The sequence below is a fragment of the Heteronotia binoei genome, chromosome 4 (genome assembly GCF_032191835.1).
Source record: "Heteronotia binoei isolate CCM8104 ecotype False Entrance Well chromosome 4, APGP_CSIRO_Hbin_v1, whole genome shotgun sequence".
In the NCBI taxonomy this organism is placed as follows: Eukaryota; Metazoa; Chordata; class Lepidosauria; order Squamata; family Gekkonidae; genus Heteronotia; species Heteronotia binoei.
In genome coordinates, this window is record NC_083226.1 from 29,288,261 (window position 1) to 29,576,618 (window position 288,358).

The 288,358-nt window shown below is 43.7% G+C and overlaps 1 protein-coding gene across 1 annotated transcript; it reads left to right on the plus strand.

Moving 5' to 3' along the window:
• Positions 1-31,344: 31,344 nt before the first annotated feature.
• Positions 31,345-233,520, plus strand: CPLX1 (complexin 1). Its single transcript, XM_060237040.1, has 3 exons — positions 31,345-31,493; positions 170,161-170,336; positions 232,649-233,520. Exons 1-3 carry the CDS (start codon positions 31,463-31,465, stop codon positions 232,844-232,846), a joined length of 405 nt encoding a protein of 134 aa, XP_060093023.1. The 5' UTR covers positions 31,345-31,462; the 3' UTR covers positions 232,847-233,520.
• Positions 233,521-288,358: the final 54,838 nt, after the last annotated feature.

The window sequence follows — 288,358 nt, forward strand, 5'->3', positions numbered from 1 at the left end:
ACATGCAGTCTGGGGGCTGAATCAGGCCCCCGGAGGGCTCCTATCAGCCCCCCCCCCGAGCAACTGGCTGTCATCTGCTTCCTTCTCCCTCTCTCTTGCTTCCTTCTGCATACGTTTGCTTTGCAAGGCTTGCTCAATTGCACAACAGCTACAGAGCAAAACCTCTGTTTTCTCCATTGGCTAAGGCTCCTCCCTTGGGGAGGAAGAGGGGGAGGAAGAGCTAGTTTTTCCTGGCTCTCTCAACCACACAGTAGACCTACTGAATCAAACCTCTCTTCCTTATGTTGGCTGAAGTTCCTCCCCCAGTCCCCTGGGGAAGGAAGGAAAGAGCCAGAGTTTCCTTGGCCCAGTTCCCTGTATCCCATGGGAGAAATACGAGGTAAGCACCTTTAAGACCAAGTTTTTTAAAAATATATTTAATTGTTTTTGTCTGTGTCCTTTATAAAGTTTATATCTCTGCTACCTAATCTTAAATAGGCACATACAAGGTCCAACTCGACATGGCTCGGCCCAACCCAACATAGCCCAGCCCAACAAGGTCTTATTTATGTCAGATCTGGTCCTCATAACAAATGAGTTCGACACCCCTATGTGTGTGGGATAGCCTTTGCCTCTATTATCCTTCCCACATTCTGCAATGATGTCTGTAGACCAGAGTGAACAAGCAAAATATTTGCCCCTGTGGGCACAGCATCAGACATCAGAATAACAGAACTGAGCAAACAGAATCTGTTGCTAATACAAAGCCAAAGCCTTCCTGAAGCCAGTGAACCAAGAACATGCTTAGGGAAAGCATTCTGGAATGCCAAACAGATCTGGAAACATTTATATCACTCTGCTGACTGGTAAATATCCTTGTCAATGACATATCTGCCAAGTAAGTCTCTTCCCTCTAACCTGTGGGAACTCTAAACCAGACAGCCAGGCACCAGATTCATAGTTGTACCTGAAGATTTTGAATATTATTGACTTTTTAAAAAAAAATCAATTTGTTATATTCATTATATTACCAAACAGAAATGTTTCAGTGTGGGCTGATTTTTATCCTACATATCTCTACTTATGGGCCTCTGCCCTTCAGCCTCTATGGTAGAAAACTTATTTTCCTGTCTCAGATTACATAGTCAATAACATCATCTGGTAACACTTTGTCTACAAAGAACTCCTACCCACTGCCATGGACACACACCTTTTTTTTCTGCCTCTATAATATCCAGGACAAGCATATCTGAGTTTAGTGTTTCATACTGTCCTATCCTCTCCACCCAGTGTTAGCCAATAATGGGAAATTATATTTGGGAAAAGGAAATGTACAATTCCATGGTGTTGTCAGGATATGACCCCGAGACTCAGGTTTGGGGCTGATTTTCAGGGACTTTAGGATGTTGAAATCTCAGAACCATAAGTCAGCTCATACATCGGATGCTGTCTTTTGAAAATTTTATAGTTGCCTGCAGAGAACTACTGCATAGATCAGAGGTAAGAACTGAATAGTAATTGTGTCATTCTAACAACGCTTTTCATAAAGCAAACCCCTTTAAATACTTGAGTAGGATTCTGAGTCCACTTGTTTAGAATTAGTCTGTAAGTATATTTTATGTGTTGCATACAAGTTTCTGAAGAATTTGGCATTCCTTTGAATGGCATACAAAGACCAGAAATGCATTGACTAGCAGGTGCTGTTCTTTCATAATATAATTTATTTGTTAGCTGACATTGTTACACTATTTGATCAATAGCATGCCGGGGTTATTTGGAGTGAACAGGATAGTTGATATTTTGTGCCATTTCTAATTTGAAACCTTTCAAAAATCAGTAAAACCAAGGAAGGCCAGCAGTCAAAAAACACTGGAATTCTTGGGGACGGGGAAGCCAGGGGGGTGGGGGGTATTTCACAGTCAGGTTCAAGACTGAGAAGACAACATTTCTTCTTTCAACTGTTCATGGTGAAGTGATGAATTTGGAAAATTTGATCAGATTAGCTAAACTAAGAAATCTAAACATGCTTGAATGGGCATTATTCTAATAGCATGTAAGGGCTCTCTCTCTGTAGGTGTGTGTGTGTAAACTGCTGTCAAGTCACAACCCACTTACAGTCACCCCAGCAAGGGGCTTTCAAGGCAACTAAGAAGCAGAGGTAGTTTGGCATTGTCTTCCTTGATGAACATATGAATATGAACATATGAAGCTGCCTTATATTGAATCAGACCCTGGGTCCATCAAAGTCAGTATTGTCTTCGCAGACTGGCAGCGGCTCTCTAGGGTCTCAAGCTGAGGTTTTTCACACCTATTTGCCTGGACCCTTTTTTGGAGATGCCAGGGATTGAACCTGGGACCTTCTGCTTCCCAAGCAGATGCTCTACCACTGAGCCACCGTCCCTCCCTTGATGGACTTCATTCAGAGCTAGTCCTGCTACTAGGCAAACTAAGCAATTGTCTAGGGCACCAGCCTTCTGGGCATGCTGAATTGGGTGCCCCCTATGTGACACTGATGTTATCCATGTGTGTGTAGGGGTGCCAGATGTTAGCCTTGCCTAGGGTGCCGGACAGTCTAGGGCCAGCCCTGTCTCTGTTCCAAGTACTGTCGCAGCTTAGCTTCTGAGATCTGACAAGATAAGGCTATACTACGCTGCCTTCCCTCCTGCATAGATCCAGGTGGGCAGCCATGTTGGTCTGAAGCACTAGAACAAAGTAGGAGTCCAGTAACATCTTTAAAACCAACAAGGTTTTATTCAGAATGTAAGCTTCCATATGCATGCATACTTCTTCAGATGAGGAAATGGGGTACAGTGAGCAGAACTACATATACAGTAGTTGGTGGGTTAAGAGTGTAAAGTGATACAAAGTTAGGAGCAAATGGCAAAATAGTATAATAAACAACAGTATTACACTATTTTGCCATTTGATCCTAACTTTGTATCACTTTACACTCTTAACCCACCAACTATATGCAGTTCTGCTCACTGTACTCCATTCCCTCATCTGAAGAAGTATGCATGCATACAGAAGCTTAAATTCTGAATAAAACTTTGTTGGTCTTAAGGGTGCTACTAGAAGCCTACTTCCCTCCTGCATGTAACTGTTACCATCCAGCGGTGGAATTCTAGCAGGAGCTCTTTTGCATATTAGGCCACACGCCCCTAAGAACATAAGAACATAAGAGAAGCCATGTTGGATCAGGCCAACGGCCCATCAAGTCCAACACTCTGTGTCACACAGTGGCAAAAAATGTTATATACACACATACACTGTGGCTAATAGCCACTGATGGACCTGTGCTCCATATTTTTATCTAAACCCCTCTTGAAGGTGGCTATACTTGTGGCCGCCACCACCTCCTGTGGCAGTGAATTCCACATGTTAATCACCCTTTGGGTGAAGAAGTACTTCCTTTTATCCGTCTTAACCTGTCTGCTCAGCAATTTCATCGAATGCCCACGAGTTCTTGTATTGTGAGAAAGGGAGAAAAGTACTTCTTTCTCTACTTTCTCCATTCCATGCATTATCTTGTAAACCTCTATCATGTCACCCCGCAGTCGACGTTTCTCCAAGCTAAAGAGTCCCAAGCGTTTCAACCTTTCTTCATAGGGAAAGTGCTCCAGCCCTTTAATCATTCTAGTTGCCCTTCTCTGCACCTTCTCTAAAGCTATAATATCCTTTTTGAGGTGCGGCGACCAGAACTGCACACAGTACTCCAAATGAGACCGCACCATCGATTTATACAGGGGCATTATGATACTGGCTGATTTGTTTTCAATTCCCTTCCTAATAATTCCCAGCATGGCATTGGCCTTTTTTATTGCAAACGCACACTGTCTTGACACATTCAGTGAGTTATCTATCATGACCCCAAGATCTCTCTCTTGATCAGTCTCTGCCAGTTCACACCCCATCAACTTGTATTTGTAGCTGGGATTCTTAGCCCCAATGTGCATTACTTTGCACTTGGCCACATTGAACCGCATCTGCCACGTTGACGCCCACTCACCCAGCCTCAACAGATCCCTTTGGAGTTCCTCACAATCCTCTCTGGTTCTCACCACCCTGAACAATTTAGTGTCATCCGCAAACTTGGCCACTTCACTGCTCACTCCCAACTCTAAATCATTTATGAACAAGTTAAAGAGCATGGGACCCAGTACCGAGCCCTGCGGCACCCCACTGCTTACCGTCCTCCACTGCGAAGACTGCCCATTTATACTCACTCTCTGCTTCCTATTACTCAGCCAGTTTTTGATCCACAAGAGGACCTGTCCTTTTACTCCATGATTCTCAAGCTTTCTAAGGAGCCTTTGATGAGGAACTTTATCAAAAGCTTTCTGGAAGTCAAGGTAAACAACATCTATCGGGTCTCCTTTGTCCACATGTTTGTTCACCCCCTCAAAGAAATGCAACAGGTTAGTGAGGCAAGATCTTCCCTTGCAGAACCCATGCTGAGTCCTCCTCAATAACCCGTGTTCATCAATGTGCCTACTCATTCTGTCCTTGATAATGGTTTCTACCAACTTTCCCGGTATTGAAGTCAGACTGACTGGCCTGTAATTTCCCGGATCTCCTCTGGAACCTTTTTTAAAGATGGGGGTGACATTTGCTACCTTCCAGTCCTCAGGAATGGAGGCAGATTTCAATGAAAGATTACAGATTTTTGTTAGAAGATCCACAAGTTCAACTTTGAGTTCCTTCAGAACTCTCGGATGTATGCCATCCGGACCCGGGGACTTATTAGTTTTTAATTTGTCTATCAGTTGTAGGACCTCCTCATTTGTCACCTCAATCTGACTCAGGTCTTTCAACACCCCTTCCAAAATTAGTGGTTCTGGGGCGGGCAAAAAGTTCTCGTCTTCTACAGTGAAGACGGAGGCAAAAAATTCATTTAGCTTTTCAGCCATTTCCCTATCCTCCTTCAGTAATCCTTTTACCCCATGGTCATCCAAGGGCCCCACTGCCTCCCTGGCTGGTTTCCTACTTCTAATATATTTGAAGAAAGTTTTATTGTTGGTCTTTATGTTTTTTGCAATATGCTCCTCATAGTCCCTTTTTGCCTGCCTGATCACAGTCTTGCATTTGATTTGCCACAGCCTGTGTTCCCTTTTACTAATCTCACTTGGACTGGTTTTCCACCGCTTAAAGGAGTCCTTCTTACCTTTTACAGCTTCCATTACTTTGTTTGTTAACCACGCAGGCCTTTTCTTATGCCTGTTTGTGCCTTTCCTAACTTGTGGTATGTATTTTATCTGAGCTTCTAGGATTATAGTTTTAAATAGCGTCCAAGCTTCCCCAAGGGTTTTGACCGTATGTACCTTTCCTTTCAGTTTCTTCCTCACATGCCTCCTCATCTCAGTGTATTTACCCCTTTTAAAGTTAAACGTGGTTGTGGTGGTCTTTTTGGACAACTCCCTATTTATACAAACGGTGAAATCAATAACATTGTGATCACTGCTCCCAAGCGGCGCAATCACTTTTACATCTCTCACCAAGTCTTGGGCATTACTTAGGACCAAATCCAGGATCGCCCCACCCCTGGTAGGTTCTGAGACCATCTGCTCCATAGCACAGTCATTGAGAGCATCAAGAAACTCAATCTCTTTCTCTCGACCAGAACACATATTGACCCAATCAATCTGCGGGTAGTTAAAATCACCTATTACAACACAGTTTTTACGTTTAGCCGCTATCTTTAAGCCTTCCATCATATTATAATCGTCCTCTCTCTTTTGATTTGGTGGGCGATAACAAACTCCCATAGTTAAATTTCCTTTTGGGCCCTCTATTTCAACCCAAAGCATTTCTAAAAGTGAATCTAATTCTCTGATCTCAGCCTTACTGGACCGTATATCCTCTCTGACATACAGAGCCACCCCACCTCCAACCCTTCCCTCCCTATCCTTCCGATATAGCTTATATCCAGGAATCACCGTGTCCCACTGATTCTCCTCATTCCACCAAGTTTCTGAAATTCCCACAATGTCTATGTTTTCTCCCAACACTAAACATTCCAATTCACCAATTTTACTTTGAACACTTCTAGCATTTGCATACAAACATCTATAATTTCCCAGGCGAGCTAGGCCCGCCACCTTCCTCCTGCCGCCTCGAGACACTGGCAGACAGTCCATATTGTTTGTCACCTTCACAGTGGACAACTCCGGTCCGTTACCCGGTAGAAAAATAGCAGCTAACCCTTCATCTCTTTGAGACGAGTCCTCCCGAACCAGAGACATTTCATCTCCTGTCGGCTTTCCCCCAAGATTTAGTTTAAAAACTGCTCTGCCACCTTTTTGATTTTAAGCGCCAGCAGCCTGGTTCCATCCGGGGACAAGTGGAGACCGTCTCTTTTGTACAGCTCCCGCTTGTTCCAGAAAGCATCCCAGTGCCTAACAAACTTAAACCCTTCCTCCTTACACCATCGTCTCATCCACACATTGAGACTTCTAATTTGTGCCTGTCTCTCCTGCCCTGCACGTGGAACAGGTAGCACTTCTGAGAAGGCTACCTTGGAGGTCCTGGCCTTAAGTCTCCTGCCTAGCAGCCTAAATTTTTCCTCCAGGACCTCACGACTGCATTTCCCCACATCGTTGGTGCCAACGATGTAGCCAATCCTCCAAGAGCTTACAAAAAAGAGCCTTGTAAGCTCTTGGAGGATTGGCTACATCAGGGGTGTGTGGCCCAAAATGCAAAGGAGTTCCTGCTAGAATACCACCCCTGTTACCAACTAAGAACAGACAATCCCTCCCCCTCCTGTAATCCATTTAGTTCCCATCCCTTATCTGAAGACCCTGCACAGGAAGGCTTTTCCGGTGACCTGATTTCTGTAGGTCACTGAGGGCCTCTTAAAACATAGGTTGCTGAAACCACAGCTCCCTTTTAGCTTTTAGCTAGGTTTTAGTTACTTTCCCCCTTCTTCTGTGGTTTTATGGCAAGGTGATATTAGGCTGCAAATTGTATGGTGATGCAGAGTGCTTAAAATTTTAATCCTTGTCATCCAGGTGTTGTTTCTAACTGTTGGATGCTGCTTGGAGCACATATTAACTTGAGAAGCAGCCAAGATATAATTGGTGTCCCTGAGAAATTCAAGCTAGATGGTTATTACGGTTCTAATCTGCTTCCCCCACAGAAAAGACAAATTCACTTCCACTAAACGCCCAGTTGCTTCCTTACTTTGTTTTCCAAAGTCACTATTGCAAACTGAACACATTGCCATGGATACTGGATAGGCAGTGCAACCCAGTGCAGAGTTAAAGGTAAAGGTAGTTCCCTGTGCAAGCAACAGTCGTTTCCGACTCTAGGGTGACGTCGCATCACAACGTTTTCACAGCAGACTTTTTACGGGGTGGTTTGTCATTGCCTTCCCCAGTCATCTACACTACATTTTACTGACCTCAGAAGGATGGAAGGCTGAGTCAACCTTGAGCTGGCTACCTGAACCCAGCTTCTGCCAGGATTGAACTCTGATCATGAGCAGAGATGCAGTACTGCTTTACCACTCTGTCAAGTTATGCCCTCCTAAATCCACTGAAATCAGTGGGCCTAGAAAGGCATGACTCTGTTTAGGACTGTACAGTGAGCCAATATCTGCCTTCCCATTACAGTATGGTTACTGTCTCATGGATATCAATTCTCTGCATATCTTTCCAATGTGGTTATTTATGCTTTTTTCCTCCTGTCAGTGGCATCATTTTTGTTTTCTCCTCTTCTCCTGTCAATCATGGTCTCTTTCCACTTTCTCCTTGTCAGAATATCGTGATTCCTTAGAGGCTGTTTACCTCTGTAAATCCCCACTTTGCCAGCAGACAGGCAGAAGCCTAGGTGGTAGCCCAGCTGAACAGCTTCCCTTTCTGTTCAGCCAATTTGCCTTGCTCTGCAATCGATTGCCAGAGGATAGTATCAGTAAGACATTCAGTCTTTAGAACTTTTTTGCCTGGAGACTGAAACCCTAAGCTGCAGGTCTGATAAACAATCTACCTCGATTCTTCCATGGAAATGGTACCCTGAAGACCTGGCAGAGATCCATGGATATCTCAACCCGACAAACAAAAACCGCACATAGATGGGGACTTGTTTGTTCAAATTCCTCCTCTGCCAGGAAAATGACTGGGGAACCATGGCTCAATCATTCTCTCTGTTTGACCTACTTTACAGGGTTGTTGTGAAGATATAATGAAGAATGGGAGAGAATGATGCATGCCACTAAGCTCCCAATTGAAAGCCAGTTTGGTGCAGTGGTTAAGTGCAGTTACTCTTATCTAGGAGAATTGGGTTTGATTCCCCACTTTTCCACATGCACCTGCTGATATGACCTTGAGTCAGTCACAAGTTCTCAACAGAGCTGTTCATCTCAAGAACAGTTTCTGTCAGAGCTCTCTCAGCCCTGCCTACCTCTCAAGATGCCTGTTGTGGGGAGGGGAAGGGAAGAAGATTGCAAGCCACTCTGAGGCTCCTTTTGGTAGTGAAGAGTGGGATATAAATCCAATCTCCTCCTCCTTCACCTCCACCTCCTCCTTCTCTTCATCTTCTTCTTCCTCTTTGGAGGAAGGATGAATTTAAGCACTCTGTTAAAGATTCAATGGATGCAAACCATATTACTGTAAAAAGTAATTTGCAGTGAGCTCTTGATATTAAGTTTGTACAACGTAAGTGAAGAGTGTTTTATGGTGGAGAGTGAAGAGTGATTTAGGATAGGCAACCCAGCTGAATTTCCAGGGAGCAAAATCAGCCCTCTCTCCTTCCTCTTCTATATCAAGGTCTTTCTGTGGCTGCAATAAAGTGATACATGTTTGTCCAGTTCCATCCTTAGTTGCTTTACAAAATTATTCCTTATTCTAGCATTTCAAGAAAGAAAACATGTTATTAATAACCAGGTCTATTCTAAAGAATTAATTTATATTACGGGGACAATAATAAAATATCACTATCACCACATTTTTAAGAAGTCCTTTCCCTAGATGTGGGAATGAAAAGGTTTGGAGGCCTGAACATAGAGTTAATAGCAGAAATGGAGATAAGGAGGAGAGGTTGTGTATACAGTAAATGTCAAGAAACCTCCACATAGAAGAATGAATGAAAGGAGAGTTTCCCATGATGCATTGGGAGGAGAGTGGAAACAGAAAGTAACATTGCAGGTTTGTGCAGTTCCTCAATCTGGAGCCACCCCTGCTATGCTGTCATTGAACATTTCATTTGCATTCCAAGCACAGCTCAAAATGGTTCTGTAATTGAACAGGGTATCTTACAGATCATCTTGTCCCCTGTGATGCTGCTGCTCTGTGCACTTAAATTGTCCTATCCTGGGAGTAAAATCTTAGTGTAGTGGACAGTCCTTTGGCTGCCTTGGCTAAGGCCATTGCTGATTTATTTTAAAATGTGTATCCCTCTTTTCCAAGGCAGTTTGCAGCAGCTGACAAATACTCCAGTTAAAATTAGCAGAACAAAATATGATCTAGAGCAGGGGTGTTGAACATTTGTTACAAGGGCCAGACCTGACAAATGAGAGCTTGTCAGGCTGGGCTGCGTGAGCCATAAAATGTAAAGTCAGGTAGCAGAGATATAAACTTTATAAAGGACACAGACAAAAATAATTATATATATATATATTTAAAAAAAACTTAAAATATGCTTAAAACATTAGGGTTTGGTCTTAAAGGTGCTTTCTTTGTATCTCTCCCATGGAATCCAAAGAACTGGGCAAAAGAACCAGAAGGGAAGGAAGGTAGGAAGTTCAGGCACCCTGAGTCAGATGCCCTGAGTCACAGCAGTGGTGGCCAGGGGAGGGGAGATACTAAGTGCCCCTGACTTTTTAGCATACCCCCCCACTTTTAAAACCCTGGCTATGGGCCTGGGCTGGGGTCATCCATGTCAAGGCCAGGCTGAGAGTAATGCGACTGGTTCAAGATCACTCAGCAAGCCTCCATGACATGAGTTGGGATTTGAACCTGGGTTTCACAGATTCTCATCTACCAATTTAAGCATTGCACCATGCTGGCTCGCACGAAGGAATAACATGTTGGAATTTGATTTTTTTTTTTACTGGCATGATTATATATATGAAGTTAAAAGATTTTTTTCCACTGTCTGTGTTTCCAGGGCCAGGCCTAGCCTGCAGACTTGCCAGCCGCCGCCCCCTCCATGGCGCCACCCCCCAGACTGCCCCCTCCCCTTTTGTGCTCCCACCCCCTGCCTCTGATACAGAAACTGTGCCCTGGCCAGGAACCCTCCCGGCCCCTCTCTGATGATTCTGATCATCAGAGAGAGGCAGGGAGGGCTCCTGGCCAACGCACAGTTTCTGTATTGCTCCCTGAGTGCTCAGTAAGTAGTAGAGACTGCATACTGGCCAGGAGCCCTCCCTGCCCCTCTCTGATGATCGGAATCATCAGAGATGGGCAAGGAAGTCTTTTAGCCAGTGCACAGTCTCTGTATTGCTCTTTGAGTGTCCTCAGATGCTCAGGGAGTAATAAAGAGACTGTGCACCAGCCAGGTGGCAAAATTTGAGCATTTGCCTATGGTGCTGGGCTGGGAGGGCCCAATTTGGTGCCCTCCCCAGCCCAGCATCTTAGGCAAATGCCTAGTTTGCCTACTGGGAGGGCCAGCCCTGTGTGTTTCATTTCTGGCTATTGAAACAAAGTTTGGGTCCGGAGGCACCTTTAAGGTCAAGCTTTGTTCCGTTGTTTCAGGCCAACAAGGCCTTAATCTATTTTCTGGCCATTAGTACTATTTGTTGTCTTTCATGATTATTACTGAACAAAATTTTGTCCTCCAGAGGAGGGGCTCTGACTTGGATAGCCCCAGCATAGCTTGGTTTTGTAAAATCTCAGGAGCTAAGCAGGGCAGATGCAGAGGCAGGCAATGGCAAAGCACCTCTGAATGCCTTTTGCCTTGATAACCTTACAGGGTTGCATTAATCAACTCTGAATTGGGTTGGCCCACCTCAGAGACCAAATTATCCACCCCGGAGGCCAAATAGGCTAGGGATGTCACTGCTTCCGCCTTATGGTGACCTTATGAATTAATGACATCCAAAACATCCTATTGTTGATTAAAACAATTTTATTTGATAACATATGGTAACAAATTATATTTCTTGCATCATTAATAACTTCTTTTATCTATCCCATATATTACTTTCTACCCACTCCTCCTCCCGTTACTTGACCCCCACCGGTGTTATTTACTTAAAGTACTAATGTTTAAAGGTACCCTTAACTAATAAAAACAAAAATTAATATTCTTCTTTTTTCTAAGACTTAATCATTATCAAAAATTGTCCAATGTCCTTTTATTTTCCACTCTTTTTCTACATATCTTCTGAACTTTTTCCACTCCATCTTAAAAACTTCCAAATCATAGTCTCTTAAAATTCTTGTTAATTTGTCCATTTCACTCCATGTCATAACTTTTACAATCCAATCCCATTTCTCTGGTATTTTTTCTTGCTTTCACAACTGCGCATATAATGTCCTAGCAGCTGAAAGTAAGTACCAAATTATAGTTCTATCTTTTGGAAATTTTTCCATTTGTAATCCCAACAGAAAAGTCTCTGCAACATTTTTAAATTCATATCCCAAGATCCTAGAAATTTCTTGTTGAATCATCTGCAAATACATTTTTGCTCTTTCACAAATCCACCACATATGGTAGAAAGAACTTTCATGTTTTTTACATTTCCAACATCTGTCTGGCATCTTATTATTCATCTTTGCCAATTTCTTAGGAGTCATATACCATCTATACATCATTTTAAAACAGTTCTCTTCAATACTATGACACGTCGAAAGCTTCATAGAGTTCTTCCACAAATATTCCCAAGTTTCCATCTGTATTTCTTTATTTACATTAATTGCCCATTTAATCATTTGAGATTTCACTACTTCATCTTCCGTAGACCATTTAAAAGTAATTTATATAATTTTGAAATTAATTTTTCGTTGTCTCCAAGCAGAACTTTTTCCATTTCTGTTTGTTCTTTTCTTATTCCTTCAGTTTTAATATCATTGTCCACCAAGCTCTTTATTTGTTGCATTTGAAACCAATCATATTTATTATTCAGCTCTTCAGCAGTTTTCAATACTATTTTGCCACTTTGTATTTTTAATAGTTGATTATATGACAACCACTTTTCTTCACCCGTCTCAGCTGTTATTTTTTATCACTTCGGCTGGCACTATCCATAACGGTTTTCTCTCATCTCCATATTTCTTATATTTCATCCAAGCTGTTTCTTATATAATGGTGAGAGAAAAAGCCATCTATCGTTTTTTCCCAATAATACATATAAGCGTGCCAGCCAAATTTATTTCCATGACCTTGCAACGCTAAGAGTTTTTTGTTTAACAACATTATCCATTCTTTTATCCATACTAAGCAAACTGCTTCATGATATAATTTTAAGTCTGGTAATTGAAATCTGCCTCTCTCTTTTGCATCTGTTAAAATTTTTATTTTAATTCTTGGTTTCTTCCCCCCCCACACAAACTCTGAAATTTTTCTTTGCCATCTATTAAATTGTTTACTGTCTTTCACAATCGGAATAGTTTGAAACAAATACATTATTCTTGGTAGAATATTCATTTTAATTGTGGCTATTCTACCCAACAGTGACAAATTAAGTTTATTCCACTTTAACATATCTTCATCCATTTTACGACATAGCTTCTCATAATTATTTTTAAACAAATCAATATTCTTCATTGTTATCTCCACACACAAATATTTTACCTTGGAGGTAACTTCACAGCTCGTTAGTCTCTGAAATTCTTGTTGCTTATTTATTTGCATATTTTTACATAGAAGTTTTGATTTTTCTTTATTAATACAAAGTCCCGCCAACTCCCCATATTCTTGTATTTTGGCTAACAACAAAGGTGTGACTTGTATGGGGTTTTCATTTATAAACATTATATCATCTGCAAATGCTCTGTATTTGTAAGTAAATCCTTTTACTTTTAATCCTTCTATTTCTTTATCTTCTTGAATTTGCATCAGTAATATTTCAAGAGTCATTATAAACAACAATGGGGAAAGTGGACAACCTTGTCTTGTACCTTTACTAATTATCATGTCTTCTGTAAGATCAGCATTTATACATAGCCTTGCACGTTGTTCAGTATATATTGCTTTTATCATTCTTATAAAGCTTATTCCCAGCTTCATTTTCTCCATTACTGCAAACATAAAATCCCAATTTAAATTGTCAAATGTTTTTTCTGTGTCCACAAAGAATAATGCTACTTCCTTTTCTGGATGTTTTTCATAATATTCTACAATATTTACAACAGTTCTGATATTGTCTCTTATTTGCCTTTTGGGAAGAACTCCCGCTTGATCTTCCTTTATAAAATTTATCAATTGGATCGTTCAAAACTTTTCCATATTTTCTGCTAAGGGTGCTATTTTTATCTTTTGTAAGTACTCATTCATCTTTTCTTTCCTTATTTTAACAGCTTTAAATAACTTGGCATAATTCTTAAAGAATTCTCTTTTTATTCCTTCTTGATCTACCACCTCTCTTCCCTCCACCACAATTTTATTAATAATTTTACTTTCTCTCTTTTTCTTCAGTTGCCAGGCCAAATGTTTTCCGGGTTTATTTGCTCCCTCAAAAGATTTCTGCTGCAATCTTTTCAGATTCCATTCCAGTTCTTTATTTAACAAATATCTCATTTGCATTTGTAATATTTTTCCCTGGCCTTTTTCTCAGTTCCCCTTCTTTTAATAATAATAATAATAATAATAATAATAATAATAATAATAATAATAATAATAATAATAATAATAATAATAAATTTATTTTTATATCCCGCCCTCTCCCGCCAAAGGCGGGCTCAGGGCGGCTTACAGACATGGCATTCCATGATTCAAATAAAACAATATACACAACAATTTAAATATAATCAGTTACATAAATAATTAAATAAAATAGATAAAATAGGTGCTATAAATACTATAAGTTATGATGTCCACAAGATGGCTAGGTAACTACACGTCAGTTTAGCCGGGTTCTATTTCAAAGGCAAGCTGGAAAAGAAATGTTTTGCAAGCCCTGCGGAATTGGTTCAGGTCCCGCAGGGCTCGTATCATCTCTGGAAGATGGTTCCACCATCGAGGGGCCATTACGGAGAAGGCTTGCTCCCTGGTAGTCTTCAGTCTAGCCTCTCTTGGCCCAGGGATTGTTAGCAGATTTTGAGAACTGGATCTTAGTGCTCTCTGGGGGATATATGGGGAGAGGCGGTCCCTTAGGTAGGCAGGTCCTCGGCCATATAGGGCTTTAAAGGTAATGACCAGCACTTTATAGCGAACACAGTACACAACCGGCAGCCAGTGCAGATCTTTTATCTTTATTTCATTTTGAATGTCCAGCATCTGTTTTTCTTTTGCCCTCTTGTCTTTATTATTCAATGTAATCAATATTCCTCTCATTACTGCTTTATAAGCATCCCAGACCGTCTGAAATTTTATATCCTCTCTATTGTTTATTTGGAAGAAAGCTTTAGTTTCATTTTCTAGAGATGTCAGTATTTCTTTCTTCTGTAGTAAATCTTCATTCAATCTCCATCTTCTCAACTTCTTAGACAATTTTGTAATCCACATTATTGGGTTATGGTCAGCCCCAATTTTAGGTAAAATCTCTATTTTCTTTGTTATAAGGCCTAAGTCTTTAGTGCCCCACAACATGTCAATTCTGGAAAAAGTTTTATGACTAGCTGAAAAAAAGGTATAGTCCCACACTTCAGGATTAAATTTCCTCCATATATCCTCCAAATTTTCTTGTTTGACCAATTCAAAAAAAAGACTTTGGCAATTTTCCTTCCTTATTATTTTTTTTACCCCCAGACCTACCCAGTGTGTTCTTAATTGTTCCATTAAAGTCCCCCATTATCAAAACTTGGTCATAAGTCAGTTCATCAAATTGTTGTATAATGTCTTTTTAAAAAGCATCTTTTGCACCATTTGGTGCATACAGTCCCAATAACATTTTTTTTTTGCATTTAATATTATTTCTACTGCTACAAAACTTCCATCTTTATCTTTAAACACTAATTTCGGCTCCAATTCTTGTTTAATATAGAAAATCACTCCCCTTTTCTTCTGTTCAGCCAATGAATAAAATTCTAGTCCCAGTTGTTTATTCCATAAAAGTTTGTAATCCTTTTGTTTGATATGCACTTCTTGTAAACAAACTATATTACAATTTTGTTTTTTAATCCAATGAAACGTTGCCTTTCTTTTTTGTGGTGAATTTAGTCCATTTACATTCCAAGATAATAATTTGTAATCCATCATGGTGCAAATTCTTTATGTTCTTCATAAAACCTATGCAGTTCCTTTGTGCTTGTAATTGTAATCCTTTTTCCTTGCAGCTCAAGGCTCAGACCTTCAGGTATTATCCATCTATACCGCATTTCATTGTCACATAGTTTTTCTGTCAATTTTTTGTATGCTTTTCTGTCATTTATCACTTGTCTTGGCAATTCTTTCATGATTCTTACTCTGCTGCCTCCCATTATCAATGTCTTTTCAAAATTTTTATTCAAGATTTTTCCCACCATTTTTTTTGTCATATATCTTATAACCACATCTTTTGGTAGATTATTTTTCTTGGCATATAGTGAGTTCACTCTCTATATATAGTCATACATGCTTCTAGTTCCTTCAGGATCTTCAAGGCAGTCCTTGCACGGGTTAACTTATGCTCTGACATTTAAAAAAACACTGAAAATTTTGACCTCTCCAAATTAAATTTAAACTATCAGGTTTGATAGAGTAAGCCTTGCCCTTTTCTTTTTTTTCTTTTTTTTTTTTTTTAGTTTCAATAATTTTATTCATCCATTGCAATACATAAAAAACCAAAACAATGATACCACAAACAAATTTACATTACACATACAACAAAAAAATAAAGTACATACCTCCTTAGATATCCTCAAATCATAAACTACTTATTCAACCCCTGTAACAGAATTTATAGGATAAACATTATCCTATAACACCCTTCCTTTATCCGAGTTAAGGTATGACTGTGGCATAAAATTCCCAATATTCAACTTGTTATAACTTTAATTTAAACAATATATTATTATGTTATATTATAACTTTAATTTAAACAGTACTACCGTTATCCAATATACAGAATATAAAGTATTATAATCTTTTATCCTAACCTATTTTTAATTTTTCTCTAACCATATATATACCTTTTCCCATTTTTTTATTGCGTCCTCCTTCAATTTTCCATGTATTGTGTTAACCAATATGTCCGTTTCCATTAACTGCATAATTTTGTAAATTAATTCTTCCCTTTTTGGGGATGTTTTAGATTTCCAATTTTGAGCCAATAACATTCTAGCCGCCGTTACAATGTAAACTACAATGAATTCATCCTCTCTGGGAACCATCCCACGTACTAAGGACAATAACATAAACTCCGGTTTAAGCGGAAAATTAATCTTCAAAATTTCAGTCAAAATTCTATGAATACCTTTCCAGTATTTTTTGGACACCTTACATGTCCACCATAGATGATAGTAGGTTCCAATCTTCACTCCGCATTTCCAACAATTAGGTGGGAATTCGTGATTAATTTTGTTTATTAAAACCGGTGTAATATGCCACCTGTGAAAGAGTTTGAAAAAATTCTCCCGGTAATTAACCGGTTTTATGATCTTAAAATTATTCCGCCATAACATTGCCCATTGTTCCAACGTTATATTGTATTTTAAATTCGATGACCATTTCACCATTACGTTTTTAACCGATTCGTCCTCCAATTTAATTTGTAGTAAATAATTATAAACCTTCTTTATCGTTTTCCCAGTCTTATCTGTTATTAACTTGTCAAAATCAAAATTTGTTCTCGTGAACCCAACAATTTTATCACAATTATATTTAGCCATAATTTGGGTCATTACCCACCAATCCAGAGTAATTCCACTTTGTTCTAAGTCATCCTTCCTCCTCATTTTATTCTTCTCATCTAATAAATCCGAATATCTTAGAGATTTTTCGGGAGACCACAGTTGTGGACGAATAGATGCCTCCATTGGGGATATCCACCTAGGCGTTTTGTCATAGATTTTCCTTTTTATTTTTATCCAAGTTAGCAATAAAGACTGACGAATTAAATGATTTTTAAAGTAATTTTGTGGTTTCTTAATATACCACATATTAGCGTGCCAACCGGCTTGTAAATCGGCCCCTTCTATTGCTAACACACGGGTGTTTTCTAACATTACCCAGTCTTTCAACCAACAAATTGAACAAGCAGTATGATAAATCTCAAAATCAGGTAGCCCTAAACCTCCGTTCTCTTTTTTGTCAGCTAGTATTTTCCAGCCTATTCGAGGTTTCTTTCCTTGCCAAACATAATTTCTAGCCAATTGATTTAATTTCTTAAGAAAAGGAGCCCTCATAGCAAAATTCACCGATTGAAACAAAAATAAAACTTTGGGAAGAATATTCATTTTCAGTAATGACACTCTGCCCATAAATGAAAGTTTCAAATTAACCCAACATTTGAATAAAGACTCTATTTCTTTTAATAAAGGAACATAATTATTTTCATAAGTGGCACTGCATTTATCCGAAACAACTATACCTAAATATCTGATTTTTCTCTCTCTTTTAAATCCTGATTTTCTTTCCAAATCCGCAATTGCCTGTGCCGTCATATTTTTGGTTAGCCACTTCGACTTACTTTTATTTATTTTTAAGCCGGCAACCTTCCCATATTCTTCCAAATGATTCAAAACCGTCTCTATTGAGTCCAAAGGATTTTGCAACACAAGAACCATATCATCTGCGTAAGCTAATATTTTATAGTTTTCTCCTTTAACCTTTATCCCCTCAACTTTGTCATCCAACCTAATTGAGTCAATTAAAACTTCAAGAGAAAAAATAAACAGTAAGGGAGAAAGGGGACAACCTTGTCTCGTACCCTTGGTAAGATGGACTTCTTCTGTTAAGTCACCATTAACGATTATCCTAGCAAACTGTTTGTCATATATAGCCCGTATATTTTCAACAAATTTTGCCCCACAATTAGATTTTTCCAAGAGTTCTAACATAAAATTCCATTCTAAATTATCAAAGGCCTTCTCCGCGTCGAGAAATAAAAAGGCTAACTGTTTATCCCTATTAAACTCCGAGTATTCCAAAAAATTAAATAACAGCCTAACATTTGTGTGCATTTGTCTTTTTGGTAAAAATCCAGATTGATCAGTATGTATAGTTTCCCTCAGTACCTGTTTTAATCTACTTGCCAGAATTGACGTAAATATTTTATAATCTGTATTTAGTAAAGATATAGGGCGATAGTTTCCAATATTATCAGGGTCTTTCCCAGGCTTGGGGATAAGAGCTACATTACTGTACCTCCATGACTCTGGGATTTTGGCCGAACACCAAACCTCGTCTAATAGATTTTTAAAAGGATCTATTATATTCTCCTTAAAGGTTATGTAATATTCCGGAGGAATACCATCAGGTCCAGGCGCCTTATTACTTTTAATTTTTGTCCAAGCTTCTACTATTTCACACATCGTAATTGGAGCCGTTAAAATTTCTTTCTGTTCATTAGATAATAAAGTCCGGACCCTGTTCTTCAAATAATCTTGTTGTTCAGACTCATGGTTTCCCTGTTTTCTATATAAATTCTTATAGAACTCCTGCACTATTACTTTCATTTCTTCTAAAACCGAGGTATTTTGCCCGTTCTTATCCTTTAACGATTTTATCACTTTTTTCCCTCTTTCCTTCCTGACTTTGTACGCCAGCCACTTACCCGGTTTATTGGCGTTCTCAAAAAAAAGGGCTTTGGAGTAGGCTATCTTTCTTTCTACCTGATCTGAAAAAATTAAATGAACTTTATGTTGGAGATTCCTAATCTCTGTCCTTAACTCCTTTAATGTGGGATTGGTTTTCAGCTGCGATTCTTTAATTTTAATTAATTCCGACCATTTCACCAAATTACTGCTGTCTTCCTTCCACTTTCTAGCACTATAACTGATGACCAGTCCCTAAGCCTTGCTGGTTTCCCAAATAGTAGTATAAGAAACGCCACTCTGGATATTTGTGTGAAAAATTTTTTTCATTTCTTCCTCTATGTATCGGATAAATCTTTTATCCCTCATGAGACTTAGATTCATTCTCCATCCTGACTTCTTTTTAGAGGTACTTAAAGATAACATAATGGGTGAATGGTCGGCGATTGTGGAGGGGAGAATTTCAACTTCTTGCACCGCTTTCATTAATCCCAAAGAAATCCAGGTCGAGTCTATCCTGGACCATGAAGCATGTCTATTTGAGAAGTAGGTATAATCTCTAGTATTAGGATTAAGAGTACGCCAAGCGTCCACTAAGGCGAATTCCTCCACTGTTCTCAGAAAGATTTCTGGCCGGGCGTGTCGACGTTGCGGAGAGCAGGGGGAGAAGCAGATACTGGGCGGGCCGTCCTGAGAAGTTTTTCAACGCGGCGCACAAAAGCGGAGCGCTGCTGTTTAAAGAACAGGAAGTGAGACATCACAACTGGAAAGTAGGCAAGACAAGTTTTTGTTTCAAATCAACGTGGTTATATTTTATATGGTTTTCTGCTGTGCCATCAGACAAGAACGGACTGTGAAATCTAACTGGACTAAGATCGGATTCTTAAGCAAACCATTAATGTTTAATGCACATTAAGACTCACATCGCTGGCTTAATTTGCAGCCCTTGACTCAGGTTTCTAATATCAGTGGGCGGAGATATTCTTTGCATTGACAATTGATGAAGTGATAATTGACAGTGATTACCTTCAAGCTCTGAGATTTGGGCAGCTGGTGGGTCAGCTGTGTTTTTTTGACTTACGTCTTTGTCTTTTTTTTTCATGGTGTTATGATATTGTGAAATTGTTGCTTTGGGTTGCTTTGGGTGGTAGATGAATATAATGTCCCAACCAGTGAAAACAAAATTCTCGCCTGGGCAGCCAAAGGCTGTAGGTGCTGCCTTATCACAAGATGTGGTGAAAGATATGCAAGCCAGCTATTTAGATGCTTTAAATCAATTGAAGGCAGACTTAACCAAGCAGATGGAGGCGGTTGTCAATAGAATGGAAAGTCTGGATAATAAATTCAGCGACACAAAGAAGGATATATCTGAAGTAGTTAAAATAACTAAATTAATAGAAGGCAAACTTAGAATAATGGAAGGGAAAATGGAGGAAATAGAAGTTAAGCAAGAGAAATCTGAGGTGAAAGTGGTCCAGATGGAAATGGACCAAGCTGAGTATGTACTCAGGTTTTTAAACATTCCGGAGGAGAAGAACGAAAATCTGGTTAATGTAATGAGTGAAGCCTTAGCAGAACCGTTGATGATGGAAAAGTCAGATGTAGAAAAGGAATTTGATTCAGTATATAGAGTTAATACCATTTATGCTAGAAAAAACGGGCTCAGCCGAGAGGTTCACTTAAGATTTACACGCAAGCTGATTAAGGAGAGAGTTTGGAAGGAAGGAAGAGACCAGCAGCTGACTATTAAAGGGGTTAAAATAAAAATAATGAAGGAAATACCCTGGTCGGTCAGAAGGAGGAGGAAAGATTACTGGCAGTTGGCCCTTGCCTTGCAAGGAAAAGGGATTATGTATAGATGGCTGATCCCTGAGGGGTTGCTGTTCACATACGGGAATAACAGATACAAGATAGACTCAATGGCTAAACTGGAGGAGTTCTTTAAAACGTATATAGGTGACTGGCAAAAAGGGAAAAATAAGACGCCAAATTCCAACGGTTTAGAGAGGCAATCAGACCAAGTAGATCCATCTAAAGAACTTCAATTATCAGATTCAGAAGAGCGCGAAGAAGGAGAGGTTTATCAATCCGAGGAAAGAAAAAGGGAGACTAGATTACAAAAAAAAAAGAGACTTCAATAGATTAGGGGAGAAGTTAAAATGGCAAATAGATTAAAAATTATTTCGGTTAATGTTAATGGTCTTAACTCCCCTCAAAAAAGGAGGAGAATTTTTTTACAGTTAAAGAAATATGATGCAGATATCACATGCTTACAGGAAACTCACATGAGGCAGAAAGACGGAAAGCTTTTACACTATAAAAGACTGGGTAAAGAGTTCATCACTTCAGAGGCGGATAAAAGAAAGAGAGGAGTGGTGACATATGTCAAAGAGGGTATACAGGCTGAAATGATTTTTGAAGGTAAAGAGGCAAGAATGCAGGGAATCGAAATAATAAAGGATGGAAAAAAATTTCTTCTGATCAATGTTTATGCACCTAACCAAAATCAAAGATTATTTTATAAGGATTTGTATTCTAGGGTCTCCAAAGCTGACTACGATAATATATGTATAATCGGGGATTTAAATGCGGTTGAAAATCCTGAGTTAGATAGAAGTTCAATAAGAGATAAAAGGAAATCTAAAGTCAAAAGTAGCCTTGCCCTTTTCAATAAGCCTAATTTCGCCATCCTGAGAGCCTCCTGGGCTCAGATATTAATTTTTGAAGTTTTTATTTCTTCCAAAATGGCGGTTGCTACTTTCTGCTTCCCTTTAAAAAAAATTTCCTTCAAAAGGCTTCTAAAATAATTATCAGTGATAATGTCCAATAGTATTTATGTTATAATTGTCACCACTATCAGCTTCACCAATTTTTAATGTCCCGAACACGTTAAAAACTTTGTTTAAATTTTGACCTCCTAGCAGTGGCCGCTGATGTTTTTCTATGATATTATAGTCCTAGACAGGCTAGCTGCTTCAATGATTTCCCTTTTCCATCCGACACTTCCTGCTTTTCTTGCCACCAAATCCCGTTTTCACTGTTAAAAAGATCTCATGATGTTTGACGTATTTCCTGTGTTGACTGTGAGAGCAGCATATTTGTGACGATGGGGCTTTTTCACCAAAACCGCAAGTAGACAAAACAATAAATTCCTTTCCACTTTTTAGCACTGTCCTTTAAATTTACAAAATTCAAATTTCACCCCTTCTCCCCTTCTTCTTCCAAGCTTTCTGAATCTCTGTTTCCCACCTTCTGATTTTATTTTGTTTAACTTTAAATAGTCCCGGAATTAAGATAGTCATCAGTACCTTTTTCTGCAGTTATTCAGATTCAACACCGGTCTTGTATAGCTTTAGATGTTTAGCAGTCTCAAAGAAGGTTAGGATCCTGTCGAGCTTATGTCAAATAAATGACTCTGGAAACTTCTGCAGATGATGAATATGCAACTTGTCTCCAGACACCCCTCAAAGCCTCAAAGGAGCCCCCCCCCTCCGGGACTCCCTTTTAGCCAAGGTAAATCTCCTCAGAGTTTCCTGTGCATATCTTGGACTGATCTCTGACTGAGAAAAGTAGGCAGTAGGCATTAAATTGCCCTCCACTACCCCGAACAAAAGTCCCAGCCTGCTCCCCTTCTGAGAAGCAATTCAGCTCAGCATTTTCCAACCCCGGAAGTCCCACCAAAACATCCTATTGCTAACAGCCTTGCTCAGGTCTTGCAAACAGAGGGAAAAACTTACACTCCCCAGTTACACTTTTTTGGGGGGTGGGGGGGGTGATATGCACAGAGAAGCAATGCTACAGGTTTGTCTTTTTAGGGCCTTGCCACGGGTACATTAGAAAACAAAGGCAGTCAATGGCAGCCAGTCACCACTTACAGGTTTCTTTCTGCAAACAGAAATAGAGCTGGGGTGATAGCAAGCCTCTTCTCCTTAATGCTTTGAATTGTGCCTGGAAAATGGGCGAAGAGGTGGCATAGTTCTTTCAGAACAGAAAAAGTATCTACTCCCTGGTGTGGGAAGTGGCCACCTATAATTCCCTGTCCTAAATGAACAGGAATTTCTAACTGGTGCCCATCACAATAATCATATAAGGTCAATCCCAGGCTGTTTTGGGGTCTCATTGTTTTTGCTCTTTGGGTCAGTAAATGGCTTGAGGTCCACTTGCTTGTTGAATTACCGCTGCCATAGGAAACTTCCAAAGATGTGAAATCAGCAGGTCATGCAGGTCCTGTTTAAACCATCCCTATAAAACCAGGTGAGGATGGTTAGCCCTTGGATAGGCTACGCTTGGCAGCACCCCCTCAGAGGCCTCATTTTGGGCAGGAGCTCACAGGAGCAGAGCTCTGGAACCTCTAAATTTCATTGTGCTCTTTCTTACTCCCACCACCCTGGCCCGGCCAGATAATTGCTCCGGAGCTCCATTGTTCAAATCCCTGTAAGAATTTTGCTGAACTCTAAGCTATGACAAACATTCTAATATTTCCCCCCCACAAAAAATGAGAAAAAACCCAAAACATATAAAGCAGACAGATGGTAATCTTCATGCCACTGTGGCCACATAGGAGAAAGCAATTTTAAAAGTGTGATGGGAGTAAGATTTTAATTTATGGCAATTATAATTCAAGAGGCATTTTAAGGTAGATGCTGAGCTGATATAATTTAGTACACTCTCCGACGATGTCAGGGGTGTATGGCATATGCAAATGAGTTATGCTAATGAGTTCCAGTACCTTGTTTTCTATTAAATGACCCCTGCCCCCTCCCATTATGGTATGTTTTGCTATCTGAGGTGTGACTGGCCCTCCAAGGGTGTGTAAAGAACTTCTTTATTTCAAATTGGGGATGGCTTTAATGTCTTGCCCAGAGTCCTTTCTATGAGTAATGCTACAAAGCAGCAGCAACAGATAGCAGAAATGTAAACACGTTAGTGTTATCTATTGCTGCTACTTAGGGTTTTTTTTTTTACCTCAACTGTTTTTATCTGTTTTTATTGATCTGCCCATTTCTGTGTTTATTGTCCTAAATGATGTATTATTATTTGTGACTGGATGTTTGTTAAATGATGTTTGCTATTTGTACCCACCTGCCCTGGGTGCTTTTAAAAGGTCAAAATGCAATATATAAGTTGTTGAGATAAATAAAATGCATAAATAATAGTTGGAAAGGTACATTAAATCAACACTGCGGCTTAGAAAGAGGGAGAGACCTATCCTCAGCTGCCAGGAATCAAAACAGTCCTGTTTGCTTGTCAAAAAACTTTACCTGCGATCTTCAGACAGAAGCTTTAATAGGAAAGTCCTTGAAAACAACAGAAAGCAGTTTTTTTGTGTGGATGTAATGCTATGGCAAAGCTCTCAGGAGATGTCACTGTTCAATCCTATTGGTGACATTCCAATCATTACACTACTGTTTTGGTTATTACTTTTGGGCTTAAGACAGGGTTAGTAACTTCAGTTTTCCTTGGACTTTGGAGTAAATTTGGGGGAATCTGCCTGTGTCTGGCCCACTGCAGGCATCTAACTGAAATTTATTAGACCTCTGAACTAGGGTCCCAGCTAGGGTTGCCACCGTCAAGGGAGAGGCTGTAATTCTCCAGAATTACAGCAGATCTCCAGGCTATAGAGACCCCCTGGAGGAAAAAGCAGCTTTGGGAAGAAGAATCTATGGTCACATCCCTGCTGAGCTTCCTCCTTGGGGTCTATCCCCCAAATCGGCAAAATTCTGGGAGATTCCAAGCCAAGTGTCCTCCTATGACTGTTTTACAATGGGCATTCTCTGCAGATCCAAAGGTGATGCTGATGCCTCATATACTCTTCTGAAATACTTCCCAATCCAGCAAAGTGGAGAATCGGGATCAGCCCTTTACTTTGGGGAGCATGTCCTTTGGGGATGCAAGGGGAGGGCAGTGGCTCAGTGGTAGAGCATCTGCTTGGGAAGCAGAAGGTTCCAGGTTCAATCCCTGGCATCTCCAAAAAAGGGTCCAGGCAAATAGGTGTGAAAAACCTCAGCTGGAGGCCCTGGAGAGCCGCTGCCAGACTGAGAAGACAATACTGACTTTGATGGACCAAGGGTCTGATTCATTATAAGGCAGCTTCATATGTTCAAGAACTAGATTCCAGGAAATGCATTGGTGGGTGCCATGGTACCCACCAGGCACCCAGTGGGGAATCACTGTTTTGGGACACAGCAAGTGTCTCTGAGACACAGAAAAAAACCCCCTTTAATCTTGTGTGGTGTGTCTTGCACACATCACTTGGTAAGCATAATTATCAGATAATTATTATCCTTGATGATAATGATTCATGGCATTTAGATCACATTCAAAACGGTTTGAAGCATTTCTCATTCATTAGGTTGGCAATCCATACAGGAACCCTGCAATGCAGGCCTGTCATTATATTCTCCCATGTCATTAACAGGGGCTGGGGGTGGGGAACTGAGAGAATACTGACTTGCCGGAGGCCAACTAGTCAGATGTTAATCAAGGTTTAAATCAGTGTCATCGGCTACCCCTCACAACTGCAAGAGCAGAGAGCCATTTGGGATAGTGGAATTGCATTAAATTATAATTCCACTTCAGAGGTTAGGAAGATCTCCATTTATAAGTGTCCCCATTGATGGAAGGGCAGGGCTTCTCTAATGTTACACTGCTCCTTTGAGCAGACAACCCTCAAGAGCAGCAATGTGCAGGGGTTAACAGGCTGAATTTGAATCTGCATTGGCTCTTAGCCACTATGTTAGTAACACCAGTTGGCCACCATCCAAGACAGCATTAGGTATGTTTACACTCCTTGCTATTTCTATTGTGGCTGTTCTCCAGCAGGGAGGGCATCTGGGAGACTCACAGCCCAACACCTGTCATTTAGGAACTAACAGGGTAACCCTAGATGGAGCTATGCCCTTCAAAGCCCATTGACTTTATTGGATTTTAGAAGGGCATAACTCCATTTAGAATTGCTCGGTCACTGCTGGAAATCCACTTTAAGAATGGAATTTTTAATATTTTTTTGCTGAACCAAAATCCCAACAACAGCTTGTCTGATGCATAGCCTAATTAGCATATTTGAGACCAGGCAATGACTTTCTGGGGTGGTTTTTCTTTATAGAAAGGGAAACAGCCACAGCAGCCATTTATCATTTACACATTATAGAAAGTGAGCGGGGGGGACATGACACAATAAAAGCTGAACATGTAAATAAAGAGCCAGAGGTTTAATTTCACAATTTGTTCTTCATGTGTTTGAATGGAAGGTCCAGACTGTGGACTGGGGCACACTAGCATACCCCCAAAGATCGGTTCATCTGCAAAGAGCAATAGATAAAACAAACTAGTTATGGCACCTGTGGCCCTGAAGAACCCACCCTGAGAGGAGTCTGCCTGTTGTACTGCTGTATGAGTCATTGTTCTGGATATGCTTCTGTATTTGTGTCTCATGCAGCAGCACAAGTCAAGTCATTCTTATGAGCTTTGAAGATGAAGCTTGTTGGGTGCAAGAGAAAACTGTGCTTCCACTTTGAATTTGGAAAAAAACCAAACTGGTATGCCTCAGAAACTAGGAGAAATGCTGGTTTAGACAAAATGACATGGAATGTTGGAGTTCTGTAGTTCAAAAGTCAGATGTATTAATTTTTTCCAATGGAGACTCAGAGCACCTCTATTTTATCTACACAACAACTATCCTTTGAGGTAGGTTAAGATGAGAGAAAGTAATAGACCCCAGGTTGCCTAGGAAACTTCTATAGCAGAGTGGTGATTCAAACCTGCATCTCTGATATCCTACTCTAGTCTTCTAATCACTACCCTGTCTCTTGGGAGCTCATATTTATTCTGTAACCTGGACAGACTCTGTCTCTCTCAGTCTCTGTCTCTTTCCCTCCACCCTCTCATACAGGCTTTAACATTGATGAGTTCCAAGTCACCTTCAGTTATACGGTTACCATCCTCCAGGTGGGGCCTGGAGATCTCCTACTTTTGCAATTGATCTCCAACTAGCAGAGATCAGCTCCCATGGAGAAAACGGCTGCTTTGAAGGGTGGACCCTATGGCATTGTCCCATGCTGAGGCCCCCACTCGCCAACCCCCCTCCAGGTATTTTCCAACCCATACCTGGAACCCTATAGTTGCCATCTAGTGTACACAGTTTGGTTTGATACAAGCCTTATCTGTTGTTGCTTCCTCCAAAGATTCTGGAAGTTGTAATTCAGTAAAACCCTTTGGTTCCAGCTTCCGAGATGCCTTGACAAACCTACAGCAGCCCTGGTGTCCCTGTAGAAAGGTCATGACTGCTCAAACAGTGTTCGTCTGTAGCAGAGATATCTCCTAGTCTTCATGATGTCAAAAGCTTTGTCTCATTTTGCCACCACGTGCGCTAACAAGGACACATGACTGTGCAAAACAGAGGCAGGTATGGAGACCTGATTTATTATTGTTCAAGCCATGTCCCTCCTTTGGACATGTGAACTGTATTGGAGGCAATTGGGAAGATGTATCTGAGACATCATGCCCTCATGGATATGTGGATGCTACAATGGTGAAGCTAGACATGTGTGGAGCAGCCCAGCAAGGAGGAGAAGGGCACTGGAAAGTCCAGGATAATATGTTAAAATCTAGGCTGGGATAGCACCTTTTTAAAAATTGCTTGAGATTTAGGCATACTTACCTGGGCGAAAGCCCCGTGGCTCTCAGATGGTTTGATTTCCAAGGAAACTTGCATATGATCACCGCTGCTAGGCATTGAACTTCCCCCAACAGCCCACTTTACTCCATTGCTCAAGCCACCCCTACCTCTCCCATACATGCCCGACTTCTTTTCACTCCTTTAACCTTGGACCCGACTTTGAGGAGCCGCAGCGTGGTCTATTGACCCGCTTCCTCTCTTTGCCTTTTCAGCAAAATCTCTTTTCCTTCGCCCTCCCCCCCACCCCGCCCCGCAGCTTTGACGCCTCTGTCTTTTCCTTTTAATTGGACGGCTGCCCCGTCATTCCTCCCGGCCCTCCCGGCCCTCCCCTTCTCCGTTGCAGTCTGCTCGGGTCGTTTCCTTCCCGTCACGCCAGAGCAGAGGTACCTTCGGAGCCAGGGGAGGCTCCATCAGCTGACCGGGTCTGCAGCAGAGCCGGGAGGAGAGCGAGCGGCACACGATTGCAGCAGTTTCAACTGGGGGGGGGGTGGAGAGAGAGAGAGAAAGGGAGGAGGGGGGGACCATCTGCGTGCGGGGCGAGTTGAATTCAAGGGCGAAACTGAGTTCGCCTCCCTCGTTAGCAGCCAGGTCCGGAGCAGCCCCTTCCGATGACTCGGATGTCCAATCCGGTTATGATGAATCTTGTTATTTTCTCCACACCGGCCAAACCTCACGGGTTCCCGAGCAGGCGCTCCCCCCTCCCGCCAAAGGCTGGCCTCTTTGGCATTCCCCAGCCCTACTGTAGTGTAACCTTCAGACGCCCCCATGGTGGGGTGTGGGGTGGTGAGAGACGGCCAAGCCCTCTTTCTGATCAACCCCATTTGACAGCCGCTGTGTCATCAAGGCGCTAGGAAGCCGCCGCCTCTTCCCCCCCCCCCCACCCCAGTCTCAACCTTGCGATGCCCTTTCCCACTTCGCCTGCCTCTTTTCCCGCTTCTGGGCACCCAGATTTTTGAGACTGGAGTGGAGGGGGGGGGGAGTGAGGAGCACAGTCACGGGGCCTGAGGTGGGAGAACTCCGCTCCGGGGAGGCTTTTGCGGAGAAAACTGCTGACTTCGCATCTCTCCCCCCCTCCTCTCCCGCCCCAGTTCCATACCCCACCCCCGGGGAATTTCGATTAGAATGACCCCAGATCGAATTGCTCGCAGCCCATGGTTCAGTTCAGCAAACGGAAACGCAGCAGCTTCCCTCTTCCTCCCTCCCCCACCCCCCTCACATCCTATCTGCTAAAGCTATAAACTGGCAAGACCTTTCGGGGTATCCCCCCAGCCCCGCCAATGCATCCAGATGGTCGCAGGTTAGACGAGCTGCCCCTCCTCCCGACCACCACCCCCCCTCCCCGTCTTAACCCCTCCCCGACTGCAGGTGTGCGAAAAGCCATCTCCTGCGGCAGGAATAGCGGCTAACCTCCCGCAACCCTTACCGTGAGATGGGGAGGGGGGAGGAGGGAGAGAGAGAGAGCCGAGCGAGAAATGCCGATCCAGCAGCCTGGGTAGATGGGAGGAGGTGGAGGAGGAGGAGGAGGAAGGCGCCAGCGTAGTGTAAGGAGGGAATAGTGTCAGTGGGATGGTCCGGAAATCCCGTGATAAAAAAGAGGGAGTGATAAAAAAGTAGCGAGCGTTCGGCTTCGCCTTTTTCCTCTCTGGGTTGCTGGCTCATGGTCGTGCCCCGGACGTTGTCCCAAGGCTGAGAAGTTCTTGCGCCTGAGTCATTCATTGGCCGTCCCTTTCAGCAACGGCGTTTTCGCTCCTGGAGGCGCACATGGACCCGGAGAGTAACGGGAGCTTGATCTGCTAAGGAAAACTGGGGAGAGAGAGAGAGGAGAAGGAAGGGGGGGAAGAAAGAACAGTCTCTTCACAACTCAAGAGGAGACAGAACTGCGGGGAACTCGAACGCTGGAACAAAAAGAAAAAGGTATTTTTCCTGGTCTTTTGAAGCGTCTTCTTTTCTAGAGGCGGGGGAACTGTCCTAGGTGCTGAAACTGCCGTGCTTGGCAACGTGCCCTTGATTGTAGGCACCGCCCGGACGCAAGGAAATGTCCTTGGTGCTGAACGCTCGCCTTCCCCATCTTTCTACTAAAATGCCCTGCAGCTCTTGACTCACGGATCCAGGATTTCTCGCATTTCTCTCTCTCGGGGTGCCGTGGTGAGCTGTCCTGGTGCTGAAACCCTCTGCTTTGTGTTTGCAGAGATGGGTCCTTGGCTGTGCACGGAAGAAGGGAGGGGGTATTAATGATGGATATGCGGGACAGGCGTGGGGTCTTATTTTTGCTTGCGGTAACCCCCCGAGTCTGGGCATGGAGGGACTTGCAGCGAGCTGCCAGTGCAAGCTCTCTGGCTGACAGCTTTATTTGCTGGTGAAAAGGTTATCTCGTTCTGATTCTCTGAATGCCTAGTTGCTGCAAAGTACAGTGTATATTTTTAAAAGCCTCCCTAGTATGTTATGCATCGTCTCCGAGCAACTTAATTGGAATTAGAAGCATGCCTCATGGTCCTTTGGTGCATGCATTGATCCCCCTCCCCGCCCCCCCCCCCCAAGAGCAAGCTGAGGTCACAGTATTTTTTGAACACAGAAGTTTGGAGAGGGAAAACAGCCACTCGATGCAGTCTTGCAGCCCCGTTTCTTCTTAAAGCATTCCCTCTAGCTCTCATTCCATTTCTGAAGGCCCTGCATAGATAGTAATATTACCAAAAAATAAAATAAGCAGCTTATATGACTAGGGTTGCAATCCGGGGTGTACATGTCACTGAACCCAGGGGGACACTTCTGCATAAGCATACATAAGATTGATCCATAAGGCATTGTAAATGAAACTTGGGGGGGGGGGCATATATGTTTCTCTACAGATCTAATAGAGGGGGAAATCTTGGGTTTTAATGGCAATTTCCTCTTCCTGGGAATCTCCTTCACGTCTGGAGTTCCAGTTCGATTATACAGTTCCATATGATTTCAAATAATGGAGTTTTGCTTGTGGGCAAAAAAAAAACTTGGTGAAAAGAAAATGGACGTGACAGACATATCAATATTCTTAGTGTTGTTGCCTCAGTCTGAAAGCCTATGCCGCAGTTTGAGTCGATGTCAGGATTATCAATTATTGCACCAAATGCCCGAGAAACTTCTCTGTGACTTTTCAAGAAGTTGACCTTGTTTTTCAGAGGTGATACAATCAGTTTAGTTTTCGGTGCTTCTAGCATGCATGAGCTCAATGCTATCTCCATAGTCAGCTGGCATTTAGTTCTTGCAATGTACCTGATATTTGACTGGAGCAACTTTGCTGGTCAATGGTGCCAATATGGGGTCAGCCATTAGGCGGTATTGATAGCATAGCCTACTGCTGAGAATTCAAAGAGCTCAAGCACTTCAACCTTCAAATGCCCCCCAGAGCTGCCTCTGCTCTTCACTAGAGCTCCCTTGCCCCTTCACAAAGGCTCCTCTCGGAAAAAGATCATTACAACATCAGAAATGTTTAACCTTTTGCCAGTGAGAACTTGCCTAAACTCAACGGATTTAATGTTAAACCAAACAGTCCATTCTAAATGGCCCAGTATAAAAATGAAATGGGTGCATTAAATGGCAAACAAAAGTGCAGCTTTTTGTTTGTTACAATGCTTAATTTTCTGCTGAGAGATTCAGAGTGAACAGTGCCCGTGTCCAGGAATAGGTCCCCATTAATTCAGTGCTATCTCATGACAGCCTGCCAGTGATAGATGGCTACTTTTCTTATTATTCCCTAATGATCATACTACACAATGTTAAGGAATGCACCATGCCATCTAGCTGTCCAAAACATTAGCAAGTAACTTCAGGTTCTGGGTGAATGGAGGGGTGGGGGAAGCAACCCAATAGGCTGCTGAGAGGACAAGGAGATCTAATGCGATAAGGCACATATCTGGATCCAAATTTCAGAAGAAGACAACCCTAATGTGATTTTTTTTTAACTTTCTGAATTCAGCTGCAGGCAGCTGTTCAAGAACTTGTCTGTGTCTGACTTGCATGTGAGAACTGATCTGGTGGAAAGGAATCTAAAGCCATCAACATGGAATTTGTAATGAAACAAGCTCTAGGAGGTAAGGAAAAAAGTGCTATTGTTTGGTGACTGTTTATTGGGAAAGAAATTCTTGGGAAGCTGTGGATTTTGTCATGAAAAGGCATGAGGTATGGATGGTGGTATTTTGCAAGTGCTTGATGGGCTGTGTGCTTGCATTTTTTCCCCTCTGCATTGACGTTCTTGTAAAGAATTTTCATGTCAAATAAGGCAGATTTCACATTGGAAAACTTGCTGCCTGAGAGATTTGAAGAAGCTCAGCACATGCTATTGAGCGGAGTAACTGATGTAATTAATTGTTTCTTTCTGTGAATCTGCTTCTTATTCTCCTCCCTCCCATGTACCATATGAGTTGTCTGACATGTAAAACTTGTATCAAATCCCCGATCTTTTATAAAAAGTGCTGTGGTATTTATGAGTGTGCTGAATCTCACCGTCAGTAGAGGGCAGCATTGAAGGCTTGCCTCAAACATAGAATTGACTGCTGAACTTCTAAGGTTCTGTTCTAAGTAGACATGTTCCCAGCAACTGATCAGCCTTTTGTAAGTATCCCCACAAAAGTGCAAAAGAAGAGAAAAGGTTAGCCAAACTAGAAGCAATAGACCTACTATGCCATGTATTTTATTATGGGGTGAAACACAATCATTTCCAACAGCTCTTTGAGTAATGATATGCCTAAATTATAAACATAAACCAGTTTCAAACCAATTTAAAATCAGCTGTGCTGGATCAGGTCCATCTAATCTAACATCCTGTTTCATACTGTAACCCAACAGATGCTCCTGAAAGGCCTGCAAAGCAGGACATGGAAGCCAAAGCCTCCTTTCTTTGCTTTCACACACACACACACACACACACACACAAACAGAGGTATTCAAAGGGCTACTGCCTCTGAATATGCCAATAACGGTTGATGGAACCTCCCATGAATTTGTTGAATTCCCTTTAAAAATCAACTTAGATTCTACTGCATCCTGTGGCAGGGAGTTCCACAAGTGAATTATTCTCTGAGTGAGGTAGGGACCCTAGGAACTGTACTTCTCTTAAGAACTAAGCACCTCTATGACACCTCTTGTATCTGTGGCATATCTACATGGAATCTTTATGAATCAGTTGTCAGAGAATGCTGCAGTAAGAGCCTCAAGGACGACCATTAAAGAAAGAGCCTTCTTGTGGTCTGCCTTGGCTAGCGTTTGTCTTATAATGGATGTTCTCTGGTTATTCGGAGGCAGGGAATATGGTCCAATAATTGATAAGCAAATGCAAGTCACGAAGCTATTCTATGACTTCACAATCTGAATTTCCTTATGGAGGGCTACTGCTTCTTCTGTACCATTACAGTGCATTTTTTTTTTTTTTTACAATGCTCTTCCACTTAACGGTGTTTCAAGACCTGCTTTGAAGGTCACTGATACTCTTGCAGTGATTTTATTTTTTACAAGTCATCCAAGGCAATGTGGTGTTATCCTTGGCACATTTTATCCCGCCAGACATACCATTATTGTTTATTATGCTCCGCCACGCATGCCATTTGCACCAAAAATGCATGATGATGCTATTTATTTTATCAGAGACCGTTTAGGATCTATTTTATTCTCCTCAATGTGCTAGAAAATGGAGGGTGAGTTTTCCCCGTTGGAAAGTGAACTTAATGAGTGGCATGAGTGTTCAAAAAACAAGGAATGTATCCAGATTCCCCCCTCCCTCACATTATTACATTGTTCTGAGTCCTTAGCCGTGTGCAGGCTGCTTAAACCCTTTCCATCCTGACAGTCCTCTAGGGATATTACTATAGGAGTTGAGTGTGCTCTAACCCTATGCAGCTACAGCTGACTAAACTGGTGCGTGGTGGTGGTACCCTCCTCTTTCCCTTCATATGCATGCTTGGCACATGTACTTTATAGCACTCTGCAGAGACCGGGAAGGCCTGCATCCAGCAGCCCCCTCTGTCCTCCAAGATGTCCTTGCTGTCAAGTTTCTTGAATCTGGATTATGGCAGGGCAGAGAGAGGAGAGGCTGATCCTGCACTGCTCCCTCCACATGTGTGCAGCTGTGCTCATCCTGAAACAGAGCAGGATGGGTCCCCCCCCCCCCCCCGATCATCTTTACTCTCTGAAATGGAAATTTTCTGCATCTCTCAAATGGTCGTCCCCTGCCCCACCCAAGACTGCCAGCTTTTGGTCAGGAAATTCCTGGAGACTTTTTTTTTTAGGGGGGGAAGCCTGAGGAGGGCGGGGTTTGAGAAGAGGAGGGACTTCAGCAGGGTGTAATGCCCTAGAGTCCGCCTTTCAAAGCAGGCCATTTTCTCTAGGGAGATTGGTTTCTGTTGCCTGAAGATCAGTTGTAAGCCCAGGAGATCGCCAGCCACTACCTGGAGGCTGGCAACCCTACCCTCAAGTTCTATCCATTCCCAATTCTGTAGTGTTACCAGAATATCCCAACTTTAAGCAATCTTACTGGGAAACCCCTGGGAATGGCTTCTTGATAAATGCACTTAGAATACCAGTGGTGGCGTAGATCCAACCATCCTCCACATGGCCTTCCTTCAGCCCAAGGAGCCTCCCCCCAACTTAAAGGGCTCTTATTTAATCTGAAGGGAGGCTCTTTAGATTGGCGGAAAGCTTCCTGCTTGAGTCAAAAGGAAATGTGGGGTGTAAATGTATTGATAAATAAAACTTTACATACTGGAGTGGTAGGATCTATTCCAGTAATACCAATAATGTGCCAACCAGTGTTCCCTCTAAGCAGAGTTAGTGTGAGCTAGCTCACAGATTTTTAGCCTCCAGCTCACACATTTTTGTCTTAGCTCAGGAAGGATGACTCCAAAGCACCATAATTTATGGAGTAGCTCACAACTTTAATGCCGGTAGCTCACAAAGTAGAATTTTTGCTTACAAGACTCTGCAGCTTAGAGGGAACACTGGTGCCAACATACTATTAGTACCCTAAAACCAGAAGGATGTCAGAAAGGACCTTTTATTTCTTCTCTTAGGAGGTGGATGTTTTGTTGTGAGACTTGGGGGGAGGGGGTGACATCAGAGGGAGGAGAGGCAGGGGATCCAAAGGGTGGTGAATGTTATCAAAGACATGACTGGCCTTTGTTTCGGGAGAGAGGGACAACTGAGATGGGAGCAGAAAGAAAATCAGGTATAATTGTGTAGAATTGTCAGTTGGGAAATACCTGGAGATTTCTGGGGGGTGGAGCCTGGGGAGGGCAGGATTTGGGGAGGGGAGGGGCCTCAGTGGGGTATAATGACATAGAGTCCACCCTCCAAAGTATCATTTGAAATTATATTGGTTGCCTGGAGATGAACTGTAATAGCAAAAGATCTCCAGGTGCCACCTGGAGGTTGGTAACCCAGCACAAACAGGCAGATATGGAACTGACAGGGGTTCTTAGGTAAGAAAAACAATCTGCTTTTTTGAGAGAAGCTTGGAAAATATCATTTGCATTTATATACGAAATAGAGAAAGATTCTAAGAACTGGGAACAGAGCTCAGGGGAAAATGCAACTTGGACTCCTCCCCTTTCTATCTTCTGCACCAGAAATGCTGTTCCTGAAACTTCTGGGACTCTTAGGAATCTCACAGGATATGTTTTAGGAGGGGAGAAAGCTGCATCTGGTGGAAGGATCTTCAGAAATCAGAGGTTCCCTCCATTGTGCATAAGTGGAACTACCTTCCCCTTGTACAGAGGAGATGGAAGGAATCCAACCTAATATGTTAATCTGTCATACTTCCTTTTTATTCAAAGTATTTTTTTTTCTTGGCCTCTGGCACTCACCAACATATGAAAGCATCCAGTCAGTAGTTCTAAGGTAAATTATTGTAACTCTGTTTAGGATTGCCTGGAAATGTGCCTGCGTTTCTCACAGAGAGCAATGCTAGGCAAGTAGACAGAGAACCCTACTCAGGTATATTCAATGGGGCTTACTCCTAGGGAAACATTCTAAAGAGTGTACTCATCATTAGGGAAAGGAATGACACAAATCTGGTCTTTGCAGGTAGAAAGAGAGGCAGGGGAGCTGTTTCCTTACTAATACATGAAGCTGTATATTGCATCAGCCCCTGGGCTTTCAAGGTCAGTTTTGTCTATTCCGCCAGGCAGTGGCTTTCCAGGGTCTCAGCTAAAGGTCTATCACATCACTTACTACCTTATCCTTGTGTAACTGGAGATGCCAGGGAGCGAGCCTGCAACCTACTGCCTGCAAGGCATGTGCTCTGCCATTGAGTCAGGGTTCTTCTTATGCCCTGTGTTACTGAGTTGTGTCAGAATTGCTAGCATGAGCTTGGCTGTGCACAAGGGAAAGAGGAAAGGCTGCTTTTGGATAAGGTCCACATGAGGTTGCTTCCTATAAGATAGGAAAGGATGATCTTTACTGTTCAAGAAATCCATATGATGATAGGAAATGCAAGTTGGGCATTCTCTCTAGCTACTTAAGTAAGATATGGTGATAGATTTAGAGGGTATATGTTGCACTCTTGGAGGCTGGTGAAACAGCCGGCAAAGAGAAGGCAGCTGGAAGGAAGGAAGCCCCTAAGAATAACAATCCGGGTAACAAAGGGATAGCAGCAGAACAGAGAACAGGAATGCAGAAGGAACTGACCTGTCTAAGTTGGTGGTTCTTTGGCCCCATGGCACAGAACTGGTGTGCTGCTTAGTGCAAAGAGATGTTGTATCATCCTTTACTTCCAACAGGAATGAGCGCTCCAGCCACGTGCCTTGCTTTTCTCTCCCAATTGAAAACTATATTACTAGAACATTTTACCCTCGTCCTTCAAAGTCATGAAGAACCCAGCAAGAGTCCAAGTGGCACCTTAAAAGCTAACAAAATTTGTGGCAGGGTTATGAGCTTTCAAGAGACACAGCTCACTTCTTCAGTGGTAACTCATGAAGATTCACCCCCTGCCACAAATTTTGTTGGTCCTTAAGATGCTGCTGGACTCTTGTTTTTTTCTACTGCTGCAGACAGGCTAACGTGGCTACTCACATTGAGCTACGAAGAACCCATTTTTGGTTTACCTTTCCTCTTCAAAGAAATAATTAATAATTTTACCTTTCTTCTTCAAAGACATGAAACTACTCACCAAAAAAGAGTCTTGTATACCATATTTAATTTTAACAATATACCCCTGCTATAAAACTACCACCCAACAAACCCACAGCAATTCATTTGGCCACATCCTATCAGGAGCTACCTTCAAAAACAGACCACCACTCCAGAACAGAACAACCTTAATTCCTGCTCAACCATTGAGACTCACTGGAATCAACTAACTAGATGCGAGTCCAGTAGCACCTTAAAGTTTCAGGGCAAAAGCTTTCCAGAGCCAGACCTCCCTTCATCAGGCATCAGAGGAGTAGAACTGGATATTAAGCTTATACTCTGAAATGCTTGTTGGTGTCTAAGGTGTTACTGAACTCAAAATCTAACTGTTCTATTGCATTCTGACATGACTACCTTCTGCGACTTTCAAGGAATAAAATGGGTTACCTAAATCTTTCCAGGAAAGGTGCTCAACAACCTCTGTGGAAAAATTGGTCTATATTTAGGTATTTATACACCACTTTCCTGCTCAATGGAGACCTAAAGCAGCTTACAACTTCCTCCTCTCCATTTCTCCTCATAATAATGTGAGGTAGGTGAGGTGGAAAACGTTAACAGTTCATTTTATATACTTAGAATCATAAAGTTGGAAGGGGCCACACAGGCCATCAGGGCTTTTTTTGGTGCAGGAAAAGCCCAGCAGGTACTCATTTGCATATTAGGCCACACCCCCTGATGCCAAGCCAGCCAGAACTGCGTTCCTGTGCATTTCTGCTCAAAAAAATCCTCGCAGACTGTCTAGTCCATCCCCCTGCTCAGTGCAGGATCAGCCTGCAGCATCCCTGACAAGTGTTCATTTATGCCCCACATTTCTCCCTGGTAGGGTTCCAAAGTGGCTTATATCATTCTCCTCCTCTCCATTTTATCCTCACTGCAGCTCTGAGACCTAGTTTAGGTTGAGTGTGCATGACTGGCGCAAGGCTATTTGGTGAGTTTTCATCACAGAGCAGGGAATCTGAACCTGAGTCTCTATCCTGTGTCTGTAGACTATTTCTGAAGGTGGTGGTGGGGGAATTACAGAGGAGATGGTAGCTTTTGTCAGAACCAAGTGAACCTCCCCAAAGGAAGGAATCTTTAGTAGCAGGCACTGGATTGATTTCAGCTGGCATGTGGGTGTCTATCAGAACACATGGATCTCTCTCTCTCTTTTTTTTTAAGAACACGTGGATCTCTAAGACAGGGTCACATGAACCCATGAAGCTGCCTAATACTGAGTCAGACCTTTGGTCCATCAGAGTCAGTATTGTCTACTCAGACTGGCAGCAGCTCTCCAGGGTCTCCAGTGGAGGTCTTTCATATCACCTCCTACCTGATCCTTTTAACTGGAGATGCTCGGCATTGAACCTGGTACCTTCTGCATGCCACGCAGATGTTCTGCCAGTGATCCACAGCCCCTGATAGCAGATTTGCCCACTTATATGAGCATGTTAGGAGAACTCAGCAAGGCTGCCAGATCTGGGTTGGGAAATATCTGGAGTAATTTTTTTGGGGGGGGGGTGGATCCTGGAGAGGGGAGGGTTTGGGAAGAGGAAGGACCTCTGTCATAGAGTCCACCCTCCAAAGCAGCCATTTGGTCCAGAGGAACTGAACTTGGTCACTTGGAGATTAATTGGGTTAGTGAGAGATCTCCAAGTGCTACCTGGAGGCTTCCTAGAATTCAGGCCAGTGGCCATTTTTGGTGACCTAAGTCAGTCTGGATGGCGCCACCTAGAAAATGAATGGGTTAATTAGACCTTGAAGGTAAAATCCATATTCTGATGGTTGTGGTTCATTAAGACAAGAGAATGCATGACTCACATGAAAGATGTAAAGAAATCCCACTGGCTTTGGTGATACTATTTATGTGCTTTTAATTAGGTCTGTGCTTCTATACTTCTTGGAGAGGGTGTGTACAAAAACAACATCAATAACCCAACATCCTTCTAACAAATCAACAGTCTAATTGCTGCTTTATCAAATAAACTTACTTGCCGAGTCCTCTGGGGCATTACATCAGCAAGAAAGCAGCTGTAGTGGTGCTAAGGCTAGACACGTCACAACTTGCGGCATTGGAAGAAAATGTTGCACCTCAGAACGTGCCTGATACAAATGCAGGGCTGCCAAGATTGTAGAGAAACGGGTGAAATGAGTCAGCAAATCAATACGAAAGCACAGAAGTGAAGCTCGTAGGACAGGTTGGAAAGGCATCGCGAAACAAAGTGTGTTTTCCCACTTCGGAGGTTACAATAACAGGTTTCGGTTTCCATTGATTGGTTGAGCCATTTGAAAATTAACTCATTTCAAAATGAGTTGGGCTTGCTTGGGATACAAACGTGTCAATGCAAACCCAATTCTAACAGACCTCTCCCCACCCCCCTCCCCTCCTCTTCCTCCCATCCACTGCTATCTTAGACGTTTCCTTGTCCTCACTTAGAAAACCTGGCTTGAGAACATCTTCAGAATAATTTTGCAGCCCATTTAGAATTCTGGGGCTCATTTGCTTCAAGAGTGACCTTGGAGCAATGTCACCTTTTGCTGCCGGCAGCCAGACAGGTCTTTCAGAATGCAGAGCGAGGCTAGGTTTAGGGAAGCAAATGAATCAAAATGATCTTTTTCGCTAGAGAGGCCATAAAGTTGTCTTCTGAGGATCTTTGCAGTCCAAGAGAAAAGAGAGATAAAACATTGATTAAAAAAGATCATAGCTGGGCTCGCCGGAAACATTTTTTGTACTTCCAGTGTGCATGGGGAGGGTGGTGGGGGGGAGAGGATCTGATCAATGTTCCCCTATGATGGTACAAGAATATAACAATACTAAATAAAATAGCTCACCATTTAGGGTGTTGTTAATATGTCTTCTCTGGATAAATGTGCTTTTTTTTGGCCTGGGGTTCCATTTTCCTTTGCATGATCAGATGCCTGATATTTCTGCCATGTCTGACCTTTGACAGAAGTCATCTTCCTGTGAACAGGAATGAGAAGTCAAACCAGATGGTTTAAGATTAGGGATGCCAGCTTCCAGGTGAGACTTGGGGATCCTCCAGAATTACAGTTCAAGCTACAGAGATCAGTTTTCCTGGAGAGAATGGATGCTTTGGAGGATGGACTCTATGGCGCTGTGCCTCACTGAGGTCCCTGTCCTCCCCAGGCTCCATCCCCCAAATCTCCTGGTGTTTCCCAACCGGATCTGACAACCCTACTTCCTCATCCCCTGCCAGTGGCCAGTGGGGAGCTGGTAACCCCATTTAAACTAGAAGAAACTTTAGACATCAAGCAGGACAGCTGAATATGTGGCAATCCAGTTTGAAGTTCAAAGCTTTGGTAAACATTTCCTTTGTGATCCCATTTTTGTGTTCTCCTGGGGTTCTTTAATGTTATACATTGAGGCTGGGGAGGATAGATGCTTGAATACAGTTTAAGTTAATCCAAGAGACAGTAAAGAAAAAGAGAAAGCAGAATGCTGTGCTGGGCAGAAGCGGACTCCCATTGCCACGCGGGCACCTTATTTTGGTCATAACAGGGTTTTCAGATTTGGAAATGTTTTCCTCTTCAATGACTCATACCTACTGGTTCCCTCCTGGTGCCTCTCAATGTCCACAGACCATAAGGACAAATGCCAGACTTGGTCTTTTTCTTGAGCTCTTTCTGAGCAAATAACAATTCTTAAAATCCCTGCTAGGTGGCACGGTAAGCTCCCCTGGAAAATGTCTGGTGACTGAAACGGAGTCTTGAAGCTCTTGTAAAAATACTGTGTAAGAGCACGATATATATATTTTTTTGAATCCCATATTAGAAATTTTCACACATTATATAAGAAATACAAGAAGCAAAAAGGGAGGGAGGGCTCCCAAGTAGGAAGGAGAGCAACAGGGAAGCAAGGAAGACTCTTTGCAAAAGAATAAGCTGCTTGGTTACTGTACTGCATTCTATATGGTGCTGCTGATGCAGTAGATATCTATGACCCACGTCCTCTTGAAAGCGGTGTACAAGGGACAGAACACCACAGTCCAGGCTCGTTGGCACTGGTCTCCTACTTGCTCTTGAGCATGGGTGTGGCACAACTGCTCCAGACGGTGCTGTTACCAGAACGTTTTGGCTGTGCTGCAGCTAAAAAAAAATCATGTGACAAGTAGTTCCACAGGTGATGTGTTGGTGGCCACGCTTACTGACAGATACTGAGAAATGAGTTTGTGGTTCAGGACAAGAATTAGATGCCATACCTAGTGACTGAAGTAAGAAAGTAATACACTCTCCCAGGGCTTTTTTTTGTAGCAGGAACGCCTTTGCATACTAGGCCACGCACCCCTGATGTAGCCAATCCTCCTGGAGCTTACAGTAGGCCCTATACTAAGAGCCCTGTAAGCTCTTGGAGGATTGGCTAAATCTGGGGTATGTGGCTTAATATGCAAAGGAGTTGCTGCTGCTGCTGCAAAAAAAAAAGCCCTGCACTCTCTTGGGTTTTCATTTTGATTTGGGAATCCCCAATTTTTCTGACTGCTGCTGCTGGAAAGAAGGGTGAGCCCCTTGCAGGAAAGGGGGGGGGGAGTGAAAAAAATGATAAGATGAGGACAGTCATAATTGGTAATGCAGGTTCGGGAGTGATCTTAGGCACAGGCTATCCAGGGCTAGGCTAAGCAGGGCCCCAGCTGTCTATGGCCCCACTGTTAGAGGAGGAAAGAACAGGGAAAGCAGACTCCTGTTGCCACATGCCCCAACACCCTTGGCAGCCAGCTTAGTGGTGACTGGGCACATGTGTCCCTTGACAGTTGGCTCAAGGGCTGCCCTTTGCTTGGCCCTGAGGTAGAAGGGTGCAAGGATTCTGGGACTCCCTCTTGGATTTTTGCCCTGGGCCCAGAGTTCCTAAGATTGCCCCAGAGCATATTGTAAACTTGGTAGTGGAAGAGCATTGATATACACTATGGAAGATATGCCTTTAAAAAAGCCCTCCTCAAATAAAAATATTAACAATTAAACTCCTAACTGGCCTGTGCTTTGCATATCTTCTGGTTGGTTCTTCCCTGCTCCATAATACCTATTGATGCTGCCTTACACTACAGTAAGTGTTTGACTGAAATGCACTGCAAAGCTCTAATGCAGGGCTTTTTTAGTAGTGGCCTCTATGACATAGAGCTCCTCATTCTAGATCATTCTAGAGATAATGTTATAGTATATTCTCTTATCCAGCTTCAGCCATCAGTCAGTCAGCTACTTTGATATCCAAGTCATTTCTTTCTCTGCAATGACATTCTGACTGTGCATATTCTATCTATCTATCTATCTATCTATCTATCTATCTATCTATCTATCTATCTATCTATCTATCTATCTATCTATCTATCTATCTATCTGTCTGTCTGTCTGTCTGTCTGTCTGTCTGTCTGTCTGTCTGTCTGTCTGTCTGTCTGTCTGTCTGTCTACATGGCAGGCTCAGGGCAGGTTATAACACTATTAAAACATACAAGGAATAAAATATAGCACAATCTTTAAAATCTACCCATTTCTAAACAATATGAGTTAATAAAAACAGTAAATGGCATCAGCTACACAAATTAATGAGGCAGAGAAGACCCTGATCATGTGTAGCTGCAGATGAACAAGATAGGTAAGTGAATGGGTGAGGGAAAATAGCTACGATGGACTAAGAGCAGCTAAAGCAAAGCATCCTTTGGTTGATGGATCTTCAAGTGCTTTGACTCCTGTTTTTCACATGCGTTACTCTGGACACAGGTAATCATCCCCTTGGCAGGCTGAGCCACACATCAGGAATCAACCTAAAGTTCAATAAGAATCCCTGTTTTCCTTTTTTATTCCATAAGCCACCTCAGGCAGGTTCCCTGGAGAGGTGGCCCAGAAATTTGCTAAATACAGTAGAAAAAAATAAATGTCCTCTTCCCCTGGGGGTAAAATTAACTTTAAATTTCCTACCAGTGCTATCATTTTTGGAGGACTTCTTGCGGAAAATGAGATGATATTTAATATTGATTCATACTGGCTTGCCTTTCACTCCTGTCATCTTTGCTCCTGTCTCAGTGGGAGAGAGTGGATGGCATGGGACTACAGGATGTGTGCACCTGGCTGCTACCCATTGCTCATAGTAGCCTGGAATGCCATGGCACATGCATACCTTGGCCTAGATGCAGGGAGAGAAACTGGTCATCTGTACAGGGATGGTGTATGCTGCATTGTCATTCGATATTTTACAGTGCAAGTCACTTTATTATTTCAATTTGTATGCTGCTCCTCCCTCCACAAGGTGGGGCTCAGAGTGGTTCACAACAATATTAAAACAGAGATAATAAAGGCAGCTTAAAATAGTATAAATACAGAGTATAAAAAACAAACAACTGATGGGGTGGATCGAGCATTAACTCCCCCCCCCCCCACAAATACATTTAGCTAGGAAAGGCATGATGGAAAAGCTCAGCCTTATGGGCCCCACAGAACTTTGATTACATTATAGAAAGGGAGATTCAAATTCCTAAGGCAATTAAAGACCTAAAGGGTACATTGGTCTTCTCAGTTATGGTAGAAGAAACATATGTGTTGATCATTCGAGGCCAGGTTTATAATGTTGATTCTTAGCAAGTAACTTCACTCTCTCCTGATAGTCTTTTGACTGCCCCCCACTCCCATTTTATCTAATGTTTTTTTCTTTGCAGATAGAAAATTCAAGTTAGTTTTATACAATTGTAATAATATTTTAAAAAAAAAGATGAAGCAGTACCTCGAACTGGCTAGAGACAAAGGAAATGTCTGATGAGTCTGAAATGCTCACATTAGACAACCATGTAAGATTATTTAGCTGCCTGAATAGTCCAGATTAGAGAGAGAGAGAGCCAGTTTGGTGTAGTGGTTAAGTGTGCGGACTCTTATCTGGGAGAACCGGGTTTGATTCCCCACTCCTCCACTTGCACCTGCTAGCATGGCCTTGGGTCAGCCATAGCTCTGGCAGAGGTTGTCCTTGAAAGGGGAGCTGCTGTGAGAGCCCTCTCCAGCCCCACCCACCTCACAGGGTGTCTGTTGTGGGGGAGGAAGGTAAAGGAGATTGTGAGCCGCTCTGAGACTCTTCGGAGTGGAGGGTGGGATATAAATCCAATATCTTCTTCTTCTTCAGATTAACTCAATCTCATCAGAGTTGGAAGCTATGGAGTACTTAAATGGGAGATCACCAAGGAAGCCCAGGTTTGCTACGCAGAGGAAGGCAATGGTTCACCACCTCTGCTCTTCTCATGCCTTTGAGGGGTCACCATAAGTCAGCCATGACTTGATGGCACTTAATTAGCATTATAGGATGGTTTGTTGACAGGTGAAGAGCAATACTCTTTCTAAACTGTGGAGTCTTATAAGCAAAAATGCTACTCTGTGAGCTACTGGCATTAAAGTTATGAGCTACTGCATATATTAGCTTGCTCTGGGGCCATTTTTCCTGAGCTAATACAAAAATGTGTGAGCTGGAGGATAAAAAAAACTATGAGCTAACTCACACTAATTCAACTTAAAGGGAACATTAGTTAAGAGAATTCTGACCTTGCAGTTTCACCAATGGAACAATGCTTCTGTTTGCAGAAGTGGGGATGCTGATTTTCCCCAATTCTCTTCTTCCCTGCAAATTTCATTTTTACCCTCTAGGCTTTTTCTGGGAACCTGCTGACCCCACACCAAGCAATGAAATTTAAGGGGGTGCAGTGGTCCATAGCAGGAGGGTGAAGCAGGAAAGTCCTGCTCTACAAAGCACATGGGTGACTGATCCTACGTCAGTGTTATATACATAGCCAACAAGAACATACTGACTGCTGTAACACTCAAAGCAGATATTTATTGAGAAGCCTTTCCCTGGAGCTTCTGATGCAACTTCTCTCCCAAGGCCTCCAGGTCTGTCTGTCTCTGAGAGAGTCCTTGGTATTTGAAGCAGCCGCCCAGAGATGAATGTGAACTTCTTGGGAGATAGTTTCATAATACCATAACTCATAATAAATGAGCTAGCCCCTATGAAGATGGTTTTTTTTAAAAAAACAACAGATTGCACACAGACAAGGTCAGGATCTTTGCCTGTTTGTGGGACTCCAATTTGCAGAAACAATATGACTTGGGGCATGAAGCAGAACAAAAATGGCTAAAAGAAAACTATGTTCCAGAAGGGATAAAACATTGAGACAATTGAGTGACAGTTAAAGGGGAAAGTGAGGGAGAAAACAGCCTGCTCAAGGCTCTAAGAACTTACAGAATCTGTTGGGATTTGGGTGGAATTTTCAAATTGTCCTCCCTGCGATTCTTCATGGAGCTTGTCCAACACACGGAATGAGTCCATCTTGTTCCCTACATAATGTGGCACAGCTCCAGTGGAAGCAGCTGAGAGAGTATTTGTCTCCCAGTATATGTGGGTGGAAACTGTGAGCACAAAGAACTTCCGGGGTTGGAAAATGCCAAGCTGAACTGCTTCTCAGAAGGGGAGCAGGCTGGAACTTCTGTTCGGGGTAGTGGAAGGCAATCTAATGCCTACTGCCTACTTTTCTCAGTCAGAGATCAGTCCAAGATATGCACAGGAAACTTTGAGGAGATTTACCTTGGCTAAAAGGGAGTCCGGGGGGAGGGGCTCCTTCGAGGCTTTGAGGGATCTTCGGAGATGAGTTGCATTTTCATCATCTGCAGAAGTTTCCAGAGTCATTTATTTGACATAAGTTCGACAGGATCCTAATCTTTTTTGATACTGCTAAACATTTAAAGCTATACAAGACCGGTGTTGATCTGGATAACTACAGAAAAGGCACAGATTGCTATCTTTCATTCTGGGACTAATTAAAGTTAAACAAAATAAAAGCAGAAGGTGGGAAATTGAAATCTAGAAAGCTTGTAAGAAGAAGGGGAGAAGGGGCGAAATTTCGACTTTGTAAATTTAAAGGACAGTGCTAAAAAGTGGAAAGAATTTATTGTTTTGTCTACTTGCGGTTTTGGAGAAAAAGCCCCATCATCATAGACTTGCAGCCCCCACAGCCAACACAGGAAATACATCAAGTATCGTGAGATCTCTCTACCAGCGAAAATGGGATTTGGTGGCAAGCAAAGCAGGAAGTATCGGATGGAAAAGGGAAATCATTGAAGCAGCCAGCCTACTCTATGACTATAATATCATAGAAAAACATTGGCAGCCATTGCTAGGAGGCTAAAAGTTAACAAAAAAATTAAGGTGTTCGAGACATTAAAAATTGGTGGAGCTGACAGAGGTGACGATTATAAGGCAAATACTATTGGACATTACTGTTAATAACCATTTTAGAAGCCTCTAGAGGAAAAAGGATTTTTTTTTTTAAAGTGAGGCAGAAAGTCACGACCACCATTTTGGAAAAATAAAAACTTTAAAAATTAATATCTGAGCCCGGGAGGCTCTGAGGACAGCGAAATTATTCTTATTAAAAAGAGCAAGCCTCATCTTTTAAATCTGATAGCTGAAATTTAATTTGGTGAGGTCAAAATTTTCGGTGTTTTTACATGACATACCATAAGCAAACCTGTGCAAGAACTGCTTCATTGGAGAAAATGCAGGTCCAATTAGATACAATAATTGCAGAATTTTTGGAGTAAGATCCTGAAGGGACTAGAAACATGTATGACTATATGTATAGAGTGAACTCACTATATGCAAAAAAAAAAAAAAAAAATCTACCGAGAGATGTGGTTATAAGATATATGACAATGGTGGGAAAAATCATGAATAAAAACTTTGAAAAGACATTGATAGTGGGATGCAGCAGAGTAAGAATTATGAAGGAGTTGCCAAGACAAGTGATAAATGACAGAAGGGCATATAAGGAATTGACAGAAAAATTATGGAACAATGAAATGAGGTATAGATGGATAATACCTGAAGGTTTGAGCTTTGAGCTACAAGGAAAAAGGATTACAAGCACACAGGAACTGCATGGATTTTATGAAGAACATAAAGAATTTGTACCCATGATGGATTACAAACTATTATCTTGGAATGTAAATGGACTAAATTCATCACAAAAAAGAAAGGCAATGTTTCATTGGATTAAAAAGCAAAATTGTAATATAGTTTGTTTACAAGAAGTACATATCAAACAAAAGGATTACAAATTTTTATGGAATAAGCAATTGGGACTACAATTTCCTTTATTGGTTGAACAGAAGAAAAGGGGAGTGCTTTTTTATATCAAACAAGAATTGGACCCAAAACTAGTGTTTAAAGATAAAGATGAAAGATTTGTAGCGGTAGAAATAATATTAAATGCAAAAAACCCACGTTGTTACTGGGACTGTATGCACCAAATGGAGCAAAGGATGCTTTTTAAAAAGACATTATACAACAATTTGATGAAGTTTTGATCAATTTGATCAAGTTTTGATAATGGGGGACTTTAATGGAACAATTAAGAACACACTGGATAGGTCTAGGGGAAGAAATAATAAGGAAGGAAAATCGCCAAAGTCTTTTTTTTAATTGGTCAAACAAGAAAACTTGGAGGGTATATGGAGGAAATTTAATCCTGATGTGCGGGACTGTAGCTTTTTTTCAGCAAGACATAAAACTTTTTCCAGAATTGACATGTTGTGTTGTACTTATAACAAAGAAAATAGAAATTTTACCTAAAATAGGGGCTGATCATAACCCAATAATGTGGATTACAAAATTGTCTAAAAAGTCGAGAAGATGGAGATTGAATGAAAATTTACTACAGAATAAAGAAATAGTTACATCTATAGAAAATGAAACTAAAGCTTTCTTCCAAATAAATGATAAAGAAGATATAGAATTTCAGACGGTGTGGGATGCTTATAAAGCAGTAATGAGAGGAATATTGATTACATTGAATAATAAAGACAAGAGGGCAAAAGAAAAACAGATGCTGGACATTCAAAATGAAATAAAGAAAAAAGAAGGGAAACTGAGAAAAAGGCCAGGGGAAAAGAAAATTATGAGGGAGATTACAATATTACAAACACAAATGAGACATTTGTTAAATAAAGAACTGGAATGGAATCTGAAAAGACTGCAGCAGAAATCTTTCGAGGGAGCAAATAAACCTGGAAAATATTTGGCCTGGCAACTGAAGAAAAAGAGAGAAAGTAAAATTATTAATAAAATTGTGGTGGAGGGAAGAGAGGTGGTAGCTCAAGAAGGAATAAAAAGAATTCTTTAAGTATTATGCTAAATTATTTACGGGTGTTAAAATAAAGAAAGAAAAGATGGAAGAGTATTTACAAAAGATTAAAATAGCACCCTTAACAGAAAATATGGGAAAAGTCTTGAATGATCCTATTGAAAAAATAGAAATTGAAGCAGCAATTAATGCAATGAAAAATGGAAAAGCACCTGGGCCAGATGGATATACAGCTAAATTTTTAAAAACCTTCAAAGAGGAGTTAATACTGAAACTTCAGAGATTGATGAACGTAATAAGAATAAAAGGGAAAATACCAAATACATGGAAGGAAGCTGTTATTTCGTTGATTCCAAAGGAAGATAAAGATGTCACGAATGTAAAAAAATATAGACCAATCTCACTATTAAATAATGACTATAAAAGATATATAAGAATCTTAGCAGAACGGCTTAAACAACATTTGATAAATTTTATAAAGGAAGATCAAGCGGGGTTTCTCTCCAAAAGGCAAATAAGAGACAATATTAGAACTGTTGTAAATATTGTAGAATATTATGAAAGACATCCAGAAAAGGAAGTAGCATTATTCTTTGCGGATGCAGAGAAAGCATTTGATAATTTAAATTGGGACTTTATGTTTGCAGTAATGGAGAAAATAGAGTTGGGGGGAAACTTTATAAAGATGATAAAAGCAATATATACTGAACAACATGCAAGACTATGTATAAATGCAGATCTTACAGAAGACATGATAATTAGCAAAGGTACAAGACAAGGCTGTCCGCTTTCCCCACTGTTGTTTATAACGACTCTTGAAATCTTACTGATGCAAATCCAAGAAGATAAAGAAATAGAAGGATTGAAAAAGATTTACTTACAAATATAGAGCATTTGCAGATGATATAATGTTTATAAATGAAAATCCCATACAAGTCACACCTTTGTTGTTAGCTAAAATACAAGAATATGGGGAATTGGCGGGACTGTGTATTAATAAAGAAAAATCAAAACTGCTATGTAAAAATATGCAAGTAAGCAAACAAAAGGAACTGCAGAAGATAACGGGATGTGAAGTTACCTCTAAGGTAAAATATTTGGGTGTGGAGATAACAATGAAGAATATTGACTTGTTTAAAAACAATTATGAGAAGCTAAAATGGCGTAAAATGGATGAAGATATGGTAAAATGGAATAAATTTAATTTGTCATTGCTTGGCAGAATAGCTGCAATTAAGATGAATATTCTGCCAATAATATTTGTATTCAAACTATTCCAATTTGTTTCAAACTATTCCAATTGTGAAAGACAGTAAACAATTTAATAAATGGCAAAGGAAAATTTCAGAGTTTGTGTGGACTGGGAAGAAACCAAGAATCAAAATGAAAATTTTAACAGATGCGAAAGAGAGAGGAGGATTCCATTTACAAGATTTAAAATTATATCATGAAGCAGTTTGTTTAGTGTGGATAAAAGAATGGGTGACGCTGTTAAACAAAAAACTTTTAGCGTTGGAAGGTCATGGAAATAAATTTGGCTGGCACGCTTATATGTACTATGGGGGAAAAAAGATGGATGGGTTTTTCTGTCACCACTATATAAGAAACAATTTGCTAAATACATGGATGAAATATAAGAAATATGGGGATGAGAGAAAACCATTATGGATAGTGCCTGCAGAAGTAATAAAAATAACAGCTGAGACGGGTGAAGAAAAGTGGTTGTCATATAATCAACTATTAAAAATACAAAGTGGCAAAATAGAATTGAAAACTGCTGAAGAGCTGAATAATAAATATGATTGGTTCCAAATGCAACAAATAAAAACCTTGGTGGAAAATGATATTAAAACTGAAGGATTAAGAAAAGAGCAAACAGAAATGGAGAAAGTTCTGTTCAAAATTATATAAATTACTTTTAAAATGGTCTACGGAAGATGAAGTAGTGAAATCTCAAATGATTAAATGGGCAATTAATGTAAATAAAGAAATACAGATGGAAACTTGGGAATATTTGTGGAAGAACTCTATAAAACTTTCGATGTGTCATAGTATTAAAGAGAACTGTTTTAAAATGATGTACAGATGGTATATGACTCCTAAATAGTTGGCAAAGATGAACAATAAGATGCCAGATAGATGTTGGAAATGTAAAAAACATGAAGGTTCTTTCTACCATATGTGGTGGACTTGTGAAAAAGCAAAAAAGTATTGGCAGATGATTCAACAAGAAATTTCTAGGATCTTGGGATATGAATTTAAGAAAGTTGCAGAGACTTTTCTGTTGGGATTACAAATGAAAAAATTTCCAAAAGAAGATAGAACTATAATTTGGTACTTGCTTTTAGCTGCTAGGACATTATATGCGCAGTTGTGGAAGCAAGAAAACATACCAGAAAAATGGGATTGGATTGTAAAAGTTTTTTTTTTAATAAATATTTTTATGTTTTATTGACTTTAGTACAATTGGCCATTACAGCATATGGATGTTGAAATTACAAATAACCCTCGCGCCCCCCCCCAACCCTCCCCATCTTCTTTTAGTCTTTTCCCCTCAGCCAAGGGCACAGAGTCCTGATCTTCCACTGAATGTCCTTCCTTGCTTCTCCTGAGATCCACTCTAAATAAGGGTTCCATCTGGTCTCGATTTCCTTGACTTTATCTTCCCACGTGGAATCCTTGTTGATTGTTGCCTCGATGTCAGACTGTATGTAATCAAACAAATAGCTGTGCCAGCTTTCTATTGACCTTTTACTTTTATCTTTCCACCCCAAGGCGATGACCGCCTTCCCCGCTAGTATCATTGCCTTGACAAGGTTTTGCATGGGTCTACTTAGTGCCGGACTTCCTATTATGCTTAACAACATCATATTAAAGCCAATGGTTAATGGTACATTGCAGACTTTTCTAATAAATTGAATAATTTCCCCCCAAAAGGGTTTTACCTCTTCACACTCCCACCACATATGTGCAAACCAACCCTTAAATTGTTTGCAATGCCAGCACTTGGAGCTCACTCCTGGAAATATATTGGCTATTTGTGCGGGAGTTTTGTACCATTTTGTGAAAAATTTATATTCCAGTTCTTTAAATTTGGTTACTTTAATCCTTTCTAGACCATCCAAGATTTTCCCAGCCAACCCCTCTGTTAACTGACCTTCATGACTCCAAATCTTTTGTAAATGTACAATTATTTTATCTTTATTTGAAATCATTTTTTCTGTATAATAACCCCACTAGACCCTTCCTTTGTTTGGCCATTACCTTATATATCTCTTCCATTGGAGTGTCTAACCAAAGCTCTCCCTTTTCACTGATCATCTTAACTCTCTTATGCAAGCCTGCTATGTTTAACCAGTATTGATTACCTAAATCTTCTATAATTTCCTGTAAGGGTTTTAGCTTACCACCCCTAAACATATCGTCCACTCTAAAATAGCCTTTGTTTTTAAGCCTATCCCACCATTTTATAGCATGCACCTCCTTAACAATAGCTTCTAGGGGGCTCCACCTTGAAACCTTCCCTAGCCACTGTGGGTACCATTTCATCCAGGTTTCTAATGCTGCTCTTCTGGGCCCTATAGCTAATTTTAGATCTTTTGTCGACACTCTGGAAAAAAATCCAAATCTTCCAATGCCACTGTTGACCGCATTCTCGAAATTAATCCACTTCTGTACCTTATCCTCACTCAAATCAAGTAACGCTCTTAGTTGGAAGGCCTCATAATATTTACTTAAATTTGGGATTCCCCAACCTAATTCTGATTTAAGGTTGTATAGAATTCTCTTATGAAACCTACTGTTTTTATTATTAAAAATCCACACTTTGAATGCTTTATTCCATTGTTCAATTTGATTTTTCCTCAAACCTAAGGGTAACGTTTGGAATAAATACATTAACTTTGGTATCATGAACATTTTAAGAGATCTTATTCTAGATGATATCCCTAGTATTTTATGATTCCAATTATTCATATCCCTCTCTATTTTCTTCCATATTTTACCATAGTTCTCCTTTATCATTTTGTCCATATTTTTTTGGAGGACTATCCCTAAATATTTTAATCTCTTGGCTCCCATTCCTATATTCGTAATCCTATTTATTTCCTGTTTTTTCTCTCTATTAACATTAAGGTATAGAATTTCTGATTTTGCCATATTCACTCCGAGCCCTGAACACTTTTCAAAATCATCTAAAATTATCTTAATCTCTTTAACTCCATCTTTTGGGTTAGACATAATTACTATGATATCATCCGCAAATAAATTAATTTTCATTTCTTCAATACCTGACTTATACCCCTCTATTCTCCCGGCATTCCTAATTCGCTCTGCTAGTTGCTCTATAGCTATTATAAATATAAGCGGGGATAGTGGACAGCCTTGTCTTACCCCCCCTTGAATTGGGAACGCTTGTGAGTGGTCAGTGTTGACTCTAACTTTGGCCTTACCTCCGTTGTATATTTCCTGTATAGCGTGTAAGAACCGTTCCTCTAAACCTATCTTCTTTAATATTTGCCACAAGAATTCATGTGAGAGAGTATCAAAGGCTTTATAAACATCCAACTTTAACAGAGCTATTTTTTTCTTTTGGCCATGGTGCAATACATTTAAGATATTTCTAATAGGATGGGCAATAGATCTACCCTCAATAAAACCGTATTGGTCCCCTTTTATGATTGATGGGATAACTCTCTTAAGTCTATTTGCTAAAACCTTAGCAAAAATCTTATAATCTTGATTTAGTAAACTAATGGGCCTATATGAACCTACTTCTTCCGGATCTTTCTGGGGCTTTAATATCAAAATTATTTCTGTTTCCTTCCATGAGTCCGGGGCTTTCTTTCCTTCCAAGACTTCGTTAAAAACTACCTGCAATTCAGGTGCTATAATTTCTACCATTTCTTTATAAAAGTCAGAAGTAAAGCCATCCAGCCCTGGTGATTTACCCTTTTTGAGCGCTTTTATTACTTCCTTTATCTCTTGGAGTGTAATCTCAGCACCCAGTGAGGCTTTTGCTTCCTCCTCTATAATTAGCTTAGGTGCGTCCCACACCTCCGTTATATTCTTTTTCATATATAAATTTTTATAGAAGTCTTCAAATGCCTTAGTGATTTCCTTAGAGTTTTGAGTTGTACTATTATTAATTTTAATAGTTCTAATTGATTGTTTTGCCTTTTTAACTTTCAAATAATTAGCTAATCTTTTTGCTGTATTAATGCTATTCCTCTGGAAGTCGTTCTTACCATTATTTCCTTTTTCCACATTGTTGCCATATCTAGGGCCTCCAACTGTTTTTGAATCTCTTTAATTCTAATCTGTAAACTAGGATTACACTTTCCCACTATTTCTTTTTGTAACTCCTCCAATTCCTTAAGTTTTGTTTGCCTTTTTTTATACCATTCACTTTTTATGTCTTTTTCCTTCCTAACCAAATGGCCCCTTATTACCGCTTTAGCAGCGTCCCACAATATATTAGTTGACACAGTTCCTCTATTTTCCTTAAAATATAATTTTAACTGTGTCATTAAGTATTCCCTATCCTCTTCTTTTGTCATTACCAAGTTGTTATACCTCCAAGGTCTATTTTTCGAGGGAAGATTTAATTCTAATTCAATACTTAGAGGGGCATGGTCAGAAATCAAAATTGGATGGGTCTTGATCTCTTTAACCACCATATTATTATTTTTTTCCAAAATTATATAATCTAAGCGGGATGCTGTTTTATGTCTACAAGAAATATGTGTCGGGCTGGGTCTCGTGTTGGTGAACTCATGAGTGTCCTTCAAGCCCCAATCTCTTAGGTTAATACTATTGTTCTTAGTTATGTCCATATTTAGATCGCCCACTACAATTAGTTCGCCCTCTGAAAACTGTTGTATCTTCTTAAAAACCAAGTTTAAGAATTTCCTTTGTCTTTTATTTGGTGCATAAACATTTACTATAGTGATTTTTATGGCTTCCAGCTTAAACTTAACTAAGAGGTATCTACCTTCCTTATCTACTAATTTTTCCATGTTCTCCACCTTAATATCCTTACGAATCAATGTAGCCACGCCTCTAGCTTTGGAAGACCCTCTTGCTTCTGCTAAAACCTGCCACCTCAGATCTTTTATCAATGGTTTTCTATCATTTATTTTTTTGTGAGTTTCCTGTAGGCACAACAAATCTATTCTTTGTTCTTTAGCCATTTTAATTACTCTGAATCTCTTAAGATTTGATGATAGACCATTCACATTCAGTGAAAGGACTCTTAAAGATCTATCCATTCTCTTTATATGTAACAGACTTGGGCCCTAATGGCTGAGGGTATTTTTCTATACTTCTTACTGAACCCTCCCCCCCCCCCCATTCCCTTCCCCTGTGGCACAAACAACTTCCTGGATGAAACCATCATCCTGTCTTCCACCTTCCAGGGGGCACGCATCCCGCCCTCCCCTTCAAACTTATAGCTAAATTTAGCTCAAAATATTTTATACTTCCCTTTAGTAGTCCGTTCTTGGCCTTTTCTCTTGTCTACTTGAGCTTCCTTCTCCCGGGTCCACACCGAGCTCCACTGTTTCTTCTTCTTCTTCTTCTTCCTCTCTCGGGTCTCTCGGGTCTCTTAGGTCGTCTGTGGCGATGCCCAGGCGAGTGAGGAGATCTCTTGCTTCTTTAGGGTTGCGGGCCACCAGCCTTTTTTCATCTTTAAAAATAATTATTGAGGAGGGGTACCCCCAAGAGAATTTAATCTTGTTGTCATATAATTTTTGCCCAAAGGGTCTCATTAGCCTTCTCTTTCTGATGGTTTCCTGGCAGAAGTCTTCTCTCACCCAAACTTTCCTTCCTCTAAAAGAAAGGTCTTTCCTTTTTTTCAAAGTCTTGAAAACTGTCTGCTGAGTCTTTTCCCTTGAAAATTTAATTATGACTTCCCTTGGGGCACCCCCATCTTGTCTCCTTTGCAGTCTATGAGCTCTCTCAATATCCTGAGATTGCAGAGTGACTCCTTGCTCACCCATCCAGTCTATAAGGGTTCCTTCCAGGAGCTTATTATTTATTTCCTCTGAAATTCCACCCAGGATCAGATTCGCTCTTCTGTTACGATCAGAGAGCTCTGTAAGTTGCGAATTCAGCTGGAGTATTTTTTGTTTATTAGATAAGGCCAGCTCATTAGCAGAGATTGCAATGTTCCGTGCGTCCTTGAGCTCTGCACTCAACTCTGTAAAAGCGTCCCTCAGTGATTTAATTTCAGATCTCATCTGGTCCTGGGACGACATTATTAAAGTCTGGAAAGCTGATATCTGCTCAGATAATTCTTTAATTGTCTTAGCCATGATGATTATTTTCCGGAGTTACCCGCGACCGCTGAGTAATTAACCAGGGCGTTGCCTCGTTAATTTGATAGTAAAAGTTGTTGTCTTACCCTCTGGGACCCCAGAAAAGAAATTCTTATGATCTTCAGACCTTCGTAAGTAAGCTCGTTCTTCCAATAGACTTGCCAAAGAGCTATTTACATTCTTTTGAGCTATTTAAAATTCCAGTTCGAAGGGGAGGACGAGCACACAGCCGGCTTAGTTAACGCATGCGTACAAACCCCCTGGATTCTAAAAGTTATGACATGGAGTGAAATGGACAAATTAACAAGAATTTCAAGAGACTATGACTTAGAAATTTTTAAGATGGAGTGGAAAAAGGTTAGAAGATATGTAGAAAAAGAGTGGAAAATAACAGGACATTGGACAATTTTTGATAATGATTAAGTCTTAGAAGGAAGAAGAATATTAATCTTTGTATTAGTTAAGGGTACCTTTAAATATTAGTATTTTAAGTAAATAACACCGGTGGGGGTCAAGTAACGGGTGGAGGGATGGTTAGAAAGTAATATATGGGATAGACAAAAAGAAGTTATTATGGATGCAAGAAATAGATATTGTTACCATATGTTACTAAATAAAATTGTTTTAAAACAAAAAGAAACTGTGAGCACAAGGAAGAAGCAGAATCAGTTCTTCTTGCTCCTCCCTTCCCCTCCCACGCATCCATACCAGATTGTTCTGGCTGGCAGCTGCCACTATGGAGGTGGCTCTCAGAGGGGCTTGAGGGATACCATCTGGGATGTGGAACTACCTGGACCAAGACTTCCGCAACTCAAAAGTCAAGCAGTGAACTGGCTGCATGGCTGAAGTTCTTCATAATGGAGACACTCTCTCTGGGCCATATATACAAAAATACTACCTCAGGCTACCTGATACCCCAGGCTAGCCTGATTTCATTCATTCATTCATTTGGTTTATATTCCATCCTTTCCCATTATGGGCTCAGGGCCAATCACAACATATATTGGACAATAAAAACCTACAATTCAAATTTAAAACAATACAATAAAACCAAAATAGTAGAACAATAAAATAGAATAAAGTGCATCACCAGTGGAAAGGGTGCATTTCACAAAGTACAACAGTTTTTGACCGAAGAAGAAATGATGGTGTTAATAATCAGATTCAGCACCACAACAAGGCTATAAAGCATGATGTCACAATAAGGGAGACCTATTGATGGATTTTGTTAGATCTTAGAAAGCTAATCAGGGCCAGCCCTGATCAGTACTTGGATGGGAGACCACCAAGGAACTCTAAGGTCATAACACAGAGGTAAGCAATGGCAAAACACCTCTGAATTACTCTTGCCTTGAAAATCCTATGGGGTCACCATCAATACTTCCTTTAAGTTGTGTAGTCTTGGGAGCAAAAATTCTGCTTTTTGAGCTACTGACATTGAAGTTGTGAGCTACTGCATAAATTTGTTTGCTCTGGGGCCATTTTTCCTGAGCTAAGACAAAAATGTGTATGCTGGAAGCTAAAAAACTGTGAGCTAGCTCACACTAACTCAGCTTAGAAGGAACACTGGTCACCATAAGTTTGCTGCAATTTGATAGAAAAATAACAGATTGGTCAAAATGTCATACAAAATCTATTCAAATGCAATAAAAATACACATTTCCTAATTATATACTGTATGCCCATAACTACACCTTTTATCCAGTTCAGCACTTCTTTCCTTAGATAGAAATGTTTATTCACAGTCAATGACCAGCTCACATTTCTTTCCTTATGGATTCCAATGAAAAATGCATGGGGATAAGGTAACTTGCAAGCTAGGGTAAGCAGGTGTAACTAGGTGGTCAGGCACTGCTTCCCAGCAACAGCCTGTAAGAGCCGTGGCTGCATATTTTTCAGACCTTCTCACAAATTGCCATATGGAACCCTATCAAGCTGGAGGGGAGAGGGAATAGATTCAGCATGGGTGAAAGGAAATGCTTCAGTCAATGGGTAATTAAATGAAGAAGAAGAACTGCAGATTTATACCCTGCCCTTCTCCCTGAATCAGAGACTCAGAGTGACTTACAATCACCTATGTCTTCCCCCTCCCACAACAGACACCCTGTGAGGTGGGTGGGGCTGAGAGGGCTCTCACAGCAGCTGCCCTTCCAAGAACAACTCCTGTGATAGCTATGGCTGACCCAAGGCCATTCCAACAGCTGTAAGTGGAGGAGTGGGGAATCAAACTCAGATAAGAGTTATTCTCTCAGATAAGAGTTCGCACACTTAACCACTATACCAAGCTGGCTCTGTCAAACATGATAGAATTTACTGCCAGTGGATGTAACGATGGCTGCAAGGATAGATGGCTTTTAAAGGGGATGACCAATTCATGGAGGGATAGGTCCATGAATGGTAACTAGTCATGAGGTCTAAAGGGAGCCTCCATCTTCAGAAGCAGGAAATATCTGAACCCAGTACGTAAGGGTTTAGCACTTGTGCCGTTTGTTGACCTTCCAAGGCAGCTGGTTGGTTGCTGTGTGATACAGGATGCTGGACTAGGTGGACCTTCTTATAAAGAAACACTTGCAAATAGGATGCACAAGCTCATACTTCTTTTATAACAGGGTTGCCTGGTACCTCCTGGCAACCAGCAGTGGGTGGGAGAGCAGGGACTACAAAGAGTAAAGACAGCCCTAGGCCAGCAATGCCAGCAATGCAGTTATGTCAACTTCAGTGCACACCAGAAATGATGTCATCATGTCAACAGTGGCATGCAAATACTCTGGTATTTTAGGGGGGGGGGCGGATCTATGATAGAAGTCATTTTTACCATAGAGTTTTTGCCCAAATACCAGAGCATCCCTACATCATCAGCAATGGGATAATGTCACTTCTGGTGAATGCTGGAAGTAACATTGCTGTGTTGCCAGCCATGCAGGGCTAGGCATCCTTTTGCTGCCAATAAGTCCTCTGTCAGCCAGCTAATTGGCACCAATAGAGAGACCCTGGAGTGGGAGATCTTGCCAGCAACCCTGCTTGCCAACTGCACGCTAGAATGTCCCATATGAAGGGTTTTAGAATGCATAAGCCAGCATTGGGAACTTCCTGAATTCAGGACAGTCTTAATGAGACTATCTAGGCAGGGGCCAGTTTTCTTTCTAGCATAATTCTCCATAGCTTTAGCATATATGATCTTTCCTCAAAGGACAGAAAGCGGGGCCTTTTCTAAGTGAAGTGGGGTTTTTTTTCTGCATCATGAACCAAGAACTCATGTTTGCAAGGGTGGATGATGCCTCTCGTCAAACAATCTCAAGTCAAAGCATCTTTTCAGTGTATCATAAACTGCATCCAGCACACCTTTCAAAAATGACCGAGCTGTTGATTGCACAGTCGCCTGGATCAAAATGAAACAAGGCCTAAGTCAAGGGCCCTTGATTATGAATGGAACATCTTTCTTTATTTTTAGCTCTCTTCAAACACTGATTGACCACTTGAGCTTTTCAAAACAGCAGAGTCACGAGCAGATTCAGATCTGGCTCGCAGATTAGCAGGCCTTCATCCACAGTCCTTCTAGTACTGGGTCATGATGCTGTGTCTGGGGTATATGCGGGCACACCCTACATTTAGGAGGGTCAAGTCTCAGTGGTGAAACTTTTGCTTGGCATGCAGAAGATTTCAGGTTCAACCCCTGACTTCTCCAGTTGAAAGGAGCAGGTAGCAGGTCATGTGAAAGACCCCACCAGAAACTCTTAAGAGCCACTACCAGTCAAATAGGGTTGTCAGGTAGTGCTTGGTAACCAGCAGGAGGGTTGCATGGGGTGACATCCCAGGATAAACGTTCAAAAGAAAAATAAGGCTTTGTCTATTTACACTGTCTTGGCAATTGTTAGAAACTACCCAGAAGTGATATAGTGTTGCTCTAGGAATGTCCAGGAACTCTATGGTCCAACCCAAAGTTCTTACTGTAGAGTTTCCAGTAATTACTAGAGCTACCTCTTGTTACTTCCGGGTAGCTCTAGGAGTTGCCCGGAACTCTATGGTGAGAACTTCCTGTAAGCAGACAAAGCCTTACTTTTCTTTTTAATTTTTCTCCCACTGCTGCTTTCACCAGGCACTGGGGGCTCGGTAGCCCTCCATTCAGGACTAGACAATGTTGACTTTGATAGACCTAAACTCAGTTTATGGGAGCTTCCTACATTCATAACTATAATACAAGACCCCAGATAAGACATATTCCTCTGCCTCCAAACAGCATACTCGTGTGTGTTGATCTCATGTTTCCTTTTATGTGCACTGATGTACTTCAAAGTTACAGGGTATCGTCTGCTCTGCGTTTCATCAATGTTTGAACAAATCCAGGCATTATTACATGCACACAACAGAGTTTGTGGACCAGGTTGTGCAGCTTATGAGTCACCAAGCCAAACACAACCATCGAACAACCACAGAGTGGCCCAAGCTCAGCAGGAGCTGCCGCCTCCCCTTTCCCTCTCTACCTGGAGCTGCCAAAACAAGGAGATTGTCAAACACCTGGGAGATCACTCACAATATGTGGCTGCTGGGCTTTGTTTGAGCTGGCTGGCCAGTGGCTGTGCAGACCTGCTGCTCCTGCCTAGGAAAAAAAAAAAGATAACTGCCATTTTTTTAGTCCAGCCTGACTTCAGGAGATGCAGCCTGTTCTATGAGCCGCATCAAGTTATTGATTCAACCCAGATAGTTCCAGAGAGCTCGCTTTCAGAGACCGTCTGCAGACTGAGTGCTGAGCTATTGTTTGACACAGCAAAGTGCCATCAGCCCCCCCTCCCTTCCCATGACTTCCCCCTACCTGACAGTCTGTCTGCATTTCAGCACTTTGTCTCTTTGTTGCGCGACAAGAACATAAACCAGGGAAGGCTGTTCAAGAGGAGAACATCTAATCATCCAAGCTCCTGCGTGGTCTTGGTTTTTCCCCAGACAAAGGACAGTTGCTTCCCTGCTGTTTAGAGATGCCTGCGTATGTCGTTAGTAACAACTTAAGCCTTGCACATACCGTCTGGTGACATAACATGCAGCTTATCGGCAACGTGGGTTCTGATTTGTGTGCAGACCCTGAATTGTGGAAGGTGGAGGATAACCTGGGACTCATGCTGGCAGGAAATCAATGAAGCTCCATGAGCCAGTTTGGTGTAGTGGTTAAGGGTGTCTTTTGTGGGGGAGGAAGGTAAAGGAGATTGTAAGCTGCTCTGGGACTCTGAGATTCAGAGTGGAGAGCAGAGTATAAATTCAATATCTTCTTCTTATTCTTGGCATAACTCCTTTCTTGCTTCTTTTCACAAGACCAAATTGCTTTGGAGATCACCTTGGCTCTGGGGGCTATCTATTGGTCTTTCCTGGGGACAGAGCATTCCTCAACAAACTTTGGTGCTCTCAATAAACCCCAGCCGCTGCTTGTTATCTGTCCTCCTGGCACCATTGGTGAGTTAATATGCATCATTTGCCAATGCATCTGAAACATAAATAATAGACTAATGTCAACATCCTTGATGAGTTTGCCCCAGATGAAATATGAAGGAGGTCCTTACTGCATTTGCTTACCCTTGCTTTTTCTGTTGAGCTTAATGCCTCATCCTAAATCTTTTATAATTGGTCACATTATCTTTTTATCTCTCACCCGTGAAAGGCACACATTTCTTTGAAATGCTCTCGTCATCCCCCAATGTTAGCAAAAAAAAAACCCTAAACCAACGCTGTGAACAACACGTGACAGAGGAGTTATTAAAGCTAATGTCTTTGACCTCATTCTTGCCGTAATTTTCATTTAAACAACATGGCAGAAAAAAATTTACTTTAGCAACTTACATCTGTTTCCCATTGGTGGCAGGAGCCCTTCCATTTATAGCTGAGTCACAGTTTAACCAACTAAGTGGATTGTCCCTTGGGAAAGGAAATCTAGGACACCCTCTTCCTAAGGGCAGCGGAAGAGGGGAGGATTTCACTTTGAAGTGCCAATGCAGCTGCTGGGGAACTCTTTTGTAAAAATCTTATGCAACCACCTTCACCTCTTCCTATCCTATCCCTAAAAAGCATCTTCAACCCAAGCTTCATTCGAGCCCAGCCACTGGATTACAAACCAAGGCCAAATCAGATATAACTCTGTGACTTCTGAGATTGCAATTCCCAAGTATTTCTTTTTTTTTTTTCAAAATAGGATGCCCCTGATTTGGACTGGAAGTGTGGCACAGAACAACTCCATCTCCTATGTCACTTCTCTGATCTGGATTCCCGATCAGATTCTGGAATAGCCCACAGAGCTGGTATGTGCCCCACCTCTAGGCATGGTATCTAACCTCCTGATCAGGAATACTCTTTCCTGGATAGCCCAGGCTAGCCTGATCTAGTCAGATCTCAGAAGCTAAGCAGAGTCAGACTTGGCTAGTATTTAGACGGGAGACTTCTAAGGAATACCAGGGCTGTGACATGGAGGCAGGCAATGGCAAACCACCTCTGAAATGTCTCTTGCCTCGAAAACCCTACGGAGTTGCTGTTAAGTCAGCTGTGACTTGACGGCAAAGAAAAGGAAGAACTGCTTTCACACATGCTAAATAATGCACTGTCGATCCACTTTCAGTGCACTTTGTGACTGGATTTATTGTATGAAAAAGGAAAAACTGCTTGCAAATGATCATTAGGAGTGCACTGTTGAACATGTGTGAAAGCACCCTAGCTTCAGCTTCAGCCAATCACAGCTGCCCTACTTGTGATCATCCCAAAGGAAAATGACTGTCTGCTCTTGAGAACAGAATCCTGGATTAAATGAACCCTTGGCCTAATCCAGCAGAATGGTTCTTTCCTTACAAATCATCAACTGTGACTTCCATCCACCAGTATTTTACAGAGCTAGACACTCATCAAAGCAGAAATGCCTTCCTAGGCACATAGCAAAAGGATGCCAAGTCCAGATTTCAAAAGCTTTGAATCTCATTAGCTAGCCATGGAGCCAGCATGGAGCTGAGAATAGGCTAGGGGTGGTGGGGGAGATGGTCTGTTCTAGGAGACAAGAGGCAGAACCTGGTAGGCTGAAAACAGAGTCTGATTAGAACCTAGGGTATGGTTGCTGGCTCTGGGTTGGAAAACGTATGAAGTTTGGGATTGGAGGCTCTGGGAACGGTGGGGGTTGGGAAGGGGAGAGACCTCAGTAGTGTATGCTGCCATACACTCCACTTTCCAAAGCCAGAGGCGCCACTAGGGCAGGGCCAAGGGGGCCATTGCCCCCCCCCTAGAGCATTCTCATTGGCCCCCTAGGGCTCTTTGAAGGCAGCAGGCGGCAAGCAATCACAGTCTTTATTGGCGGGAGACGCGGGGAGGCTCTTTCAAGGCAGTGGCGAAGCGAGAGAAGGCCGGGAGGGAAGAGGAAAGCGCAGCTCTCCGCAGGCAGGCATCAGAGGGCGAGCAGGCAAACCAGGGAAGGGAGGACGTTGCGAGCCAACCAGCGAGGGAAAGGAGGCTTTAGACGCGCGGGGCGCAGGAGGGAAGGGAAGGGGGCAGGCAGGCAGAGAGCGAGGGAGTCCCTCACGCAGGAGGAAAACAGGCGGCATCGGCCGCGCTCGCAGCAGCAAGAGGAGGAGCGGGTGAGGGGTAGCGCAGGAGCATTGCCGGCAGTGCGCATGAGCGCCAGTGCTGAAGACTCCGCACCGCAGGCGCTGCTGCTGGCGGCGGGGGAGGAGGGGGCAGGCGACGAGGACCCGAAGCGGGCTTCTTTCTCGCTGGTTCTCGCCAGGTGCGCTGAGCTCCCCCAGCCGCCGCTCTCGGCTAGCAACTGGTCTTGCACAAGCCCGCGCCGCCGCCAGCGCCTTGGGAGGGACGGACTGATGGAAGAAGTAGTTTGCAGGACGAGCAGCGCCTCTCCTCAAGTTTCGGGACGGTTACCGTCCCCAAATCTTTCGGCTTCTCCAGGCGGAGGCTTCCTTTGTTCGAACGCGAGGGATTTAGCACCTCTGGGCAGCGCACGAGGACTGCTGCTCTTCCCTCCGAGTCCGGCACACTTGGCCCCAGGGTGCAACCGACTTGGCCCCAGGGTGCAACCCACGCACTTGGCCCCAGGGTGCAACCCACCCCAGTGACGCCACTGTCCAAAGCAGCCATTTTCTCCAAGAGAATTGATCTCTTGTCATCTGGAGACCAGTTGGAAGATCTCTAGTCACCATTCCTAGGCTTGGGGTAGATCCAGGACTGGACTGGGAAGGGTTTTGCAAGTAATGAGCAGAAGAAGAAGATATTGGATTTATATCCCGCCCTCCACTCCGAAGAGTCTCAGAGCGGCTCACAATCTCCTTTACCTTCCTCCCCCACAACAGACACCCTGTGAGGTGGGTGGGGCTGGAGAGGGCTCACACAGCAGCTGCCCTTTCAAGGACAACCTCTGCCAGAGCTATGAGCAGAAGAAGAAGATATTGGATTTATATCCCGCCCTCCACTCCGAAGAGTCTCAGAGCGGCTCACAATCTCCTTTACCTTCCTCCCCCACAACAGACACCCTGTGAGGTGGGTGGGGCTGGAGAGGGCTCACAAAGCAGCTGCCCTTTCAAGGACAACCTCTGCCAGAGCTATGGCTGACCCAAGGCCATTCCAGCAGGTGCAAGTGGAGGAGTGGGGAATCAAACCCGGTTCTCCCAGATAAGAGTCCACACACTTAACCACTACACCAAACTGGCTCTAATGGCCCACAGGAGAAGTCAATGTGGCTCAGAAGAGATGGTAATGTTCTAGCAGGTCAGGCATGGACCCTGGCTGGATCCAACAGGAGGACATGGTGGGGCTGACTATCCCCGGACCGAGAGAGGTGAAGTTGCAGAGCACCCGTAACCGGGCCTTCTCCTCTATAGCCCCGAACCTATGGAACCAACTTCCAGAGGAAATGCGGGCCCTGCGGGACCTAGAACAGTTCCGCAGGGCCTGCAAGACCTTCCTCTTCAGACTGGCTTTCCCTGATGAAAATGGAAATTGCGAAGGAAACCGCCATCAGAAAAAGTAAACATAGCAATAGCACTTTTACTAATTTAATTAATTTAATTTTAAAACTTAACTAGATTTTAATTAAACGTTTATAATGTTCAATGTAATTTTATCCATTTGTACAATCAACCCTGAACTATGTTGTTAGCCGCCCTGAGCCTGCTCCGGCGGGGAGGGCGGGATACAAATAAAAATTTGTTGTTGTTGTTGTTGTTGTTGGGGCCAGGAATGCTTGAGGGTGAAGTCTTTACCTAAATACCCTTTGACAGGGTTGTTCAAAGGAAACCCAATACAGGCTGTATGCTAGAGCCAGGGCTGGATTAACAATTAGGCCAAGTAGGCACTGGTTTATGGGCCCCCATGCTTTTAGGGGCCGTAGGGAAGGCTTTCTCCCCCAGTTTTCCCCCTGTTTGCAGCCCTCTCAGCCTTAGGGTTGCCAAGTCCAATTCAAGACATATCTGGGGATTTGGGGTGGAGCCAGGAGACTTTGAAGGTGGAGCCAGGAGCAAGGGTGTGACAAGCATAACTGAACTCTAAAGGGAGTTCTGGCCATCACATTTAAAGGGACTGTACACCTTTTCAATGCCTTCCTTCCATAGGAAAAAATGAAGGACAGGGGCACCTTCTTTTTGGGCTCATAGAATTGGACCCCCTGAGGTGAGGCAGTGGATTCTATACTAAAAATTTGGTGCCTCTATCTCAAAAAACAGCTCCTCCACAGAGCCCCAGATACCCGCGGATCAATTCTCCATTATTTTCTATGGCAGTAAGTCTCCATAGGGAATAATAGAGTTCCCAGCAGACATTTCCCTCCCCTCCCCCTGCTTTCTAATGACGCTGAAATGGTGGGAGGGCCTCCAAACCGGGGGATCCCCTGCCCCCACGGGGGGATTGGCAACCCTACTCAGCCTGCACGCACAGCCAGCAACTGAGCTGCTCTTTGCCCGACTTGCCTGGTACGGCTGCTGCTGGCGTTTTCGCCAAGTTTGCCTCTCTCTGCCTCTCCCCCCTCCTCTTAGTCAAAGGGGCTTTTAAGAAGGTTCCTGCACTCTGACTTTGCGAGGGGGCCATGAGATTTCAACTGCCGAGGGGCCTCAACAGGGTTTAATCCGGCACTGGCTAGAGCACCATTTTACCACTCAAAACACCTAGTGACACTCCTACTGGAAGCGCTCCAGTAGAGTGGCCTTTCCTACCAAGACCCTCTCTTGAAATTAATCACCTCCCAAGCCATACAATAAATAGTTTGAATTGACTCTTGGGTGCAGATCTGCTCCCTTTATTAACTTTCTTTCGTCTACATTGTTATTCATGAAATGCTACCACCTGGTAGACAGGGCATGTGTTTCTCCACACTTCTGGTATATCCGAAAAAAAACAACAATCCCTTGGAGAAAAGGGATATCATTGGTTAGATCTCTCCTTCAGAAGTGAAGATGGTAACCAAGGTCATTCCTACTCAGAAAGCTTTGATCAGAAAAGGAGATGATTTTGTCAGGTGAATGAAATGAAACAATAACAAGGAGAAGGAGAAGAAGAAGATGATGATATTGGATTTATATCCCGTCCTCCACTCCAAATTTCAGAGTCTCAGAGCAGCTCACAATCTCCTTTATCTTCCTCCCCCACAACAGACACCCTGTGATGTAGGTGGGGCGGAGAGAGCTCTCACAGAAGCTGCCCTTTCAAGGACAACTCTGCAAGAATTATGGCTGACCTAAGAACATTCCAGCAGGTGCAAGTGGAGGAGTGGGGAATCAAACCTGGTTCTCCTAGATAAGAGTCCACACAATTAACCACTACACCAAACAAGGCATGTCCTTTCTCCTTGAAAACATGAAGCCCCCTTATACCTTGGGCCCTTGTCCCTATGAGACTGCTTCTCCCTATGCACTGCTGCCACTACAGTTTCATTTATCTGAGGAAGGTCTTCTGCAGCCTGCAAATGGGCATAATCAACAACTGCCCTTATGTAAGCCTTCTCTGTTGCAGCCCCTGCCTTACAGAACAACTTGCCTGAGAAGGTGAGAAAGGCTTCCACTCTCCTGGCTTTCTGCAAACTATGCAAAACTGAATTTCTTAAAAGGGCTTTTTCTATGCAGGCAATAGGGTTGCACTGTGCTAAATGATTCACAAGGTTGTTTAGATAAATTATTAGGGACTGTGGTCTACACTACTGTGTTCAGCTTGCTGAAACTAGGAGCCTACTATGTAATTTTTGCATGATTTAATGTGTCGCATTAAGACTTCTACTTTGCTTCTGTTCTGTTTTTAGATTTCTGATGGGTTCTACCATCCTAATCTTATTGCATTGTTTACCCCATCCTGTCAACTGTGTTGACTCACTCTGTGCAATCCACCTTGAATCCATGGGGGAAAGATAGACCTTAGATGACATAAATAATGTAATTTTATAAAGAAAATACTGACTTTTGGACTCTCAAGGTTGGTATTGTATTCCATGACAGGCAGTGGCTTTGGAATCCCCTGCTATCTGATCCTTTTAGAAGAAGACACCAGGAACTGAACTGGGGACCTTCTGCAGTAAAGCAGATGCTTTGCCATTGAGCCACTTTCCCAGGGCTTTTTTTGTAGCAGGAACTCCTTTACATATTAGGTCACAACCCTCTGATGTAGCCAATCCTCCTGGAGCTTATAGTAGGCCCTGTACTAAGAGCCCTGTAAGCTCTTGGAGGATTGGCTACATCAGGGGTGTGTGGCCTAATATGCAAAGGAGTTTCTGCTACAAAAAAGCCCTGCACATTCCCATTCCCTTTCCACAAATGATATGAAACAGCTATATGCATGAGCATCAGGGCTGTTTTTTTGTAGCAGGAACTCCTTTGCATATTAGGCCATACCCCCTTGATATAGCCAATCCTCCAAGAGCTTACACGGCTCTTTGTACAGGGCCTACTGTAAGCTCCAGGAGGATTGGCTACATCAGGGTGTGTGGCCTAATATGCAAAAAAATCCCGAAGAGCATGCATTACTTTTCTATGTAAAGTTAAAAAAAATGGCAGTATTACTGTGAATCAGATATAATTGTTTTGGAGGACTTGATCTGCTGGGCCCTTAGGCTGCTCAGAGCAGGCCACGATGAACTATTAGAATCTTGCAGGGTTCTACTCTAACAGGGGAAAGAATAGTGGTTGTATGTTGTGACTGCTCTAGCCTTAAATCCCTTTGTTGCCACAAACTCTCTGGTAGAAGCAGGGGACCCCTGCTGACAGGTCCCACCTCCCCACTGCCAACATCTGGCTAGCAGGGGAGACTTACTCCCAAAGAGGGAGATCCATCTGATATACAGTGACACGACTGATATGCAGTGACACGACTGTATCACTGCCCATGTGACCCAGAAGTAACATCTTCACATCTGGGATGTCAGAGCGATGCTCTGGTATTAGGGCAAAAACTCCATGGTAGAAGCCAAATTTACCATAGAGGTTTTGCCCAAATTCTAGAGCATCACACCAACATCCCAGATGTGATAATGTCAAGTCTGCACCATGTGGTGTAGACACGTCACTGTATGTTGTATGGGCTGGGTGACCTTGGGTTCCTCTCAGAGTTGTTCTCTCAAGAGCAGTTCTCAAAAGAGCCTTCTAAGCTCCACCTACCTCACAGGGTGTCTGCTTTGGGGAGAGGAAGGGAAGGAGACTGTAAGACACTTTGATACTCTGCATGAAGGGTACAGCATAAATCCTCCTCCTCCTCACAGGATTATGTTTTTGCAGTGCTTTAAGTATCCATACATTTATCCCAAAGTGAAATCAGTCCCATCTTTCCTTAGGTAACTTCATTCTAGATTATTATTTCAGGGGTGCATGAATCTGCCTTACACTTGGTCCATCAGGGGCGTTATTGTCTACTCCAACTAGCTGTGGCTCTCCAGTGTCTCGGGCAGAGGACTTTCACATCACCTTCTACCTGGTCCTTTAAACTGGAGATGCTGGTGATTAAACTTGGGATCTTCTGTATGCCAAGCAGATGCTCTACCAATGAGTCATGGTCCCTCCCCAAATGTAAATATAATCCAACAATCTTGCAGGTTTGGTAAGTGGGGACCTCCTGGGAATTGTGTGCAAGCCATCTTGATTTCCATGAAAGAGAGAGAGAGAAAATGAAAGGAGATAGAAACCGATATCACAGAGGAACAAGAATATGCAGAAAGCTGTGGCTAATTGCACGTCTGGGCAAAATTAAGGAATGGAACGATGGAGAATTCCTAATGCATCTGTTCCACTTCTGAAACAAGACCAGGTGATTCAGAACTACAAAATACAGGGTGAAATTCAGATGAGAACACTATTGAAATATCCCTTAAGTTCTCTTTATGAAGCTAAACAGGAGACTTCAGCAGGGAAGATTGTTCTCTTTATAGCAGTAAATACTTCATATTTTTGGAAGCTCATTTTTGGAAGCTCAATGTCCATAATTTTTTTTTTGTTAGAACTGTTTTCACAAAAGTTTTAAACATCTCTGCTTTTTGTAATTCTTTTTAAAAAACAAAATGCATCTGTCGGATAAGAGAAGTTCTCAACACCCTGAGTGCTTTGCATGCTGAAGGTATTTGATGTGAATAATTCATTGTTTGCCTTTAAAAAAACAACAATAAACATCTTTTTAAAAGATGCACTCGATAGGTTAGATTCTTGCAGTGCAATGGAATTTCTCAAAATAGCAAGTGACTGATAGAAGAGAAACCCACCAGGATTGTATTAAGTCTTTACCCCACTTTTGTAAAATATGAACTATGAAGCTTGGCCATTGGATGTTTGAACTAGCCCCCAAGTATCTAGAGGTACTACAAATACTGTAAGGCTATTGGATGGCCTCAATGGAGTTAAATTTGAGAAGGGCCACAATGTATTTCCCCATACATACTGCAGTGGTCCCAGGAATAAAAGAGACGTTTTCTCTACTCCTCCCCTCATAATAACAATGGGTATGTAACTTGTGTGTGCCCTGACTTAGATAGCAAAGGCTAGCCCAATCTTGTCAGATCTCAGAAGCTAAGCAGGGTAGGCACCTGGTTAGTATATAGGTGGGAGACCTTCAAAGAATACCAGGATTGTGACCTGGAGGTAAACAATGACAGACCACCTTTGAACATCTTTTTCCTTGAAAACCCTATGGGGTGACCATAAGTCAGCTGTGATTTGATGGTGCTTTCCCCCAACAACTGGTGTGTGTATGTAACATATACAAACCAGTTACATCACACTTCCTGTATGGCCAAGAAAGAGAACCTTGGATGGGAGCAGGCTTAGATACCGAGGACTCCCATGAAATTCTGCCAAGTAGGGAGCACATCAGGGTACTCCCTTATCCCAGACATTTTCTGACCTTCAAAGGCAAGTTTCTCACCCATTCCAATAGTGTTACAGAGGATACTGCCTTACTTTCTCCCGTCCTTGTCAATGGTTGTCAGTCTGGTTTATGGGGGAAAGGAAAGCACTGCATTTGGAAGATGCTTGTAGTGGAGTCAAAACCTGTTCACCACCAACCCCTGTCAATGGGTGGTCCAGCAGCCGCTGATAGATATTCAGCGGTCGGGTTCAATGGGCAGAGAGCATAAAGAAGCCTCACTGCACCTTCATTCAATTAAAGGGTCCACCTCTCATTCAGAGCTGGCCCCGCAGAATGATGGGATTTTTTCAACTATGGTACTAATACTGAGAGAGGATCTGAGAATGCGGAGAGTGCCTTTTGAGACCCCCTGAATTAATAGCCCCCACATATCTTAGTCGGAGTGCAATTTGGCAAAAATGTTATTTTCAGATTATCCTGAGCTTCAAGAATTGACTCTAAAGCCTAGGTGAAGAAATCTTTGTATAATCTGAGAAGAATTCAGAGTCTCTCAAATGGAGTAAACTTATGTTTTGCAGATTTCAGTTTTAATTACAATTCTACCTGGGCATATCTTGTTCTTTTCTTGAATTCTTCTGCTGTTATAGGGCTCACTAATGTTTCACTTGGGTTACATAGTTTCCAGTCCCACCATAGCCCTCCATAGTACCTCTGGCAGCAAACAGAACACCATTGCCACCCTTGGTCCAAGTAGCATTAAACAGAGCTGGAGGTTAAGTAGAGATCCTTCCCAATTGCATTCTAAAAAGAGTCATGGCTGGAGTTGCCAACTCTGACTTGGGAAATACCTGGAGATTTTAGGGAGGGCCTGGGGAGGGCAAGGTTTGGAGAGGAGGTGATATCAGCAGGGTATGATGCCATAGAGTCTACCCACCAAAGGTCAATGCCATAGAGTCCACAGTCTGACAGCCAGCATGGCATAGTGGGTAAGAGCAGTGGACTCTAATCTGGAGAAGCAGGTTTGATTCCCCATTCCTCCATGTGCAGCCAACTGGGTGACCTTGGGTCAGTCATAACTCTCTCAGAGCTGTTCCTCTCGAGAGCAGCTCTATGAGAGCTCTCTTAGCCCCATCTACTTCACAGGGTGTCTGTTGTGGGGACAGGAAGGGAAGGAGATTGTAGACCACTCTGAGTGAAGGGTGGAGTATAAATCCTCCTCCTCCTCCTCCTTGTTCACCATTTTCTCCAGGGAGCTGATCTCTGTGGTCTGGAGATGAATTGTTTTAGTGGGAGATCCTCACATACCACTGGGAGGTTGGCTGCCATAGTAATGGCCAGTGTTGCCTGTGAGTACCAGAGATCCCAGCCATGAGTCATGGTTTTCCCTAGCCTTGATTCTGACTAAGATCGGTTCATCTTTCCTGTTTTACCTTTGAAGCTGGACATCTCCTGTTTTCTCCTCCCCACCACAAAAAAAGCAAGGTGGAGCCTTTGCTCTGAGATGAGACAGCTTGACATTTGTTTAATAGCCTGTTAATGGAATACAGCGCGACCTTGCTGCTTTTCTCTGTTTCACTCAAATGTCAAGCTTTAATGTTGATGGCTTGTCCTTCCAAGGAGCCTCCAAATGACAACAGGGTGAAAGTCAGGCCAGGTGAATAGATTAACATTTTATGGCACAGCCTGGACAGATTCCTCACCCTCACGGTTACTTCTCCAACACTTGCATTCTGCTCACTGAAGCCTTTTTTTTTTGGGGGGGGGGAATGGGGTCAAGTCAGCAATTTGAAAGAAAAGGGCACTTGCGAAGGTACTGCTAGCAAAGCCCAAGAGGAGCATTAAATCTGAATGTAAGGTTGGGAAGAGGATTTGCAATGCATAAGCTTTTAATGGGAGCCATGTGGTTCAAAGCGAATGCAACATAGGTGCTATTACTGGAAGATACACATTTCCCCATAATTAAGATCCAAATTTAGGACTCCGCTTGAAAGTTCACCTGATGCCTCCCCATAGAATTGTAGAACTGGAAGAGAGCATTGAATCCAACTTCTGCTGACTGCGACTTCAGATCTTACCATGCGTGTAGTCCACCAACAGGACATCCAATCTGGTAAGAGGTCCATGGCACACCCAGCAAAACTTGACTTGCATGCATGCCTTCTGTGGATCCCAGCAAGTACTGCATAGAAATCCTGAGAAATATTTTTCTAGGCTTCACCTAAACTCCTTTTTCCCTTAAACCCATTTTTGTCACATAGAAACGTTCCAGATTTGCTTTGGAATTTGGTGTTAGGCAGAATTAGGCAGCAATGGCCACTCTGAATGCATTGACTAGGGCAAGGGCCCAAGCTAGCTAGCCCAATCTCATCAGGTCTCAGAAGCTAAGCAAGGTCAGCCTTTATCAGTACTTGGATGGAAGAGCTCCATGGAAATTGAGGCAGCCAATGGAAAGCCTTCTCTGAACATCTCTTGCTTTGAAAACCCTATGGGGTCACCACAAGTTGGCTGCAACTTGACAGTATTTATTACTACAACCAAGGGAGAGGCAGTCCCACATCTTGGACACGTTCTTGTAATGGAATTCCGCATTCGTTGTTTCTTATGTTTTCGCATTAATGCCTTCTGCTTGCAAATTGACACGCTTTCCTCCCTTAGCTCTCCAGCTGTGAGACCTCAGCTTGGGACCTGTCAGTCAGCCTGGTTTCTTTCCGTCTCTCATATCATTACCGGTTATCAAAGCCCTGCAAGCAAAATTAGACTGACACCCATATGCCCTCTTGGCCCAGCTTTGCCCTCTGTGAAAAAATACACAGCTCTTTGGCTTCCAGCAGGCTGACAGTTTCATAAGTGATGAGTTTTCTTAAGCAAGTCCAAGAAGTTCATGTGAGTTTAGTTTGTTCCCGTACCACCAAAGCACAGATACCTAAAAGATTCAATTGATTTCAGTGGAACTTAGATCTGATACCACATGCTGTTGAAGCATGGGGGCCATTTTGAATGGGTTCGTCTTCTGGCAGTAATCTCTGCTTGGAAAGTCCTTCAACATGGGCTCCTAACCTTGTTGAGCTTCTGGGCACTTTGAGATCTCTTTCTTCAACCACTGGAAAGAGGTTCCAAGCTTCCTCTTCCAGTTCACCCTGCTCCTCTTCCCCCTTCTAGCCTGGGAAAGGGTCCTGGAAAGACATAGTTACATACTAGAAAGCCAATATGCTACAGTGGATAATGAAGCTCTAAATTATGGTTGCCAACTCTGGGCTGGGAAACACCTGGAGATTCTGAAGCCTGGGGAGGTTGGGGGTTTGGAGAGTGGAGGGACACCAGCAGGGTATAATGCCATAGAGGACACTCTCCAAAGCTGCCATTTTCTCCAGGGAAACAGGGAGGGAGGGAGGGAGGGAGGAAGGAAGGAAGGAAGGAAGGAAGGAAGGAAGGAAGGAAGGAAGGAAGGAAGGAAGGAAGGAAGGAAGGAAGGAAGGAAGGAAGGAAGGAAGGAAACAGGATCATGTGATCCACAGGAACCAGTTTCATTTCAGCCACTTTTCTGTCTTTTTGAGAACCACCAACTCTTGCTGCTGCCTGGCTGTGGAATTCCTTCTTTCACAAATTCCTTCAATTCCCCTTTTTTTGGATCCAAGTTTGTGAAGGAGTGCAAGGCGCAGAAACCACTAGGGAGAAACAACTGCCTCCAGATGCCATGATGCATAAACCGAAGATGGCTAAAGAGATAATTCTGGCTGACGGCAGGGAATGAAGAACTGAGCTTGCCACACCATCCTTCTCTTGTTAGTTCAAGCCCCTGTCACCCTCGCTTTAAAAAAAAAAAATTTGTTGCACAGAGATTCAGAGTCCAGTAATGGTTACTCCTTCAGCAATCTTAACAATCAAAGTTATTGCTGCCTGAAGTGGAATGCTGTTGAATAGTTCTAAACTAGGTCTGAACACTTCAGATTCTGGGTTGATTTTAATAGTTGATGTTTTACTGGCACACTGAAAGGATGGGGAAGTTGCATTTGTTTCATTATGTTTATTAACTGTATTCAACTTGATTTTCTTTCAGTGTTTTTGTTTTCATTGGCAACTGTAAACAGGTTTCTAGCTGTAAGGACTTCTTTTGGTTTCCTGGCCAAATGGGAAGAAATTAAAAGAGACAGTGATGTGTAGTGGTTAAAGTGTTGGACTAGGATCAGGGAAACCTGGGTCTGAATCCCCGCCCTTACTATGGAACTTGCTGGGTGACCCTCCTTGGTCAGTCAAACACTCTCGGCCCACCCTACCTCACAGGATTGTCGTGAGGATAAAAGGGAGGTGGGGAGAATGATATTAGTGTCTTTGAGTCCCCGTTGGGGTGAAAGGCGAGTTATAAATAAAGTAAATAAATAATGGTCCATCATGGAACAGCCTTTCTGACCTTATCATCTGAATTTTACAGTCAGCTTAAAATTCTGCCTCCTAGAGTTGGCCCAGGGAAGTGCAACACTACTTAATTTCATTTTATTATTTAAAACATTAAGTAGCTGCCTTGCTGCCTTCCAAAACTCAAAGGTGTGGGTTTTCCCCTCCTTCCTGGGATCTTCAAATGGGGGCTGTGGGGAAAGGGCTACTGTTCAACTGAAAGTAGAGTATATAGGGGAAGTAAACAAAATGCTGGTACCCTCATACAAATCTGTGCTTAGTTAGTTTCACTGTTTTCTATTGTTCTCCTCTTCTGGGTCTCCTTTGGTGGTCTTCCTTCCATGTACTGATCCTGCTTAGTTTCTGAGGTCTGGCAAGGTTGGGTTATACCATGCTGCCTTCCCTCCAAGATGGCAGTAGATCACAAAAATGTAATCTTTATTGCTGATTTTTGGGTAACTTTGGTCCTTGGTCACCACAGATCTCTTGCATCTCATGAGGTTTGTTCCCACTTTTTATGGATCAAAGGGGAAGCATTTGCTTCTATCACTCTCTGCCCCATCTGACCAAAAACAACCTGCCTCCATGTTTGCCTTTCCCTGGTATGAAACAACCTGTTTCTTCCAGGTGGAGTGCCATTGGGAGACTGCTATTGGCTAGCCTAGCTTCTATCTAAATTCCCTTGCCCTTAGCACCTGCCTTCTGGACAGTGCAAGCACAACATTGCCTTTTTCTGTCCAGCAGGCAGGCTGTTAACAGAGGAGATAGGGAATAGTCTCTTCTTTCCTTCCTCCTCCCCTCAGTCTGCAGCACCTGACTTCAGAGATCATAAGGGAAATGTTTGGACCAGGTTTGGACCAAACTTGCTTAATCTGAGAGCTGTGTAGAACAAATGTCAGATGTTTGAGAGCTGCAAAGAAGGAAGGAAGGAAAATAGATGAGAGGGGGAGGGGGAAAGAAAACAACTTTAAATATATTCTCCATGTTGCTGGCTGACTTGACTTGGAGAAGTGATTTAAAGAGAGAAATGCCTTCTCCAAGCCAGCCAGTGAGGCTGTGGGGGCTTTGAGAGCCACACAATATGTGTGAAAGAGCCACATTTTGGCCACCCCTGGTTTGGACCTTAGCAAGCAGGCAAGTGGAGCTCCAAAGCAAAGAGCAGATAGTGAAGACAGAAGACCCATTTCTATTCCTATAGAATCAAGAAAGTTCTCTCTGTGCAAGTGAGAACAGTATAAGGATTGGTGGGATGTGGAAATGCTCTGCACAGAAATGCCTTCAGGAACAATCCTCTTTGGTGGAAACATCTGCTAACTCTTCCAGCTGGATAAATTGTGTGTCACATTTCCATTATGAGTTGACTTGCTCTTTCCCTACCATTTCCACTCCCTCCCACTCTCATTACCATCCTATTACTATGAAAAGCAGCCAGTATATCTGTAGAACTTTCTGAAGATTTCCAGATACTGCGAATTATTGGAATGTTTAGGAATTTATTATATAATGCTAAGAATAATGTAGGAGGCATGCTGTTTAGTTGTTTCAGTTGTACATTAATTAACATTCAAATATACATCCCTAGTAAAAATTAACTTGCCAGGCTATGAAATAAGGGTACACATTTTTGAAGTCTTTTGGATTTGGTGTGTTCCTGAAACAGACACAGAAAACATAAAAGATGTTCTTTTCTTCCTAAAACTAAACAGTGGCATTTGTTTTCACACTCTTGGTTTTCTTTCAATAGCTTTAAAAGTCCCCTCTATCGATGTCTGTGCACTATCACACATGTAATTCAAGTGAACCTCTTAATCAATAAATTTGTTGAGCAATCATCAGAAGCCACCTTTCACGGTTCAGCAACCTTAATTTAAGGTCAGGTCTTCTAGGTCTTAGACTTTGAACCTAAGGAATGGCTAGTGTTCCATCCCGGTGCAGTTTAACGAATGCTCGGCACATGAATTCTCATGCACTGCAAAGTCACGTTTAGCTGCAATGCAGTGTGGAGCGAAATAGCTGATCGTAATGTGAAATGCTTTCTGCTGTCTGGATGCTGCTTGATCCAAAGCAACCTAATAGACCAAAGATTGTCCTCATTTTCACAGTGTTTATCTTCCATCTCGAGTGTTTAAACAACCTTCACTTCCCTGCATTTGCTACCGGCCAGAATCTATTCAGCTTTTCCCATTCAATCCTCTTCTTTGCCAGAAAGTGGTATAGATTCTGCTAAAAGACTTCATTATCACCTCCCCCTCCCACCAAGCTACAGAAGGAGCAGACACTTAGTCACCGAAACAAGTTGTAAATGTTCCCTAGAGCTATAGACATAACTTGAGAGAGGGGGGGGGGGGAAGCATTTTCAAAATGTGATACAAGGCAACGGCATTGCATTCCACACGATTCCTATTACTTTACGGGGTCAAGATCACCTATCAGTTTGAATGCATTAATGGAGGAAGTTTAGAGTGAGTTGGCTTGAAAGTTGAGCTGACAGGTCTCTCACAAGTTAATTAAGCTATCGGCTTGATAAGACTGATAAGTTTTCATGACTACTCTATTCCTTGGGTGATTGACTATGGATGGAGCTTGGATTTTCTGGAGCAAAACATAATTTCCTATGAATGGGAAGATGTGGGGGCACAGAGATGAATGGGAAGAGCAAATTGGGAGCTCAGAGATGGATAATTGAATATGCAGATATATACAGGAAGCGTTTGGATTCCCCTCAATATGAATATGTTGAATATTTTTCCAGGTATTTTCTGAATACTAGAGTATTTGCCAGATAGCTGATTTCTGTGTTTGATGCCCAAAGATGATTGATTGAAGTCATTGAGGTATGAGAGCATTTGATTAATGACATTAAATAATTGGCTGTATTTGTTTGCTGATTGCCAGTTCTGTTTTGCATTGGCATGGCTTTGTATTTCATACAGGACAATGGAAATGCAATGTCATTACGTCTTTAATGATAAATAACAATGCATAGCATTTTAGAATGGATGCTTAGGAGTTATGGAATAAGAGGACAGGTCCTCCTATGGATTAATAGTTAGTTAAGGGTCAAGAAGCAGAGAGTAGGAATAAGTAGACAGTTCTCACATTTGGAAGGAAGTGAGCAATGGGGTTCCAGAAGGCTCAGTATTGGGACCAATGCTATTTATTTCATTCATAAATGATTTGGAATCTGGGTTGAACAGTGAATTGACCAGGTTTGCAGATGACAGCAAATTCTTCAGGATAGTGAAAACCAAAGTGGATTGTAAAGGGCTTACTGGAAGATTTATATAAACTGGATAAGTGAGCAACAACATGGCAGATGAAGTTCAATCCTGATAAGTGTTTGATTGGGTCTGAAGCCATATGCTGGACTAGATAGATAACTGGTCTGGTCCAGCAGGTCTGTTCCTATGTTCTTAAGCTGCTGAATTTTTTTTAAAAAAAAAACTATCAAGAGATGCCATCAAATGTGAATTGGAAGACAAAGCTCACATTCCCATTGTTAATTTAATCATGTATATTTGAATCGAAAATATGAATAGTAAAATATTGTCAAGTTCCCAGCATATCTGAATATTTATTTATGCAACCTGAACACATGAACCTCTTCTATACTGTGTTAGACCCTTGGTCTGTTAAGGTCAACACTGTCTACTCTGACTGGCAAAAGCTCTCCAGGGTCTCAGGCAGAAGTCTTTCATAATACCTGATCATTTTTTCAACTGGTGATGCCATGAATTGAACTCAGGCCCTTCTGCATGCAAAGCAGATGCTCTAGCACTGAGCCCCAGCCCCACTCCTGCGGTGTCAGGTAAGGGAAGAGAGAAGTGGTACATAGTCCCTACCTCCCATGTTGCACAAATAGCAGTTAGTTTTTCAGACAGGAACCTCATGTTGAAGTCCAATGGATTGCTCAAGGCACCACAACAAGAATTTAAACCAAAATCTCCAGCTACTGGTTCCCTACAGGCTAGTTCACACACACACATGTCCATCACTATATCATTTCAGCCTCAAGCCAAGACTTGAATGTGTGAATGCAGCTTCAAGATCCAGCACTATATATTGCCTCCTTGCCACCACAACCTACTTAGTAATCCCCAGTGGAAAATAATTCTCAGTGGAGTCAGTTCACATATTCACCTGCTAGCTATTGAGAGAGAGTGAGAAATCTATATTTATATATGAACCAGTCTTGCAGGTCTAAGATTAAACTTGAAAAATACGTGACAATTTAGGATTGCGACTAAAGATATCTGAAAGTATGGTTGACTGCTCTGGGTTCGGAACTACCTGGAGATTTGGGGGAGGGGGTGGAGTCTGAGGAAGGCAGGGTTTGTGGAGGGGAGAAACTTCTGTGGGCTTTAATTCCATGGAGTTTACCTTCCATAGTGGCCATTTTGTCCAGGGGGCCTGGATATCAGTTTTAATCCCAGGAGATCTCCAGCCACTACCTGGAAGCAGACAATCCTTATTTGAGAGAGTAAAGATATTTGAAATAAATGATCGAGCTAAATATTTATCGCATGCCTAAAATCACTAGTTGCTGGGGAGGAACAATGGTCTTCCACCACTGATGAGCCTATGAACTGATACAAGCCAATTGGCCACAGAATTTATTCTTTTTTTATTATTGTTGTTTTAAAGACCTAGAATTAGCCCCAGAAATGAAGTCATGGTTTCAGCTCGTGCACTCCCATATCACCACTCTTCCAGTCTTCGAATGGGTGACAGCCACCATCCGGCAACTCCAATTATCACCGTCTTCCATCTCTCCAGATTTCCAAGCAGTTTCAGCACCAGCGTGATGGACATCTCATTGCAGAGATAAAAGTTATAGATGAGCAGCTCAGATAGTACCACTGTGAAGTAATATAATTCTGACCCTAGGTGTCCATATTCTGGAAGCTTCAGTATAATTTACTCTGTGTATACTAGTTATTCCTTTAGAATCCCTTGATATGGCCTATGAGGCTGAGTTATGCAGAGTGAGACTACTGACGTATCTAGCGCAATATTGTCTACTCTGTTTCTAAGCTCTATGATCTTAGAATCCATAAGTGGAAGTTATACCAAAGTCTTATGCAGAATGTCTCTGCTTTTAACCTGTGGCTCTGTTCTCATTAACTCCAAGTACAATAGGGCCACGATGAACTTCCTGGGGGCTGGACACTACCCCACAGGATTTTTAGCTTCATTAATACATTTTCTTACCTACCACACAACATCTGCATTCCTGGCAGGAAATTAAGAGGGAAAAATTTGTTTGAGGAAATAGAATCTGAGCCTCAGTCTAACCCTGGAATGATAACCTGAGGTAAAACTGACAGGCACAAGACTGATCCTTTAACAGTGAACAGGAGAAAAGTTTATTTATAACAACACCCAATGTGCAATAAATATGAACAATCCGTAGCTGAGAGAAGTTTGGCTTCAAACTGTACATGACTTTAAAAAAAAAAACCCTCCTTCAGGCATATTTATAAACCTACCAATTCTGCTGCTACTAAGTTATATACAATAGACCCAGCGAAACCTGCTGGCATACTGTAATGCCTCAGCCAGACAGGGAAACATAACCCAAGGATATGATAACCTCCTCAATCCTAGATTTCACACTCCAGTTATACTAATCCTGCTCTCTCAGCTCTCAGAACCTAACTTGTGACTCAGTCACCTCCCATCATATCTCAACTGCACCAGGACCCAGCTTCTATTGATTGATTTAGTGCACTATGTTGATTGGCTCCTTTATCTGTGGGGAACATGTCTATGCTCTCCCTGTCACAAGGACCTCCACATCTAACATACTTTGCAGCACAGAAGATTTTTTTTTTTGGGGGGGGGGTTATATTCCATGAACTATGAGCACAAAACACCTGATGAGGCAGATCTTCTCTGTCTTCCATCAGGAGTCCCTGTGACTTCTGAAAAGCTGATGCTGAGGACTGGGAGACCCTCATGGGGGGAAGTCACATGGCATGGGAGAGGGGCTGTATTAAGGAAAAGTGAAATCATCCCAATAGCAGAGATTTTGTTTACCAGATCTTTTTTCATTTGTGGTAGAGGGAGGTGGTGATTTTGTCTAGGACTGCCAGCTCTATTTTGGGAAATACCTAGAGATATCAGTAGTGGAACCTAAGGAGGACATGGTTTGCAGGAGGGAAGGGATAATGGAGCATGATACCATGACGTTCACCTTCCAAAGTGGTCATTTTCTCCAGGTGAACTGATGTGTCATCTGGAGATCAGTTGTAATCTCAGGAGAACTCCAGCCACCAGCTGAAGGCTGGCTGCCCTAGTTTTGTTTGATGTACCTATATCTTTGCAGCGACTCATTGGGGCATAACGACTGGTCCATGAAATCCCCCCAGACTTCAGAATTTATTAAAAAGATTTGTATCCCATCCATTCAGTCTGATGGCCCATCTGAATCTAGCTTCAAAGCCCTGGAACCATGGAACCATTAAAATAACATAGTACTACATCATGGCAGGGCTTTTTTTTTTCTGCCGGAGCCCACAGGAGTGGAGCTTCGCCTGGGCTGGCCCGGGCTCAAGCTGGCCTGGCCCACCATGCGGCAGCCATGTGCTCCCAGGACAGGCAGTGTGGTCTAATATGCAAATGAGCTCCCTCTGGGCTTTTTCTATTAAAAAAAGCACTGTGTCATGGTAATATATCATGATAATAATAATAACACAACAGCATTGATAAAAGACAAGAACTTAATTTGTCAGAAAATGGTGAACTTTGGGAAGAGCATTCATTTACCTTTCTCCAGAAGTCCATCAATAAAGGGACCATTTGGGTTTCCAACGTGGGAGGTCCAAACTCTAGAGGTTCAGGGGCAACCACAGCTTTTGGGTGGGGTCACAGGGATGCTGTAAGGAAAAGAAGGCAAGAAGGAGCCACTTCCACAAGCGCCTTGTGATCACATTTCGTAAGATCTAATGCTGGCACTGATTGCAAGTGGAAGAATTCACTCATATGGAATCTGAAAGCCACATGGTAACTAGATCCCACTAATTGTTTTGAAACAGAGCATTTTTAAAGAATGGGGAGGGAGAAATATGGCCTGCCTTTTTTCAGTAGCGCTAATGAAAATGGTTGGTGTTTCACTGGGGAAGATTTTGCTTTTGTAGATCTGACACCCTCCTTCCCACCTGCCTGCCTTTCGCCTTGGATTAATTTTTGCAAAAACAAAGAAAGACACTTCAAAGTGCTATTTTGGTGCTCCTGGCTGTCCGACTGAGTCACTGTCTGTCAGTTTTGTCTCAAGTGCACTTCAAAAGGCAAAGAAGAAAACTCCGCTGATCTGTCGGCTGCGCGCTTGGCTGCATAAATCGTTAAGTCATTAATGAGGCCTGTTATTTATTTTTTTTAAAAACAAAAACATTCACAAGTCTAATATGGCTTGGATGCTGTGAGAAGTAGCAGAGAACAGGACTCAGTAAGAACTGCAATATGCATTTATTGGTCATGCCAGAGTAATGGTCATTTTTGGAGATTGCCACATTATCCATTTTAGTTATCTGATCAAGTACATCGAAGGAAGAGAGCAAAGTGAGTCCAGCGGCGCCTATAAGACCAACAACATTTAATTCTGGGTATAAGCTTTTGTGTGTGAAAGCTTATACCCAGAATTAAACTTTGTTGGTCTTAAAGGTGCCACTGGACTCAAATTTCATTCTGTTGCTTCAGAATGACATGGCTACCCACCTGAATCTACACCGTACACTTTCACTCAGATTTGCTACTAGTTTAATTCTAAAAACTTGTCACTAGTTTGAATGTAAAGTTTGCTGTCATCTTGCAATCGACTCATGGCAACCCCATGGAGAGACATTCTGAGGTGATTTCCCATTGCCTTCCTTGACATAGCAACCATACCCTTTCTTGGTGGTCTCTCATCCAAGTACTGACTGCAACCAACTTTGCTTAGCTTCCAAGCTCAGACGAAACAGGTAGTCTAAGCTATGAACCTTTCAGAACACTAGATTGGTAGGATTTAAAAGGGTCTGAGAAGTTCACGGAGGAGCATAGGTGCATCAGTGGTTATTAGCCTCCATGACTAAATTAAACCTCCATGACCAGAGACAATAATCCTTTGAATACCAGTGCTGGGGAATGACCACAGAGTTGAGGTTTTAGCATCTGTTATGCACTTGTTCAGGTCTCATTTTGGGCAGGAGCTCACAGGAGCGGAGCTCCAAAACCTCTACATTTTATTGTGGTCTTTCTTTCTTACCCCCCCCCCCCAAAAAAAAAAATACTTCTGGGCTCCATTGTTCAAACCTTTTGTGAGAATTTTGCTGAACTCTAATAATAATAATAATAATAAACTTTTATTTATATCCCGCCCTCCCCGCCAAGGCAGGCTCAGGGCGGCTAACAAGACATGGTAAAACCATGATGCAATAAAACAATATATAATATAATTAATAATTTAAACAGTAAAACCAATAAAACAATATAACATTATAATATAAACAAATTGTGTATAAGATGGCACGGTGATTATTGATGTTATCAGGGGTTCCGTCTTAAAAAGCTAGCTGGAAGAGGACAGTTTTGCAGGCCCTACGGAATTGTTTAAGATCCCGCAGGGCCCGCACCTCTTCCGGCAGTTGATTCCACCATTGGGGGGCCTAATAATAAACTTTTATTTATCTGACAAACTCTCTAATATTTTCCCCCACAAAAAACCAAAACATATAAAGCAGACAGCTGGAAATCTTCATCATGCCACTGTGGCCACATAGCAGAAAGTAATTTTTAAAATATGATGGGAGTAAGGTTTTATTATGACAATTACAATTTAAGAAGTATTTTAAGGTAGCTGCTGAGCGGATATAATTTAGTACACCTTCTGGTGATGTCAGGGGTGTGTGGCATATGCAGATGAGTTATGCAAATGAGTTGTGCTAATGAGCTCCGGCACCTCTTTTTCTATGAAATAATTCCTGAATTTGTTACCTTGGTGGTGGTGGGGAGATCCAGTAAGCCACTGTGTGAAACAGGATGTTGGACTAAATGGACGGTTGTTTTTATGTTTTTATTAATGAGTATAATATAGTCCATCTGGATTTTGATTTGTTAATATGCATTCCTAATTTCAAGAGGCTGCACAAATGTATGAAATCCATCATGACAAAAGAATATCTTTGATCCCAAAACCATAACAATGCAACATGATATGTACATTGATTCCAATGCAGTTATTCTTTTGAAGCTCTAAAGCTCTTTCAAAGCAGAAGGGGGAAAATAAATTGTCTACGAAAACAATAAGTTCCTCCCCCTAGGCTATTTATCTAGTTCTCAAATTCCTTCCCCACGTCTTAGCCTGCAAGCAGGGTCCTATGGCAACCTACAAATTATTTTTTTTAAAAAACAGAAAGCAATATCAAATGAAACCAGTATTAATCAAACTTTTAAAAGCACAGCTAGAGGCCTGCAGGGGGAGAAAAAAAATCTGATATGCATATATTGTATTTATTTATTGAGATCATTTTTGTGCTGCCTTTCCTTGAAAACAAGCTTGTGGTGACTCACAGAATGTAGAACAGGCAAGTGCAATGCAAGCATAAAAGCCACTGTAAGACCAGAGGATATCCTGGCTGCTGTAGATCCCCCAAGCCTTATTTGGATAGCACTAAATTGGCTAAGAGCTGACCAGGGATGGGAAGAGTTACCCTGTAACCAGGAATTTCTTAGCGAAGGTGATCCTCCAGCCTCCTCTGGTGCTTCCTTGACTGAACAACACCTCACCATAGCAGCAAAAGAGAAATGGAGAACTTTGAGTGACAACAGCCCTGTTCTGTTTTCTACATGTTTCCACTACTGGGTTCTACCTGGAACTGAAGGGGTTTTTTTTTAGCATGAACACACAGGAATGCAGTTCCAGCTGGCTTGGCATCAGGGGGTGTGGCCTAACATACAAATGAGTTAATGCTGGGCTTTTCCTACAACAAAGTCCTGTGTGAAACAATGGTGATGTCAGGGGGTGTGGCCTGATATGCAGATGAGTTCCTGCTGGGCTTTTTTCTGCAACAAAAGTCCTGAAGAACTGCATATGCAAGTAATTAAAGTGGGCACAGATTCTCCAGTGATGTAGCTCTTGAATCTTTGAGCTCATGGCCCTGCCAGAAACCCAGTGATAGCACCAAGCAGACAAAAGAACTGAAATTAACTCCACCCCACCCTCCCTACTAAGAGGTGATCTATGCCAATTGACTGATCTGACTTATTCATAGGAGACCCCTGCTGATATGGGAGTATGTACCCAGATGGGGAAAACAGAATAAAGACAGTCCACAGCTTTTGAATACTGCAGTACTTCTTTAGTCTGGGCAACTTGTCACTGAAGAAGGGAACACAGGCTCTGCCAGCTTGCCAGCCCTTCTAATTTTGACATCCAATGCCAGCTAAGTTATTGTAGAAAATGCTGCTGTTAGGTCTCATAAAGAAGAGGCCACAGAGAAGGTGCATAACTGGTGACCAATGGTAACAAACTGGTAATGCTATGGTAACTGCAAAGATGCAAGGGAGGACACCTTGACCAAAACTTGCTGTTGGAGACAAGTTCTAGGTTTGCCAACCTCCAGGTGGGACCTGGAGATCTCTGGGAATTAAAACTGATCTCCATATGACAGATATCAGTTGTCCTGGAGAAAAAGGCTACTTTGGAGTGTGGACTGTATGGCAGTACACCAAATAAGGCGTCTATCTTCCCCAAATTCTTCTCTTCCCAGACTCTGCCCCCTCAATCTCCAGGAATTTCCCCACAACAAGAACTAAAAGGAACCTCTTCTTTCCCAAAAGCCTGAATTCTGGCATTTCCTGGTATTTTTATTTATTTATTCCATGTATGTCCCACCCAAGTCACCTGACCATTTCCCTCGCTTTTGTTGCCAGCAGTTTAGACATTAATGGCTGTGTGTTGTGTAATTCTGAGAGGAGAGCACATTTACACTGTTATACAAGCTGTAGACTCACTACTTTACATTGTGGCCAAGTGTCATTTCTTCAGTGCTGTCACATGAAAATATATACTTAAATATTTACAAAATGTGAGCGGGTGCACTCACTTCTGTGACATACAGTATCTATCTATCTATCTAGACACCACAGATAGCAAAAATGTATTCTTGCTTGCCACATCACATGCTCCCAACCCAACCCCCCCCCCCCCACCGCTAGAAAACACATTGTAAAATCACTTCCTTGTGGGTGTGGTGTTTGACAGAGGGGGAGGGAGCCAGAACATCATAAACCCATTGCATTTATTCTGCCCTCCAGACCAGAAAATCCAAACAGACAGAATAAATCACACCCCTTGCTAGAAGGGTGGCTGCCCTATAGCTGACAACAGAAGGAATTTTAAGGAACTCACCAGTGGAGGAGTAGGCGATAGCTTATTAAAAAATAAATCCACCCTCCTCAAACAAGCTAATGACCTTCAGAGAAGTGCTCTGGGGCACATAGATGCTGATCACTTCAGTGCAAACAAGAGCACGGCTCAATTTATTAGCAGACTATTGGGCAAGCTTGGAGAATGATTGGATGCAGGAGTCAAGTCAGGAGGGGAAAAAAGAGGGGGTTTTTTTAAGAAAAAGAAGAATCAGAAGCAAATAACTTTACTGGGATTTCTTTCAAGGAGAAATTTTCTTTCTGTGGGCTTTTAGGCCAAGGATCTATAGATATATGGTTCCTACACCATTGATATGCATTTTTAAAAATCCGCTGTTAAATATAAAGACAATATTTCTATCCAAGGCTGTGAATAAATTCAGGGGGAGAGGAGTAGGGGGGAGATAATGGCAGTTTTATCATGTGGGAAGAAACTACAAGAAAATGTATACTTTTGGAATCAAACCAGAGTTGTCATGCCATTTGGTAACATCTCTATTTTAGGCTTTTTCATAAAAATCCCCATTGTGGTTGAACCAACATTTGTTAGTTGATAGAATCTGTCCTGGTGTGATAGGAAATATGTTCAGAGAGCATGCCTCTGAACACATTAGCAAGCCAGTCTGCCGAAATTAATGGGACTGTCACAGTGTGGTTGCTTACTGCAGGCCAATCCATAGAGGCAGGCACATGCCTTGAATCTTTATGTATGGGTGGTTATAAGACACATTCTCTGACCTCAAACAACATCTACGGTGCTGCAGAACTAAAAACAACTCCCCCCCCCCCCAATCTAATACAATTCATAGTGATCAAACTTTAATTGATAGATAAAAAAAAAACAGTAAACTTTTTTTTAAAAGCAACACAGCAATTTAAAACATGTCCAGTCAGGAGGAAAAGCCTCCTGAGGAAACAGATGCAGATTCCTTGTTCTACAAAGGGTGTCCCTTTGTTTACTTTGCTAGCCTAAGTCTGAAGCTGGTAGACCTCACTGAGGAGTTCACCTCTACAGCTTAGTGTGTGTGTGTGTGTCTCCCAGCACAGCTCTGATTCCATTTTGTTGTCACTAGAAGGCCAGTAGTTAGAGATGAGGTCCTCAACAGCGGGACCATGGGTGCCATGGGTCTTTCCCACAGTTTACCTGCCATCCACCAAGTGAGCAAGATGGGGTTCTTGCCCAAATGGTTTCTGATTTGCCATAGGAGAACTGGTTGGTTATACAGATTAGAATGACACTGGTTCATTAGTGCTTGCCACCACAGTACTGGTTTTATTCCCAGGATTCCCAGGGTATTTTAAAATTATGTCTCTTTCCCCTTGCACTTGGATTTCCTCGGGGTATGTGGCTGTGGCACTGCCACTCACAAGAGCCATTTTATGCTTGAGTCCACCTTCCATGCAAACCATTTTGTGCTTGGCTCTACCTCCCATGGCAACCATTTTGTGTTTGTGCCCATCACCCTGTGACAGAATTCCAAAGATTTCCATAGGTTTAAAAAAAGTTAGGGACTCCAAGATAGAGGTATATTTATCTGTTTACCTGTAATCAAACTCTCTTCCGATATCTGAAGAGGCTCTTCTCTTAATATAGGATCTCCATCCTATGGTAAGCCACCGTAGATAGAGATGAAAAGTCTAGAAATCTATAGCTAGTGTTATTGAAAGGTAGATAAGTATCTCCCTATTTTTTCTTTGTATCATGATAAATAGTAAGCATGAGCCAAGTTAAGTTTAGTGTGGGTGCAGAGATCACCTTAAGACCTATTTCAGAAAAGGGGGGGAAATCTTGAATTGTACAAAAAACACTCAATCCAGTAACAGTTGATTAACAACACTGGAGCAAAGGAAAGCAAACTGAGTGTTTAAATGCAACCCTCTCTTCCTAGGTCTAAGGCTTCCCCTTAAGATGATAAATAAAGAGATAGGCAGAATATTCTTAATGTTTCCAGATTTCTCATTCATCCTCTGTTCATGACTTTTTTTTAACCTTTCTCTACTATCTGGTTAGTCTTTTTCTTTCTGACCATGTGCTCTCCTCTCATTCGATGGGACTGTGTCTCTCTCGCATGTATCACGAAAGATAGAGATTAGCTATAAAGTTACAAGACCACTCTAACTACCTATCAAAGAAAAAAAAAACTAGATTGGAGATATGCTACATCCTTGGGCAAGGAGCAGTTTTCTCTGCTACATCTTTTCACTTATGTATTGGTACAGCTGTCAGCTCTGGGTTGCAATATCCTTGGAGATTTAGGGGGAGAATTTGGGGAAGTTAGTGAGAGGGCCTCTACACAATATGCTATATCTTCTTGAGGGGAATTTAAAACCATGACCTTTACAGGGGCCACAATGGAAAAGGCCCAAGCCCTAATCAGTACCAGTCAGGCTACCTTGAATGGGAGAACAGTCAGCAAGTGGTAGCCAGTGGGACATAATCGGAGCATGAACACATCTGGAAGGAGACAGTCATTGAGAGATGTGAGCCCCAGGCTCTGAAAGACTTTAAAAATCAAAAACAGCACTTTGAATTGAACTCAGAAGCAAACTTGTAGCCAATGTGGTTGTTTCAAAGTAAGCAAAATACAACCCCACTGGCTAGCTCTTAATAATAATCCGGGTGCTGCATTCTAGCCTAGCTGCCTTCAAGGACAGCCTCACATAGAACATGGCACAGTAATCTAACCATAAGGTTACAAAAATATAGATCAGAGTGGCCAGATCAGCTGAGGCATAAGAAAGGAGAGAGTTGGTAAACCAGATGCAGAGCTCTTTGCTACTGTAACAGTGTGCTTGACGAAACAGCAGGCTGGGTCAATGAGCACTTCTAGGCTCTTAACTCACTGCAAATTTCAGCTTCAAGACAGGTGGAAAACATCAGTCTTGCCAACAAGCGTGACTTCTGTCTTGCCTGAACTCAGCTTCCGCTTGTCCTGCCTTAGCCACCCAACCACCATCTCAAAACGCTGGTTCAGAAGAAACCAGCCAGGAGCATCTGGAGACTTGGGCAATGAAACAGAGAGCTGGGTGTTGTCCATGTATTGGTGATATTCCATGAACCTGTCATTCCATAATTGTTCCTCTGTCATGGACAGACACAAGTTGAGGTCTGTTCCTTTGGCCAATGGACATTCTGTGACATGAAGGGAGCATTTCTTGCGCAAGTATTGCTTATGTGAGCCTCAGGACCCTTTTTGCTCTGTACCATGCCCACAGGGGTTTGCCTAGCTGCACTTGGATCACTTAATCATTCAGTACATGCTGTGCAAACCTTTCTCCTAGGAGCCACGTGGTGTCCGGGCTCTTTGAATGGAAGTTAATAAATATATTTCCAAGGTGAAATTGGTTTATTCCGTTGGTGACCAAGACAAATGAGTAAGGCACTTGTTTCCATTAATTCCTGTGGCGATCTGACTATTGGCTGGGAAATACTTGCATTCCATGGGATGAATGTAATGCATGGGGAAACTGTGGAGTTGTGATAAATGATGCAAGTATGTATTAGCATCAATGTCAAGAGAAGGAGTTTCCTAATCCACCCCTGTACAAGAGTGCAAGTGTCCAACTGCAAAGGTTGTACTGGTGCCATGTGCATGATGATGTGCATAGGATCCAGGACTAGTTCTGGATTTTTGTAGACTCTAGGTGAGAGGATATAATTGGGGCTCCTTTCACACTTTGAGACCATGTTGGAAAGAAAGATAGGATACAAAGAAAGTAAATAAACACATATCTCAAAAGAACACTGAAAGATACGTTAGATAAAGCTATAAAGACTTGGCCAAGATTATATAGTGAGTCTAGATTCAGGGTGAGTGATGGAGACCACCAGCAGCTGTCATTGGTCAGCAACTGCCCACCTAAGCCTACCCATGGTGCCAGTCCTGATAGATTTAAATGCCTCAAGAGAGTCAGCATGGTGTAATGGTTAAAGTGTTGGACTAGGATCTGGGAGACCAAGGTTCAAATCTCCACCTTGTAATTGAACCTTACTGGGTGACCTTGGGCCAGCCACAAGCTCTCAGTCTAACAGTGCCGTTGTGAGGATAAGATGGGGAAGAGGAGAATGATGTAAGCTACTTTGGTTTCTTTGGGAGAGAAGAGCGGGATATAAATATATGCTCATATCACTGAATACCACTTTATACCCATTCCTTTTCAACCAAGTTGCTCAGTTTACAGTTTGAGTGGCAAGCCATCAAGCAATAAACACATTTATGCCTAAATCACCCTTCACCTTAACATTTTCATTTGTGAAAAACCAGGACTTTAGAATGGTTTGGAAGAAATGTGGTACAGCATACACTTTCCTGGCATGATCATGACACAGCTACATCACATGTTCGAGATCAGAGGGCTCTTTTAATGTTCCTTCAAAATGTCGAAATCCGGAATTCAAGAGAAGTACTAGCAGAATTCCACTGCAATCTGACCTCACAGCATGGCTGACTTAACAGCAAAGGTAATGGTCAGGAGTGCTTAGCCAAATCAACCCCATTGTTCCCTTGAATGTCAATCTCACGGTATATTGTTCTTTCCTGCATTTTGGTGGTGATCATTTGAGCCTCCTATTTACCTTTGAGGCTCAAGATTAGATCTCTTGTCATTATAGGTTCAGTTCATGTTTTTAAAAATGGAGCTTAGCCCCTGCATAATATCTAATTTCCAGGCCATGAGTAGTAATTTACTTGATTGTAAATGCTCTGTAAGATTGTGATCAGACTTAGAGCCCAGCTTGATATGAATGTGTTTGGGAGAAAGAACTGCCTAAGTCCTCCTTGCATTTAGATAACTTTTATTGTCTGGACTTGCAAGCCTCTTACATCAGCAACTGTTTGAATGTATTACCAAGTACCAGCGGCACGTGCTGCGGCCATTCTGGGATACATCATCTGCCTCTCCTAAGCAAGCTCTCTTGCATTTATATGCACACCTCTAAGGGCATGGTGGATACAAGAAGAGATGACTTGAAAAGGGAATGAGGCAGATTCATGGAGGACAGGTCCATCAGGGACTGCTAGCCAAGGTGACTGAAGGCAAGGCTGACCCTGCTACTAGGCAAACTAGGCAATTGCCTAGGGTGCTGAATTGGGCACCCCCATGTAACTTGGTGATGTTACCAGAAGTTAGCCTTGCCTAGGGTGCCTGACAGTCTAGGGCCAGTCCTGACTAAAGGGAGTCTCCTTTTTAAGAGGGAATTGACTTCTGAATACGGGTACTAGGAAGCAATGTCATAAAAAGACCTTGGCCTTTATGCCCTGTTCTTTAGCCCTCCAGTGCCACTGGTTGGCCACTGCACTGGATTAGATCAGTGCAGAAGAGAAGAGGAGATTGGATTTATATCCCACCCATCACTACCCGAAGGAGTCTCAGAGCAGCTTACAATCTCCTTTCCCTTTCCCTCCCCACAACAGTCACCCTGTGAGGCAGGTGGGGCTGAGACAGCTCTGACAGAAATGGCTGTTGAGTGAACAGCTCCGAGAGAGTTATGATTGACCCAAGGTCACTCCAGTAGTTGCATGTGGAGGAGTGGAGAATCAAACCCAGTTCTCACAGATAAGAGTCTGTGCTCTTAACCATTGCACCATTGCATGGCTCTCTGTGATATCCTCTGAGGGCAGGGGGGCACAACTGGTCACAGGCCTTATCCACCCAGGGCTGCTTATACGTTTTTATCAGTCTCATTTTTATGCAGTCTCATTTTTCTCCCTTCTGCCATTTTTTTCTTCACAATAACCCTGTGAGGTAGGTTCGGTCAATATTTTAGTTAGTTACATTATTTATGTTAACCAGTAAATGGCTAGCCCCAAATAACCTGGCGAATAAGGATTTCAACACTAATTGAATTCTCACCACCCTATTAAAATTCTCTGACCATTAGCTCTCAGCAGTTTACAGAGGATGATTTCTGGAGAACTGTGAGGACAGAGCTGAACAAAATTCTGTTCTGCAAATTTTGGCAGCAAATATTCTCTAAATACTCAAATATTTGCCAAATATTCCCCAGTTTCTTGGTATCTCTGTTTGAATTTCAATATTTGATATTTGAGAGTGGTTAGTTGCAGCTCAGCAGCCCTGTAGCGCAGAGTGGTAAAGCTGCAGTACTGCAGTCCGAACTCTCTGCTCACAACCTGAGTTCAGTCCTGGCGGAAGCTGGGTTTCAGGTAGCCGGCTCAAGGTTGACTCAGCCTTCTATCCTTCCAAGGTGGGTAAAATGAGTACCCAGCTTGCTGGGGGGGGGGGAAAGTGTAGATGACTGAGGAAGGCAATGGCAACCTCCCCCCCCTTAAAAATCTGCCGTGAAAACATCATGATGCGACATCACCCCAGAGTCGGAAACAACTGATGCTTGCTGCATGCGCACCTTTACCTTTAGTTAAAACTCAGGACTTTGGCCACCCCTACTCTAAGGTAAAAACCATGTACAGGGTTATCGGTACCAGAAGGCCACAGCACCAGCAGAGTTCTACAGTCACTTGGGAAACAAAACCAAAGATTCAACTATAGTGGCTAATTTTCTGTAGAAATTAAACTAACAGGGTTTAGCTGGGGGCTGAGGCTCAATCCAGACCCTAATTCCATTGCAATGGCATTTAGTGGGGAAGCTAAAACACATGGCTTTTCGGCACATGTCCTGCTCATGGGTTGCAAACAGGGAGCTGATTTTTCAATAAAGTTTAACCAGGGCATTTTTTGTAGAAAAAGCCCAGCATGAACTCATTTGCATATTAGGCCACACACCCTAATGCCTAGCCAGCTGGAACTGCATTCCTATGCATTCCTGTGCCAAAAAAAGTCCTGGGTTTGACTATTTGTAAACCTGTGTATAGCTGTTTGCCATGATGTGTCATGGCATTCCTTCCTAACCTTGCAGTAGAGCCCAATGTGCTTTTTGCACATGCACACTCTTACACTGCCAAATGAGCTCTACTATCCCCCTCACCCCATTCTTGCTGCATAACTGCTCCACTCAGCAGGCAATTGTTTAAACAGACAGTAAAATTAGGTCCAAACCATATAACTCAGTCATGAATCAGGCAGTTCGATGTAGCAGTTAAGAATGGAGGACTTTAATCTGGAGAAATGGGTTTAATTCCCCACTCCTCCACATGCAGCCAGCTGGATGACCTTGGGTCAGTCACGAGTTCTCTTAGAGCTATTCTCTCAAGAGCAGTTAACTCAGAGCTCTCTCAGCCCCACCTATTGCACAGGATGTTCGTTGCAGGGACAGGAAGGGAAGGAGCTTGTAAGCTGCTCCAAGACTCCGAGTGAAGGGCGGGGCATACATCTAACTCTTCTTCTTCTAAATAAATGCTCTGTTTTAAACAATCTCATCCTTTCAAGTTCATCTGTGTAGTCCCTAGTTATGCTAATGGTTGCCAATCAGTTTGAATCAACGATGCCTCTGCATTTGCACAAGTTTGCAAAAAACTGATGCTAACCTGTCTGTCAGGCATTTGTGGCTGTCCAGTTTGAACCAAACATGTTGGGCGATCAACTCAGATCTAATTGACATCTTTAAACATAGTGAGTTAGATTGTCAAACGTGTCTTTTGAGAAATTTACGACATCCCTAGTATTTAGTCGCTGACAGGATCTGATCGTTTTCATGCACTACTAATTAGTAGTTGACACGGAGTGGCTGTTTAATATCAGATACTTTTAGCAGCAAGGTGGTTGATGAAATAATTACATGCGAAGTTAAGTCTTTTGCTTCATTAACATTTATCAGAATAGTAAACAGTATTTAATGGGCTAATATGCAGATCTAAACAGTCTCATATTTGATATTTGTGAACAGTTTAATCCAGTAAAGATTGCTCTCAAACAATGAAGAATGAAAGTTGAGCACTACAAGTTCATTTTCTAACTGACATTTGGATTTTGGCAATCAGTCAAGAGATGCCAAAGCCTAAAGCAGAAATCCCCAATCACATTGAACCTGTAGATACTTCTGGAATTTTTATTTTTTTTACACATTTTAAAAGAGATTTTTTTTTTGAAACTTTCATAAGCAAGTACAATATAAAATTGAATGATGATAAGTAATGGTAAACAAAACAGAAATAATGAGAAGATTTCAATCCTGAGATTAGGCTGTCACGTTACAAGGTTGAATATAGGCCTAGAAAGAACATTGCAAAAAACACAATACTACCAAAAATATTACTGATAATAATAATACTGCACTCCACTACCTAAGGTACTATGCAAATCTAAACTAAATAACTAAATAGATAAATTAATGAGGACCAGTTACAATAAACTCAAATACAATACACATACACACACATATAAATAAAAACATAAGATTCAAGGCTTCATTTATGAAAACAACCAATGCGAGGTTATTAATGAAAGATATTCATCTTGTGGTAACGTTGACGTGTGAAGGCAGGAACCAAAATTCCTTTTCAGAAAAGGTTCCCATTTACACAACAAAGAAGGAGAAGACTTAGACCAATAATGGGATTGAAAACCAACTAATTTATCTAAAATAAAATATTCTCAAAGTTTAGAAGCCCAAGTTTGGATAGAGGAAGACTCAGGTTTTTTCCAAGTTAAAGCTATAACATATTTGGTGGCAGGGAATAATAGGGAAATAAATTTCCTTTGTGACTTAGAAATTAGGAAATCCCCCCCAAATATTTAAAAGGATAACCTTAGGGTCAGATGGTATTACAATGCCTAATCAATGGACACAGCCACTAGCAGTGAAGGTATGTGCCACGATTGCCACACCCCTTCCAACAGAGGAGGGAACTAGATGGGAAAAAATGAGACAAAAGTACCGGTGTTAGGTACCACCTAGCTAACATTTTTTATTCCTGTAACTTAATATTCATTGATCTCGATATAAGAGAAGGGGATTGCCAATGCTGAGCCAACCTGTGTCATCAAAACTACAAGATAATTCTGATTGCCATGCATTCCTACAAGGTGAATTAGTATAATAGTCCCTATTAAGCAGCAAATTATAAACTTTTGAGATCAGACCTTTGATCCGATTGCCCTCAGTACACAAAAGATGTTCAAAGTCTGAAAACTTTGCTCTCAACACTGGCTTAAAGGAATAACGGGCTAAGAAGCTTTGCACTTGTAAGTATTCCATCCACAGCAAAGCAGCAGTGGAAATACGATCAAATGAGATCTTAGGCTTTAGACATCCATGTGACAGAATGTCAAAAACTCTGGTCAGATTAGATTTATGCCAGATACTAAATTAATTGACGATAGTACCTGGTATAAAAGGAGAGTAATTTGTAAACTCCACTAGTAATGAAGTAGGAGGGGCAATCCTAGCTGAGCATCTATTCCATACCCTAAACCAGGGGTGGTCAACGGTAGCTCTCCAGATGTTTTTTTGCTTACAACTCCCATCAGCCCCAGCCATTGGCCATGCTGGCTGGGGCTGATGGGAGTTGTAGGCAAAAAACATCTGAAGAGCTACCGTTGGCCACTCCTGCCCTCAACAAAGCTTTTTAAAAAGGGTTACAGGAAGAGGTAAAACATCTACGATGACTGTTCCAAAGAGCTTCCCTAAAACTATAGCGCAACAGACATAAGTTTTCTATCGTCTTCCATTCAGCAACATAGGAGGATCGGTAGAACTTAATTACATTGGTTAACACAATGGCTTCACAATACCTCTGAACATCAGGAACGGCCAGACCACCTGCCTGATTGGATAAACATAAAGTAGGAAAACATATACAGGTTTTTTATTTTGCCAAATAAAATCGTTAATATCTTTCTGCCATTTTCTCAAAAGAGAAAGGGGAGATAAATAGGAAGAGCACGCAAATAAATCATTTTGGACAAGAGAATCATTTTAACCATTAAAACTCTTTCCAAAAGTGACAAGTGTTTAGTCAACCAGTGCAGAACAAGGTCAGAAATAGTTTTTGAAAGCTCCTTGTGATTGAATTTTAATGTCAGACATTGAAAGTGGAATAAAAACACCTAAATACTTCCACTTAGTATTCACCCAGCTATAATGATATTCCCTTTTAATGAATGAAGAAACATCAGGATCCAGATTTATAGGATAGAGTAGATTTATTTTGATTGATTTGAGGGCTTGTTACACTACCAAATGACTCAAGGTTTGAATGAATTTTGGGGAGAGAAGCTATTGGATCTGAAATAAAAAGAACCATGTCATTTGCAAATAAACTAATTTTTATACAAGAACACCCTACGGGAATACCCTTAATAAGATTATCATTTCTAATTAGAACTGATAGCAGCTCTATTGCGAGTGCGAAGAGCAGAGGTGACAAGGGGCAACCTTGGCATGTACCCCTAGAATTTTGAGACAAGTATTGGGTGACACCAGGCCAGGAGCAGAGCTCCAGAACCACTAAATTTTATAGAGCTCTTTCATTCTTACCCCCCCCCACACCCCGAAAAAAAACTTGCTTCTGGGCTCCATTGTTTAAACCCCCTGTGAAAATGTTGTTGAACTCTAAGATTTGACAAGCTTTCAAATATTTTCTCCCACAAAAAATGGAAAAATAACCAAAACATATAAAGCAGACAGACTGAAATCTTCATCATGCCATTGTGACCACATAGGAGAAAGTAATTTAAAAAGTATGATGGGAGACAGGTTTTATTCTGACAATTCTAATTCAAGAAGCGTTTTAGGGTAGCTGCTAAGCTGATATAATTTAGTACACCTTCTGGTGATGTCAGGGGTGTATGGCGTATGCAAATGAATTATACTATTGAATTGTGCTAAGGAGCTCCAACACTTTTTTCCCTACAAAATGATCTCTGGGTGACACCACAAAAAGGCTGCAGTGGTGGGAGAAAGGGAAAGCATGGAGCTAATCTAAGGTTGCCAGTCTCCCCCTGGTCCAGGAGGGGGTTCTCCTGTTTTTGCGGGTCCCTCCCCATCACCATTCAGCTGGCTGGTGGGGGAAACCCCACCTGCAAATACTCCAAAATGTGGTGTGATGACATCATCCAGAAATAATGTCATTGAGCTACTGACATCTCGTGGTAACACTCTATTTTTTAAGCAAAACTCTAAAACTGGGCTCAAACTATGTATGTATGTATGTGCTGTTAAATCACAACCAATTTATGGCAATCCTACAAGGGGCTTTCAAGGCAAGTGAGAAGCAGAGGTAGTTTGTCTTCCTCCACAGTCTCCCATCCAAGTACCCACCCTGCTTAGCTTCTGATGAGATTGGTCTGTACCAACTACTTTTGGTGGTGGAAAGTGCTGCCAAGTTAAAGGCAAGACACATTTAGAAGTGATTAGCCATTGCCTACTTCCACGGCTTTTTTGGTAGCAGGAACTCATTTGTATATTAGGCCACACACCCCCTGATGTAGTCAATCCTCCTGGAGCTTACAGTAGACCCTGTACTAAGAGAGCCTCGTAAGCTCCAGGAGGATTTGCTACATCATGGGGTGTGTGGCCTAGTATGCAAAGGAGTTCCTACTACAAAAAAAGCCCTGCCTGCCTCCATGTCATGACCCTGGTATTCCTTGGAGGTCTCTCATACAAATACTAGCTAGGGCTGACCCTGCTTGGTGGAATGAGATCTGACAAGATCAGGCTAGGCTGGGCTGTTGAGCTCCCAGCTACTTTCCCCCTGTGCAAGCACCAGTCGTTTCCGACTCTGGGGTGATGTTGCTTTCACAACATTTTCACGGCAGTCCTTTTAACAGGGTGGTTTGCCATTGCCTTCCCCAGTCATTACACTTTCCCACCAGTAAACTGGGTACTCATTTTACAGACCTCAGAAGGATGGAAGGCTGAGTCAACCTTGAGCCGGCTACCTGAACCAGCTTCCGCTGGTGAGCAGAGGGTTCCGACTGCAGTACTGCAGCTTTACCACTCTGCACCACAGGGCTCTTCAAAGCTACTTTTAGACCTCAATTAACGCAACATCTTCAAGGAGTTCAGCCCAACAGAAATGCACTGCAAAGAATACTGAATTGGGCTACCAAATGGAAATCAGGAAGTTTAGATTTCTGAAGGAAAACTATGCAATATGAGATGTTATTGGGGTTGCTCCATTTAGTGATTTGTACAGGAGTAGAGCCCCATGGCGCAGAGTGGTGAAACTGCAGTACTGCAGTCGGAGCCCTCTGCTCACGACCTGAGTTCGATCCCAGCAGAAGCTAGTTCAGGTAGCTGGCTCCAGGTTGACTCAGCCTTCCATCCTTCTGAGGTCAGTAAAATGAGTACCCAGCTTGCTGGGGGGAAAGTGTAGATGACTGGGGAAGGCAATGGCAAACCACCCTGTAAAAAGTCTGCCGTGAAAACGTTCTGAAAGCAACGTCACCCCAGAGTTGGAAACGACTGGTGCTTGCACAGGGGACTACCTTTACCTTTACCTTTTAACGTTGAACCTGGAAGCTTCATGTCCAAGTTGTTTTCATTATGACAGGTGAGGTTTTAAAATGCTCCATATATATATATATATATATATATATATATATATATATATATATATATATATATATATATAATGCATGCAAATATGCTCTGGTCTGGCATGGGATTTGAATCTGGGACTGCCAGTCTTAGTGCTACCCCACACAGGCTTTCCTAACTGGGTCTCTCTGAGAGGATAGAAGGCAAAGATCCACAAATGCAAAGTGTTCCAGAGCAATAATGGGACAAAGTTCTGCATGTGGTACCCAAGAAATCTACATGTTAGATCTGGTCTGATATTTTCAATGGGAATTAAAGGTCAATCAGAAAATCAGTCTCGAATGACCCGCATTTTAGGTCATTTTAGAGAATTCAGCCATTGACCAGGGAAAATGAACACATTTGTAAGTCAGTACTCAGAATGGCTAGAGATTAAAGTATGTAGGGTCTCCAATAGGCATTTGTGAATGCCAGTGTTTGCAATTCAAACAAAGAACAACAACAGGCCTAGCTTAATTCTTTGAAAAAGAATTGCATTTAATGTCAGGCATTTGTATATCTCTGTGCTTGTGACCACAGAAAGAGATCTTTGGAAGAGGGATCAAAATCAATGAGAGGCACAAATAAGCCCTGCTCTGAGTCCCAAGGCAGTAACGGAAACAAAAAAAAAATGGGGCCACAGAAATATAATACCAATGAATGAAAGAAAATAATCTGAGGCACTTAAACAATAAAGCCAATCGCATCAAAAAGACTAAAGTGAATTCTATTATTATGTTGGGTGAACAAATACTTAAAGACATGTGCCATGATGAAACCAATCATAGAATCACAAGGAAATGGGGAAATACACTAGTCCACACACGATACATGCAGTCCAGTCCTAAACTAAGTCAATCCAAAATGTTTTGCTCAAACAGATAGCAAAAGTATTGCAGAGATTGCAGAGTCTTCAAAGAAATGCAGGCAAGAGCAGTCCAGAATGTTATGCTAAAAACACTCCCAAGGCTACAGACTGGTGTGGTTTTGGGCATGTGCAGAGTGTCTTTCTCTTGCTACACAGTAACCACACCCACACACCTTCTTACCTAGTGTAAGGCAATGAGTTTCTAGGTTGGAGGGAGTGACTGACAGGCAAGCACCTCTCATTTCAGAAATTAAGGCTACAGGCTGCTATCACACATGCTAAATAATGTAGGGCGTTTTCACATTGACCTTACTCAGGAGCGACGTCCCTCTTCATCGCACAGCATCTGCGCGGATTTCGCACTAATTGCTCCGCAGAACCCGGAAGAGCCGCAAAGTCCCGCGGCTTTTGCATCGCAAATGTAAACTGGTTTTTGGCCAGTTTACATTTGCAACCCAAAAGCCGCGGGACTTTGTGGCTCTTCCGGGTTCTGCGGAGCAATTAGTTCGAAATCCGCGCAGACGCTGCACGGTGAAGAGGGACGTCGCTCCCGAGTAAGGTCAGTGCGAAAACGCTCGTAGTTTTGATCCACTTTCAGTGCACTTTCCACCTGGATTTTACTGTGTGAACTGGCAAAATTTAGTTTGAAAATACACTGGAAATGGATCAAAACTGCATTTTTTAGCATGTGTGATTGCAGCCACAGTCCTAAAGACACTTCCATGAGACTAAGCTTGGATGAATAGCATGGGGCTGGCTTCTAAACAGACCTTCTTAGGACTGCTCCTTAAAGCACTAGTTAGTAGAAAAAGAAAGAAAGAAAGAAAGAAAGAAAGAAAGAAAGAAAGAAAGAAAGAAAGAAAGAAAGAAAGAAAGAAAGAAAGAAAGAAAGAAAGAAAGAAAGAAAGAAAGAAAGAAAGAAAGAAAGAAAGAAAGAAAGAAGGAAGGAAGGTAAGGGTCATTTCTAACTTTGGAGTGATGTTGCTTTCACGTTTTCATGGCAGACTTTTTTTACAGGGTGTTTTTCCATTTCCTTTCCCAGTCTTTTACACTCCCCCCCCCCACCCCCAGCAAGCTGGCTACTCATTTTACTGACTTCGGAAGGATCAAAGGCTGGGTCAGCCTCGAGCCAGCTACCTGCACCCAGCTTCTGCTGGGATTGAACTCAGGTTGTGAGCAGAGTTTAGGATTTAGGACTGCAGTACTGCAGCTTTACCACTCTGTGCCACAGGGCTCTTCTATCTGGGATGGTCGTCCTCTTTCACCAAGCGTGCAGCTTCGGGAGGGACATACATGGAGCAGTGAGGGAGGCAAGGGACACCTGCCTAGCCAGCCAGATCAGCCAAATCAACCCTGGCGATCAATGGGGTGACAGATGTCGCAGTCATCACATCCACTAGTTAGTAGCAGAGATGATTGGATTACTGACCTCTGTTCCATAATGGAACTTTGCCAACCTCCAGGTGGATCCTACAGATCTCCCAGAATTACAACTGATTTTTAGACTACAGAGATCAATTCTGCTGTAGAAAACAGATGCTCTGGAGTGTGGACTCTATTGTACCCCATTGAGGTCCCTGTCCTCTGCAGGGTCCACTCCCAAATCTCCAGGTGTTTCCCAATTTGGAGTTAGGATCCCTAGCCCCAATTGGGATGTCATGTCTCTCCTCCATTCACTCCATTTATCTTCCACTAATATCCAAGGCACTTTGCAAGAACTCAAGGAGCAAAGAGAATTTTCCCCATATACATACATACACTACCACTTAGTGAGGGGGGGAAACACTACCCTTCGTTTAGCATCTACAGAGATCACCGAATTAGGGGGATTTTGTTTAGAAGTGCCATGGATACATGTTTTCCAGATTAAACAATACAGAGAAGAGTGCTCATCCCTGTCTGCTGCACAGGGTTTAGATAGATAGATAGATAGATAGATAGATGAATTTATTGTCATTGTTCTCAACAAAAAGAGAGCAACGAAATGAGGTGCTCTTCCACAAACATACCAACACATCAAACACACATATTCATAAACCATTTAAATACATCTGAAACCATTAAACCATTTAAACCATTAAAACCATTTAAATACATCTAAAACGGATAAACATTCATAAAACCATTAAAACCATTTAAACCATTAAATAAACATTCATAAAACCATTAAACATTCATAAAACCATTAAAACCATTTAAACCATTAAATACATCTAAAACAGATAATCCTTCATAACCCTGCATTTAACCTAACCACAGCACTTGGATAGAAACTGTCCTTAAATCTGTTTGTCCTAGCCTTCAACACTCTATATCGTCTACCTGACGGTAAGATCTCAAAAAGCAAATGGCCCAGATGTGTATGGTCCCTTAGGATCATTTGTATCTTCCTTTTACATGCCATATTATACAGATCCACCAATGAGGGGAGAGAACATCCACAAATCTTTTGTGCTCTTCTCGTCTCATGCCTGGGTCTACTGTCTGAAGAGCAGGATCAAGGGAGCATGTGCACGGACAGACGCTTCTTCAGTGTTTTTGTACCATGCAGACTACATGGCAATTGAATAGAGGCAGGGGTTGAGGCCAGCATGTCTGTGCCTTCTCTCCCTCCTCTTGTGGTTAATCAGTGTGTGGACAGGTCATCTGTATAGCAGTAGTGAGATTTTCTAGCAATGCTTTTCTGGCCACTGTCCCAAAAAGTCAAGCACAAGGGTGTACATCTACTAGAGACAGAGAAAGAGCTCGAGGCCTGTTTTTTTCTGCTTCGTCGGCAACCCTAATTGGGAGCTACACATAAAGCGACCAGATTATTTGCTTGAAAGGATTTGTATTGGCCTTTGCAATATTTCAGGCTAACTTTTGGGGGGGTTGGTTTTTTTTTATCAGCTTTTAGACTTGCACGTGGGACTTTGTTTCATTTCATTTCTTTTTAAACAATTAATTCCAGAAGGTCCATTTTATTATTGGGCTGTTTCATATAGTTTTGATGGGTTATTGTTGCTTTGTTTCCATAATTTTCTTTCATTAATATTTCCCATTGACTTCAGTGGAAATCTTTCTTAAGTCTATACCTTCCATCCAAACTGGACAAAACCCAATGGAACTGTCATATCCCCCAAGGATACCCACATTGCCAAACAGAGTACAGCCCCCCCCCCCAATCTTTTGAGACAATGTTTAACATTAAAGTCCATAGGAGAATTTATGGGGAAGATCCCAAACAGTAGCATAGCACTGCAGCCACTGAGCTAGAAGAACAGGAGCATGAGGGGGAGACAGATTGACATGGCAAGAGCAATTGGTGGCACAAGGAGGAGAAGGCATCTGGGTGGGAGGGCATGCAGCCAGCCTTGAGGAAAACTTGTTTGAATGAGGGATAAGATTTGCAGAGCAGCAGGCAAGCTGGGGAATGCAGACTGCAAGGGAAAATGTGGCTCAGGTAGCCATGAAAGAGGAGGACGAAGTCCCACCTCATATTCCTCAGCTGGAATACCTCACACACATATGTGATCCTACTGGCTAGAGCTGCAGTCAGTCAAGAGTGGCTCTCCCCTTTCCCCCTGAGGAATATAAGAGAAGCCATGTTGGATCAGGGCAATGGCCCATACAGTCCAACGCTGTCACACAGTGGCCAAAAACACCATGTGCCATCAGGAGGTCCACCAGTGGGGGCAGGATACTAGGAGCCCTCCCACTGTTGCCTCCCCCAGCACCAAGAATACATCACTGCCCCACTCAGAGAGTTCCATTTACACCCTCTGGCTAATAAGCACTGATAGACCTCTGCTCCATATGTTTATCCAATCCCCTCTTCAAGCCATCTATTCTGGTAGCTGCCACCACCTCCTGTGGGAGTTAATTCCATGTGTTAATCACCCTCTGGGTTAAGAAGTACTTCCTTTTATTCATTCTAACCCAACTGCTCACCAATTTCATTGAGTGTCCATGAGTTCTTGTATTGTGAGAAGGGAGGGGGGAGGGAGAAAAGTACTTCTTTCTCTACCTTCTTTATCCCATGCATAATCTTATAAATAATGTGCTCTCTGTCTTATTCACTTATTGGGAAAATGCTGCCTGCCTGGTAAAAGTGACGGACAGATGCAAAGACTACCATAACAAAAGAAAACGAAACAAAAGCAAAGAATGCCATTGGGGTTAGAGCTGCCAGCCTCCAGGTGGTAGCTGGAGATCTCCTGGAGTTACAACTCATCTGCAGGTGACAGAGATCAGTCTACCTGGAGAAAATGACCACTTTGGAAGAGAGAGTCTATGTCATTGTACCCCATCAAAGTTCCTTCCCTTCCCAACCCCAGTTTCAGGCTCCAACCTCCAAATCTCCTGGTATTTCCCAACCTGATGCTGGCAATCCTAGGGGGTGCTGTTGTCAGCTGTTTAGATGCGGGATTCATTTTGTTTTCACATCAATTATGGTAATTACCAAACAGCCCATTTTTTGTAACGCACAAGTCTACTGGATTTACAATTCTGAAACCTTTGCTGGTGACATCCTCATTGGGGTGAGTGTGTCTGTATGATATAAACAATAGTGAAATGATCATCTCACAGATTTTGGCTTTTGACAAACTCCGTGGCATAAAATATTGCTTTTATACTGCAGAGGTCTCCTGGAAAACATGGCCTGGTAATGGAAAACCTGACAGACTCACTGCTATTTCTAGTGCTAACAAGAACCTCCGGAAATTCTTACACATTTAGCATTTCCCATCAGGGTTCTCCTGGAATGTAATACATTTGTAGCAAGTAATCACTTGAAAATGTCGGCAGAAGCTTTCAGATGAACAACCTGCTGGGTTTTTTTTAAATATCTTTATTAAAGAACACTGATTGAAATATTAGCTTCTCTGTCGGGGTCCTCTATATTTTGGCGAACAAGAGCTCTTATCAAAGTTCTTTAAACATTTAGACACACAGATATGTTTTTCCCCTTCATTAAAGAAGGCAAGAGTTCAGGGGTTTTTTTGTTAAAGATTCCCGATGCTTTTATTCAAACTCATTCATTGCAAAGAACAAAGAAAAACCATTAAAAAGGGGTTCCGGAATATGTTGGCTTTAGATCGCTGACATCCTGTTCCAAAGACAATTAAGAGCAAGAGTAAGATATGGCCTTCCCCAAGTTCCATTATGCTAGCATGGACAAAAACCTGAATCCAAGATGGAGTTGTGCAAGTGATAAGGCAGAGCTATGCAAAGTAGCCAAAAGATCTTCTCCACCAATTCAGCTGGTGGAATCTTATTATGGGAACTCACATTATATGAAATACATTTGGTCAGGGCTTTTTTTGTAGCAGGAGCTCATTTGCATATTAGGCCACACACCCCTGATGTAGCCACTCCTCCTTGAGCTTACAGTAGGCCCTGTACTAAGAGCCCTGTTAGCAGGGCTGGTGCTAGGTTTTCCGGCACCCTAGGCAAGTCACCCACTAGCGCCCCCCCCCCTTATTAAAAAAATAGGGGAAATGAAACCTTCACATTTTTAATTTACTGATTTTTAATTTTAATTTTTCAAAAAAATGTGATAAGTTATAAAAAAATGTGAGAATAAGTGCTAGCCGGTCACACCAGGAAGGACAGTGGCGGGACAGGACGAGGTGGGAGGCCAAGTCGCACATTGGAGAGAGGGGGGTGGCTTAACTTTGTTGAGGGCAGCTTGGTGATGGGAGAGGATGAAGTGACAGTGGTCAGGAACCAGAGTCATACGTTGGGGAGGGAGTGCCCAGCAGTGCCCCCTAGGCCAGTTGGCACCCCAGACGAGTGCCTACTTTGCCTACTTTCACGCATCGGCCCTGGCTGTAAGCTCTTGGAGGATTGGCTACATCAGGGGTGTGTGGCCTAATATGCAAAGGAGTTTCTGCTACAAAAAAAGCCCTGCATTTGGTGAAAGCTCATGGGAGTCACACTTCAGTCCCCCCCCCCCCCCGTAAATGTTCAAATTCCCTCTCACAGGCAGTACAATCAGGAAAATCTTCACATGGCATCATTTCAGCATGTATCTGTTTCAGATTTTTTTTAAATAATAATAATAATAAATAACTGGTAATTTGCTGCCCTGTTAGATTTTTAGTGTTTTTAGAAATGTTTCTGTATTTACTATAAGGATCAATTTGACTCAACTACCCATATCACTTTTAGCTGCCCCTATTAGAATTCACTTTGCAACCATTATATTACTCCCTGGGCTGATCACCTATAGAACATTTCTGCATAGCAAAAACTAAAGATTTTACTATCGGACAGAATAAAAAAGTGCATAAGTGACCCAGCCATATTTATCTATGAAGCTGTAAATTATCTATAAATACTTTGGCATATGGCTTGTGGCAGGGCTTTTTTTGTAGAAAAAGCCCAGCAGGAACTTGTTTGCATATTAGGCCACACAACCAGATGCCAAACCAGCCAGAACTGCATTCCTGTGCGTTTCTGCTCAAAAAAAGCCTTGGCTTCTAGGCGGTTAAGGAAAGTATTATTTGTTTATTTACTTATTTATTTACTTAGTTACTTGCTTACTAACTTCAGTTATATCCTGCTTGTCTCCCCAAAGGGGACCCCAAAAGTTTTCTCATTTCTTTTTAAAAATAGTTTTTTAATTAAGAATTTTTAAGCAAAACAAAACCCCAAAGTTCAATAAAGGAAGGAAAAGACAGAAAAACACTTCAACTTGTGAAGCATGTACAACCTCACCATCTGAATACAGGTCTGGCTGTAACTCAGAATGGCAAAAAGTTGGATTTTTGAAAAGCAAAAAAGAACCAAAATTACCACTCTAGCCTGACAAGAGAAAGACAAAAGGGCCACTGAACTGGAACCCCTGGGGTCCATGGAAATTGCTGAGGACATCTCTGGCAGGCAATCGGAAGTGGTGTCAAGAGACCACTAATCTCTGCGATGGCTGGCACTAATGAACAAATGGAAGACGAGAGAAATAATGTGCCACTTGTCAGAGACTTCAGCTTCAATTGTCTTTTTAAAATATGTCAATGAGCCTTCCCCCCATAAGCCTTTGAAAGCCACATTTACATCTTGTGTCGTTGAAGATCACAGGCAATAAATGTACAGGGGTTAAATAGACATTTAAACAAACAATCCATGTTTGCAGCAGGGGATCCTCTTCCCTTGCTCACCTGTGTGGGGTGCACAGTCCCCACATCTCCAGATAGAGGGGTGTAGGATTTAGGCTGGGCTTTGTATCCTGAAGTGGAGCACCTATAAAGTTTCTGAGCATAGGAACATGAGCCATACGCTGTTAACAGTGTTCTAATCCTTAGCTATTTGCACAAGGTGGCCACTTTATTTCACACAGTGCCCTTTCTGTACTGTTTCTATCCACCCATCTATCCATCCATAGTCCTATTATATGCCTCATACTTATCATCTGATATATTAGTGCCCTAACTGGGCTAACAAGAGCTGTGATTGGCTGTAGACATGCTTGGTATCTTAAGGTGTCCCATGGTTGCACAGGCATGTTAGGAGACTGTTGGAGGAGTCCTTGAATCTTTGTTATTCAGTCCCATTGAGTTCAGTTTGTGTATTTATACTTAAGGCAGCATTTTCAGCAGTGTAATATGCCCACACGAGGGTGGGATGCACACTAAGGATACCAGGTCCTGCTCCTCTCATGACATGCCCCCCCAGTCACTATGCATTTGGAGCCACACAAATGGGAGATTTATACCAGCATTATGGAAATGTCAATTTAACATTGGCAGGGCACTATGCTGGCATATCTCCAGATTACACTTGCATGGGATAAAGTTGATATCCTAAAAGGATTAAGAATGTAAGTAGAGCCCTGCTGGATCAGACCAGTGGCCCATCTAGTCCATCATCCTGTCTCCCACAGTGGCCAGCCAGTTGATCGGGAGAGCCAACAACAGGGCATAGAGGCTGAGCCTTCCTCTGATGTTGCCTCCTGGCACTGGGATTCAGAGGCTGACTGTGTCTAAATGTGGAGGTTGCCTTTAGGCATCATGGCTAGTAGCCAGTCGCTGATAGACCTCTCATCTATGAATTTATCTAATCCCCTTTTAAAGCTGTTCATTCCTGTGACCATCATTGCATCCTCCAGCAGCGAATTTGTAGACAAGCCTCAGGATAGCGCCATAAACTGACATTCTCCCCCCACGCTTTAAAATGTGTATGATTATCATAGAAAGCTCATGTTAGAGAAACATTAAAAAGAAACGAAGAAGAAAGAATCATTTCCCTCCATCTTTCCTCCACCTCCTTTTTGAAGTTCTCCTCCAGTTCCACACAAACAATGCAGAAGTGAATTTCTGCACATCAGAAGGTGAGGGGGAGGAGGAGGGGGAGTACATTGGAACCACAGCATCTCCTTCAACGTGACAGACAGCTGCAAGGGGATAAAAGAGAAGCACAGTGAGTGATGTTTTTCAAAATTACAACAGCCACCGCTAATCTGGGGAGGAATCCGCATTGCTAAGATTCCCATCTGTCTGCAGAAACCTGAAGGGTTTATTACTCAAAAAGTAAACTCGCAAAGGAGTAGACTGCTTGGTCTCAAGGGTGTTGTGTTATATACTAGGGTCAGGGAGGCACCAGAGGGACTTAATTTGTGGTGGCGATGGTTGCAGTGAGAGCTGATGCCCTGCATTGTACATCTGTTATATCGGCCTCTGGAGAAAGTCTGACTCAGAACTCTCATGCCTGGTGCTCAGCAACTGTCATCAGCACAGGGCAGAACTAAGAGACCTCTATCCATTCCATCTCCCTCTAGAACCTGAATGGTCTAAGGTATGGTCCAAAATGGCTTTGGTAAAAAAAGACTCCTTAAATCCAAGTAGGAAAATCCAAATTCAGTAGCGTGCACTGGTAGACTCGCCAACTTCTCATGCCTGGTGTTCATGTGAATACTGGTATTGATGGTCATACATAGCTACCTTTCTGCCTCAGCTACCCTTCCAGTTTGGTGGCCAGTTTGGTATAGTGGTTAAGTGTGTAGACTCTTATTTGGGAGAACGGGGTTTGATTTCCCACTTCTCCACTTGCAGCTGCTGGAATGGTCTTGGGTCAGCCATAGCTCTTGCAAGAGTTGTCCTTGAAAGGGCAGCTTCTGTGAGAGCTTTCTCAGCCCACCCACCTCATAGGGTGTTTGTTGTGGGGGAGGAAGGTAAAGGAGATTGTGAGCCGCTCTGAGACTCTGATTCAGAGAGAAGAGATGGGTATAAATCTATGGTCTTCTTCTTCTTGGAGTAAAAGGACAGGTCCTCTTGTGGATCAAAAACTGGCTGAGTAATAGGAAGCAGAGAGTGAGTATAAATGGGCAGTCTTCGCAGTGGAGGATGGTAAGCAGTGGGGTGCCGCAGGGCTCGGTACTGGGTCCCATGCTCTTTAACTTGATCATAAATTATTTAGAGTTGGGAGTGAGCAGTGAAGTGGCCAAGTTTGCGGATGGCACTAAATTGTTCAGGGTGGTGAGAACCAGAGAGGATTGTGAGGAACTCCAAAGGGGTCTGTTGAGGCTGGGTGAGTGGGCGTCAACGTGGCAGATGCGGTTCAACGTGGCCAAGTGCAAAGTAATGCACATTGGGGCCAAGAATCCCAGCTACAAATACAAGATGATGGGGTGTGAACTGCAGAGACTGACCAAGAGAGAGATCTTGGGGTCATGGTAGATAACTCACTGAAAATGTCAAGACAGTGTGCGTTTGCAATAAAAAAGGCCAATGCCATGCTGGGAATTATTAGGAAGGGAATTGAAAACAAATCAGCCAGTATCATAATGCCCCTGTATGAATCGATGGTGCGGTCTCATTTGGAGTACTGTGTGCAGTTCTGGTCGCTGCACCTCAAAAAGGATATTATAGCATTGGAGAAAGTCCAGAAAAGGGCAACTTGAATGATTAAAGGGCTGGAACACTTTCCTTACAAAGAAAGGTTGAAACGCTTGGGTCTCTTTAGCTTGGAGAAACATCGACTGTGGGGTGACATGATAGAGGTTTATAAGATAATGCATGGGATGGAGAAAGTAGAGAAAGAAGTACTTTTCTCCCTTTCTTACAATACAAGAACTCATGGGCATTCAATGAAATTGCTGAGCAGACAGGTTAAAACGGATAAAAGGAAGTACTTCTTCACCCAAAGGGTGATTAACATGTGGAATTCACTGTCACAGGAGGTGGTGGCAGCCACAAGCATAGCCACCTTCAAGAGGGGTTTAGATAAAAATATGGAGCAGAGGTCCATCAGTGGCTATTAGCCACAGTGTGTGTGCGTGTGTGTGTATATATATATACACACACACGCATATATATAAATTTTTGCCACTGTGTGACACAGAGTGTTGGACTGGATGAGCCATTGGCCTGATCTAACATGGCTTCTCTTATGTTTTTATGTTCTTCTTCCAGCAGCTGACAAAGACCTCCCATGGCCTCAGACAAGGGAAGGGAAGGGAGTTAAGTCACCCTTGTCCTCCTCTTTTTCCTGGGCTATCTCTGTGATGCAGTCTCTCTTGGCACAGTCTGAGCCCAGCCTTCCTATCTTCCCTGGCCACGAGTGAAAGTGATTATTTTATAGGCTTATTCAGCCCCGCCCTCTTCTGGCTGAGCCTCAGTTGCTCTCCCCTCTCTCCTTCGTAGAAGTCATAAAGGTTGGAGAAGCACCTCTTGCCCTCCAACATGTTGCCACCTTCCTCCTGCAAGTCATCTCCAATGCAATTGTGTCTTCTTTTCCACCCAGTAGTGGTTAAGTGTGCAGATTCTTATGTGGGAAAACCGGGTTTGATTCCCCACTCCTTCACTTGCAGCTGCTGGACTGGCCTTGGGTCAGCCTTAGCTCTTGCAAGAGTTGTCCTTAAAAAGGCAGCTTCTGTGAGAACTCTCTCAGCCCCACCCACCTCACAGGGTGTCTGTTGTGGGAGAAGAAGATAAAGGAGATTGTAAGTTGCTCTAAGACTCTGATTCCAAAAGAAGGGCAGGGTATTAATCTGTGATCTTTTTCTTTTTCTCCTCCTCCTCTGGCCCCAGCCTGGCTGCCAGACTCTGGCCCCCTCCAGCCCCATCACCTCCTCCTGGGCTCTGCAGATCTCCTGCACTGTTCCAGCTACTACTGTCCTTCCCTGTCTTGCCATTCCCCCATTCAGCCAGCCTGGAGTCCCTGCAAACCCCAGGAGAGTGTGCTGGTTGGTTGATGACATCATCAGTGATCACGGCTGTGCCTGAGGCACATTTGCCATACTCATCCTGAACCAACTTTTCTTTGCCTCCCTGGCCAGCTTACAATCTTCTGGCTGTATCTCACCCTTCTGCAGCCTCAGGACCTTCAGGATGGGGTGAGCAAGGCTTCCCTGCCTGTTAAACTCACTCATCTCAGGTTGAATTTGGGGGAGGCCTCCAACCCCCAACCCCAGTCCAAGAACTAAATCCTCTTATTTATGGGAAAGAGGCAGTTATCCCTTGGGGTCATGTTTGGATCATTAACTAATTTGCACTGTACCTGCAGAAATACTTGCAGGCTATTCCCTCTTGCCTCTGTGCAGTCAGATGCTTTCTTTAAATGCTTTCTTTGGATAGATTGTATTGCTTGCTTTTTGAGCCTGCTGAATCAGAGGTATGTATCTGAGAAGTGATCACCAAAACTGTCTGCAAGGTCACTTGAGTTAATGGGCAGATACTGATGACACACAGAGACACCTAAGTAGCAAGTCTCAAGTTCAAAATCTCAAACCATTCTTCCCCTTTTTATTAGGTGCTTTTAAAAATGTGTGTGGGGGGGGGGGAACTGTGGCAAATTGGTGTGAGTGTGGCTGCAGGAAACACTTGAATAATGTAAGAAAGCAATGCAACGCACAAATCAGACAAATCTGAATTCACTCAGACATATTTGAACAGCTGCTGGATGATCAGCTTCCTACTCATCACCTGCAAACATGACTTGAGCTGAACAAGAAGGAAATCGGGCATGACAACTGTCAACAGATTTTATGTGATCCCAACATATCCCCCTCCTGGAAAATACCTGGGACACAGTGATTTGTCATCTACACTTCCATGGCAACGAGGAGTCCCACAAGACCCTGCAACTTACTTACTTCTGATATCTGGCTGTCAGGACAACTGGTGCCATGTTGGCCATTGAGTGAATGGTTCCATGTCTTCCTTTGACCATAGCTGTTGTCCATGATCCTTTGAGCAGCCTGTCTGGAAGCAGAGCCCAAGAAATGAATTCTTTCAGTTGAAAGTCCACATTTCTTGCAAGCTAGTACAGTTGTACTGTACGCAGTCAAAGGAATGAACACATACAAGAGAAAGGGGACACAGCTATCTCTTATTGCATATCAGTGACTTCTTAACATTCTTTCCCCTTTCATTTCACCTTGCACTGACAGTACAAAAACATCTGGGTGCAGAAAGTTTTGAGTTTTAATTCCATGTTTGCCACTGGCTTTCCCCCCTTTAATTTGGGATCTTGGCAGCTTAAGTTGGATTTCCTGAAAACAGAACCAGCTCTTATGATCACCCAACTCTGATAAGCATGTAGATCCACCAGCCAGGAGCTCAGTATTTCATGCTTTGAAGTGATTACAAGCAAATACACCAGGATTACCCCACAAAGCACATAGCCTGGAGGAAATGTGTCTTTAAAAATGAGATTGTCAATACAGAGATCTTCTGGAACTGAAGCTGCTGCGGTGACCCACTTCTGTTGCAATGTCAAAGTTCATCTACCTTCAACTTTCAGAAAAACCTGAAATGGAGAAAGAACCACAGCATTCTGGATGTTGATAATTCACCATTGCAAAACAGAGAGCCAACTTCCCTCTTACCTACACCCAAACATTCCAGTGTTTGAAAATATTGGCTTCAGACTAGAGACGGCTGTGGGAATATGTTACATTTGCCACATGATGTGTGAAAAGCATTCATCCTGCTCAAAGATATGAATGAACAGCCAGGTTGGCTTGGCAATATCCACTTCAATGGCATTATGCTTGTTGCCTCATGTGCAACATCTTTGGTTGTGGACATGGCTCTGCAAATCTCTCTTGCCATTTCCAGAGCCATAAGAACAGCTTTACCCAATCAAATAAAGACCCATCTTCTGCTTCTAATACGAGTTAGACAGTAGTTTACTAATGCAGAGTACTGCAATTATCAACATGCCTTTTTTGTTGGTTTCAATCATCTGATGCTAAGAGACAGGGGTCACTTAGTAGAAAAAGAGGTGCTGGAGCTCATTAGCACAACTCATTTGCACATGCCACACACCCCTGACATCACCGGAAGGTGCACTAAATTGTATCAGTTCAGCATCTACCTTAATATGCTTCTTGAAGTGTGTCATAATCAAACCTTGCTCCCATCATACTTTTTAAAGTACTTTCTCCTATGTGACCACAATGGAATGATGAAGATTTTCATCTGTCTGCTTTATATGTTTTAGTTATTTTCCCATTTTTGATGGGGAAAAATATTAGAAAGTTTGTCAAATCGCAGAGTTCAGCAAAATGCTCACAGGGGCATTGAACAATAAAGTCCAGAAGCAAGTATTTGGGCTGGGTGCGGGGGGGGGGGGAGGGGTGTAAGAAAGAAAGAGCACAATAAAATTTAGAGGTTCCAGAACTCTACTCCTGTGAGCTCCTGCCCAAAATGAGACCTGCTAAGATGTTTTAAGATAAGCATCTGAGGGATCTCCCCTTTCCCCTTTTAACATCTATGAAGACCTCTGGAGAAGTCAAAAGGCTGCACTCTCATTTGTTTCAATTTGGTTGGTCTTAATGAAAGGATTACTTGGTTTCTGGTTTTGGGTTCTGTTATGGACTGACTTTGGAAATACCAGAATTTGGACAAACAACAAGGAAACAGCACTTCAAGTCAAGGACAAAAAAACTAGGCAGTTTCATTAGGTAACGCCACATTTGGCTTCCTTTGACTCTTCATTTAGCATATCAACTAATATGAATCTCTAGTGTTGTTGCTATAAGCGCTACTATATTTTTCCTTTGATCTTGGTTCTTTAAGGCAGGGGTTCCCAACCCCCGGTCCGTGAACCGGTCCCAGTCCGTGGCCTGTTAGCAACCCGGCCGTGAGTTGTATAATTATTTCATTATATATTACAATGTAGTAGTAATAATAATAATAATAATAATACACTGGATTTATATCCTGCCCTCCAATCGGAATCTCAGAACGGTTCACTATCTTCCTCCCCCACAAGAGACACCCTGTGAGATGGGTGGAGCTGAGAGAGCTCTCCAAGAAGCTGCCTTTTCAAGGACAACTCCTACTAGAGCTATGGCTGACCCAAGTCCATTTCAGCAGCTGCAAGTGGAAGAGTGGAGAATCAAACCCAGTTCTCCCAGATAAGAGTCTGCGCACTTAACCACCACATCAAAATAAAGTGCACAATTGTATCATCCCAAAACCATCGCCGCCGCCGCCCCCCCAGGTCTGTGGAAAAATTGTCTTCTTCAAAACTGATCCCTGGTGCCAAAAAGGTTGGGTATCGCTGCTTTAAGGGATCCATTTGGCATCAAAGACTTTTGATAAGCTTCTGATATATTTTTAGTTGGAAAGCTTCCTGTGCCTAATGAAGTCAGGAAAACACTCTTCACAGGATGATGACAAACAGACTTTAAGAGCCTGGCCTGAAGGGGAGATGAGACTGGGGGAGAGCCAACGAGGGCAAGAGGCTGGCAAACTAGTAGGTCTCATATACAGTCTTGTACAAAGAAATATTGTTTTCCCCATTTCATGCACATTATTCCTGATGTGGAATTCATACACTGCCTTTTGTTTTCAAGCAGCAACATCAATGTCCGCAGCAAGATTTGGAGGAGGCAGTATAATTTTTTTTTAATGGGAAACTCCAGTATGAGCATAGTTGCTGTCAACGTAGCCCTCAGAGATGTTCCTCTTTTTGAATACGTGCAGGGAAATATCAGTCTCATGTCAAAAGAAAATGAAAACCTCACTGAGGCAGAAACTTTCATGCAACGGTTGGGGGGTTTGGCAGAATAAACACAATTATATAGTTAAAATAATTTATGACTGAAGGAATAGCCTTGCTCAACCGTGCACAGAGTTGCATTATTATGAAGGGTGGATCAAAGAGAAAGCGACTAGTGTCACCATTTCAAGGGCAAGTATACATCCACAGCCAGTCCAGTGTCATGGTTAGAGTGTCAGGCTAGGATCTGGGAGAGCCAGGTTCAAATCCCTCTTTGGCCATGGAAACTCAGCTAGGTGAACTTCAGCTAGTAGTCACTTTCTGTTGGCCTAACTTACCTCACAGGCTTCTTGTGTGGTGTAGCAATTAAGAGTGGTGGCCAGGGCTTTATTTGTAGAGTAGAAAAAGCCCAGCAGAAATTCATTTGCATATTAGGCCACACCCCTGGTGCCAAGCCTGCCAGAACTGCATTCCATTCCTGCTCAAAGCCCTGGTGGTGGCCCCTACTCTGCAGAACCAAGTTGATCCCCCACTCCTCCACACGAAGCTTGCTGGGTGACCTTGGGCCCATCACAGTTTTCGCTGAACTCTCTTAGCCTCACCTACTTCATGAGGTGTCTGTTGTGAGGAGAGGAAGGGAAAATGATTGTAGGCCATTTTGAGGTTGCGATAAGATGATGTGTTTACTGCGCTCTGGCTGTGCCTCTTATTTGATCTGTTCTTGTAGCGTGCCATAGAGACATCCCTCTTTACCTTCCTCACTGCGTGCTTACCCCATTGTGGACTGTCCAGACTTTTGCTTTGTGCCAACTACAGAGTGTGCACAGTGCCGAATTAAACCCTGTGGAGGCCCTTAGGCAGTCGAAATCTTGGGGGGTCCCTCACAAATTATCTCAGAGTCTGAGTGCCCACCCAACTGCCCATGACCCTGCTGCAGGTACCTTCTTTAAAAGACCCTTTTACTAAGCTGCAGGGGAGAGGCAGAGAGACGCAAACTTGGTGACAACGCCAGCAGCAGCCAAACCAAGCAAGTCGGGCAAAGAGCAACTCAGTTGCTGGCTGCTCATGCAGGCTGGGAGGGCTGAAAGCAGGGGGGAAACCAGGGTGGGGGAGCCAGCCCAGGGTCCCTAAAGGCATTGGGGCCCACAGACCAGTGCCTACTTGGCCTAATTGTTAAGCTGTCTCTGAGTGTGCAACTACAGTCTTTTTTTTATAATTTAAATTTTTATTAAGAGCATTTTTTTTATAAAACATAGCAACAAACCAGAGTAGAAAAATAAAACCATATAATGCCTTGTCCCTTGCACATGCACATAAACATGTATGCAAATCACTGGGCTCTGCCTGAGGGACTCCTGGACCTTCTTCTCACCCCAAACCCCTCACAAATCCAGGGGTTCATCCCTATTCCATGATACTCAATTAACAGCTACTGTTTTAAGATTTTCTCACTGCAGGAAGTCTGTCATGTGACACTGGTTTTGGATGAGGAACATGACCCCAATAGGGAAGCCTGAACAGGGACCATTTTAGGGTTGGCAAGGCCAATTTAAGAAATATCTGGGGACTTTGGGGGTGGAGCCAGGAGACTTTGGGGTGGAGCCAAGATCAAGGGTGTGACAAGCATCATTGAACTCCAAAGGGAGTTCTGGCCATCACATTGAAAGGGCCATTACCTTTTCAATGCCTTCCTTCCATAGGAAATCATGAAGGATAGGGGCACCTTCTTTTGGGGCTCATAGAATTGGACCCCCTGATCCAATCGTTTTGAAACTTGGGAGATATTTTGGGGAGAGGCACTAGATGCTGTACTGAAAATTTGGTGCCTCTACCACAACAAACAGCCCCCCCCCCAGAGCCCCAGATACCCATGGATCAATTCTCCATTATTTTTATGGGAATAAATCTCCATAGGGAATAATGGGGTTCCCAGCAGACATTTCCCTCCCCTCCCCTTGCTTTCTGATGACCCTGAAGAGAGGGGAAGGCCTTCAAACCGGGGGATCCCCTGCCCCCACCTGGGGATTGACAACCCAAGACCATTTTCAAAGCTGTCCCACCAACATAAACAAGAGAAGGGGTGATTTTCTTGGAATTTACCCCTTGAAAATCTCCCCAAGGGCTCCTGTCCCCCCCCCCCAAAAAAAATGGTGCAGGAGCACAAAAGTGTACATTGAAATCAAAGAGGCATTTATGCAGTTGTACGCATAAGGGGTGGAAAATGACATCAAAAAATAAGGAACACAACCCTTCCATTGTGGCTTGATTGCATGGCGGAAAGATTAGATATTGGGAAAGGCGCTGTAAATCCTTCTATCCCGAACTTTTGCCAATGTCGAGGAATTTGTGTCGGTGTTGAGGAATTCATGCCAGGAATTCATGAGTACGGGAGGCCAACCAATGGTGAACAGGAGGCAGATGTTGCTGTCTGATCATGCATTTCAAATCTGGAAGGGAACAGCAACAACACTGGATCAAGCAGCTTGTCTGATCGCAACCTGAGACTCCTCAGGGCAGAGAAAGGAAAGGTCCCCTGTGCAAGCACCAGTCATTTCCGACTCTGGGGTGATGTTGCTTTCACAACGTTTTCATGGCAGACTTTTTATGGGGTGGTTTGCCATTGCCTTCCCCAGTCATCTACACTTTCCACCCAGCAAGCTGGGCACTCATTTTACCGACCTTGGAAGGATGGAAGGCTGAGTCAACCTCGAGCCGACTACCTGAATCCAGCTTCCATCAGGGATCGAACTCAGGTCATGAGCAGAGCTTAGGACTGCAGTACTGCAGCTTTAACACTCTACGCCATAGGGCTCTTAAGATAGAGAAAAGCAGGGCATAAAAACCAACTGCTTCTTGCTATAAGGCTAAATGGGGAAGGGAGTCATGCAGATCACAGGTTAATTTTGGTCTAGTCACTCTCTCTTTCCATCTAACCTGTCTCACAGGCTTGATGTGAAAACAAAATGGGGAAGTCTCCCAGTAGGTCCTTATTACTTCCCCCAATATCCTACTATTACTTTAGTTTTCTGCTTGCTTTTCCGCATCTCTTTTTTTTTTGAGCTGCCAAGTTTCAGTCACCTGTGTTTTGTTTTTGTTTTTTAAAAAAACCACGAGGTAAAGAAATTCCTTTATGTGACAACAATCCTGTACTAAATCAGAGTTGTGAGTAGGCTGGCATTAGCTAGTTTTGGCTTCCATCACTATGGCAAATTAAAAGAAAGAATGTTAATAGCTGCTTTGTAAGTCAACGGGTCTGAAAAGGATCCTTCCTCTAGATGCCCTTGGAGATTATTCTACACTGAGCATCACCACCCCTTCCAGTGTACAAGGAATGTTCTCAGTATAGTTCTGCTCATCTGTTCTGCTCCGTGATGCAGACAGAGGGACCCTTTTATGACCTTGCATGTAATTGGGTTTCACTCAAAACAGAACTTAACACTTTTACTTATTGCTAACTATTCCCTTTCAAAGGTCCATTGTAAGCAGGATGTACCACTTACCATATATTAATGCTTGACTAGATCAAGTCAGCTCTGCTCTGCCTTCCAAGAAGGGTTAGTCGTGAGAAAAACTTTAATCTTTGTCTAAGGAACAGATTAATAAACTTATTTGAGCCTTCAGTCTGGAAAGGCACTGTGCCCTAACGGTTTCAGGATGGAGGTTAATAAACATATGTTTTGGAAACGCCTAACACTTTGTTCTGGAAAGGTTAACCATCTAAGTCATCAAACACCGCCATTCAGAATTAATTCTTTTTTTTTTTTATCCTACTCCTTTAGGACTTTAAGATGACCATTATGAGCAGTTGGCTTCTTGAAGGGCTATTGAACTGGGAATCAGGAATGGAGTCAGATGTGAGTTTCATAAATGATTGGTCCCCTGGATCCTTAGGTGAAGCAACAACAGCTCTCTTTGAGCAATTAGCACCCACCAAGCATCTTGAGACATTAAATGGACAGTAACAGGGCTAGCTAACATATGCAGCAGTGCTATTGCAGAGACCTGTGGACAGTAGAGAAGGGGGATATGTGGATTCTGGAGGAGCCTCTCGCTGATAACAGTCTGCAGGATCAGCCATGCCCCAGTTTTGTTCACGCCATGGCAACACAACCCGCAGGAGTGCCTGAGGTGAACCAAGCTGTCCTCCTGCCAGCTGGGCAATGGGTAGGAGGTTGCATGGAGAGAGGGCTGCTCTGCCAGAGCAGCAGCATGTGGGATCCAATCCAGAGTGTATTTGTGTGTCTCTGACTGTCACTTAAGGCCACTAGCGCACCCCAGCACTCCCCCAGCAGCAAACATTGAACTCTCAGCCAGAGCCCATATGGAATGAATCAACTGGACAGTGGTGGTCTCACTGCGCCTGCACCAGCCCAGCTACCCTAGGTCATATGATGCAGGTCACATGATACCAGCAGCCAGATCACATGGCTGGGCTGGTGCAGGTGCAGTGAGGCCGCTGCTGCCCAGATGAATCAATCAGTCTACATGGGCTGCTGGGGCAGTGCATGGCAGGTCAGCTACCTCCATCCACCTGCTGGAGCATGGGCACATGAGTGAGAGTCATGGTCCCACTGTGACCCGCTGTGGCTATAGACCTGGTTACATCTCTGCTGAGTTCCCTTCCATTCCCAAACTCCACGGTCCCCAGGATTCACCCCCAAATTTCCAGGAATGTCCCAGGCTGAAGTTGGCAAACTTATCTGGCACAGAAAGAAGCACTGCCCAAACCTACTCTGGTTGTTGAGCTCTTTGGCACAAACTAGCTCCTTTCAATATTGTCCTTTGTCCTTTTATTTTGAGTTACACATTAAGTTATTTCTAAACTATTTTTCAGAAATCAGTTCTCCAAAGTAGCTCACAACAGTAACAGGGAAAAGATGAAACTGTACAATAATAACAACTACAGATAAATCACAAAGCAGCAATAGAAGAATAAAAGCAAATAACCTGAATAATCAATGTTCAGCACTAGATCAACGAATCAAAAGCTCTAAACACACACACAATTAAAGAACAGAACCTTCACCTGGCACATAATTGTCAGTAAAAAGGTGGTAAGCTGATGACAGGACAGGAAGTTCGAGAAACTTGATGCCACTACTAAAAAGGTCATGTCTCTGGCAAGCACAGAACCATTTATTTATTGCTGAGGTAAATGGATGCCACAAAGGCTTATCCTATCTCCCCCCTCCCATGCAATATTTTAATTAAACACATTACACAATACACAGCCGTATAACATGAATATAATCCACAGATGTCAGACCCATTTAGGGATGCCAGCCTCCAGGTGGGACCTGGAGCCCTTGGAATTGCACTTCATCTCCCAACTAAAGATCAGTTCCCCTGAAGGCAATGGATGCATTGGATGGTGGACTCTGTGGCATTGTACCCACTGAGGTCCCTGTCTTCCCCCAGGCTCTGTCCCCAAATTTCCAGGACTTCCCAACCTAGATCTACCAATCCTACCCCCCATACCCTGCCAGTGGCCAGGGGGGACCTGGCAACCATAGCTGCTCCTATACCTATATTCCGAACAAACATGGAGATAGTCCTATATATAATGTGTTTCAATGCTGTACCGCCTTCATCAAAGTTTAAGATTAAAGTGAATAAAGCATAGTCTTCTTCATTCATATAAGTGATTCCCTCACCCCAGTTCTGCTGCATAAAAGGAAATTATTCTTGGATTCTTTCAGCTCTGGAATAATATTAGGTCTCCACTATCTTGAAGGTACTACTTCCCAGCTATTAGCAGATGAATAACAAAAAGCCCATCCTTAACTCATGAACTTTGTAACATTCACAACATGAATTTCATCTTCATACCATTTCAAAGGGCACAGAGACTATCAATTGCCATATGCAAATAATCTGCTACATTCAGACATACCCACCTGATATGCTAAAACCCATATTTGGACAATTGCATTTCCTGCAACAGAACCTCAGCTTTAGATATGTGGGGTAAATCATTTTTAATTGTGCCACTTTTAGATTTCAGGCTTAAGGAAAATTGATGGCATCGCTGGAAGGCCTAGTTCCTCTTCTTCGTTTACTTCCCGAATGACAGCTCATTGCCACTGCAATTATATCGATCCAGATCTGCTTCTAACATTTCCAGTATTATATCATAAATTGGAGATAATGGGTTGTGTCCTACCAGATTTTCCAGTCAATCTCGCCTGATTCCCTTCCTTGCTACAATTCCGGTCCCACAGTCTCCACCAGAGCTTTTGGAGATTATCAAAAAGGGTCCCCTCCTCCCTCTTTCACTGGGAGAAAATCTGACAGGATACAACCCATAATTCTTTTAAAATCTTCCTTTCCTTATTTTTATTCCCACGTTAGATAATGACTTATTAATGTTATAAAAGGAAGTAAATCAGAACTAAACATGTCATATTTGAAAGTACTTTAAAAGTTATGTGTGTAACCTTTGTGATTTTTAGACACTTATTCCAAGAGAGAAAATATCATCAAATGAAATCTCTAAATTCACTTATGATGGATCCAGTTAAAAAGTCCCTAGGATACAATCTGGATTAAATGTGCTGCTGTGAATGCCACCAGGGTAGCCATCAATCAGGTATCCACTCTTAAACCTGAGCATCTGACAACGACATCTCGAGAGTTCTCTTCTAGTATGGAGAGTTCTCTTCTAGTATGGAGAGCCAGTTTGGAGTAGTGGTTAAGTGCGTGGACTCTTATCTGGGACTAGAACTGGGTTTGATTCCCCACTCCTCCACTTGCAGCTGCAGTGTGACCTTGGGCCAGTCACAGTTCTTGAAAGAGCTGCTCTCTCAAGAGCAGTTATCAAAAGAGCTCCCTCAGTCTCACTTACCTCACAGGGTGTCTGTTGTGGGGAAAGAGACTGTAAGCTGCTCTGAGACTCCAAGTGAAGGGTAAGGTATAAATCCAATCGCTTCCTCCTCCTCCTATGGAAGAGCTCCCATATCACTACAGGTAATATGTCAACCAGCTCCTGAGGTGGTGTCCATACTTCCTTTTTGTATTCTGCAGCCATTCTTTTCACAGTGCATTGCTGAGGAATCATTTTATGTTAAGATTTTCCCACAGAAATATCACATAGAGTCAGAAAAATAAACAAATAACCACCACCGTAATAGTAAATTATTGCTCTATTGAAAGGTTCAATATATAATAAAATTTGACTGAATAGTCATAATTTTGATTCTCATTAATATTATGACTATTCAGTTAAGCTTTATAATACATTGAACTTTTCAATAGTACATCGTCAGTCACAGCAAGTGGCATAGGAGTTATGTCGTCTTTTCTTTAGCAAAATACGTACTCCTATTTATTAAACTTATTTTCCCCACAAACTGCTGTAGCTTCAAAGTGGCTTACGTTTGTTTTAAATAAAGCTAATAAATGTAAACATTAAAGCTAATAAATGTAAACTATTGACCCAAAATAATCAGCATTACATCAAGAAGACCACAAAATTACCCATCCCAGTCTGATGTTTATATCCTGTTTCATCCCCGCAAACAAAAGTTACCCCAGGGCTTTTTTTTGTAGCAGGAACTCCTTTGCATATTAAGCCACACATCCCTGATATAGCTAATCCTCCAAGAGCTTACAGGGCTCTCCTTGCAGGACCTACTATAAGCTCCAGGAGGATCAGGGGAGTGTGGCCTAGTATGCAAAGGAGTTCCTGCTACACAAAAAGCCCTAGAATATAATCCGAGAGAGGTCACTATAATGGATAATACAACAAAAAATGCAAGCTAGTGACCAATTTACCAAGAAGTATATAGAAATCAGTCCAAATGTCCAAAACATGTATATTCAAGTCCCAAAGTAGTGTGGTGACAAGCCAATCGATTAAGTACTTGTTTCTTTCCAGTCTTCATCAGACCTGGAACCAATATTGATTCAATTACATAGATTCTTTACACAATTTTCAAAAAAGAGGGACACAGAGCATCTCCAGCAGCAATTTCACATCAGCTACAGCTCAGTATGTGGCTTCTGGTCCCAGGTCTGATGAAGACTGGAAAGAAACAAGTACTTAATCGATTGGCTTGTCACCACACTACTTTGGGACTTGAATATACATGTTTTGGACATTTGGACTGATTTCTATATACTTCTTAGTAAACTGGTCACTAGCTTGCATTTTTTGTTGTGTTACACAAAAAGCCCTGGCAGACCCTATCCTGCCAGTAGAACAAGCTTGTGGAGATGTCTTTCCTCCCTTCCCCTTCATCCTCCCCTTAAAATGCAAAACTGGATTTCAGGGAACCCATGCAGACAAAAAGTCATGCTGCAGAAACGTGGGAGGCTGCAAAGAGGAGAAAGCAGAAGTGATCAACTCTCCGGCCTCTTCCACCAATGGGATTTCTTCTGCTTCCTCCTTCTCACTGCAGCCACCTGTCATGCACGACTTTTTGTTCTTGTGCATCCCCTCCCCCATTTTCAGCACTTGCAGGGCTGCCGGGGAGAGAAGAAGATGGGAAAGGTGGTAGTGCACAGAGAGGCTCCATCCCAATTTATGCTGCTTGCAGCATTCTGTAACAAGAACCTTTGGCTGAAAGCTCCACAATCGCTGAGCAATGTAAAACTTCAGAAGAAACGGAACATTTGCATGCAGGTTTTGTTACTTGAATGCATATGTGATTTTTCAATTGTTTATATGTTTGTTACACTCAATGCAGAAGACCAAGGGGAAATGTGGCTGTTGATCTGTAAAGAACAAGGCACCATGTTGCAAGCACAATATGCTTGGCAGACTCCCAGCTTGCACCAAATACCTTCAGATGTTCTGTTTTCTGCCACATTGGAGAAATACTCCCTTGTTTAGCGACCCATTTAAATGCATTAATAATGTGCACAACACAAACATTGCCTTTTTTAAATAGTTGATGTAAGAGAGTCACAGCAAGGTGACCTTCTGTCTATAATATTGTTGTCTGAAAACACTACTTGAAGTATTGTTTCGCTCACCACTCAGAAGCGAAACATTTTATAACGTTTATTTATCATTTATTTATTTCATTCGATTTCTATCCCACCCTCCCATAAGACTGAGGGCAGGTTACAACAAGGTAAAACAGAAAACAGATTTTTTTTTTTCCCCCACACTCCCAGACCAATTTCACACTAGGCCTTTAATCCTGGTTTAGCCCTGTCCCCACGTTCACATTCTGCGCTAAAATCATAGAGTTGGTTTCTCTGATTCTAGTATAGAATGTCAGTTTGGGGACAGGGCTAAACCAAGATTAAAGGTCTAGTGCAAAACTGGTCCCTATGTTTATATTTCAGGCCAGGGAGGGAATGAATTTTTAAATGTTTCTGGCCTTCATATCTAGGGATGCCAACCGCCAGATGAGAATGGGATCCCTCAGAATTGTAGCTCATCTCCAGACTACAGAGATCAGTTTCGCTGGAGAAAATGGATGCTCTGGAGGGTGGGCTGTATGGCATTGTGCTCCACTGAGGTCTTTGTCCTCCCCAGGCTCCATCCCCAAATCTCCAGGAGTTTTGCAACCAGGATCTGGCAACCCTCCCCCTCTCATCCCACTGTTGGCCAGGGGGAGACCTGACAACCCCATCTCTAATTGAAACCAGTACATAAAAAGAAACAAAGGCTAAAAGCCAGAGAGAAGCAATTCTGTAGAAATCTTTAAGAATGTAGCACAGGGGTGGCCAGACTTGCTTAACATAAGAGCCGCATAGAATAAATGCCAGACATCTGAGAGCCACAAGACATGAATGTCAGATGTTTGAGAGCCACAAGACAAAAATGGGAAGGAAGGAAGGAAGGAAGGAAGGAAGGAAGGAAGGAAGGAAGGAAGGAAGGAAGGAAGGAAGGAAGGAAGGAAGGAAGATGGGGAGGGGGAGAGGTAAAAGGAAAGCAACTTTAAATCAAATGCATTCTCCAAGCTCCTGTCTGGCTTGGCTTGGCGAAGTGATTTAAAGAGAGAAATGCCTTCTCCAAGTCAATTTTGAGAGCCACATAATATGCACAGAAGAACCACATGTGGCTCCTGAGCCACAGTTTGGCCACTCCTGATGTAGCATTTGTGTGAGGTGGAAGGCCAGAAGGGCTAGAAAGGGGGATTTGAGAAGAGGAACAACATGGGCAGACGGATGACAGAAAGGAATGATTTGGGCAGCTGAGTTCCCAACAAAGATGAGAGGGTCAAGGTGGAACAGCTCAGCAACTCCCTGAAATTTGCATCTTGAAAGGGAAGGATGGTGACAGCTAGCCAAGCATGACTCGATGCGCTTCCCAAAACTGTCATTGAGCAGATGGAACGATGAAGAGTGATGGTCTTCTGTGTGTAGCAGTCAGAGTGCTATGCATTCTGCACCGTGTCGAAAACACACATGTGGCAGATGTTCTGATTCTCAGTGGTGGGGGGAATGAGAGAGAGAGACCAGTATTCTGTAAGAAACAGCAGGGGTGTGTTTACAGAGCCAAGCAGCTTCTCTTTCTAAAGTTCGGGGATTTTTGTGTTTATATTTCCAAAGCAAAGTACATCTGCAATGAGTCACGTCAAAGTAGCACAAGAAGAAAAGAAATCTGTGGAATCAACGACGGAAATGCATATTTAAATTTTTTTCCCCTCATGCCACGGGTTGAGCAAAAAAAAAAAAAGTGGAATTTGACACACACAGACACACACACACACCAGCTCTGCAGAGAAACCCTTGAAGTAGATAGAGGTTGGTGGAGTGATGTGTTAGCTTCTAAACAAAACCCCAAAATGAACCATGTAGGGAAGAACTTTTATTTGTTTGGGTAATGAAAATGAATGGGAAAAATAACAATTGAATAAATGCCATCCTGCCCCTCCCCCGAGAGAGAGAGACTTTCCTTCTTGAGCCCTTTTCAACCATGCTTCCTGTGCTAGAGGCAGGTTTACCAGATCTGGACTGGGAAATTCCTGGTGATTTAGAGGTGGAGCCTATAAAGGAAAAGTTCTGGGGAAGAGAGGGACCTCAGCATGTCATAATGGCATAGAGTCCACCCTCCAAAGCAGCCATTTTCTCCAAGGGAACTGATCTCTGTAGTCTGGAGATCTGTTGTAATTCTGGAAGATCTCAAGGTCCCACCTGGAGATTGGTCACCTTATACAGATACTGGCAGGGACTGCAGCTGTTGTGACACCAGCCTTGGGGCAGCATCAGACAGACAAACAAGGAAGGGAACCTCTCTTCCTTTCTATTTCCTCCCACCAGGAGGTACCATGGAAGATGTCAACTAACCTGCAAATTGTGTTTCCCAGGATGTCTTAAGGTGTGATGCTTCAGCATTTAACTATATGCTATGTTGGATCAAAATGAACTTTTCCATTCATGCAAGGCACTGTTGTCAATGGAACAGAACATTCCTGCCCCTTTTTCAATTGAAGCCTGTTGACTTCCCCAAAATGAGGCAGGGGACCTTAGGGCAAGCATGTGATGCAAATCAGGGCAAGGCCAGCCTTGCCACTAGGCAAACTAGGTGGTTGTCTAGGACACTGGGCTTCTGGGGGTGCTGAATTGAGCTTTTCATTTTTCTCCTAAATCTAGCAGGAGCTCCTTTGCATATTAGGCCACACACCCCTGATGTAGCCAATCCTCCAAGAGCTTTTTAAAAAGTGCCTTGTAAGCTCTTAGAGGATTGGCTACATCAGGGGTGTGTGGCCTAATATGCAAAGAAGCTCCTGCCAGAATTCCATCCCTGTCTACAGTTAATCTATTTTTGAAAATTGGTTATCAGTATGTGTGTGTGTGGGGGGGGGGGGCAGAAGTTAACCTTGCCCAGGGTGCCAGACAGTCTAGGCCCTGAATCAGGGTTCTACTGTCAGAAGTAGGAATGGCTGGAAATTACCACATCCTTCCCATCAGCAGCAGATTTACTCTGGAATCCAGACCATTGTTCTCATGCTCCCCCAGGACTAATTTTAGCAAACAATCATAACCTTCACCTCTAAAAGTCAGCACGGAATCTTGTTCTTCAACACCATTTCATGTAAAGCCACCTCTCAAATTTCACTTAAAAGTGAAATCCAAAGCAAATCTTCTCCTGGTGAAAAAAAAATTCAGGTGTTTCAAGAGAAGCCAAATGAATTTTTGTAAGCCTTGTCCAGTGTTCCCTCTAAGCTGAGTTAGTGTGAGCAAGCTCACAGATTTTTAGCCTCCAGCTTGCACATTTTTGTCTTAGCTCAGGAAGGATGACCCCAGACCACAATTATTTATGCAGTAGCTCACAACTTTAATACCAGTAGCTCACAAAGAAGAGAATTGCAGATTTATACCCCGCCCTTCTCTCTGAATCAGAGTCTCAAAGTGGTTTACAATCTCCCATATCTTCTCCCCCCACACCAGACACTCTGTGAGATGGGTGGGGCTGAGAGGGCTCTCACAGCAGCTGCCCTTTCAAGGACAACGTCTGCTAGAGCAATGGCTGGCCCAAGGCCATTCCAGCAGGTGCAAGTGGAGGAGTGGGGAATCAAACCTGGTTCTCTCAGATAAAAGTCCACACACTTAACCACTACTCCAAACTGGCTGAATTTTTGCTCACAAGACTCTGCAGCTTAGACGAAACATTGGCCTTGTCCAATTGGATGGTTGGTGGTTGATCCATCCCAAATGTTATGGGCCTGGGGGAGTAAAACTGACAAGGGAATTCATGGGCTTGATTGCATTTTCATGGAGGGAGCAGAAGATTTCTTTAAAGCGCATAGTATATAAAAAAATATCTCCTGAAATCTGTACTATTCTTGTCTATTCATCCTGCCCTCTTCACCCAGCCATGGTAGGCCTCTGAATGGCAAACTCTGGTGACTGATGATATGTAAGAAAATATTAACATTCCTCTTGGCCTCAGGCATTTGTCTAGAGAACGTGGGGTGGGAAACTTGTACCTTTAGAATTCATCTCTGCAATTTGGGCAAGGAGATTCAATTGCAAACCTTTGTGACAGATTGAAGACACTCTCAATTTGCTCTAGTCTAAAGTGCATCTATATGCACTTAATACCTAACAAGCTATACAAGTCGATGTGCTGCCATCAGAAAAGCTAGCTCATACAGTGCCAGATTAAACTCTATGGAGGCCCCCAGGCAGTCAAAATTTCAGGGGCCCCCTCGCAAATTATCTCAAGAATTGGAGTGCCTACCCCACCACCTGCAGCTCACAAGCCCCTTTGACAAAGCTGTGGGGGAGAGGCAGAGAGAGGCAAACTTGGCAACAATGCCAGCAGCAGCCACACCAGGCAAGTCGGGCAAAGAGCGGCTCAGTTGCTGGCTGTGCATACAGGTTGGGAGGGCTGCATACAGGGGGAAAACTAGGGGAATGGAGCTGGCCCGGGGCCCCTAAAGGCATGGGGGCCCATAGGCCAGCCCTGAGCTCATACATCACACATGACGCTGCCTTATTCTGAATCAAACCATCAGTCCCTCAAGGTCAGTATTGTCTACTTAGACTGATAGTGGCTCTCCAGCATCTCAGGCTGAGGATGCCAGGAACTGAACCTGGAACCTTTTGGGTGATAACAGATGGGCATTTAGGGGCAGATGGGAGGTGTTCCAAACTGGGCTGGCTCAAAAAGAATCTTTCCAAATCCTCCACACGCTCCCCTGCAAGCCGTCCCTATCCCATCCACGGGGCAACACGGGCACGATCAGATGGCTGTCATACATAATTCCCATTGCTCTGTTTGGCTTTTTCCCCCATACATTTTTACTGGTCATACACATGTAAAAAAAAAAACAACCAGATGCGGCTTGGGGAGGCTTGGCGGTTTCACACTGCCAAGGTGTTTTGCTTGCGCCCTTCTGCTTCCAGACGCCAAGGAGATGACTGGCGTGCAGCTCCAAAATTTTGAGCCTCTCTCAGGACCCTGGAGGATGGAGTGAGTATGGGATGGGGATGGGTGGCAGATGTTTGAGTTTGGAAGGGTTTTTCTAGTCGATTTCTGAGACATCTCTGAGTTGGCCCCAAGTGCCAGTCTGTAATCACCTTTTGTGTGCAAAACAGAGGCTCTTTCCACTAAGCCAGGAAAGCAGGCACCGGGTTCCCGCCTTTAAAAGATCCATATATGAATAGATGGAATTTTCTGAACGCGACTTATAGTGCTTTGCAATATACAATAAGTATGCCATGCAAAGATTTTCTTATCATCAAATCAGATACCTTTTGTGAACCTTAATAAGGAGCCGGTGGGACGCCTTCCCAAATAGCAGGAAAGCATTCAAACATGCGGCCACAGCCAGAGCTGTGTGAAATATGTATTTTTGGAGTTATTCAAACAAAAACAATACAAAACACTCCATTAAGCTCTATTAAACGTCGCAGGCAGAGCAATGGCGGGCTCTTCCCTGCTTGGCTCTCAGGGCACAAAAGACCTTGAGTTCTGAAAGGAATAGGCTTGAAAGCACACCAGACCAGCCAAATAGCAATCGGTAGGTTGACAGCATCAAAGGAACCACACTTCAGATAAAGGAGCAGTGGCAGCTGTGACCAGAAGTGCCTTTGACCAGTTTCAGTGGTTAGCCAGCTGTGGCCTTTTCTGTCCTGGATTAGGGTTGCCAGGTCTGTTTTGGGAAATACCTGGAGACTTTGGGGTTGGATCTGGGGGAGAGTGGGGTTTGGGGAGGGGAGGGGCCTCAGTAGGGTACAATGCCATGGAGTCAACCCTTCCCAATCAGCCATTTTCTCCAGGGGAGCTGATCTCTTCCAGCTGGAGTTCAGTTGTAAAAGTGGGAGATCCCCAGGCCCTGGTTAGAGGCTGGCAACCGTACCGCCTGGATACATCTAGCTTAGATTACCGTAATGCACTCTACATGGGGCAGCCTTTTGAAAAGTGTTTGAGAACTTCAGTTGGTACAGAACTCTGCAGCCAGTAAGTCAACTGGAGTGGGTTGTAGGAGTCATATGCATCACTCCAGTTTTAGCCTGTTTACATTAGCTTCCAATTTGTTCCCAAGCACAATTTCATGGTGCTGGTCTCGACCATCAAAGCCCTATTTGGTTTGGCGCTGACATATAGGGTTTCCAGGTTGGGGGGATGTGGTGGGGTAAGGTTGCCAGATTCAGGTTAAGAAGCTCCTAGAGCAGAGGTGTTGAATTCATTCGTTATGAGGGCCACATCTGACATAAATGAGAGCTTGTCAGATAGGGCCATGGATGTCATAAAATGCAATGTGAGGTAGCAGATATATAAACTTTATAAAGCACACAATGCTTTATAAAACACAATGATATATTAAAAAAACCTTTAAAACATGCTTTAAAAATTAGCACTTATTGGTTTTAAAGGTGCTTTCTTTGTCTCTCTCCCATGCAATCCAGGGAACTGGGCAAAGGAAGCTCTGGCTCTTTCCTTCCTTCGCCAGGGGTCCAGGAGAGGGGAGAGATCTCAGCCACTTGAAGGGCTTGGCTCAGTAGTTCTGCTGAGCAACTGAAAGAACCTGGCAAAGCAAGCTCTGCCTCTCCCCCTTCCTCCCCAAGGGTGGAGCCTCGGCCAATAGGGTAAATAGAGGCTTGGCTCTATAGTTCCTGTTCGATTAAGCAAGCTTGGCAAAACAAGTTGTGATGGAGAAGGAAGCAAGAGAAAGGGAGAAGGAAGCAGATGACAACCGGCTTCTTGGGGGCCTGATAGGAGCCCTCCAGGGACCTGATTAGTTCCCCAGGCTGCATGCTTGACACCTCTCTCCTAGAGGTTTGTGGGTAGAACCTGGGGAAACCAGTGGGGTACAAGGTCTCAGAGAACCTCCTCTCAAAAGCATGCATTTTCTCCAGAGAAACTGATCTCTGTAGACTGGAGATTAGCCATAATTCCAAGGGATTCCCAGGTCCCACCTGGAAGCTAGCATCCCTACCAATATACCTGAAGGGCCACTGAATCTGTTATTGAGCTGCCTAACCACTATGGTAATATCTGGAGGCCCCACTTCAAGTGCCCTGCCCCAAGGGTGTGGCACATTTGGGAGGGTGGAGTCATCTTACATTTCAGGATCATCTCCTTTCAAATCAAGACAGTAATTACCAACTTGCACTTAGTAATTGCTCCTCCTCACCTCTCCCACCATGCAGCTCCATCTAACACTGGTGCAGCTTCCCTGCTCTTGCGGGTTCCAGCCTCCCAGCAATCCCAGGCCAAGGAAACAGGAAAGACAGGCTGCTGGCAAGCGAGACCAACTCAGCTCCTGCTCAGGAATTGTGTTGCCTTCCAGTCTTCTGATCCCACTCCTGCCAGTTTCCTTTCTCTTTCCTTTGTCCTGCCCATTCCTGTTGGTCTTTTCCCAGAGCCCTGTGGCACAGAGTGGCAAAGCTGCAGTACTGCAGTCCTAAACTCTGTTCACAACCTGAGTTCAGTCCTGGCAGAAGCTGGGTTCAGGTAGCCAGCTCAAGGTTGACTCAGTTTTCTATCCTTCCAAGGTTGGAAAAATCAGTCCCCAGCTTGCTGGGGGGAAAGTGTAGATGGCTGGGGGGAGGCAATGGCAAACCACCCCATAAAAAGTCCGCTGTGAAAATGTTGTGAAAGCAACGTCACCCCAGAGTCGGAAATGACTGGTGCTTGCACAGGGGACTACCTTTACCCCCCTCCTCTTTTTTTTTAAACTTCTGATCCTGCTCTGCCAGTTTTCCCAAAAACTGCCTTTTCCCAGCTGATCGAGTTGTAATTCTCTCTTAAATTCACCTTCTTTCTCATGTCCCACCAATACTGTCCAGGTACTGGATTCCTCCACAATGTGTTACCATATGTACTAGACCTCAACTGTTGAACTGTGCCTCTGGATGCAATATACTTAACACAGGGATACCACTATAATGGCATGATCTGCTGATGTTAGATAGGAAATGCTCATTGTGATGACATCATGACGCAGTATCATTGAGGGGGGGGGGGGGACTGTGTTGATGTCCTGACCTGGATAGCCCAGGTTTGCCTAATCTGGTCAGATTTCAGAAGCCTAATCTGGTCAGATCTCAGAAGCTAAGCAAGTATTCGGAAGGGTGACCTCCAGGGAATACCAGGAATACCTTAAAAACAAGTCTAGCTCACCACCTAGTGGTGCAGAAGGCTAAAAGAGTTAGAACAGGGGCGGCCAAACTTGTTTAACGTAAGGGCCATATAGGAAAAAAAAGTTAGATGTCTGAGAGCTGGAGGAAGGGAGGGAGACAAATAGATGAGGGAGGGGAGGGGGAAAGCAAGCAACTTTAGCTTTAAATGCAGTCTCCAAGTCACCGGCTGGCGTGGCTTGGAGAACTGATTTAAAGAGAGAAATACATTCTTCAAGCTAGCCGACAGGGCAGTGGGGCCTTTGAGAGTTGCACAATCTGTGTGAAAGAGACACATGTGAAAGAGACACAAAGTTTGTCCACTCCTGAGCTAGAACCTCTGGCTGACAGACAATCTTAGGACCCCTGGCTATACTACACACAATTCCTTCCTTCCTTCCTTCCTTCCTTCCTTCCTTCCTTCCTTCCTTCCTTCCTTCCTTCCTTCCTTCCTTCCTTCCTTCCTTCCTTCCTTCCTTCCTTCCTTCCTCCCTTCCTCCCTTCCTCCCTTCCTCCCTTCCTTCCTCCCTCCCTTCCTTCCTTTCCTTCCTTCCTTCCTTCCTTCCTTCCTTCCTTCCTTCCTTCCTTCCTTCCTTCCTTCCTTCCTTCCTTCCTTCCATCTTAGGACTCCTGGCTATACTACACACAATGCCATAGAACGATAATAAGAAGAAACTGTGTTGATTTAAAGCCACAGTTCCGCTTTGACAACACTCCTTGGAATTGAAGGCAGCAACCCTAATCAGGTCTGTTCAGAATCCTACTCAGCTTCATTCAATGGGGCTTGCAGGTAGGAAAGTTTTTATTCTGCTTGCACGGCTTGAGTCTGATATCTTGCATTTGTTAATGGTAGTTGTGTTCTAGACAACTATTTTAGCTCTGCCTTTGATCCACAGCATGGCTTGGGCTGAATGCGCCCACTCCTTTCCTTTAAGTCCTCTGGTCTAAAAAGGATGCTAAACTGCATATCAGGTGGATCATAAACTAGAGGTGTTCAAAGGATCCCATCCTGTTTTCAAAAGTTTGGTGTCCTTCACTTATCCTTCAGCGTTTCTCCAAGAAAAGTGAAAAAGAACAGGAACGACGTCAATTACTTTCGTTCTCCAATTATCCCCTGATCCCTTGAGCTTTTCGGTGTAATTCCACAGACTGAGGAGACTTGATCTCCACAGCTGAAAGCAGCACAGATCAATAGCAGACATGGCCTATATATTTAGAGGCGGGGGTGGGGGGTGGAGCTTAGCTATTCAGTGAGAGATGGAAACAGACCAAATACAGATCTTATACAATCTGCCCTGTAGAAAGTAAGATAAAACTTTCTAATGTCTTTGGCCCTTAATATCACTGGACTGGTTTGTTCCCTACTCCAGTGAAGACTAGGGCCATTTCTTTTATTTATTTAAAACGTTTTAATCTGGCCCTTTGGAAAGGCTCAGGGTGATTAGCAATAAAGAACTGAAAACAGAGGCAAGATCCCCTACACAGAATACTGACGATAAAAAGCTAAATGTTCGATCAATTGTAAAACCGCTCCATAATGGCACTCACACGGACTTCAGTAATCTGCCTGTGCTATACTTTATAAGTCATCTGTCTAACAGTCATCATAATTCATCAATCCAACAGTCAAACAGCATTTCAGATTCAGAAATTCAGCAATCCAGTGAGTATTTTGATAGCAAGCAGTCTGAAAGAACCACACTTTTTTTTTTTTTTTTGCAAAGCAAAGAAAGAAGGGATCTAATATGCAACATGGAGGAGGCTACCCTATAATGATGGACCATCAACCAAAAGAGCCGGGTTTCTAATCAAAGCCATCAAGGCTATTCAGGATGAAGGGATGGATAAGAAAGATCAATGGATGGCTTTCATCATGAACCTGAGTTTACATTTACATGAGTTTACAAGTACATGATTAAAGTTAACTGGAGGAGAGGCAGTCACAGGAACACATGAAGCTGGCTTCTACTGAGTCAGACCCTTGGTCCATCAAAGTCAGTATTGCCTACTCAGAAGGGCAGTGGCTCTCCAGGGTCTCAGACAGAGATCTCTCTCACAGAGCTGGCCCTAGACTGTCTGGCAATTGCCTTTTTTGCCAAGTGGCAGGGCCAGCCCCGCTCTCTCAACACCTACTGCCTGGTCCTTTTAACTGAATATACCGGGAATTGAACCTGGGACCTTCTGTATCCAAAGCAGAGACTTTTCCACTAAGCCTCATCCCCTCCCCTTGGTCCTCCAGATACAGGGAGGAAAGGCCATGGCTCAATAGCAGAACATCTGTTTTGCATGCAGGAAGTCCCAGGTTCAGTCCCCGGCATCTTCTCTTTAAAAAACCACGTGGTATGTGAGGTGAAAGACCTCTGCTTGATAGACCAATGGTCTGATTCAGTATAAGGCAGCGTCAGGTGGTCATGAGATTTATGGAGGTCCCAGGTTGACAAGGGTTTTAGGGGTAATAACTAACACTTTCAGCTGCACTTGCAACAAATTGGCAAGCAATGCAATAGTTTGAATGCTGGTGTAATGTGAACCTAGTGACCTGACTAGTAAGCAAACAGGTGGCTACATTTTTTTATTAGCTGAAGTTTTTGTGTTATCAAAGGGCAGTTCCACACAGTAATCTAGCCTAGGTGTGACAGTAATGTGCATAAGCATGGCTGAATAGAGTCAGAACAAGTTCTTGAGAGCCAGTTTGGTCTAGTGGACTCTATTCTGGAGAACTGGGTTTGATTCCCCACTCTTCCTCCACACGCAGCTGCTGGTGTGCCATTGGGTCAGTCACAAGTTTTCTCAGAGCTGTTCTCTCAAGAGCACTTCTCGAAAGAGCTCTCTCAGCCCCACCTGCCCCACAAGGTCTCTGTTGTTGTGGGGAAAGGAAAGGGAAGGAGATTGTAAACCACTCTGATACTCCAAGTCTACATGAAAGTGTGAAGACCTGACCTCAGCTCTCGCTGGCCCTATACAACACACCCCTGCTTCTCCGGGGGTTGCACTGGCACCACCAACATAGTAGTCCAGGGGTGGCCAAACTTGCTTAGCGTAAGAGCCACATAGAATGTTTGAGAGCTGAAAGACAAGGAAGGAAGGAAGGAAGGAAGGAAGGAAGGAAGGAAGGAAGGAAGGAAGGAAGGAAGGAAGGAAGGAAGGAAGGAAGGAAGGAAGGAAGGAAGGAAGGAAGGAAGGAAGGAAGGAGAATATATGGAGGAGGAAGGGAGAGGTGGAATGAAAGCAACTTTAACTTTAAATGCATTCTCCAAGCTGCCAGCTGGCTTGCCTTGGAGAAGTGATTTAAAGTGACAAATGTGTTCTCCAAACTGGTCGATGGGCTGGTGGGAGCTTCGAGATCCACACAATATATGTAAAAGAGCCACATGTGGCCACAATTTGGCCACCTCTGCACTAATGTAACTTTACATCCATATCATCCTGATGTCTTCAAGAGATGCCAGCAGAGGAGACTTAACACAGACCCTCAGCATCTTCACCCGGTGTCACTTGCCCATAGAACAGGATTGTCAAACTGCCCCACCTAGAGGCTAAACTGATGTGCTGCAGCAAGCACTTGGATTTCATTGTGCCAGGCAGCCTGGCATAGCTGCAGAACAGGGCAGCAGTGCCGGATGTGCCTGCCTGCTTGGCTGTCTGACTGCACTGCAGTCCTCCTCCGGCGACAGACCTTTCCTTTCCTCCCATTCAGCCTGCTGCATGGATGGATGTGCAGAATAATAATTGCTGTGGACAGGAAATGGGGCTTCCTTTCATCTGCATTACAGAGACTGTAGCTTCTTCTTTGAGGACTGCAGATGGCTCTGGGTGGGACGGCTTCTGCGGCAGCCTGGCACAGACCGTGTCTCTGGATTCTGAATTGACAAGCGCTGCTGAAGAATGGATCAATGCAGAACCCATAAATACAGACTTTTCGCTGTGCCAGTGAATGATGGCCCAGTCCTGCCAGTGGGAAAATCCCCAAACTGGAGTCAGATTGAATTATAACATTTAGCGCACGTCTGATGCATTTCAGTCTAAACGACATCTTTTAGTGCAGTAATCTCTAAAACAACCCTGTACTTAGATCAGGATATTTTGGGGGTGGAGCCAGGAGAAATTGGGGCTTGGGGAGGGGAAGAACCTCAGCATGATATAATGCTATAAAGTCTGTGCACCAAAACAGCCTTTTTCTCCAGGGGACCTGATCTCTGTACTATGGCTATCAGTTGTAATTCCAAAAGGACCCCAGGCCCCACCTGGAGTCTGGCAACTGTATCTCTATGATACCACATCCCTGCTTAGTTCTTTCTCCTACCTAAACTTTGCTGTCTCCAGGATCTTCCCTTAAATCCCCAGCAATCTCCCAAGATAGAGTTGGCAACCCAAGGGCCTGATGAGAAAAACCATGAAAAGATTGCAAAAATATAAGCCCACAGTCAAACAAAGGCCCTCCTTACTGAGGGTTTTCTTCTGAAAGTCCACCAAGTAGGACTTGAGAGGTGACAGGCCAAGAGGTCACCCCTTAAGAGCCAGCTTGGTGTAATGGTTAAGAGTGCTGGACTCTAATCCGGGAGAAACAGGTTTGATTCCCCACTCGTCCATATGCAGCTGCTGGTGTGACATGAGGTCAGCCAGTTCTCACAGAGCTGTTCTCTCAAGAGCAGGTTTCTCTCGCAGCCCCACCTACCTCACAAGTTCTCTGTTGTAGGGAGAAGAAGGGAAGGAGATTGTAAGCCGCTCTGAGACTCCAAGTCTCCTCCTCCTCCTCCTTACTGTGCTTTGCTCCATCTTTGCTCCTCACTGGGCTGCCAGGCAGGCCTTCTGAACTCTGGAGACAGGAGCCTCTCAGAAAACTCCAGGACACCTGTATCAGCTAACAGCGGGGGGGGGGGGGGGGGGTTGTAGAAAAAACCCAGCAGGAACTCATTAGCATATTAGGTCATACCCTCTGACATCACCATTGTTTTGCACAGGGCTTTTTGTTGAAAAAGCCCATCAGGAACTCATTTCCATATCAAGCCACATCCCCTGACACCAAGACAGCCAGAACTGCATTCCTGTGCATTCCTGCTTTAAAAAAGCCCTGGCTAACAGTGCCAGCAGTTGCCACAGCCACCTCTGAAACCCTCCTTCCAGCCATCTCTTAGCTCTGCCTCTCCCCCACCCCCACTCTCTAGCAACTGCCTGGATTTCTCTTGGGCACATAGCAGCAAGAGGAATATTGTTCTGGCCATTATAGAGAAAGCTAGCTGCTACAAGGGTGTCTCAGTGGGTCACCGTCAGGGTGAAGGTCCCCAGGCTCAGACTCCAGCAAGAAAACAATCAAGCAGCAGAATAAGGAAAAGATTACGGACTAGGACCCTGGAGAACTGCTGGCAGTCACAGCAGACCTTAACCAAGGTTCTGACTTAGTATTAGGCAAATTCATGTGTGCAGCCATCTACAGCATAGCACTAGGCCTGTAGCCACTGTGGGACATATAGGGGCCATGCCCCTCTACCCCCCCCCCCAAAAAAAGGCCAGCTTATCTATGAGTCAGCATATGGAAACTCTTCCACAGGCTTCTGTGTGAACTGCACCTTATAGAGCCAGGTTTGGTCCAAAGACCTCAATGATCTCAGCATGGCATCGAACATTACGCTTCCTGTGTTGGAGCTATCGACCATGGCTGATTATCATCTACTCAATTAATGTGCATAGTATTCCTTCAACCTGCACCTATAGGATGTTATAGAGGCCATTTTGATCAGCCAAGAAAGACAGCCAGCATCTGCTTAGGTTTTACTCTGTGTTGAAGCTAGTTCACTTGTTCCAGCAGGGCAGTCAAGTCGGGAGAGCCTCATAACTGTAGATCCAGGGGGGGTTTTGGGTAGGAGCACACAGGAGTAGAGCTTTGCCTGGGTTGGCCAGGGCTCCGGCTGGCACACTGGGGAAGGTGCAGGGAGGCATCTTTAAGTGCCTCCCCAATGACTTCAGCCTTCCCCAGCATGCTGAAGAAGACACGGGGGAGCTCCTGCTGGGCTTTTGCTACCAAAAAAAGAGCCCTGTTTAGATCTATGTCTTCTGGAGCTTTCCGACATGTAGACCCATTACTGGACCGAGAGCCAGTTTGGTGTAGTAGTTAAGTGTGTGGACTGTTATCTGGGAGAACCGGGTTTGATTCCCCACTCCTCCACTTGCACCTGCTGGAATGGCCTTGGGTCAGCCATAGCTCTGGCAGAGGTTGTCCTTGAAAGGGCATCACGATGTCAACGGGACTATGGAGGAGAGACTGCGCCACAACAAAAAGAAAAAACTCTCCATGTAAAATGCAATTTTAACTTGTTGTGAATGATAAGTATCAAAATACAAAACAAATAATATCAGTACATATCACCAAGTTAAAACCTCATACGTTACTCAATGCTCCTACAGTCCTTATGTGGCCGAAAGCCACTAAATAACGTTCAGTCCAGTATTAAAAGTAGGTGGTCCAACAGAGAACCAGTACTCTTTGCAAGCCGTTTCAGATCTCAGATCCTTCTTCCAGGGACCATTCTTATAAGTGTTGTACAATCTCCCAGGTCCAGTAGTGCCAAAAGAATTCCTAGCTTTCTCTAATTAGCACGCATAATAGTGGGAACGCCATAGTAAGTACTATCCTTATCGGCAATGCAGGCGTCCTACCCAGTAAAGGTGTTTCAGGAGACACTCAGCTTTAAGTACATGATTAAAGTTAACTGAAGGATGTTCACTTTCAAGTAAGCACAGGTTTTCGCCGAATTGTTATCCTCCAAGGATCAATCCTTAATAGAAATAACCTGAAGAAATGTTGTGCATAACTAATTTTTTGTTCTTGTAAATCCACATTTTATATAACATAGCCCTAAAGAACTGTTCTTGGTTTCTTACTGCATTCTCCCATTGTATCCATGTCATAAGCAGGGCAAGCGTGGTGTAGAAATAGACTAGGGGTGGGGTAAGAGAGTCAGCTTCTTATTGTTAAAAAGGTAAAGGTAGTCCCCTGTGCAAGCACCAGTCATTTCCGACTCTGGGGTGACGTTGCATCACGACGTTTTCATGGCAGTCTCTTTTACAGGGTGGTTTGCCATTGCCTTCCCCAGTCATCTACACTTTCCCCCCAGCAAGCTGGGTACTCATTTTACCAGCCTCGGAAGGATGGAAGGCTGAGTCAACCTGGAGCCGGCTACCGGAATCCAGCTTCTGCCGGGATCAAACTCAGGTCGTGAGCAGAGGGCTCGGACTGCAGTACTGCAGCTTTACTACTCTGCAGTAGGGATGTGCAAAAAAAAAAAAATTCGGAATTACACGGATTTGGAAGTATACGGGGGGAAAAATTCGGAATCCCGTATATTTCTGAATTCCGAAGTCGGAATAGCGCGGCTATTTCCGAATATACAGCCCCATTATTCCCTATGGGCCATTGAAATCAATGGCAAATAGGGTGTATTTGAAGCCACCTGGAGGGGAGGGGGTTTGAGAGAGAGCCCCCAAATTTGCAGGGGACCTGCAGGGGAATCTCCCCTACAAACCCCCCAAGTCCCAAAAAGATTGGGCCAGGGGATCCCATTCCAGGGGCAACCAAAGAGGGTGCCCCTATTCCACCATTATACCCTATGGGCCATTGAAATCAAAGGCAACATAGGGCATAATTAGAGGCTACTGGAGGTCAGGGGGCTTGAGGGAGAGTCCCAAAAGCTGCAGGGAACCCACAGGGGACTCTCTCCTACAAAACCCCCAAGTCCCAAAATGATTGGGCCAGGGGGTCCCTGACTTTGGGCTCCCCAAAAGGTCCAATGCTAGGGAAAGCCCAATTAGCCACTTCCTCCACTATAATTGCTGTGGGGAAAGTGGCTCTGGCCAGAGGGGGGTTTGAGGGAGAGGCCCCAAAACTGCAGGGCAGCTTCAGGGGACTCCCCAGCATGAAACCCCCCTGGCCCAAAAAGACTGCACCCATCTGTGAGCACCCCAAAAGGAACACTGTTCCCAATGGTGAGAAAAAAACAATTAGAGCCACTTCCTCACTGTAATTGTCGTGGGAAAAGTGGCTCTGGGGAGCAGGAGGTTTTGAGGAGAGCCCCCCAAACTGCTGTGCAGCTTCAGGGCACTGTCCCACACAAAACCCACAAGGCCCCCCCCCAAAAAAAATTGGACCACGGGGTCCAATTCCTGGGGCACCCAAAGCCAAACCTAACTTCACACCAGATGATCTCTATAGGACCCAAATGCACTACACCCCTCTATCTACTCTATGAACCCTGCAGTGCAGGCCTGGAACCAATATAAACCCAGTTGCCAACATCACCGCCACACAAAACACAATCTGCTCAAGGTCTGCTCTGCAGACCTGGCTGCAGCAAACCCAGATGCCAGCTCTCCAGCCCTGCCCCAAACAACACGGGGAGAGCTGGCCAAACACAACAAGCCTGCTGGTTCTGGGTCTCTCACCCAGGTGCCAGCTTCCCTGCCACAGAACACACAATCTACAGATGCCAGCTCTCCAGCCCTGCCCCAAACAACATGGGATCTGCCCAAGAAGGCTGAATGGAGGCTGTGGGCAAGCCACGCCTGTGCAGTGCTCTCATGGAGGCACTCCAAGACTGCCTTGAGAAGGCCAGTCTTAGAGTGCCTCCGATAGCACACTGCACAGGCGCAGTTTGCCCCCCGCCCTCCCCTGGTGCTCCATCGCGTCTGTCCTCCATGAAGGCAGGTGTGGAGCAGGCACAGTTCGTGGGGGGGGGGGGTGGACCAGGTGCTGGCCTGGGGCACTGGAGGCCCTAGCACCAGGCCTGGTCCATTGACACCTTTAAGACCAGCAAAGATGTATTCAAGGTATAAGCTTTCCTGTGCAAGCACACTTCTTCAGATACAAGGAAAAAATTCCTCAACCATTGCACATAGGAAGAGGCAGGGAGGTTAGTTGCTAGGAAGGGCTAGTTAGAATCAAGAGGCATAGGTAACTGGGTGATTATCTGAGAATGGATAAAGGTAGTTGGTAAGATCTGTGAATGGCAGTAAATTAGCATACCAATACCAACAGATAGATGTGAGAACAAAATTTGAGTCCAGTGGCATCTTCAAGAAGGACAGAGGTGAGACTGTGACTTCTTTTCTCCAAACAATGTATTATTTATTTCCTTGGCCCTGAGTCAGAAGAAACTGTGCAGGTGATAACAGGTAGGCAGTTTGGGCCAACTCAGAGATGCTTTGGAAACAGACCCCAAAAATCCTTACAAACACTAACATCTGCCACCCATCCCGTTCTCACCCTGTCCTCCGGCATCCTGAGAGAGGTTCAAAAAGCTACCACTTTTCGAAGTGGTAGCGAATATTTGAGCCACATGCCAGTCACCTCCTTGGTGTCTTGACGCAGAAGCATTCAAGTGAGGTGCTTTGGCAGTGTGAACCCATCAAGCCGCTTCCATTTCCCCCCGTAAAAACCACCTGGAGCGCTTGAGCGCATGAGCTTTTCAGCGTTTAACTCATTGTGGGGGGAAAGAGCAGCCTGGCTTCTGAGGCACCCCCCCCATCTGATTGCGCCAAGCCATCTCACAGATGGGATAGGGTCGCCTAGCCGGGGAGTGTGTGGAGGCTTTGGGATGGCTCTTTTTGAGCTGGCCTGATTTGGGATGCCTCCAATCTACCCCTAAATGCCTGTCTGTTAGCAGCATGCTTGACCTAAGGCTGCCAGTTCTGGGTTGGCAAATGCTTGGAGATTTGGGAGATGGTGCTTTGGGAGGTGGGCTTTGGGGAGGGGAGTGACTGCAGCAGAATATAATGCCATAGAGACCATACAGCGTTCAAAGCAGCCATTTTCTCAAAGGGGACTGATGTCGGTCAACTGGAAATCAATTGTAATAGCAGGGGAGCTCCAAGTGCTACCTGGAGATTGGCAGCCCTATCAGATGTGTGGATAGCTAGAAGCAGAGTGTCACCTTAGTATGTGACTTGGCTGGGAGAAACAATCTGGATGAAAAGACAAAAGTAGGGGATCTTTGTGGTGATTTGTTGCCATCCGTTTTCTTCGCTTTTCTTTGCCGTGGTTGCCTCAGACTTTAGAAAGCATTAAGTGAACAAACAAAGAGTACTTTTTAAAAGCCTAAGAGCCAAAGTCATATAATCTTGAATCAGTGTATATGTATTTTCTGTGCAGTTGAAGCTATTTATGGATTGCTTTCTGAAGGGAGGTGCGCTTTCCTGAAAGAACATCTTGCTGTAATAGCCACTGTTGGGCTGTACAGGATGTTCTCCCGTTCTGAATTTGGGTCAAAAGAAATGTTTTCTGGGGGCAGAAATATGTCCTGGGAAAACTGTGTTAGAATACTCACTTTCCCCCTTGATCTTGCCATTGTTTCTCTTATCCACTGTGCTTCTGCAACACCATTTTCTTCTGTGGCATCTTCAGTTTCTGGATTTTGCACATCATCCCTGCCAGTCAGGGATCATATACCAAATGAGAGGATGTCACCATGCTACATAGCCAATCAGATGTGGCTACTTGCTGATGTCACTGAATGTGAGAATTCTGAGTGAAAGCAATAGTTTGTAAGTAGGTGATTGCCTAAAACTGCCAACAAGAGCAGGTAAATTTTTCATAACTGCCAAGCATGCTCTTGCGAAACTATTTTTAGCTCAATTTGAATTCTTAGATTAATACTTAGATGGATTTACCAGAGGATTCAACACATTCATGGAGGGTAGGTTTATCAGTGACTATTAGCCATGATGGCTGAAGAGAACCTTCAGGTTCAGAGGCAGGGTACCACTGAATACCAGTTGCTGGAGGGCATCAGTTACAAGAAGCATTATCCTCCATGCCCTGTTTGTGGGCCTTCTGGACATTGGTTGGCTTTTGCGGGTAACAGGATGCTGCATGAGACAGTGGAGTCCCCTTTTTTAAAAGAGAAGGCCTGATATTGGCCATATGCAGTGGTGGAATTCTAGCAAGAGCTCCTTTGCGTATTAGGCCACACACCCCTGATGTAGCCAATCCTCCAAGAGCTTACAAAAAGAACCTTGTAAGCTCTTGGAGGATTGCCTACATCAGGGGGTGTGGCCTAATATGCAAAGGAGTTCCTGCTACAAAAAAAGCCCTGTTCAGAATACACCGATGAAATATCCCCATGTGTCTCATCTGTTCCCACCTGCCCTCCAATCATCTTGTTGGATTTCCTGGACTGTAGATATGCTACAGAGAAGGATAGATGGGGAATCAGCTTTTGCCTTGTCTCCCAACTCAAAGGACAATTTTATGGTACAAAGGAAATCTCTAGGTTGCAGGCTGGTAACTCAGTATGACTCCTAGGATATCCAACACCTTTGGTAGTGGGAGCTGCCATCAAGTTGCTGCCAATTTATGGTGATCTTGTAGGGGCTTTCCAAGGCAAGAGACACTGAGAGGAGATTTGCCATTGCCTGCCAACAGGTTATGAGACAGCAACTCCATCTCCCTGCTTGCTTTATTCTTTTTATTAGGATTCATCCAGATAAAAGTGCCTCTTTCCAAAATGCACATATGTGCTTTCTTAAAAAAAAAAAAACACCCTTTCTATTAACTGTGCTGGTTCTCCTGTTCTCCTGGTGTGATACAAAGTTAGGGTACTATATCGATTAGCACATTTAACATGCACTGAGAAAACATTTAATATGACGTAAGAAAGTTTTCACTCATGCACCAAATACACAGTGCTACAAAAACACAGTGCTGTCAAGAGTCTCTCCATCTTTGTTCCTCTTGCCACATATGCATTCATATTGCTTATTGTTACTATTTTACAATGCTGATGCTTATGCTTGCTACACTAACCAACTGCTTTGAAGCATCCCCGCTGCTTATCTAGAGGGAGGGTGGCATGTCCGGGAACTGATGTGTTACTATGCAATCAGGGTCAAAGGAGCTGGTGGAGATGTAGCCAAAGGAGTAGATAACAAGCACCTGGGGGGATGATAGACTAGGAGGGAACCCGTGCAAAACCCCCACTTCAGCTTGGCACGCTTGGCTTGAATTGTAACGGCCAAACCAAAGTGATATAAGTGTAAGGAACTGGTGGGAGAGCCAGTTCCGACAACGCCTGTACCTGCCTATGATGCTGGAATAAAGATCTTGAATTGTACTTGTCTTTTCCTTGCCTCTGGGTCTGACAAGTGCTTGTTTTTCAGCAGGAAGTAATTGTTAATGTTGTAAAAATCACATTTTACAGTATGCAATTATAAAATTCTGTCTGGGGCAAGTGATGCTCTGTATTCTTGGTGCTTGGGAGGGACAACAGTGTGAGGACTTCTAGTGTCCTGGCCCCACTGATGGACCTCCTGATGGCACCTGGGTTTTTTGGCCACTGTGTGACAGAGTGTTGGACTGGATGGATCATTGGCCTGATCCAACATGGCTTCTCTTACATTCTTATGAGAGTCAACACCCCCTTTGTCAGAAATGAGTTGGAATGGCTAGATCCAAGTCCAGTAGCACCTTAGAGGCCAAGAAGATTTTTTTTTTGGGGGGGGGGGGATGAACTTTTGAGACTCAAAGCTCCCTTTGTCAGATATGAGTTGAAATGGAGATCTCCGAGTCCTTAGGCTGTAGGTCATTAAAGATACATTGAAGCAGTTTGAGTTGAGAGCTGTGTGCAACCATAAGGGGTATTCTGACATTGTTTTGTTTTGGCCTATCTTGTAGCAGGTTATCGCTTGGTATCCTTATGGCTTTATTTATTTATTTATTTATTTATTTATTTATTTATTTATTATTTATTTATTTATTCCGTAATTTATATCCCGCCCTTCCCACAGAGTGGCTCAGGGCGGCTCACAACAAACGATAAAACAATAAAACAGAAGCAAAGTTATTACATTTAAAAGTTAAGCATTTAAAAACCTAAAAACTATAACATTATAACATTAAAACTACACAGTATAAAACACAGCAGTCTAGCAGGCTACATTTATCCAGTCAGGCGTAGGCTAACCGGAAGAGGGTTGTCTTACAGGCCCTGCGGAACTGAGTAAGATCCCGCAGGGCCCTCACCTCTTCCGGTAGCTGGTTCCACCATGTTGGAGCCATTGTAGAGAAAGCCCTGTCTCTGGTCGCCTTGAGACGGACTTCCTTAGGCCCGGGGATGGTGAGGAGATTTTGAGTCCCAGACCTCAGTACTCTCTGGGGAATGTGTGGGGAGAGACGGTCCCTCAGGTAGGCAGGTCCCAGGCCATATAGGGCTTTAAAGGTGATAACCAGCACCTTGTACCGGACTCGGTATGTTATTGGGAGCCAGTGCAGAGCCCGAAGACCCGGCCGGATGTGCTCCCACCTTGGGAGGCCCAATAGCAACCGGGCCGCAGCATTCTGCACCAGCTGCAACTTCCGGGTCCGGCACAAGGGCAGCCCCATGTAGAGGGCATTGCAGTAATCCAACCTCGAGGTGACCGTAGCATGGATCACTGTTGCTAGGTCGTCGCGGTCCAGGAAGGGAGCCAACTGCCTTGCCCGTCTGAGATGAAAAAACGCGGACTTGGCAGTGGTTGCTATCTGAGCCTCCATCTTTAGGGACGGCTCTAATAGCACCCCCAGGCTCTTGACCCTGCCCGCCGGTATCACCGGAGCACCGTCAAAAGCTGGCAGGGGGATTTCCCCCCCCCCCCGGTCCCCGGCGACCAAAACAAAGGACCTCTGTCTTCGCCGGATTCAGTGTCAGTCCACTCAGTCTGAGCCACTCAGCCACAGCCTGTAGTGCCCAATCTAGATTTTCTGGGGCGCAGACCCATCGGCCGTGCATAAGCAGATAGAGCTGGGTGTCATCAGCGTACTGGTGACACCCCAGCCCATACCTTCAGGCAATCTGGGCAAGAGGTCGCATATAGATGTTAAATAACATCGGGGAGAGAACCACTCCCTGGGGCACCCCACAGTTAAGTGTGCGCCTCTGGGATAGTTCCCCCCCAATCACGACCCTTTGTCCCCGACCTTCAAGGAAAGAGGAAAGCCACTGTAAGGCCAGCCCCTGAATCCCCGCGTCGGGGATTCTGTTTCCTTATTATATCAGGTAGGTATCATAATTCCAAAGAAATATCTGTTTTTAGATCCTGCCAGTGAGAATCTCCATCTGAGGGATCAGAACAAATGTAGGTCAAAAAGGGGCAAGGGCATCTTTTGTTGGGATGGAATGGACAGAGCCCTGAGTTCAAATAGAAAAGACCAATGGTCAAACTCTTTCCATGTTGCAAAGCACATTTGATCACTTCTGTCTAACTTCCTCCCCTAGGATGTTGTAAGGAGAAACCCGATGAGTTGAGAGCCAATGTTGTGTGGCTGATAGAGTATGATTTCGCACTATGACTTCCGGGTGGAAAGCCCTTTTGCCCCCAGCACTTCTCTTTGTTTTCGCACAAGCTGCCATGGAGCTGCAAGCTGGCGCGCCACTTTCCCACAGCAAACAGAAACTGCTTGTAAGGGGATCTTGCTTGCTGCGGGAAAGCAGCATGCCAACTCACAGCTCCACAGCAGCTTATGCAAAAATGAAGAGAAGTGCTGGAGGCAAAAGGGCTCTCCACCCGGAACTAGTGTGAAACTGGTCAGAGTTTCAGAATGGAGAAACTTGGATTCAAATCCTTGTGCAGCTTTCTGCATGGCTGTGTTCTAGTTATTATCTCGCAGGGACAAGATGCTGTAGTTGGTGGGCCACAATGCTGGGATGGGGAGGTGAGGAGTTCAACTTTCCTCCATTTCATTCCTCTGCTCCAAAATATCCAATAGTGTTTTTCTGTACTTTTAAAGCAGCTCAGGTGAGGCAGGCATTTTTAATGAATGAGGAAATATTTGGAAGAGGAAATATTTGGAAGAGGAAATATTTGGAAGAGCCTTGATTTCATCGATTGTACTCTTATGAGTTGTCTTTTTGTCTTCCTTTATTGCTGTTCTGGTCTTTGACTGAAATAAATATTGAAATGAAAATGAAATTGGAAAAATGGTGCCTCACTTTCTCCAGTGCCAGAACCCTGATCCAGCTTCTCTATCGTGACTGCTTTTAAAGAAAAAAGGGACACGTTTATTTTATTTAGGAAATCACTTTGGATGACTTTCAACAGTCTTTTCATTCTTTGGTGGGGAGGGCATTCCCCCCCCCTCCTTTTTAACCAAATCACATTGTTGGGTAAACCTTGGTGTTTCCCTCAGGTTTGCAGAACTATCACTTGTACCCAGGCGTGGATCCATTTTGCAGATTTTTTTATTTGCCATGTCTCAGTTACTACACACAAGGATGAGAAAGCATTTCACTGAAGAAAAAGAATTAGGTATTCACCGTCAGTTAAGTCCTGTTGACGAGCAGTGACTTTTTTATGGATTCCCAGAATTAACGCTTCCGTAACAAAATGACTTTTGAGATTCCTGTTTCCCTCATTCTCCGTGTCTCAAAAGCACATTGCCATATACAATGTATATACTTTCCCGCAAGCATAATGATGGAGTTTCCATCTGCTGTTTTTCAGACCATTTGCTTTTAAATAGGACCCAATCCGAACATTTCTGTGCAGAAATTGAAAGCAAATGCGGAAAGTTAATAACAGACAATCGGCAAAGAACATCTGAGGCCTCTCTGAAAAATGGGATGTTCCTTTCTCCGTTGGCGCCTTGCGGAGTTCGCAAATGATTCAACATCCTGTATACTTTATCTGGCAGAACTGACATAAATACTATTGCATAGCTGAGATCAATGATGCAAAATGGTTGCTTCGGCTGAAGTATTATTTTTTCCTGGGTGAATAGAACCATATTAATCGGAGGCTCATAAACAGGAATGTTTTTTATTTTACAGCCTGTGATATATTAAGCCAGAAAGGTTTCCATACTGCACAGCACTTTCCATTAGTTCTTTTTTTCCCTCCTACTGTCTTCCTGCTGAATAGCAGTCTCATGAGGACAGAGGGAATGAAAAATAAATCAGCATATACCGTGATCCCTGATTGGATAGGCTTGGTAGCTTGGCTGTTATCATGGGGACCGTCTCTTGTCAGTAGCACACAGAAGGATCTGACACTGCCATCTGTCCCACCCCTCCCCTTCCAGCAACACATTGGCATCATTCATCCCCAGTCAGCAGGGGCTGGAAGGAGCAAGGACAGCCTTCTGTTTCTCCTCCCTGTTGTGGCTACACTTTGAAGAGCTAACCACACATGGTTGGGAGTGTGTATAGCAGGAGGGGGGGGGGATATTCCTCCATATTCAATCCAGTTCTTAAGATGTGTCGTCATCATTCTAAGACCCTTGGGTTGACTCAGCTAGCAGGGACAGAGCTATATGAATACATTAACTCAAGTTTCCCCAGCCTTGCCCTGACCTGGATAGCCCAGGTAAGGCTGATCTTTCAGATCTCGGAAGCTAGGCAGGGCCAATTCTGGCAAGTACTTGGATGGGAGACCTCCAAGGAATACCAGGGCTGGGACACAGAGGCAGGCAATATCAAGCCACCTCTCTGAAACATCCAAGCCCCACTTTTTGTTGTTCAGTCGCACAGTCAAGTCCAACTCTTCATGACCCCATGGACCAAGTCACGCAAGGCCCTCCTGTTTTCCACCATCCTCTGAAGTCTGCTCAAATTTGTGTTAGTTACATCAGTAACACTGTCCAGCCATTTCATCTTTTGCCGTCCCTTTCTTCTTTTGCCTTCTGAATTTCCCAGCATCAGGATCTTCTCCAGTGAGTGCTCCCTTTTCATTTGGTGGCCAGAGTATTTGAGCTTCAGTCAGGGTTGATTTTCCTTAGGAATGACTGATTTGATCTTCTTGCAGTCCAAGGGGCTGTCAAGATTCTACTCCAGCACCACAGCTCAAAAGTACCTCTTCTTCTGCGCTTGGCCTTCCTTATGGTCCAACTCTCACAGCCATACATTACTACTGGGAATACCATAGCTTTGACTATATGGACTTCCAAGCCCCAATAGAGGTCACCAAAAGTCACTATGACTTCCAGGCATGTAAGCACACACACATGCAAAAATATTTTTAAAAAAGATTCCCCAGCCTCGTTCAGTCTTGCCTAGCCCACTGCAGATGGACTTTGTGAAATGGGCTCTCCAAGGGAGCGACGGGGGAAACAGAAAAATTTAGGAGGTACCGCAAGGCTCTTTTATTTGCCAGGGCTTATAACAGGATATAAACGGCAGGCATTTTTGTAGGGAGTCATTTGGGGTTTGGGTTTGGTTTTAAATTGGGATTTTTTAAAATCATGATTTGTAAGCCACCTACAGTCATGGAGGGATATTTTAATAAATAAGAAATAAACCTGCAGGTACTTTTGGAATTTTGGCAATAGGTAAGGGGCACCACAAGTCAAATGGCTGCCTTTGGAACTGTGTCACAAGACTTAGGGAGGTTCTTTAAAGCGTTCATTGTTTCCAAGCTAAGTATACAGCCAGGGGCCAGCATACCTTTGGGACTGCCTCTCCCTGTATGAGCCCCGTAGGTCTTTATGATCAGTGACCCAACACCTTTTGGTGATACCCAGCCCCAGAGATGTCTGACTGGCCTCGATGAGGGCCAGAGCCTTTTTGGCCCTGGCCCCTGCCTGGTGGAATGAGCTCCCCTTAAAGATCCAGGCCCTGAGGGATCTACTTCAATTCCACAGGGCCTGTAAAACAGAGCTCTTTTGCCAGGCTTACAGCTGAGGCAGCGGACATCAACTGTTACCAGCCTCCTCACTTGCTATTGGCCTCCCCCTTTTCATTCCATCCCAGTGCTGTAGGACCTGCTGGGTCTGGACTTGTGAGACAGAATTTGTCATTTTAGTTTTCACTCTTTAGTCTGTAATTGTAGATCTTATATATTTTAATTAGTTTTAACTGTTGAATGTCTTCTTTTATGATGTAAACTGCCCTGAGCCTGTTCTACAGGAAGGGCAAGCTAAAAATTGAATAATAATAATGATAATAATAATAAAGTATATAGTGGAAGCAGCTTTCAAATGGATACTCCTTGCCTGCAGACACAAAGATGACACCTTTGGGGTTGTTCTGAAAATCCCCACTCTAGTGAAGTGGAGGAAAAGGAATGATTGTTTCTTTGTTCGGGGAAAACAGCAATGGGGCACCAGGAATGATTAAAGCTTTCCTTAAAATATACATCCTTGTTGCCCTCTGTCAGGATTTGGGTGTAGTTTGCCAACGATTCTGCAGGACTTATTAAGAACATAAGACCATAGGGACTGCTTGGCTGTATCAGACCAAAGATTCATGTAGCCCATTGTCCCAAATGTCTGGTGCTTCTGGAAGCTCACAAAAAGCAAAGCACAATGGCTATTTCTCCACAGTTTCTCCCAGGCGTTCAGGACTTAGAGATATATCGCCTTCAAAGAAAGAAAGCTGTCTTTTGTGTGCAGATTACAGCTAGGATTCTAACCTGAGCTGTTCATCTCCTCTCAAGGAGGGGATCCCTGAATGGCTTTGCCCCTGCTTGCCTCTAAACATAGGACCCATGCTGCACTGTTCTAAGCAGAGGTTTTCTTCACCATCAACTCAAAGCCAATATTGTAGGGCAGGGGTGGCCAACGGTAGCTCTCCAGATGTTTTTTGCCTGCAACTTCCACCAGCCCATCAGCATGGCCAATGGCTGTGGCTGATGGGAGTTGTAGGCAAAAAACATCTGGACAGCTACCGTTGGCCACCCCTGCTGTAGGTTTTTCAAGGCAAGAGATACTCAGAGGTAGTTTCCCATTGCCTCCCTTTGCATAGCAATCCTGGACATCGTTGGTGGTCTCCCATCCACATACCAACCACGGCTGACCTTGCTTAGCTTCTGATAAGATCTGTCTAGACCCTCTTCTAAATCCATTGAAATCAATAGGTTTAACAAAGGTGTACCTCTGCATAGGAAGAGCCCCATGCAGTGTGGTAAGTTGCAGTACTGCAGTCAAAGCTCTGCTCACGACCTGTGTTCGATCCAGGCTGAAGCTGGGTTCAGGTAGCTGGCTCAAGGTTGACTCAGCCTTCCATCCTTCCAAGGTTAGTAAAATGAATACCCAGCTTGCTGGGGGGGGGGAAGCGTAGATGACTGGGAAAGGCAATGGCAAACCACCCCGTAAAAATGTCTGCCATGAAAATGCTGTGATGCGACGCCACCCCAGAGTCGGAAACAACTGGTGCTTGCACAGGGGACTACCTTTACCTTTTTTTACCTCTGCATAGAATTGCACTGTCATGGGTTGGAAGCTAGAATAATAATGTATAAAGAGAAATGCAGCCAGGCTTTTCTAGTGCTTGTGTTTGCATTGAGAACTAGGAGCTGCCATTGCCTGAAACTACCCACTTGAAGATGCCGGCAATAAAAATCAATGGATGGATTCTACCCTTATCCTACTATTCCACTGAGAAAAGTCTGAAGCCTTTCTCCAACCTAAGGGAACTTATTCCAACTTCAGTCGCTCTTCCACTGGAAGAACCTCTGAAGTTGAAGGAAGTCTCTTTGGGTTGAGGAAGGCTCCTTGGAGTATAGTTGGATCCAATGTATTAGTAATAGACACTAAGAGCACTGAGGTGCTCCTGAGCTCTGTTATTTGGAGGGAGCATGGCTCAGTGGTAGAGTATCTGCTTGGCATGCAGAAGGTCACAGGTTCAATCCCTGGTGTCTCCAGACAAAAAGATCAAGTAGCAGGTCATGTGAAAGACCTTTAGCTGAGACCCTAGACAGGTGCTGTGAGTCTGAACAGAAAGTACTTGATGGACCAGTGGTCTGATTCAGTATAAGGCACATTCATCTATTTATAAAGGAACCTTTGGGGAGATCCATTACATTTCCTTTTAATTCAGTCTGCTAACATCAGGACTGGGGTATTACTGAACTGGCTTCAAAGCTTTGACTCCATCTTCTTGACCAGATGGTACACGTGCTATCGGAAAATGATACCCTCGCACAGAGTACTCACCTCAACCCCCACTCTCCTTTAATGCCTCAGAATACTCCCTTTGTGATAGTGGTCTGCAAACCACTGACTGATAGGGCAAGGAAATGTCCACTCTATGGACATTACATATAAAATGGAAATATTACATCCGTCTTCACTGGATTAAGCTTCAGCCCAAACTCCTGGGCTAACTGGGTGAGGGAGTGCATATAGATGTTAAACATCATTGGTGAGACAATTGCCCCCTGGGGGACACCACATTCAAGTGGGTGCCACAAGGAGACCTGCTCACCAAGTACCACCTTCTGTCCCCGACCACGGAGGAAGCAGGAAAACCACTGTAAGAAAACCCCCTGAGCTCCTATGTCAGTAAGGTGGTGGCTCATGAGATCATAATGAACTGTTTCAAATGCTGCTGTCAGATCTAAAAGCAACAGCAGCACTGACTCTTCTCAGTCCAGGTGCCTCCAAAGGTCATCTGTGAGAGCAATTAAGGTAGTCTCCTGGGCGGAAACCAGAGCCTTCCTAGACTTCTAATAAGGAAAACTTCACAATTTTACCCCAAGAAAATCTTGGCACAAGGAGCACAATGTAACAGAACCCAGCAACTTGTAGCACTGGTCAACTCCACATTAATAAATCTTCTGCTATCTGGACAAACTCGCACTGATGAATAAATCAATACAACAATTCTAACAAGCAAAAATACAATCAGGTTTGTAATGCCCATTTTTAATAGACATACCCTTGAGGATCAGGTACATCTTATGGATCCTTACTGTTTTGACACAACTCAACCATCTCTCAGAAAATTCATATACAAGCCTTTCAATCAGAGGGTGGAGAAGGCAATGAAATCTATGGTCTTTCTGAATATACTGTCCAGTACTCTTATAGTGCCATCCTATGCTGCTACTCCAGTCTAAGCCCATTAATTTCCCTTTGCTATGGATGTCCATTAGTTAATAACTGAGGCTCCTCTACTTTGTTCACATTATGAGAAAGACAAGACTGCTAGAAAAGACAATAATGCTAGGAGAAGTTGAAGGCAGCAAGAAAGTAAGGAGGAAGACCCATTGTGCAATGAAATGACTCAATCCAGGAAGCCATGGCCTGCAGTTTGCAAGACCTGAGCAAGGCTGTTAACAACAGGATGCTTTGGAGATCAATAATTCATAGGGCTGCCAGAAGCTGGAAGTGAATTGATGTCATTTAACACACACACACACTCGGGTGCCCACTGCCCAGACAGCTATCAATTTACCTCATGCCTAGCTCAATGGCCACGAGCAAGGAGGTGACCCCCCCCCAATAGGTTGTGCTGCTTCCTGTAAGGGACCCAATCCTGTCAGTCAGGTTGGTCATTCCTCATAGAGAACATGGTGCGGTGCAGTGCAGTGCAAGGTGGAAGTCTCATTCAGCTGAAGAGATGGCAACAGTAAGGAGGAACAGTGCTTCATTGGTGGTGGAAGCAACTGGTCCGTAAGTCCTTGCAAGTTTTAGGGTGGGATCATACAAGCAGTCTCCCAGTTCTAAAAAAGCCAGTTCTCTTTTATTCATGCTGCAGCATTCACACAGACCCCACCCTGCTTCCAGAAGAGGAACAGGTGCACACATACAAGAGGAGCAAGCAGACTGCTTATGTGAGTGAGGAGCGGGTGCATTGTGTGCCCAGCTGTTCAGACAGCTGGGAATTGTGCCCTACATACATTTTAGAGGTTTGCTACCAGGAAGTTGAGAACCCAGCTTGCTGGGGGTAAAGTGTAGATGACTGGGGAAGGCATGGCAAATCACCCCTTAACAAAAAAAAGGTCTGCCAAGAAAACATCATGCTGTTTATTTCACCCCATGGGTTGGTAAAAACTCAGTGCTTGCACAGAGGGGACTAGTTATAGTTTACCTTTAAAAAGGTAAAGGTAGCCCCCTATGCAAGCACCAGTCGTTTCTGACTCTGGGGTGACATTGCTTTCACGTTTTCACGGCAGACGTTATACTGGGTGGTTTGCCATTGCCTTCTCCAGTCATCTACACTTTTCCCCCAGCAAGCTGGGTACTCATTTTGTTGACCTCGGAAGGATGGAAGTCTGAATCAACCTCAAGCCAGTTACCTGAACCCAACTTCCACCAGGATCAATCTCAGGTCATGAGCAGAGCTTAGGACAGCAGTACTGCAGCTTTACCACTTTGCACCATGGGGCTCTTAGTTTACCTTTTTACTGGGAATTTCCTGGTTGCTATTTAATCCAGTCCCAGCCCCTCCTAAAATGAGGTAGGTACAGGCAGGACTCTGGGGACGGATGTGTATGTGTGATTGCGCACATTACATCTGGATGGGAAGCTTGGCTAGGTCAGGCCAAATCTCTGATGTGATGGTACCCATGCTGTTCCCTCCCCTTCCACAGAACTGTTTCCTGTTCAGCAGCTACCCAATGCCAACCGCAACAAGGTGGGAAGATCTGAGGCTTAGTCCACAGGTGGTTATGGAAATAATGTGCTTTCTTGCAAAAGCTCCCTACTGGAATGTTCTCAGCATCCATGCATAGGTTTTAGCTATAAGATCTCTGACTGCATGAGTTTTCCTGTGCTTTATATAAAGGTCACTTAAAAGTAGATCCCTATTTTGGAAGAGGGAGGGGGGGTTGAAGCTCTTGTAAAGGTAAAGCACCTGCGCTTAGTGACAGGAAGGAGATATGTTATTTGGTATTACATTTTGTGGGAAGAAACCTTGATCCTCATTGGAATGCCCAGAATAAGAAGGCAGATGATGATGATAGATAGATAGATGATAGATGATAGATAGATAGATAGATGATGATAGATAGATAGATAGATAGATAGATAGATAGATAGATAGATAGATAGATAGATAGATAGATAGATAGATAGATAGATAGATAGATAGATAGATAGATAGATAGATAGATAGATAGATAGATAGATAGATAGATAGATGATCTCTTTATGGACTCACATCCGAAGAGGTAACAAGCCAGTGTGGGAATCCAGCATGGTATAGTATTTAATTAAGACCAACAGATTCTAACCTGGAGAACCTTGATTCCCCACTCCTCCACATGAAGCCTGCTGAGTGACCTGGGGCCAGTCAGAATTCTCTCAGCCCCCCCTACCTCACAGGATGCCTGCTGTGGGGAGAGGAAGGGAAGGCGATTGTAAACTGCTTTGAGACTCCCTAAGGTGGAGAAGAGTATAAAAACCTCATCTTCTTCAACAAAGCCTGTTTCCATGATTAATAACTTAAGGACAGCCTACGCAATACGTCCAGAAAGTGCTAAAGAGCTGCAGTGTAACATTCAGGCATTCAGGTTGCTGTCTCATCCTCTGAAATGGCTCATAAAATCTCACTAAGTTTGGAAAGACGCTCAGAAAGATGTTCAGAATGATGAGTGGGGAGCAGAGGAGGAATCCCACACTGAGTTATTTTCAAAGGCTGTTAAGATATGGAAGTATTTGCAGGGACCTATGAACCGGTTGATTCAACTGCAGTGAAGTATTGCTCCTCTCCATGGTTGCCATCTTCTCAGCTGAATAAACCAGACTGAAGGACTGTCTTTTACATATGCAAATACACTTTTAAAGATGATTGTCAGGTGTACAAGTGTGGGTGGCAGGAAAAACTGTTCCATTAAAGCCTCCCTTTCAACAAGAAGAATCAAAAGAGAAGGTTCTTCAGATGGGCTATAATCCTTCTGTTAAGGTCCTCGGTGGAATTCCCTTTGAGCTGAATGGAGCTCAGTTGCACCTGAAGGTATTAAAAAACATCCTTTGGAGAAACAGGAGGTGTTTGGCTTCTCCAATCTTTTATCTAGAGATAAAAGCAGTGGGACTTGCTTGATTTGATTACATTCCTCTCATTTCTAATTCATTGTAAAAGTTTTTCTCTTTTCAGAACATTAAGGCTTTGTAGGAATCATACTGAGGGTTCCTTATAGATGGCCTGCAGATTGAGAATAAGGCTTACTTAGAGGACTGTACCCAACTAGTTCTACTTTTGTGCTCTCCTCTTTCACCCTCAACAAGAGGTTTTTTAGGTCCTCACTTTCTGCCATTAGAATGGTATCATCTGTGAACAACAACAACAAACCCAACTAGTTCTGATTTCACTAGCAACTCAAAATAGTACATTTGACCAAATCCTACCTGACCAAATTCCCAGAAAAAGAATGCTCAGCTCCTTAAGAAAGAGATGAAGTAGAGATCTGTACTGACATTTGTTGGCTTGGAGAAATATAGCAGAGAGCAGGATAGAATGGGATGTGGCACAAAATGTCATGGGCAAAAGGAGAAGACCAAATCAGGGAACCTGAGGAAGGAAGATAAACTAGCAGAGCAAAAGTGAGCAGATGCACATGGAGGCAGGAAACCTATGGAGACCAGTGCTAGGAGGCAACATCAGGTGAAGGCCTTTATGACCTATTCATTGCCCCCCCTTCAGGCAACTGTGTGAAACAGGATGCTGGACTAGATGGACTGCTGGTTTGATCCAGCTGGGCACACCTTATGTTCTTATAGCTGTAAGTATAAGGAAACTGGTGTGTACACATTGTCTTGAAATAACCAACCACATCTTTGCCTGCAGGGTTCTGTTTCCTCAAAATGTACATAAAATTGGAGCATCATGCATTTAACTATTCATTTTGAGGTCTTTCCCCTCAAAACCCTAGGCAACGGAATAAAGGACATGTATCACATTCAACGGAGCCCTAATTGCAGTCACAACCCATTATGGGAATTTGGTTGAGGTGATATGAGAACATCACACCCCATGACAGATGCTGAACAGCTGCACTGAGAAGAATAGCTTTGAGCCATATTTCCACCCGGGTCCTCTTGCATTGCTCTTTGGTAGAAGCAAAAAAGCTCTAAAGTGTGTAACTTTCAGCTGGCACCAGATGCATAACTTATTCTCATTTTAAATTACTTTTGTGTAAATAAAAATGAGACCCAAAATGGAATCAGGATTACCTTTATGCAATTATATTTCCTCCCTCCTGGTGTTTCTGTAAATTCATTTATTGTTAATGTGAATATTTAGGAGGGGGAAGGCAACATGAACCAAATAAATACACCTCAGGCTTCAATTTTGGGAGCAGCAGGGCTTTTTTGTAGCGGGAACTCCTTCGCATATTAGACCACAAACCTCTGATGTAGCCAATCCTCTAAGAGCTTACAGGGCTCTTAGTACAAGGTCTACTGTAAGCTCTTGGAGGATTGGCTACATCAGGGGTGTGCAGCCTAATATGCAAAGGAGTTCCTGCTACAAAATAAAAGCTCTGGGAGCAGGATATCTAGAGGTTTTCAGACCAAAGAGGCTGTCTATTAATCTTAAACCAACTCATTTGTTCCAAATGGCATCACTAGAACCAACAGCAGCAGTCAGTAATGGTTGTCGACATTCTTATATGAAAAGCAGTGGCCTCAAATGAAAAGCTGCTCCAGATGAGGCCACAAGAAGAGTCTTTGTGCAATAAACCAAATATCCATTTAAAGAGCCAACAGAGGTGAATTTCATAACTTCTTTACTAAAGCTGGGAGAAGGTACTCAGAGGGAAAACATCAGCAATGTATGAACCATTAAAAAATCTGTAACAGCATTTCCCACCCCCCCTTTGGAGACTTCCACTGTTATTAACAAAGATCAAAGTCTCTTCAGATTCAAGCTCAGGGAGGTTCACCCAGGTCTATGCAGAATCTTGCAGGTTTAACATTCAGCTTCGTTGCCTTAGTTCCTTCTCTGCCCCCTTGGCCAGCATAAGAACATAAGAAAAACCTAGTTGGGTCAAACCAGTGGTCCACCAATCCAGCATCCTGTTTCACATTGTGACACCCCCCCCCCCCACTCTTGCCCTGGAAAGCTAACAAACAGTTAATGAAGGCAAAGGCCTTTCCCTGATGTTGCCTCCTAACACTGGTATTTAGAGGCTTACATCTTCTGAAAATTGAATGTACCCCGGCTAGTAGGCATTGATGGCCCTAATCCTCCATAATAGGGAAGATGGCATGGTATAGCCCAGGGGTGACCAAACTGTGGCTCAGGAGCCACATGTGGCTCTTTCACACATAATATGTGGCTCTCAAAGCCCCCATTGCCTCATCAGCCAGCAGCTTGGAGAATGCATTTAAAGTTGCTTTCCTTTCCACATCTCCTCTCTCCTCCCTCCCCATCTTCCTTCTTTCCTTCCTTCCAGCTCTCAAACATCTGATGTTTTGTGACTGTCAAATGTCTGACATTTATTCTATGTGGCTCTTACATTAAGAAAGTTTGGCTGCTCTGGTATAGCCCGATCTCATCAGATCTTGAAAGCTCAACAGGATCAGTACTTGGAAGGGAAACCTCCAAGGAAGACTCTGCAGAAGAAGGCAATGGCAAATCCCCTCTTCTTCTCACTTGCCTTGAAAACCCCTTGCTGGGGTTGCCATAAGTTTTCCTTCAGCATCACCACAGGCTTAGTTTACCCTGGCTTGGACATAAAACAGTGCTGAGAGCTGTTCAGCCTCCTCTCCATCTACCACATGCCACTCAAGGGACTAAAAGCTGGGTTGATAACTGTTCAGCATCAAGGGTGTTCCCTCCCCAACTCCCCTAAATTAAGAACATAAGAGAAGCCATGTTGGATCAGGCCAGTGGTCCATCCAGTCCAACACTCTGGGTCACACAGTGGCCAAAGACACCAGGTGCCATCAGGAGGTCCATCAGTGGGGCCAGGACACTAGAAGCCCTCCCTAATGAAGCCAATGATGGGACAGGTCTTATCTCTCAGAAGAAACACGTGTTGGTGCTGCAAAGAAAGCAGAGCCGATATCAGGGGAAAGAACAGACTTGTTAATACTCCTGTAAATGTGAAGGCCAGATTGGCATATCTGTACCTGCTGAGAATGCCAACCTAACACTTCCCAGAGACCTTTCTTGCTCCTCCTCCACTCCATCATCCCTAATGTGGACTACTACAAAGACAGTGGTTTTTAAAAAAGAGCTTGTGGCAGTTTTGTTGACTTTCTTTCCAGAAGCCATTCTGCTATTTCCTTCAGGCGGCTGCTGTTGGATATTGAAATGCAGGATCTTATCTTTCCTCAGTCATGGTCTGAATGGCACATCTGTTATCTTCAGATTTAATCAACCCCACCAATCAAATTGAGTTATGGAAGCTTCAACAGAGCGGAGTTTCTTTTCTTCCTGCATGGAGCAAAAATCTTCAGGTTAAGGCAAAGCATACAAAACAAAAGTTGTTTACAAGTAAGCCATAAAAAAGTACAGGAGATGTATGCAGTGTCCATTTATTTGATCATTTATAATAGCGAAAAGGTCACCAAAGAGTGATTTCCCCAAGAGATGCCAGAGACTTTCCCACAAGCATTTCCTTTTTTTAAATAAACTTTTTGTTTGCAACTTTCAAACACAAGCTCAACTATCATGACCCTCTGCAAGCCAAACCTCCCATCTCTCCACTGTGATTTGGCTTCTTCAGGCGGCCATTGGAAATTCACACGTTTTAGCCCTGTGCATGAAATAGGTCTCTGCTAGTCAGAAACGACTGGTGCTTGCACAGGGGACTACCTTTACGTTTTAGTAGGAAGTTAGAACTGCAAGGAAGTAGCCACCCGAACTTCTCTCTGATGTGCTACTTCTTAAATTACAGGGAATTTTTAAGGGAGAGGCATTCACTAAGGTAGGATTCCCAGCCTCCAACCTGCCGGCCCTGGGCTGGCCTGCAGGGGGCTCCCTGCCCCCCAAAAGCTCTGTCAGCACCCGACATGCCCGGCATGGTGATGTCACCTGGAAGCGATATCATTGTGCCCGGTACACCACACGTGGGATGCTCTAGCAATTAGGTAAAAAACCCCTCTATGGTACCAATTGCTAGAATGTGGAGAACTGCAATCATGGATAAAAATATAAGTAAATGGGAAAACAAATGAAATAATAATAATAATAATAATAATAATAATAATAATAATAATAATAATAATAATAATAATAATAATAATAATAATAATAATAATAATAATAATAATAATAATATTTTATTTTTATATCCCGCCCTCCCCGCCAGGCGGGCTCAGGGCGGCTAACAGACATGGGAGTCCCATGATTCACATTAAATAGTATAACAGACATGGGAGTCCCATGATTCACATAAAACATAGCAATACAAATAAGTTATTTAAAATACATAAAACATATAAAAAGGTGCTAAAATGATATAGTCTTGATGTATATGAGATGGCTAAATATCTGTTCGTTCGTTAGTCAGGTTCTATCTCAAATACCACAAGATGTCTCAAATGCCAACTGAAAAAGAAATGTTTTGCAAGCCCTGCGGAATTGGTTCAGGTCCCGCAGGGCTTGCACCATCTCTGGTAGATCATTCCACCAACGAGGGGCTATCACCGAGAAGGCCTGCTCCCTAGTGGCCTTCAGCCTAACTTCTTTAGGCCTAGGGATTGTTAATAAATTCTGGGAACCAGACCTCAGTGCTCTCCGGGGTACATATGGGGAGAGGCGGTCCTTTAGGTAGGCAGGTCCTCGGCCATATAGGGCTTTAAAGGTGATAACCAGCACCTTATAAGGTACCACTGTAGGGGTCGTAGCTTAATGGTAGAGGCTAGTCCCCAGTCTCTGTAATTCAAAGGCCTCTCTACTGATCTGGATAGCCCAGGTTAGCGCCATCTCCTCAGATCTCAGAAGCTAGGCAGGGTTGGCCTTGGCTTGTATTTGGAAGGTGATCTCCAAGGAATACCAGCATTGTGATGCAGAGGCAGGCAATGAGAAACCACCTCTGAAACATCTCTTGCCTTAAAAACAAGTCTACCTTGCCACCTAGTGTTGTCTAAAAGAGCTAGAAAATCTGGCTGCCTGACAATCTAAGTAACTCCTAGCTATACGACGCACAATGCCATACAATATCTGCTTGAGATTTGCCAGTCACAGCAGACAACAGCACCCTTGATACATCAATGGTCTGACATGCTAGAAGGCAGTTTCAGGTGCTCACTGATGATCAGTCCTTTCTGAGCCAGATCATTCCTCTGGACTCTATTCAAGTCTGCCAATCAGATCTGCTTTTAATTGCTTTTATGCTATGTGTTTTAAAAGCATGTTTTAATGTTTTTGATTGATGGTCATCTTGGGGAATGTTAAGCTGGGTGGAAAGTCATCCAAAATGTTATAAATAATTAAATCAAATCAAACTCTAGACTGAGCCAGGAATGCTGGTCCCTTCTGACAGAGCTTTTGGGGGGGGCAGGGAGTCCCCTGCAGGCCAGCCCCGGGCTGGCGGGTTGGCTAGAAGGTTATTGGTACTTGGGTTAGCAAATGAGAAAGAGGCCAACTGAGTTTCTGCAGCAGGCTGGCAAGAAACAGAGACGTTGCAAGGGAGCGCTGGGATGGGGCATGCAGCTCACCACTGAATAAGATCTTATCTTCAAAACTGGAAATAATTATTGGTTTAATTTAATTTGATTATTTATAACATTTCAGCTTTCCACCCAGCTTAGCATTCCCCAAAGTGGCCATCAATCAAAAACATTAAAACGTGCTTTTGAAACACATAGCATAAAAGCAATTAAAAGCAGATCTGAATGGCAGACTTGAATGGCCCATTAAGTGGACCTGAAGGGCCCAGGCTAGCCCAGTCTCATCAGATCTTGGAAGATAAGCTAGGTCAGCCCTGGTTTGTACTTGGATGGGAGACCACCAGGGCTTTTTTTGTAGCAGGAACTCCTTTGCACTTTAGGCCACACACAGAGCTTCCAAGAGCTTACAGGGCTCTTTTTATAGGGCCTACTGTAAGCTCTTGGAGGATTGGCTACCTCAGGGGTGCGTGATCTAATATGCAAAGGAGTTCCTGCTACAAAAAAAGTCCTGGAGACCACCAAGGAAGTCCAGGGTCACTATGCAGGGGCAGGCAATGGCAAACGGCCTCTGTTAGTCTTTTGCCTTGAAAATCTAAAAGGATTGCCATAAATCAGCTATAACTGACAGCACTTTACACATATACACAGTTAAAACACAAACACCATTCCTTCCAGCCCTCTTAAAAAGAAGGTGAGCTCTTTGCCACCCCCACCTCTGGATTTCCTCCCTATTTTAATCAGCCCGAGTGACTCCCAATTAAAGTTCAGACATGGGGAAAGTTTTCCAACTTTAAGCGACTTTAAAAAATGAGAAGCTGCCATGTAATCACTTGATTATTCAAATGCCAAGGGTATTTGCTTTAATTTTAAAAAAGCACACCGTCTGCTTTGGAGAGATAATGCAATTGGAGGGGGGGATAGAGAGACAAAAGGACATACATCCTTATGTAATTGCTGTGCTAACGTGGGAGGACGTTCTCCCACTGTTCTGGATTCCTGTGGTCGCTTGTGACTCTGACTCACATCTCTGCCCATTTCAAAAATATTTCATGAGCTCTAGACACCCACTTACTCCTAACCTGAGAAGAACCCTGCAGGACCAAACTAAAGGTCCATATCAGTCTTTCCAACAGCTTCTGGGGAACCTCTAAGAGCTTTCTCTTGTTATTTCTTCTTAATACTCCAGTATTCAGAGGCCTCCTGAAGATGAAGGCTCTAGTTAGGTACCAAGGCTAAACATTGGGTTGGATCCAATGAGAAATAGTCTGTGTTGCTTCTTTCTTTCTGCCTTGTCTTTCTTTCCAGACACAAGGAAGTTGCTTCCTGGGTCACAAGACTTGGCCATTGGCAGGGGTATGGGGTGGGTAGGGCTGCCAGATCCAAGTTGGGAAACTCCTGGAGATTTGAGGATGGAACCTGGGGAGGGCAGGACCCTCTGTGGGGAACATTGTCACAGAGCCCACCTCCAAAGCATCCATTTTCTATAGGGGAACTGATCTCTGTAGACAAGCTGTAATTCTGGGAGATCCCCAGGTCCCACCTGAAGGTTAGCATCCCTAGCTTGCATAGAATACCTAACAGCCAATACAGTCCAGCATACAAACTAAGGAAACTATGGGGTAGGGGCTCTGATCATGAGGCACCTCTAAATATAAAAAACCCTAAGCTTTTCAATGGAGATAGATCCAGGTAGGTAGCAGTGTTGGTCTGAAGCAACAGAACAGGTGGAGTCCAGTGTCATCTTGGAGTTTAATTCTGGGTATAAGTTTGAGTGTGCTTGAACTCAAATTTTGTTCTAAGCTTTTCAATGCTAGAATAATCTATCTTTCTGGAGGGGGGTAATGCTAAGCAGGGCCTAGCCCCAGACACTTGGATGGAAGACCTCCAAGGACACTGGCCTACTGGGATGTACCAGCCCTGTTCTTAGGCCAGTCCCATCTAGCTGCTGCCATGGGAAGGAGTGGAAGCAGCATAACCCCATAATCACATTGCCAAGGCCACTTATGGTCTATAACAGCACTGCTAGAACCCCTGGTAGAGCTGGGAGCAGGGCTTTCTTTAAATAGAAAAGGACTCATTTGCATATTAGGTCACACCCCCTGATGTCACCATTGTTTTGCGTCAAGCTTTTTTGTAGAAAAAGCCCAGCAGGAACTCATTTGCATATTAGGCCACACACCCCTAAAACAAGCCAGCCAGAACTGTGTTCCTGTGCGTCCCTGCTCCAAAATAGCCCTGACTGGGAGTCTTCTGCCATCAGGCCCTGCTACCAATCAGCTGGATGCCAGTCGGGACTTATCCAGGAAAAAGCAAGGCCCAGTTGACATAGCAGTGACATGACTACATCACTTCCAACATGACCTGGAAGTGACACCATTACAATGGTTCTGTTGGAGTGATGCTCTGGTATTTGCGTGAAAACCGTATGATAGGAGTTTTTTCCCCAAATATCATAGCATCACCCCAATGGTGCCATGTGATGATATCACTTCCGGCTTACATCAGAAGTGGCATAAACACATTGCTGAAATGTCAGCTGAGTCTCCCTCCTGCTCCAGGTAAGTCACCCCCCCACCCCCCCATTGGTTGTCATGAGGGACCCAGCAACAGAAGAAAGAAGAAGAAGAATGATTCTGAGCTTTTAACCTCTATCAAACTGGTTCTCTAGATGCTGGTAAACATTAATAATATGACTTCCATTTAAATTTTGTTTTAGGAGGGATACTTTTTTGAAAAGATCTTTTAAAAACTTTCCCTCAAAGCTCCAGTGAAAAGACAGAATTCCCTGCTAGTTCTCCAGACAGCTGTTCTAGTTGCAAAGATTCCTGCAGAACACAAATTAATCATTTGGGCTTTTGTTGCTGAACTGCCAAAACACCCTATCTTTTTAATTACATATTTTAAAAAAATAATCAAAGAGAAGGTAGAAGAAATATAATTTTTTTTTTCATTGCACCCCAAGTCACATTCTAAATAGATCCGAATGCCACGTTGTACATGGCATCCCTGCCAATTAACTATCAAGGCACAACGCTCATTGTGATTAATGAGTGCCTTTGCAATCTTAGATGACATGGAATGCAAACCAACAAGAAGTCTGGGAAATGTCCTTGTATTCCAAGTGCCATCTAGGAAAATTGATTTTGAAAGGAGTAGGATTCATCACACTTAAAGACAGCAGACATGCCCTTGTAAGCACAAGCATGTTCTGGCGGCCATTCTGGGACCAGTTGAGCATAAAACCCCCTGGGGCAGTGGTACAGTCATGTCCTCGGTCCTAATTAGCCAGACCTCAGAGAGCTCAAATGTTCCAAGAAAACTGTGAAGGGCAGATGCCGAATTTCCATGGGGAAGACATCCTGCTGCCAAACTAGGTATTTCAGTTTCCAAGTGGGACCTGAGGATCCCCTGGAATTACAGCTCATCTCCAGACTATAGGGATCCATTCCCCAGGAGAAAATGGATCTTTGGAAAGTGGACTCTGTAAAATTGTACCCCACAGAGTTCCCTGTCCTCCCCAGGCTCCCTCCCAAATCTCCAGGAGTTTCCCAACCTGAATCTGGTATCCCTACCCTCCCCATCCCCTGCCAATGGTCAGAGGGACCTCAGAACCAGAACCTGGAACTCAGTATGGGTGACTCACCTGAGCAAGAAGTTCAAAACACCAGGGGCTCTACCCACCAGCTCAATTCTTTGTGCTTCTCCATGAATCCTTCTTTTTAAGAATCAACATAGCCTGTCTAGAAGCAGAGATGGCCCCAAATACCTTGTTTCTTCTGTGACAGAATGTGCAAAATAGCATCCTCTAACACCTTCCTGTGACAGAATGTGCAAAATAGCATCCTCTAACACCTTCCTGATCCCTTTCTACCACTGAATGGTCCTATAAGTCTAACGCTTGAGGGTTGCAGCTTAACTCGCATAATGGTAGAGGGTTGGTAATTCCCGGATCTACCAAGCACCATAGTAATGCAAAGCTAAGGCACAAAGAATAGCCTTGATAAGTAGGGTTTCCAGCTCTGGGTAGGGAAATACCTGGAGATTTTGGGGGTGGAGCCAGAGGATGGTGGGTTTGAGGAGAATAGAGACCTCATATAATGCCATACAGTCTACCAGGGCTTTTTTGTAGAAAAAGCCCAGCAGGAACTCATTTGCATGTTAGGCCACACACCCTGACATCACCATTGCTTCACATAGGGCTTTTTTGGTAGAAAAAGCCCAGCAGGAACTTATTTGCATATTAGTTGACACCAAGCCGGCCGGAACTGTGTGTAAAATGTGTGCAAATGTGTAGGGATCTATAAAGCTCTCATAATATTTCACCTTGCACCTACTTTTCTCTCTCTCTCTTGTGAGCCTATTGATAAGCCACATCCACTTTTCTTTGGAAAGTAAGGCTCAGAAGAATGGTTACCTGGGCATGCATCAAGTTCTTTAATTCCATAAAGGGATGAGCAGATTTTTCCTGATCCACTTGTTATCCCAGAATTTTCCTTTGGACTACATCACGCTGCTGCTTAACTCCAGTTTAACTAGGAACCTTTCTGAAGTTAATTCTGGAATCAGAGCAAGTGCCATTTACTGCAGTTTTCATGCCCTCCAGTTATTTTGAATCAATTCCTTCTCTGTTACCAATGCATTGATCCAATGCTGCAAAAAAAGAAGAAGCAAACTTGATACATCTGTATGTATGAGAGCACGGACCTTTTTTACAGCCTTTTATTGATTGTGCGTAGATTTAGTTCTGTGCATTGGTAAGAAAATTACATAAAAGGAATCTTGATCCAGATAAACCCCAAGAGCGCAATATTTTATCAGTGTGCACATGTATAGCAGCAGCGTAAAGGAGGGGAGAAGCAGAGGTGCAAAATGGTATCTCTCTGCCCATATAAAGTGTTCTGTGCAACATTTGGAAATAAAAGAAGGAACAAGAAAGGAGTTTAGGAATGCTGTTAAATTTCTCACCCAATCTGGTTTCATTTGAGAATCCCAGTTTCAGTTTGTTTCCTCCTAGTTCAAATTAAATCAACAAATCTTTCTTTTTTGGATAATTTTCTGTTATGTCAGATTTTTTCCCCATATATGCATGTTTTAACATTATATATGCATCGATAAATCAGCATTATATATTAGATATGGCAGGCATTGAGTATCTACATTGTGAAATAACTGCATATACATATACTGGAGTGGATTGGGAGAGAAAAAGGACATTGGAAAAGGTCCTCATTCCAAGCCTGCCGCAAGCACTCCCTCTCAAAGGAGAGAGGGAGAAAGAAAGACCCTGCTACCCAAAGGTTAGGGTTGCCAACCTTCAGGTGGGACCAAATAAATCAAAACCACTCTGTGAAAAATATATTTACAAAATGTGATTCATACAAGAAAAAAAGTGCCATTCAGCAACCTCATCATTTTACATACCGCATGTGCATATTTATGCACACACACACACACACACACACACACACACACACACACACACATATATATATATATATATATATATATATATATATATATATATATATATATATATATATATATATATATATATATATATATATATATATATATATATATATATATATATATATATATATATATATATATATATATATATATATAAGTCCAAATCATAAATAAATCCAAGACATGAATCCAAAAAGAGCTCCAACGGACAGCTAGCAGTGTAAAGTCTGTTTTGGACCGCCAGGTCCTTCCTCCAGGGAGTGTCTTGCAGAACTTGTGGTATATGTGTAGAGAATTTCACAATGTTCAGATCTTATACACTGCTCTTGGTCCAACCTGCTGGACATCGAATTGGCTGTGCAGATTTTTTAAAAATGTTGCTTTGGCGGCAGCTGCAGCCCCAGCATAGAGAATGTCACTTTGTAGTGGGCTTCACCTCCTGCAGCAACCTGGTACAACACTCTCCCAGTTTATAGCTGAGCCCTAAGCGATTTAATACAGTTCTGCAGGGCCTGTAAAATGGAGATGTTCTGCCAGGCCTATGGTTGACACAACAAAAAATACAAGCTAGTGACCAATTTACTAAGAAATATATAGAAACCAGTCCAAATGTCCAAAACATGTACATTCAAGTCCCAAAGTAGTGTGGTGACAAGCCAATCGATTAAGTACTTGTTTCTTTCCATTCTTCATCAGACCTGGGACTACTAACAAAAGAAAATATTATACAAAAATATCAGAAGGACACTCAGACACCACCAACCCCCTTCCAGTGAAAAAATATCATACTTACATATTGATTCAATTATATAGATTCTTTACATAATTTTTAAAAAAGGGGACACAGAGCGTCTCCAACAGCAATTTCACATCAGCTACAGCTCAGTATGAGGCTTCTTGCGCACCCTAACGGTGCAACTAACATGTTTAAAAAGGCAAACATCTCATTTACAGCTGCCATTACACAAACCTCTTAAAGGTAAAGTAACATATTTCTAATGCAACATGCTAAAAGACACAAACACCACAAACTATATCCACAGCAGATACAACATACAAAATATTCCATACAAAGAATGTGAAATCACATAATTTATACAAAAATGTGTTATCACACAGCCAAATTATGCACAGCACTCATAATATTATAAAGAAGACCATTCATAAAAAAACATGTCAAATCATTGGCCATATTCAGTCCATATGGAGAAATGCAATTCAGCTAGTGTATCCAGTATGCCTATTTTTGCAGCAGGATCTTGTGCACATCTTCATTTCTATCTGTTTGTTCATATTTGTATAAGGTGAAAAAACAAAAATCTTCACAGTCATGATTCTTTTGCATAAAATGGCTGACCATAGGCGCTTCAATCACACAGTTCCTAACTCTGCTCCTGTGTTCCAGGATACGTACTCTGAGGGCTCAAGTAGTGCTGCCAACATATCAGAATTCTTGGGATTTGTCAGCTGTGAGGTGGATGCCATCAAATGCTTTAACCATGTTTTTTAATTGTTTAATCAATAATTTTATAGATTTTAAGGTTGTGTTGTATTTTAATTACATTGTATTCTTTAACCATGTTGTAACCCACCCGGAGCCTGTTGTGCACTGGGGGAGGAAGGGCTACAATCCATCCAACAAACAAATAAAACCATTTTGTGGATGTGCCGGGATTTCAAAGCTGTCCACAAACAGGTTGAGCTCAAACATCAGTTTGGCAGTCACAAAACCCTAAGGGTGAAGTCCATCTCCCACAAATGTCTATGCACAACTTCTTCCCAGGGCCAGCGCATGGGAGTAGGCGGAGTAGGCAGCTGTCTAGGGTGAACCTGGCCACAGGATGGCCGGCTCAGCTCCTGAAGGTAGTAGCCTACCTCTGGCAGACTCCATCGTAGCGCCGTGGCCCAGGTCAGCATGGGGTGGTGGAGGGCAGCGCCTTCCCAGCCAGCTTAGTGCTGCTCTCTGAGTCACCTCCCAGCAAAGTGATTGGTGGTGGCACCAGAAGGGATGGAGCAGGCAAATGTGGGCAGGGGCTGTTTGAACCAGAGGAGCCACCAGTAGCACAGGCACAGCCGGTTTCCAGAAGAAGCCCTGTCCTGTCCTTCCTTTGATTTTAATAACACCACCATTGTCTTCAAGGAATGCCATGTTCCCACCTTGCCTAAACTTGCAGAGCCAGCCGGGGTAAGGCTGAATTCTAGCTTAATGACTGCCTATAAAGCAGCACTTAGAAGCAATAAGCCTATCTTTTTTCCGCTGTCACCAAATAGCTGAATTCAGTTTCCTGACTACCATACCTCATTACAGTCGGAGCAGCTCTAACAGAAGATAAACTAACTGGAGATAAAGCTGATGTACTCCTACTGACTCGGAAACATCTAGGGAAAATAAAAATGCTAAACTTAGGACAGGCTTCTGGCAGTGCTTTTTATTTGGGTTGGCCTGTTGTAAAGCTGGTATACTCCAGGGATGATGTGTGCAAGCAAGAGCATCCCTAGATCAAATCTTCCCAACAATGCAAGGATATAGGTTTGGTGTAGTGGTTAAGTGAGCGGACTCTTGTCTGGGAGAACTGGGTTTGATTCCCCATTTCTCCACTTGCAGCTGCTGGAATGGCCTTGGGTCAGTCATAGCTCTCGTAGGTGTTGTCCTTAAAAGGCCAGCTGCTGTAAGAGCTCTCTCATCCCCACCCACCTCACAGGGTGTCTGTTGTGGGGGGGAGAAGATAAAGGAGATTGTGACTGCTCTGAGACTCTGAGATTCAGAGTATAAGGCGGGATATAAATCCGATATCTGCTTCTAGGTGGGGGCTTCCAAGGGGTCAGCAGCAGCACCAATGTCAGCATACCCTGATGTGGAACAGCTTCCAGGGCCCAGAACTTCTGGTGAGATCCACTGCTGCTGACCCCACCCCTATCCACACACACCCCTGCCACCTGTCTGTACCTGAGCTCCCAGATGGCCAGAGTCAATGAGAAAAAGCACGTGGATGCAGCACAGTTGTGGCATTCCTTGTGGCAGTGGAAAGCAGTGCAGGCAACTCAGCATGGACAATGGGAGGGTTTGCAAGCAGGAGAAAGATGCATGGGTGGGGGGGCATGCAGGTGTGGGGATGGAAGGGAGGGAGGGCATGATAAGGCTGCTGGGCAATGCTCAGGGGCCCCCAAACTCTGAAACCAGCCCTGGTCAGCAAGCAGGTTTCACAAGTGAGGTAGCACTTGAACCCAAAGGTGTTGCGAAGAAGAAGAAGATATTGGATTTATATCCCGCCCTCCACTCCGAAGAGTCTCAGAGCGGCTCACAATCTCCTTTACCTTCCTCCCACACAACAGACACCCTGTGAGGTGGGTGGGGCTGGAGAGGGCTCTCACAGCAGGTGCCCTTTCAAGGACAACCTCTGCCAGAGCTATGGCTGACCCAAGGCCATGCTAGCAGGTGCAAGTGGAGGAGTGGGGAATCAAACCTGGTTCTCCCAGATAAGAGTCTGCACACTTAACCACTACACCAAACTGGCTCTCCAAAGATATATCCATTATACCACGCTAGCTTGCAAATGGGGAAGGGAACTGTGATATTAAAATGGCCATTCGTGCTGCCCCTGGTTGGGTTGTAGTTAAATGCCCTGTGTCCAGAGCTTTTTTGTAGAAAATAACCCCAGGAGGAACTTATTTGCATATTAGGTCACTGTTGCTTTGCATAGGGCTTTTTGTAGCAAAAGCCCAGCAGGAATTCATTTGCATATTAGGCCACACCCCCTGATGCTGCTTGGCTTGTTCTTGGCGTTTAGTGGCCCTCCAAGGCAATGGCCCACCAAGAACTCTCCTGCAAGGTTGAAGGGCCAATCCACTCTGCTTTCAAGAGTTATGCAATTGCTAATGTATGAAAACTTTGAGGATTCTCAGCGTCTATGCTAATTTCTAGGGGAAATGCTTTGAATGGAAAATGAATAGAATTGCTAATGATTTTCTACTCTGCGATCTCTCCCTTCTCCCAGAACGCATTGTGCCTCTGCCATATTAAATTCTAAAGAGTACAATAATCAGCTCATTAGGCTATCTATTCCTGTATATCAATCCATTTTTTATTAGCTGGGCACAGTCAATTAAAGACAGAGCTGAAATGAAGGGAGCCTCAAATGAATGTGTCCACCACAAATGGAGAGAAAAAACTGCAGCCTCACACAGGGTTGGCTACTGCTATTATACAATAGCGGCCATTTTCAACTGGACTGTCTTGCCCACACAGGAAAAACCAATCTCTGGTTTCTCTAGGTAGAAGGGTCAAGTAATAGGTGAAAGACTTCTGCCTGAGACTCTGAAAAGCTCCTGCCAGGCTAAACAGCTTTAGAAGGGCACTTACAATAGCTAGGTGTTTTGCTCTCCCTTCTGCAGTTATTGAGCCTAGGGACAATAAAATCCCCTACTGAGAAAGGTTATGCTCTTCTTGTCCCATAGGGGAAGTTGAGTCTGTAGAGTTATGTTCTTCAGCTGTCCACCCTACAAGGAGGTTTGTCATGGAATTATCACCCCCCTTACTTGATACGATTCCTAGCCACATAAACACAAATAAAGCAAGGCTTCATTAGTTTTAATCTGACAGTAATAATTCTAAGATTACATGTGAAGTTGCTACATTTTGTGCATTCATTCTTAAATTACAGGAACAGCATCTTAAAGGTTCCTAAAATTTTTACCATTGTATTACTGTTGCATTTTATGCTTGTTTGAACTGTATGCTGGTCCAAAGACCATAATAAACTACTACCACTACCACTAACTACTAGTAATAGTAGCAGCAGCAGCAGTAGTACCTCCTGCCAGTCTGAGGAGACAATACTGATCTTGGTGGACCAATGTGCACTAAGGCAGTTTTCGATGTGTTCCTATGATGATAAGGCATCTTCAGGTGTTCCTGTGTTTGTGTATGTTCCTCCATTGTGGATGTTTTCCAGGATGTCCTGGAGTGTGTACAATGTTCACGCACATCCTTCACCCAATTCCATAAAACTACAATATGCAAGAGCAGCATATTGTGTTCAATGCAGAAGGTCTCTCTTTACCATTGCTTTTGCTTACAAGGTATGTCTGTCACATTGTTTCCTTAGGGGCAACCAAAGACATGGGGAAGATGCTGGGTGGAGAAGAAGAGAAGGACCCGGACGCTGCCAAGAAGGAAGAAGAACGGCAGGAGGCCCTTAGGCAGCAAGAGGAAGAGAGGAAAGCAAAATACGCCAAGATGGAGGCTGAAAGGGAAAACGTGAGACAAGGGATTCGGGACAAGGTAGGGTTCAATTTTGGACTGATTTCCATTCGTCCTCATGGGATGTAAGCAGAGTGTATGTGGAATTTCAATTATTTCAAACCGAGTCTGATGTCATCTGCTAATGGCAATGCTACACAACAGCCTAAGTCCATTTTCATAATAGTTGTTGTTGCCATTAACGATGGTCACATTCCGTCACTGCACAGCGGTAATCAGACCAGCATTTAGGCTATTTTTAATCGTTGGATCATTGTAGTGGTTTGGTGTAGTAGTTATGAGCAGCAGATTTTAATCTGAGAGAACCAGGTTCGATTCCCCACTTCTCCACATGCAGCTGCTGGGTGATCTTGTGTCAGTCACAGTTCTCTCAGAGCTGTTCTCTCAAGAGCAGTTCTCAAAAGAGCTCTCTCAGCTCCACCTGGTGTGCAGGTAGTCTGTTGTGGGGAGAGGGTGGGAAAGAGATTATAAACCTCTGAGACTCCAATTGAAGGGCAGGGCACAAATCCAACTCTTATTATTACTATGTTACTGCTGTTCCAAAGTTCAATGCAGTGTACAAATCCAGAGTAATCAGTAAAACATTGCTTCTGATATATTTTCTTGAATGTATGTCAGTTTTGTGAGCTGCTATTTTCCTCCGAAGAGAGAAACTTTGTACGGCAAATCTATTGCAGGTGTTAAAGTATTTTCTAGTGTTTCCCAAATTGCTGAAGCATGCGCCATTCCCACATATTTACAATTTCATTTGTTTTTTCATCATCGGTAATGATTACTAGAGAGCAAAGTAAAAATTTGCAGTATATGAGACTGCAAAATGTGCAGAAACTTACCAGCCAAATACGAATTCATGTATGTTTCCTAGTTATCTTTAATGAGGTATCTCAGTGGTGTGTGTGTGGGAGGGCGGGGAGAGTTGTTGAATGGAGAATGGCATTCTATTGAGAAAATTTCAGCCCGACAGAAGATGAGGCTGTGACATGGGTAAAGATACGAAAGTTTCCGCCTGGAGAGCCAGAGTAATGATTCGAGGGGGCATGGTTCAACAGTCAGGCATCTGCTTTCCATGCAGAAGGTCTCAGGTTCCGCCCCCCGCATCTCCAATTAATGGGTTCAGGTAGTAGGTGATGGGAAAGACCTCTGCCTGAGACCCTGGACAGCTGCTGCCGTTCAAAGTAGAAAGTATTGACTCTGACAGATCCACAGTCTGAATCAGTATATGGCACTTTCTCATCCAATGCATGCTCTGTCCTGAAGCTGACTAGGCAAATCATTATATCTCCTTCTAGTGAACCTCACAGGGTCGCTGAGGGTTTATGGACAGAACAAGGGCCTGAGTTCCTGCAGAGAGTTAATCCAGACTAAGCCCCAGAGCTTCTTTTTTTTGTAGAAAAAGCCCAGCAGAAACTCATTTGCATATTAGGTCACTCCCCCAATGCCAAGCCTGACAGAAGTGCATTCCTACATATTCCTGCTCAAAAAAAACCCCTGCTAAGTCCACAGATTTCTGTGTCTTCAGGCACATATATCACCTAGCTGGATTGGGGCTAATTGGCTGGGTCGCTTCAGGAAAGCTGCTGAGTTTTGTTAATTTCTATCATGCGGGAAATGCACTCCAGAAATATAACACAAGAGCATTCCGCAGACTGAATTTTGCCAGTGAAGCCATTTGCTTTTTTTCCCTTCTTCTTCTTTTGGCAGAGGCCTGTAAGGAAATAAGCATAAATTCCCCCATTGCAGAGTAAAGAATATTGCAAACATATCACCTTGTCAATAACTGCCAAGAGGTCACTAATTCTGAAGAATGGTCTCTCTTCAGTTCAGGAAAGCTCTGTGGCGAGAACAAAGCTGTTCTGCTTCCTGCAGGAAAACTCTCAAATGAGAGAGATGGACTTATGGCATTATTATGGTTGTCAACATCCTGGCAGCACCTGGAGATCTTCTTCAATTACAACAGGTCTCCAGATGACCAAGATCAGTTTCCCCTAGAGAAAATGGCTGCTTTGAACACTGGTGTCTATGGCATTATCCCCTGTTAAGACCAGGGCTTTTTTAAAAGCAGGAACGCAGCTCCAGCTGGCTTGGCACCGGGGGTGTGGCCTAATATGCAAATGAGCTCCTGCTGGGCTTTTTCTACAAAAAAAGCCCTGGTTAAGATCCCTTCCCTTCCCATATCCTTCTCTCCCCACCCTCCGCCCCTAAAATCTCCAGGCATTCTTCAGCCTAGAGCTGGCAACCCCAGACATTATGGCTGTGAAAGTTTCTCAGGAAGATTATCTATGGGAAAAAGCAAACCACTCCGTATAAGAAGGCCAGTGCCTTTCAAGTAGTTATGAACAATTTCCCCTTATTTCTTTTCTTTTCTTTATGCTTTTGTCAGCAGTTTCAGGGATAGAAATTCCCACTAACAGAAAGTCCCACTTTACCAGTTGCCCACCCCCCTCCACCAGCAGACTTTTCACTCTTCCCCCTCATGCCCTTTTTTTGGGGTGGGGGCCCCTTGTACCTCAGAAGTGAGAATTTTGAGGATCAAACTGAGCTGTAGTTCGTGGGCATGGGAAGGAAGTCCCACTCTGTTGGTGCAAATCCGTTCTGTCAGTGATGATCCAACACTAGAGGCAAACTTCAGTTCACCTCTTTTCAGTTTGTTTTGTAGATCTGTGTGTATTGCAGTATATGCTTTATAAAAGGCATGACACGCAGTTCTGATGTGTGCAATGAAGACTGTTTACGTGTATGCTGATTGACTGATGAAGAAAGGATGCTGGGGAAAATGTATATTTTCTGGGAACAGTAAAGAAAACAATACAACCACAAAGATTTACAAGTTCAATTTGTGCCATTGAAAGCTGAAGTGGGAATTTAGGGGTTGGAAACAGTGCAGGATGAGAACTTTGAAATCAATCCCCTTTTTTGTGATATTGCTTTAAGAACAGTGTGTCATGCAGAAAATGACGTAACTGAGAAATACAGTATTTATTTAAGTGCAGGACTAGATTTTTCACAGGTATGCCATCAAAGAAAAGAGGGGTCATCTTGCATTCACATATACATTACAGTTATGACTGATAATTTTTTTTGTGTGTGTGTATATCATTTTTATGGTGATCTTTTTACATTCAGAGTTATCTTCCTGTGTCGAGTAAATACTTATAAGCTAAAAGAAGGCAACTATCATACAAGAAGAACATTATAGGTTATCTTAGGGAGTTGGGAGATGGAAAACAAAAAAACCTGACTTTCTGCTCTGGAGGAACTGCCAACATTTGCAAACAATATATACCACAATGTGTTGACAATATACATAGCAGTTTCCCTTCTCTCTGCATATAACTTTCACAGAAACCCAGTTCTTTCTATCAGTTCAATGATGAATCTGTGCCAAATTAAAATATGAGAACTTACAATCAGACAAAATGTATGTGTTAAAGCCGATGGCCTTTTCAGTAGACTATTCATTCTGCACTTCAAAAAGCAAGGGGGATTTTGTACTGTTCACTTCTAGCATACAGATAACTAGTTATCTATCTGTATGCTAGAAGTGAACAGTGGCAGAGTGGTGGTGGGGCCCTATTATACCAGTACTCTCTGAGAGACCTCAAAGCCAGAGGTTAAACAATTAAAAGACACTAGTCCAGGCTGTGGAATGGTATCATCAGATCTCAGGAGCTGCTAAGCAGGGTCAGTACCTAGATGGGAGACCCGCCCCCCCCCGAAAGACTCTGCAGAGGAAGGCAATGGCAAATCACCTTTGCTTCTCATTTGCATTTAAAACCCTATAGGTCAGCTGAACTTTGACAGCACTTTATACCCACAGGGTCCAGGGGCCAGAACAATCATGGTTGGCACCCACTTAGCCATAAGAGTTTTGCAGATATCAAGCAGATGCATTTAGGCAATATGTGATCATTGACTGGGGAATGGGGTTCAGGAATGTGCATGCTTCCCCGAAGAAACCCTCCCAAAGCAATTAGATACCCATGGAGTCTCCTGCCTCCTTCTTCTTAGAAGTGAAATACTGAGATTTTGTTTAAAATCACACTGTGATGCTAGCGTTGCACTATGCCCCACATAAATTTGCTTTGGGAACCAGATGAAGCTCATAGGCCAGCAGTTGGCCACTTCAGGTGTGAACAATTCTCCATTTCCCCCCTTAACAATTAGGGTTGCCAAGTCCCCCCTGGTCACTGGTGAGGAATGGGAGGTATGGTGGGCAGAGCCGGGGTGGGAAACACCAGGATATTTGGGGATAGAGCCAGGGGAGGACAGGGACCTCAGTTGGGTACGCCATAGAGTCCACCCTCCAAAGCATCTGTTTTCTCTAGTGGAAATGATTTCTGTAGTCTGGAGATTAATTGTAATTCTGGGGGATCCCAAAGTCCCACCTGGAGACTGGCAGCCCTAAAATACAGGAATAGATCTGGAATGCACAGGCTGGATCTTGTGGAGGATTTTTACAAGCAAAAGAGGGGGCAATTGTCGCCCTCTCACTGTATTCCTCCTCCCACTGCAGACCTCTGGCTCCCACCATCCTGTTCCTGGGGGTTCCCTGTTCCCCATTTGGGGCTCCAGAAAGGGAAGAGGCAGACATGTCCTGTAGGATTCATGCCTACATACACCAAATTTCGGAATAAATGCTGAATTTAAGATGCTGCCATTCAGCTTATATTCCATATGAAAACTGCTCACTTTTAGACATCAACATTTGATATTTCATACCTTTTCCATTTAAGCAGCAGCATTATCGCAAGACATTTTTACTTCAGAATGACTGCATTACTGAAGTTTTGACAGTTAGGTTCAGTTCACCATCTAAAAATGTAGTTTCTTGGCTGTGCTGCTGTCGTCTTAATGGAAAACAAGATCTTGCAGATGACTCCAAACTAATAACATTTGTATAGATGCTTCAATATTGACTGCAGGGCAGGAATGCAAAGCCACCTTTCCAATCCAGTTGCAGCACCAGTGAGGAAAAATATAGGATGAACCGTACTAAGTGATGAGAGCCATTAAACACCCTGAAACTGACAGGCCCTTGTATTGTGCAGACTGCAACTGAAGATGTAGTACAGTCAAGATTTCCATCCGCCTGTGCACATTTTTGTTCAGAATCAAAGATATAAATCACTTAGTCAAATTCCCGCATTTTTCCTTCCATGAATCAATGTAGCTACTAGGCTTGATGAATGGAAAGTGGAATATTGCTACAACATTCTCAGAAATAGATTGAAAGGTAAGCATCTACAACAGCACAGAGAATGGAGCGCATGCTTTGCTTAGCTGCATGCTATTGGATTGCAGAGTAGTTCTGGAGCATCTGTGTAAACTTTAAAAAAAATAAAAGAAAGTGGCTTTATAGGAGATTAAGGACAAAGATGTCTAAGCTGCATGAAGGACTGGCTCACACACCAAAATTTGTCACTTGATGACTTCAGTATCAGCAATCTATCCTATCAGATAAGATCTTAATTCGAAGCTTACTATGCCCTCACTGGATGCAGTAGCCTTGGCTTTTTCAGTGGTGGCACCTTGCCTTTGGAATGCCCCTTCCCTTGACTCACCTGGCATCTACCCTACTGTCTTCTAGGCCCCAGGCCAAGATGTTTTAAGAGCTTTTATAGCGGTTTATGGCCACTTCTAGCCTGAGGACTGTTTTAATGGATATTTGATGGCTACTCAAGGGTTACTTTATACTGTTCTTAATGGATTGTTTTTAATATTTATTATTTATATTGTTTTTATGCATTTATGATATTTTTTACTTACAAGCTGCCTCAAGCGGTGCATAAATTTACAGCATAAGAGGCAGTACGTACATTTACAACATAAATACGTTGTGATTACTTGCAAGTGTGTTCCCAGGTTTAACGGCACAGGGAGAATTTTAACATCACTGAAGCATTTGTGGGTGTTAAAGACACCACTTATTTTAGTGGTGTACCAGAAAGCTTTCTACAGTATGGTGGTAAGAGTTCTGATACCACATAGCAGCTAACTAGATTGTTCTAGGGCTTTTCTTGTAGCAGGAACTCCTTTGCATATTAGGTCACACCCCCATGATGTAGCCAATCCTCCAAGAACTTAAAGTAGGCCCTGTAAGAAGCGCCCTGTAAACTGTTGGGGGATTGGCTACATCAGGGGGGTGTAGCCTAATATGCAAAGGAGTTCCTGCTACAACAAAAAAAGCCCTGGATTGTTCCCATTACATGCCTTTGTGTCATGTGATGATTAGAGTGTTGGACTAGGATCTGGACGATCCAGATTTTAATCCCCATTCTGCCATGGAAGCTTTCTGGGGGACCTTGGGCCAATCACATAGTCTCAGCTTAACCTTTACTTACGGGGCTTTTGAGGAGAGGAGAATGATATAGGCTGTGTTGGGTCCCCACTGGGGAAAAAGGCAGGATATAAATGAAGAAAAATAAATGAAATGAATTGTTCATCCTTTCACAGAGCCATTTCCAGTTCTTTGATTCTATCTCAGATGTTTTCAGTAGCCACTGCAGATGCCGGAGGCAAGGCCTAATTATTATAGAATGCTGATCACCAGCCGGAGGAATGCTACTGCATTCCATTTTTTTTAAGAGTTAAAAATTCATTCCCCCTTTCGAGATACGAAAAATATACACCAGTACTAGGATCATGAGAGCCCATGGGAAACTGACATCCATTGATGAAGATTCTGAACAAATGCAACACCACCTTTGCGAGGTTTTTACAAAATCCCCTAGTTTTAGTGAAACTGATCAAAGCAGTACGGGCATATTCACAGGAAAAAAACCCAGTCTGAGTAACAACATGAGGATATCGCTTGAAGGCCCTAAGGAAACCATCTCACAAGAGAAGCTGCTTGTTGCCAAAACTCCAAGTTTCAAAGATATGATTTCCTGCTGTGCAATGTAGAACATTCATTCTGTCTCTGAGATTCTCCCCATAACTGTCTCCAGGCGGAGGAATATTCAAGGCATGTCTGAAGGTCAAGGGCCTCAAACAGAGATAATACTTTTCCTCCCTGTTAATCATGTTCTGTAATTCTGAAGATAAAGTTTACATCCCGGGTGACCGCAGTGTCCTGTCTAGCAGGCTTTAATGACATCTGCTTTTTAATTATTGATAACTCACCAATGACGTGAATTTCAACTAGCACAAATGATTAATGGGATCCTCAATGATGTGTCTTAACTCTTACCAAACAAGATAGATTTTCTGGGGACTGTTTGTGATCTGCTAAAAATTAGGAGCTTTGAAAAATGAAACAGCCTTCTTCTTTGGCACTCTTTTGACATTTATATTACCATTGCAGATAAATACGTAGCTGTAGATAATATAGCTACACATGTACATTACAATGATAGATAGATGATATAAGATAGATAGACAAACAGGCAGACAGACAGAAAGAAAGACAAGGACATAAGCGCCATCAAAGCACAACAAATTTATGCAACTCCAGCAAGGGGCTTTCAAGGCAAGTGATGCTTTGCATTACCTTCCTCTGCAGAGTCTTCCTTGGTGGCCTCCCATCCAAGAACCAACCTGTTTCACTTCTGATCAGAACAAGACTGGTGTACACCATGACACTTTCCCTTCAGTAGCTAGATAAATAAGTAGACAGAAAGATCAACAATTATAATCTGTATATGAATAAACAATTTTCAATACTGGATACTGCCAATTTGCCCCTTGTTTTGCTTCCAAGCCAAAGATAATTCAAAGCATACAGATTCCCTTGATTCCCCCCACCTTTTTGCCACCCCTTGAAGATCACTCCCCACCCACATGGAGGTCATTCCACCCAATCTATAACTTCTGCCATTCTCCCCCATTCATCAGAGCACAAGCTCCATTTTACCTTTGTTTTTTGGATTTTTTTTACAAGTGGCATGAGTATGAGATTATTGCTAGTCTTGGATTGCTGAATAAAAAAAAAAAAAAGCAACAGGGGGAGTTTAAAAGGAGCTGCATGAGGTTTAGTTCCCTGCTGGTATTGACTTGAAAGCGGGATCAAGAGGAGACAAATGGCAGCATCTCTAGCATAAAAAAAAGATTTCAGTGCTGCATGCAAACAAAATAAAGGGGGGAATTGTCAGTGCTGAATTAAATTGACAAGAGATTGAGAGAGAGAGGGAGAGAGAGGGGGGAAGGGAGGGATGGAGGGAGAGAGGGTGGAATGCGAAGTCTACAACTTTAAAAATATTTTTCCCTTTGATGCTTTAGTGAACAAAAAAAATTGGGGGAGGGGGTGTCATTCTGGCAGTCTCCAGAAGCCTAACATTAAAGTGGCAGCTGATCCACATGGACCTGTGAACCTCCAAATTTAAGAATTGCTTGGGATTGATCCATTTAAAGGAAGAGTGCGGTCTGCACAGGACAGGCTTTGAAAAAACTTCCAAGATCACAACCAGTTTAGAGAATCACAGAGAAAACTATACAAATTTGCAAGGAAGGGCAGGAAATTAGCATTACTATGAAGCTGAACTAGGGAATCAATGAAAATATCCCCCTTTTTTTTCAATTTTGTACCACAAGTCTGAAAAATGCTCTCCAGAGCTTCTGCAAGAGGACTCCTCCTCTATACAAATTGCAGCCCTGTGCAAAGTGTGGATGAGCTGCAGCTGATTTTGCACAGGTACAGGTGCATGCACACACATGTTGCCAACAATCACAGATTGCAGTGCCGGTGTCAGTGGGTTCTACTGTGCATTCTGTATACTCAATGTGTTCCATATTATGGGATTTTGTGATTCTTTCCCATTTTTCACAGTGGCCAATAATATAGTAGAGAATCCCGTAGTGCTCCACAGGGCTTTTCAGCTGCTTATCAGTTTAAGAAAATGTCTGGTCAGTTTCAACAGTGGGTTTTCCCCCTTTACTTGCATTCCTTTCTATTCCCTTTCACTCAATGAACTAATGCTAAAATGCATGCACAAAACTTGAACCACAAGGACTTAAATGGAAGGTGCTTGCTGGACCCTATGGCACAGCTGCAATAGGGCAATTGTATAAGTTTATAAAAAGCTTTGGATACCACCCCTCAGATATCACAAGTGACATTCCACCCCAGTTTAGAAAAGTGTGCTTTTTATTGTTGCTGCAGAATAAATACACCAGAGGAAAAATAATCGTGCATAAGGTGAGCATAGAACCTGAAGTCAAGATTAAAGGCTTCCTGCTTTGAAAAATCTGCAGTAAGATGTGTGTGTGTGTAATGGGTCAAAGAAAACTCATCAAAGAAGGATATAGTGTAGGTTGATAGGGATGCCCAATACAATCTCCATCTGCCACTCAGTTCTGCTTTGGGCTTGATACATCCACAGCTAGAAGCTGCTCAGTTCTTCACTTAAGAATGATTCACGAAAGCTCCTGCCCTGTCACAAATTTTGTTAGTCTTTAAGGTACTACTAGACGCTTACTCTCTTCTACTGCTACAGACAGACGAACACAGCTACCCATCTTGATCTAGCTAGAAACTATGTTAGATGGATGGCAAGCAGGCCTCATTTTGGGAAGGAGCTCACAGGAGTAGAGCTCCAGAACTCTAGATTTTCTTGTACTCTTTCTTTCTTACTCCCCTCCCCAAATACTTGCTTCTGGACTCCATTGTTCAACCCCCTGTGAACTCTAAGATTTGACAAACTTTCTAATGTTTCCTCCCCACAAAAAATGGGGAAATAACCAAAACATATAAAGCAGACAGATGGAAATCTTCATCACTGTGGCCACATAGGAGAAAATAACTTTACAAGTATGATGGGAGTAAGATTTTATTATGACCAGGGCTTTTTTTGTAGCAGAAACTCCTTTGCATATTAGGCCACACACCTCTGATGTAGCCAGTCTTCTTGGAGCTTACAGTAGGCCCTGTAAGAAGAGCCCTGTAAGCTCTTGGAGGATTGGCTACATCAGAGGTGTGTGGTCTAATATGCAAAGGAGTTCCTGGTACAAAAAAAGCCTTGATTATGACAATTATAATTCTAGAAGTATTTTAAGGTAGATGCTGAGCTGATATAATTTAGTATGCCTTCCAATGATGTCAGAGGTGTGTGGCGTATGCAAATGGGCTGTGCTAAGGTGCTCCAGCACTTCTTTCTCTTTGAAATAAGAACATAAGAGAAGCCATGTTGGATCAGGCCAGTGGCCCACCCAGTCCAACACTCTGTGTCACACAGTGGCTAATATATATATATATATATACACACACACACACACACACACTGTGGCTAATAGCCACTGATGGACCTCTGATGGCAAATAAATAAACGGAAGTTGCCCATGGCGCTAATTGTAACTGGGTCACCAACTACGGGCAGCATTTGTGAATGCTAGGAAAAGGTCTTTTAAAGAAATCTGTAAAATTGTTTTACGTATTTGTGTATCTGTATAGGTATGTATTTATGTATATACTGTACAATTCTTGCAGGGGCACTTGAAAACTGTAATGCAGGTGTGGGCAAAGACAACTTGTTACCTGGGCAACTGGGTCTTTCCTTGTGTTCAGTTCATGTTTCATCACAGCTCTTCCTACATGATTTGCTGCTTGGACGTGCTCCAGGTGAATCAGCGTGGATCCCCTCCTGGAGGAGGAAGTAGTCACATTGATGCAATGACTTTGGGACAAAAGGGCCTCTGGCAATTGTAATATTTTATAAACTGCATTCCCATTTACAAAAAAATAAATAAATCTCATACCAGTTCCAGCAAACAGGGATGTTTCATTGAGCTCAAGTTAGAGGTTTAAAGTAATCAACATCTGATTTTCCTCCCACAGCAGTGACTGGCCTTGGCCGCCTAATCTGATGAACGCCAGTTGTGCAAGCACAAAAGCGATGCATAAATTTGAAATTCATCTTATTATTAACTGCATACTGAGTAATAAATTTCAGAGCAAGGGATGATTAGGAGCAAGGGAAATTACAAGACTAAATTTTCAAGGCATCAACTTATTTGAAAATCCATGATTTAGGTGAAGGGGTGGGCTGCGATCCTTATCAGATTTGCCGCAGCTGATGCAAAACTGGATGTGGGAGGAGAGCAAACGTCTTACAGATGGAAGCAAAAGACAGAATGACCTTGATAGCTTGGAAAGCTGGGCTGCTGCGAATGAAATGAAATTCAACAGAGACAAGTGCAAAGTTCTGCATTTTGTGTGTGTGTGGGGGGGGGGGGAGGAAATCAAATGCACAGATGCCAGATAAGGGATACATGGATTTGGAATAGTACATGTGAAAAACATTCAGGGAAAGCTGTAAAACAGTTATGTAAGAAAAATGGAGGGCAATTTCTGATATTCCTAGACTGAGTTCAGCTCATATAAAGCCTTGATCCAACAACAGAAAGGAAAGAGTAAGAGTCCAGTAGTACCTTAAAGACTAACAAAATTTTTGGTAGGTATCTGAGCCATGACTCATGAAAGCTCATATCTTACCACAAGTTTTGTCTTTATAGTGCTACTGGATTCTTACTCTTTTATACTGCTATAGACATACTAACTCAGTTACCCATCTTGATCTACAGTAGAAAGGGACACAGATGTGAACTGGATTGAATTCAGAGAACAGGCAAAGGTCATTTGAAGGACACATCAAGACAAAATAAACTTCTAAGCTTTTTAAATTCAGAGAGAGGAGTGTCCCTTTAAAATTCCATGTGTTGTATATATGTAATTCTCTTAAACTGTAAAATTCAGCAAGATGTGGATTCAATATTTTATCAAAGTCGCCTCCTGACTTCTAATATAATCTGGGCAACTTGGTCCCTCGGGTGTCCTGTGCAAATCTCAGTGCCTGCAAAAACTCAGCTTCTGTTTGGTTCTCGTTTTCTCTAAACAAAGCTCCTATTCACAAAGGGGGGGGGGGAGAAATCCCCTCCAGAGACTAGAAGAAATTGTCAAACCATAATATGCATGTCATCCTATGTAAGCAAAACAGAACAGAGAAAATCCCAAAAAGTGATAACTTCTGTCCTTGTTGTTGTACTTGAATGATTGCTTTCTGTTGTCAAAGAAACCCTTGTTGAGCAGAGCAAAGACTGATAACTTTAGTATAACCATCATTCTACAGTTTCCATATTATAGGGGAAGTGGCTAGGGAGGTGCAATAAAACAGTGTTAATTATCATTTTCAGATAATTTCCGATCTAAATACCTGAATTGGTTCCATTAACTTTGTTATTAAAGCCATTTGGTTTAATCATTCAGTTCGGGGATTTGTTTCCATAGATTGCAATGGGAAACACATTTCTGGCAGTAACTCCCCACCCCCCCTAAATCTAACAGGAACCTCACCCAGGGGATCCTCTCTGCCAAATTTCAGATATGTAAGGAAAAGTATCCCTGTTTTATATGCAGTTAAAACCAGGGGTGGAATTCTATTAGGAGCTCCTTTGCATATTAGACCACACCCCCATCATGTAGCCAATCCTCCAAGAGCTTATAAAAAAGAGCCTTGAAAGCTCGGAGGATTGGCTACATCAGTGGTGTGTGGCCTAATATGCAAAGGAGCTCCTGATAGAATTCCACCGTTGGTTAAAACTGTTGCTTCTACATGAGGCACTGGAAAGAATTCAGGAAACAAAAAAATGGGAGGTGAGTGCAGATAATGTAGAAAAAATAGGAGGATCCTCATGAGTCCACTTGTTCTCATTTAAAATAGTGGGGTGGAGTCAATTGAAGAGAGAGTTGGAACCCTGCCACAAGGTGCTACATTGCTCTGGTATGGTATTTTGTCCACGAGACCTCCACCCACCTCACCCAACATTGTCAGATCTCCATTGTCAAAGGAGTCTGACAGGGGAAGAGAATGTCCAGACAGGTCTGTGTTAGCATTGCTGTATTCCCAGTTTGTAGAATCCACACCATTGTTAATCTGTATTAAATGTATGCTGCAATATTGAAGTATTTTTTCATAATGAAGTAAAAACACATCCAATCTCAAATACAAGAGTATATGATCTGTGGATCAGTCCTGAATGCTACATCAACTAATCAAGATCCCAACTGGATCAAAAAAATCTGGTGCTCAGTCAGTACCACTGTACTGAAATTGATTCTACAGAATTCTATCTGAGGTACTTCTTGAGACCGGTGGAACTTTTTAAATAATCCATAGAATAGAAATAAATCTTCATGACAGTTTGAAACATGGCAAAATTTCACTACACATATTCAAAGGTGAAACTGGAAATTCTAAATGTGTGCTGTTCTTAACCCAACTTGCTAGCTTCAGTGACAAACAGTAAACAATTAATGCTTTAACTGAATTAAGACAGTTGAGTGTAAAGGACAGTTAAGCAGAGTGAGAGGATCAAGAAGGATCCTGAGTTAGGGATGTGGGGTGATGATTGGCCCTTCCCTGAAGGAAATATCTCATAGTAAAGCAAGGTGGGGGGTGATCCCTTTCAAATCTGAGGAAAATAGTTCCTAGTAAAGCAGGGTGAGCCCTATCAAGTGGAAAAGAGGGGATATTGGGACTTCTGTAAATGTTCCTGCCTCCACAAACTTAAGTATTTTGAGACAGAGAAGCTTATGCTTGTTTATTTATGCAGAAACTGCCAAGAGATCTCTCTCAGTGGTAAAGGCCTGTCTGTATAACTAATGAAACAGCTAATTGTTGGTGACAAACTGTCTATTGTTTATGTTTACACAAAGTTACCTCATTCCTGCTGCCTGTTCACCTTCTAAGTCCTAAATCTGATACCCACTTTGACATTTCCCCTTAAAAGTGAAGTAAAGCTGTGTGTTAGTTTTGAATTACCACAAAGAAGGGTTTTAGTCAGTCCCTCAGTACTCTAGTCTGGGTCAGTATATATCCACATTTAAACAACTGAGTGGTACAGCCTGAAAAAGATGAAAGAAAAGTGGGTCCTGAGCCAAGAAAAAGATAAAAGGAACAAAAAGGGGAAATGTTATAGCTTCACTTGGTTATTTTGACTTGCCTATTAAGAAATTGAAGTACTATCAAATGTTAAATATCACTGAATGCCATCTCTCATGTTGCCTAACCATAAATATTGAGGTTTGCTGCCTACCAAATACTGATTCAAAAATACTGATTTAATTTAATTATGTATATAGTTATATTAAGAATGGCATCTCTGATCTCAGAGTAGCTCCTATATTGAATCATAAAGGGCTTAATGTTCAATGAAATATATATGATTATACCAAGCTTGTTTCCCTGAAAACAAGCTTGGTATAATCATTCATTCCTACTGCTTAATACCTCTGTACATACTGCAAAGTCAGGGTGATTACATCAATATTAAAAGCTGATGCTGTACAGCAAAGTGAATCAGAAATTATTGTTGTGGACCTCAGCAGTCTTATCTTGGCTTTCCTCCCTCCTCTGACTTAATAAATAACTTACTGGGTAGGCGAAACAAATTGCCTCCTCTTGTACACATAACTTAGTCAAAAGGTTCCATGTTGTTTAGGGGTCATTTCAGGCACCCCTGAGAGTTTCTCTCAGATGTGTGGGATCTAGTTATTTATAAGCAGCTTCCATGCAGCTGGGAAAACATTAGAAGTCCTACCAGTGTGAGTTGGGCCCAGCTGTTTGGCTCTTTTCCACAGAATCTCCATCACATTTCTCAGTGCAGTACCAATTTGAAGGGAATGTCCCATGTGCAGCCCAGCTATGTCCAGGGAAGTGGTTAGGAAGACTGTAAGACTTCTACCTAAGACCACAGAAAACTGTTGTCAGTTAAAATAGCCAACAGTAACCTTGATAGACCAATAGTTTGACTCAGTATAAGGCAGCCTCACATCTGTTGATTGCAATGGTTTTAGGGAAGGGAGTGTGGCTCACTGATAGAGAATCTGCTTTGCATGCAGAAGGCACCAGGCACCCTGGAATCTTCAGTTGAAGGACCAGACTGTGGATGACGTGAAAGACCCTAAGATGCCACGAAGCCTCTGTCAGAGTAGCCAATATTAACCTTGGCAAGCCACTAGTCTGACTCACTATAAAACAGTTTAATGTATATTAATAATTGTTTGGGGGAAGGGACATGGCTCATTGATAGAGCAGCTGCTTTACATGCAGTAGATCACAGGTCCAAAATGTTGTTCCCATGAGTACCACAGTGCCCATCAACACCTTTTCTGGTTCCCATCAAGTGTTTATAGACAGGGAGCAGGGTCAGGTGGGGGTTTTGCCTAACAAGGCTTCTGATTAGCCTTGTCTAAACAGATTTTTTTTTAAATGTTGCTTTGGAAGCAGCTGCCACCATAGCACAAGGATCTTCACTGTGTGACTGAAGGTAAGCTGCGGCATTCATTCTGTGGCTAGTACCACCTCCTGCAGCAGCTGTTTTGTGGCAGCGATTTTGTTGCTGCGCCCACCATACTGAATTCCAAAAGTGCCTGCAGGTCCAAAAAGGTTGAGTACTCCTGCAGTAGATCCTAGTTTTAATACCTGCCATTCCCAGTGAAAGAACCAGAGGACATGGGAGATGAGAGACCAGGGGTGGAATTCTAGCAGGAGCTCCTTTGCATATTAGGCCACCCCCCCTGATGTAGTCAATCCTCCAAGAGCTTACAAGGCCCTTTTTTGCAAAAAAGAGCCTTGTAAACTCTTCGAGGATTGGCTACATCAGGGGGTGTGTGGCCTAATATGCAAAGGAGCTCCTGCTAGAATTCCACCCCTGTGAGAGACCCTAGAGAGTTGCTTCCAGTTAAAGTAGATAATGCTGACCTCGATAAACCAGTGGTCTGACTAAGGGAACATTGTGTATGTGCCTCCCAAACACATACTTCAGTTATTTATTTGTTTTACCATCCTCATGGGAGCTGTTTATGGATAAGCACTTTGCACCCTACTTCGAGATCATTCAAAGCGCACATTAGTCACTCCCAAAAGTAAGTCTCAATTGCTGCTATTCAGACTCCTATGTGCAGCAGGGCTTCTTCCTTGCTAGTGCCCATAGGAACTCCATCAATTTGTAAAGGGAAGGATCAGGTAATCCATTATATTCAACTGAACTGAATTAGAGGATGTTTTTGATGTTCAAAGTCTCAGACCTGGATGTATATATGTGCTGTCAAGTCACTATTGACTTATTGTGACTTCAGCAAGGGGCTTCAAGGCAAGTGAAAAGCAGAGATGTTTTGCCATTGCTTACCTTTGCAGAATTTTTCTGGGTGGTCTCCCATCCAAGAACCAACCATGATTATCTTCTGGTATCTATCCATACCATTCCACATCCCCTGGAATTCTTAGCCTTTACAAAGAACACTTCCTGGAAAATATCTGTAGAATTTTTCATGTTCAGATACTGTCAGCAGCAGCAAGTGTCTTGTTTTTCTTTGATTCTCCTCATTTCCCAGGCAACTGCGTGAGCTCCCAGCCAATTACCATCGGATATAAGCTCCAGAGACATACTTTTAAAGGCTCACAGCTGCTATTCTGAGCCAGATGACATTTTCAGAGGAATGGGAGATTACACCCACAAGGAACTCCTTAAATAGTAGTACTAATCTGTAAATAATTAAGATACCCCTACCATGGAAATCCAAGTGTGAAGATATATGTCACATAGCAATTGGATGATTCATTTATCACATCCATTCATACAAACATGCTCTATATCTTTTTAAAATTATTTTTAAACCCTTCAAACGGTTTTCAAAGATTGCAGTGATAGAGCAGGGGCAGTTTTCTGAAAAGGAAACCTTCCTTACTTGTGAAAGAAAGCAATGGACCACTTCAAGGAAGAATGGCAAATGACAGGGTTGCCAATCCCCAGGTGGGGGCAGGGGATCCCCCAGTTTGGAGGTCCTCCCCCCGCTTCAGGGTCATCAGAAGTCATCATTGATGTTTTAATTGTATTTTATTGGTTTTATTGTATTGTATTTGCTTGGTTTTATTTGAGTGTAATCTGCCCTGAGCCCACCTGGGAAAGGGCAGAATATAAATTAACCAAATAAATAAATAAACAGAAAGTGGGTGGGGGGAGGGAAATGTCTGCTGGGCATTCTATTATTCCCTATGGAATAACATAGGAATAACATAACCACAGGGTGTAATGAAGAATTGATCCATGGGTATCTGGGGCTCGGGGGGGGGGGGTGCTATTTCCTGAGGTAGAGGCACCAAATTTGCAAGAGTGTATAAAGAAACCACATGAAGACAGGATTTATTTTTTTTAAAAAAAAAGTACCACCAGTGGCTGGTATTTTCCTGCCAGTCTGCCACCATTCCTTCCCTATGGGAAACTGGTGAAAAGCAAGCTAAGGTGTTCCGACTTCAGGATTCTGTAAAATCAAACCTCTTTGCCCATTCTGCTTGAAGCTTTGGGGGCCTTTAGATTAGTGGAATGACTATGTTCTGTGCAAATCTGTTGCCCTTATTTTTAAAAGCAGCTGCACTAGACCCTCCATTTTTCTGCTAAGGAAAACAATAGTCCTGAAGTTCTGGAATGCACCCTGACCAAAAAAACAGATTTGAATCCTAAACCCGTAACTGTCCTTCCTGAAAACCAGAAATCAATGGTAAATGTGTCAACTCCAAATCTTGGATCCAAAATTGCAATGATTTTTTTTTTCTTGGAGCACACTTCAGTCACAATAACTGCAACCTGAAGAGCTGCATGTGTTGATGAGCGATGAGAGATACAACACAACAGATAATAGCATGTAGAACTATGTCCATTTTGATTCTCAAGCAGAAATTAGCAATTTGGAGTCAACGACTGGTAAACCCCCCCCCCCCAAAAAAAAACCCCTTTTCGTCTTGTAAGTTGCATTATTTTTTAGTTTCTGCTTCTTTCGCATCAATTTTTTTCCTGATTAAGGCTCCTTTCTCCATCCTGAATTCATTTGCAAGGGTGATCCTAGCTGTTCAGAAATCACAGAACAATTGTCATGATGTAGCAGGTCTATGCAGCCAGTCAAGTTTGACTACATACTGACAGCCCTGAAGGTAAAGAGAATCAATTCAGATAGAAGGCAATGCTGCTTTGATTACTCACATTATTGATCTTATCCAAAGAAGATCACATGGTGAATGTGATGAACTCACCTTTGCTATCTAGCCTGTCAGACTTGCATTTCCTGAATTAGCAAACAAATTACTGAAAAAAATCAGTGAAAGGGGGATGTTGTCTGAGCGCTTGAGGGAGCAACCCAAAATACCTGCATTTCCAGTTGCTTCACAATATATGACATTTTTTCATGTTTATGACTTGTGCTTGTCTACATTATGCATGCACAGGATAGAGAAAGTAGAGAAAGAAGTAGTTTTCTCCCTTTCTCACAATACAAGAACTCATGGGCACTCAATGAAATTGCTGAGCAGTCAGGTTAGAATGGATAAAAAGAAGTGCTTCTTCACCCAAAGGGTGATTAACACATGGAATTCACTGCCACAGGAGGTGGCAGCGGCAACAAACATAGCCAGCTTCAAGAGGGGATTGGATAAACATATAAAGCAGAGGTCCATCAGTGGCTATTAGTGACAGCGTATTGTTGGAACTCTCTGTCTGGGGCAAGTGATGCTCTGTATTCTTGGTGCTTGGGAGAGGCAACAGTGTCCTGGCCCCACTGATGGACCTCCTGATGGCACCTGGTTTTTTGTGTGACACAAAGTGTTGGACTAGATGGGCCACTGGCCTGATCCAACATGGCTTCCCTTATGTTCTTATGTTCTCTTATTCTAGATTGGCCTCCCCACCACTCAGCTGTTTTGAGATGTCTTGTGTGGTCCCTTTAAACTCTCAAGGGACTGCACAAGATAGCAGAAAACAGCTGAGCTGCAGGGAGTGCCTCTCTGCCATCCAGGTATTTTTCAGTCTGCCTTCTGCACAAGACAGCCCAAGACAGGTTGTTCCCTGTTGCTCAGCTGATTTTCTGGCTTTACGAAAACCCTGTTTAAAGGGACTAGAGTCCCTTTCAACAGGGTTTACAGGACCACAAACCACAACCAGTTGTTTGATTTGTGGGTTGACCACTAACCAGCATGAACCACATTTTTCCACTTTGTGCCCATCCCTGTTTGTAACATCTAAAAAGCTAATCAATTCAAACGTTTGAGTATAAGAGGGAATTTGGGGGGGAGAGGAATTTTCCAAGAACAGAAGTTTCTAAGAACAGGTTTTAATACAGAGATCCCACCCCCAAACAGATTTTTCTAAGAATACATTTTCTCTTAAGAACCCTTTCCATTATCAGAACATTAATAGAAAATTCCCACCCTCAAAAATGTTGTTTAATAGTGCTTAAATATGGAAATCGGCAGAGACGGATCTAGGGGGGGGGCAAAGGTTGGTGCTTACCCCAGGCGCTGATGGAGCGGGGGCACCAAATTGGGTATGGAATCCATTGTATTCTATGGGACCATAAGATAGAATGGCCCATAAGGGGGTGTCATTTTTTAAAATTTGCCCCCCCCTCAAAAAAACATGTAGATCCGGTCCTGGAAATTGGTCATTCAGAGCTTGTTAATTGATCATTAAGGGTGGGTTTTAATCTGCAAAGTGAAGAGTTAAGAGCACTTAATTTTCTGAGGTTCTATTATAGTAACAGGGCATGACAATTTCATGATGCAATTCCTTTTCAAATTGATAGTTTGGAGTGCAGTCTTAAACAGAGTTCCTGAGCCTATGGGCTTCACAAGCATGTAACTTAATTTAGGATTGCGCTGTAAATTTATTGTATGATAAATTACCCTCTCCTTCCCTCAATGCCCATGCAAAAGGCATCTGCTGAGACAGTATTTTTGCAATTTTTGAAATATAACTAAACAACAAAAGAGGCTAATAGTATAATCTGAAGCACTCTCCTCTAAAGCCAAAGAAGTTGGTGGGTTTACTGGTGTAGCACTGTTTAAGGTGCACTCGGCCACCAGGAGAGGAACAGGCTGCACATGTCCAGAGGAGCATTCACACCACTCCTGCATATGCACAACACACGCATGGTGCACCCTGGCCATTCAAATGGCTGGAAATGCGCCATGGAGGTGCGTCAATGAGTTTGTCACAGGGAAGTACCTGATGGCTATTAAATGCAGCGTTGAGGCATCGGAAGATGAGGTAGGTGCAATGGCATGGTGGAGGCCAGATGCATGCATGGGAATGCACCTCTTTAATCTGGGAGTGGGGGGGGGGCTATGGTGGGACAAAAACCCCATCTGATCGCACCCACTGTAAGAGCAGATCTACTCAGAATCCTACTCAGGTCTACTGAGTAGAATTTAGTCCCAGAAAAGTAGGGTTGGCTGAAGTTCTCTCAGAATTATGCCTGATCTCTGGAGTGGGGTTTCTCCTGCCAGCCAGCTGGGGGGCGGGGGCAGATCGGAGCCCTGAAAACTGGAGGATCCCCTGGCCAGACCAGGGGTCTGGCAACCCTATAATCCCAAGCTCTGTCTCTTTCATAGTTTAGTTTAGCCAAGAAGCACGATGGAGGGTGTGACTGTTGTAAACAAAGGATTTGGCTACTGAGATAATGGCAGCCACCAAGTTTTATAACCAAGCAGATGAGATGTACCGTATTTTTCGCTCCATAAGACGCACCTGAGCATAAGACGCACCTAGTTTTTAGAGCTGTTTGTGTGAATTTAGAGGCATTTGTGTGAATTTTTTGCAGTATTCGCTCCTTAAGACGCACACACTTTTCCCTCCACTTTTTTTGGGGGGGAAAGTGAGTCTTATGGTGCAAAAAATACGGTAATTGGTAAGATAGTTAAGAAGACCAGGGCTTTTGTTTTGTTTTGTGGCATGAACTCCTTTGCATTTTAGGTCACACACCCCTGATGTAGCCAATCCTCCTTGAGCTTACAGGGCTCTTTTTACAGGGCCTACTGTAAGCTCTTGGAGGATTGGCTACATCAGTGGGGTGTGGCCTAATATGCAAAGGAGTTTCTGCTACCAAAAAAGCTCTGTTAGGACAGGATGCCAAACCCAGCCTCCCTCTCAAAGTACAGCTTCTGTCCAAATTGTATCCTTGAGCACTGACATTTTTTCTCTCTCTCATAGAAGTGAACAGCAGGCATTTGCTCCTATGGCAGAAAAGGCAGAGCTGCATGTAGGCACTGCCACTGTAATCCTAGACAGAGTTCTTCCAGTCTAAGACCACTGACATCAATGGCCTTAGACTGGAGTAGTTCTGCTGAGGATTGCTTTGTGTATTTGCCACTGCTTGACCCAGCCGCTGCTTCAGGAGTCCCTGAAGTGTATCAGCCCTCTTTAGACTCCCTAGCTGCCCATCAGAAATGACTAGAGTGCACACAGTGAATAATAAGATACTTCTTTTAAAAACAATTACAAAATCTTGATGTGAGAGGTCTACATGCGTTCTTGGAATAAAGATTCAAAACTGAGAATTGCTGCACATCAGAGCTTATTGTTGTGAGCACTTGCCATAAAGCATCTCATCCGGAACACTCAAGTGGAAATGAAGGGAAATATGAAGCCCATTCAAAATATTACTAATGAGACGCAGGCTCTTTTTGACTTGCTAAAAACGCGTCAAAAATGAAGCCATGGCAGTGTTTCACCTCCATCCACGCTTGGAGCTGCTGACTCAAGAATCACACCAGAGGGACGAGATGCGATAGATGGATAGATTTGAAATTCATGGATCTATGCGACGACCGTAGTTCTGAGCAGAATTCGTGCAGAATAAGTCCCCACTGAATGCAGTGAGAGTGACTTTTTGAGAGATCAGACAATAACTCTTCTTGACATCAGGCATTTATTTGCAGAATTACCCACCCCTTTCCATGCGCTTGCAGCTCTGTGTTTATGCAGAGTCGCACAATAAAGAGAAGAAGCCAATTAAACTCCCTCCCTCTGCTATCTCATTACCTGTAGTTAGGCCTTGCCTACATGATAACAACATTATATGACGTCTGGCTACCAGTACTTACCACAAATGTTGGGTGTTAAAATGTTCATCTGCCTTGGATTTTTAAGAATCTCTCTGGGGCCTGGAGGTTTCTTATCCCATGAGCAGACCCGGACCTGCCACTAGGCAAACTAGGCAATTGCCTAGGGTGCCGGTCTTCTGAGGTCACCAAATTGGTGCCTCCCATGTGACTTGGTGACATTATCAGTGGAGGGGAGGCACTAGAAATTAATCTTGCCTAGGGTGCCAAACAGTCTATGGCCGGCCTTGCCCATGAGTCATTACAAACTTCCTAAAGGAAATGGTAGAAGCCAGTACTTTGAAAGGAGACCCATTAGATAGATAGCTCGATAGTCCCCACTGCTTTTGGACAGTTTGGTTTACAGTTCTATGGTTAGTTATTATCAAAAACTTCCTTTACTAGGAGCGCTGCCAGATTAAACCCTGTGGAGGCCCCTAGGCAGTCAAAATCTCAGAGGGCCACCTCACAAATTATCTCAGAGTCAGAGTGCTCCCACCACCACCTGTGGCTCCCACTGCAGCCTGCAGGCACCTTCTCAAAAGCCCCTTTGACAAAGCTGCAGGGGAGAGGCAGAGAGAGGCAAACTTGGCGCCAATGCCAGCAGCAGCCACACCAGGCAAGTTGGGCAAAGAGCGGCTCAGTTGCTGGCTGCACGTGCAGGCTGGGGGGGGGGGGCTGCAAGTAGGGGGAAATAGGGGGGAGCTGGCCCGGAGCCCCTAAAAGTGTGGGGGCCCATAGGCCAGTGCCTGTTTGGCCTAATTGTTAATCCAGCCCTGACTAGGAGCATCATTTAACTATTCAGAATATCGCAGGCCAAAAAGGAAACCATTCTAAAATTGTTGAGATGGATTTCTGAGGTGGCAATGATACTGCCATCTTGACACACCAAATATACATAGTAATTTTAAAAAACAAAAACAAAAAACTATATCATATGAAATTATTGTCTAAGTGAAGCCTTAGGTTCTGCTACCCAAAAGCCAGGAAAAACACTGTTCTGTTTGAGCTGCATGCCAGTATATTATTTTGAAAGAAACACTCACAACAGGATTACTTGGATATCAAGTTAAACTTCATCACATTCAAAACACTGAACCATTCAATAGTATGTTACCACAATGGTAGTAATGGTGGACAGAATAAGTTACATCTAAACAATAAATATATGCCCGAAAATACCACTGATGTCTAAGTATACCCAGGCATTATCTATATACTATTTGCAACACATAATTCCCATCTGTGGATAAATAAATCCACAAATCAGGGTCACGTGGGTGCTAAACAGATTTTTCAGCAAACTTGGAGGGATTCTGTAGAAAAATCTTAAAAATAAAATATATTGGGGGTGGAGTTTAAATTCCCCTAACTGCAATCGGGTTGCCTGCATATGCACAGGCAACACTCTTAGCAGAATGGGGCAGGTGGTCGCTGGCAGATACTCTCCCCCACCAGTTGCTTCAGTCCAGCCCAGCCATGTTAATAGAGGACAGTCGCAGCTTCTTTGGCCCTGCCCCAGTGGCAGAGGATCTTGGGAGCTGCTGCAGCTTTGCCAGCAGCAGAGGACAACAAGCAGCTGGTCCAGAAGCAGAGGACACCTGTCCAGAAGCAGAGGACACCTACTGCCTCTTCAGGCCCGGCAGCAGCAGAGGCACATGCTGGCAGCTGCTCCAGCCCAGCTGTGGAGGATGCAGGCTCAATAGCAGCTAATGGGGTCTGGAACTGTTTGGCAATGGGAGGAAGGGATTCCCCCCACAAGTCTCCTGCCTCCCCCTGAGTCATACACAGCAAATTGGCAGAGATGAGGGAGGGATCCCCGCTGCTCCTATAATGGGTTCCCATTTGCCAACTCTAAAGCTGTGGGATTTGTTATATAAACAAATCTTTGGTACTACACATTTGAATGAGAAAAAGCCTTGTCTTCATTCATTCCAAAAGAGAAAAGCTTTTATAGCAGTTTTCTTCAAAATATCCCAAATTTCCAGTTTTTCTGTTGGATTTTTTTTTTAAGAAGACAACAAAGACGAAGAAGAACATAGATTTATACCCCACCCTTCTCTCTGAATCAGAGTCTCAGAGTGGCTTACAATCTCCTTTATGTTCTTCCCCCACAACAGACACCCTGTGAGGTAGGTGGGGCTGAAAGAGCTCTCACAGAAGCTACCCTTTTAAGAACAACTCCTATGAGAGCTATGGCTAACCCAAGGCCATTCCAGCAGCTGCAAGTGGAGAAGTGGGGAATCAAACCCGGTTCTCCCAGATAAGAGTCCACACAATTAACCACTACACCAAACTGGCTCTCTCTCTTAAAACCAATTTTCCTCCCAATTCCCCCCCCCACCCTATTTTTCCTTCACAGTTTAAATGGTAGTTCAGCTGACCACGTTGGAGGAGGAACATTTCAGAACTATGGCCATCCCAGGACCAGTGTTCCCTCTAAGCTGAGTTAGTGTGAGCTAGTTCACAGATTTTTAGCCTCCAGCTCATACATTTTTGTCTTAGCTTAGGAAGGATGACTCCAGAGCACACTAATTTATGCAGTAGTTCACAACATTAATGCCAGTAGCTCACCAAGTTGAATTTTTGCTCACAAGACTCTGCAGCTTAGAGGGAACATTGCACAAGACACTAGATGTTTGGCAGTGGAGATGCTTTTCAAATACTGCTCCACCCTCCTTTTAGTGTTTCTGGCTTACGTGGATATGTGCAGGGGTCAGAGCGGGTCTAGAATGATTCTTGAAGTATAATATAGTATCATGTCCTCTTGACTCCTTTTGCTGGAAACGGGGCTATGGGGATCCCAGCTAGGGTTGCCAATCCCCAGGTGGGGGCAGGGGATCCCCCGGTTTGGAGACCCTCCCCCCGCTTCAGGGTCGTCAGAAAGCGGGGGGAGGGGAGGGAAATGTCTGCTGGAAACTCTGTTATTCCCTATGGAGATTTATTCCCATAGAAAATAATGGGAGAATTGATCTGCAGGTATCTGGGGCTCTGGGGGGGGCTGTTTTTTGAGGTAGAGGCACCAAATTTTCAGTACAGTATCTAGTGCCTCTCCCCAAAATATCCCCCAAGTTTCAAAATGATTGGACCAGGGGGTCCAATTCTATGAGTCCCAAAAGAAGGTGCCTCTATCCTTCATTATTTCCTATGGAAGGAAAGCATTGAAAAGGTGTGCCGTCCCTTTAAATGTGATGGCCAGAACTCCCTTTGGAGTTCAATTATGCTTGTCACAGCCTTGATCTTGGCTCCACCCCTAATGTCTCCTGGCTCCACCCCCAAAGTCTCCTGGCTCCACCCCCAAAGTCCCCAGATATTTCTTAAATTGGAGTTGGCAACCCTAATCCCAGCAGAAAAAAATTAAAACAGAAAAATGAGGCCTCATCTCCTTGCAGGAAGTTCTTACAATAGAGTTTCTGGCAATTCCTAGACCTACCCCTTTTCACTTCTGGGTAGCTCTAGGCATCTCCAGGAATTCTATGGTAAGAACTTCTTGTAAGGAGATGAGGCCTTATTTTTCGTTTCAGCTTTTCTCCCCCACTACATTATCAGGGGCAGGTAATGGGACCTGGAGATCCCCTGCCCCCATCAAGGCTTGGTAGCCTTAGATGGACACCAACACAAATTTAAGTCTAGTTCAAGCATACATGTTCCATATCTTTTAAACAGTATTATAATCATAGTTTCTCTATTTTGAACATTTATTAATTAAAAGATTTAAACCCTGCTGTTCCACATGGCTCAAGGGGGCTTACAAATTCAAATTTAAAATATACTTTCATTGAGAATGGTTTTCTGATTGCAGCAACAATACTGCTTACACAGAACTGGTTAAAAAGTAGAAAGCTTGTACATCAAATCTTGTATAAATACATCTTGGGAGATTGCCAAATCATTCAGGATGTCTCAACTGGTTAAGAGAAGGTCAGGCTACTTGGGTCTACTTTTCAGAAAGCTGGAAGCTTTTTTATGACTTCTGGGAAAAAGAATCACATCTAAATTTTGATATTTTTAACAGTGCCAGTTCTTAGAATAGAGCATTTAATTGAATGCTTAGTGTACAGTGATAATTGGAGATTGTAATGATCATAATGACTTAGAGACCTAACGATCGGGAAATTGTGCTCTTTGTTCAAATCATTTTTCTTCATACCTTTAAATCATTTTTCTTTGTACCATTCTCTATTTATAATCTACTTGTTTTACTGTATAAAACAGGTATTCTGGTTTTCTGACCTAGATAGCCCAGGCAAGCCTGATCTTATCAGATCTTGGAAGCTAAGCACGGTCAGCCCTGGTTAGTACTTGGATGGGAGACTGTCCATGAAATCCAGGACTGCCACTCACTGTGACTGGTACACTTCATCTATTAGGGTTGCCAAGTCCCCTGCATCCTCTGGTGGGGGACTTTGGGAGGGAAAACTCTATGGTACAATAGATACCATAGAGTTTTGCCCTCCCAGATTGCTAGAGCATCAAGGAAAACCATAGAGTCACAATGTGGGTTAGCAGGTTGGGAACCTCCAGGGCAAGAGAACCCCCACCCGGCCCAGAGGCTTGGCAGTCCTGTCATCAATTAATCTAAAATCATTTATAAAAGTATGCAGGACTTTTTTGTAGAAAAGGCCTAGCAGGAACTCATTTGCATATTAGGTCACACCCCCTAATGCCAAGCCAGCAGGAACTGTGTTCCTGGGCATTCCTGCTCAAAAAAAGTCCTGAGATTATAATTTTGAGGTGAGAAACCAGCAGAATGTCAAAGCACAGGGCATCCAACTCAGCACAATGCACCTTGCATCATCTCCAAGCAAAACAAGATATTTACTAATTTGAAATAATGCTATTACTAATTATAGTCAAGTGTGCCATTGGGGCATGCCGGTTTCCCAGATCCCTAGCCCAACTCCCATTTGAAATAACTGCTTGACAAAACAAACAGCAATTATCTCTTTTTAAAAGCCTCCAATAACCAACACCAGCCCAGACTGTTATATAAATATATGCTGTGATATAAATATATGCTGCCTAGTAATGAACCAGCTGATTATCAACCATCAAGCACAGTATTATCTAGGAACTGTGTACTATTCTGGTCACCATACCTCAAAAAAGATATTATATCATTGGAAAAAGTCCCAGAAAGGGCAACTTGAATGATTAAAGAGTTGGAACACTTTCCCTATAAAGAAAGGTTAAAGCACTTGGGGCTCTTCAGCTTGGAGAAATGTTGACTGAGGAGTGACATGATACAGCAGGGGTGGCCAATGGTAGCTCTCCAGATGTTTTTTGCCTACAACTCCCATCAGCCCCAGCCAGCATGGCCAATGGCTGGGGCTGATGGGAGTTGTAGACAAAAAACATCTGGAGAGCTACCGTTGGCCACCCCTGTGATAGAGGTTTACAAGATTATGCATGTGATAGAGAAAGAAGTACTTTTCTCCCTTTCTCACAATACAAGAACTCATGGGCACTCAACGAAATTGCTGAGCTGTCAGGTTACTCACCAAAGGGTGATTAACACATGGAATTCATTGCCACAGGAGGTGGTGGCAGCTACAAGCATAGCAAGCTTCAAGAGGGGATTGGATAAACATATGGAGCAGAGGTCCATCAGTGGCTATTAGCCACAGCATATTGTTGGAACTCTTTGTCTGGGGCAAGTGATACTCTGTATTCTTGGTGCTTTGGTGGAGGGGGGGGGAACAGCAGGAAGACTTCTTGTGTCCTGGCCCCACTGGTGGACCTCCTGATAGCACCAGGTTTTCTTAGCCACTGTGTGACAGAGTGTTGGACTGGATGGGACATTGGCCTGATTCAACATGGCTTCTCTTATGTTCTTAGGAATGGTTTCTTACATCCTCTGAATCCACTTCAAATTGCATATAACATTCTGCAATTCCAAATGAACTACTCTTCTGTATTTTATGGACCCATGGGGGAAAGGCTATGGCTCAGTGGCAGAGTATCTGCTTGTCATGCAGAAGAGTTTCTGCATGCAAGGGATGTACTTGACCACTGAGCGATGCCTTCTCACACAGCCTTAAACACACTGTTTGAATTTCTGAGCAACTGGGTTGTCCGTATTTTACTCCACATTCTGTTTCCAAGTCTTGCTGATTCTTCGTCTGAGAGCAGCAAGGTACTTTCAGATTAAAATGAGTGACAATTTCATTTCATTCCATTTCCTTCTGTTCTGAATCTGTCCTATCCTGTTTTACTCATTGGGATGCAAATATTCATATTAATGTAGGAACAAAGATATTGTTATGCTAAATGCTATGCTAACCTCAATTTTTGACATTCCTCTTCCTTCTGCTAAATAGTAATAGTTTCCTTTGTCTCATTGGCATGATTGCTTTCCCACCTCCACTTCAGCACTGATAAGCCTTTCCAAGAAGTTTAAGTCTTTAATTCTCCCCCCCCCAAAAAAAAATAGAACTGCAAATTTATACCCCGCCCTTCTCTCTGAATCAGAGACTCAGAGCGGCTTACAATCTCCTATATATTCTCCCCCCACAACAGACACCCTGTGAGGTGGGTGGGGCTGAGAGGGCTCTCACAGCAGCTGCCCTTTCAAGGACAACCTCTGCCAGAGCTATGGCTAACCCAAGGCCATTCCAGCAGGTGCAAGTGGGGAATCAAACCTGGTTCTCCCAGATAAGAGTCCGCACACTTAACCACTACACCAAACTGGCTCTCAAACTGGCCATTTATCAGCATGACACCAAGACACAGAGGCAGCGTCAATGCATGCACTCCCTCCACATGAGCAGGATGGAACATTAGGAAAGAAGTGTCCCCAGTCATGGGAAGGGGGTGCATGTATGTACATTTTCTTCACACATAGGCACAGTACCACCAGTCAGTGAGGTAAGGAACTACAAAGGTAGGGAACAGGGCCAGTATGCTTGGGCCCCCTCTGCACACCCTCTGAACATTAGGGTTGCCAGCTCTAGGTTGGGAAATGCTTGGAGATTTGGGAGGTAGGGCCTGGAAGACTGGGGTTGGTGGGGGAGGGACATCTGCAGGGTCTAATGCCATAGCATCCAACTTCCAAAGCAGCTAGGGAACTAATCTTGGTCATCTGGGTCAATAAAAAGGCCAACTCCATGCTTGGAATTATTAGGAAGGGAACTGAAAAAAAACAGATAAAAGGAAGTACTTCTTCACCCAAAGGCTGATTAACATATGGAATTCACTGCCACAGGAGGCGATGGCAGCTACAAGCATAGCCAGCTTCAAGAGGGGATTGGATAAAAATGTGGAGCAGAGGTCCATCAGTGGCTATTAGCCACAGTATATTATTGGAACAGTCTGAGGCAGTGATGCTCTGTATTCTTGGTGCTTAGGGGGGCGGGCAAAGTGGAAGGGCTTCTAGACCCACTTGTGAACCTCCTGATGGCACTTGGGTTTGTTTGTTTTTTGCTACTGTGTGACACAAAGTGTTGGACTGGATGGGCCATTGGCCTGAACCAACATGGCTCCTCTTATGTTCTTATGGGGATCAGTTGTGATAACAGGAAATTTCCAGGGGCCACCTGTAGGGTAGCAACCTGATTGAACATGTGGAGTGGCAATATGCTCCTGCCTGGTTATAGTAGGCCCTGACCTGGGTAGCCCAGATTGGCTCAATCTTGTGAGATCTCAGAAGCTACGTGGGGTCAGTCCTGGCTAGTATTTGGATGGCAGACCTCCAAGGAAGACCAGGGTTATTACGTGGAGGCAGGCAATGGCAAACCACCTCTGAACATCTCTTGCCCTGAAAATGCTACAGGGTCAGCTGTGACTTGACATCGCTTTCCACCACTAGTTATAAGTAGCAAATCCCAAGTACCTATGATAGAAGAGAGTCCAGCTGCCCATCAGAAGATTGCTAAAGAAACTGCCATCTGTCAAACAGATATATACATTTATATGTGTTGTAAACACATCTACCTAAGGCTGAATGAGAGATGCTGCATGAGAGATGCTGCAAAACCAAAAGATTTCAAGCAAACCTGTTTGCTCTGTTATCCTTCATGACAGCGATATAGAGAAGGGAAATTTCACATGGAATAAGGGGTTCCATTGCTGTTTGACTGGGACCAGGTTCGGATGACTGCCATCTTGTCTCCTGGTTGCGTTTCATGTCTCTTTTCCTTGGCAATTAACCCAGCGAGACAGTTTGGGTTGGAAACCATTTTCAAGTTGCTTACCAAAATGTAGCAGAGGATGAGACTTTAGAAAAACCTGGCCTTAAAATGGAATGAACCCTTTCTTTCTTTTCCTGGGGGAATAGAGCCTAAAAGAAAACCTAGAAGGTAAAATCCACTGCAGAAGTGCTCCACCATGTCTTGATACAATCTTTCAAGGATAATCTGCTGGGGGGTTTTCCTAGGGCCTGATCACTTATCCAAAGGCTGCAGAGTGCAATCCAAAGCAGAGTTACCCCCAACCCTCGATCAACTTTGAAGGGTGCTTAGGATTTGCAGCAGCAATTTTATCAACAGCCTTCACATCACATCAGGCAGAGCTCCCACAGACCTCCAGATCAGTCCCTTTTATGGTCACAACTCATCATCCCAATGTGCCTTAGAGGCAATCCATACATGAACGCAGAAAGAAAAGGGAGAAATCTGGACTGGGCAGATAGGTGGGATGGCTGAACACAGTAACACAACAAGAGGCCTGCTGGATCAGACCAGTGATCCATCTTGTCCAGCATCCTGTCTCACACAGTGGCCAGCCAATTCCTCTGAAGGGCCAACAACAGGACATAGAGTCCAAGGCTTTCCCCTGATGTTGCCTCCTGGCTCTGGGATTCAGAGGTTTCTAAGAACATAAGAGCCCTGCTGGATCAGACCAATAGTCCATCTGGTCCATTTCTAATGCTTGTCCAACTAATTTTTTTTCTAATTCCCATCCCATCAGAGGAAATGATTAGCACAGTCCTTGTCCTAATGTGCTGGTTTACTAAATGTAAGGAGCTTTATATAGGGGGTACATTTAAAAACAAGACTTCTCTTTGCAACCTGAAATGGCCTGGGCCAGTGAGATGTGCCAGGACAGCATAATGGCTGAAGGGGCCTTAATACTGCCCTTGCCCATTTTTCCACCAGCAACACTCTCCTTGTAGAGTTTACAAATTACAGATGTATGCTTAACAGTCATGGAACAAGTTTTAAGGACTGCTGAGTGAGATCTTTACAGGCTGTCGCGACATGGCTCAGGCTGAGCGGGCTGAAACTGAACCCAGCGAAGACAGAGGTCCTGTGCGTGGGCCGCGGCGCCCTGGGAAGGGAAATAGCTCTCCCGGCCTTCGATGGTGCGCTATTGAAAGCAGCGCGCCAGGTAAAGAGCCTAGGTGTTTTACTGGAGCCTTCACTATCAATGGAGGCCCAGATAGCAGCCACTGCCAAGTCAGCATTCTTCCATCTGAAGCGGGCAAGGCAGTTGGCCCCTTTCCTCGAGCGCCGGGACCTCGCAACGGTGATCCACGCAACGGTCACCTCAAGACTAGACTATTGTAATGCCCTCTACTTGGGGCTACCTCTGTGCCGGACTCGGAAGCTGCAGCTAGTGCAGAACGCGGCGGCCAGGCTGTTGTTGGGACTTCCAAAACGGGAGCATATACAGCCGGGGCTACGTGAACTGCACTGGCTGCCGATTATATACCGAGTCCAGTACAAAGTGTTGGTCGTTACCTTTAAAGCCTTATATGGCCGAGGACCCACCTACCTGAGGGACCGTCTTTCCCCATACGAACCCCAGAGAGCACTGAGGTCAGTCGGGAAAAATCTGATGACCATCCCCGGGCCGAAGGAGATTAAACATCAGAGCACCAGAGTACGGGCATTCTCGAGTGCGGCTCCTACTCTGTGGAACCGACTCCCCGAGGAGGTGCGGGCCCTGCGGAACCTTGAGCAGTTCCGCAGGGCCTGCAAGACCGTCCTTTTTAAACTGGCACATCCGGACTGTTAGGAAGATCAAGAATTAAGGAGCCGCCAATGCGGTCGGAAGATTCACACCGCAGAATAATTATATCATTGAACTGGTTTTTAATGTTAGTAGTTTCATTGTTGATGTTTTATATTGTTGGATTTAAATGTTTTTATAATATCACTGTATGTTTTGTAATATGCTGTTAGCCGCCCTGAGCCCGCTAAGGTGGGGAGGGCGGGATAGAAATAAAATTTATTATTATTATTATTATTATTATCTTTTAGTTGCTGTTCAGATTGATGCTGTTTTAAGCCATCCCTCAATTCTGTTCATCTTTATCAGTGGACCATGAAATACAACTCCCACAAACTATTTTTCTTATGTAGGATTCCAAGAGGCACATTTTCCATATCCAGGTGTGGGGGGTGTAATGGAAAGGTAATAGGAAAGGAAGCTACATCTGGGATTTGGGTTTTTGACATGGTACCTCACCAAAGACTCCTGAGTAAATTTAACGGTCACTGGATAAAAGGATGGTCTTAATCTTACAGATTAAAAGGTTATATAGGAAGCAGAGAGTAGAAATCAATAGACAGTTTTCACAGTGGAAGGAAGTAAACAGTGGGGTCCCACAAGGATTGTATTGTAGCTGGTACTATTTAATTTATTCACAAATAATCTGGAAACAGGAGTGAGTAGTGTAGCAGCCAAGTTTGCAGATAACACCAAATTATTCAGGATGGTGAAAACCAAGGCCAACAGTGAAGACCTCCAAGAGGACCTCCACAAACTGGTTGAGTGGGCAACAATGTGGCAAATGATGTTCAGTGTTGGTAAGTGTAAGGTGATATACACTGAAACAAAAAATCTCAACTACAAGTATAAGCTAATATTATCAAAGATTTCAGGTTTTCATGTCTGGTAACATCATTAGGGTTTGTAGAATCTTTCGGGCTCAAGTGCCGTGTTCTACTGGAGAAAGTTTTCCTTCCAGACGTTTCGTTCTCAGCTGCGGAGAACATCCTCAGTGGCGTTGCAGCCGGAGCAGGCGCTCTGACCTTCTTGGCTGCTGTGCATTGAGTGATCCCTCAGCCCAGGGATCATTAATAGATTTTGCGTCCTAGATCTAAGTACCCTCTGGGGAATGTGTGGGGAGAGATGAAAGGCACAGCAGCCAAGAAGGTCAGAGCGCCTGCTCCGGCTGCAACGCCACTGAGGATGTTCTCCGCAGCTGAGAACGAAACGTCTGGAAGGAAAACTTTCTCCAGTAGAACATGGCACTTGAGCCCGAAAGATTCTACAAACCCTAATAAGCTAATATTGCTGAGACTGAGAGGGGAAAAGATCTTGGGGAGTTAATAGATAGCTCAGTGAAAGTGTCAACCCAGTGTACTGCAGTGGTGAAAAAGGCAAACTCTGTGCTAGAGATTATTAGGAAAGAGATTAAGAATAAAATTACCCCTGTCATGCCCCTGTATAGATCGATGGTGTGGTCTCATTTGGAATACTGTGTTCAGTACTGGTCACTGTATCTCCAAAAGGACACTGCAGAGCTGGAAAATGTGCAGAGAAGGCAACTAAGATGATTAGGGGATCTGGGCACTGTTAGAGGTGGTTTGTCATTGCTTGGTTCTGCATATTGACCTTGAACTTCCATGGTGGTCTCCCATCCAAGTACTAACCAGGGCTGACCCTACTTAGCTTCTGAGATTTGACAAGATTGGACTAGCCTGAGCTAGCCAGAGCAGGGAGAGAGATCTCTAATAGGTATAAATTATAGAACAAAGCACTAGACAAGTGCACCTTTAAGACCAACTAAGGTTTATTCAGAATGTAAGCTTTCGTATGCTCTTAAGCAGACTTCATCAGACAAGTGGGAATGGAAACAGAAATTCTTAATATAAGTGGGCAGTGTGGAATCATGAGGATGGTTTTAGCAGATTAAAAGAATCACAAATAGGGATCTGTGTTTGTTGAAAAAACACTGGAGTGGAGGGTGATAAAAAGCAAACTGCTGTCATAGGGGTGCCATAAATCTAGGTAACATTCTGGCCTTGTTAGTTTAAACAGAGGGCATGGTTTCTCAAGAGATTATAACATCCATATAGTTTGCCATAGGATGGATTGGCATATGCAATAAGACAAACAGCCAATATCTCCCATATTGGATATTGGGATCTAGGTGTACATTATCTTAGGTATAAATTAGGATCTAGGTATAAATTTTCTTAGCAACAGCAAACCAATATTCTCCAAAACTTGCATTATATTTTGTCCCTCATTAGCATTTGCTTTAGATCCTCTTTAGCATTAATTCCAGGAGTTTTTAAATTATTTTCAACGTTTATCTGGGACATTCTGATGTGCCAAATGGCATACCTCATGACCAGACTAGATGTTATGTTTTCTGGGGAGTTGTGTCTGGGTTCTCCTGCCTAACTTGTGTTCCCTGCAGTCACATAGCAGTTGCAGGGAATATCATGTTAGGGATTGGAGGAAGCCCTTTTGTCTTGGAACCGTAGGGGTGGTGGAGGCAGGGCTGGTGCTAGGGTTTTTGGTGCCCTAGGCAAGCTGCCCACTAGTGCCCCGCCTTTCCCGGGCCTGTAACAGATCTGGGAACGCAAAGCCAGCCGAGCAGCATCTGCACTCCATGAACCCTGCTTTCCATTGAGAAACGCAGGCTTCAAAGAGCACACACTCTGTGCATGGGGAAAGGGGCACCGCCTACTTGGCGTACTCCCACGCACCGGCCATGGGTAGAGGAGAGACACATGCCACTTCAAAGTTATGTAAATAACTCGCTGCAAGGGTGGGGGGAATTTCAGCTTCTCAAACCTCCTACTACTTTGTAGTTCCAAGCCAAAAAGGACTCCCTCTGACAATAACTCCCTAGTTTACAAAAACTAAGGCTGCCAATCCCCAGTTAGAGTCAGAGGCCCTCCACTCACTTCAATGTTAGCAGAAAGTGTGTTTGAGATGGGGCTGAATGTCCACTGGGCACTCCATTATACTCTATGGAGACTGGTTCCCATAAGGTATAATGGAGAATTGATCTGTGGGTATCTGGGGCTCGAGGGGGGGGGGCTGTTTTTTGAGGAAGAGGCACCAAATTTTCAGCATAGCAACTTGTATTTCTCCTCACCCCCCCCCCCGCATTTCAAAAAGATTGGCTTAAGGCATCCAAGTCTATGAACCCCCCAAATGGTGCCCCTGTGTTCCATTATTTCCAATGGAAGGAAGGCATTTAAAAGGAATGTAATGGCCAGAACTCCTTTTGAAGTTTCATTGTGCTTGTCACAACCTTGTTCCTGGCTCCACCCCCAAAGTCCCCAGATATTTCATGAGTCAGACCTGGCAACCCTAATGCTGTATGACTGTAGGGAATATAGATTGGGTCAGGGGAACCCAGGTGGGGTATGACTGCAGTTTCAGCCTTGCATGTTGACGCTGTATGCGCACATGTTGTTTTGTGTATACAGGGCTAGAGTCTTGTTTTTGTGATGCAAGATTTCATGTGAGTGGGGCAAATGGGGGGGGATGATGTGTGGCTAATGTATCTGTTTCAGGGACCAAAAGATTCTCACCCATAGAAGAAATCTATGGTTCAGAAGTGTCAACGACAGTGAGCCCTGCAGGAGGATGCAAAGAAAACGTGCTTCATTAAAGGGGGGGGGGGTTGGTAGCAGGAACTCCTTTGCATATTAGGCCACACACCCCTGATATAGCCAATCATCTTGGAGTTTACAGTAGGTCCTGTACTAAGAATCCTGTAAGCTCTTGGAGGATTGGTTACATCAGAGAGGTGGGGCCTAAGGAGTTCCTTAGGATGTATGCAAAAGATATATGCAAAGGAGTTCTTACTACAAAAAAGTCCTGGCTCCATTCAAACCCTTCCTTCCCATCAGAATGTAGAGCCCTGTTGACAGTCTCAGCACCGTTCTAGCCAGACTCTCTCTTATGGCAAGATCTACAAATGTTTAAAACATGAATTTAGTCAGAAACTATACTTGACGCACCTGGAAATGCTCAAAATATTATGATTATAAATAAATTCTTCCCCCTTATTTAGTTTCCATCTATTTTCCCCTCCTCATTAACAGCATTTGCATTCACAACGGTGGGTCTGATTCTACTCTCTCTCGCAATGGTGTAAAAGAGCCAGTCGCTTATCTGAAATCTCGGGTTGCAGGGCCTTGCAAACAAGTCAGAATGGACCCCGCGACTCTGATTGATAAGGACTCATGCAATCCTGTGCATCCTCCATTTGAATTGATAATGCTAAGACTCCATAATTGATTGCTGCAGAGTGGAGATTAAGGACTCCCTCCTGTGTTACAATTTGAACACATGGAGGTCTGATGGGAAATAATATCTATTCAGTGGAGAGAGGGAAGGAGTCATACATGAACCCAGAAGTCAATTTTTTGGTTCCCAGGCCTGCTTCGGTGCTAATTACATGTATTAACCACTGTAACCAGGACATTCAGATTTAAATAGCAAAGTAGGAAGAGGCTCTTGGGTACAGTCCTGCTGCTAAGGCTCCTGGAAGCAAGCATCTTTTACATGCAAGTTCAAGGGAACTTCTTGCATCAGGAAGTTTGTCAACCTACATAAAGTTCTGCCAACTTTCCCTTCAGGAGTTTCTGCTGCTTAAAAGGCACAGAGCAAGCTTCTGACGCATACACTGAGGCTGGTTGGAGGAGGGGCAGGGCAAAAGATGAGCCCTTCACATGCTTACTTTTCTGAGTGAAAAGCAGGAGCCTCCACCTATTTCAAGATTGTGGTTAGGGTTGCCAGGTCCCCCCTAGCCACCACTGGGAGATGCAAGGTAGGGTTGAGAGATACAGGGTGTGAAACTCCTGGAGATTTGGAGATGGAACCTGGAAGGATGGGGACCTCAGTGGTATGCAATGGCCTAAAATCCACCCTCCATCCATTTTCTCCACGGGAACTCCAGGAGAAAATGAATTCCAGGAGATCCCCAGGTCTCATATGGAGGCTGGCATCTTTACCTAGGGTCCATAATGACATTTTGGGGAAAGGGTAATGGGCACCACCATCAGATGGCTCCCACAGAGCCAGAATAATCACACATTGAACCCTCTCATGCTGCAATCAATCTGAATATGTTGCATATCTATGGAGAGAAGTTTCCAAGCTCAAGAACATCAGGACGGTTCTGACTATGGACAAGACAACTTCCATGGCTGTGATGCGCCTCCCCAGGATAACCTCTTTGCTCAGTAAGTCAGTTTATACCGAATGGCCCAAAGCCTGTCTCTCTCCCCAACCCCAATTTACTTTTAGATTTTATCCCCAAGACTCACAAAGCAAGACAGCAGCAATGACACATCAGTGGATGCAATGATGCCCCTACCTGCCATGTTGGGGGATCACTGATGTAAAGACAGGATTCAGTGTTCTAAAAGACATGTTGCTACAGCAGAAAGCAGCAGCTCTGCAAACCTTTCTCTTGGCTTCTAGGAAACAAAAAGATGAGCTGTGTCATGCTTTGAGTTTCTTTGCTCTGGCAAGCAGTTGCCAATTAAATGGAATAGCGATAGGAAAACTCAGCATTGTGGCTTGGGTATCCTGTTCTGGAGTACAGGAGAAAGTTGGCTATCCTTGAGGATACTAAGAAAAAACAACTTAATTCCACTGAAAACTGAGCTTTAAATGTTTTATTCAGAATGCCATTCATGCCCCAGCTGCCAGGTCCTCCTTTTCCTTCCTCTGCATGAAGCACTGTTGAGATGTGAACACACACACTAAATAATGCACTTTCAATCCACTTCCAATGCACTTTCCCACTGGATTTTACCAGTTCACACAGTAAGATCCAGTTGGAAAGTGGATTGAAAGTGCATTATTTAGTATGTGTGATCACAGTCTTGATGTGATTGTTAGAGTGCAGTCAGACATACCATTAAAAGCGGGTGTGTAGCACTCAAATTTGAACCGCTGAATATTGATTCGATGCAGGGCTGTTCAGACGAGCATCCAAGAATGCGACTCATTCTGTTGTTGAGTGATCAGACATCCAACACTATCACACTCTTTTCTTGGAGCATGCGTGATCAGATGGTGATTTCTGGGAGGGGGGAGGTCCATTGAACATGCGCCCAACTGTTTGAAGGTGGGAAATCAAACACTGCTTCAGAGGCGGGGGGGAAGGGGGGAAAGTTTCCAGAATTAATGTTGCCGATTCAAACCAAGGAACTGCCAGGAATTACTTTCCTAGAAATTGGCAGTGACAATAATATCTGGAAATCCTCCACATTGAAAAAAAAAGATTTTTTCCCCCCTGTTCTGAATAGTAAGATAACGTTTTCCCCACCATCACCCTCCTATCCTGTGTTGATTGGAGAAGCAGAAGCATCACCTCAGATTCCCAGATGATCTGGCAATGTGCATGTCTGCTGGGGCTTTTTTTTTTTTAAAGTGGGAGGGGCAGTAAACATTCCAAGGGGCAGTATTGCACGTGAGCTGTCCAAACAGGAAAAAGCCGATCTTGTGCCGCTTTTTTGAAAAAGGGCCGAACTTTCTGCGCTGTCAAATTAATGCGGCATTGAGGCGCAGCAAGATGGGATGACCCTGGATGATGCTCGATTGCCAGATGTGGATGTCTGACCGAACACATTTAATCCGTCATTTAATTCGTCATCCCACCACCACTCTCGGATTAAGCCAGTGAGGAAGTATTTATTGATAGCAAGCACTAAAGGAAAAGAATATCAGAATCAGCAAAAGGAGAAAACCATGGCTGACATTTCAAAATCAATTCCCCAAATTTTCCTAGTTTGTCTGAAATTAAGGAGTTGATTGTTGAGACAGTAAAAGATTGGAACAGGAAGAATTCTCTACTCCACACTTTTCCTTTTGTAGATCTTTTAAAAAAATTCTTTCTAATTTCTTTTCTTTGTTTGACTTTTCTTCTACTAATGTTCTTGTTTTCACTTCCACCCCCACACTTTTTTTTCGTGTTTTTTTCTTTTGCATTTGTTATACACACAAAAAGATCTAGCTCACCTTGCCATAGGAAACTCGTCTGATGAAGTGTGCTTAGAGAGCACACGAAAGCTTATGTTCTAAATAAAACTTGGTTGGTCTTAAAGGTGCAACTTGACTCCTGCTTTGTTCAACTGCTTCAGACCAACATGGCTGTCCACCTGGATCAGTCTTCCAAAGGGTTATTGTTTTGAAGAGCATCAATCACTAATAGAGCTTTCAAATCCCACTCTTTATTCATTCCAGCTCTAGTGAAAAATCAAACCCAGCCATTTATTGACTTCATCTGTCTGCTTCGTCTTTTGTCATTAACTTAGATTCAAGGCTGTTTCAGGAAGGGTCCTCAAGGTATTCATTTATATAAATAAAAAAATTAAGGAAAGCAATAATTAATGCAATCTTTTTTTTTTTTTTTAAGATAAAATTCCGGGATTTCCCCTCCTCATTTCCCCCCCTCAGAATGGCATTGCACCAGAGTCAAGGCATGATTTAATAATGCATGTTTTTATCACATTTCTTCTGAGGTTGTCTGAGCTACAAAATGTATCAGTCATAAATTTCTGAACAGAAGCTCTGTGTGTGTTTCAGTTACTTCTGACAAAGTGCAACTGGGAGATGACTGGTGTGCAGAATCCAAGTACCAGTTCATTTGTCGTCATACCTGGTGTTGGCATGTAGCAAGTAGAGATGCCAGTCTCCAGATCGAAACTGGAATTCCCACAGGATTATGGCTCATCCCCAAACTACAGATGAAATGTAGTGGGTCAGACACTATAGCGATTCCAGTACAGCTCTTTTATTAGCGAAAACCCAACTGAAAACACACGCAGCTAGCCACAACTATATACACAGAAACTCCATCCAAAACACACCACCAACAATAAACAACCCAATAAAAAACAGGCACTCGGAACCCTGATTTGCATGGGCTTCATTCAAATGGATATTACCTAATTGGTTGGCTCAGCAAGGGCAGCCACTCTCAGTGTAGCTGCAAGGAGCCTCTCAAACCATGGGCTTCATTCAAATTAATATTACCTGTTTGGCTAGCTCAGCAAGGGCAGCCAATCTGTATGCAGCTACAAGGAACCTCTCCAACAAAGGGTCTTCATTTGAAGCTCCCAGTACACTACAACAGACGTCAATTGCCCTGGAGAAAATGGATGCTTTAGACTGGGTGTGGCCAACGGTCGCTCTCCAGATGTTTTTTGCCTACAACTCCCATCAGCCCCAGCCAGCATGGCCAATGAGAGCGACCATTGGCCACCCCTGCTTTAGAGGGTGGACTCCATCATATTCTGCCCCTACTGTGGTCCCTGTCCTCCTTAAGGCTTTACTTTCAAATCTCCAGGAGTTCCCCAATCAGAAGCTGGCAACCCTAAAGATCCCTCCCATCCTCTGCCAGTGGCCAGGGGGACCTGGCAATCCTAGTGCCAAGGTTGGTCCCCAAGCTGGAATCCAACTCTATTAAGAAGTCCTCTGAAGCCCAGTTGTCATTCCTAGAAAGGCTAGGCTAATGGTTTTGAGCAATTTTGTGGCTCTGTCCATGAAACTTCAAAACAGTTTTATTTCTTTAGAGAACTTAGATGCTGCCTCTCCAGAGACTTGCTGGAGGTAACTCGCAAGTAATCGCAATACTGTAAACCCATAAAAACAACATAATGGATTGATATTTTTAAACGAGCCATTAAAAAGAAACCAGGGGGCTAAAAACAGCATAGAACAACTGAACACCCTAAAAAGTATCCATAAAACAGTCCTCAGGTTAGAAGCAGACCTTTAAGCAGCTAGAGAGAGAGAGAGAGAGAGAGAGAGAGAGAGAGATGCAACTGCTTGTTAAAAGCTTAGGCAAAAAGAAATGTTTTGGTTTTATGCCTAAAAGATAGTAAAAGTAGGTGCTAGTTGAGCCTAGGGTTGCCAGATCTTCCCTGGCCATCAGTGAGAGATTGGAAGGTAGGGTTCCTAGTCCCACCTTGGGAAGCTCCTGGAAATTTGAGCAGGGTTTTTTGGGGGGAGGGGAGGGGTTTCGGGGGTTTGTAGCCGGAACACTGTTGTATATTAAGTCACATCCCCCTGATGTAGCCAATCCTCCAAGAGCTTTCAGTAGGTCCTGTAAGCTCTTGGAGGATTGATTACATCAAGGGTGTGTGGCCTAATATGCAAAGGAGTTCCTGCTACAAAAAAAGCCCTGGATGTGAGGATTGAGCCTTGGGAGGGAAGGGACCTTAGGGGGGTATGCCAAAGACTCCACCCTCTAAAACATCCATTTGCTCTGGGGAAACTAATTTTTGCCATCTGGAGACGAGCTGTAATTTCAGGGGATCTGAGGCCCCACCTGGAGGCTGGCATCCCTGGGTGAGCCTTAGGCCCTGACCAGGATGGTCCAAGCCAGCCTGATCTCATCAATTTTCAGAAACTAAATAGCGTCAGCCCTGGTTAGTATTCGGATGCAAGGTCACCAAGGAAGACCTGGGCCACTACAAAGAGGCAGGCAATGGTTGGAAAACCTCCTCTGAACAATCAGTCGGCTGTGATTTAATGGCCCTTTCCACCACCAGGTGAACCTCAAAGGTTATTCTAAATGCAAGGAGCCACCACTGAAAAAGCCAATCTTTAGTTGCTGCCTGACTTACCCATGCAGGCAGGGTCCTAAAGAAGTGCTGTTGGGAGGCAGATCTTTATTGGCAGACTAGACAGCACAGAAGGACTTAAGGTTGGCAATCCCCAGGTGGGGGCAGGGGATCCCCCGGTTTGGAGGCCCTCCCCCCGCTTCAGGGTGGTCAGAAAGCGGGGGGGGGGAGGGAAATGTCTGCTGGGAACTCTGTTATTCCCTATGGAAATTTGTTCCCATAGAAAATTATGGAGAATTGATCTGGGGCTCTGGGGGGGCTGTTTTTTGGGGTAGGGACACCAAATTTTCAGTATAGCATCTAGTTCCTCTCCCCAAAATACTCCCCAAGTTTCAAAAAGATTGGACCAAGGGGTCCAATTCTATGAGCCCCAAAAGAAGGTGCCCCTATCCTTCATTATTTCCTATGGAAGGAAGGCATTGAAAAGGTGTGCCGTCCCTTTAAATGTGAGGGCCAGAACTCCCTTTGGAGTTCAATGATGCTTGTCACAGCCTTGATCTTGGCTCCACCCCCAAAGTCTCCTGGCTTCACCCCCAAAGTCCCCAGATATTTCTTGAATTCGATTTGGCAACCCTAGAAGGACAGGAGCAGTCTTAGCCAATGGTAACAGTTGCCGCTTCCCTTGGGCCCCATGCTGGGAAGAGAGAATGCCTGCTCACAGCTCCACTCCTTCAAAGGAGAAGAACAGGGAGAAGAACAGCAGGCTCACATTATCGCATGCACCTTCCACATCCAAGGATTCAAACAGCTGGCCATCAGCAGCAGTACTGGCTCACTCCTGCCTCACATGGGGTGAAGGCCTCTCCTTATATGCCCCCAGTGAGGTGGGACAGGCAGGGCAGGCAGTGATTCTGGACCCCCAATCTGGATTTTTGCCCAGGGCCCCAGAAATGCTAAGGCTGCATTCAAATGGCCAATTTGGGCCAACACAGGAACGGCCCACGTCTGGATTTAAATGGTGTATTCCAACATGCATATTTAGGTCCCGCCTTGCTCCTGCCCTTACCTCGTCCTCTGCTGTCACTCTGCTGCTTCAAAAAGCTTCCAGGTAGTAAGTGGTAGCAAATGGCTGAAGCACTTCTGGGGCACCTTTCCTAGCCATCTGAATGGCCAGGGAGTGCCAGGGAAGCATTGCTCGTACACTTGAGTGGTGTGACCGCTCCTCTGGGGCACGCACAACCCATCCCTGTTCTGGCAATGGGCCATGTGCTGTCTGACCGTCCCTGGGCACTTTCCAGTAGACCAGCTTTCTTCTGAGATGGGAGACTGATGCCCCAAGATGCCCATCTGTACCCAGCCTTCGACTGCCACTGTGGGAGTCAGCTATCCTTCACGTACTCTGGTTCCAAGCTATTGAGGGCCTTAAAGGAAAGATGCGGCATTTTGAACTGTGCCTGGAAACACAAACTAAACAAAGGAAGATTGAAAAGCCATCCATGCTTCATTCCTGCTTTGACGTGCCCACAGTGTAGCTCTTTTTTCTGCGGGTGCAAGATACCTGCTGCTGCCTCAAAGGCTGAATCAGAGAGGCAACTCAATTATCACTGTTTTCTGCATGCAGATTGTATTCCCCCCTTCAGCAATTTGGGAGTAATTTACACCTCACACCCCCAGAGAGAATACATTTCCCAGCACAACAGAAGCCTATCATCTCACACAGGACATGTCTTACTGCTTATTATTTGTGCTGCTTGAGAGCCTCCAAGTCAAATGACATTCCCCCCACCACCAAGCGGTGGATAGCCATGAGGCACGACTGAGAAAGTCTAAGGGTGAAAGTAAAAAATAACAACACCACAAATTAGTACAGGAGAGTCCTTATCCACCAATAAGGTTCAGTGTCCATCTAGGGCTGTACTTCGTAGGCGGCACCTCTATTGGGTTCAGGACACAACGAAAGTAACCTTTTTCTCCCAGTGTTCCTTTGGCTTTTGCTAATGAACACGAAGAGACAAAGTTTGGCCACTGTGAGAAACAGGAAACTGGACTAGATGCACTACTTGGTCTGATTCAGCAGAGCTCTTAAAGAAAAGACCTGGAAGCAAAAAGTAAAGCAGGCAAGGCACCCCACCACTGATGCTTCGCTGGTATATTGCATATAATAAAGTAGTGCAGGGGGTCAACAACATGGTTCCTGTAAGTGTCTGAGAACACCTTTCCTAGCACCCACCAAGAATTTTTAGAAAGTGGGAGGGGGCACATGGAACTTTTCCCAGCAAGGCTTTGTACCAGGTTGTTGGAGATTTAATTGGCTGTGCAGATGTTTTAAAAATGTGCTTTGGCAGCACAGCACAAGGATGTTCACTCTGTGATGAAAGGTAAGCTGTGGTAACCATTTTGTGGCTGATGTCACCTTCTGCAGCAGCCATTTTGTGCCAACCAGGGCTTTTTTTAAACAGGAACACAGTTCTGGCTGGCTTGATGTCAGGGGGTGTGGCCTAATATGCAAAAGAGTTCCTGCTGAGCCTTTTCTACACAAAAAGCCTTGTGTGAAACAATGGTGATGTCATGGGTGTGGCCTAATATGCAAATGAGTTTCTGCTGGCCTTTTTCTACAAAAAAAGTCCCCGTGGCAACCATTGTGTGGCTGCACTCACCACACTTTGTCCAGAAGTGCCCACAGGATCATAAAAGTTGAGGACCCTTGGTGGATTGCGTAGTCCTCTATACATGTACTCAATATAACATAACTTTACAGTTCAAAACCAAGGCCCCAGATTATGATAGTAGCTACTGAAATCAGAATTAGACAATATGAGTCAAGGTCGCTTGGGAGCTGAGGGGATTATTGTACTGCCTAATCACACCATTGCCCCAGTTCGGCAATAGAGAGCTCTGTGTGCCTTCTGCTATAGACAGATTCTTTGTGCTATAGGCAGATCCCTTCTGCTATAGGCAGATTGCTCTTTCTAATGCATTCTTATGCCACCCTCCCTCTAAACGATGATCTCCCTTCCTCCATTTTTATTCTTACAGCCTCTCTGTGAGGGGGGTTAAGCTGAGAGGGAGTAGCTGGTTCATGATCATCCAGTGGACTTCATGACAAAATGCAGATTTGAACACAGATTTCCCAGATCCTATTCTAAATGTTGGCACCAGCTCTCTCAGGAGCATCTAGGCATAAGAGGTGGTCCTTGAAATGCACTCATACACACTGACATGCATACACACAGACAGATAGATAGCTGACAGATAGCTACAGACAAGGCTTTTTTTGTAGCAGGAACTCCTTTGCATGTTAGGCCACACACCCCTGGTGTAGCCAATCCTCCAGTTGCTTACAGGGTTCTTACTATAGGACCTACTGTAAGCTCCAGGAGGACTGGCTACGTTGGGAGCAGGTCTAATATGCAAAGGAGTTCCTGCTACAGAAAAAGCCCTGGCTATAGATATATAGATATAATTATTATTTTCTGCAAGAATAGTTAGAATAGCTCTGTGATGCCATCATGAACACATGTAGGCAATCAGTGGAATATTCCAGAGGGCTAGTATGTTATTCTTTACATTTCTTCACACTAAGCAAGCTAAAGGATAGAAAACACTAGTTTCTATTAAAAATTGGACCCTGACACATTTTCAGTAGCCATAGTTGAGAAAGAGTCCAACAAGAGGGAGAGAGGAGGGTCTGAAACAGTTATTCAAATGGATTTTGGCTTTCTCTCTTCATTCTTGCCAACAAACTCTTACCAACCCAGATGTTCATGAATATTCAATTGTGGCAGGTGGGGAGGGGGTAGGGTACAGACATCAAGCAACAGAAATTTGTAAGCTTTTATTACCCAGGATAGTTGTAAATTATTTTTGTATTCTTTTCCCAGTACCATTCAAGTCCTAGGCTGCTTTCCTTCTGTACATACCAGAAAAGGCTGAATTGCTAATGAGACCAAAGGATGAATTAATGTTTTTTTAAATGGTTCATCCATAAACAAACACCTGGATCTTATCACTGGGTCAGTAGCAGCTGAACAGAGCACACATAGAAGCTCCAGAGTGTATTCCAATTGGCTGGAGTGCACTCCAGTTGGCTAGATTAGGGACTATTCATTTGATTCTTGGCCCATGATGTTGGAAGGCTCACAGAAGAGCCTGCCCCAGTGTCCCAGGACAGAGGCATCCCCTGTGTATGTAACACAATCCCCACAGAGCTTTGTTTCACAGTGAATGTTGGTCCTGCGAAAACACAAAATCATAGCTAAATTAACTCATTATCTGAAAGTGGGTAGCTCTATGGGGTCCCTCAAACCTGGATTCGAAGTTGGTTTATTGACCATGGTGGTCGTGGAAAGTATCATCAAGTCAGTTAACTTACTGTGACCCCATGCAATTTTCAAGGCAAGAGATGTTCAGAGGTGGTTTGCCATTGCCTGCTTCTTCATAGCAACCCCGGTGTTCTTTGGTGGTCTCCCATCCAAAAACTGACCAAGGCCAACCCTGCTAAGCTTATGAGATCTGAGAAGTTCAGACTCATTTGGCCCCTCCTGGTCAAGGCTGGTTATTGGCCATGGTTACCCTTAAATAATGAGATCTTTCCAGGCTGAAGTATTCCTCAGAGTTTGGGTGCTGAACTGCAGCGTTTTTCTACGAACTTCATGTCCTGATTTTCTATTGATTGTCTTTCAATATTTTATTTATCATTTCTCCATGTTTTGTAAAACCATCTTTGATCCAAGTGGACAACAAATAGAAAACAAGGAAACTAGAGGAGGAACAAACCTGCTATTTAGCACCCAAACTGCAAAGAACCTCAGTATGAAAACTGGCCTAGTTTGTATGAGCAGGGTATACTACTGGCTTAGTCTTGGCTAATACTCTGTTGGTTTTAATGCTTTGTGCCTGCATAAACTATGGAGATGCCTGGTAACATCTGCCTTTAGAAATCTCAGGAGAGAGAGCAGACCCATAGCCAGGATTTTAAAAGTAGTGACTCAGGCCTGACCGACCTTCCTTCCTTCCTTCCTTCCTTCCTTCCTTCCTTCCTTCCTTCCTTCCTTCCTTCCTTCCTTCCTCCACCACTGCCACTCACTGCTTGAGGGGTCACAGGGGTCAAAGCTGAGAGGCCAGAGGCTGTCCCCTTCCTCCTGTGTGATTTAAATTGTATGGGAGGGGTACCCAGGAACCTGAGCTGGGGCACCCAACAGGAAGTTAGTGGGCAGGGCCCCCACAGCCTCCCTTGTAGCTACAAGCCTTAAAGAGAGAGTGTATAATCTTAATAATAAATAAAATCAGTATCCTCTGTTGTTACACTGTAGGTGTCAGCTCTAACTCCTCTCTTGGTCTCCAAACCCAGCTCCAGCAACTGATGGGAGAAATCAAAAAGTTCCAGTTCCAGTGCTGGATTCAAATTCATGTCCTTGCTGGGCCCCGAAATCAGTAGTGTGAACTGACTCAAAGATGCCAAGTTTACTTTTCCCACAAAATCCTAGATTACTTTTAATTGGGTTTGCGAAGATATCTCAAGGCCTCCAAGCATAGTAAGAGTTTGCTTGAGAGAAAGCTATTGGACACTATGGGGATCATGATGCAGAGAGCAACCATTAAATTAACCCAAAAGCGAGCGTTCATATTTTTTTTTTCAAAGTTAGTAATGGAAAATGAAGTCTTCCTCAGCCATTCCTGCAATTGCTGACAGCTGTGTTAACGCAATAGCCGCACGGATTCTGCTGCGATTCTCTAGCTGCGACAGAAATGCTGATGCAGTTTGATTTCCATAAAAATCCATTTTCCAAACACAGCAAGGAAGGACAGACAAATAAAATGCCTGCACAGCTTTATTGCAGATTGCCACGCTGTCCTCGGAACTCCTTCGGCTGATAGGCTGGCTTGCGAGAAGCTGTTGATACGGCATTAAAAAATGTGTCTTCTAGAGGACAAAATAACTCCTTCTTGGTGATGAAGGGCCCTATCATAGACATCCTCTAAATAACTAAGCTGCAGCTCACGCCTAGAGCATTTGATTTGCATACAGAAGGTCCCAGGTTCAATCCCTGACCTCTCCAGTTAAACAATCAGTGTGGTCTGTTAGAGCCACTCAAAGAGAGTGTCTCTCACATCACCTCCTTACTAACTTTTAGTTGGTGATACCTGGGGGACTAAACCCAGGACCTTCTACATACAGAGCAGGTGCTCAGCTGACCCATGGACACAAAGTTGTGTGGCATATTACCTTGCAGGCAGCTATCCCATTTGGAGATGGGAGATCACTCAGGCCTAGGGGAGGAGCACCATTATGTGGCTTTCCCATTCCCATTTGATCATATCCAGGGGTGGAATTCTAGCAGGAGCTCCTTTGCATATTAGGCCACACATTCCTGATGTAGCCAATCCTCCAAGAGTTTACAAAAAAGAGCCTTGTAAGCTCTTGGAGGATTGGCTACATCAGGGGTGTGTGACCTAATATGTAAAGGAGCTCCTGCTAGATTTTCACCCCTGATCATATCTGTAATATTTCTGGGACCACCGATAAAAGTAGTGGAATACAATAGAATCTGGAGTGTCTTTCTCTATGGGCGTTTTCGCACTGACCTTCAAGTGGCGCGACCACCCTCTTCACACCGGAGGATCTGCCCGGATTTCGCACAAGAAGCGCCGGCGCACCCAAAAGAGCCGGCTACTTCCGTCGCGAAACCCGCTCAAACGTTTTCCTGCTTCTTGGCGGTTTCCGTTTGAGCGGGTTTCGCGACGGAAGTAGCCGGCTCTTTTGGGTGCGCCGGCGCTTCTTGTGCGAAATCCAGGCAGATCCTCCGGTGTGAAGAGGGTGGTCGCGCTACTTGAAGGTCAGTGCGAAAACGCCCTATGACTTATTCCTAGAACTAAGGCCACATCCACAGATTCCCTAACAGATATAAGGGAGTATCCCTAAATTATTCTGTGGCTACTATATTCATCAATGCTTATTTATTAGGATGAGAATTCATCATAGAAAAGTTCAGTCCCTGACATTTTTTAAAAAAGCAGCTCATAAAGAGAAACTTGGTAAATATCAGAAGCATTGTGATAGGCAAAGGAACTGGAAATCATGGTTGTATTAAATTATCACCAGGACAGGAAATAACCTTCAAATTAATAATCTTGTTCCTAATCTTCTCTACTGCCATGGCAAGCCAACCAAGCTTATAAAGAACATATTTAAAAGGGTCAGACAACAGGAAACACATTTTCTGAGCATCTGTAGACCAAGAAGATAAAAATCACCCAGTAAAACTTCCTTAGGCTTATCATTCCATAGGCTGCGGGGGACAGAATGGACAAAAACCTCAAGCACATCAGAAAAGCCAGACAGTTACAGAAAAACACAATCTGGAATAGAAATGGTTGCATCAAATTGTAGCCCATTTATGACAACCTCATTTGGTTTTCAAGGCAAGACAGGTGGTTTGCCATTGTCAGCCTGTCTGTAGTGACCCTGGACTTCCTTGGTGGTCTCCCATCCCTGCTTAGCATCTGAGATCTGCTGAGATCAGGTTTGCCTGGACTATCCAGTTCAGGGCTACATCCCCCTTACCATTGAGATATTCCCTAGGTACAGCCTACCATTCAGCCAAGCCTGAATCCTTCCCCTGGAAGCCTTTTTGCAATGGAAGAGGGTCTTCCTTAGACTGAAGGAGGGCTTCAGACCTGACTGAGCTGTCTGCTAGTGACAGTCTGGTGAACACTTTTCTTAGGAAAGGAAATGACAGTTCATAGTGTAGTTTACTATTTGGGTAATTTGAATTGTTCCCATATCTACAGATAGGTCTCTAATGGATACCCAGTCTTTGATGGCTGACTTGGCCATCTCAAGCTCAAGAAGAAGAAGAGCTTTTGCATATAGGCCATAATCGACACAGCCTTTGTCCTTTTTTTAAGGCATCCAAAGCTTCATGAAACTCAAACCTGACAGAGACTTTGCAGGTAAAAATCTGGGAAAACCACAAAACACTGTATGAACCTGACCTGAATAAATGGGATTCCTACATCTGCCCACCACACTGTGGACCTCTTATGAGAGATCTCAAGAACTGACTAAACGCTGTAGACCCCACAGCACTGCACCATACAATGTTTGGGGTAATAATCTTTCCCATAGCAATCCTAGTCCGGCGAGGCCAACATTTCCCCTAAAGAAATATAAACTTAGTTGGCTGAATCCATACCCAATTAAGATTATGGCAAACATAGACATATGACTCTGCCAAGACAGATGTTCATTAAACCAGAAACGAAAGTATTTATACAGCTGCAGTGTCAAAAGGCTGTTCCGTGATTTGGCTATCTAAACTCGATTTCTGGGAGGTTTTTTTTCAGTCCTTCGCCTTGAAAACCTTGGCTTTGTTAAAATTTCTAAGTCATTTTATATACTAATCTTGACTGACATCCATCCCATTAGACTTAAAAGTTTCAGGGTCACGTCATCTGCAAAGTAACACATATGCAGGAACCAGTGTTGTATAGTGGTTAGCAGGGCCGGTGCCAGAATTTCTGGTGCTCTAGGCCCCTCCATGCCTGCAATGGCCAGAGTGAGTGTGGCAGCGGCAGGTGGCATGACACTGAGCGCACCCACCACTGCACCACTCTGACTCAGCTTCTGACATGTGCTCAGGTTTGTGCTTCTGACATGTGCTCAGAGGCAGGCGGCATGGCACTGAGTGCCTCCAAGTGCACCTGCCACTGCAGCACTCCCACTCAACCTTCCCAGGTCTGTGCATCTGTCGGAATCACAGACCCAGGAAGGCTGAGCAGGGTTCTCAGGGTGGCACATATACTCGGATGTGCTTGCAGCCTGGCTCCGAGCACCTCTGAGTGCACCCACTGCCGCACTGCCCCACCGCCTCTGGTGCCCCTTCCCTGCCACCACCTGCCTGCAGGTAGGCTGTGAGGAGGAAAGGTGGGCAGCAAGGGCAAGTGCGGCAGCGGCGGGGAAAGGGCAGCCACCCCTGAGGCCAGGTAGTGCCCTAAACAGCTGCCTACCCGGCCAACTGGGATGCACTGGCCCTGGTGGTTAGAGTGCCAGATTTAGGTCTGGGACACTTGGATATGATCCCCCACTCTGCCATGAATCCAGTTGAGTCCTTATGGGCCAGTAATTTTATTTATTTATTTCTATTTATATCCCGCTCTCCCCGCCGAAGCAGCCTCACATTAATATAATTAACGAGAGGCTAGTCAAGGGTATCGTTTGAAGAGTGGAGGATTCCCCATGACAGTGTTTCCATTAGCACATATACAACAACGCAGAGCTGATTTATTTGGGGGCCTTCAAAATCCTTCCCTCCTTCCCACTCTCAGGGGGCAAGCAGAGTCTATTATTTCATTTGCTGCTTCAGTGCCCCAGCCTCATGCCTCAGGTCAGATGGCGCATCTAACCATTCATTCCCTCCCCAGCAGCCATCAAGGCAATCCATATGGGTCCTTCTGCCACCGTTCTGTTTGAAGCAGAGCTCCCACAATAGTGAGGGGGATAATGAATGAGTTTATGAGAAGGGGGAAACGGAGCTCTTCACACCTGGCGAGCAGCATCTCCCCAAGCAGAAGCCTTTGCCTAATGTAAATTAATGGAGCATCCTTGGTGCTTAATCGCACTGAAACAAATATCGCTCCAAACGACCTTAACACAGCTCAACTTCCCTAGGAAGGAAAGCAAAAACCCAGACACAGTTTGCTTGCTCGTGCCATTCCCTCATTATGCCTCTGTTTTCTAAAGTCTTTTTTTGCATTTTTTATATGTGTGTGAGTGTGTGTGTGCACCTGGAAGTCTTGGGGACCTCTGGTGACTGACCCCTACTGTGGGCCTGCAGGAGATTCAGAGAGGTGCCTAAATAAAGCTTGCCCCTGTCTCCAGCTCTGCTACTTCAAGGAGATCTCCCATTCAAGTACTAACCAGAGTCAATAAGTTGGGGTTTTTTACTAGCTGATACTGACCTGTTCGTTACATATAGAGTGTCTCTTTTCACCCTGGCTGCAAAGAAGATTACGGCCAAGACTGCCATCTCAGTAAATAAATACATGACTAACTGGTTTCATCTTAGGTATTTATAATTTTATCATATATCAATGTTTGTAACTAATTAGGTCTACTATGGCTGAGTCTAATGGTAATTGTATTTCTGCAATTTAATACTACTTGATTCTATATCTTATCTTGTAACAGATTTTTTTTTTTTAAAAATGATGCTTTTAGTCTTGTTTGTGTTTGTTTATTATAATGTTCTTAATCAGACAAGACCAGGCTTTCCTGGACTATCCAGGTCAGGGCTATTTTCCTAAGTCTTGATCATTTTCTACCAAAGTATTGTGATCACACCCATAAAAAAAAATCAAGAAATAGCCCACATAATTATGTATTTCTTGAAACTATTTGTAAGCTTTCCTTTCTCTGACCAAGTTAGGACTGAAAGAGGGTAACTGTTGGATAAGGTTGCCAACTCCAGGTTTAGAAATACCTGGAGATTTTGGGAGTAGAGCTGGGGAAGGCAAGTTTTTGGGGAGGGGAGAGACTTCAGCAGGGTATAATGCCATAGAGTCCATCCTCCAAAGCAGCCATTTTGTCCAGGGGAACCAATCTCTGTCACCTTGTGATCAATTGTAATTCCAGGAGATCTCCAGGCCCCACCTGCAGGCTAGCAACCCTACAGATGGAACAATCTAAATGAGCAACAACTAAAAGCAACTTCAAAAAGTCAAATGTCCACCTGTACAGTACACAGCAACCAACCCCTCTTAATCAGGCATTTCCCCCCTGAAAAATTAGCATCTTCTGTACCATCCGATCATATATCCCTTTTAAGAAACCCCCAACACCTTCTTACCATACCATACCAAACCTTTAATGGCATAATAGAAACAGATAAAAATACACAGAATATAAAAATTTAAACATTGGAGATAAAATCAAAATAAAACCGAGCTTACAGATGCATTCAAACATGGTCAGAATTAAATTTAAGGATGTCAGCCAGAAATTTTGCCACAGCCTCACTAACCACCCCCTCAGTATCACTCAATAAATAATAACAGGGTGGCAGAATAGACAAATCTGGAGAAAAAGAAAGCTTGCCAAATAAATCTTTACGGAGGTTATGGTATAAAGAACAATCAAGCAATATATGCTGGATTGAGTCAGGGGTATTTGCTCCACAGGAGCAAAGTCTGTCGGCTAAAGGGACTCGCTGATATCTCCCTTGTAAAACTTTGGAGGGAAACGCGTTTAGTCTAGCCAACATAAATGCCCTGCGATGACTTGGAGTGGTTAGGTCTGATAGATAATTGGGCATTTTGCCACAAAAAGCATAAAGACCTAAGGAAGCTGGAGAGCAAATATAAGGGTCAGTTGGCCGTAATTTCGTTTCCTCCGATTCCCATAGTCTCAGTTTAATACATCTGAAGATATATGACTCATCAGCGGTAGAAAAATCATCTACCTCTAACCCCAATTGATTGAGTTTAGACAGAAGCACTGCTGTCCAGGATGAAATATATGGGTCTCTTTTCATACAATCAAGAAGGCTGTTGGGATCTGTTCTAAAATGAATTTTGAGCCAGAATTTAAACACTGCAATCCAGGCTCTTGTCTCCACCAAAGACTGACCCACTTCAGAGCAGAGAGCAAAGTAGGACCCACATTTTGGCAAACCAAGAATTTGTCTAAAGAATGAGGCTTGAATGCCCTCCACTTTTCTGGTAAAAGCTGAGATCCAAATAGGGATACCATAGAGGATTTGGGCAAGCGTTTTGGCTTTGAACACTTTAATAGCTGCTGGAACTAATTGGTTGCCCCTTGAAAAGAAAAACTGTTTAATTTGAGCAGCTGAACATTTAGCCAAGTTGACGGTGTTGTTACGATGTGAAACCCAGCTTAACTTGTGGTTAAAAGTGATCCCCAAGTATTTAAAATTTTTTGTTTGCTCGATTGTTGAATTGCCAATAAACCATCTCTGTGGGCGCCAGCAGTTTGAAAAGACAACTACTTTAGATTTGGTGTAATTGATAGTAAGTGAATTACAATTACAGTAGTCATAAAAGGCATTCAAATACCTTTGCAGGCCCACTCTTGTACAAGAGAGGATGGTAGTGTCATCGGCATAAAGTAATAAGGGGACCGCTCGGCCTGCAAGTTTAGGCGGATGACCGTTGACAGGGTTCAAAAATTGTGCCAGGTCAGTTAAAAATAGATTAAAAAGATGCGGGGCCAGCACGCAACCTTGTTTAACCCCCTTTAACACTGGGATTTTACTAGTCAAGTCACCGCTAGAAGAAAATTTCACTTGGCAAAAGGTATTAGAATGAAGTTTCCTCAAGAGAAACAGCAGACGAGGGTCCATTCCCAGGTGATCTAGCTTGATCCATAGTTGGGCTCTATCTATTGAATCAAAAGCACCCTTCAAATCGATGAAGGCAGCATATAATTTTTTTGACCCGGTATGCATATATTTTTCAGCAAGGAAGGCCAGAGTGCAGCAATGATCCATAGCAGATTTGCCTTTGGAGTAACCAATCTGTTCAGGGCCTATGATGTTGCCTAGGCGCATCCAGTCAGTTAATCGAAGTTCTAAATATTTTGCATACAGTTTGCCCACTATAGATAATAAACTAATGGGGCGGAAATTTTCTGGTAACTCCAACCCCCCCCCCCCCTTTTTGTATATTGGAATAATTATAGAGTCAAGCCAAGAGTCAGGGATGGAGCCATGCAGATCGATAAAAGAGAACAATTTTGCAAGGGGCAAGAGCCACCAATCGGCAAACTTTGTGAATACCTCAGCGGGAAGGCCATCAGGGCCAGGTGCTTTACCCGCTTTTAAATCCTTCAATAGCTCACTGATTTCCTCTAGAGTTACTGGAGGCCAGACCGGCATATCAGTAACTGAGAGGTTTGCTAAGATAGGAGGGGATACACATGGAGCAGCAAAAATGTTAGAGAAGTAATCAACCCATGTTTGCTCAGAGATATTTGGGTCAGTAACAGAATTGTTTTTTAGATTACCTGAAATGATTCTCCAGAAAGCCTTATTATTGTTAGATTTTATCGAGTGGTAAAGTTGGTCCCATTTATTCTGAAAGAAAACTTTCTTTTTGGATGTAGTAAGCTCCAGGTAGGCTGTCTTGTAAGCAATGTAGGCCTTAATTTTTGATTGGTCTTTGGAGTGACAAGCCTCTTTAAAATGAGCTCTCAGTTCTTGTTTCCAAGCTAAACAATCTGTATCGAACCAGCTGGAGAAACTAGACCTAGACAAGATCACAGGTTTAGCTTTGGCACTACAATAATCAATTAATAATGAGAATCCAGAAAGGATTGAATCGTCTGAATTGGAATTTATGATTGAATCCCTTAATCTGCGTAGCGCTTCAGAGCCAAAGAGGGAAGAAAACTCCCTTTCTAGGGCCGGGGACCACTTGATTTTTTTTAGAACATTCTCAGGGGCCTTCACGGGTTGGGAAGGTGATACCATATTAACCTCCAGATCCAATCTTAGGGATAGAGTTAGGGGCAGGTGGTCACTTTCTGTGCGCGGATCGATGTAAAAGTTATCGATAGATGACAGAAGGTTGGGTGAACCCACACAAAAATCTATCACACTGCAACCCCTTGTGGAAAAAAAAGTAAAGTCAGTTGCAGCCGGAAATTTGGAGAGACCATTAAATATTATAACATTGTGCGCTATGCAGAATTCAATTAAACTAAGACCCGCCTTGTTGGTTAAAGTATCTTTAGAACAACGGGGTAAACATAATTGTAGTGGAAGGGATTCAACCGCTTCAAAGCCAAAATGAGAGATCCATTTCTGATTGTTACCGCCTATCCGAGCATTAAAATCACCAAAAATCATGAGCTGAGCAGTATGGAATTTCCTAGACAAAGACATCACATAGTCAGAAAATTTCTCCCAGACAGCATCAAACTCCAGCTCACCATTAGAAGGAGCTAAATAAACATTAATCATGATTAGGGTCAGTGCTGGGGAGGACAGCAATAAAGCCTGGGCAATTGGCGGGCAAGGATCCAAGAGGATCACCTTAAATGGTAAGCTGGATTTCACCAAAGCAGCCAGGCCTGCTTTACTGCGACCTTTAGAGTGAGATCTATAAGCGGGGAGATTAAAAACTTTAAAATCCGTCAGTCTAAAACTGTCTTCTGCCCATGTTTCCTGAAGGAAGACACAATCAAAGGATTTCAAAAAGTACAAAAAATCTGAGTCATTCACTTTACTCTTCCACCCAGCAATGTTCCAGGAGATGATGTGGATCTTCCTTGTGGCTTCCCTAGCTGGTAGTCAATCAATAATGGATATCCTTCTTAAATCATTCAGTCTGATTCTGCAGAGTGTCAGCAGGGTGGGAGACTTCCTCACTTGTTCCGGGAGGCTGTTCCACAGACCAGGGGTGATGACAGAACATGCCCCCCGTATGGGTAGGAGCTGACCAAAACCTTAGCATGGGAATAGGGAGAGGCCCCCTCAGATTAATCCATACCCTCAAGTGAACTCCCCTATCACACTCTAAATATTTATTGCTTCACTGTATAGTATCCCTTTGTTGCAGAGACTCAAAGTAGATTACAAAATTTTAATTTATACTGCCATAAAAACCATGTAAAATGCAATAAACAGTGTCAGAGCAAACAAAATGCTGAGAAATCTGGGACTAATTGCTCCTCAACTATTTTTAAACAGTAAATTCAGCTAGACTGAACTTGGGTTGGGGAATTTGGATTGGGGAACTCTGACTTGAATTGGGGAACTGTAAGAAAATCCTCAATGAAAAAGTCCTCTCCATTAAAAGGTGACCATTCCCTCCCGCCATTAAAAGGTGAATGGCAGCAGGGAAGTATGCTTTCAGTTAGCAAAGTCATGGGTGTGAAAAAGTTCACCCATTCTCCCCTCACTACATGATCCCTAATCTCAACTGAAATTTAAGTAGAGGTCAGATCCAAGAGCTTGACTCCATCTCATCCCAGGGCCTACCCACTCAAGGGTGGGACCAGTGGAGTCAAGGGGTCAAGTTCAGTGGGTTCAAGGGGCAGAGTAGGTGGGTTGAGGGAATGAAAGATAAACAACAGATTGAAGAGGCCAAGGGTTGAACAGAAATACTATTGCCAATTCACATGTCACAGAGTTCACAGACTGTGCCCAATCTGAGGGTCCACCTAGAGTTGCCAGATCTCTGGGTAAAGGCCCCACTCACAGGCCCCACCTCCAGGCTGCCAGTCAGCTGTCCAATGGGGTGAACTCATCCAGAAAAAGAGCATCACTACCCATGTGTCCTGGATGTGACATCATCACTTCCGGGACATTGGGAGTGACACTATTTTTTTTGGGGGGGGGAGTATGGTAGAAGCCACCCAAATACCAGAGTGTCACTTCCAGGTCACATGGGCAGTGAAGTAGACATGTCACTGTACAGTAGGGTTGCCAAGTCCTCTTCACCCCACAACGGGGGACATTCTTGCACGCATTGCACGTGCATGACAAAATTACTTCACCCAGAAGTGACGTCATCAAAATGGCAGAGCCCATGTGGGGCCACTCTAGGTGTTTCCAGGAAAACTCTATGGGTTTCCCGGATGCTCTAGCCATTTGGGAGGTTGAAATTATATGTACCTAATGTACCATAAAGTTTTACCTCCTAAATGGCTAGAGCATCCCAGAAAACCATAGAGTTTTCCCAGAAATGCCTAGAGCAGCTCCGCACGGGGGGCACCGCCATTTTGATGATGTCACTTCCGAGTGACATCATCGCACCAGCAATGCAGGGGGAGGTTCCCCACCCAGATTGGGGGCTTGGCAACCCTACTGTACAGAGGCTGCTCCTGGTAAATCCCCTCCAGCCCCTACTGGTTGCCAGGACAGACCCTAGGTCCACCTCACTCCCCTAGGCTTGCCAAGACCTGCTCGCAATGTCAGGGGATGGGGAAGGCAAGGTTGCTAGTTCCAGGTTGAGAAACTCACCAAGATTTGTGAGTAGATCCTGGGGTACAATGCCACAGAGTGCACCTGCCAAAGCCTCCATTTCCTCCATGGGAATTTATCTCTGTAGTCTGGAGATAAGCTGTAATTCCAGGGGATACCCAAGTCTCACCTGGAGGCTGGCATCCCTACTTCACTCTCCGTATCTACAAGGTCTGTTTCAGAGCAGAATGATGGTACAGGGGAGAAGTGGCTTCCCCCTTTCCTTGCCCTCCTGTTTCCCAAGCCTGAAACAGTTCCTCCTCCAAACTACAAGCAAAGTGACAGAAATCCACAGGGTGCAGGGATGAGCAAGACAGAAAACAAAATCTGCTTGATTGGTTTTGAAAAGCCTCCGGTATTATATACCAAGCCTGCTGCAAGTTATTTTTCCTGCAATGAAGGGCTTGATTTTCAAGAACCTCTGACTGAAATTGGTTCAAAGAAGGGAGAGAGAAACAGGGGAGTCACACTCCATGTCTAAGGGGATAATCTGAGGGACTCAAGGCTGCCTAGCAGATTCATGCAGTGGCAAATTGTCAACATTTCAGTTTCTCAGTGCTACTCATATCTTCTCATTGAGTCCAGTATAGGGATTCCAAGCTGCTTCTGGGGCATAAATGTTATATCAGAGGGAGTCTTCAGAAATAGGTTAAAAATTGAAAATGCTTCCAGTGTGCATAAGAATCAAATTACACTATCTAAGGCATCATCCATTTGGGGAAAATTTATCAGTTCCTTGTCAACAAAACATGTCTGTGCTTGTAGCTGGACATGTTCCTGTCTTCTAAAGTGTGTGTGTTGGACATTCCCATATGCCAGCGTGTTTCAATATTCCTGGGCGTGCAGCGCAAAAGGTCAAAGCTGATATCCAACTGACAGCATTCATTTCTGTCAATCGCAACCCATACCCATGTGGTTGCCAAAATTTGTAAGCCCAGAAGGAAAATCTTAGCAGGGGTTAGGGTCATGTTGATGGTGAAAGCAGAAAAATAAAAAGGAACTGGGGCAGGGAAGGAGGTCATCCAAAACGAAAAAAAAGGAAATAATTTCAGATATCTATTTTATGGTTGGTTGGTTGGTTGGTTTTTCTTAGAATGACTTTTTATCACATTCCATTTATACTGGGAAGGTGCCAGTGTGGCATTCGGAAAGGTTATAGACAATGGAGCTCCCACTGACTGAAGGACTGGATATCCAGGGTAAGGCAACACAAGGATAAGTCAGCCCCACTCACATAGAATCACATTGATCTGGAATCAATAGAGTCACACAGATTTGGAAGGGGCATTCTAGGCCACCTAGTCCAACCCCACCCTACCCCTGCTCACTGCAGGATGGTCAAGGCTAGAGTATACTCTGAGCATGGAGCAGGGGTCACTGGGGATGTAGGTTTGTGGGGGAGGTATTTCTGAGTTTCCTGCATTCTCCAGGAGGTTGGATTAGATGGCCCTGGAGGTCCCTTTCAACTCTCTGATTTTATACTCAGAGGCTACTCACCATCTGCTGAAACACTATTTATTTAGCTATTTATAGCCTACTTTTCTCCTTTATGGGACCCAAAGCAGCTTACAATTTTGTTCCCCCCTCCTCCATTTTATCCTTATGACGATGAGAATCTTGGCAGGTAGGTTAGGTTGAAAGGCAGCAACTTATCTAAGACTGCACTGTGAGCTTTCATGGCAGAGTGGGGATTCGAACCTGAGTGGCATCTACTCTAGCATGTAAAAAAATAAATAAAAGAAAAACTGTATTAAATATCTTAAGACTACTTGGGTACTACTAATTATCTTGGGAAACAGCCTTTGTAAGCAAATCAAGGTGCGCTATCGCCTGGGCTGTCTAACCATTTGGCCATAATCGATAATAAACTTTTTAAAAAGAAAAAAGAACCACCAGGCAGGAAAAAAGCACCTGCCGCTTATCTCTATTCAGTCCTGAGGAATACTGAGCACTTTGTCCCCCTTGATCACCTTTAAATCCCATGTAATTTTCTTTCTGAAACCTCTAATTCACACCAAGTGTTTTCCAGCCTTTGCGGAGGGTTCGGCCCTGCTCGTTATCCCATGAATTTTGCGCATTGCGTTTCATCTTAATTCCACACAGTGGTTTAATTAGCACGAACACCCAAGAAAAAGGCACAGAGGATATTCAGACAAAGCAATTACTTTAGGATCAGATGGACAAGTCATTTTGTAGGAGACTGTCAAATACAAACCCATGTGCCTTTTTGCTTATGAAGTGCCTCTCTAATTCGGCATAATTGAAATGACTGTGAAAATAGAAAAGTGGCTGAAGAGCATTTTTAATGTGTCAGATTGGTGCATGCCCATCAGAGCTCAAGGGCTGTGGATTTATAGCTGACGTCATGTTTAAGGCTCTAGTTCTTCAGGAGTTTTTTTTTTTTACAAAAAAAGAGTAATGTTTGGTGCTTTTTTTGTAGCAGGAACTCCTTTGCATATCAGGCCACACGCCCCTGATGTAGCCAATCCTCCAAGAGCTTACAGGGCTCTTATGCAGGGCCTACTGTAAACTCCAGGAGGACTGGCTACATCAGGGGTGTGTGGCCTAATATGCAAAAGAGTTCCTGCTACAAAAAAAGCCCTGCTAATGTTTCAAGATACAACAGCTAAATGGACCCTACTTCTAATGTTACAGTGGCAAGTTAGGAGCTTCTACAGGGGTTTAAGACCATTAAGAAGAACCCTGATGGATCAGGCCAGTGGTTCATTTAGTCCAGCACGCTCTCCCACAGGTAGCCAACCAGTTACTAACTAGGCCACTGTCACATTCCTAGGTCATGTGGGATGGGTCCACCCTGAAGTTCCTCCCTGGAGTTATCCCCTTCCTCAAACTGGGACAGCGCTACTGAGGACAGCAAAAGCTCATGTGGTGGGTTGCAGAAAAGAGTGTACCTCCTAACACTTAGCACCATTCAAAGGAGAGGGGTGTGTGATATTCTTACCAGAGAGCATCTAGAGACAGAAACAGAATTGCTGGGGACTGACTATATCCAACAGCCACAAATTATGTCCCTATCTGCTTCTAAAACCAGCTTCAACTATCCTTTTAGTGTCTGCATGCCACCAGTGTTGCAGCAACAAGCCTGATGCCTTTCAATATGGACCCACAAATGCATATTCCTTCAGTGATAGAGATGGAATCCTTCCTGGGACCTGGGATTGCTGGGCCCTGTCATCTCCCCAGCAGTAAAAAAAAATGGTAAAAGGAGGAGGAGGAAAAGAAGAAGAAGGTGGTGGTGATGATGAGGAGGAGGAGGAAGAGGAGAAGGATGGTGATGATGATTATGATGATGATATTGGATTTATATCCCACCCTATACTCTGAATCTCAGAGTCTCACAGCAGTCACAATCTCCTTTACCTTCTCCCCCAACAACAGACACCCTGTGAGGTGGGTGGGGCTGAAAGAGCTATTACAGCAGCTGCCCTTTCAAAAATAACTCCTGCAACAGCTATGACTGACCCAGGACCATTTCAGCAGCTGCAAGCAGAGGAGTGGGGAATCAAACCTAGTTCTCCCAGATAAGAGTCCGTGCATTTAACCACTACACCAAACTGGCTCTCCAGGTAGAGGGGAGCAATGTTGTGATGTCACATCATGATGGTCTAGGAATTTCCTGATCTCAGTGGAAAGTACCACAGAGATCTGGGAGATTTTACTGATCAGAGAAACATTGTAATGAAGATGAGTGTGTGTGTCTTGGCTGGGGACAAGAATTATGGTGGGACAGAAGTGATTTCAGGAAGGAGTAACTATTTGACTCCAGGAAAGCATGGCTTTCATGTCCATGAATATCAGTGTAGGTGCTCAGCTAGGGATGCCAGCCTCCAGGTGGGACCTAGGGAATCTCCTGGAATTACAGCTTATCTCCAGACTACAGAGGTCAGTTCCCCTGGAGAAAATGAAGGCTTTGGAGGGTGAACTCTGTGGCATTGTACCTCACTGAGGTCCCCATCCTCCCCAGGCTCCATTTCCAAATCTCCAGGAGTTCCCCAACCTGGATCTGGCAACCCTAACTCCCACCCCTTACTGGTGGCCAGAAAGGACTTGGCAAAAGTGGCAATCCTACTTCAGTCTTGAGAAGAAAACTCATGGTGGGCCAGAAGATGCAGTGAGGCATGGTGAAGATCTTTTTGTGGTCCCCCCCCACCCAGCATTCCATCAGTGGTTCTTGACCCGTTTTTAATTGTTGTTTTGATGTATTGTGTTCTAAGTGTATTTTACTTGGTTTTAATTGTTTGAAAGATGACCATTTTTTAAAGTAATTTTATGTATGTTTTAAATCTGTTAGCTGTCTTGATGCCCCTGATGAAGGCAGAATGGCAGAATATAGATTTTGTGAATAATTAGAGCCCTTTAGAAAACTCTAGTTTTTGGGGAATCATTTTGTCTCTGTTTTGGACTTCAGAGGCCCCATATAAATCTGAAAAATGTGTCTCTTGAAACCCAGAGTTTTAAAAAATGCAATGTAGCTGGAGTTCACTGGTAGCTTTAAATTCCACTACCCAAAAGTACCAAAATATCCAGGGAAGCAGAGGAATTTTGCTTATCCCACAGACAGATGCCCCAGATAAACAGCTCCCAAAGGGTTGATTTTATCCCCCTTTGATAAGTTACTGCTTGGTAAAAGTGGTCTTCTTCTATATTCATGTCTTGTGCAACCGAGGAGAGGATTAAGAGAGATTTGTTTTTCTGTATAATGTTTCCTTGATTTTGGAGGTCATACTTTCTTCCTCAGTTTCATAATTCAAAGCTGGCCTGACATTTAAAAAAATAAACTTTAATATACTGATTTTAAAGGTTTGGCGTTATTGACCAGCACACACGAGGGGGAGATGAGTTCTTCGTAAAAAAAAAAGAAAAGAAGAAGAAGCAAATATTAACATTTGACAGGCATCCTCTGTGGCTTGCATGCTAAGTTGAGAGAGTGACAATATCTTGGGTTTTTCCCCCCTCCTTTCCATTCCCCTCTGCAGTATGGGATCAAGAAGAAGGAAGAAAGGGAAGCAGAGGCCCAAGCCGCTCTTGAAGCCAACGCTGAAGGAAGCCTGACACGTCCAAAGAAGGCCATCCCTCCTGGCTGTGGCGATGAGGACGAGGAAGAGGAAGAAAGCATTCTAGACACCGTTATCAAATACCTGCCTGGACCCCTCCAGGACATGTTTAAGAAGTAACATGGCTACAAGACTGCCATCCTGTCCATGGACAGTTAAGCAATGGATTTCTCCTTAATAAAATGGGGGATTCTACTTGGCACACATCACGCAACCTCTTCCCCCTCCCCTCCCCGCCACTACAGCCCTGGTCATTCATTCAAATTCACCCCTTCCCCCACCGATTTCCCATCCATTCCTTATTTTGTACATACTCACCTTGAGTAGATGCCTCCAAATGGATGTAAAGATTAACAAGCTGCAGTCTACACAACTTTTTATTATTATAAAGCCATAGTACTATGTCTGTTTAATAAAGGAAGGTATACGCTAATCAGACAGAAGGAACGATAGCATGCTTGCTTTCATCTCTCAGTAAGAGGGAGGGGTTTCACCTACAGGGAACAACTGTTAGCTCATTTTGTTTTTTTCTTATTCATTTGGTAAACATCGATTAGGCCACCCCCAAAATCTACAGCATTAGGATTTCTCTCCTATGAGGGCTGAGCTGAAAATACTCACTGTTTTCAGGAACATTATTGGCAATGTCAAAAAACAAACAAACCACCCTCCTCTTTCCATGATGTTTTTGCAAGACCTATGAAAACGTTTGCCTGTTTGTTTTACATTGGCCTCTCACATTGCCCCTCTCAGCTGGGTTTATTTGATCCTCAGTGATGTTATCACAGAGCCCAACCCACAACTGTAATGATGCACTGTGTTCATTCTGTGATTCCTGGTTGGCTGGGATCATTCCCATAGCATTTACTCATTCACAATTGATTGTGCTCCAAGCAATGCCATCATATAGCCAAATCTGATTGGATGCTTCATGGCATGACATCATTCCATCCACTATGTGGTCTCTGATAAACTGAAATCAACCTTGTGACTGAGGGAAACAATAGCATCGCACATTCTCATAAGCAAAACAATTCTGGACTATAATTTTGGGAACTGCGCTAGATGTTTAATCTTGGTTCAGCCCTGTCACTAAACTGACATTCTACACTTGAATCATGGAATCATAGAAACCAACACTATGAGTTTATAATTTGATGTTTCTAGTGTAGAAAATCAGTTTAGGGACAGGGCTGAACCAGGATTAAAGGACAAGTGCAGTTCTCAAAATTATTGTATGTGTAGTCCAAAAAACTGAAACATGAGAATATTTGGCGCAGCCCTACTATTCTAAACCAGAGATACTTCTGACATATATGGAAAGAGATCTTTGAGGGTTTTTAATTATTCGGCATCACTGAAAAGAGATAATTTGGAATCTTGAACCATGCGCTCCTCATATCCTAGCGTGGAAGAGTTGAGCCTGTCTGTACTTTCTACATAAGAGCGTAATGTCTCCAAGTCTCCTAAAGCCGATCTTCTAGCTTTGAGAATAGCCATAACAATGAGCTAGTGAGAAAAACATTGGCATAATCTAAAGTGCTGTCTTCCATTCTGCTAGCATGTTCTTTGAATGCTGTAAGCTCCCCCCCCCACACACCCCCCCACACACACACACACAAGCTGGCTCTACTTGTACAGAGATCCTCAGTCTGCGCTATCTCGCCAACTTTGTTGAAATCCTCAAGATTTCTTTATATACACATATGGCCAAGCCGCTAGCTGCAATAGCCAGGCTCCCGTGAAGCTATCCCCAGCCTCTTTCCAGAATGTTCAGTGTTTGCTTAAAAAGAAAGCAAGCTTCTAGTGGCACTTTAAGCAAGATTAATAAAGTATTTTATTATTTATTAATGTAGTAATTCATTATTAATGAATAAATGAAATTAAATGATAAAATGCAATTATATTTTTGAAAATTAGCACATGAGTGGTGTAATAAGAAACACATTAGACTATTTTTATCTAGGGGTTTCTGCTTTGTGCTGGCTTATGAGAGGAGGACGTCCCACATGAGGCCCCCATAGTCCAGAAAGCCTGATCTATTTTTTTACTAACCATTGGGTCAAATTCGTTTGTTGGGAAAGCATGCGGTGATAGGCCTCAAGTTTAATCTCTGGTATTTCCAGATAAAAATACTTGCAAGAGCAGAACTGGAAAAGACACTCTGCACAACACTTTTTAAAGCAGCTTTAGATAAGATCCAAGACCCCAGTTAAGGCTCAACCAGAGCCCTCAAAGTCTGATTCCCATTACTTTTCAACATTGCAACCTCCCCAGACTCTTTAATTGGAAATAAAATTAAAACACAAATAATTAAACCATAAGAGACCAATAGATATCTTAGGGCATCTCTGTAACATTTACCTTTTTTTTGCCTTAAATTTTAAAATGCAATAAGGAAGTAAGATTGGCATGAATCCTAATATGGGAGTTCCATGATTAGGGTGCCACCACTGAGAAGGCCATGTTCTCTGTACTTATGAAGCTAATTTCGGATTAAAGGAGAGGGCCCAGCCAGGTGAAGTGAGCAGAGGGAAGAAGAGGCATCCTGGTTCTTGAAACACTCCTATTCTTTGCACTAAATTGGTGGTGTAAAGAAACTTGGGAGCATCACAGATGAACAAAAATCAAATAGTTTTGCCCTGCATCTACTTCAACAACCCCACAGCAAGCAGCCAGCTTCTATTTCTCCATACCATCATAGAACTGCTAAGATGCTTGACTTCCTTTTGTTTCTTTCTTACTATCAGCTAGGTTTTGAGTTCAGTCACTCTGATGCCCTGCAAAGAATATGAATCAACATTCAACCTGCCATGGTTTTCCCCAAAAGACCCTGGGATATGTAGTTTGGTAAAGATGAGAAGAATTCAATTGTTAGTGCTCCCTTCCTCCCAGAACTAAAATTCCCAGGTTGTTCTTGGGGAGGGTAATTAATGGTTAAAACCCTTTTAAGTCTATAAATGTGACTACTGTAATTCATATTGGGTGCCAGTGGTTTACAAAAAAAATGGTCCAAAATTTTTATCTGTTTACAACTGTTTGTGGTATGTTTTTTATTTAATATTTATTTTATTTTGTATTTTTATTTAGTATCATTCATCCTCTTAAGGAACAATCACACGAGATCAGTCTTTGAGTTTGGCACACCTTTGCACCAAATTTTAAAAACTACTATTATTTCAAAACTGGCCCTGCAGCAGAGAAATTTGACTTAAACTCAGTTGTCTAATCAGCTCTTAAATAAAGAGAACTCACTGCATTCTGGACACCATGAATCAGTTTGGACACAAAAGGGGAAAGGCAGGTTTACCTAGCAGTGAGTCCTGTTTTTCCCCAGCAGTGATTACTTCTAGCATAGTAATTTTAGGATTATAGCCTAAAAATGGAAGAAAACCACTTTGCAGATCTCTCTCATTTTGTGCTGCAAACAGATCCTTGTGTGTGTGTTTTTTTAATACAGTCCTGCACTGCATGCAGAAAACCAGACAATCAGGTAAACACTTTGAGTCTAATCACCTCCATGATATGCTAGCTTTTACACGTAGAGACTTTCCTTAAAAAGTGAGGGAACATTCAGATGAATAATATCTCACATACACCCTTCAGTTTGAACTGGTACAGTCCACAAAAATCTTTACCTGAAACAGCTCTGAATTACATGGCTAAAACAGTACACAGATCTGGGGGTACTTCTCCCATCCAAGTGCCTAAACTGATGTGACTGCAGTCACCATGGCACTTCCTCACCCTTAAATGAAATATGTGCACAGTTCCCAAATTCTCAGTTTGTTTTTGATCCGGTTGACAATGAGGGCCACTATCAAAACACAAATCCCACCGCCACCACTCAGCCAGTCAACACACTTCAAAAAACAACAACAACCAAAGAGAAGCATGGTTCTTTGCTTGGATTCTGAATATCTCTTTGTCCTTCCATGCTCTTTTTATTTTAATATGTCAACATCACAAAATGTGTTCAATCTCAGGTATATGAGGTCTTCTGTTAGCTTTTTTTTTTTTAAATGGGTTTTTATTGTTACAGAAATGCTTGGGACGTTCCTTTCTTGCTGATTTCTGCATTGCAGCCCTCTTGCTTTCCTCCCCAAGTTTTTGTGTTTAATTACAAAGAACTAAAGCAGTATTAATCCACAGGCCTTCATTTTTAGGGGGCAGTTGAGTGACTGATTGAGTTTGGCATTGACTTTCATGAACTTGCATTTATCTTTAGAGAAAGCCATATGAAATCAGACTGCAATATCAATTCTGAATGCTATTCTATGTTTCAATCAAAACACAAGACACACACAGACACACATCAGGATTTAGATTGTGTGCTCAGTCACTTTGGTATTTCTCTGTCTGTTTCTCCAGTTCCCAAATGTCAACTTTGTTTCCATCCGCCCAGTCCTCCAGCCAAGAACCTACATGCTCATGATGTTCAACACATCTTGCGAGCAGGCTCTTAGATCCACTAGACCCAATTGTTGTTAGGAACCCGTTGTTGTGACCTGAATGTAATGTCCTATGTATATCCGAAACTCGTTCTCTGTATCCGTTTTATTCTGTGTTAAACCGAGATTCTGGTTCTATGTGATCAATCGGCAACATCTTTCAAGTAAATGTCTTTTTAAACGATGCTTGTTTTCACAATTCACATGACTATTTAAAAGAAACAACAAAAAAAAAAAGAAGAAGAACTCGCCAGGCATTTTCTAATAGGGCAACAAATCAAAATGCTCCTTCTTTTCTTTTCTCTCTGAGTTGCATGCAGCACCTTCCAAAGCAGCCAAGAAGGTGACTTCAAGTAGAGACTTTGTGAATGTAAATTTTGTTCGTAATCTGCCTGCTTCCTTTCTCCTGCATGATGTGGGTTCAATGGTACAATGTTCTTTTCAAATGGAATCACAGCCAATAAACAACAACAAAACAAATGGTAATAATAAAAAGTGATTTCCTCCCCTTTTTTCCTTCATTCCACTGTGAGATATCTGCTAGGAGATGTGATGTTTACATGGGGGCAGTTTGGAGTTCACTTAATGCCAAACTGGGGCCAATTTGGATGCTTATTTTTTTTTTAATTTTACAAAATATATATCCTGCCTTTCTGCCTGCACAAAAGTCACCAAAGTGGCTAATGAATGAGAACATACATAACAAAAGAATATTTTAAACCATTAAAGCCAACTGGAAAGAATGACAACATATCATTAAAACAATTAAAACCAACATTAAAATACACGCAAAGACATAAAAACAACAATCTAAACATTGCTAGGAAGGAGAGATCGCTGGGAGGGAACAAGGGATTGAGTAGGAGGAAGGGATCACTTAGGGAACACCACATGAAACAAAAAAAAAAAGTTTTAACTCACTGATGGAAGATGACAAGGGAAGGGGCAGATGACTCTCACTGGGGAGACTGAGACATGACTGAGAAGGTCTTCTCCTAGATTGCCATCATCTGATCTCAGAAGGCAGGGGCACTCCAGATATCTTTGGAACATAGCTGTAGTATAAATGCATGTCAAAATATACATTTGTAATTTCTTCTAGTCAACTCAACTGTGCAATCTTAAAAAGGGTTACATTAACAATGTGTGTATCTCTGCTTAGCATTGCACGCTGGCCTTGCTTTTTGAAAGGCATTGTCATAAGATTAAAAAAAGGTAAAGGTAGTCCCCTGTGCAAGCACCAGTCATTTCTGATTCTGGGGTGACGTCGCATCATGACATTTTCATGGCAGACTTTTTACAGGATAGTTGCCATTGCCTTCCCCAGTCATCTACACTTTCACCCCAGCAAGCTGGGTACTCATTTTACCAATCTCAGAAGGATAGAAGGCTGAGTCAACCTTGAGCCGGCTACCTGAACCAGCTTCCGCCAGGATTGAACTCAGGTTGTGAGCAGAGAGCTTAATCTGCAGTACTGCAGCTTTACCACTCTGCACCATGGGGCTCTTCTGTTATAAGACTAGATGTGCCAAAAATGGGCATGGGAATGCACCATTATTTACACACTCAACTGAAAGTCGAATACTGATGGGTGAGATCCACACTTGAGGAAACATCCCAGTGAATTTTCCATGGCATTCCATTGGTTTTCCTTCTACCACTCTACTTGGCAATGCTTTAAACCCCCTTCCAGCCTCAGCAGCTGTACTCGAATGGAAATGTTTCAACAGCCATCAGAGAAAGGCTTCTTGCACTGCAGAAAGGCTTTAGATTTTGCTGCCCAAGGAAGAGCCAGTTTGGCGTAGTGGTTGTGTGTGGACTCCTATCTGGGAGAACCGGGTTTGATTCCCCACTCCTCCACTTGCACCTGCTAGCATGGCCTTGGGTCAGCCATAGCTCTGGCAGAAGTTGTCCTTGAAAGAGCAGCTGCTGTGAGAGCCCTCTCCAGCCCCACCCACCTCACAGGGTGTTTGTTGTGGGGGAGGAAGGTAAAGGAGATTGTGAGCCGCTCTGAGACTCTTCGGAGTGGAGGGCGGGATATGAATCCAATATCTTCTTCTTCTTGACTGGAGAGAGATCAGTTTGTGCTCAAGGTTACTGTTCCAGGAAATGACACGTATGCAGAGGTCTGCCTAGACACAGTGAACTTTTTTAACTAGATTGAGATAAATATTGAAGCAGATCCAATGCACAAAATGGACTCCATTATAACCACAAGATACACTGGAGAACAACTTCACTTTGCCCCTCTTTGTCCAATTTTGCTAAGGCACTGAATGGTTTTAAGGCTGACTTCAAGTACCCACCAGGAGTTCAAGACATGACTCTTGCAAGGTTTGCTGACCTAAAAAATTCACCAATTCAGTGTTCGTTATCTTCACCTTACCATGCTTGGCTTGGATCTTATACTTTTGCTCCATGCACACCTCTGTCTGCGTCCTGGGGAGTCTGTTCTCCACCACAGATCCTGCTTCCTCTGGTGCCAGGCACTTCCACTCATGCCAGACAAAATAAATGTCTTTCAATCAGCTACAAAGTGCCCAGTACAAGAAGAATATGCTCCACAGTGTTGGACTGCCTCTGTAGCACCTAGAGCCAAGCACTCACAGAACAAAGGTAATAATAATAATAATAATAATAATAATAATAATAATAATAATAATAATAATAATAATAATAATAATAATAATAATTTTTATTTATACCCCGCCCTCCCCGCCTAGGCAGGCTCAGGGCGGCTTACAGGACATGGTATAAACCATGTTATAACAGTAAAAACAAGATAATACAGTTACAATACAATTCGTAAATTAAATATTATTAAATAAATAATCTAAAACCAGTATAACTTAATGGTGCCACAATCTCAATATGTACAAAGATGGCTTGATGTCACTACCAGGTTCTATTTTAGAAAGCTAGTTGGAAGAGGGCAGTTTTGCCAGTGGCAGCTCTACCACTGTCAGGGAGCAGGGGAAGGAGGAGGAGGTTTGGTTTTATATCCCTCCCTTCGCTACCCAAAGGAAGCAGCTTACAATCACCTTTCCTTCCTCTCCCCACAACAGACACCTGTGAGGTAGGTGGGGCTGAGTGAGCTGTGAGAGAATTGTGACTGACCCAAGTTCACCCAGCCAGGGCTAGCTCTCCAACTAGGCAAACTAGGCAGTTGCCTAGGGCGCTGGGAGGTTGGGGGCAGAAAATTTGGCTCCCCACCCCCCTCCCCATGCCCCAGGCAAGCACCTAGTTTGCCTGCCTCCTCACCTGCCATTGTCTCCTACCATCGCCACCCACCGCCGCCCCTCCCTTTCCTTTGCCTCCATGCCGCACCTCCCCCCTCCACATCGTGCCTCCTCCTCCTTTCCCCACGTGTCAGTTGTGATGCCAGAACCAGCTCTAACGGCACGTTCCAGAGATCTAAAGCCCCCCCCACTGGCGATGACTCACTTGGCAGGTAAAACCACACCACTGGGCCTCACTTGCACTCTGTCCGGACTGGCGTCCTGAAAGGGCGCCCTCACTGTCACTGACTCCTCTACCATCCAGGAAGTGGGGAGGAAAGGAGTCAGCGACAAGGAGGCCACCCTTTCAGAATGCCGGTCCGCCAGACAGAGTGCAAGTGAGACCCTGCGGTGCAGTTTTACCTGCCAAGCAAGTCATCGCCGGCGAGGGGGGGTGGGGTAGATCGCCAGAACACGGCATTAGAGCTGGTTCCGGCATCACAATTGACACGTGGGGAAGGTAGGGAGGGACCGCAGCTGGGAGGGGAGGGGGCGTGGAGCCGCAGAGGGGGAGCACGGGGGGGGTGCTTTGGGAGAGGCACCAGGCAGCAAGTCTGCCTAGGGCACCCAGGGTGTTGGGCCGGCCCTGCACCCAGCAGGCTTCATGTAGAGGAGTAGGGAATCAAACCTGTTTCTCCAGATTAGAGTCCACTGTTCTTAACCACTACAGCAAAACAAACAGGGAAATGGCACTATGCTGATGAAAGGGAGAATGTTCCCTCAGAAGGAACCCATTCTGAAGTTGGTGAACAGGTATCCTTTTGCACCAAGGAACCATCCTGGGGCAAGGAAGGAGAGGGTTTTTTTTGTGTTTCAGTCCTTAGACGTGTAGATAGATGGGTTACGAACCCACATACTAGCTGCATGGTGACTTGCCTGCCTGGTGCTAAAGTAGCAGACATTATGTACAATGTTCCCTCTAAGTTGAGTTAGTGTGAGCTAGCTTGGAGTTTTTTAGCCTCTGGCTCACACATCTTTGTCTTAGCTCAGGAAAAATGGCCTCAGAGCAAACTAATTTATGCAGTAGTTCACAACTTTAGTTCAAAAAGCAGATTTTTTGCTCGCAAGACTCCACAGGGAGTATTGATTATGTGTGGTCTAGATAGGCTGGTAGACAGTACTAGGGAGATGTCAGTGGTCATGGTTCATGTTGGCACCAATAATCTGGGAAAATGTAGTCATGTGGTCCTGGAGGAAAAATTTAGGTTGCCAGGCAGGAAAGTCAAGTCCAAGACCTCCAAGATAGCCTTCTAAGAAGTGTTCTCTGTTCCATGCACAGGGCCAGCTAGACAGCAACAAATTAGGAGTCTTGATGCGTAGATGAGATGATGGTGTAGGGAGGAAGGGGTTAAGTTTGCTAGGCACTGAGAAGGTTTATGGAGAACACCAGAAAGCATCACCCTTGGCAGGGCTTTTTTTTGTAGCAGGAACTCCTTTACATTTTAGGCCACATGCCCCTGATGTAGCCAATCCTCCAAGAGTTTACAGTAGGTCCTGTAATAAGAGCCCTGTAAGCTCTTGGAGGATTGGCTACATCAGAGGGATGTGGCATAATATGCAAAGGAGTTACTGCTACAAAAAAGCCCTGACCCTTGGGCTTTCAGAAAGTGCCCATTTGGAAATAGCTGCTCCCATTATAGGGGGATGCTTGGCTTGGACCCTACCAATATTTTATGAATATATTACCTTAGCATTTGTTTTTTTAGTTGTGCCAACTAGCCTTTTTCTAATTCAATAAATCAATCAATTTTATTTCAGTTTATATGACCAGAGGTCTCAAGCATTTTAAAAAACAAATTACCGCATTTTTCGCTCCATAAGATGCACTTTTTCCCACCAAAAAAGTGGGGGGGGGAAGTGTGTGCGTCTTATGGAGCAAATACTGCAAAAAAGGGGCATGGCCAAGGGCGAGCACATGATGGCGAGTGGAAGGGTCCAATCTGCGCACGCCCCTCCCCTCCGCAAGGTTGGGCCAAGAGCGCTGAGGGGGTCCAGCTCAGGTCGTGCGATGCCGACGTCGCCAGTCTGTGGGAAAAATAATAAGCTTTTTAAATTATTATTACTATTATTATTGCCTTCAGAGCTATGTTTTCCCTCAGGCCTCCCAAGGCCACCTTCCGGTCCTACCTTTTGCCTCAGGTGAGTCAGTGAGTGCGTGAGGAGAACCCCCTCAGGATCGGGGCCACCCCGCCTGGGAACTGCTTTGTCTTAAACAGCCCCCTCTTTTGAATGAGTTGGGAGGAAGGAAACTGCACTCTAAACCTGGGTCCTCTGCACGTCTGAACGCGCGTCCCCAGCCCTGGCGGAGGCTGACACGGGGCTGTGGGAACCCTGTGCTTCCTTAGAAGTAGGAGCCCCGGGGCTGGAGCTGGGGGGTGGGGAGATTTGGGGGCTGGGAAGAAGCCAACGCGTGTCAGAGGAAGGAGCTGCAGGGGAGTGCAGGCCGAGACCCCTCAGGGAAGCAGCCTTTGGTTAGCCAGGAGGGCTTTGCAGTCCTGCATGGAGTTCCTCCTGCCCCGGGCCTATTACACTATTTGGTTCAGAATATTTTTTTTCCTGTTTTCCTCCTCTAAAAACTAGGTGAGTCTTATGGAGCGAAAAATACAGTGCAAATATACATCCATCAAATAGTAATACATTAAAATGTCTATGATTTTGCAAACTATAGAATGAGTAATAAAAAGTTAAGCTTAAAATGTTAAAAGGTAAAAATAAGTGAGTAGAAAGACACTATAAGCTAAGATTCAGCATTAAAATCTAAGAGATTTGGGTAAAAAAAATTAACAATTCTAATTCCAGGTAAATAAATGAAACTTAACGTAACACAATTATTTATATTTCAGTTAAATTATAATTGCCAGATATCTTGCAACGGAAGTAATAACTTCTGGGTCAATGTCCGTCAATAAGTAAGAGATCACCCATGGCTACAATGGAAGATGGTATTTTGATAAAATCTTTCTCAGTCTTTTTCAAAATCCCAAAAGCAGTCATAGGCTTTACAGGTTTGCTGATCCTTGCTATAAAAAAATGAAATACAAAAGGACTACAGGAGGTGGTGGGGAGGAGAGGAGAGATAAACAAGGAATTTGGGAATGCCAGGGTGAAGAAGTAAGTTTTTCACAGGCATTTAAGCAAACCCAACAGAGAGAAAGGAGGAAATCAATGTTACAGCTGTATATACCACTGAGAGGAAAGGATATTGTTGGGAATCTAATAACCGTACATGTGCTCTTTCCTGCAAATTTGGGTTTCCTCCAGATTTTTAGAAATGTCACCTGTTCCTGTGCATTCCCTTACTCTGTAGATTTTTTGATCTGCGGTTTAAAGCCAAGTTCAGAATTAGAGATATATGATGATTCCATGGTCTCCTGCATGATACAGACAGTTCAGTTAGTGCTAATAATAGTTTATTGCCTTAACCCTGGTTAAGCTCTGCATATATCGATCGAATGAAGCCATGATGTTAGCCTAATTTCTAATAGCATACACTTTATTTTATTTTCTTGTTTCTTTATACCGTCCCTTCTAGCCTAGCTGGAATCCAAAGCAGCATATCACACCTTTTCCCGCCTGCTATAGAGGGAAATCAGTAAAATTTGCAAGCTGAGAGGCTGGATATAGTTTACTTGGAACAGATTTGATCGGGGGCGGGGGGGTGGGGTTGAGCAGGAATGCACTTCCGGCTGGCTTGGTGTCAGGGAGTGTGGCCTAATATGAAAACGAATTCCTGCTGGACTTTTTCTACCAAAAAAGCCCTGGATTTGATGCTCAACCATGGCTAATGCAAACCATAGTTTGGAAACGCTGTGGTTTCACATCCTTGCTTATGTTTGGTTTTTAAACCAGGGTTCAGGCGTACAGAATGCTTAAGGATGGTGAAACAGATCATGGTAAAGCAGTATGTTTGCATAGGATCTCAGAAGGGAAAAGAGGATGGGCGAGCCCAACTGAAACAACTGCAGGGGGTCTCACGCAGTTGTTGTTAGCTTCCTCCTCTTTCTCAACCATTATATGCTAAGATATGTTGGTACTATAGAGAGCAATCCTAAGCAAGTATATTTGGAACTAAGTCCCATGTGTTATTAGCTGAGGCTTGCTCCCAAGGAAGTGTCCTTAGGATCGTGGCCTTAGAATACAGCAGTGTGGTCCTCCAGCTCTAAGACTTAGGCTGTTTCTACATTTGACAGAAGATCCTCTTTTGGTGCGCGTTTAAAATGTTCCTCTGCATTGCGTGCCGCCATCAGTTCTGTCTTGCTTTGCATTATCTTAAGTCGTCTATACTTATTTTCTTGAATTGGCACGGAAAGTGGTTTCACCCCAGAGTTGCTCCTCACTTTACAAGAGTACTTTTGAACAGGAGTTTTCTGCAGGTGGAGTCAATACTCATAAAATCAAAATCAACCCTGAGTGTAGAGACAACCTTAGGCTGCAATCACACACACACTAAATAATTCACTTTCAATGTACTTTCCAACTGGATTCTACTGTGTGAACTGGCAAAATCTAGTTGGAAAGTGGATTGAAAGTGCACTATTTAGCATGTGATCACAGCCTTGGAATCATTGTAAATGTTGGCATAAACTAAGACATTTATGCTCAAAATTTCTAAATAGTGCACATTGATACTGATAATGCATTGAATGGTCATTGAAGTAGTAAAGTAAGGTTACTTATGGTAATAAAAGAACAACAACATGCATTTCAGCTTTTCTGCCCCTATCAATCTTTTCCCAACCCTGCCCCACTGGATTAAAAAATGTTTTCTATTAATTTAAACTTTCTAGAAGTATTGCTTCTGTACCCAAGCTGAGATAGCATTGTCATTCAAGATTCTTAGACTATCTAATTTTTAGTTTAGTTTAGTTTAGTTGTAATTTGTATCTTGCCCTTCCCACCAGGTGGCTAATAATCTATGCCAGGGGTGGCCAAACTTAATGTAAGATCCACATGGAATAAACATCAGATGCTTGAGAGCTGCAAGACATGAATGTCAGATGTTTGAGAGTCATGAGGGAGGGAGGGAGAAAGGGAAGGAGGAGAGAAGGAAAGAGAGGTGGAAAGAAAACAACTTTAAATGCATTCTCCAAGCTGTTGACTGGCTTGGCTTGGCGAAGTGATTTAAAGAGAGATATTCCTTCTCCAAGCTGGCTGACAGGGTGGTGGGGGCTTTGAGAGCCACACAATGTGTGTGGAAGAGCCACATGTGGCTCTCGAACCACCAGGGGTTTTTTTTTGCAAGAGAAACTCCTTTGCACATTAGGTCACACATCCCTGATGCAGCCCATCCTCCAAGAGCTTACAAGGTTCTTCTTACAGGGCCTACTGTAAGCTCCAGGAGGATTGGCTACACCTAGGGCGTGCACACGAAAGTCCCCCACTCTGGGACGAAGAGGATTTGGCAACCCTAGCTACACGAGGGGTGTATGGCCTAATATGCAAAGGGGTTCCTGCTACAAAAAAAGCCCTACAAGCCACAGTTTGGCCACCCCTGGTCTATGCCATCTCAATTAGGCCACTTGTACCAAATTAAGAAGGGAGGTAATAATGGGTTTAAATTAAGGGTGGGAAGGTACTGGCTGGATATTAGGGGAAACTCCTTTACAGTATGAGTTGTTCAATGGTGGAATCAGCCACCTAAGGATGTGGTGATCTCTGCCACACTGGCAGTCTTTAAGCAGTGGCTGGACAAACTGATGCTCTAGGCTGATTCTGCTCACCTAGTTCCAGACCCTGGCTTTCTGTTACCTGTAATAATTCTCAGGATCAAAACAGGCACGATATGAGATATTCATGATCACCAATTTTTGCTTTAAAACAATGTGGATGAGGGATTCTAATTAGATTGAGAACAGGAGAGAAGATACTGAACCCCTTTGACGATTCTGTTTTCCTGATCTAGATTACCCTTGTAACTGAAAACACCAGGGCTTTTTTTTTTCTGACGGAGTCCACAGGAGCAGAGCTCCACCTGGACTGACCAGGGCTCCGGCTGGCCTGACCCACCATGCAGCAGCCACAAGCTCCCAGGCCAGGGGGTGTGGTCTAATATGCAAATGAGCTCCTACTGGGCTTTTTCTACAAAAAAAACCCCACTGGAAAGCACCAAGGCAATTGGAGGACCTGGGTGCACTGGTCCAGGTGTGGAACTTGGATCAGGAAATAGCCATCCAATTAGCCCCTCCCCCAGCACTTATGTTGTATGGAAGAACATTTCACTGGAAGAGCCCCCAACTGATATATGAAGTAATACAACCCAACACAGCCATAGCCTTTTGCACATTACATTTTTTACACTCCTATCACGTATACCAGAATAGAATACTACTTGCATTCCTCCCTATGTGCACGTTTGATGTAAATGAGGCAGCCCGTGCCCTTGGTACATGCGAACAAATATTCACAACAAATATGGGTTTCCAGCTGTGCATTCCACAGCTAGAGAATATTTGTATTGCCCTATTTACACAAAATGGTGATCATATGTAGCACATTCATGAAGAGAGAAACACTAAAAACCTAACAACTGAAAAGGGCTACAAGGGCACCAGTTCAAAGAAACAGGTCTCACTTTTCCCAGCAGGGAGGCCAGGTCTCTCACTTCTAGCAGGAAACCTCCCACCCCCTATCAATGCTGCCTGCCAGTACCCAGCGGGGGAGCAGGAGAAGATGGCTGGAGAAATTGGAGGGCAATCAGCATCACACAAACCCTGATGTCACTTCTGGCATGACCTGGCAGCAAAAGAATCACATTTGGCAGCACTGTAGCATTCACCTAAAATGGTATGGTTAAACCTCAGACTTAGAGGTGAATTCTAGAGCATCACTGTATCCAGGGCTTTATTTTTTTTGAGCAGGAATGCACAGGAACACAATTCTGGCTAGCTTGGCATCAGGGGTGTGTGGCCTAATATGCAAATGAGTTCCTGCTGGGCTTTTTCTACAAAGAAAGCCCCGACTGTATCAGAAGTGATGTCACTATGCTGCAAATGATATAGCTGGCAAATGCTCCACATTCTCTCTCTCAATCTCTCTCTCTCTCTCACACACACACACACATGGAGTACCTCTCCAAGATCCAGCATAATGGCTTATAAAACTTTTTTTTCCTTTCATTCCATTCCAACTCAGTGCCCCTCCTTTGTTTCCCTGTGGGTTGAGACTTCTTTGTGTATGAGAAATTCTAAAGCCTTTTTTCTTTCAAATGGCCTCAGCTGCAGGTGTCTCAGAAAAACCACCTCAGGGCCTGTCAGTCTGCTCAGGAACAATACGTGTCATTATGTCACAAGGAGATGGGACTGAATTGGGTCCCTCTATTATTTTGCTACCTTATCTGCTGAAGCAGTTCAGAAGACAACTGTAGCCATCTCTTCTACCTTCATCATTATCCTCTCTCTCTCTCTCTTTTTTTTTTCCTGAAGCATATTTCTGGCCTCAAACTGCCACACGGGAGGGAAAAGACACGTTTTTCTGGCCAAGTTTCAAAATCAAGTCATTTTGAATTATCTGATCGCTAGGAAGAGAGGTATGCTTGTAAGAGAGAGAGGCAGAGCGAGAATTGGCTTTCTAGCAGGAGTCAGAGAAGAATTATCCGGGCCCGCACAATTCAGCAACCTGCCACCCAAGTCTCCTCAGAGATGCCATTTCCATAATTATGAGTAGGAAATAAGACTGCCAACCTCCAGCTGAGATCTGGGGGTCTCCTGGAATTATAGACTACATAGCTGTTTTTGAAGTGTGGACTTTATGATATCATACCCTGCTGAGGTACCTCTCCTCCCCAAACGATGCCCTACTCAGCGTCCACCCCCAAATCTCCAGAATGTCCCAACTCTAGTTTCCCTGGAGAAAAAGGTGAACTTTAACATATGGCATCACAGCTCCACTGCTTACCATGCTCAACCACTTACAGGCAAAGGACAGTGCCTCCCAATCTTTTAGGTTTGGTTACCCACACAAGTCCAAATTTACTGTGTATGGTGACTCATTCAGGGCTAGTCCAAGATTTCTTCCTGTCCCAGGCAATGATGACGTTGGCACCCTTGTATTCCAGCATTCCCAGAGCTTCTTTTTGTAGAAAAAGTCCAGCAAGAACTCATTTGGATATTGGGCCACACCCTTTGACATCACCATTGTTTCACACAGGGCTTTTTTGGCAGAAAAAGCCCAGCAGGGACTCATTTGCATATTAGGTCACACCCCCATCTCACCATTGTTTCACACAGAGCTTTTTTGTAGAAAAAGCTCAGCAAGAACTCATTTGGATATTAGGCCACACCCTTTGACATCACCATTGTTTCACACAGGGCTTTTTTGTAGAAAAAAGCCTAGCAGGAACTCATTTGCATATTAGGCCACACCCTTTGACATCACCATGGTTTCACACAGGGCTTTTTTACCCCACACCCCACACCAAGCCATCCAGAACTGTGTTCCTGTGCATTCCTGCTCAAAACCCCCCTTGAACATTCCATTTACTATAGCACCCAAGCAAATATTTTGGAGGAACCAGCAAACATTACACAAAGGCTGCTGCTGCCCCACCCCCCACTATGAACCCCAAGCAAGAGAGGGCGGGGCCATCTCCACCTCCTCTGCCAGCTTGACCAGACCTGGAGTTTGAGGAGGTTGCTGGGGGAGGGGGTACCAGGTTGAGGAGATGCATGAAGAGGGGAGATGATGGTGAAGAGCTGGTGACAAGGGGCTTGCGCAGTACATCTCCCACAGCATGTAGAGGGCAGTGAGGCACCACAGGGGATGGAGCAAGAGGTTGGACTGCTGAAAGAGCAGCATCAAGATTGAATCCACATTTATGCCATTAAAGGTTTTGAACCTGAATCTAAAAAGACTGAATCCACATATACACACACACCTCTCTTAGCTGATTAAGACACCCAGTGTGGTGTAGTGGTTAAGAGTGGTGGACTTTAATCTGGAGAACCAGATTTGACTCCCCACTCTTCATGCAGCCTGCTGGGTGACCTTGGGACAGTCATAGTTCTCTCCAAGCTGTCTCAGTCCCACCTGGTGCCTGTTTTGGGGAGAGGAAGGGAAGGCAATTGTAAGTGGCTACCAGACTCCTTCAGGTAGTGAGGTAAAGGAGAGGTCCCCTGTGCAAGCACCAGTCGTTTCCGACTCTGGGGTGACGTTGCTTCCACAATGTTTTCACGGCAGACTTTTTACGGGGTGGTTTGCCATTGCCTTCCCCAGTCATCTACACTTTCCCCCCAGCAAGCTGGGTACTCATTTTACCAACCTCGGAAGGATGAGTCAACTTCGAGCCGGCTACCTGAAAACCCAGCTTCCACCAAGGATTGAACTCAGGTCGTGAGCAGAGCTTAGGACTGCAGTACTGCAGCTTTAACACTCTGCGCCACGGGGCTCTTATCAGGTAGTGAATGGTGGGGTACAAAACCAACTCTTCTTTTCCTCTCTTCTGGTTTTCCACGGCATGCTGAACAGATCTCACCTATTCTCCAACTCTCCCCACTTCTACTAGTTACAATGAAGTTACTACTTCCCAGATAGCCTTTCCCCTCTCATCAGTGTCACAAAGAGGGAAGGGGAGAGGAGAATGTGAGGAAGGGGGCAAGGGGGGGAAAAGAGAAGGATGCAAAGAAGCAGCAGGAGGAACAGTTAGGGAGGGCTGGTCTGTGACTCATTTTCAGAGGCTTCACAACCCATTCTTGGGTCCCAGTCCACCAGTTGGAAAACCTTGTCATAGGGAACTTGTTTTAAAGGGTCCCTACAATCCAGAGCCCCATGGCGCAGAGTGGTAAAGCTGCAGTACTGTAGTCTGAACTCTCTGCTCACGACCTGAGTTCGATCCCGACAGAAGCTGGTTTCAGATAGCCGGCTCAGGCTGACTCATCCTTCCATCCTTCCGACGTCGGCAAAATGAGTACCCAGCTTGCTGGGGGGAAAGTGTAGATGACTGGGGAAGGAAATGGCAAACCACCCTGTAAAAAAGTCCGCCGTGAAAACATTGTGAAAGCAACGTCACCCCAGAGTCAGAAACAACTGGTGCTTGCACAGGGGACTACCTCTTTCTTTCTTTCTTTCTTTCTTTCTTTCTTTCTTTCTTTCTTTCTTTCTTTCTTTCTTTCTTTCTTTCTTTCTTTTTACAATCCAGGAGGTTGCCTTTGGCATTGAAGTTGGGTTTTTTGTATCCAGATTACACATCTGTCTTCACTGATAATACAACAAAACTCTGTCCCTAAGTTTTCTTGTTAGAAATATCTCTCCTGAACAGTTCGTCAAAATTATGACAGAATGGCAAGTTAGGGTTGCCAACCTCCTGGTGAGACCTGATGGTCTCCCAGAAGACTTACAACTGATCTTCAGACTACAGAGATCAGTTCCCTTGGAAAAACAAGGGCTGTTTGGAAGGGTGAACTGTATGGTGTTATACCATGCTCAGGTCTCTTCCTTCCCCAAACCCTGCCCTCCCCAGAATCCACCCTCAAATCTTCAGGGATTTCCCAATCCAAAGAACAAGTAGAAGCAACTATTCCCCTCCTTCATGCTGGTAACTTCTCTGCTCAAAGTATGTCACATTTAGATTATAATGAGAGTTTAACAGGGGGCGGAGATGGAGCTGAAGCTTAATTTACATCAGGGATAGAGCTTAATTATGTGGCAATTTGCCTAAATGGAAAAATAGCCCATGAGGACAGAATGCAACAAAGTGAGAAAACATCTAAAGCACAAATAAAATAATTGGCCTGCAGTGAACTTGAGGATGGAAGGAGAAAACCCTGGTAGTGTTTAAGTGGTCTACTCCTGTGAGCCAGCCTCACCATACACGAAGGGCAGGGCTGGATTAACAATTTGGCCAAGTAGGCACTGGCCTATATGCCTCCATGCCTTTAGGGGACCCGGGCTGGCTCCCCTCCACCCCAGTTTTCCCCCTGCTTGCAGCCCTCCCAGCCTGCATGCACAGCCAGTAAAACTGAGCTGCTCTTTGCCCGACTTGCCTGATGAGGCTGCTGCTGGCGTCATCATCACCACGTTTGCCTCTCTCTGCATAGGGTTGGATCTAGGGAGGTGCAGAGGAGGTGCTTGCCCTGGGTGCCACTGGAGGGGGTAGGGTTGCCAAGTCCAATTCAAGAAATATCTGGGGACTTTGGGGTGGAGCCAGGAGACTTTGGGGGTGGAGCTAAGATCAAGGCTGTGACAAGCATAATTGAACACCAAAAGGAGTTCTGGTCATCACATTTAAAGGAACGGCACACCTTTTCAATTCCTTCCTTCCATAGGAAATAATGAAGGATAGGGGCACCTTCTTTTGGGGCTCATAGAATTGGACCCCCTGGTCCAATCTTTTTGAAACTTGGGGGGTATTTTGGGGAGAGGCACTAGATGCTATACTGAAAATTTGGTGCCTCTACTCAAAAAAACAGCCCCCCCAGAGCCCCAGATATCCCTGGATCAATTCTCCATGATTTTCTATGGGAATAAATCTCCATAGGGAATAACAGAGTTCCCAGCAGACATTTCTCTCCCCTTCCCCCGCTTTCTGATGACCATGAAGCGGGGGGAGGGCCTCCAAACCGGGGGATTCCCTGCCCCCACCTGGGGATTGGCAACTCTAGGAGGGGGAGGGCAAATTGGGTATGGAGTGCGTTCTATTCTATGGGCCCATAAATAGAATGGGCCCACAAGGGAGCGTCATTTTTCAATTTTGCCCCCCCCCCCCAAAAATCATGTAGATCCAGTCCTGTCTCTGCCTCTCCCCCACAATTTGTCAAAGGGGCTTTTGAGAAGGTGCCTGCAGGCTGCAGTGGGGGTCATGGGTGGTGGTGCGGGTGGTCTGACTCAGATAATTTGCGAGGGGCCCCCTGAGATTTTGACTGCCACAGGATTTAATCTGGCACTACCTGAGGGGGGGGGGCAGCTGCCACTGCTGTTGACTCCCTACTTGCCACCCAATGCCTGGGATCACCTGCATTCACAACTTTCCACTGCCTCCTTGTGAATGCTTTGTCAGCTCAGTTCCCAACTGCATATGCTGGGTGGCAGTGCTGAGAAGAGCATGGGTGGTGCCATGGTAGTACTACTCCTAGGTACACCCACCACCCAGCAACACTGGGGAAAGGGTGTGCAGGCTGAATGGGTAGCTGTGACTGCAGATGGTGGGAGAGCTTGCCAAGTGGGCAGAGGAAGAAGAAACAGGTAGATGAGGGCATGCAGCCAGGCTGGTGAGAAAGGGCATAGGGGTCCCTGAGCATTCTCTGACCCCTCATAAAGTGAAACCAGCACTGAAGTGAGCAATGTCACAACCCAGTTTCATGTAAGTAGGGTCACCATGTCCCCTCCCCAGCATCTGTCATGGAATGGGGGTAGGGTTGTCAGATCCAGATAGGGTTGCCAAGTCCAATTCAAGAAATATCTGGGGACTTTGGGGATGGAGCCAGGAGACTTTGGGGGTGGAGCCAGGAGACATTAGGGGCAGAGCCAGGAGCAAGGGTGTGACAAGCATAATTGAACTCCAAAGGGAGTTCTGGCCATCACATTTAAAGGGACGGCACACCTTTTCAATTCCTTCCTTTCATAGGAAATAACGAAGGATAGGGGCACCTTCTTTTGAGGCTCATAGAATTGGACCCCCTGGTCCAATCTTTTTGAAACTTGGGGGGTATTTTGGGGAGAAGCACTAGATGCTATACTGAAAATTTGGTGCCTCTACCCCCTCTACCCCCCCCCCAGAGCCCCAGATACCTGCGGATCAATTCTCCATGATTTTCTATGGGAATAAATCTCCATAGGGAATAATAGAGTTCCCAGCAGACATTTCCCTCCCCTCCCCCGCTTTCTGATGACCCTGAGGGGGAGGGTCTCCAAACCGGGGGATCCCCTGCCCCCACCTGGGGATTGGCAACCCTAGATCCAGATGAAGAAACTCCTGGACATGGAGCCTGGGGAGGACAGAGACCTCAGCGGGGTACAGTTCCACAGAGTCCATCCTCCCGAGCATCCATTTTCTGCACAGGACCTGATCTCTGTAGTCATAAGAACATAAGAGAAGCCATGTTGGATCAAGCCAATGGCCCATCCAGTCCAACACTCTGTGTCACACAGTGGCCAAAAAAAACCCCAAGTGCCATCAGGAGGTTCATAAGTGGGGCTAGAAGCCCTTCCACTTTGCCACCCCCCCCCCCCCCAAGCATGAGCTATAATTCCAGGAGATCCTCGGGTCCCATCTGGAGACTGGCATCTCTACAGGCAAGGCAGGAGCTCCTCTTCTGTGGAATCCACAATTTGGGGATAGGCAAGTTTGAATGAACTACAGCCCATTTCATCAGATACTCAGTAGGATGAAATATGAGATATGAACAGGAGGAGGAGGGAACAACAAGAGAGAGAGAGTGAACCAAGAGAGGTCCAGATCTGCAATGGCATACATTATACTGTTCATATAAGTCAGAACACTTGTGTGAATTTTTCGTTGCTCCAGTCAAACCACTCGTGTGAATTTTTCATAGCTCCAGTCACACATCAGCATATTGGAAAATCATCTTCAATATTAACCTCTCACCTGTCTAAGTGGCTTTGGACAAGATCGTTAGCCCTTATGCAACAAGGACCCATTAGCTACTCATTTGTACAATGTGGATTGCGCTGACCTACTTCCTAGTGTTATTGTGCTGATTAATGCAAAGAGCTATAAGGCATTTTTGTACACCAAGATGCTCAGTGCATGATTAATAATACAAAAGCAAGCCTGTCATTTGCATGGGATGCTAACGATGCACTCTTAAGACAGAGAGCCTGGATGCATAGTATACTCACCCCATGATGAAGAGCCATGCATAGCCCCAGTTATGCCTGGCAAGAATTCTGATGGCTTCTGCAGAGAAGCAGAGAAAGCAGGAGATTAAAAAGGAGCCCAGCAGCTCCTGAAAGAGTAACAAAATCTATTCCTATACAAACTTCCGTGATAGGGTTGCCAGGCCCTACTTTGCAGCCAGCAGGGATTCTGAGTCCTTTCCAGGATCTTCTGGTGCACTCCAAAAAAAACTTCAAACGGGTGGGACCAGGTAGCGCTTTTGCCCAGGCAAGTCTTACAGTTGGCCATTGGAAATTTGATTGGTTTTAGCAGCAGCTGCCCCATAGCACAAGGAACTTCACAATGTAACTGAAGGTAAGCTGCAGCAGTCAGTTTGTGGTTGGCTCCATCTCCTGCGGCAGCCATTTTGTGGCTGTGTCCATCATGCTGTGTCAGAAGTCCAAAGGTGCCCACAGGCTGAAAATGGTTGGGGACCCCTCTAATAACCAATCAAAGGGAATTAAAATGCCAAAAAGCAACCATCCCAATAGTGCTGCTATTCTCACAATACACACTGCACCTAGGGAGAAGATTGTAGGCCACCTCAAGGGGAAGCAAGAACCTCTAGCCAGCTTTCGCTCTCTGTTGTTTCTCTCTGCTTATACCTCTGTTTAGCAGCTGCACTCCTGTATTTGTTGGAAGGAGTAAAAGCAGGAGAGATTAATTAATACAGAATTCTGTACAGCGCATGTTTACCGGCAGATACTTTTCACATGGTATGTGTAACAGCTGGCCAACCTCTAATGCTAAACAGGCAAACAATACCATTATCACTCTCAGCTAATCATTTCGAGATTAAACCTGAGAAAACAGATGACTTGAAGGTTTAGGATGAATACCAGGAGAGTTCAAATGGCAGCAACCAAGAATGAGTGTGCAGAAGTCCATAGGGAAGTTTTGCTTGGCTTTGTTGTTTCCCATAGCTTTTTCGGTAGTCAGTTTAAGGCAGCTTTTCAGTGACATATTAATAGAAATACTCACCTTTCTGTTTCAACCAGTTTGCTACAACCAGGCCTCCGGAGCATGCTAGGCCAGTAGTGTCTCCAATGTTTCCTGACCTGGGACTCACAGGATTGCCAGCATCCAGGTGGGGCCTGGAGATCTCCTGCATTTACAACTGATCTCCAACTGGCAGAGATCAGGTCCCCTGGAGAAAATGGCTGCTTTGAAGAGTGGACTCTACAGCATTGTACCCTGCTGAGGCCCCTCCCCTCCCCAACCCCATCCTCTCCTGGACCCACCCCCAAAGTCTCCAGGCATTTTTCAACACAGACCTGTGGCAACCCTAGACCCACCTCACAAGGGACCTACTGAGCTGCAAGCATGTGACAGAAAGTGAAGTTCTATCACAATCACATGACATCAGAGCTAAGGCACAAGAAGGCAATCGGCCAGAACTATGAAGAAGAAGAATTGCAGATTTATACCCCACCCTTCTCACTGAATCAGAGAGGTTTACAATCTTCTTTATCTTCATCCCCCACAACAGACACCCTGTGAGGTGGGTGGAGCTGAGAGAGCTTTCACAGAAGCTGTACTTTCAAGGACAACTCCTACGAGAGCTATGGCTAACCCATTCCAGCAGCTGTAAGTGGAGGAGTGGGGAATCAAACCTGGTTCTCCCAGATTCCACACATTTAACCACTACACCAAACTGGCTCTGATCAGGAAACAAGCCAAGACAGGAAATTGTACTATTGAAAGGAGTAAGACAAGATCAGTAGTTTGAAAAATGTGCACCTTTCCACAGCCTGAACAGCTGAGTCCTGAAAGGTGGAAGGGGAACCGCATTACCTGTACCTTTGCAATCTCACAGTGTACTGGGCTGGCCTGGGAATTCTACTGTCATTTAATGTTGTATTCCTAGTCCCACTCCATCTTTAAATGGCAGTGTTTACTGTGTATCTTATATGGTGAGGCCACATTATTGATTGCCTTCTTCAGCTTTGTATTCCTAGTGCTATTGCATTATCCATTCAAGGCCATACGGTATGATTATCCCCCCTTTTCACTGTCTCCCTCAGGACTCTGTAATCTGCATTGAGTATCAGTGAGAAAAGAAGAGATAAAAGCAAATAAATATAATCCCTCCTAAAAAAAAAAACCACCCCTCCCTTCCCATGATCGCAACATAATAAATGCTGCAGAAGCAATGAAAAAGGAAGCATGTTTACGGAAAACAAACACACACCCTGGGAATGCTTCACTGTTCTTGAATATGGTGGCTTAGATGCTATTGCTGATTGTTGCTGTTGTTATTAATGTCATTTATAGTTAGGGTTGCCAATCCCCAGGTGGGGGCAGGGGATCCCCCGGTTTGGAGACCCTCCCCCCACTTCAGGGTCGTCAGAAAGCGGGGGGAGGGGAGGGAAATGTCTTCTGGGAACTCTATTATTCCCTATGGAGATTTATTCCCATAGAAAATCATGGAGAATTGATCTGCGGGTATCTGGGGGGGCTGTTTTTTGGGGGTAGAGTCATCAAATTTTCAGTCCAATTCTATGAGCCCCAAAAGAAGGTGCCCCTATCCATTATTTCTTATGGAAGGAAGGAATTGAAAAGGTGTGCCGTCCCTTTAAATGTGATGGCCAGAACTCCCTTTGGAGTTCAATTATGCTTGTCTCAGCCTTGATCTTGGCTCCACCCCTAATGTCTCCTGGCTCCACCCCCAAAGTCTCCTGGCTCCACTCCCAGAGTCCCCAGATATTTCTTGAATTGGACTTTGCAACCCTATTTATAGTCTGCCTTTCTCACAGAGACTCAAGGCCATTTACAAAGTATGAAAGTCAATTCATTCAGACAGCAAAAAGCTCTGGTAAATGCAGCTATGGGAATCAGCAGAAAGGGCTGTTTAAAATGCACAGTAACATGCTTTCCAGGAGGAACTAGCATATCTATAGGGCTGCATGTCAAATGTGGTATGGGTAGAGAATTCAGCTTGCTTTGGGATTTTTTAAAAATCAAGTTTCTAGCGCTTATGACTGCAAAGATATACTTGAACGCCTGTAGAAAATCTTTGTAGAAATGTCATAACCTAGACGGGTGGTTACATATATTGTTAGTGGATGGGAGTGAAGCTTCAGCATCCATGCCCATTCTGTGACTAACCAACCAATCACTGGAAGAGGGTGGAGCTTGGGGAGTGACATCACTTGACCTTTGATCTGGAAGTGACATCACAGGACATGACATCACAAAAGCAATGTCACATCCTTGCTAGGCATCATGCCAAAGTCACCTGGCTTCACCCCCAAAGTCTCCAAGTATTTCTTGAGTTGGATCTGGCAATCCTACTGTGGGGAGTCCCTGTTGGAACTCTGGGGGATGTCTGCCTTTCAGAATCTGCCTTTGGAGACTTGGGGGGGATTGCAAGCATGGGGGGGGGATACTTGCCTTGTTTCCAGTGTCCAGCTGGGGGCAGGTTGGCCCAGGTAAAATTTCTGTTTGAGTTTGGTGTCAGCGACTTGTTCCTGAGCCCATTCCATAGACTCCTGCAACCTCAGCTGTCTTTTCCATTGCAACAAAATGGCTACCATGGGGGGATGGAACCAGTCATAAAACCACTCATGGAACCACAGGGAAGGAGAGGGGGATCAAGTCATTAAATACTAGAATGTTCCACAACATGTTAAGAGTATCTGAGTATCACACAGGCTTCTTAGAGGAGTCTAGGCAGGGCAGCCAATTCTTTAAAGAAGTTCAGGGGGAAGCACCAGGGAGCTCACTAATCCAAGGCAAGTGTCCATTGGCCCAGAGGGCTGTCACTCCCCAGGACTGGGATGAGAAGAGAAGATTGGATGAGCCTGCCCGGCCTTGGCCTTCACTGGAGGAAGCATTTAAAAGGTGTGCCAAGCAGCAGCCAGGGAGGAAGAGCCAGACTTGTTCCCTGGCAGGTGGGAATAGGCACTTAGCAAAGCAGTGTAAGAAAAATGGATGTAAAGAAAACCCCTTTTCTTGCTCTGTTCTGAGGCCCTATCCTGGGACACTTGCCCAACTAAAAGAAGAAGATGATGATATTGGGTTTATATCCCACCCTCCACTCTGAATCTCTGAGTCTCAGAGCAGCTCACAATCTCCTTTACCTTCCTCCCCCACAACAGACACCCTGTGAGGTGGGTGCGGCTGAGAGGGCTCTCACAGCAGCTGCCCTTTCAAGGACAACCTCCGCCAGAGCTATGGCTGAACCAAGGCCATTCCAGCAGGTGCAAGTGGAGGAGGGGGGAATCAAACCCAGTTCTCCCAGATAAGAGTCCACGCACTTAACCACTACACCAAACTGGCTCTGGAGAGCAGAGGTCATTTTGTAGAAAAAGAGGTGCCGGAGTTCATTAGTACAACTCATTTGCATAACTTATTTGCACATGCCACACACCCCTGACGTCACCAGAAGGCGTAATAAATTATATCAGCTCAGCATCTACCTTAAAATACTTCTTGATTTATCATTGTCATAATAAAACTTTACTCCCATCATACTTTTTATATTACTTTCTCCGATGTGGCTACAGTGGCATGAGGAAGATTTCCATCTGTCTGCTTTATATGTTTTGGTTATATCCCCATTTTTTTGTGAGGAAGAAGATTAGAAAGTTTGTCAAATCAAAGATTTAAAAGTTTGTCAAATTCTCATAGAGAGTTTGACCAATGGAGCCCAGAAGCAAGTTTTTTTTGGGGGGGGGGGGGAGGTAAGAAAGAAAGAGCACACAATAAAATTTAGAGGTTCTGGAGCACTGCTCCTGTGAACTCCTGTCCAAAATGAGGCCTGCTAGAGAATGAAACAGTTCTGGACTCAGACCCAGCTCCAGCAGAGCCTGACAAAGTCCTGTGTACACCATCCTGCACTACTTGGCAGAGAGGTGAAGATTAAAAAGGCAATAAAGGAATGACAAACTCACACATGCTGTAACGCATCACCTGCAGGCCACTGCACAAGAACATAATCAAAAGAGACAAGACCCTACCCTAAGGTCTTTACAATTTACACTGGACTAAATAAATGGGGAGGGACAGTGGCTCAGTGGTTGAGCATCTGCTTGGCAAGCAGAAGGTCCCAGGTTCAATCCCCAGTATCTCCAACTAAAAAGGACGCAGGCAAATAGGCATGAAAAACCTTAGCTTGAGACCCTGGAGAGCCACTGCCAGTCTGAGTAGACAGTACTGACTTTGATGGACCGAGGGTCTGATTCAGTATAAGGCAGCTTCATATGTTCATATGCTCAAATTACACGGCATCATGAGAAGAAAATGACAGCCGAGCCTGGAAGGGGGGGGGGGAGGGGAAGGGCAACAAAATAGTTATCACAGTAATGATCACAGCTCTGCAGGCTACAAACATTGATATTCTGACACAGAGTTAATATTCCTAAAGGACTATATATTGCTAATTCAAATATAAATGACAAACATTCAAATATAAATGAATGTTGCGCAGAAGATATTAGCCCCTGCACAATAAGCAAACTAATCAAATTGTGTTTCAGACATCATCCCCCAAGAGCTGCTCCGCCTGTTTCCTTGCCACCCAGCACACACACCCATCCATAATTCTTAGATCTTGTGCTATAGTCAGCCTGACTTCCAAGTATCGCCTCTCTGAATCTATAAAATGCATGAAGCAGCAGGCGGGAAGGGGGGGGGGGGGACCTGCAGTCGGACGTGAAAAATCACAGAGCCTTTAAGGAGGCGATAAAAAGCTTCCTCTCCAAATTGTTCCATAATGGCTCTCCAAAAAATAGAAATGAGGCTCTTTATAAGCAAGGAGCATTAAGATGATTTGATCAGAAGCAATGGAATATGGAGATCTTTTGTGCCACTTTTTGGGACTGCAAAGGGAATAAGAATGCCAAGCATGCCGGAGATGCAGCAGGGTTGAAATCGGCACCTCAGGAGGAAGACAGAAAGCCAGGGAAGGGATGCTTCCCAAAATCTCCATGCCCCACTTTCTCCCCAGCTTTTAAAGTTCCAAATTATCTGGCCTTCTTTCTGATGTCAAATCAATATGTCTGGGACCTTCCAGAGAGCCAGTTTAGCACAGTGGTTAAGAGTGGCAGTCTCTGATCTGGAGGTTTGATTCCCCACTCCCTCACATGCAGCTGCTGGGCGACTTTAGGTCAGCCACAGTTCTCTCAAAGCTGTTCTCTCAAGAGCAGTTCTCGCATGAGCTCTCTCAGCCCCACCTCCCTCACAGGGTGTCTGTTATGGGGAGAGGAAGGGAAGGAGACTGTAAGCCACTGAGGCTGTGATCACACATGCTAAATAATGCAGTTTCAATCCACTTTCAGTACACTTTCAAACAGGATTTTGCCAGTCCACAAAGTAAAATCCAATTGAAAAGTGCAATTGAAGTGGATTAAAACTGCATTATTTAGCACAGGGGTGCGGAACCTCTGTCCCAAGGGATGTATGTGGACCTCGAAGTCACTTGGTGTGGCCCTCGGGGATTGCGGGACCGAACCGAGCCATGTGGCAGCCTCCCTGGGGCCTGGCTGGCCAGCGAGGATCATGGGGCCTAGCTGCACCGTGCAGCAGCCTCCCCAGGGCAAGGCAAGGATCACAGGGCCCAGATGTACTGTGTGGCAGCCTTCCTGGGTTCAGTTTGCACTTGATTATCCCAGATGGTATGACCTAATATGCTAATATTAGGGGATGTGGTCTAATATGCTACTGAGTTCCTGCTGGGCTTTTTCTACAAAAAAGCCCTAGACCTGTACATTTGCCTAGGGCGAAGGGTCGTGTGTATGGGTGTGTGTGCCAGATTAGGGTCTCCCCACATGACCTCAAATAAAAAAACCCAATTATTTGCATTAATTTAGCTGGCCTGAATCATTCCCCCTTGGCGGAGCACTGTTTTTTAAGTTGATAATTTTTTATGGCCTGTGAATGATGTTATAAATATCCATATGGCCCTTGGCATAAAAAAGTTTCCCCACCCCTGATTTAGCATGTGTGATCACAGCCTCAGACTCTGAGTGATCACACATGCTAAATCAGGGGTGGGGAAACTTTTTTATGCCAAGGGCCATATGGATATTTATAACATCATTCACAGGCCATAAAAAATTATCAACTTATCTAATCTCCTCCTCCTCTTCTTCCATTGTTCTGTTTTTAATTTCTGAATGTGAGACAAAGCATTGTGCAAGCACTAGTTGCCACACCTTTCTGTTCCTTCAATTCATTGGCATCTCCTCTCATGACACATTCTCCCAGACCAGGTGGTGTGGTCTAATATGCAAATGAACTTCTATTGGGCCTTTTCTACAAAAAAACCCCACATTGGAATAAACCATCCTCCAGATCTAAAGCCTGCACAAAACATGGGAAGGTAGGGAAAGAAATCTTCACAGAAGTCAAAGCCAGATGCATGGGGCCACATAGGAGCACAGGCTGTGAGAAACAGAACATTGTCTGCCTTGCAGTAAGGAAATAATGCACTGGCTTCTGTTGGGAGGAACATGTATATATCGCCGATCAACTTCTGGCATCTTTACTAGCATTAAGGATTGAAGCTGCTTTCAGACCAAAAGCTAAATTTTTAGCCTGTGATAACAGGCCCAGGGATCTGCTTCTATGATTCTGAGACATCAGTCTTAAAGAAGCCATGTGATTCTCTCAATTTAATTATGCCACACAGTGTGAACAGCAGCCTTTCTAGTGCTGAGACTGGCAGGTCTTTCAGAAGTTGAAAATGAAAACTAAAAACTCACAGACTAGATGTTCTCTTCTCCTCTTCAGGATGCTGAGCCCTTGCAAATCAATGGAAGCTGCAGGAAACAGGCTCCTGAAAAGAAATACCAATTGGCTCAGTTCAGACATCCAGTGAAATGATGGTTCCTATTAACTGAGGTTAGTTTTGAAACCAGGATTTGCTTTGTAGAAGATTGCACAGATCTTGGTTTGCACTGACAAATGCTGGTTTCATTAGCCCTTTACATCTGACTACTACACAGATGGGGACTGAACGTGATACTTTCAAATCCTCCCGGTATGCATAGCCACTCTTTTGCCTGAAAGGGGCAACACACATAATTCCAGGTTCAGAGCATGAGCACCATGACCTTGATTTTTCAGTGTTCTGGTGTGCATGCACCAAGCCTGAAAATATCTGTGCCGCCTATTCCAACCGAACTGTTTTTTGCACTCTCAATACATGTGATTGCCAGGCTTCTGGTCTGCATAGTGACTGAAAACAGCTGTTGAGTGTTGACTTCTCACTGTAGTCTGGGAAGACATCACATTACACCATCGCTAACTGTCATTACTAAACCAACTTCTGATCCTGGCCTCATGGATGCAAACTAACTACAGTTAGTAGAGTGTGTTGGTAGAGTAATTAACACAGCAAAGGCGCACGACCTGATTGAAGTTCAGATAAAGCTTTATTTAGGAACTAGCATACTGGATAGTGAAGAGGAGAGACAAAAATAGGTCCTAGTTATATTACTCTCTCACACACACACACGTTTTTGTAGAAAAAGCCCAGAAGGAAGAAAAAGCCCAGATTTGCATATTAGGCCACACCCCCTGACATCAAGCCAGCCAGAACTGCATTCCTATGCGTTCCTGCTCAAAAAAATCCCTGGTGACCATTTTTCTCAGTTTTCTTTTCTACAGGTTCCTCGCGAGGGGTGCACACTTGATAAATACCCAGCTGAATAAATACCTCAGTACATACTGAGCCAAATAAATACTGCAGTCTCTTTAAATGCCTTTTGAGTTCACTCATCAAGTCACAATGCCACCATGGCATGACTTGGCAAATCTGCAGAAGGCATTTAAATTTTAAATGCCTTCAGTTCACTCATTGAGTTATGCAGCTGCCATGACACAACTCAGCAAGTGAACTCAGAAAGCATTTAAAGTTTAAATGCCTTCTGAACTCACTGAATCATACCACCATGGCATGACTCAGTGAATGAAATTCTCCATTATATCCTATGGGGACAGTCCCCATAGAGTATAATGGAGCCAAATAAATTCTAATTTCCTGAATAATTACCTGAATACCAATATCAACAGTGATATTAGTATTCAGGAATATTCAGGAATACCAATATTTTGGGGGTCCAACAGATCCAAATAAGGGGGGGGGGAGTTTCACACCCCTATTCCTCACTACAAGGTTTATTCTCCCCCCCCCCCTTAGAAAATCTTGTCTTTATGCAAGCCAAACAAGAATGTGTCTGGCCAGGTGATCCTAAACAAAGTTATATCCTTCTAAGCACCTTGACTTCAATGAACTTAGGAGGGCACAACTCTGTCCATGATCACGCTATCAGTGACGGTCACATTCTGTCCCACCATCATTTGCCACTCATTCACTAGGTGTATGAAATTGGGCAGCTGGTCCACTAGGCAAGGACCAGAGTAGGAGAGAGTCTGTTCCAATGAAACAGGTCACCAACTATTACCAAACATAGGGGGAAGCTGAAACGAATTCCTGTGATATCCGGATTCCGGAACAAGCCACCTGTGCACATGTACTTCCCAAGCAACAATATCTCTGACAGCAACAGAAACTGCACACTGTATCATAAGAGTCTTACCAAGAAACACTAGGAGTGAGTCCAGACTCACAGTTAATTCTTACTCCTCCATATTCTAAATGTTTGGAATATAAAAGTGAGGTGCACCACTGGTTTTAATTTAAGGGGAGGGGGAATGCCAGAGCTAGTAGAATTTGAGGAAACATGGCTTAGGTATACTTAATGACATTATCTCTGTTCCAGTGTTAGGGATGTCACATAGTACTAGAGCTCAAAGGAATCTTTTAGGCCATCTCATCCAATTCCCTGGTCCATGAAGGAAATCCAAACCTATAGCATTCACAACAGATGGGGCCAACCTCTACTTGATCACTTTTCCAAGGGAGAGTCCACGTATCCCCAAGGTAACCAGTTACATAGGTGAACTGCTTTCACCATTAGGAAGTTGTTCCTAATGTTCAAGTGAAATCTACCCTTCTCTAACTTAAGCTCCTTGGGTAGAGTCTTGCCCTCTAGGTCAGCAGGAAACAAGTCTTTGGCCTCTTCTATGGCCTTTCAGTTATCTGATGAGCATAGTTATATCTCCTGTATTCTTCAACTGTCTTCTTCAGTCTTCTTTCATCTTTCTTTGAGACATGGTTTGCAGACTCCCATACATTTTGGTTGTCCCTCTCTGGACCTGTTCTAATTATGTAAAAATTATAAATTTGAACTTAAGATCATGGCACCAAAATATTTTTATGTATTTTATGTTTTATATTACTCTACGTTTTATGGTTTCAATGACATACCACTATGTCTACTCACCCATATGCATGTCTATGTAAGCCGCTCTGAGCCTCGGTGTGTGTGTGTGTGGGGGGGGATATAAATGGAATAAAATAAATAAATAAATCCTTCTTAAAGTGTGGCAGCCAAACCTGGACTCAGTACTTCAGATTTGGAAATACCTGGAGATTTTGGGGGGTGGAGCCTGAGGAGGGCAGAGTTTGAGGCATAATGCTATAAAATACAAGTCCCAGAGTGACCATTTTCTCCAGGTGAACTGATCTCTGTCATCTAGAGATAAGTGCAATAGTGCGGAATCTCCAGCCACCACTTGGAGGTTGGCAATCCTAGGCCTTATTAGCACAGAGTAGAGTGCAACTATTAGTATGTGAAGTTCAATTCTATTTAATTGCTATTTTGAGGCCATTTTCTGCTACCTCTTTACCGAGATGGGGCTTTAATTTTGTGATAAATCGAGCTGCCATTTTGGAACCGGTTGCCCTGTTTGTCTCTGGAAATGTTCACTGATCCATTGACCATTTCCTAAATAAGCCTTCCAAGACCTTTCAGGTTGTATGTCACTTCTTCCAGCCTCCAGACTTTAAGGAAAGGTTAGCTTTGCTTTCTGCCTGTAAATAAGCTCTCCCATAACGCTGACTTTCCCAACAGAATTGTCAACCCCCTGCCCTGCTTTCAGGATCATCAAATTGCTGAAGCCTCAGAGGCAGCAATCGATTTGATCGCCTGTCAGAACTGAGATCCTTCTCCTTTTGCTAAAGCTCTTCACAGACTATTATTGATTCACTAACACTGGATTAAAAGGGAGTTTAGACTCTGTCGCAGACATTTGGAGCCCCTTGTCTTCTGAGAACCAGAATATAATGCAGTGTCCTTCAGGTGACATTCAGTCCGATAACTCTTAAGCTCTCCTCAGAGATTCTGAAGCCTTTATGGGAAATCGGAGTTCAGCCTAACATCACTAATACCTCAATTCCTTGCAAAGGAAAATAGGAAGAATTGTTTTCCTCCTCAGCCTGCTACATCATAATCATCACAATCACTTCCACCACTGTCATCCAAGCAAGGACAATTTCCTTCAGAAAATGACTATTGTACAGAAAACGTAAGGGGGATTTTTTTTAAAAAAAAAAAAATCAAAATTCCCATGATAAAGAGTTGAGATCCACTGAGAGGTACTAAATATCTATGAATGCAACCTGCTTGAATCCCTTTCAATTTATTTAATATTTTTAACTCAGATTTGTTTTTATTCAGAACACTTTAACACATCTTTTCTCCAAAAAGGACTCAAGGTGGCTTACAAAATACAGTAAAAATCACAGTAATAATGAAATTATGTTTATCAACACTATATTCACTTTGGTGGTGGCACAAAGTGCCATCAAGTCACAGATGACTTACTGTGACCCCACAGGGTTCTCAAGGTAAGAGACAAACCATGGTAGTTTGCTGTTGCCTACCTCTAACATGGCTAGAGTGGTTGCCAATCCCCAGGTGGGAAGCAGGGGAAACCCGTGTTCTACAAAAAAGTCAATTTCAGTGAAATTTACAAGAATATGCTGTAGTTGCTCAGTACAAAGAATTTTTAAAGACTCACTATTGAAGGAATATCTCATACTATTTTATAATGTATACATCCAAAATTATAAATCAAAATTACAATACAGCATTTGCCATTTTTCATCATGAAAGAGTCCATGTAAAGACTCCAAGGAGTGCAGAGTCCTAGTAGGTGCGCTTTGACCTCTCCTGATGGATGACGATGTTGTCTGTGATGTCAAAAGCCACTTTGCAGTACATTGAAGTCTCAACACATGAGGCAATGTCTTTATAATGAAGTGTAAATGATAACACGTTCCTTAGGTTTAAAAAGCCGTGTTTCGGTTGTAGACCTTCGTCTTTGATCAATTCACTTCATATTATCTGGAACCAATGCTCACAACAATATGCACGTGACTAGTCAATTTCTTTATCTGGCATTAGCAGTTCTCAAATGACTTACTGTGACTTACAGATGACTTACTGTAACCCCACAGGGTTCCCAAGGTAAAAGAACCTAACTCTAACATGGCTGCCTCTAACATGGGTAGAGTTGCCAATCCCCAGGTGGGGGCAGGGGATCCCCTGGTTTGGAGCCCTCCCACTTCAGGGTCATCAGAAAGCAGGGGGGAACTATCTGCTGGGCACTCTATTATTCCCTGTGGAAACTAATGCCCATAGGGCAGGGGTGGCCAACGGTAGCTCTCCAGATGTTTTTTGCCTACAACTCCCATCAGCCCCAGCCAGCATGGCCAATGGCTGGGGCTGATGGGAGTTGTAGGCAAAAAACATCTGGAGAGCTACCGTTGGCCACCCCTGCCATAGGGTATAATGGAAAATTTATCTGCAGGAATCTGGGGCTCTGGGAATCTGTTCTTTGAGGTAGAGGCACCAAAGTTTCAGCATAGCATCCAGTCTCTCTCAAAAACTATAAGTTTCAAAAAGATTGGATCAGGTGTTCCAATTCTATTAGACCCCAAAGAAGTTGCCCTTATCCTTCATTATTTCCAATGGAGGGAAGGCACAGTTTCTTTAAATGTGATGGCCAGTGCTCCCTTTGGAGTTCAATTATACTTGTCACAACCTTGCTTCTGGCTCCACCCTGAAGTCTCCTGGTTCCACCCCCAAAGTCACCAGGTATTTCTTGAATTAGACTTAGCAACCCTAAACGTGGCAAACATGGCCTTCCTTGGTGATCTCCCATCCAAATACCAACCAGGACCAACCCTGGTTACCTACTGAGATCTAACAAGATTGGGCTAGGCTGTGCCATCTTGGTCACGACTACTAATATGCTAAACTAAGTATTCTCAAATGCTGTCCTCAGGACTTTTTTTGGCAGCAGGAATGCACAGAAACGCAGTTCCAGTTGGCTTGGCATCAGGGAGTGTGGTCTAATATACAAATGAGTTCTTGCTGGACCTTTTCTACAAAGAAAGCCCTGTGTGAAACAATGGCGATGTCACAGGGTGTGGCCTAATATGCAAATGAGTTCCTGCTGGACTTTTTCTTTAAAAAAAACCTGGCTGTCCTGAATAGTTTGGTTTTATACAATTTCCTCAACATAATGAAAAAAGAGCCTTCCTTACAAATTCTGAAAAGCTGTTTCAAAACATTTCAAGAAACCCATACTTTTTTGTTTATTCATTTTGGATTTGTTTATGGATTTTGGTTTGTTCTATCCACTGTACATATGCAGTGTCTCCCAATGCACTTTCCCCCCTTCTGACTTATTCATTGGCACATCATCAACTATGCATTTCCATTAAAACATCTACAGCAAGGAATCTTAATGTGGCTACAGATCACATTGAAATTCCTTTTTCTGGGTGTTTGATTCATTGCACTTAAGCACTCATACACAACAGTAGCCTTTAAGGGGAAGGAAAAGACACAAATCAAAAATTGCAGCAAACCCTGTGTTTTGTATTGAACATAAGTTACCTGGCCGCATGGCAATCGCTACTGAAGGCGACCCCCTGGGTCCCTGGATGGAGCTCGCCAGTCGCCCCGCCCATCAAGATCTGTGTCGGGAAGTTTGACCGACCAGGATTGGCCTGGTCGGATGAGGGGGCTGTTCTGGGTACTGTATATAAGCGGGGCCCAGCCCGCGTGTTCTCTCTCTTGTAATGTGCTACTGAATAAACTATGTTGCCTTCAAACCATCTCGGTTCTCAGTACATTACACCCCGCATGTACCAATTTCGAAGTTTATTTGAGAAAATCTCCATTTCATGTACAACATGTGTTACTTGAGTCTGAGTCTGCCCTCCACTCAGTGACAGCCCTTCAAATACTTCAAGAGAGCAATCACACACGGCATGCCTCCACCTCCTCGTCTCCATTCCCAAGTCCCTCAGTCTTTCCTCATAGGTGTTGGTCTCCCCTGATTTTCAACTGATCCCCCTTCTGCTGCAGATCTTCAACTCACCCCACGTGCTGTCCCTAGTAGCTTCCTGTTCCCAACAGCAGCATTTGGGGGATCACCTAGGGCTAAAAGAGGGGAAGGGGAAGAAATCTCATTTTGCTAAACAAAATGCCTTCCATTCCTGGAACTTTGCCGTGGGATCCAAGTCACAGATCTCCTGTGGAACTGAATCACAGGCTGCTTGGCTCTGAGAGAAAATACTATACTGCAGCCGTACATTTTAAGTAACAATTATGCGGTTAGAGGGATTCGTCTATTTTTTCTCCCTCTAATGATTACATCCTTGCAGTCTTAAGAGCATCTCTAATTAAGAATGCTTTCACGCAGACGGGTCGGCAGTGCTGAAGGAACTGCCGGAAAGCTCACCCTCTCCTTGATCTCTCAGCAGCCTCCTTGCTTGACAGAATATCTCACTCTCCCACTTGAGCAAAGAAGCCAAAGAGAAATTAGCGGAGTCTTTGCCAGTGTACCAGCTGCTGTGTACAACTCAACACAAAGTAACTTCATTATGAGATTGGCCCTGGGAATTTGCACAAAATTAGACAAATCATTCAATTGTAGTTATATCGGATTCATGTTCTTCGAGGCAGACGGGTTCATTAATTGCAGTGCCTGTTGTTCCTCAGACCCTGAGTTAAGAGCTAACGCAACCAACATCTCAGGAAAAAGAGATGGCAGCCAACAGAGAGTTGGATTAAATAGGCAAGCCGCAGCTGGAAGAGAAAATGGTATGTGATAGCAAGGCAAGAGGCTGTAAACGGACTGGGGAGTTAAATGAAACTTGCAAAATTTGCACCAAACCAGAACTCACTTTGGAGATCTGTCATTTATTCAGAGGAAGAAGAACTGAGCCAGCATGGGGCTTCCTATCAGGAACCATACCTGCTGAGCCATAACACGGCTCTCTGTATTTCTTGGCAGCTCTATAACTGGCAGTAGTCCAACCACTGGCTTTGTACTTTGGAAGATGCACATCAGAGTGTGCCTTGTATGATGAGGCTGCCGAAACAGTGAGATAAAACTTCCATCGCCGTGGAAAAGATGCAGCCAGATGATACCCCTTTTAGAAGTTAAGGCAAAGGATGTAGCTCTGTTTAGGGGGCTCCTCCAATAAAGAAAATAGAGCCGGCGGGTGGCAATTTCAGATTTCATCGGGGAAAGGGGAATTCCAATGAGCAGGGTAAATTCTAAGGTATTAAAAGCTATCCTTTTAGTATAATAATAATAATAATCTTTTATTTGTATCTCGCCCTCCCCGCCGAAGCAGGCTCAGGGCGGCTAACAAGACATGGTATCCCATGATTTACGTAAAACAATTTTAAAATATAGTTAATACATACATTTAAAACGGTTACATAAAAAGTTAAAACTACAATAAATTAAGGTGCTATGTTCAGTAGATATGTTTCGATGGCTAGGTATCGTTTTCAGGGCTCCTTATATGCTTGCATAAAGAGGGTGGTTTTGCAAGCCCTGCAGAACTGACTAAAGTCCCACAGGGCTCGCACTTCCTCCAGTAATTGATTCCACCAGTGGGGGGCCATTACGGAGAAGGCCTGCTCTCTTGTTACTTTCAGTTTGGCCTCCTTTGGTCCAGGGATCCTTAAAAGGCTTTGGGAGCTAGATCTTAGTGCTCTCTGGGGAACATGTGGGGAGAGGCGGTCCCTAAGGTAGACAGGGCCTCGGCCATATAGGGCTTTAAAGGTAATAACCAGCACCTTGTAGCTAACTCGGAATATAATTGGAAGCCAGTGCAGCTCCTTCAGCCCAGGCCACACGTGTTCCCACCGAGGCAGTCCCAGTAGCAGCCTGGCCACCGCATTCTGCACTAGCTGCAACCTCCGAGTTCGGCACAAGGGCAGCCCCATGTAGAGGGCATTACAGTAGTCTAGTCTCGAGGTGACCGTTGCATGGATCACTGTTGCTAGGTCGCTGCATTCTAGGAAGGGGGCCAACTGTCTCGCCCTTCTAAGATGGAAGAAGGCGGATTTCGCAGTGGCAGCTATCTGTGCCTCCATTGTCAGGGAGGACTCCAGTAGCACTCCCAAGCTTCTGACCCTATGCACTGGTATCAGTGACGCACCGTCAAAGGCTGGTAGGGGGATCTCCCCTCCCAGCCCGCAGCGATCCATGCAAAGGACCTCTGTCTTCGCTGGGTTCAGCTTCAGCCCACTCAGCCTGATCCAGTCTGCCACGGCCTGCAGTGCCCAGTCCAGGTTTATAGGGGTGTCGGCGGTCCAGCCGCCCATCAATAGATAGAGCTGGGTGTCATCAGCGAACTGATGGCAACCCAGCCCATGTCTCTGGGCAATCAGGGCAAGGGGGTGCATAAAGATATTAAACAACATTGGGGAGAGAACTGCCCCCTGAGGCACCCCACAATTAAGTAGGTGTCTCCGGGACATCTCTCCTCCAACCGCCACCCTTTGTCCCCGACCTTCAAGAAAGGAGGAGAGCCGCTGTAAGGCTAGCCCCCGAATTCCTGCGTTGGCGAGACGGCAGGTCAGCAGCCGATGGTCGACCATATCGAACGCAGCCAATAGGTCTAGCAACAGCAATACCGCCAAGCCGCCTCGATCCAGGTGTCGCCAGAGGTCATCCATGAGGGCGACCAACACCGTCTCCACCCCATGGCCCAGACGGAAGCCGGACTGATATGGATCCAAGGTGGAAGTATCATCCAGGAAACTCTGCAACTGCAACGCCACAGCCCTCTCGATAATTTTGCCCAAAAAGGGCAAATTTGAGACCGGCTGGTAATGAGTCAATACGGCCGGATCTGATGTAGCCTTTTTTCAGGAGAGGGTGGACCACTGCCTCCTTCAGGGGCATTGGAAAATGGCCCTCTGAAAGAGATCTATTTATGATGTCCTGTATAGGACATCCTAACTCCTCCCGGCAGGCCTTAATTAACCAGGAGGGGCATGGGTCCAGATCGCATGTAGTAGGGCGTGCAGTTACCAGGATTCTGTCAACCTCCTCCAAGCTGAGTGGGTCAAAGCAGTCCAGGGTCGAATTAGAAGACACGCACGGAGCCTCGAGTTCGCTCACTGTATCTAATATGGCCGGGCAGTCATGGCGGAGTGATTGGACCTTGTCTGTAAAAAAATTTGCAAATGCCTCACAGCCTATTTCCAATTCCTTAACATTTGGCTTGCCTTGTGGCAATGTGGTAAGATTCCGAATTATCTTAAACAATTGTGCTGGGCGCGAGTTTGCAGACGCAATCTTGGTCGCAAAGTATGTTTTCTTTGCGGCCTTGACTACCATCTCATAGGACCTCATAAATGTCCTATAAGATGTTCTAGTCACTTCATCACAGGTGCGTCGCCATTGCCTCTCTAGCCGTCTGAGGCCTTGTTTCAGCTGGCGCAGCTCCGGGGTGTACCACGGAGCCAGCCTACTCCGAGGCCGTAGAGGGTGTCGAGGTGCGATCTCATTGATGGCCCTGGATAGTTGAGCGTTCCATATCTCAACCAGGCCATTGAGGGAATCGCCAGAGGGCCAGGGATCCCGCAGAGCCAATTGGAACCGTTCTGGGTCCATCTGGCTCCGCAGGCGAGCCATAATAGGCTCGTCGCCTAAACAGGTTTGGGGTGGCATATCTATACGAGCCCTAAGGGCGAGGTGGTCCGACCACGGCACCACTTCAGTGGTTATATCGTCCACCATAACCCCGGCCGCAAAGACCAGGTCTAACATGTGACTGGCCTGGTGGGTGGGGGCTGCAACAAACTGAGAGAGTCCTAGTGTTGCCATGGATGACACCAGGACCGTCGCCTGACTAGAGGCCGGGTCATCAGCATGGACACTGAAGTCACCCAGGATCACCAGCCTTGGGTGCTCCAATGCCCAGCCCGTCGCCGCCTTGAGTAGGGACGGTAAGGCGCCGGCTGGTGCGTTAGGCGTACGGTATACCAGCCAGATCGCCAATCCCTCTCTAGCCTCCAATGCCAAGCCAGCACATTCAATGCCTTCGATCTTTGGGGCCGGGAGCGCCCTGAGGGAGTAAGCCTCACGTACAAATAATGCCACTCCTCCCCCCCGCCCGCTAGTCCGCGATTGGTGAAAGACCGAATAACCTGGTGGAGCTGTTTGCGAGAGGGCTAGTGTGTCTCCCTCTCGGACCCAAGTTTCGGTCACGCATGCCAGGTCCATGTCCTGTTCGATTAGGAACTCTCGAAGAAGTATTATTATTAATGGACCTGGCATTGCATAACACCAATGATGGAGGTGGGTTATTCTTCCTGGCCCTACTCCCTGTCACCGTTGGGATGGGACACAGATTGGAGGGAGAGTGAGCACTGACCTGTCTCGGTCTCCCTCCCATGTATTGTCTGCTCCCACCGCCATACCTCCCCCTGCCCAGAAGCACTGGAACCCATAGACCAGCCATATCCCACTGGTGGTTACCGCTGTCCTGGCCAACACTGATGCACAATAGTCACAACGCTCTTCAAATCACACCATCCTACTAGCTCCCAATATTCGAATTAACCCAAAAACCTACCCCCCCGATTCCCTTATATGTAATTGGTCAGATACACAATTTAAGTCTGATGGCTAGAATTAATTATAAATCCCTCCCCATAAATTAACCTCAATTTAATTAGCCAATAAAATTCATAAATTCAAGTCCAATACATACAATAAATATCTAATAAATTAAACAAATGAGCCAATTCTCAAATCAATATTTTTTTTTAAACTAGTAGTCCATAAATGAGGTGGAACGTTACTAAAGTGCAATATAAGATCTTCTTGGTCGAGGTAGTGCGATGTAGTATGAGGTAGTAAGTAGAGTGTAGTAAAGTGCCCAATAATAAAGTGATAAAGTGCGGGAAGGTGCAAAGCCAGCGTTAATGTTAATGTTAATGTAGGGGGCGGCACCTAGCCGGCCGTAGCTCCAGGTAGCAATGCCGGGTGCAGGCCCTCCAACGGCTCACCTCCTTCCCCAGGGCTAAGAACGGCCAGGCTGGGTTTCTAACTGGCCAGGCTGGATTTCTGACCATCTCCGCCGAACTGGGGTGATAGGTGGGCAGGTAAGGCTCCCCCGGTTTAGATTTTCTCCAGGAGCTCTAGCACCTGAGCTCCTGCCATATATTGAAAATTAGATTTTGAAAAGGAAGTGTGTTTTAAAAGCATTTGTTGTGATTCCTTTTAAAAATGCACTGCAATTTAGCAATATTTAAAATGCTGTCTAGAACTGTTATTTAATTGTTGTTAATGCCCATCACTCAATGCACAGAGTTGGTGCATTCAGATAATCTAATGCTGCTATGTAGTAGGGATCTTCCCTGTTTCTCAGTGCCTGTCTCAGGTAAATAACCGCCTCTATTCTTGCCTCCTGGATATGACTCATTAAAGTGAGTCACTAGATATATCATTCATTCTTCAGGATTCAGCTTTCCTCCTTGAGGTGTTAAGAAGTAAAATCTCCAAGGGGGGGGGGGAGCATATGATGGTCCCTAGTACACATGCCCTTAAATGTATGTACAATAAGTTTCGTGTAAGGCGACAGTGTCATGGTGAAGCACAGCCTACAGCAGTGAGTAATAAGAGAGCCAAGGCAGAGATCCTTAGTATGGGCATTGGGACTTCACAAGCATATTCTTATCTTCATCTGTGAAATGTTGAAGGATATCCAAATTGGTCTGAAATACAGATGTTCTGGAGGAATAGTCACATGAAGGGCTTTTTTGGTAGGAGGCACTCTTGCATATTAGGCTACACACACCCCACACACAATGTAGCCAATCCTCCAAGAGTTTACAGTTGGTCCTGTAAGAAGAGCCCTGTAAGCTCTTGGAGGGTTAGCTACATCAGGGAGATGTAGCCTAATATGCAAAGGAGTTCCTGCTACAAAAAAAGCCCTGGTCACATGAAATCTAAAAAAGATGTTATAGGAACACTGAATTTATTCATGTATCTGTTTAGAAAATTCTATGCCACCTCTTCAGGGAACTTGTACATATAAATGTACCACATTGTTTACTAGGTAGAATCCAATGATTAAAAGTGGCTGAACAACCACCAATCCTGGTTCACTCAGTAAAGCAAATAGGTTTCCTGTTTGATTCTGTAAGCCACTTCTGAAGGTCAAAGGTTGGAAGGATACAACTTTGTCCAGTAACCATAGAGAACACAAAGCATTTTTTTTTTTTTGGGGGGGGGGGGGGTCCTCAATGTTGTGAGGTCATGGGACAACTTACTCCCTTTTTCCCTTCCCCACAGCCCTGCCTGAAATAGAGGTGAAAAAAAGTGATTATCACACTCAGCTGCCTGGGCTATGTTTCTCTGCACATGGACATCGCATTCTGAATTACATCTTGGTCCGTGCACCCAACTATCATGTTTGTTTGTTTGTGAACATATGGCCTTCAAAAAGGGTCTGTGTGTGCAAGAGGCTTTATTTGCCTGCCTCCCTGCCGTCTCTTTGGACTCACCCCCCAACCTTTGATTATCTTGTAAGCAAACCTCACTCCAAATAAATGGAGAATTATCTCAGGATAACCTAACCACCTAAACAAGCCCTCTTCTGAAAATGTGAGCTCATATCCTTCCCTTCTAATTTGCTCATCTTCTTTATAAGGCTGACCCATGAGCTTGTTTCTTCCGAGGGCTGCTGAGCAGTTGTTTCATTTGCTGTGCAGAAATACAAATGTCACTCCAGAAATCAAAACGCAGCTGCTGATGATTTGAGCATTGCTGTATAAACTGGGAAACAGGATCTAAAATAATTAGTGCTAGAAGAAACAGCTGTTCCAAGAACATTGACAATAACAAAGCAGCATGACTCTCTATTAGAAGCTTCTTTAGAAAACGGGAAAGAATTAGCTGTTGCCAATAATGTCAGTCAAACAAGTTCCAGGAATAATAAGGAGTACGTGAGCACCACAATTCCCTCCCCTCCCTTTGTTTCTTCCTTGATATATTAAGTGCATAAGCATGAAGGATACCACTGTCCTTACAGTCCCCCTTCATCCCAATAGCGCTCATACAAATCATTTGCCTATTACATGGCAGAAGTAATGAACACGCAAAGCAGCCTTATATTGAGTCAAACCAGGACTTTTTTTGTAGCAGGAACTCCTTTGCATAATAGGCCACGCATACCCTGATCTAGCCAGTCCTCCTGGAGCTTACAGTAGGCCCTATAAGCTCTTGGAGGATTGGCTACACCAGGGGTGTGTGGCCTAATATGCAAAGGAGTTCCTGCTACAAAAAAAAAAAAAGCTCTGAGTCAAACCATTGGTCCATCAAGTCCTCAGATTGGCAGGGACTCTCCAGGGTCTTGGGTGTTTCACATCACCTGCAACCTGATCATTTTAGCTGGTGATGCCAGGGAGAGAAACTGGGACTTTCTGCATGTCGAGTAGATGCTCTACCACTGAGCAATGGCCCTTCTCTGAATTGACCAAACACAGAGAAGTACCCTTATCTTATGTTCTTACTGACAGATGACCAAGAATTTGAACACAGGACTCTTAAACATGCTCTGCATTACACCACACAGGCTTACCCAACATCCATAATTTTGCATGCCTTGTTGAAATCATAGTAGCCTAGGGCAGGTGACCAATTTAATCCTGTGGATCTGTTCAAATGGTTGCCATCATGGTATGACTTAAATCGTGGACATCTAACATGCTGTCCATGCATGAAAGGTAGCCCATCTGACTCTGGGGCTCGTCATCACCCACCTAAGATATTTAGCGAAAATATATATTTTTAAGTTGTTCAAGTTTAATTTCATTACAATTACATCACGAAACTGGAGCATTGTGATGAATTACTGACCAAATAGGTATAATCAAGGTTGCTAGCCTCCAGGTGGGGCCTGGAGATCTTCGCTTTTACAACTGATCTCCAATTGACAGAGATCAGCTCCCCTAGAGAAAATGGCTGCTTTGAAGGGTGGACTCTATGCTGAGGCCCCTCTCCTCCCCAAACCCCACCCTCTCCAAAACTACCCCCAAAATCTCCAGGTATTTTCCAAGACAGACTTTGCAGCTCTAGCATAAATAAAGCTTCCAGTGCACTTCATTCATATTTTAATCACACCCAATAATTGTACACCAAGAATGGACCCTTTTAACTCTGATGTTCAGTGGCAATGTTACCACTGAGTTACTGAATGCCTGAGAATGAAGATCGACCTGTATCATGTGGCCCTCTGCTGAAAAAAAAACTTGAATGTCCGACTTAAGCTGACATATGGACCTTGTTTGCAGCCGGTGTAAAACAAAAAGTTTCCTTTAAAGAAAGGCTACAACTTCACTGGGTATTGGCAACAACGTGTGGAAGATATACCCAGGGCTTTTTTGTAGCAGGAACTCCTTTGCATATTAGGCCACACAACCCTGATGTAGCCAATCCTCCAAGAGCTTACAGGGCTCTTAGTATAGGGCTGACTGTAAGCTCTAGGAGGACTGGCTACATCGGGGGGTGTGGCCTAATATGCAAAGGAGTTCCTGCTACAAAAAAGCTCTGGATATACCTATGCATATATTTTATTTGGACCCATACTGTAAGACTCTTGGGCTCCTAAGTCACTCCTTCCCATGTATAATGCCGTCAAAGCAACACAAAATTCTCAGTGTCTGATATGTTCAATGTTGCTAGACTTAATACAGTTCTTCAGACGTCAAGGATGGGTTTCTGATTATGGTCCCCATAAAAAAAATGACCCTTACTGCAATGAACATGTGCAGGGTAGCCTGATTATGCTAACCACTCAAGGCTGGATTAACAATTAGGCCAAGTAGGCACTGGCATATGGGCCCCCACATCTTTAGGTGCCCCTGGCTGGCTCCCCCCTCCCAGTTTCCCCCCTGCTTGCAGCCCACCCAGCCTGCAAGTGCAGTCAGCAACAGAGCCACTGTAATGGAAGCTGTAAAAGGTAAGAAGGACTCCTTTAAGCAGTGGAAACCAAGTGAGATTAATAAAAGGGAACACAGGCTGTGGCAAATAAAATGCAAGACTGTGATCAGGCATGCAAAAAGGGACTATGAGTAGCATATTGCAAAAAACATAAAGACCAACAATAAAAATTTCTTCAAATATATTAGAAGTAGGAAACCAGCCAGGGAAGCAGTGGGGCCCTTGGATGACCAAGGGGTCAAAGGATTACTGGAGGAGAATAGGGAAATGGCTGAGAAGCTGAATGCATTTTTTGCCTCCGTCTTCACTGTGGAAGACGAGAAGTGTTTGCCTGCTCCAGAACCACTAATTTTGGAAGGGGTGTTGAAAGACCCAAGTCAGATTGAGGAGACAAGAGAGGAGGTCCTACAACTGATAGACAAATTAAAAACTAATAAGTCACCAGTTCCAGATGGCATGCATCCAAGAGTTCTGAAAGAACTCAAAGTTGAACTTGTGGATCTCCTAACAAAAATATGTAATCTTTCACTGAAATCTGCCTCCATTTCTGAGGACTGGAAGGTAGCAAATGTCACCCCCATCTTTAAAAAGGGTTCCAGAGGAGATCCGGGAAATTACAGGCCAGTCAGTCTGACTTCAATACCAGGAAAGTTGGTAGAAACCATTATCAAGGACAGAATGAGTAGGCACATTGATGAACACAAGTTGAGGAAGATGCAGCATGGGTTCTGTAAACTTGTTACAGTTCTTTGAGGGAGTGAACAAACATGTGGACAAAGGGGACCCAATAGATGTTGTTTACCTTGACTTCCAGAAAGCTTTTGATAAACTTCCTGATCAAAAGCTCCTTAGTAAGCTCGAGAGTCATGGAGTAAAAGGACAGGTCCTCTTGTGGATCAAAAACTGGCTAATTAATAGGAAGCAGAGAGTGAGCATAAATGGGCAGTCTTCACAGTGGAAGACGGTAAGCAGTGGGGTGCCGTAGGGCTCAGTACTGGGTCCCATGCTCTTTAACTTGTTCATTAATGATCTGGAGTTGGGAGTAAGCAGTGAAGTGCCCAAGTTTGCAGATGACACTAAATCGTTCAGGGTGGTGAAAACCAGAGAGGATTGTGAGGCACTCCAAAGGGATCTTTTGAGGCTGGGTGAGTGGGCATCAACGTGGCAGATGAGATTCAGTGTGGCCAAGTGCAAAGTAATGTACATTCGGGCCAAGAATCCCAGCTACAAATACAAGTTGATGGGGTGTGAACTGGCAGAGACTGACCAAGAGAGAGATCTTGGGGTCGTGGTAAATAACTCACTGAAAATGTCAAGACAGTGTGCGATTGCAATAAAAAAGGCCAACGCCATGCTAGGAATTATTAGGAAGGGAACTGAAAACAAATCAGCCAGTATCATAATGCCCCTGTATAAATCGTTGGTGCAGTCTCATTTGGAGTACTGTGTGCAATTCTGGTCACCGCACCTCAAAAAGGATATTATAGCATTGGAAAAAGTCCAGAAAAGGTAAACTAGAATGATTAAAGGGTTGGAACACTTACCATATGAAGAAAGGTTAAAATGCTTGGGGCTCTTTAGCTTGGAGAAACGTCGACTGCGGGGTGACATGATAGAGGTTTACAAGATTATGCATGGGATGGAAAAGTAGAGAAGAAGTCCTTTTCTCCCTTTCTCACAATGCAAGAACTCGTGGGCATTCAATGAAATTGCTGAGCAGTCAGGTTAAAACGGATAAAAGGAAGTACTTTTTCACCCAAAGGGTGATTAAGATGTGGAGTTCACTGCCACCGGAGGTGGTGGTGGCTACAAGCATAGCCAGCTTCAAGAGGGGATTGGATAAAAATATGGAGCAGAGGTCAATCAGTGGCTATTAGCCACAGAGTGGGTGTGTGTGTGTGTTGGCCACTGTGTGATACAGAGTGTTGGACTGGATGGGCCATTGGCCTGATCCAACATGGCTTCTCTAATGTTCTTATGTTCACTCTTTGCCCAACTTGCCTGGTATGACTGCTGCTGGTGTCATCACCAAGTTTGCCTCTTTCTGCATCTCCCCTGCAGCTTTGTCAAAGGGGCTTCTGAAAAGGTGTCTGTAGGCTGCAGTGGGGGCCACAGGTTGTGTGGTGGGCCTCTGAGATAATTTGCGAGCCCCCTTCCCTGAGATTTTGACTGCTTAGGGGCCTCCACAGGGTTTAATCCGGCACTGTAGCCACTCCACACACGCCAGAAGTGAAATGTATCACCAATGTTTATTTCAGCCCAATTAGATCCAAATCTTAAACAGACTAGCAAAAGCTTCTTGGGTGTATGTGTATTTCATTTTCACAGGAACTTGAGCCAAAGAGATCAAGAATCCACAGTTGAGGCAGGAAATGAATGAGGGTCTCCCAGGACCGAGAAGGGGAATATTATCTTGGAACACGATGACACATAACTTGAGAAATGAAAAAGGTGAATTATATGGTGCACATATAGAAAGCCAGCACCAGAAGTTAAATAAAGTTATATTTAAAACGTATTTTTGAACAATAAGCACACCATGTTGACCTGTCACTTATTTTTGACTGGTCTCGCTAGCAATTTTTCTCCTTTCACAAAGACAGTCATTCAAAGGGGGAAAAGCCCTTCCAGAAGGAGTATTTTGTTCGAGGCCAATATTGGCAGAAGTTCTATTAGTCAAACATGTATTTATTTGTGTCATTGGGTGGGCTCTAAACCCCCCTATTTGGCACTGCAAGTTGCTCATTTTAGCAATCAGCTATGCTTTCAAAGTTAATTATGGGAGTAAAATGCCACTGTAATTAGATTTAACTTGAGCTAATGGGGTAGTGGGCAGACTAAACGAGGAAACAAAGCTCTCTCAGTAGGGGGTGATCCCGAAATGGAGGGATTCCGGTGAAAAGCATGGTGGCAGGAAACCCTCTCTTTATGGGAATGGACTGAAAAAGATATGCCAGCTGCAGTCCTTGGTCATTATGAACCACGCAATTTGTACAAGATGCACGCAGAGATTGATGCCATGTCCCTCATCAGTTCCAGGCCACCTCTGATGCCTTCTGATTCTCATGAGGTTCAGTGATGTAGAAGCCATTCAGAATGACAATATTTTGCCTGTGCATGAAAATATGTTGAGAGTTCTTAGGAAAATATGGCGTATCCAGCCATTAAAAATGGTTCCAAGATTTCAACTGGATTCACTGCCACAGGAGGTGGTGGCAGCCACAAGCATGGCCACCTTCAAGAGGGGTTTAGATAAAAATATGGAGCAGAGGTCCATCAGTGGCTATTAGCCACAGTGTGTGTGTGTGTGTGTGTGTATAAAAAAATTTTGGCCACTGTGTGACACAGAGTGTTGGACTGGATGGGCCATTGGCCTGATCCAACATGGCTTCTCTTATTTTTTTATGTTATGTTACTGCAGCTGCTTTTTTGACTCCCATTTTGTTTCTGGGACCAGCTCAAAGTAGAGATGTTGACCTTGAAAGCCCTCAATGCCCTTGAACCCGGGATTCTGCAATACTGCCCAGTGCCTATATGAACCTGCTTGCAGCTTGGAATCCTCTGGACTTTTCTTCTTTGGATGCCAACACAAAGGCAACAAGATTAGTAGGCACACAGGAGGGGGGTCTTCTTTGCAGTTGCCTTTGCCACTAAACACTCAGATAGCCCCTTATCAGTGGTATTCTGGAGACTGTGTTAGACACTCCCTTTCAATCCAAAAAAGGCCGAGGATCTAAGATAACCATAAAAATCCAGTCAAAGCCAATATAATCAAAACAAACATCCTTTAATAAATAAACATTCCGTGTATTATCTGCAGAACATTGCAACTGTAAATTGTAAAAGACCAAATGTGTTTTCACGGGTGTGTTTGTTATGGTCCCTTTGCAGAATTTTACAAATACAACCACTCCTTTGTAAAAGATAAAGATAATGCATAGAACTCAAATCACCCCTCCCAAAAAGTGTTTACGAATTGTCAATGTGTCTCGACATGATGCTCTCATCCAAGGTCCCTTTACAAAATGTTATAAATAAGGCATCATGTTGAGATGTGCTTGGGCTTTTATGATTTACAGTAGGGATGTTTCGCAGATAACAGAAACATTGTTTATTTATCAAGGCATATTTAATTCAGTTTGATTCTATTGACTTTGAAGAGCAAATTGGATTTTTATCTATATCTTCTCTCCTCCAGCTTTTTTTCTGGATTGGTTTGTGTTTTAGTAGTCAGTTCCCCCAACCTTTCTATACTTAGCTTATGACAGTTCTTTTCCCAATGGGTCTTTGAGGGGGGCTAAGTAAAATATTTCCCATGCCAAGTTGATCAGAGGTATTTTTTGTTATGTATTTGAGATTTTTATTGATAGTATTGATTTTATTTTTCTTTTATGGCAGCATTCAAGAGCATAAGGTTTTAAGATCGCACTGGATCTTTTTGCTGCTGTTTTATTTCTATGGTATATTATCCTATTAGCTAGTGGAGTTAGTTTAATTAATGCTATTTATTGTTTTATGTTTCATTTCATAAGCTGCCTGTGTGTTTTTTTAAACAGAAGGATGTCGTACATTACATATAAATACAGACCTATTGATCAGACTGCCACAAGAGGTAGTGGCAGCTACAAGCACAGATGACTTCAAGAGGGAATTGGATAAACATATGGAGCAGAGGTCTATCAGTGGCTATTAGCCACAAGGAATAGATGGAACTCTCTGTCTGGGGCAGTGATGCTCTGTATTCTTGGTGCTTAGAGGGGGGGCAACAGTGGGAGGGCTTCTAGTACCCTGGCCCCACTGGTGGACCTCCTGGTGGCACCTGTTGTTGGTTTTTTTGGCCACTGTATGACAGAGTATTGGATTGGACGGGCCATTGGCGTGATCCAACATGGCTTCTCTTATGTTCTTAATATCCCTGGGCCCCCAAATCTTCTTTATAAGTAACAACTAGGGTTACCAGGTCTGTGTTGAAAAATACCTTGAGACTTTGCGGGTGGAATCGGGAGAGGGCAGGGTTTGGTGAGAGGAGGGGCCCCGCAGCATGGTACAATGCCATAGAGTCCATTCATCAAAGCCACCACTTTCTTCAGGGCACCTGATCTCTGCCACCTTGAGATCAGTTATAAAGTGGGAGACCTCCAGGCCCCACCTGTAGGCTGGCAACCCTAGACTGTTGTTGTAAAATCATACCATGAAGCATACTGTGAAGCTGATTTCTCTCCAGTCACTTGTGCCTCCCCCTTCCTAGCCTTTTCCCCTCTCCCTTTCCAGTCCCGTACTCCCGATCTCCTTCCATCCTGGCTTCATCCACAGAATGTTAGGCACCATTTTGGGTTGCTATAGTAACACACAGTGCTTCTTAAGCATATTTGCAGACTGCTTTTTACTCAGGGGGCTTTGAAGACTCCCTCAGATTTGCAGATATTCTGCAAACCTGTGACTTTCCATGAGTTTGTAGAAACATCCTGGCTCCCCCCACATAACCACATTTTGCAGATGTTTTTAATCTGTCCAGTTAAACTATGTTCAGAAGTAGATATGCTGGGAAGGATGGTTAATCATATGCCATTTTCCTAACACACCCCCACCCGGCAGCTGTTAATTTGCCTAACAAGAGACAATATATAGACAAGCACAATCATATTCAATAAACTAGACATGCTGAACATGTCATTGACTAATGCATGATTTGGTAATTTAAGCAGAATCTCAGCTTGCCTATATACAAGGAAGGTAATAAAAGTATGCTAATTGACACCATCTAAGATTCTAGCCCTCTGTGTCAACTTTGCTTTTAAGTCAACCGATAGCATGCTATCTGACAGTTTTAAAGTCCTAGACAAATGGATTCTTATATGCGTAAATTTAGAGATGAACATTTAAATAGGCTGCTACTTGAAGAACAGGTCTTCATTCTTGTGTCACATTTCAATATTTCAGCATTTCACACAGAGAGAAGAAATCATTCTAGTGCATGTATCTAAGGAAGAAAATATTATCTCTTCAAAATGTGTGACATACTGATCGCAAGCTTTTCTTTATTTGTTTTGACTGCATCGTAACACTACCTGGGAACAATATCTTCCAGTTTATTCCTCCCTTTGGATCTCAGTAGCTGGTCACCAAGATACGCAGTAGAGTAAAAATTTGTATCATGACAGAACAATAAATGTGATCAGTTCATAATCTGCAAAATTTGGAATATTTTCAAATATGAATTTATCAATGATAAAATAATTATTGTAACTTGGAACATGAAACATCAGATCTTTGTGAAAGATGATAAATTCCCCACCCTATATTTTTAAGAAGATAAATTCAATTTGAGCTGGATGAAAAAATACCCTTTAGATAGGGAAAATGTTTTTGAAAAGCTAATAGTTGACACCATCATCCCCAGTGGGAGAGCCAGTTTGGTGTAGTGATTAAGTGTGCAGAATCTTATCTGGGAGAACCGGGTTTGATTCCTCACTCCTCCACATGCATCTGCTGATGTGACTTTGAATCAGTCACAAGTTCTCACAGAGCTGTACCTCTCAAGAACAGCCTCTGTCAGAGCTCTCTCAGTCCCACCTACCTCACAAGGGTGTCTGCTGGGGGAAAGGGAAGGAGATTGTAAACTGCTCTGGGACTCCTTTGGGTAGTGAAGGGCAGGATATAAATCCAATCTCTTCTTCTAGTTTTATCAGGCATATAAAGCCACCTATAAATCTAGATTGCATTTTTTTAAAGCCAAGTTGCTAACCCTTGTTATTCTGAAAATATGTTTGAAAGTGAGTCTGCTGAATCATAGAAGCCAAAGGAACATCTCATGAAGCTGCCTTATATGGAATCAGACCCTTGGCTAGGGTTGCCAACTCAGAAAATATCTGGGGATTTTGGGGGTGGAGGCAGGAGACTTTCACATTCCATAAAATAAATAAAAATACAGCAGTGTAGTTCCCCTTAATACAGTCTTCATTTCCTCATTCCCAACAGTTGCATGACATCTTCTTCTTCTTTCTCTCTCTGTCTCACACACACACAAAGCAGCCAAAAAAGTTTTAATCCCACACTTTTATAATCTTACTGGGGCAATTTACTCACAGAGTTGTCAAAAGTAATTTTCAACCAAGTTCTTCAAACAAACCAAGGTTTGGGGGTAGAAAAAGCCCAGCAGATACTCATTTGCATATTAGGCTACACCCCTTGATGCCAAGCCAGCCAGAACTACGTTCCTGTATATTCCTGCTTAAAAAAAAAAAAGCCCTGAGACTAACACAGGGAAACCTGTGGTTCTAGTTTACTCTTTACTCTCTGTTTTACTGTGCAAATGACTTCTGAAAGGAACGTAAACCAAACCTTCCATTTATTGAGCTGGTTTCCCTTCCTTTTAGCAACTTACTGGGAACAGTCATGTTGTTATGCTGGATCACCCTGTCCTCATTCAGGCCAGCTCCTACAGATTTAAAGGCACATGCAACTTCCAAAAAGCAAGCAGTTTCCAAGCTTCTTCTAGCCTTCTGAAGTAGAAAGGCACATGGTGACTGTTGGAGTGAGTCTTCCCACCACCGGCTAGCTGACTGGGGGTGGAAAGGAGCCTGCAAAACTGGGGGATCTACCACTGGGACCTGGGGATTGGGAAGCCTATCCTTGGTCCATTGAAGTCAGTATTACCTACTCAGACTGGCAGTGGCTTTCCAGGGTCTCAGGCTGAGGTCTTATAAATCACCTACAGCCTGGCCTGCTCAACTGGAAATGCTAGGGATTGGACCTGGGATCTTCTGCATGCCAAGCATATGTTCTACCACTGGACCACAGACATTCTGAATAATGGCATGTGCTCTACCATACTGCTCAGCAAAATTTGAAGACAATTTCCAACCTAAGGAGCCTTCTGCCAATGCAAGCGGTGCTTCCTCCAAAGGTTGGAGGAATACTTCTTAGGCTGGAGGAAGGCTTCTGTCAAGTGGATTAGGCAGAGCTTCATAGCAGGGTAGCTGCTTACCTGCTTTCAGTAGGCGGGCTCCAGCCAATCATCCTCGCTGCCCACTGTTGCTCAAAGTGGGAGGAAACAGAGAGGTGGAAATGGTTTCACACAACACCGCAGCAGCATTTCTAGTGATGCCATTGAACTGTGGTAATGCTCCAGGAATCCCTTAGATCTTTATGGTAATAATCTCTTCATCCATCTGAACCACCTACTCAATGGTGGCCAAAAACTGCTGGCAACCCTACTTTACAGGGCCACTGCAGATCTTTTGCAACTCTTCCCTGTATCTATCAGGGGGAAAAATATGGAACATTATACAAATTGCAAAATTAATTATGTAAAATAAGAAGATAGTGCTCGTATGTTTAAACTGAAATTTTATGCAGGTTTCAAATTTCCGCTTGTCATCATGCAGAATTTGCATTGTTTGAGCACAGAATTTTAGGATTGCATTGTTAGAGTTATATATATTGGCTAATTAGTACAATTAATATAACTAATATTTTATATATAATTTGCTTCTGATACAGATCAAATTACTTATACTTCTTTGAAATATCCTTGAAACATCTTGCTTGTTTTGTTATTATAGTTTAATTATAATTATAGGACATGTTAATATTTTTAAATCATTTAAGAAATGATATGTTATGGTAAGAATAAATATTTAATATTTGATTCTAAAAATTTATTGAAGAAATTTTCGGTTCTAGCTAATTAGATAACACAGTCTTTGAAATATTTGTCATGTAGTTGCAATTATTAAAGTCATTAAGACTGAGAGAGAATATCTTTGAATATTATGAATATGTTATGTATTTGAAACATGTATCTTAAATATTATCTATCACTGATATCTCTAATGGTCCTTGTTATTTGTAAATATTTGTAAATATTTAAAAACTTCTTTTCTAAATTTTTGTTCCTTCCCTTTTTCCTTTCTGTATCCCCATTTTTTTTAAAAGAAGTAAAAATATTTAATTTAAAAAATTAAAGAATTTTAGGATCGTAGCACTGATGACACACAGCCTGAACTGTGGAAGCTTGAAGATGCTGAGCATTTTGCTCAGAGAAGCCGCAGCTTTAATTGTCCCAGCAAAAAGCGTAAGGAGACTGAGGATTCGAGAATAGGGCTGCACCTCCTGCTGACATCTCCCAGCCTTCACCTGTGCTCAGTAAAGAAGCAGGAGGGAAAATGTGGGGGAAATAGAGAACTAGCAGAATCCTAGAGGGTCACCCTGATGAGATGACATCACTTCCAGGTTTACAGAAGAAGTTATGCAGTACAGCCAATTTGTGCCTCTTACCCCCAACACAAGCCTCCTGCTGGTTCCCATAGCTCAGCTGGCAGCCCAACAGGAGAACTGTCTTTCACAGAACAGTTTGGCAAAGTCCATTATATCAACAGATCCTTGCAGACAAGCTATGGTGGACTTCACAGCTCCCCTTTTCTGAAGGCTCAGTGTTTCCCTAAATTTTGTGAACCAGAACTGCCCAGTTCTCTTGGGGGGGAAAGCCCACTGAGGCTTTTGCTCTGCTCTTTCTGAAATCTCTTCCTGTATAAAAGAGAAATTTTGGAAAGAGCACTCCAAAGCACACTGAATGTTCTCGATAACAGCAGGCCTCAAACTAAGCAAATAATTTTTTTTTTTGTCTCTGCAAGGGATTGTTCTTTTATTTCTGCTCTCCATTTATTCTACACATTTGTGCATCTGCAGTTCCTGCTGGGCTTTTTCTACCATAAAAAGCCCTAATCTATACATCCCTGATGTAGCCAATCCTCCAAGAGCTTACAGAAGGCCCTGTAAGAAGAGCCCTGTAAACTCCAGAAGGATTGGCTACATCAGGGGTGTGTGGCCTAATATGCAAAGGAGCTGCTGCTACAAAGTCAGCCCTGTGTGGAAGGGATGTTGCTGGGTGGGATCCAAACTCAATTTTCTAATGGATCAATGGAACTTCCCTGCCTCCTCCCTCTCCTGCAAACCACTGATCTCCATGAAATGATGCTCCTGGTGAGGAGGGGACCCTGAAGGCTGTTATAAGGGGAGTCTTCAGCAGAAAGAAAGAATCACCAGAAATTGCCAGTTTCGTCTGGATCCAACCCACTGTGGGCTTTAAAAAAATTAACTCCAGGGCTTTTTTTGAGCAGGAATGCAGTTTCAGCTGGCTTGGCACCAGGGGATGTGGCCTAATATGCAAACGATTCCTGCAGGCTTTCTCTACCAAAAGAAACCCTGATTAACTCCATCAAGATACAAATGTCAACCTCTTCAAAGACTAGTTCCACTTCCTGCTCTGTTGTTTTTTAATAAGGTCCCTCACATGTCCAGTTCACCCATTCCACTTTCTAATAGATTTTGACATGACTAAGTGCTTTTTAAAATGTTAATGGGGATAACAGTGGCTCACAAAGCGACAATTAGCCTTCATGTGGCATTTTCTATGTACTCAACCCCAGCAAATGTCAGAATTGCATTTATTAATGGGCATGGGGTTCCCCCACTCATCCACCCACCCGCCCAGCCTGACTTCTGAATTAAGATCTCCCTGATTATATTTTCACCCCGCCTGCCAGTCATTTCAGTACATCTGCCTGCCTTTTTCACAGCAGGCTGGCTAAAGCAGTGGGGAGTCAGTGGGAGCAAACGGGCCTTCTTCAAAAGAAAAGGAAATCTCTGCAAATAAATGAAAGCCACAAAACGTTTCCAAAACAGCACACTGTCCATATAAGGTACAGGGATGTTTTAGTACTGCTGCAGCAATTTTCTGAAGGGAAAGAAGAGTCAGTCATAGATTGTCTCTTCTAATGGGATTCAATGTTCAAGAATCTCACCAGGTTTCTATTCCCACCCATCTCCCTCACCTACCAGGCAGCCTTGGGCAGCCTGCACTTTCCACTTGTATTATTAACATGTCCATGAAGGTGTACTGAGACTGCAAGAGAATGCTGATATGGATGCCATGTAATACTGGAAGGAA

Coding starts and splice junctions, on each gene's coding strand:
- CPLX1 (XM_060237040.1), top strand. CDS start 31,463: ATGGAATTTGTAATGAAACAAGCTCTAGGAG. Junction 31,494..170,160: donor AATGAAACAAGCTCTAGGAG/GTAAGGAAAAAA, acceptor TTGTTTCCTTAG/GGGCAACCAAAGACATGGGG. Junction 170,337..232,648: donor GACAAGGGATTCGGGACAAG/GTAGGGTTCAAT, acceptor TCCCCTCTGCAG/TATGGGATCAAGAAGAAGGA.